This window comes from Diplotaxodon limnothrissa, linkage group LG23 (genome assembly GCF_057381915.1).
Source record: "Diplotaxodon limnothrissa isolate DT_005_m linkage group LG23, D_limnothrissa_male_GT1.1, whole genome shotgun sequence".
In the NCBI taxonomy this organism is placed as follows: domain Eukaryota; kingdom Metazoa; phylum Chordata; class Actinopteri; order Cichliformes; family Cichlidae; genus Diplotaxodon; species Diplotaxodon limnothrissa.
Genome location: NC_140617.1, coordinates 19365365 through 19648405, shown reverse-complemented (window position 1 = coordinate 19648405; position 283041 = coordinate 19365365). Strand labels below are relative to the sequence as shown.

General features: G+C 42.4%; 5 protein-coding genes and 78 non-coding genes across 84 annotated transcripts in view; 49 read left to right on the top strand and 34 right to left on the bottom strand.

Annotated features, from left to right (window-relative positions):
• The window catches only part of LOC146607910 (polyunsaturated fatty acid lipoxygenase ALOX15B-like), a 23002-nt gene extending 4453 nt beyond the window's left edge, over nt 1-18549 (bottom strand). The window contains exons 1-12 of the mRNA XM_085348569.1: nt 18353-18549; nt 17418-17622; nt 16643-16727; nt 16247-16360; nt 10423-10523; nt 10036-10202; nt 9725-9868; nt 5448-5651; nt 5168-5254; nt 4915-5084; nt 2546-2667; nt 2369-2469 (exon numbers count right to left, since the gene is read on the bottom strand). Of these exons, the coding sequence (XP_085204695.1) occupies nt 2369-2469; nt 2546-2667; nt 4915-5084; nt 5168-5254; nt 5448-5651; nt 9725-9868; nt 10036-10202; nt 10423-10523; nt 16247-16360; nt 16643-16727; nt 17418-17622; nt 18353-18499 (1647 nt within the window). The 5' untranslated portion in view covers nt 18500-18549. The remainder of the gene's footprint in view (nt 1-2368; nt 2470-2545; nt 2668-4914; nt 5085-5167; nt 5255-5447; nt 5652-9724; nt 9869-10035; nt 10203-10422; nt 10524-16246; nt 16361-16642; nt 16728-17417; nt 17623-18352) is intronic.
• Nucleotides 18550-27138: 8589 nt separating this feature from the next.
• Nucleotides 27139-32326, bottom strand: LOC146607909 (hydroperoxide isomerase ALOXE3-like). The gene is made up of 10 exons (XM_085348625.1): nt 32180-32326; nt 31757-31961; nt 31514-31598; nt 31255-31371; nt 31067-31170; nt 30327-30423; nt 28513-28631; nt 28326-28426; nt 27465-27635; nt 27139-27318 (listed from the first exon to the last, which is right to left on the bottom strand). Exons 1-10 carry the CDS (start codon nt 32324-32326, stop codon nt 27139-27141), a joined length of 1326 nt encoding a protein of 441 aa, XP_085204751.1.
• A 38064-nt stretch (nt 32327-70390) lies between these two features.
• Nucleotides 70391-70462, top strand: trnaw-cca (transfer RNA tryptophan (anticodon CCA)). The gene has a single exon. It is a non-coding gene; the product is annotated as a tRNA-Trp (tRNA).
• Nucleotides 70463-73477: 3015 nt separating this feature from the next.
• trnas-uga (transfer RNA serine (anticodon UGA)) lies at nt 73478-73560 on the bottom strand. Its single transcript has one exon. It is a non-coding gene; the product is annotated as a tRNA-Ser (tRNA).
• Nucleotides 73561-74319: 759 nt separating this feature from the next.
• On the top strand, nt 74320-74391 carry trnaw-cca (transfer RNA tryptophan (anticodon CCA)). The gene has a single exon. It is a non-coding gene; the product is annotated as a tRNA-Trp (tRNA).
• Nucleotides 74392-76686: 2295 nt separating this feature from the next.
• Nucleotides 76687-76769, bottom strand: trnas-uga (transfer RNA serine (anticodon UGA)). The gene has a single exon. It is a non-coding gene; the product is annotated as a tRNA-Ser (tRNA).
• A 759-nt stretch (nt 76770-77528) lies between these two features.
• Nucleotides 77529-77600, top strand: trnaw-cca (transfer RNA tryptophan (anticodon CCA)). Its single transcript has one exon. It is a non-coding gene; the product is annotated as a tRNA-Trp (tRNA).
• A 2295-nt stretch (nt 77601-79895) lies between these two features.
• On the bottom strand, nt 79896-79978 carry trnas-uga (transfer RNA serine (anticodon UGA)). Its single transcript has one exon. It is a non-coding gene; the product is annotated as a tRNA-Ser (tRNA).
• Nucleotides 79979-80737: 759 nt separating this feature from the next.
• Nucleotides 80738-80809, top strand: trnaw-cca (transfer RNA tryptophan (anticodon CCA)). The gene has a single exon. It is a non-coding gene; the product is annotated as a tRNA-Trp (tRNA).
• A 2296-nt stretch (nt 80810-83105) lies between these two features.
• trnas-uga (transfer RNA serine (anticodon UGA)) lies at nt 83106-83188 on the bottom strand. Its single transcript has one exon. It is a non-coding gene; the product is annotated as a tRNA-Ser (tRNA).
• A 759-nt stretch (nt 83189-83947) lies between these two features.
• On the top strand, nt 83948-84019 carry trnaw-cca (transfer RNA tryptophan (anticodon CCA)). Its single transcript has one exon. It is a non-coding gene; the product is annotated as a tRNA-Trp (tRNA).
• Nucleotides 84020-85324: 1305 nt separating this feature from the next.
• On the top strand, nt 85325-85396 carry trnam-cau (transfer RNA methionine (anticodon CAU)). The gene has a single exon. It is a non-coding gene; the product is annotated as a tRNA-Met (tRNA).
• A 919-nt stretch (nt 85397-86315) lies between these two features.
• On the bottom strand, nt 86316-86398 carry trnas-uga (transfer RNA serine (anticodon UGA)). The gene has a single exon. It is a non-coding gene; the product is annotated as a tRNA-Ser (tRNA).
• A 759-nt stretch (nt 86399-87157) lies between these two features.
• On the top strand, nt 87158-87229 carry trnaw-cca (transfer RNA tryptophan (anticodon CCA)). The gene has a single exon. It is a non-coding gene; the product is annotated as a tRNA-Trp (tRNA).
• Nucleotides 87230-88534: 1305 nt separating this feature from the next.
• On the top strand, nt 88535-88606 carry trnam-cau (transfer RNA methionine (anticodon CAU)). Its single transcript has one exon. It is a non-coding gene; the product is annotated as a tRNA-Met (tRNA).
• Nucleotides 88607-89524: 918 nt separating this feature from the next.
• On the bottom strand, nt 89525-89607 carry trnas-uga (transfer RNA serine (anticodon UGA)). Its single transcript has one exon. It is a non-coding gene; the product is annotated as a tRNA-Ser (tRNA).
• A 759-nt stretch (nt 89608-90366) lies between these two features.
• On the top strand, nt 90367-90438 carry trnaw-cca (transfer RNA tryptophan (anticodon CCA)). The gene has a single exon. It is a non-coding gene; the product is annotated as a tRNA-Trp (tRNA).
• Nucleotides 90439-91743: 1305 nt separating this feature from the next.
• On the top strand, nt 91744-91815 carry trnam-cau (transfer RNA methionine (anticodon CAU)). The gene has a single exon. It is a non-coding gene; the product is annotated as a tRNA-Met (tRNA).
• A 918-nt stretch (nt 91816-92733) lies between these two features.
• Nucleotides 92734-92816, bottom strand: trnas-uga (transfer RNA serine (anticodon UGA)). The gene has a single exon. It is a non-coding gene; the product is annotated as a tRNA-Ser (tRNA).
• Nucleotides 92817-93575: 759 nt separating this feature from the next.
• Nucleotides 93576-93647, top strand: trnaw-cca (transfer RNA tryptophan (anticodon CCA)). Its single transcript has one exon. It is a non-coding gene; the product is annotated as a tRNA-Trp (tRNA).
• A 1305-nt stretch (nt 93648-94952) lies between these two features.
• Nucleotides 94953-95024, top strand: trnam-cau (transfer RNA methionine (anticodon CAU)). Its single transcript has one exon. It is a non-coding gene; the product is annotated as a tRNA-Met (tRNA).
• Nucleotides 95025-95943: 919 nt separating this feature from the next.
• trnas-uga (transfer RNA serine (anticodon UGA)) lies at nt 95944-96026 on the bottom strand. The gene has a single exon. It is a non-coding gene; the product is annotated as a tRNA-Ser (tRNA).
• A 759-nt stretch (nt 96027-96785) lies between these two features.
• On the top strand, nt 96786-96857 carry trnaw-cca (transfer RNA tryptophan (anticodon CCA)). Its single transcript has one exon. It is a non-coding gene; the product is annotated as a tRNA-Trp (tRNA).
• Nucleotides 96858-98162: 1305 nt separating this feature from the next.
• On the top strand, nt 98163-98234 carry trnam-cau (transfer RNA methionine (anticodon CAU)). The gene has a single exon. It is a non-coding gene; the product is annotated as a tRNA-Met (tRNA).
• A 918-nt stretch (nt 98235-99152) lies between these two features.
• Nucleotides 99153-99235, bottom strand: trnas-uga (transfer RNA serine (anticodon UGA)). The gene has a single exon. It is a non-coding gene; the product is annotated as a tRNA-Ser (tRNA).
• A 759-nt stretch (nt 99236-99994) lies between these two features.
• Nucleotides 99995-100066, top strand: trnaw-cca (transfer RNA tryptophan (anticodon CCA)). Its single transcript has one exon. It is a non-coding gene; the product is annotated as a tRNA-Trp (tRNA).
• A 1305-nt stretch (nt 100067-101371) lies between these two features.
• Nucleotides 101372-101443, top strand: trnam-cau (transfer RNA methionine (anticodon CAU)). The gene has a single exon. It is a non-coding gene; the product is annotated as a tRNA-Met (tRNA).
• Nucleotides 101444-102361: 918 nt separating this feature from the next.
• On the bottom strand, nt 102362-102444 carry trnas-cga (transfer RNA serine (anticodon CGA)). Its single transcript has one exon. It is a non-coding gene; the product is annotated as a tRNA-Ser (tRNA).
• Nucleotides 102445-103203: 759 nt separating this feature from the next.
• Nucleotides 103204-103275, top strand: trnaw-cca (transfer RNA tryptophan (anticodon CCA)). The gene has a single exon. It is a non-coding gene; the product is annotated as a tRNA-Trp (tRNA).
• Nucleotides 103276-104580: 1305 nt separating this feature from the next.
• Nucleotides 104581-104652, top strand: trnam-cau (transfer RNA methionine (anticodon CAU)). The gene has a single exon. It is a non-coding gene; the product is annotated as a tRNA-Met (tRNA).
• Nucleotides 104653-105570: 918 nt separating this feature from the next.
• Nucleotides 105571-105653, bottom strand: trnas-uga (transfer RNA serine (anticodon UGA)). The gene has a single exon. It is a non-coding gene; the product is annotated as a tRNA-Ser (tRNA).
• A 759-nt stretch (nt 105654-106412) lies between these two features.
• trnaw-cca (transfer RNA tryptophan (anticodon CCA)) lies at nt 106413-106484 on the top strand. The gene has a single exon. It is a non-coding gene; the product is annotated as a tRNA-Trp (tRNA).
• A 1305-nt stretch (nt 106485-107789) lies between these two features.
• trnam-cau (transfer RNA methionine (anticodon CAU)) lies at nt 107790-107861 on the top strand. Its single transcript has one exon. It is a non-coding gene; the product is annotated as a tRNA-Met (tRNA).
• Nucleotides 107862-108779: 918 nt separating this feature from the next.
• trnas-uga (transfer RNA serine (anticodon UGA)) lies at nt 108780-108862 on the bottom strand. Its single transcript has one exon. It is a non-coding gene; the product is annotated as a tRNA-Ser (tRNA).
• Nucleotides 108863-109621: 759 nt separating this feature from the next.
• On the top strand, nt 109622-109693 carry trnaw-cca (transfer RNA tryptophan (anticodon CCA)). Its single transcript has one exon. It is a non-coding gene; the product is annotated as a tRNA-Trp (tRNA).
• A 1305-nt stretch (nt 109694-110998) lies between these two features.
• On the top strand, nt 110999-111070 carry trnam-cau (transfer RNA methionine (anticodon CAU)). The gene has a single exon. It is a non-coding gene; the product is annotated as a tRNA-Met (tRNA).
• A 918-nt stretch (nt 111071-111988) lies between these two features.
• On the bottom strand, nt 111989-112071 carry trnas-uga (transfer RNA serine (anticodon UGA)). The gene has a single exon. It is a non-coding gene; the product is annotated as a tRNA-Ser (tRNA).
• Nucleotides 112072-112830: 759 nt separating this feature from the next.
• trnaw-cca (transfer RNA tryptophan (anticodon CCA)) lies at nt 112831-112902 on the top strand. The gene has a single exon. It is a non-coding gene; the product is annotated as a tRNA-Trp (tRNA).
• Nucleotides 112903-114207: 1305 nt separating this feature from the next.
• trnam-cau (transfer RNA methionine (anticodon CAU)) lies at nt 114208-114279 on the top strand. The gene has a single exon. It is a non-coding gene; the product is annotated as a tRNA-Met (tRNA).
• A 918-nt stretch (nt 114280-115197) lies between these two features.
• On the bottom strand, nt 115198-115280 carry trnas-uga (transfer RNA serine (anticodon UGA)). The gene has a single exon. It is a non-coding gene; the product is annotated as a tRNA-Ser (tRNA).
• Nucleotides 115281-116039: 759 nt separating this feature from the next.
• Nucleotides 116040-116111, top strand: trnaw-cca (transfer RNA tryptophan (anticodon CCA)). The gene has a single exon. It is a non-coding gene; the product is annotated as a tRNA-Trp (tRNA).
• A 1305-nt stretch (nt 116112-117416) lies between these two features.
• Nucleotides 117417-117488, top strand: trnam-cau (transfer RNA methionine (anticodon CAU)). The gene has a single exon. It is a non-coding gene; the product is annotated as a tRNA-Met (tRNA).
• A 918-nt stretch (nt 117489-118406) lies between these two features.
• Nucleotides 118407-118489, bottom strand: trnas-uga (transfer RNA serine (anticodon UGA)). Its single transcript has one exon. It is a non-coding gene; the product is annotated as a tRNA-Ser (tRNA).
• Nucleotides 118490-119248: 759 nt separating this feature from the next.
• trnaw-cca (transfer RNA tryptophan (anticodon CCA)) lies at nt 119249-119320 on the top strand. Its single transcript has one exon. It is a non-coding gene; the product is annotated as a tRNA-Trp (tRNA).
• Nucleotides 119321-120625: 1305 nt separating this feature from the next.
• Nucleotides 120626-120697, top strand: trnam-cau (transfer RNA methionine (anticodon CAU)). The gene has a single exon. It is a non-coding gene; the product is annotated as a tRNA-Met (tRNA).
• A 918-nt stretch (nt 120698-121615) lies between these two features.
• Nucleotides 121616-121698, bottom strand: trnas-uga (transfer RNA serine (anticodon UGA)). The gene has a single exon. It is a non-coding gene; the product is annotated as a tRNA-Ser (tRNA).
• A 759-nt stretch (nt 121699-122457) lies between these two features.
• On the top strand, nt 122458-122529 carry trnaw-cca (transfer RNA tryptophan (anticodon CCA)). The gene has a single exon. It is a non-coding gene; the product is annotated as a tRNA-Trp (tRNA).
• Nucleotides 122530-123834: 1305 nt separating this feature from the next.
• Nucleotides 123835-123906, top strand: trnam-cau (transfer RNA methionine (anticodon CAU)). Its single transcript has one exon. It is a non-coding gene; the product is annotated as a tRNA-Met (tRNA).
• Nucleotides 123907-124824: 918 nt separating this feature from the next.
• Nucleotides 124825-124907, bottom strand: trnas-uga (transfer RNA serine (anticodon UGA)). Its single transcript has one exon. It is a non-coding gene; the product is annotated as a tRNA-Ser (tRNA).
• A 759-nt stretch (nt 124908-125666) lies between these two features.
• trnaw-cca (transfer RNA tryptophan (anticodon CCA)) lies at nt 125667-125738 on the top strand. The gene has a single exon. It is a non-coding gene; the product is annotated as a tRNA-Trp (tRNA).
• Nucleotides 125739-127043: 1305 nt separating this feature from the next.
• On the top strand, nt 127044-127115 carry trnam-cau (transfer RNA methionine (anticodon CAU)). The gene has a single exon. It is a non-coding gene; the product is annotated as a tRNA-Met (tRNA).
• Nucleotides 127116-128033: 918 nt separating this feature from the next.
• On the bottom strand, nt 128034-128116 carry trnas-uga (transfer RNA serine (anticodon UGA)). The gene has a single exon. It is a non-coding gene; the product is annotated as a tRNA-Ser (tRNA).
• A 759-nt stretch (nt 128117-128875) lies between these two features.
• trnaw-cca (transfer RNA tryptophan (anticodon CCA)) lies at nt 128876-128947 on the top strand. Its single transcript has one exon. It is a non-coding gene; the product is annotated as a tRNA-Trp (tRNA).
• Nucleotides 128948-130252: 1305 nt separating this feature from the next.
• Nucleotides 130253-130324, top strand: trnam-cau (transfer RNA methionine (anticodon CAU)). The gene has a single exon. It is a non-coding gene; the product is annotated as a tRNA-Met (tRNA).
• A 918-nt stretch (nt 130325-131242) lies between these two features.
• On the bottom strand, nt 131243-131325 carry trnas-uga (transfer RNA serine (anticodon UGA)). Its single transcript has one exon. It is a non-coding gene; the product is annotated as a tRNA-Ser (tRNA).
• Nucleotides 131326-132084: 759 nt separating this feature from the next.
• Nucleotides 132085-132156, top strand: trnaw-cca (transfer RNA tryptophan (anticodon CCA)). The gene has a single exon. It is a non-coding gene; the product is annotated as a tRNA-Trp (tRNA).
• A 2295-nt stretch (nt 132157-134451) lies between these two features.
• On the bottom strand, nt 134452-134534 carry trnas-uga (transfer RNA serine (anticodon UGA)). The gene has a single exon. It is a non-coding gene; the product is annotated as a tRNA-Ser (tRNA).
• A 759-nt stretch (nt 134535-135293) lies between these two features.
• Nucleotides 135294-135365, top strand: trnaw-cca (transfer RNA tryptophan (anticodon CCA)). Its single transcript has one exon. It is a non-coding gene; the product is annotated as a tRNA-Trp (tRNA).
• Nucleotides 135366-137638: 2273 nt separating this feature from the next.
• Nucleotides 137639-137721, bottom strand: trnas-uga (transfer RNA serine (anticodon UGA)). Its single transcript has one exon. It is a non-coding gene; the product is annotated as a tRNA-Ser (tRNA).
• Nucleotides 137722-138480: 759 nt separating this feature from the next.
• trnaw-cca (transfer RNA tryptophan (anticodon CCA)) lies at nt 138481-138552 on the top strand. The gene has a single exon. It is a non-coding gene; the product is annotated as a tRNA-Trp (tRNA).
• A 2289-nt stretch (nt 138553-140841) lies between these two features.
• trnas-uga (transfer RNA serine (anticodon UGA)) lies at nt 140842-140924 on the bottom strand. The gene has a single exon. It is a non-coding gene; the product is annotated as a tRNA-Ser (tRNA).
• A 759-nt stretch (nt 140925-141683) lies between these two features.
• On the top strand, nt 141684-141755 carry trnaw-cca (transfer RNA tryptophan (anticodon CCA)). The gene has a single exon. It is a non-coding gene; the product is annotated as a tRNA-Trp (tRNA).
• A 2295-nt stretch (nt 141756-144050) lies between these two features.
• On the bottom strand, nt 144051-144133 carry trnas-uga (transfer RNA serine (anticodon UGA)). Its single transcript has one exon. It is a non-coding gene; the product is annotated as a tRNA-Ser (tRNA).
• Nucleotides 144134-144892: 759 nt separating this feature from the next.
• On the top strand, nt 144893-144964 carry trnaw-cca (transfer RNA tryptophan (anticodon CCA)). Its single transcript has one exon. It is a non-coding gene; the product is annotated as a tRNA-Trp (tRNA).
• Nucleotides 144965-146269: 1305 nt separating this feature from the next.
• Nucleotides 146270-146341, top strand: trnam-cau (transfer RNA methionine (anticodon CAU)). Its single transcript has one exon. It is a non-coding gene; the product is annotated as a tRNA-Met (tRNA).
• Nucleotides 146342-147259: 918 nt separating this feature from the next.
• On the bottom strand, nt 147260-147342 carry trnas-uga (transfer RNA serine (anticodon UGA)). The gene has a single exon. It is a non-coding gene; the product is annotated as a tRNA-Ser (tRNA).
• Nucleotides 147343-148101: 759 nt separating this feature from the next.
• Nucleotides 148102-148173, top strand: trnaw-cca (transfer RNA tryptophan (anticodon CCA)). The gene has a single exon. It is a non-coding gene; the product is annotated as a tRNA-Trp (tRNA).
• Nucleotides 148174-149478: 1305 nt separating this feature from the next.
• Nucleotides 149479-149550, top strand: trnam-cau (transfer RNA methionine (anticodon CAU)). The gene has a single exon. It is a non-coding gene; the product is annotated as a tRNA-Met (tRNA).
• A 918-nt stretch (nt 149551-150468) lies between these two features.
• trnas-uga (transfer RNA serine (anticodon UGA)) lies at nt 150469-150551 on the bottom strand. The gene has a single exon. It is a non-coding gene; the product is annotated as a tRNA-Ser (tRNA).
• Nucleotides 150552-151310: 759 nt separating this feature from the next.
• On the top strand, nt 151311-151382 carry trnaw-cca (transfer RNA tryptophan (anticodon CCA)). Its single transcript has one exon. It is a non-coding gene; the product is annotated as a tRNA-Trp (tRNA).
• A 1305-nt stretch (nt 151383-152687) lies between these two features.
• trnam-cau (transfer RNA methionine (anticodon CAU)) lies at nt 152688-152759 on the top strand. The gene has a single exon. It is a non-coding gene; the product is annotated as a tRNA-Met (tRNA).
• Nucleotides 152760-153677: 918 nt separating this feature from the next.
• Nucleotides 153678-153760, bottom strand: trnas-uga (transfer RNA serine (anticodon UGA)). The gene has a single exon. It is a non-coding gene; the product is annotated as a tRNA-Ser (tRNA).
• Nucleotides 153761-154519: 759 nt separating this feature from the next.
• Nucleotides 154520-154591, top strand: trnaw-cca (transfer RNA tryptophan (anticodon CCA)). The gene has a single exon. It is a non-coding gene; the product is annotated as a tRNA-Trp (tRNA).
• Nucleotides 154592-155896: 1305 nt separating this feature from the next.
• Nucleotides 155897-155968, top strand: trnam-cau (transfer RNA methionine (anticodon CAU)). The gene has a single exon. It is a non-coding gene; the product is annotated as a tRNA-Met (tRNA).
• A 918-nt stretch (nt 155969-156886) lies between these two features.
• On the bottom strand, nt 156887-156969 carry trnas-uga (transfer RNA serine (anticodon UGA)). Its single transcript has one exon. It is a non-coding gene; the product is annotated as a tRNA-Ser (tRNA).
• A 759-nt stretch (nt 156970-157728) lies between these two features.
• trnaw-cca (transfer RNA tryptophan (anticodon CCA)) lies at nt 157729-157800 on the top strand. Its single transcript has one exon. It is a non-coding gene; the product is annotated as a tRNA-Trp (tRNA).
• Nucleotides 157801-160095: 2295 nt separating this feature from the next.
• Nucleotides 160096-160178, bottom strand: trnas-uga (transfer RNA serine (anticodon UGA)). The gene has a single exon. It is a non-coding gene; the product is annotated as a tRNA-Ser (tRNA).
• A 759-nt stretch (nt 160179-160937) lies between these two features.
• Nucleotides 160938-161009, top strand: trnaw-cca (transfer RNA tryptophan (anticodon CCA)). The gene has a single exon. It is a non-coding gene; the product is annotated as a tRNA-Trp (tRNA).
• A 2295-nt stretch (nt 161010-163304) lies between these two features.
• trnas-cga (transfer RNA serine (anticodon CGA)) lies at nt 163305-163387 on the bottom strand. The gene has a single exon. It is a non-coding gene; the product is annotated as a tRNA-Ser (tRNA).
• Nucleotides 163388-164146: 759 nt separating this feature from the next.
• Nucleotides 164147-164218, top strand: trnaw-cca (transfer RNA tryptophan (anticodon CCA)). Its single transcript has one exon. It is a non-coding gene; the product is annotated as a tRNA-Trp (tRNA).
• A 20558-nt stretch (nt 164219-184776) lies between these two features.
• Nucleotides 184777-207920, bottom strand: LOC146607830 (hydroperoxide isomerase ALOXE3-like). Its single transcript, XM_085347145.1, has 14 exons — nt 207774-207920; nt 207485-207683; nt 207241-207325; nt 206878-207000; nt 206680-206783; nt 200563-200729; nt 200289-200432; nt 198499-198702; nt 197518-197604; nt 196800-196969; nt 189066-189187; nt 187684-187784; nt 185072-185242; nt 184777-184956 (listed from the first exon to the last, which is right to left on the bottom strand). Exons 1-14 carry the CDS (start codon nt 207918-207920, stop codon nt 184777-184779), a joined length of 2004 nt encoding a protein of 667 aa, XP_085203271.1.
• Nucleotides 207921-227333: 19413 nt separating this feature from the next.
• Nucleotides 227334-228559, bottom strand: LOC146607829 (macrophage mannose receptor 1-like). Of its 2 annotated transcripts, none has more exons than XM_085348769.1 (3): nt 228286-228559; nt 227617-227903; nt 227334-227522 (listed from the first exon to the last, which is right to left on the bottom strand). In XM_085348769.1, the coding sequence occupies exons 1-3, from the start codon at nt 228557-228559 to the stop codon at nt 227334-227336; spliced, it is 750 nt and encodes a 249-aa protein (XP_085204895.1). The 2 variants fall into 2 exon arrangements, with proteins under 2 accessions (XP_085204895.1, XP_085204896.1); XM_085348770.1 differs by having other exon boundaries at nt 228289-228559.
• Nucleotides 228560-278511: 49952 nt separating this feature from the next.
• Nucleotides 278512-279724, bottom strand: LOC146607828 (secretory phospholipase A2 receptor-like). Its single transcript, XM_085348767.1, has 3 exons — nt 279454-279724; nt 278795-279081; nt 278512-278700 (listed from the first exon to the last, which is right to left on the bottom strand). Exons 1-3 carry the CDS (start codon nt 279722-279724, stop codon nt 278512-278514), a joined length of 747 nt encoding a protein of 248 aa, XP_085204893.1.
• Nucleotides 279725-283041: the final 3317 nt, after the last annotated feature.

Here is a 283041-nt window from a genome sequence, read left to right as displayed (position 1 = left end):
GCCTGGCTAATATTTTATTATGGTGATTAGAGCATGCTCTAGGTATTAAAAATACTGATTTGAATCATATTTACGTAACTCGAATTTGTTAATGATGGAGTTTCATAGCGTTTTATGTTAGGACTCTTTACATTATACATGCCTCTCTTAGGCAGTATCCTTAGAAGGTATAGCGTACCTTTTTTATTAAAAAAAAATTCTGTCCATTAGGCAGATGAAGTGTAAGTTTATCAGTACAGGCAGTCTTAAACACTGTACTTAGGACTGCTGGGTTAGGACTGGTACACCCAGTCTCAGTTGAGAAACTGTAATTAGATTACAGTTTCAATGTTATAGTTACTTGCATTACAAAAATGCAATGCTGCAGTGAGCAGCAACAAGTATTGTATAATATATTACTTCTTTTGAGTAAGGACCCCAACACTGGTCTTTAACATACAATATAAAGCACCTTGAAGTGAGAGTTATGATTCTGCCCTTTATAATTACCATTGAATTAAACTGAAAAACATTTAAAATCCTTCGCATGACTTTCTATCAACTTTTAGATTTCTTAATACATTGGAAGATAAATTATGAACTACTTGAATCACCTTATGACTAGGGATGGGTATCGAAAACCGGTTCTTGTTGAGAACCGGTTCCCACTGTTTCAATTCCTTGGAATCGTTTGCCATTTTTGCAAACGATTCCCTTATCGATTCCAGTCGCCCCGAATGACGTCACCACGTTGCGGAGCGTCATTTACCTGGCAGGAAACATGGCGCCTAAGCGGCTCAAACGCTCAAAAGTTTGATTATACTTTATGAGAACCGATGACAACAGGGCAACTTGCAAAGTAGATATTTCATTTAAGGGAGGAAACACTACGAATATGCAAAAGCATTTGCTCACAAAACACGCGATGACACGCGTTTTTAATTCCGCTCCGGACTCGTGACTCTCAACCCAGCAGCAGCGCTACCGTTTGCACGTCCTCTCCCGTTAATGCGGCAGGTAAATAATCAACTAACAGTGCATATTATGTTAGCGCAATCTGCCTTATTACAAGACCTGCCATTACTGTACATGTAGGTGACCATGATGAGAGAGACAGAGTCTGGCTGGCGCTCGCTGGCAGTTCTCGCTGCAGTCTACCGGTAGCGTCTCCTTTCAGGCCAGGATAGACTAATGTCACCGAGCAGTGTCTAAGTTTGTGGTCAAAGGCTTGCACCCATTTGCCACAGCAGATGCCCCCGATTTTTGGTAAGTGAATGTGTTTAATTGTAGGCAGGGACATTACTGGATATTCTTGTGTAATTGCCACAGAACAATTTATGTTATACTTTGTTATTGCTACAGAAGAATGTTGCAGCTTTAAGGCAGGGATGACTCCTGGAGTTGCTTTCTCACTGCATATGCTTTATTTCACAATCAGATCGATTCGATAACAAAAACATACAGCAGCTCCTCTCCTACTCCTAGCCCTTCGCTGCGGTGGAAAAAAGAACGACTTCAATCCCCTTCAAGGAACATACGTACAAAATAGTTTTCCTGATACACCAATGGGGCGTTCAATGCCATCTTGTAAATATGAGTACTCTGGCAGAGTAACAGTTCAAATGAAAAATACACCAGAACAAACAAGCAAACAAAAAAAGAAGTGTGGGGTACCTTTGAACCAATGAACAAAGTATAACAATTTATACTTTTTAACATAACCCGACCCCGTCAATATGTGATATGTCTCACAAGAATATTTATTTTATTATTTTACATTTACAATTTTTTTTTCCTGGGGACCCTGTGACACCCCATTGAAGAGCCGTAGGCTGGATCTCTCAAGATCTCACTGTTGGGTTTGTAAGGCCATGTTACTCCTAAATTTCTATCTTGTTCAAAGAGAAGATATAAAACAAAGCTCTGAGCTAATCGACCTTAGTGTTCTCCTTTTTTAAAAAAAAAAAAAGAATCGATAAGAGAATCGATAAAGAATCGAATCGTTAAACAGAATCGAAAATGGAATCGGAATCGTTAAAATCTTATCAATACCCATCCCTACTTATGACTTAAAAGGAGGGCTGTGGCCTACAACAATGGTCATCACTGTAGTACATGAATGAGTGCACAATAAATGGCATTCCGATTGGAAATAGTTGTACGTAATTTCTGCTTCCATGTTCACGAGGTAAAGTTCAATTATGATCATAGAATACAATAAGCATTAAGTAATGTATTGTATTCACTGCTGATGGAGTTGCATCAACTCCTTCATAAACCTCAAAATTTTAGTGGATTTATCTATGCAAAAGTGATCCATGCAGAGAGAACTGAGAAAATCTGATGTGAACATCATCACTGATAATCAGGATATATTAAAATGCTTCACCTGTCCAGAGTTGACAGCTGAGTGCTGGGCAGAGCAAGTGAAGATCACCATGGTGACAAACTTGACCATCTCATCCATAGTGCTAAATTCTTGAGGAATTCCTGACAGAATAGGCAGAATAAATTATGAATTATGTCAACACAGAAATTAAATATAATATAATAAACAATGAACCACCTGTGGTTTCCTGTGAAAGAAATCCATACTGAAAAATTTCTTTAATCCAGTTCTGCAGTTCTGTGTCTTCTTGGACCTCAGCATCAGTCTTGTAGTAGAAGGCAAGTGTTGACTTCACCAACCTTTGGCCAAATGGAGACACATTCAAACATGTACCTACTTCCATTGATGGTTTCTAAAACACATTTAAAAAGCTATAATGCATAACAGATAAAATAAATATAAAATATGTATGTTGGGTAATCAGGTTGTTAGTTTTTAACTGTTGCAAATCGGCAACGCCTGCCTCGAGAGGGTTAAAATCTAAAGAATTATGGATTTAATCAACTGCTCCCGTAACGGAACTGACATCCTCTTCTCGACAAAAAGCCTGGGCTCAGGAGAGCCCAATTGGCCTGCAGAGACGTTTGCTGTGTGATACTCTATGGCCGGTTGTGTTGTGTATTTAGCGACATTATCGATGGAGGACATTGAATGAGATCTACCAATTCGGAACCTCGATAACAGAGTTCTGGGTGATTGGATCTGGCTCGGACCTAGCTTATCGAAGAACAAGAAGCAGCCACAGCTGTTCAAAATCCCACCAGGCTGGCCGACAAGATAGACGATGAGTGGAGCTGTGAGTACTCAGACTGTGTTTATTGAACGCATATGGGCAAGATCTTGGAGAAGCTCACGGCTCTGCAATAGGAATTGAGAGATTTAGTCACCAGTGACAGACATTAGACCAGCTCTAAAAACTGGATGCAGTTGTTCGCACTAAACACAAACAACCACCATCTTCACTCATGCGGCTATCCCACTAGCAACAGATAGAGACCTGCCAAGGTTGAAGTTGACTGGAACAACAAAATTCTTCACTAATAACTAATGGTGCAATGGATAAAGGTTGATCCGTAATCCGAACTGATCCCAATCCACAGTTCTGTACGCAGGTGATCCGAAGATTCGAAAAAGAAGGAAAAAAAGTGTATGGTTCACGTCGTCAGTCTGTCAAGTGATAATTATGGCCAGTGTTAGTGGTCCAAGTGGAGGAGCAGAGGAGTTTGCGGCATTTAAGCAGCCCTTTGCTGCCCAATCCGACTGGGCTAAAGCTATTACAAAAGCTACTGGAGTGTTTAGCTGCAGACGGGAGGCCGTATTCCCTTGTGCTAAACAAGGGGTTTAAACTATGACGAATGTGCTTGAGCCACGCTATGATATCCCGTTGCGCGTCCACTTCAGTGACAAGATTGTACCCAGGCATTTACGAGCAGGAAAAGTTTAAAGTTATGGCTGAACTGTCACAGACATCTTCTGTTGCCCAACTACAAATGGGTGGACCTCCAGGTCAACGGAAAGCTACGTGACCGTGACCACTGATTATATCACAGCGGAGTGGTAGATACAAAGTCCTGTACTGCCTTGTATTGCACCTTAATTTGTTTTTATATAATTGCGTGGAATGAGTCTTGTGTTGAATGTTTTTAATAGGCAAAAAATATTTAACTAAGTTAATAAGAAATTTTTTTTTTTAAAATTCATTTTTTTCTTTTTTTTGCCGATCTGAAAATTGATCCGATCCGTGACTTGAAACCGTAATCCGATCCGAACCGTGAGATTTTTGATCTGTTGCACCACTACTAATAACAAGATTGTTGTCTGAACTTTCTGTCTGACCTTCAAGGCCACCTGGGTCCACTGGAGACTTGATCTTCTTTCTCCTTCTTTTTTTCTCTTTCTCTCACCCAAACCGATCGCAGCAGATGGCCGCCCCTCCCTGAGCCTGGTTCTGTGGGAGGTTTCTTCCTGTTAAAAGGGAGTTTTTCCTTCCCACTGTCGCCAAAGTGCTTGCTCATAGGGGGTCATATGATTGTTGGGTTTTTCTCTGTATCTATTATTGTAGGGTCTGCTGTACAATATAAAGCATGGGGTGAACACGGGATACACTCACACACATACTCATGTAACGGACACAGACACTGAGTTGTTTTTGTTTTGCTGTCCTTAAACTGCTCTCCTAGTGGAGGTGAGTCTGAGTAGAGTCCTTTTTTTCTCCTCCTGTCCCTGATGTTGTGAATTTTCACTGTTCTTTTTAAATGCTATCTATTCTGACCTGTCTCCGCAATGTGATGTTTGTGTAATATATGTATGGTCAGAAGGGTCAGTTTCACTGCAGGCAACTGCATGTCACAAATAAAGGCTTCATTCATTTATTCTTTCATTTAAAATAATAACTGGGAAGCCATCTGGAAGAATTTTGTTTTTGTTTCGGCAAGCATCTGAAAGTACATTACTAAATTTACCAGGGTGTGAAGAATGGCCTAGGTGAACTTCGAAATAAATTGAAGTTATTCTGTATGTTGTGTCAGACAAAGTGGTAATAGAACCTGTTGATGATTTCCCAAAGCTGGAGTCCATCATCCCTGTAGTAGAAGTTTGGCACATCTTTCAGTCCACGTTCCTCAATATCATCTGGGATACAGAGGGAGCTGTAGGTCAGTGAGGTCAGTGATCTTCTCAGGATTGTGAGGGCACCCTCTCCACCAGAAGATGTAAACTAGGAAACAGTCAAATCTTAGTGGCAAAAAAATACATGTTGGTCAAAAAGAACATTTGTTTGTCCTTTTTGTTTGTTTATACCTTAGCAAAAGTTCCTCCTTTAGATATCAGAAGCATCTGAGCTAAGAAGTTGATGTTCAAAGTGTAGCGAGTGTGAGGTATGAGAAGCTGAGGGAAGCAGAGAAGTTCATTTGTAAGAAGACTACTTTTTCCTTTCTTGTCTGATGTTTTATATTCAAATGTTTAATTCTGCTGTATAACATATATGTAAATGGCTAACATCAAAGTCACAAGTTTTGTTGCTTTCTGTACCATTTACCATTGTGTTACATCTTCGAAACAATTAATCAACTTTACATACCTTGTACAGTGGATGCACCATTGGAAGGTTGCGGAGCAGTGACACTGCAAAAACCTCAGCCAGCAGATGAGTGCGCAGCAGATGAGCATTTAGTTCATAAAGGTTGAAGTTTGCACTTCTCACAAACGTCTTGGCCAACAACCAGTCGTACTCAGAATCACTAGGATAAAAAATCGGGTTGTCCTTTGTTGGTTTCTGCTTCAGCTGCAGGAGAAGGAATAAATGTGTTTTCTTACTTATACTACCTTTTTTTTTTAATCATTACGAACTGCTAACCATCAAACACTTTTATAGATGTTGAGCAGACCAACTCAAACACAAACTGCAATGAAAAGCTTTATTTACTGTAAAAATAACGATTAAAGGCGCAGGAAAGAAACAGACCGAGGATCTTTGATAATCCAGGGAGACAGAGAAATGGCAGTTAGTGACTGGAAAGCACATGACTAGAAAAAGATTTGGATACTGAATGAAAGAATTTAAAGGTGAGTAGAGATTATTTGTCAAGTTAAAAAGGTCTTGTGTGAGGAGTTTGAGGAAAGGTGGCTGAGGCAGAGAGGAATAAAGGTAAGAGTAGTGGTGTGTGAGAGGCATAGAGGTGTTCAGGTAAGCAGCACACAGTGCAGGATTTACGGTGGCAGGACAGTCTGATGAAAGTGGAGAAGGGTCATGGCTGATATTCTTCTGAAAGATCCTGGGAAAACTGGCAAGCTGGAAGGAGGACTGCCGAAAAGCAAAAGTAGAAACTGCAGATTGACACTTTCCCAAAATTCAAGTCACAACAAAACCACCAGAGCAGAGACAACAGTCAGGCGTAGGATATCTGCCTCGTTGCTACTTAAATACACTAGGTTGACAGAACCAAATGGCCCTAGTTGTGCCAGAGAAACCATGTACACCACAGTCACACCCAGCTGCCCAACTGTTCCTGAAAAGCAAAACAGAAAGCGGTAGGTAAACCCCATCCACGCTGGATCGTACCAGTCCTCCTTTCCCCTGGTTGGCAAATCAATGATTCTACGTCACAGAAAAGTCTGCCTTCGTATCCTCTGGCTGTGATGTAGGTGTTAAGGCATGGAGGGAACTGTGATTTCAGTCTCTTCGCCCTTGTAATGTAATTTATAGATAATTGAAAGGGGAGAGACTAGTAGCCGAGAGTCTTAGGGGTCATGTGGAGGAAGGAGCCACTGCTGTTTGTGTCAAAATATTACTAGGGAACTAAAGATAAATCTGCAGTCTCTAAGTCAGGTTTAAGGACCCAATTTGGGGCTGAAGGGATGGTGAATTGTAAGAAGTGTGACAAACAGAACGTGCTGATCAAAAACCCTGTGATGATGATGGTGGGGAGTAACTGGCAGTTACTTCCACAGGAGCCTCAAGGGCCAAACCTCCGTACTGAGTTGTTTCATAAGCTAACCCATACGGAAAAGAAATAGTAAAAACTTATATGTGATTTACTCATGAAAGTGGCCACTTTCTCATTACTTTCATACATTGTTTTAGTAAGTATCCAAAACATACAAGTTTCATTATATAATTTTTCAAGGGATCTTATATCTGTTTTTACTCTTGTATGCTTTTCATACAAGTTTCACACAAGACAGATACAAACTTTATAAGATTTATATATATCTTTTCCATATGGGAACTGTCAATTAAATTCAGCACCAGAGTTTAAAATCACTTAAAAAGAAAGAGTGCCAGTGACAGGTTGTTGCATGTGGGGACCTTCGAGTCCAGAAGACACCGCTTACCAGTACCGCCACATTTGGAGGTTGGCACTTTCTTTAGGTTGAATGAGGCAGGTGGCCAAGAAAGGACAGACAGATCGCAATATGTGCAGAGTCACTCCACAAATCTCTGCCATCACCTTTGATGCCGGTCTTGTGTGACCCTGCTGCATTGGCTCCCATGCTACAAGCTAACAGATAAATCCCAATAGCTAAATTGACAAGATGAGAATTTTGAGAATCTTGTATGATCTTGTTGTGATTGTTTTAAGTTTCTGTCTGCTGTTTTTATCTTTGCTTTGTGTTGTTGGCGTTTTGTTCATATCTAAATATTAAGAGAAAGATCACATGTGACTCCTCATTAGGATAGGATTAGTGTAGGTGTATGAGATTTTAACTTCAGTTTGATATTGTTAGATGATATTCCTGAGTAGGGATGGGTATCGTTTAGGTTTTATCCGATATCGGTGCCAAACCGGTACTTTTGAAACGGTGCCGGTGCTTAAACGGTGCTCAAACCGGTGCTTAAAGAATGGAGAACACAAAATTGGTCCAAAAACCTCTCATGTTCAGCTGTTTTTTTTTGTAAAAAGATAACAATGTTAGCCTTTTCTGCAGCTATGGGGCATATATGGTATCACTCTTGGCTGGAAGCAGTGCTTAAACAATGGAAAAAACACAAACTTTGTCCAAAAACCTCTCATGTTTAACTGTTTTCCACTTTTTCTTTGGTCATTTTAGCCTTTTTGGCCAGGGTGAAGGGAGTATCTGCCATCAAACAAGAAGTCAGCTGCATGTAACTACGACTGTGTTTGCTAGTTCACCTTATATGCATTCATTTAATAATGTGGTTAGCCTACTCAGCATAAATTACACACGAACAACATTAAGCTACTCACGCAGAGAAGAACGGCTGCTGCTGCCATTATCATCCGTCATCATTTTTGCTACACTGGCAGGGCTAGGGGCCAGGACTCTCCTCTTCGGGTGCAGTAGATGCGCTCGGTGTGAGGTCTCGCAGCACGCTATCAAATACGGCGCATTTTTCGGCTTTAAAAAAAACGCTATGCGTCGCCAGGTGTTTCATCGGATTTGAGGTGTTACCTCCTTTGACAGTATCACAGTATCACCTTAAAGCACTTGTTGCAGGCTGCTGAGTTTGCATATTTTGCTGTGAAGTACAGCCAGACTTTTGACCGCTTGCCTTGGGCATTTTTAATCTGTAGCTCCGCTCTAAAATAACGTACGTACCTGGACCCGCCTACTATCCTCGGAAACGTAAAATGATTGGCTAGAATTCAAAGTGTATGACATCTCAGGAAAAAAAAGCACCGAAATAAAGCACCGAAATGTGCGCTGCTTTTCGGTCTGGTTACTACCATTTATGTCAGAACCGATACCGGTACCCATCCCTATTCCTGAGACATTCCTTGATATGCTGCTTAGAGATAGTGGTTATTCTCAAAGCTGAGCCAACCAGAATCTATCCAGCCTTTAAGCGATGATGTGCTGAATCCTGCTTCCGGTCCAAAAGTACTCTGCTTTAATAGGGCTATTGTGCTTTTAACATATTTTAATGCTTTGTATCTTGTTCTATTTCATCTCAACAAGCCCCTAAAAACAGTCAGTGATCACTGTCGGCCTCTCTCTATTTTTATTTCCGCTAATCATTTTAAAGCTCAGTTTTTTAAAACCTTACGATGTAACTACAGCACAGCCCATGCAGCAGTATATTAATGACTAACCTTGTTTTGTGGATGGATTATCTCACTTGTTCCCCTGACTGAAGTTTGGTCCGTTTACAGCATCCTGCCATGCTAATGTTATGCTAACATAGCTGTGTCGCTAGCGATCATGCAGCACATCATTATATACCTGCTAGTTTTCTGTCTTCATTTATGTTGGGAGTGATAGCAGAGCTGTAACGTTTTAATTTTTTCAGAAGTCTCTCATTCAGAACATGGTGTATTATATTTAAATGGAAGCTAGCGAGCTAACTCCCTGCTAACTTCGACTTCAGTTAAATTTCATAAATAATTCAGTTTTCATGGATGCCTGGATGTTAAACTTAATCATTGCACCTGGTAAAACAGCAACACTGATCATTTTATTAAAGATGAATGAATTTAGACAGTTTTTAAACTCTCAGTAATGCTGCAGAGATCTTTTGACTTAGGAACCTGCAGCGGAGTTTGGGCCCAGACGCGGCTAATGACGTCAGCCTTAAAGACCGGATAGACAATCAATAAGAGAATTGATAATGAATGGAATCCACGAGTGATATTGATATTGGAATTGGAATAAATTCTTATTAATTTCATTCCCTAGCTAAAGCTACTGAGAACTTTTTTCTGGCACAGACATTGGCAACAACAACAGGGATTGGTTTAGCAAGAGCTAATCTCTATGCAGAAGGAAAAAGATAAACAAAATCCATATACAATAGATGCACATTGTCTAAAGCAATTTGAGTGCTCAGGTAGGCTTGAAAAGTGCTATATAAGAACCAGTTAATTTACGTTATTAATGTCTGAGTTCTAAGCTCACCTGAATAGCAACTGGCATTAACTGATCAGCATTGTTTTTCCAAAGTAGGACAAGCGGGGCCATCAAGAACTGTTTGTTCCCATTGATGGTGTTTGACTCCACTTCATCCAAAATCTTGTAGTCACACAGGAAGATGTTACCCTTCTGTTTGAAATTTCAGAAGGAATGACAAATTATTTGACCCCATGCATTTAGTCTGGGTATTACAACTGCAAAGTAAAATTTGCCAATACAAATACCTCACCAACATACAAATAAGAGCAACCAGATATCAGTCAACTTTATTTAATAGAAATTTAAATTAAATAAACCTCCATTTCTTCTGCCAAATTATGCTGACCATCAGGGAAAACCGTTTCATCCGTGACAGATAAGTTATTGGGCAGTTGTGTACAGCGTTGGATCAAAATGGGATTGGTACCATTTAGAAACTGATAGCCAAAGAATGCATCTTCCTTCCAGTGTTTAGAGACGTATTCTAGAAATAAAACATAATTTTACTTCTCTGTGTTTAAAATGCTTTACAATCCTTCTCAACCACTGTTAATATCATAAAATTTGACCGCAGGCAAAAAACAGGAAAGTAAAATTCATCATGTCATGGACATAAATGCCAGAGTCCTAATAATATGACTTATTCTATGTTACTTTATGTGCTATTATACATTATATAATATGGTCTAATGATTGTTCATTACCTGAAACCTGAGTTTTGTGGACATTTAATAGTTGTTTAATATCCTCTATACAATTAAACTTGTTAGACTGAAGCATTCCCATCAGTCCCAGCCTTCCCAGTCTAGAAAAAAACACAGTAGCTTTTTCAGATGATTAGAATCATATATATATATATATATATATATATATATATATATATATATATATATATATATATATAACAGGGCATTGTTGGAATGCTACTACGCAAGTAACCCCGGCGGAAGGGGCTACATGAATAGGATGGATTCTTCGATACCCAACATCCACAATGACGGCGAAACAACTAGTAGCTCAGTGTTCCAACATTCGAAAGAAGGGACTGCTCTCACAGCTAGAGATTGACGAGGTACAACACAAATGCTATGGCAAGGAGGAGTCAGGACGCCAGGTCAGGGGGGCGATATCATCACCCCCACCCGAGATTGGGTACATAGCCCTAAGTGCAATAGGAGAAGGATTGCACGTTAAGTGCGAGAGGAACTGACCTGAAAGATAGGATCATGGCCAAGCTTGAAACCTGGATCCCCCGTAGCCGGTTACCAAGATTAAGTGAAGTACCCTCAGAAGGTCTGCTAGATGATGTTAATGCAGCACTACGGACAATACCTACAACCACAATTACCGACACTAACAAGCTGATCTACAATACGGCAGCAGTGATCAGTGAGATGCTTGGCTACAAGATGAACAGCCACAAGGGGCAGTACCCTCCATGGAGAAGGAGGCTAGAGGGCAAGATCAAAGTAGCACGGAGGGAGGTTTGCCAACTAACGGAGTTGCAGAAAGGTGCGACAAAGAAGGTGCATAAGAAATACAGCAAGCTGTCCATACCTGAGGCCTTGGAAACTGCCAAGCAAAGACTCACAGCCTTGGCCAGCCGCTTGAGGAGGTACACCAGAGAGATAGAAGGCAGGAGAATAAACCAGCTGTTCTCCACAGAACCAGCAAAGGTGTACTCTCAGTGGCAAGGGAACAATAATAATAAGAGAACAGCACCACCCAGGCTGGAGACCGAGCAATACTGGAAGAGCATATGGGAGAAGGACGCAACCCATAACGGCAATGCTCAGTGGCTAGTGGATCTGAGGGCAGACCACAGCGACCTCCCCGAACAGGGTCCAGTAACCATCACAGTGGCAGATATCCAAGAAAGGGTCTCCAGTATGAAGAGTTGGACAGCACCAAGGCCCGACATGGTTCACGCCTACTGGCTAAAGAAGCTGACTGCACTCCACGAGCGTCTGGCAGCACAAATGAACCAGCTGCTAGTTAACGAGAGACACCCGGAATGGCTAACCGAAGGTCGGACGGTCCTGATCCCCAAGGACCCCAAGAAGGGACCGGTCACCTCCAACTACCGACCAATAACCTGCCTCAGTACTACATGGAAGCTCCTGTCAGGCATCATATCAGCTAAGATGAACAGGCACATGGGTCAATACATGAGCGGGACACAGAAAGGAATTGGCAAGAATACCAGAGGCGCAAAACACCAGCTACTGGTAGACAGAACAGTCAGCCGAGACTGCAAGACCAGACTGACCAACCTGTGCACTGCCTGGATTGATTACAAGAAGGCCTATGACTCAATGCCCCACAGCTGGATACTGGAATGCCTAGAATTGTACAAGATCAATGAGCCTTCATCAGGAACTCAATGGGGATGTGGCGTACAACACTAGAGGCCAACTCCAAGCCCATAGCACAAGTCACCATCAAGTGCGGGATCTACCAAGGAGATGCTCTGTCCCCACTGCTGTTCTGCATAGGCCTGAACCCCCTCAGTGAGATCATTAACAAGACTGGCTACGGATACTGACTACAGAACGGAGCAGTTGTCAGCCACCTCCTGTACATGGATGACATCAAGCTGTATGCCAAGAGTGAACGAGACATCGATTCACTGATCCACACTACCAGGCTATACAGCAATGACATTGGAATGTCGTTCGGACTGGAGAAGTGTAGTCGGATGGTAACAAAGAGAGGGAAGGTAGTCAGAACTGAGGGGATTGAACTACCAGAAGGCAACATTGCAGACATAGAGGACAGTTACAAGTACTTGGGGATCCCGCAGGCGAATGGGAACCATGAAGAGGCCGCTAGAAAAGCTGCAACCACCAAGTACCTGCAGAGGGTCAGGCAAGTCCTGAGGAGTCAGCTGAATGGTAAGAACAAGATCCGGGCCATCAACACGTACGCCCTGCCCGTGATCAGGTACCCTGCTGGGGTAATAGGCTGGCCAAAGGAGGAGATAGAAGCCACTGACATAGGAAGGGGGCCGGGGACTGGTGAGTGTCAGCACCACAGTCCAGGATGAGACAACGAACATCCAAGAATACATTGGCAAGATGGCCCCAACTGACCGAGTGCTCAGTGAATACCTCAGGCAGCAGAAACCCAACAAAGAGGAGGGAGACGAGGAACCATCATGGAAGGACAGGCCCCTGCACGGTATGTACCACCGGCAGATAGAGGAGGTGGCTGATATCCAGAAATCCTACCAGTGGCTGGACAAAGCTGGACTGAAAGACAGCACAGAGGCACTAATCATGGCAGCACAAGAACAAGCTCTGAGTACAAGATCCATAGAGGCTGGGGTCTATCACACCAGGCAAGACCCCAGGTGCAGGCTGTGTAAAGATGCCCCAGAGACAATCCAGCACATAACAGCAGGGTGCAAGATGCTAGCAGGCAAGGCATACATGGAACGCCATAACCAAGTGGCCGGCATAGTGTACAGGAACATCTGTGCCGAGTATAACCTGGAAGCCCCGAGGTCAAAATGGGAGATGCCCCCAAGGGTGGTGAAGAATGACCGAGCTAAGATCCTGTGGGACTTCCAGATACAGACGGACAAAATGGTGGTGGCTAACCAACCGGACATAGTGGTGGTAGACAAACAGAAGAAGACGGCCGTAGTGATCGATGTAGCGGTTCCGAATGACAGCAATATCAGGAAGAAGGAACACGAGAAGCTGGAGAAATACCAAGGGCTCAGAGAAGAGCTCGAGAGGATGTGGAGGGTGAAGGTAATGGTGGTCCCCGTGGTAATCGGAGCACTAGGTGCGGTGACTCCCAAGCTAGGCGAGTGGCTCCAGCAGATCCCGGGAACAACATCGGAGATCTCTGTCCAGAAGAGCGCAGTCCTGGGAACAGCTAAGATACTGCGCAGGACCCTCAAGCTCCCAGGCCTCTGGTAGAGGACCCGAGCTTGAAGGATAAACCGCCCGCAGGGGCGTGCTGGGTGTTTTTTATATATATATATTTATAAAACACCCAGCATCGGTGAATACCGAGTGCTCAGTGGTATTCACTGAGCACTCGGTCAGTTGGGGCCATCTTGCCAATGTATTCTTGGATGTTCGTTGTCTCATCCTGGACTGTGGTGCTGACACTCACCAGTCCCCGGCCCCCTTCCTTCCGCTTAGCGTACAGCCTCAGGGTGCTGGACTTGGGGTGAAACCCTCCATGCATGGTAAGGAGCTTTCTTGTCTTTATGTCAGAGGCTTCTATCTCCTCCTTTGGCCAGCCTATTACCCCAGCAGGGTACCTGATCACGGGCAGGGCGTACGTGTTGATGGCCCGGATCTTGTTCTTACCATTCAGCTGACTCCTCAGGACTTGCCTGACCCTCTGCAGGTACTTGGTGGTTGCAGCCTTTCTAGCGGCCTCTTCATGGTTCCCATTTGCCTGCGGGATCCCCAGGTACTTGTAACTGTCCTCTATGTCTGCAATGTTGCCTTCTGGTAGTTCAATCCCCTCAGTTCTGACTACCTTCCCTCTCTTTGATACCATCCGACTACACTTCTCCAGTCCGAACGACATTCCAATGTCATTGCTGTATAGCCTGGTAGTGTGGATCAGTGAATCGATGTCTCGTTCACTCTTGGCATACAGCTTGATGTCATCCATGTACAGGAGGTGGCTGACAACTGCTCCGTTCCGTAGTCGCTATCCGTAGCCAGTCTTGTTAATGATCTCACTGAGGGGGTTCAGGCCTATGCAGAACAGCAGTGGGGACAGAGCATCTCCTTGGTAGATCCCGCACTTGATGGTGACTTGTGCTATGGGCTTGGAGTTGGCCTCTAGTGTTGTACGCCACATCCCCATTGAGTTCCTGATGAAGGCTCTTAGGGTCCCATTGATCTTGTACAATTCTAGGCATTCCAGTATCCAGCTGTGGGGCATTGAGTCATAGGCCTTCTTGTAATCAATCCAGGCAGTGCACAGGTTGGTCAGTCTGGTCTTGCAGTCTCGGCCGATTGTTCTGTCTACCAGTAGCTGGTGTTTTGCGCCTCTGGTATTCTTGCCAATTCCTTTCTGTGTCCCGCTCATGTATTGACCCATGTGCCTGTTCATCTTAGCCGATATGATGCCTGACAGGAGCTTCCATGTAGTACTGAGGCAGGTTATTGGTCGGTAGTTGGAGGGGACCGGTCCCTTCTTGGGGTCCTTGGGGATCAGGACCGTCCGGCCTTCAGTTAGCCATTCCGGGTGTCTCTCGTTAACTAGCAGCTGGTTCATTTGTGCTGCCAGACGCTCGTGGAGTGCAGTCAGCTTCTTCAGCCAGTAGGCATGAACCATGTCGGGCCCTGGTGCTGTCCAACTCTTCATACTGGAGACTCTTTCTTGGATATCTGCCACTGTGATGGTTACTGGACCCTGTTCGGGGAGGTCACTGTGGTCTGCCCTCAGATCCTCTAGCCACTGAGCATTGCCGTTATGGGTTGCATCCTTCTCCCATATGCTCTTCCAGTATTGCTCCGTCTCCAGCCTTGGTGGTGCTGTTCTCTTATTGTTCCCTTGCCACTGAGAGTACACCTTTGCTGGTTCTGTGGAGAACAGCTGGTTTATTCTCCTGCCTTCTATCTCTCTGGTGTACCTCCTCAAGCGGCTGGCCAAGGCTGTGAGTCTTTGCTTGGCAGTTTCCAAGGCCTCAGGTATGGACAGCTTGCTGTATTTCTTAGGCACCTTATTTGTCGCACCTTTCTGCAACTCCGTTAGTTGGCTAACCTCCCTCCGTGCTACTTTGATCTTGCCCTCTAGCCTCCTTCTCCATGGAGGGTACTGCCCCTTGTCGCTGTTCAACGTGTAGCCAAGCATCTCACTGATCACTGCTGCCGTATTGTAGATCAGCTTGTTAGTGTCGGTAATCGTGGTTGTAGGTATTGCCCGTAGTGCTGCATTAACATCATCTAGCAGACCTTCTGAGGGTACTTCACGTAATCTTGGTAACCGGCTACGGGGGATCGAGGTTTCAAGCTTGGCCATGATCCTATTTTTCAGGTCAGTTCCTCTCGCACTCAACGATCCTTCTCCTATCGCACTTGGGGCTATGTACCCAATCTCGGGTGGGGGTGATGATATCGCCCCCCTGACCTGGCGTCCTGACTCCTCCTTGCCGTAGCATTTGTGTTGTACCTCGTCAATCTCTAGCTGTGAGAGCAGTCCCTTCTTTCGAATGTTGGAACACTGAGCTACTAGTTGTTTCGCCGTCATTGTGGATGTTGGGTATCGAAGAATCCATAGGTCCCTCATCCTATTCATGTAGCCCCTTCCGCCGGGGTTACTTGCGTAGTAGCATTCCAACAACGCCCTGTTTTATTTATATATATATATATATATATATATATATATATATATATATATATATATATATATATATATGTATTGTATTGTATGTATATGTATATGTATGTATATATATATGTATATATGTATGTATATATATATATATATATATATATATATATATATATGTATATATATATGTATATATATATGACATGAGGGGTTCACCCTGTGGCCCCAATGTAGACCATCTCCACAGTCTTAGTCAAAGAGAAGCGGATGTCATAGGGGAGTGATAAAACACTGTCTGCCTTCAGGTGGGAGATGCCCTGCTTGTCCCAGCTGGAAAAGAAGATAAAGGCAAAACATATAAAATATACAAAAACAAAATAACTTAAGTGTAGTGGAAAGGGATTATAGTACAGAAAACAAATGGCATTACTGACTAATTGTTTGTATATGCACATCTATGCTTCGACCATGCACATCAAATTCTAGCAGATATTATGTAGTGTTTAAATTATCTTGGTATTTCACAAATTTACATCCAACTGATCGAGCCAGGGGTGGAGAAGGATTTCAGGCCTTCATTCTATTGGTTCTCATGATGCTCTCATCTCTTACCTGTAGATTTTGCGTCTTTCCAGAAGCTCCTGTTCCCGACTGTACGGGCTAAGAATTCTGTGCTTGTCTTCAATTGCTGTGAGAGCTAGAAAAAACACACACAAGGTAAAAATTCTTTTAAAAGACAGAACGGTTTGGATTTGATCTACCTGCTTGGTCTGTTTCATTAGTTCTGGTTACCAGTTGCAGATGTTCCTGCTGGTTTTCATGATATTGTTTGTTTTTGTTTCAATTAATTCCAGATGTTTGTGGTCAGAGTTGATGATAAATTATAATATAAGTTATATCCATTATTCCTAGAATTTTGCTGTGCTTGCAGCACTTTTACTCTTACTTTTACTTTGTCGTGTAGTGTACTTAGTGTGTACTCAGTTTGTGTGTGGGCGTGTCAAAATAATGAGGAATCTCCGGAATGTTACAGATACTGGCCAAAAAACTACCAAAGGTAGATTGCAATGTAAACGCTGTCTTCAGGTGGAAAACTGGAGGAGCAATACACTTGCTGCTGATTTGCTCCTCCGTCTTGTGGTGGACAGGAACTATTCTCTCAAACACTCACTGAGGAGATCCAATTAGCAAATTCTTTATTGTCTATAAAATTTCTCTTAAAGATTTTAAAAAAAGAAAAAGAAAAAAGAAGACAGGCAGAAAAAAAAGAAGACTTTCTTAATGTGTCATTTTTCAGTTAATTTTTATAATCTTTATGATCTCTTCTAAATGAATAGCTACATCATTTTTTGCTTTTAATTTATTCATTTCTAACATTGACACAAACCTGCTCCCTCTCTGAAGTAGTGCGGCTTGCTGTTAGTGATCCAGCGGTAGACAGGAAAGCTGTATTTGCCTCCCTCAGGGGACGTCACATCCACCTTAGCAGGATACCAAGCCATGTTTGGGACAAGCGTCTGATTCTCTTTTTCTAGCTCTATCAGTGCTAGATGTCCAAGGGATTTTCGGCAGGACACAATAAAATGTGACACCTGAAGTAAAAGTAGCATATACCTTTGAATACCTTTGAAAAATGTACAATAGGTCAGCATGTATTAAACTGACAATTGTATTTTATCATACGTCTTTACCTCCTAGTAATCACAGTGCAGTTACTATACAGGCAAAATTAAAATGTACATTTCAGTTTCAGAGTATTTAATGCTATAAATCACGATGTAATCTCATATAACCATGGCACAAATTTAAACATCCATTTTCCTGTGGAGAATATTTTATCTGATTAGGAAGGATACCACCCTTCCCACTGTGGAAAGTACAGCCTTGTTTCGAATAACATGGCCAAATTGATTAAAAACTCCAGAATGTGACTAACTGTAGTTGAGTTTATGTACGACAGACTTTTAAGGTGGCTGTAATCAAACCACTATTTATTAAGCTCTCTCAGGTTTTGTCTTGTCTCCCACAGTTTGTGTTCCATCCACTCTCCCTATGCTCTCTTTTCTTTGACCTTACTTCCAAGTAATAACTTACTTCCAGATGGCTGCCTCTCCCTGAACTTGCTTCTTCTGGAAGACTTTTAACTTCTATAAGGGAGTTGATTTCCTACTGCCTTTATATTGCTCATAGCAGATTATCTGTTTGTTGTGGCTTTCTCTAATGTCGTATGCTCTTTACCTTAAAATAGAGACTACCTGGAGGTGACTGTTATTGTGAATTGAGTTTATATATATAAAAAAAGTAACTGAGTATCATACTTACTGCTCCCCTGTAGAAAGATGGCACACAGCTCCACAGGTGTGTGCGTTCACTCTCTCCATCTGTGCCGACTAGCTTAATGTAGATCTTGTTAAAAGTGGAGGCATTGGAGACATTGCCAGTGAAAATGATCACCTCATAATCGCCCATTTTCACTCTTGAAAGAAGAAAAATCCTGATGGGAACAAAATTATATTAACCAAAAGATATTATGAGAAGTAATTTCAAATGTGTCCTCTATCTACGATCAGTTTCAGTGCAGAAACTGTCAGTGTTATCTATCTTACCTCTGCTAATGACGCCAAGATCTTACTCTGAAGATCTTCCCTGTTCATCTAACAACTCAAAACCGATTTCTGTTTTTATGCAGAACTTGTGGGAGTGTCCTCTAAGGTGCATCTGTCAACAATGTTCAACCTTTTCAATGTTTCATTTCATTCGTTCATTTTAAATCTCTGCCGTTCTGTGTCTCTGCACAGAATAAGTCCTAATCCATTGATGCTTTGTGGGTGACATTAATTAGCTACACCAAGAATATACACAAAATCAATCTGCACTGCATTTTGAAGTGTTTCATTGTGTTTGCTGGTAAAGATTTTGGTCAAGGTCATATTTCAATACAGGTGTGACTGAGCATCAGCTGCAGGTTACCAGAAACAAACTGAGCAGGATCTCATTGGAAATCAGAATCAGTGCAGTTGCATTTTAATGCTTTTATTGCAAATAGAAAAATAAATAAAAGTAAAAAATAATAAATAAAAGCAATGCTTTTCAGTAGGTATTAACACTGTATTGTTTTCGTTCAAAAGATGAGCAATGAAACATGAAATTGTTTTCCTGCTCAGCCAGTTGGATCAACAAAACACCTTTCAATCTATTGTCTGCCTCAGTGCTAGTAATCATACACTTCCTTAAACCTGTTGTGAAAGATCAGATTTTAATAAACAGATTAAGGCCTTGCACTTGAATTACAGGTCTAATTTCACTTTCAATTTTACTCATATCATTGATTTTTTTTTTCTAAGGGAATGAAGATTTTATTTTAATTAAAAAAATCTTATTCTAGAGATGAGTTTTTCAGAAAGTTCAAGTTTAAAAAAAAATCAATTTTCTCATCATGACTTCATGGTTTAGGCTTTACAGGACCAGGTTATGATGGCAACTACCTTTCAGAACACTAGACTATTACACGGGGCAGTATGAATAAGTTAAACTACAAAAACGATAAAGGAGGAACAAGGAAAAGATATGATAGAAGATAACAGGGAGAGATGTTATGAGGAAACTGTCATTCATTCAGTGTTCAAAAGTTTCTCAGTTCAACATTGAGGCCAAAATGTTTGTTCCTGGAGGTTTTAATCAATTGAGGAATGGATGAATGAATAAAAGGAATTTGGTAGGATAACCTATTAAAATTACAGTGTATATTTCATTTCTGTAGCAGATCTCCAGCCAAACAGATCATGTCTTCTGTCTGCCGAGAAGCAGCAACAATTACATTAATCCAAACTATGATCAGCCAGTGTATACCCCTGTATATGTTGGAGGAACTTCTTACACTCAACAAAAATATAAATGCAACACCTTTGTTACTGCTCCCATTCCCCATGGGATGGACGTAGAGACCTAAAATTCATTCCAGATACACAATATAACCATCCCTCCCAAACAGTGGTCACAAATCAGTCCAAATGTGTGGTAGTGGGCACATCTGCTATATTGAGATAATCCATCCCACCTCACAGGTGTGCCACATCAGGATGCTGATCTGACATCATGAGTAGTGCACAGGTGTACCTCAGACTGCCCACAACAAAAGGCCACCCTGGAATGTGCAGTTTTTTGTGCTATTGGGGGTCTGGGGACCCAGAACCGGTCAGTATCTGGTGTGACCACCATTTGCCTCATGCAGTGCAACACATCGTCGCATGGAGTCTATCAGATTGTCAATTGTAGCCTGTGGAATGTTGGTCCACTCCACTTCAATGGCTGTGCGAGGTTGTTGGATATTCGTGGGAACTGGTGCACGCTGTCGTATACGCCGGTCAAGCACATCCCGAACATGCTCAATGGGTGACATGTCCGGTGAGTATGCTGGCCATGCAAGAACTGGGACATTCTCAGCTGCCATCTGCCCTGAACAATGTGAACCATGATTCATCCGTGAAGCGCACACCTCTCCAACGTGCCAGACGCCATCGAATGTGAGCATTTGCCCACACAAGTCTGTTACGGTGACGAGCTGGAGTCAGGTCAAGACCCCGATGAGGACGACGGGCATGCAGTTGAGCGTCCCTGAGACGGTTTCTGACAGTTTATGCAGAAATTGTTTGGTTGTGCAAACCAATTGTTCCAGCAGCTGTCTGGGAGGCTGGTCTCAGACGATCTTGGAGGTGAACCTGCTGGATGTGGAGGTCCTGGGCTGGTGTGGTTACACGAGGTCTGCGGTTGTGAGGCCGGTTGGATTTGCTGCCATATTCTCTGAAACGCCTGTGGAGACGGCTTATGGTTGAGAAATGAACATTCAATGCACGGGCGACAGATCTGGTTGACATTCCTGCTGTCAGCATGCCAATTGCACGCTCCCTCATTGCTTGTGGCATCTGTGGCATTTTGCTGTGAGACAAAACTGCACATTCCAGGGTGGCCTTTTGTTGTGTGCAGTCTGAGGTACACCTGTGCACTACTCATGATGTCAGATCAGCATCCTGATGTGGCACACCTGTGAGGTGGGATGGATTATCTCAATATAGCAGATGTGCCCACTACCACACATTTGGACTGATTTGTGACCACTGTTTGGGAGGGATGGTTATATTGTGTATCTGGAATGAATTTTAGGTCTCTACGTCCATCCCATGGGGAATGGGAGCAGTAACAAAGGTGTTGCGTTTATATTTTTGTTGAGTGTACTTCAGCTGCTGCAAAATTCCACTGAAAGGTCGGGACTTTGACTTGGTGGTTTCTCAGCAGTATTCAGCTTCTTCATCAATCGTTCTTTAGCAAAAAAAAGACAAAGGGGGTTGTTTTTCTTCCCGTGATTCGGTTTATATACAGTACAGATAACATTTTGGTGATTTCACAAAGGGTCCCTGTCAGTGCTACAACCAGTTTTTGCTAGTATATAAATTAAATTGTGAACTAAATTGTCACAATATGGCTGTGTGCAGGCAAAAGTAGGACCCAAACGCAAACTCACAGAGACAAAAGGTAAACTCAAAAAACACAGCTTTATTGCTGGCGTGGAGTGGGACACGAAAAACAATACAAAATAAACTAAACTGGGAAAACTAAAGCACAAGGAGCCACAGGGAAAAATCACACAGCTATGATGGAGGACGCAACACTGACAAAGAGAAACATGGGGCTTAAATACACTGAGGGATAACGAAGGGGAATGAGCCACAGGAGGAGAGCACAGCTGAGAGTAATTAGGCAGGACGAGGCAAGGGAAGCAAAACTAGAAACATTAACATAGAACAGACTGTGAAAGTAAAACAGGGAACACACTGACGGAACTCAAGACATGTGGACTTAACAGACTGGGGGAGACAGAACATAGGGATCTGAAACATGGAACAGAAAGGCACAGTAGATCAACATGAACATAACAACGCCACAGGGGAAGAGTAAAACAAAATGCAGGAACACAGGACCTCTTTCAAAATAAAACAGGAAACATAATGAGACGTAGACATGACAACCCAAACTTCACAATGTAAGACACAGACATGAAACACATGAAGAGCAGGGGAGATTTACCATAGTTGGAAACACGAGGGGGAAATAATAAGAACTAGAAACACTTAAGCATGATAACAAATGAACTTAGGAACCTGAAGGGCTTACATAAACTAAAACATCAAAATGAACTAAAACTCAAAACACTGGGTCATAAGACCCAGGATCGTGACATAAATAATAATAAAAAAAAATGTCAGTTTGTCTTATTGTATGTCCTGTTTGATCTTTGGAGTCAGTAACTTTATTAATGAGAATTATTAATGAGAATTATTAATGCAGAATTACGAAAAAATGTTAATAGTTTAAGCTTTTTCTGATATGTTAGTTAATACAATTCATTACACTGGCAATACACTGCAATAACAACCGACATGTGAATGATTACACAAGGAACTAACAAGAAGCAGGTGAAACCCCATTAAACTATGAAGAGGAAAAGAGGAAACGATAAACAACAAAACAAAAAGAAACAAGGAAATTTAGCAAATGTACTGTACTCCAAACAAGCAACGAATAAGTTATTGTTTATTCCAACAGGAAGTTATCTTTAAACCAGAGAAGTTATGAGGAAATCGTCATTCATCCAGCGTTGTGGAAAGAACAAGATTTTGTTATAGACTGCTGTAGTTTCCTTAAGCTGGGCATATACAGTGGGATGCAAAAGTTTAAACAATTTTGTTTTTTGTTTAAACAATTATTGAACACTTTCTGTAAATCCAATAAACTTCATTCCACTTCTCAAATATCACTGTGTGTGTCTCCTATATGATATATTTAACTGACCTTTTTATATTGTAACAACCAACAATTTATACAGGAAAATAATGACTATTAACAAGGTTGCCCAAACTTTTGCATCCCACTGTACTGTGAGATTTTTTCAGTCGTGTTGTTTAAATCCTGCTCAAACTGTGTCACTGAATCACAGGGGCTAGAAGTTCATATGTTACGATGCAGGGTCTCACACTACACGGCCCGATGCTGTGATGCTACCTGAGTGCTCACGCTGTGCGTCCATAACATGAAACTTATAACACAAAATCTGTCTCTTACTCTAACGAAAAACATTGACCAGGCAACTGCAACCGAGCAGCAATTGTATTCTATTTTATTCAATTGTATATAGTATTTTATTTAATTTTATTCTATTCTATTGTGTACAGTTGTGTACAGTATCTATTGATATCTTATTCCAGTGTTTTTCTTTTTTTCTAATTTTCCATGTAACTTCATCCACTGCTGTAACAAAACAAATTTCCGACGTGTAGGACTAATACAGGTTATCTTATCTTATCTTATGTCCATCCAACTCTTTTCACAGTTGTTGTAGTCGTGATAATTTTGAGGCCACATTGAAAAGCCTGAGATGAGCTTGCCAAAGTTCTACAAGTTGGGCATCCATCACTTGTGTCCAGATCACACCCTGCACTGCCATGCTACTCCATCTTTTTCACATTCATTTCTGAGTTTGTGCGTGCGCAGTGTGAGAGGCCACGTTGACACCCTCACGAAGGACAACCACTTTGATTTTCTTGCGACTATACAATTGATGACCGGGAGCCGGTTGTGAGGTGTTTTGTTACCCCATGTTCTCTCTTCTCAAAATCCCACAAGGCTGCCCGACACGATAGACGATGGGCAGGGCTGTAAGTACTCGGACTGTGTTTATTAAACGCAATATCGACAAGATCTTGGAGAAGCTCATGGCTCTGCAATATGGATAAGATACTGAAGAAGAACAACAGGAATTGAGAGACCTGGTGACCAGTGACGGACATTAGACCAACTGTAAAATTGGAAGCACTTTGTTCGCACTAACCAAAACAACTACGATCTTCATCTCATGAGGCCCCTCTGGCGCCAGCTGGATGCTCAAGGCAAAAGCTGACGGGAATAACAAATTCTCCTTAGATAACAAGACTGCGTTGTGACTTTCTCCGTTCTCATTCAAGGCCCCCCTCGTCGGCTGAAGATTGACTTTTGCCTAATTGAGTGAAGGGACACTTTCTCCCAGCTGAACATTGAACACACACACACAGTCACACATACGCACGTACACTGACACAGACCTTCAAAGCTTATGTCTTCTTTGTTGTGAGATGTGCTGATTCATGTGCTGAGGTGTTTTTTGCTGTTCTTAAGCTGTTCTCCCTGTTGCAGCTCAGTCTGGGGGGAGCTCTTTTTTTCTCCTCGTCTTTCCTCATGTTGTGCATTTTCCATTGTTATACCTCTCTGACCTGTCTTCCCCATGTCATGTTTGTGTAATGTATGTATGGTTGGAAGGGTAAGATGGCGCTGGCAAACGGTCGGCAGCCTTAACCCAATTTCCTTTGGGGTCAAACTTCAGGATCAATAAAATTTTATTGAGTTGAATTTGAATTGAATGTATACTACACGATGCATGACACACGATTAAGGCCAAGACATGACTGAAAAATCTGGTCAAAATGGGCCAAAAATCGCACAGTGTATGCCCAGTTTTAGTGGGCACTTCGTTTCTCTGTTAGGAGAACTTCCTACTACCATTCATGCTGCTCATAAACCTTTCCTATTAGTATAAACTTAGCAGCTATGAATACATATTTTTTAAAGTTTCCAGTCAGATTGAATTTATACCTGACAGGACATGTCATGGTCTCCCAGTCCTCATGTTGTGTCTCGATTGCTCTGCCTCTCTTTGGTGTCAAATCTTTGCACTACATGTGTCATGAAAGCTCAGATGAAACTTAGACCTTCTGTTATTTAGCCTCTACATCAATGAGTGTGTCATGGCAAAAATGTGCAAATGTATGAATGATACTGTAATGTATACACTTAAAAAACACACAAAGTGAAGAACATAATAATGTTAGGAATGGGAAGATTCATGAGGTGGCTTGACCAGTCTTCTCTTACTCTTGATATAAGACTAAAGGTTTACTCTTCTGAATATAATTCAAAATAATCTGTTAGAACAGACATTTTCATTGAGATGACTTAAATTGTAAGGTGAGCTTTAAAAATGTATATTATTCTCTGTTCACATTTCAGTTTGAAGTATCATCATCAGAGGCTGCCTCCCCGTGGATACTGCTAAGATCTTTATACACGGTATAATTCAGTCCCATGTTGGTGACAAACTGGCCAAACAGTCTCTAAACCACTCAAGTCTTTTTATAAACAAACTTTACAAAAATCTGGACAAAAAGTAAAAGATATAAAGTAAAAAAAAAGGAACAAGAGAATATAAACATTAGCACTACTTACCAAAGGCCATGTTAAGGAAGGCGGGGAGAGTTTGTTCTCTTGGAATGGACAGATTTTCATGTTCTAGTTGTGTATTAGTTTTCTCTATTAGTTAGTCTTGAGTTCAGTTTCTTCTAGAGTCTCTTAGTTTTCATTATTTATATTTCGAGTTCTTGAGTGATTATGTTTTCGATTATGTTCTTATATTGTGTCCAGTCTGTCCTAGTCTTGTCTCTGTTCTGCCATCACTGTTCCCATGTTTGTTTACCTTTGTTCCTCCGGTCATGTCTCCATGTCCACCTGCTCTCTCTCTGTTCTGTCTTCAATACTATCTGTGTGGTTATAACGTATGTAGTCCTGTCCCTGCTTCCCCTCCTATACTCCTCCACAGGACTGTGTGTGTTATTGTGAGGTGCAGTGAGAGCTTTGCCTCTGTAGACCACATTCACCACCACATGTAAATCAAACAATTAAAATGTAATTGAAGTTCATATTTTCAGCTATAATTCAAGCAGTTTTGTGTTAATTCTTCATCAACTTTTAGGAATTACAGTCATTTTTATACACAGTCACTCAATTGCAGACACAATTCAAAAATAACTGGAGAAATTAACACAATAGTGAATGTGAGGACAGTTTTTCTGCAAGAACCTTTTTGGATCCCGTTTGAGTTGCTGTCTGTTTGTGGGTCTTTCTACTTTCAGGTTTGTATTTAATCATGGAAAAGCTGCTCTTTTGGGTTAAGATGAGTTGACTGATTTCACCATTGAAGAATATGCTTTTTCTTTATCTTAAAAAAAATTGGGTTACTTTTGCAGGATGTTTTGAGTCATTATCCATTTGCACTGCTAAGCAACATCTAATAACTTTCGCAGCCTTTGTCTGCGTTGTCCGATCAGACTCCGACATTGTTATTTATAATGTGCACATTATAAACTGCGCCCTAGTGGCCCAGTTTCAATGGCAGCCACATTTCCCCATTCCACCATGCTGCCACCATCATGTTAGACAGATCATGTGGTATGCTTTCTCTCATAAACAGTTTCTGTTCTTCTCTACTTTTCTCTTCTCTTAATTCTGGTACAACTTGTCCTTGGTTTCACCTCTCCAGAGATTGTTTTACAGAACAATGCCAGCTATATTAGATGTTTTCTTCCAAAGTCTAATCTAAATTTCCTGGTGTTAAATGTAACCAGTGGTTAAAACCTTGTTGGCTGTAGCAGTGATAGAGGGTCCAGTTGGGCCTCCTGCAGTCACTGGCAGGCTTACACAAACATGCACATACAGAGTTATGTAAAACACGCACGTTCACATACACACTTATTAAGGAAAGGGAGGTCGTCTCAGGACATGATCCCTGTTGGACATACACTCACAAAATACACACTCATGAACACACTATTGGTTAAGTTCCCAGAAAACCGGAGTGGAAACATCTGGAAGATGTTGTTGTTCTTAGCCATAGAAGGACATAGGAGTGAGAACTGACTGATACTTATCATGTGACTTGACGTCAACATTGCAATAAAAACCTTGTGAAGAGACTGTTCGGGGGAGATCAGCTCGTAAAGGCTTGTGATGCTCATCTTCCCCATATGTACATATGTATAATAAAAATCACTATTCTGACATCTACTGAGACCATGCAGTCGTTTGTCTCCTCCTCAAAAACTCGAATCTTGACATAGTTTTCCTGTTCATAAGCTTAAAAGCTGTTTTTAGATTATGATGTGAAACAAAAGCCAAACCAGAAGAATCACCGCTCTCCCTCTCCTCCTGTTTGTTGATATGAAAATGAAGGAGAACACACTTTCTAATATTCAAATGGACACACTGTTTTCAATCACTTTTGGATCCAGGTATGTGTATGGAAGGTCCAAATCCTTGTTTCTGGTTTTGATCTCTGCACTCAGCCTTTGGAGCTCTTCTTGAAATTCCATTATCTTTTTGCGAGGAAATTTATCAGTGAAATGCTCCTCAGGGAAGTGGCCAAGTAGGACCTGGTAAGATTGACATTAGATCAACTAACCAATTACTTTTTGTTCAACTATGGGCATTTTTTTTCTTTGCTCTTATTGTGCATTACATAAAATACACACATGCATGATGATCTTTGTCTTTTATAAAGCCTTTGCAGAGCACTTACACGGTCAGATGACTCCTTGCTGAGTAGCCATAAGGTGGCCATGGCATGCACTGTGGTGTTAACACTGGGAAATGTGTTCAACATTGTTTTCTCAGTTGCTGTCTCCTTTGTTGTTGGTGGGGGAAGCTGCAAGGAGGTAGGACTATTGGGCATCCAGCCACCAAAGTCATACTGCATTGAGAAAGTAATGGATAAATATATCTATTAATAGGCGTGAAGTATAGCTTTGAAACACCAGAATGTGACATTAAAAACCATCACATTAAAAAAACAATACAATAAAATGTGGCTGCTCTCCCATGTGTTAAGTTCTTTAAAATCCAGTATTTATAATTGATTTATGAGGTTTAAATAGGTAGCAGAAAATCAGCTGGCAAGTTCCTATCTTGAGAAAAAAAACCCTGCAAAAATGTGCAGCAGTGCTAGACTGTTAAATGAAGATGCAAAGCTGAATATCACCAATGCTTGAACAGTTAGTGAATTTGGGGTAGCTAACATTACATGATGTCAACTAGCCTGATGGCTGAACTATTATAGGCACCAGGACAAAGAAAATGAAGGTGTAAAATGTCGATTTAAATTTCAATCCCAGTCAGACAAATTTGTAGCAAAAACATTCACACGTCACTTTTGTCTTTGATGAATCACTGGCTGAGCTTTTGGCCAGACAGAGGGCAGACTGGGGACTGGGGAAAAGTCAAATACCATTCACTGCTTGATATATGCTCAATCATCCAGATAAGGAAATTCCAGAAAGCTGATTCTGCGCTGGATGTTGTGTTTTCACCGAAAAACAAGGTCAACCACACTCTCTGAACAATACACAATCACTTTTAACTGAGGTAAATTAAAAGGCTTCACCTGTCCAGAGTTGACAGCTGAGTGCTGGGCGGAGCAAGTGAAGATCACCATGGTGACAAACTTGACCATCTCATTCTTAGTGGTGAATTTCTGTGGAATTCCTATAAATACAAAAGAATAAACTGTCAACACATAAATTCAATTAAAACTATTTCATGATAATATTCAACATTCACATTATCATCACCTGAATTGTTATTTGAAAGGAATCCATGTTCAAAAATTTCTTTGATCCAGTTCTGCAGTTCATGGTCTTCCTGGACATCAGCATCAATCTCGTAGTGGGTGAGTACTGGCTCCACAAACCTTTGGACAAATGGGGACACATTCAAACATTGTTTTTGGTTTCCCTGTAGCTTTCTATGCACATTAATTAAAAAAAGAACTATAATAACAGATGATTATCAAGTATATAAAATGTGTGAAAATCATTTCCACTCTGTAATTAGAGTTTTTACTCCTCTTATCAAGTTTATTTCCCACCACTGACATTGAGAGAGAGATTGGTATGTAAAGGGAAACTATTTACTGGGAAGGCCTGAGGAACTATTTTGTTTTGGTAAGCCTTTGTGAATGGATGAATAGCAAACATGGTTGCATGAATAACTGCATATAATTACAAAGTACAAACCAAGCACAAAGTGCAAGGCCTTTCCTGTGTGTGGAGAACAAACTGGGAAGGAGTTATTTTCCTTTTTATACAGTATAAATCATCCGAAAAGAAAGGAACAAGATTTTTTCTTAATGAATTTTCCTCTTTCCGTCAGCTTCTCAGACCTTGCACTCGCTACACTCTTCAGATCAATTACTTAGCTCGGGACCTTCTGATCTCTGAGAATGGATCTTTTGCTAAGGTATAAATAGTCCAATATATCTTCTTTTTAAGTATCATGTAGTATCCTCTAATTGTGCCTTGACTATTCACTAGTTTACAGCTTCTGGTGGAAAGGGTGCCGCCGAAATCCTGAAGAAATCACTGGCCACCGTGACCTACACCTCCCTCTGTATCCCAGATGATATTGAAGAGTGTGGATTGAAAGATGTACCAAGCTTCTACTACAGAGATGATGGACTCAAGCTTTGGGACATCATCCACAGGTTATATCACAACTTTGTCCGACAACACATAAAATATACAGGGAGTGCAGAATTATTAGGCAAGTTGTATTTTTGAGGAATAATTTTATTATTGAACAACAACCATGTTCTCAATGAACCCAAAAAACTCATTAATATCAAAGCTGAATGTTTTTGGAAGTAGTTTTTAGTTTGTTTTTAGTTTTAGCTATTTTAGGGGGATATCTGTGTGTGCAGGTGACTATTACTGTGCATAATTATTAGGCAACTTAACAAAAAACAAATATATACCCATTTCAATTATTTATTTTTACCAGTGAAACCAATATAACATCTCCACATTCACAAATATACATTTCTGACATTCAAAAACAAAACAAAAACAAATCAGCGACCAATATAGCCACCTTTCTTTGCAAGGACACTCAAAAGCCTGCCATCCATGGATTCTGTCAGTGTTTTGATCTGTTCACCATCAACATTGCGTGCAGCAGCAACCACAGCCTCCCAGATACTGTTCAGAGAGGTGTACTGTTGTCCCTCCTTGTAAATCTCACATTTGATGATGGACCACAGGTTCTCAATGGGGTTCAGATCAGGTGAACAAGGAGGCCATGTCATTAGTTTTTCTTCTTTTATACCCTTTCTTGCCAGTGTTGAAATCTCCCAATTCTTTTAATCTTTGGGCTGAAGGAAGGACAATACTCAGTGTATAAATGCTCAATCAACAATCATTTATTTCCATACAATTCAACACTTAAGAGCATTAGAACGTCCGGACGGGAGAGATGCTTGCAGAGGGTTACCGCATGTCTCAAAATGGTGGAGGGTTACTCAAGCTCTTATAGCCTTTAGTGGCCCCCACCTAGTCGTAAAAACCTAAACATTCACATTCTTTCTCTGCTACGGCGCCTAAGTTATGACCTCGACTCCCTGTCTTTCTGCTCTCTGTAAAGGTGGGGGCATGGAATGTGGTCTGTCTCCCCTGTCCTAGACACAGAGTCTCCTGCATACAACCTTTCTTTTCATGATTCAGCAGTAAAACATGTCAAGAACAGTGTGAGACATTCACAGCAGATCAAGGATACAAAGTGATGCACACTTTATCTATTGAACTACAAAATGAATATGTTCTTTTAACCCAAAAGTATAATGAGAACTAAACTACATACACAGCACACCATCTAAACTAAAGGAAATTATATGACCTACAGCAGTTAACATAATTCAACTACTTTAACTACAGATATAAGATAACATATGATAACAGAATAATCTCACACCAGCCACGCTGTGGAGTACTTGGACGCGTGTGATGGAGCATTGTCCTGCATGAAAATCATGTTTTTCTTGAAGGATGCAGACTTCTTCCTGTACCACTGCTTGAAGAAGGGGTCTTCCAGAAACTGGCAGTAGGACTGGGAGTTGAGCTTGACTCCATCCTCAACCCGAAAAGGCCCCACAAGCTCATCTTTGATGATACCAGCCCAAACCAGTACTCCACCTCCACCTTGCTGGCGTCTGAGTCGGACTGGAGCTCTCTGCCCTTTACCAATCCAGCCACAATCCAGCCTGTCAAGTCCTTCTTTTGACCCATTTTGCCAAAGGAAAGGAAGTTGCCTAATAATTCTGCACTCCCTGTAGTTTAATGATCATTTCATTACCTGATGTTTTAGTCTGATGGATACGCAACAGGAGACTAATATCTTCCATACGAGTAAATTCCTTTTTCCACTCCAATATTTGCATTAGTCCCATTTGCCCCAGTCTATAAAGTAAAGATACAACAGTTTGTGTTAAGATGAATTTAATAATTACATTGTATCTATAGATAGATAGTTAAGGCATTCACCCTTTGGCTGAAATGTAGGTCATTTCTGCAGTCTTAGTTAAAGAGAAGCGGATATCATAGGGCAGTGACTGGGCATTGTCTGCCTTCATGCAGTGTGCAATTCCCTCTTTTTCCCAGCTGAAAAAAAAAGTTTTAAGACATAAAGGATGCGGGTGGTCCCCATTCACAAACAATGCCTGTGTCTGAGAATAAACACAGAGGTGGATAATGTTATTAGCTTTAGTTATTAGATGTTAAAATAACAGCTCAGCACTCTTACCAATAGACTTGCTGTTGCTTCTCCAGCTCTTCCTGCCGACTGTACTTGGCTAGAAGACTGTTTTTTTCTTGAGAGGCTCTGAGAGCTTAAACATAGAAATGTGTACTGTTTTACAGCAATTACCTTTAAATATAGTATGGTTTGAATTTTGTCATTATTCTTTATACTTTATCTTTCTGTTTTTATCTTTCATGTTATCAGTAAATTACATGCATGATGTCAGGCAAGCATGTTTCCACAAACCTTCTCCCTCTTTGAAGCGGTGAACATCGCTGTTGGTGATCCATTGGTAGATAGGAAAGTGGTAGGTGTCTCCTTCAGGGGAAGTCACTTCTACCTTGGCTGCATACCAAGACATGTCTGGGAGGAGTAACCGATGTTCTTTGTCTACCTCGATCAGCAAAAGCTCTCCAAGGGAGACTGGGCAGGTCACAGTAAAACGTGACACCTAGAGTAATGACACACCAGCTTTGGAACATTTACAAGTGATCAAGATTACATACATATTATAATCGGGAGCTAGGCTGTAACGTTATAAAACATTTACTTTAATGGTGGGAAAAAATTGGTGTATTTGATGTAATAAATCAGTATTTAATCTAATTTAGCCAAAGATCAGCAAGCATGACACACATTTAAACATGGAGATGGGTATTTCTGACTTACTGCACCACTGTAGAAAGATGGCATGGAGCTCCACAGGCATTTGCGTTTGCTCGATCCATTAAGGCCAACCAGCTTAATGTAGATATTGTCAAAAGTGGTGGCAAAGCCCAGACTGCCAGTGAGCACAATAACTTCATAATCAACCATTTTCACCCCTGAAAGTAAAACAAAAATCCTGATGGTTAAAGAATTCTAATAATATATTTTTTATGACTTTCTTCTTTTTTTTGACAATGAATTAATCCCAAACCTGACACTGACTGAAATCCTTTCAAAAGTTATCTGTCTTACCTCTTCTAATGTCACCAAGAAGTTCCTTTGATGAACTGCTCTGCTCATGTAGCAGTACTGATGTCTCTATTTATGCACAATTTTGTGGGAGTGTCCTTTGAAATGAAACTGTCATCTCTGGTGAGATCATGGTCAACCAGTGGGACCTGGAAAAAAAAAAAAACAGCACATGCAATACAATACATTTTACACCTCATTTTACAAGATTATGAATATTTCTTATGTCTAGAAACTAATTACACACTGAAAAAAAATTACTGACTTTCTGTTACAGATATCTGTTTGACTGCTTTTTAAGGTTTTTGTAATCGTTCTATCAACGGAAATACTGGTACAGACATACAGTAAGAGAGTGCAGGAGTATGCAACTACAAATTTCTTTTTTAGGTCAACAACTACAGATGGGGACAAAATTATTAGGCCCCCCCAATAAGCTTTTTATTTTTTTGTGGAAAAAAAAACCTGTCAAAACCTAGTGAATGACTTAGCCACGTGAGGTAGTTTCAAAAAAGACATTAGAATCCTAAACAAGCTGTAAGGTTCCAGACCAAGAGAAGCTCTTCTGCAGAGGAAACACCTTCAGGCCTTAATTTTTTAAAGAATGATACACATGATGATGCTCCTTTTTTATTTGTATTTATTTTATCTTTACAAGTACAGGTTTTATTGACATTTAAAGTTCTCTTCTCTATGAAAAATAAAAACTTTAGCTCAGGGCTGACAGCGGGTTATCTCTTATGAACTACTTGCTTCAGCTATCACAACATTTTCAGGCAAGGGCTTTGACTTGGTGGGTAGTGAAAAGTGACTCAGCACACGACTGGCTGAATACCTGGCATCTAAGAAATCTACCTAAAATTGCAAATCCAGAGTGGATTTTTAGTTGTTTTGTTTTGCAAAAACACAGATAGTACGAACACACTAACAAAGCAACTATTCCTGGAGTAGGCACTGCACTGTATTACACTGGTAATGATTCACCATGACAATTGAACAGTAGATGAACCTTAGATGAAGAAGAACTAACTAAGAAACAGCTGAAACCCTGGGGAACCACACACAAGTGAAACATAACAAAAAACAAGGAAACTTTACAAAACGCCTGCACAATGATACGTACTTAATCTCTTGAAGAGACGGCTCTCTTCAAACCCAAAAGGATACTGTCATTCAATGTTCAAGTGAAAGATTAAAATTAACTTGTTTCACTTTCCTTTCTTTATTTACTTTTTTTCAGTGAGCATATCATTTCTATCAATTTCCAATAACTGGCATTAACCCAGCTAGATTCATCTCAACTATCCATCCATCCATCCATTCGCGTCCGCTTATCCTTTTCAGGGTCGCGGGGGGCGCTGGAGCCTATCCCAGCTGTCATAGGGCGAGAGGCGGGGTACACCCTGGACAGGTCGCCAGTCTGTCGCAGGGCCAACACACAGGGACAAACAACCATTCGCACTCACATTCACTCGCACATTCACACCTATGGGCAATTTGGATTAACCAATTAACCTATCCCCACTAAGTGCATGTCTTTGGACAGTGGGAGGAAGCCGGAGTACCCGGAGGGAACCCACGCAAACACGGGGAGAACATGCAAACTCCACACAGAAAGACCCCAGCCTGATGGTGGAATTGAACTCAGGACCTTCTTGCTGTGCGGCAACAGTGCTAACCACTGTGCCACCGTGCTGCCCCATCTCAACTATTTTCAGCTATTATATGTTGTTAGCTTGATTTCGCCCACATTCTAGGGTTACTTAGTGACTTTATGGAAAATAAGCAGTTAAATGTACATTTCTAGTACATTTATAGGCTAGTTGTTCAGTGAGGTATGTGTAGAATAGAGGCGCTGTCCTTAGCCACTGGTACAGATACGTGAGTGACACCTAGGTCAAAATCAAAGCCCAAGAAGTAGAAACCTTCACTACTCACTACTATAGAAACATAAAGTTTACAACGGATGACACAGAAGATAATAGTTAGCCATTCATACGCATTGAGGCGAATGGAAACCTCAACATTGAAGTTTATCGGAAGCCCATACACATAGACTAGTACTTACTCTTGGACTATCACCGCCCTATAGAGAACAAAATTGAAGTATTCCGGACTGGGCAGAAAATGTTCCCGCTAAGCCAAAAGGGAAAAAGAGGGAACACACGCATGTAAACAAAGTTCTTAAAACATGTGGTTATCCCAAGTGGGATTTCATAAAATTGGCAAAGAGAGAACCAGAAGGACAAAATGAACAACATTGTCATCCCTTATGTAGCAGGTTGTTAGGGAAAATATTCTAAAACACTTCTTCAGTAAAGACTCAGAGAGGAGAAACACACAGAACTTCTTGCTAGCAAGGGCAGCCTCCAGACTGAGACTCGCACTAAGAAACTGCCCCGGTCTTTATTTATATTTCAGTGTGTGTGTGTGTGTGTGTGTGTGTGTGTGTGTGTGTGTGTGTGTGTGTGTGTGTCCTGCTGATCAAAGGGTCATGAAAGCACAAAAGGTACATCCTTGGTCAGGAAAGGGTAGTCTCCCCCTCACCCTAAATAACATGGTGAGGAAGTCCAGCAGTTCATCTATATGTAAAGAAGCACTTAAACTAAAACAGACATAGCTACGTTAATCCTACCGTAAAACAATAAAACAAGGTACGAACTCTCATGCTCCCAGGACGTGGGGGTGCATTCCTGGAGTGCACACCAAGCCTGCAGCCTGTTAGAGATCACACACAATTGATTATATGCCTCTAAGTATACATGGTTGAATATTTCCTAATACAAATAACTACATGCAGTATTCTACCATATGCAAACTTATATCACTAAAAGATTATACTGACTACTAAATACAATTTTCAATTGACACAGGTTTATCAGAGAAACTCAGTAGAGTCCTCTCCAAGTGTACTTCAGATCCAGCCACACATTTAGAGAAAAACTGGTTCATCCCAAAGACATAACTGTTAAAAACAAACTTAATAATGTGGTGTATGCTGTACATTGTAGTGAGAAATGCCCAGAACTCCATTTGGAGAGACCAGACAGCCACTTCATAAATGCATGGCACAACATAGAAGAGCCACCTGTTATGGAACGGCTGTGTGCGGACAGGAATAGGACCCAAGGTGCAGACTCCAGAGACAAACTTAAACCAAAACAGCTTTAATGCTGAACTCAAACATAACATAACTGGAAAAAATCAAAATAAACTAACACCGGTGGACTGACAAAACACACAGCAAAATAAACAATAGATCGCAACACGGACACAGAGAAACACAGGGCTTAAATACACAGCGGGAGCAATCAGGGAATGAGTAACAGGAGGAAAACACAGCTGGGGCAAATCAGGCCTAACGAGACAAAGGAAGCAAAACCAGACACATTAACATGAGACATGGACTTTCAAAGTAAAACAGGAAACATAACACAGACTGAACTTAGACACACAGACAGGCACTACAGAGGGAACAGAGACGTGGGACCAGGGCAGACACAGACACTGACAGGACACGGGGATATAGCCGACAGGGGAGACAGCAACTAAGGATAACACAGAGACATAAACCAAAAGACAGAACTCTAACAAAGAAACCAAAGACTAGAAATTATAAATAATATTATGAACTCAAAAACCCTGGGTCAACGACCCAGGCATCCTAACACCACCTCCACGGGACAACACTTGGCTGTCCATCTGCACTCTGTCCAAAATGTTAACATTTTGGATGCAGAGAAGAAAGATGGTTTGAAAGAGGAGTGAAAGAAGCCATTTATGTCCACCGTGATCGACCATCTTTGAACAGAGGCAGTGGCTTACAAAATCATTTGTCTGCCATGTATAAATCAGTTGAGACATCTTCCCACGTGTCTTAACACCCACTCACCTCTTTGGTCATTTGGTCTCAATAAGTCCAACACGTTCTCACTCCCAACTTGCAAACGTGTGACGCATGGTCAGGCTCCCTCTGATTCACTTATGGACGCGCAGGGTACCCCTCTCGCGTCGGGAATTGACATGAAGGGTCCTCCGATTGAAGAGATTGCCGCGGAAGTGCCTGTTGTCGGTATATTTAGACATTTTCCAAATCACATTGTAGTGACGTATACAGAACACAATAAATTATATAATGTAAACAACTACCTGAAAAACAGGTAGAACGATACTTTTGTATCGTTTATTGCATTTACGGAGGGAGTGGTGTATGCTGGGTAATGGCACAGCTAGCTACTGGGTGACTTTATTCATGTTATCAGTCCATACAATGGGCGTTATTAGCACAAATCAGTCCCATAGATATGGGCCATCTCCTGCTAGATTGTTCAGAAGGTTGTTCTCATCCATCCAGATGGAGGATCACTAACAGGAGCGTGGAAGACTCCAGAATCCACTCTGGCTGGAATCCGGTGGATATGCAGTGTGTACAGGTAAGACCATTTAAACGGACAGCATTTATAGAATGACTGTTAAAAGTCAGCGAGTGTCAGTAATGTTAATGTGGTTATGTTAGTAATACACAGAGTGCTAATATAACAGCTTTAAGATGCATTTGTAGATATTATTACGTGTTTTACCGTCTTTATGGTGCTAGCTTAAAGTTACGGTGTAAACGTTAGCTTATATTGGAGTAAAGCTGTTACTGTTTAAACGATGTTAGCACAGAAATATTAGCTTCTGTCATGACTGATGAAGTTACTAGTTAATAAAGTTTCCAGTAAAGTGTTTAATCGCAGCCACAGATTGACAGCAAATATCTCGATTAGCTTCAGTGCATCTATAATAAATATGTGCAAGTTTCAGTGCTTCATTTAAACTGTATGATACTTATACTGACCCAGGGTCAGTGTAAAATACAATCCTAGCTGTGTGAACAAAGCCACTGTAAATTTGATCCTGCATGACAAACCTCAGGATGCAGGTTATTATTACTCTTTCCTGCTGGCACACCTGTCACACCTGAGAGTCAGCTAGAAACTTACAGTGACGTGGACGTCATGCAAAGACTGCCAGACTCTGTAATACTGCAAATGATCAGTGACTCAGGTTAACACTAAACTTTAAACGGCACCTCTGTCTCTCTGTGTGCTGAACATCTAGGGTTGAGTCAGGCTGCATTGACTGTGGGACTTTAATGTGTTAAAAGCAGGTTGAAGACGGCTCAGAAACATTTGAAGATTACAATTTAGCATTATGGCTGCTGGTGGTTTGTAAAGCCTCTACTCAGCTGTATTTTTGTTACTAATTTATGTTTGTTGTTGTTTAACACAGATTTCAGAAGAGCAAATATGCTTAATAGTTTAACTAGATTTCATTTGTCAGTGTGGGACTGCAGAGTCACCTGAAGAACTCATTTCTCCCAAAGGTTGAACTAGTGTGTTTCCATAGATTACCTCTGTATGAATGTACTTCTTAAATGAAGGCAAGTGTTTGTCCTTTTTTGTTCCTCAGGTACAGTACGTGATATCAATGGCAGGCGGTCAACACTAGGGGTAGACAAGAAGCAGACGTACTTCCAAGAGGGCGCTGCAGTGAGGTCAGAGGTCAGAATCTGAAACAGCTCAGGTTTATATTTTAGAGGTTATAAAAAATCAAAATGTATTTATAAAGAAACCTTTAAATAATAGTCATAATTATGATTATTATAAGACATATCAAACATTTAAGTGGATTTTCTGTTTCACATATCGTGTTAGCCCTGTAATAAACTGGCAGCCTGTCTTTGTCCTGTATCAGCTGGGATAGGCTTCATCCTCCCGCAACCCTGAATTGGATACATTGTATTCCAGTTATGTAATCTGATCATTTACAAACTCAAGGTATCTTCACCCTCCTGCCCTCTGGGAGGCGCCACAGGAGCCTCCGGACTAAGACCACCAGGTACCGGAACAGCTTCTTCCCCACAGCTGTCAGACTCCTGAACTCTGCCTCCTGACATCTGACCCACGTTAACTCATGGACTGAACATACACACACCCACAATGGACAACTGTACCCTCAAACACAATAATAACATGGACTGAACCACCACTCACAACCACTAGCACTTTATATAGCCTCTGTAGAAACTATCTACACCCTCACTTATCTTAACTGCACTACTGTATAGCTCTGTGTAAATAATCATTCTGTACATTCGATAATCTTTAATCCTACAACTGTTTACAACTTGCATAGTTCCCATTTCTGTATAGCTGTATATCTCAGATTCTGTAAAGTTATTTATTTCATATTCTGTAGTTTTTCATATTTATATCCTGTTCATATCCTGTACATAGCTTGTACTCACTACAGCCTGTACATACTTATAGTTATAGAATATTCACAACATACTTCATACCGTGTACATTATAACATACCATAATAGACCCATTTCTGTAATATACTCACATATCTATATTATTGCTAATATATATTGTAATATATCTATATCACTAAAGCACTTCTGGATGGATGCAAACTGCATTTCGTTGCCCTGTACCTGTGCATGTGCAATGACAATAAAGTTGAATTCTATTCTATTCTATTCTATTCTATTCTATTCTAATCAAAATGTAAGTAATAATTATAAAATGGGAAAGCAGAAATAAGTGTGACATAAATGTAAATGTGTGAGCTGACATAGAGGACAGCTACATGTAGTCTGAAAAACCTTTGTTGTCAAGTTTGCAGGTATATCAGCACGAGACATTCTTACATAGAAGAGACATTAAAGTCTCTAACTCAGTGAAGCATTATTGGTCCCGTCTGTTTGGATAAATATAGTAAGTTGATGTATGTGCATTTATTGACACATTTTCTTAAGTGCTTATCCAGTTCAGGATCACAGTGGAGCTGCAGCTGGATATGTTCACTAAATAAACCTTACAAAAGTCAACAATAAACCTGCATCCCTGTATGTTGTTGTCCACAGGATGAGAAAATCAAACTGGAAGACTGTGGAACATGTTAATAAATGTTTGTGTTTATCCCTGTGTCTTTCACAGGAGGCGCTGGAAGGTTTCCCTAATAGTTCCTGGTGAATCAAAGCAGAACCATAAAGATTGCTGGACTGCATGATGACCTTACCCCTGAGCAGTCATCCTGTTAAAGGAGGAACCAGTTAGAAGCTGTTTTCAAAGTAGCTGAGCAGATTTCATCTCAAGTAAGCGATTAACTGTTTGTTCATCTGTTCTGCCACTTAAAGAGCATTTAAGGACGTCTTTTGAGTGTCCAGTTGAATTAATTCTACTGGCTCTCATGGTCATTTGTTATTATAGACATATTTTTCATGTTCATCCAGCTATTTAGTAAATTCTATCTATTTAGTAATATCCGTCAGCTATAAAATGTAATATAAATATAAAAATATCTAAATATCTCCTGTCCTTTATGTTTTAATGATGTAAGTCTGTTATCGTGTTACATTAGCATTCCTCACATATCAATGAGATGCTGTACAGTACAATCCTACTGACACAGCAGAGGGATAACGACGGCTATTCAACATCGTTACACGACACATTCGAGCTGCATGACGCAGACAAAGTGACTAAATCATCTTTTTTGTGGTTTATTGTCTTCAAACCAGCAGACAAAGCCGATTGCAGAAGATGTCAGAGAAGAACTTCAGGCCGTGGACTGAAAAGGTATTTTTTTCTTGTTATCAAAAGACATTTGGAGTGACGGCTTCTACAACTGGTTGTGCTAAAGTAAAGCTTACAGTCTAAGAAATCTCAGTGTTGATATTCAGCACAAAGAGAAAAGCTCACTTGTTTGAATTTATTTACAATCATAGTTTTATAAATTCTGACTGTAAACAGCTTTACAGCTTTGATATTGTTTGACACTCGATATCAGGTGATAGGGTTTAATTTAAAGGTTTCTGTGTCCCAATGAGCCATTTACACTGACCAGTGTCAGTTTAACTGTAACACAATCATTAATTAGTTCCAACAGAGAAATAACTGAATGTAAAAATGGCAGCCCTCAGGCCAGGTTTATAGAGATATATGCATGCATTATGAAATTTATGTATCCCAGATAATTGTTATTCATCTAGTCATGGCAGACCTACCTCTTCCTCCCAAGTTAACTGCAACCCAAAAGAACTAGTGGGGCTATTTACACACTCACAGCCAGTGTGGGGTAAAAAGAGCCACCAAAAAGCTGTCAGCCACAGATGTGCTATAAGAGTTAGAAACTCTACTTATGGAGAAACTTTCTAAGTCTAACAGAGGACAGGTACTCCTGCCCAAATAACATGATATAACCCCACATACAGCCCAGCCATAAAATGAACCAAGTCATTTAGTTAAAGACAGCATGGGACCAAATGCCTGCATCAACCTGACATTTCTTCCTCCTGAATTAAATGAATGAATGGATGAAAGTTAAATGACTACAAACCTAAAGCCACTAGTTCCCACACTGGAGCTCCCTGACACTGTGTGTTAACCGTATTTAGCTTGTGTCAACAGTTGTAACAGGCTAAGCCACCTGAGACACTGCATTGAATTTGTTCCTGTCTTAATGATTTCAGCTGACTGGTTTCAGCTCAGATGTTCTGCTTTTTCCTTTCAGTAGATCAAAGCAGCTCGTGCTCCTTCTGCTTCCAATTTAGAAGAAGAAGAAGAATGCTTCAGCGAAGTGGCGTTCATGGTCTCAGTGAACAGTCACGGTCACATACTGCATGTGGTTTTAAAAGCAACATGTCTGTTCACCACAACAATGGAGATGTGTAATATTAGTGCAGCTACGGTTTGTTCTTGAACATCAGTTCTGTTTTCTACTTTGATCACTTAGACCAAAAAAGTGTTGTTTTCAGATTCTTTCTTTTACATCTATAAACCACCTGTTCATTTTTTTATTACAATTAGTTTCACATAAATGTTAGTGTTTCCTTTATGATCTTTTAATGCTTACACTACACTGTACATGTCTACATTAGAGACATTTCTGTTACCTGTTTCTGTTGACTCAGAGTTGTGAAATGTTCTTTTATTTGATGCACAATATGAAGTTCATAATTTTCTTACAAATAAAACTCTAATGACAAACATGAACAGCTGTGCTTATTTCTGAGACATGAGTTTTTGAATGTGTTCATATTTAGACGGTGTGCATCTGTATGCTGAAACTGTAATGGTGAACCTGAGGTGATGGTCAACAGAAGGCAAATATATATCAATATAAAACAATATTGAAGTAATGTCTTTACCCTCTGCAGCGTGTGCATGCAATCACCTTATTCACTGTAGTAAACGTGCACCGCTAGCTCACGTGACTGACTGTCTCCATGGTTACATCGTATATTATTAGCTATGTAAACAGCTTCCATAGATACCGCCATAGCTCTCTGCAGCTGTAACACTTTCACACTTTGCAAATCATTTCACATTTTTGATAGTTATGAAGACAGAATATGTTTTTAAGGTCAAGCTAGGCGGTTGCTATGGTGGTTGCTGTGGACTTGGGTGGACCGCGTCCGATTCCTGTTGTTAGCTGTCCGCCGTAGGAAGGCTGCGTTCCATTTACAAGTAGTGACAGTCTGCCGCAACTCGAACTGAAACCCCGCTTTGTTCTTTAATTATAGGCCTTTTATGGCCGTTCATGACCAGTGTTGGGTAAGTTACTTTAAAATAGTAACTTAGTTACATTACTAGTTACTTCTCTCAAAAGTAACTCAGTTACTTCAAGTTACTCGTTACTTTCAAAGTAACTAGTTACTAGGGAAAGTAACTTTGGTTTTACTCAGAATTCTCTTGTTAATGTGTTTCTTCCATAACTTTGCCAGTCTTCTAGCTTGCTTACTTGCCACAAGTGCACTGTGCCACCTACCAATAGAAAGGAAAAGATAATGTGCATATTTCCACGAGAGAAATCCCACACCTGGACCGTCATTGACTGCTGCCATGATTCTAGCCTACGTCACAGCGTCATGTGAGCCTTTTACATCCAACACAAAAACTGCAGTCGTGGTGCTTTCGATTGTACTCACAACTCGGAAATTCTGCCTTCTGAATAGGAAGATGTAGGAAACACCAGACTGCAGATGAGCTGCTTACAGGGCTGGACTGGGACAGAAAATCAGCCCGGGCATTTTGACTAGAGACCGCCCACCATTATAGGAAAAATCATAAAGCCTTTGAATGAAAACAAACACTGTTGTGACAGTGATGTACACTGTTCTGATGGTATATATGCATCAATCTATCAATCGTTTGTTGTAAGATTCAGATAATTATTTTTTAAAAGCGAGACATTTTAAATGAGAATAAGAAAGAAAAGTATTTCTTTGTGCCCCCCTTTCCCTGTTAATGCCCTACATGCCCCCCTGGCAACACTTTGCTAGATCTGCACCTGCACAGTTACCAGCTGTCAGCTACTTAGAAAAGGATCCTGGTGTTATTTGTCTCTCAGAAACAGTTCATAACTTCCCTTCAACTCATTCATGTCACCTAAAAGGTAAACCTGTTTCTCCATCACCTGTTCAGCTCTGGTGATTCAGTAAGGACATCTCCTGGTTTCATCTTCATGTTTCCCTCTCACCAGATAACCAAACCATATCATGACCAGCAGCTTTACAGCTGTGGCTCCAGCAAACATCAGCTGATACTAGAAATTAATATTAAATAAATTCTAACAACAGCTAATCAAGCTTAAACGTGCTGCTGTTGTTTAGCGCGACTGATCAGAAACATGCTTGTCAGACTCTCACAGCAAAGGATCAGACTCACTGTGCATGACAGCTCGGGCCAATGATGTCTGTTAGATTGTCAGTTGTTTAGTGCTTCTGTACAGTGAGGGTCACCATCTCTATTTCAGAATAATTAATATGCAGAAAACACTAAAAGTTGATTGTCTTCCGATATTCTAGCATAATTAAAAAACTTTGACTTTATAAGTACATATTATTAGTCCTAATGCCAGTATGATTCTTCATAACTCCTGCTTTGAAATACTGAACTTTAAAATTTACCTGATGAAAGATCATTTACAGTGGCACTCTGTCAGGATCATTCTGACTGTAAGATCACTGAATTAATCTGAATCCTTCTGAAATGTGCTGTGAATGAATGCTGATGCAACTCACTGTGGGAAAGCTGTTAATAAAATGAATCTGTGACACATGCAACACATTCACAGAGGAAGAGGACACAAAGAGAGGACACGCAGAGGCTGTGTTGAAGTCAGAAATCCAAATCTTTAGTCAAAAACAGGCAGCAGTAACAAATAGGAAGACAAGCAATCCATCAAACAGTCTACAGGGTCAAACATACAGAGAATTCAAACGGCAGTAAAAAATAACTGGACACTAAAAAACTTAAAGCAATAAAAGGAAGCAGCGCAGTATATTCACTGAATTATCATCAATTACAAAAGAGAAAAACGACAATTTCTAAGGATTATTTTCTTAAATGCAGTTGGAGTGTGGCTGGTAAAGATGGAAACATACAGAATGTAAACTGTGTGAGTTTGCTGAACTTTGTTAGTAACAAATGAGGTAAAAAAAACAACCCCAAAACAGACAAAACACAGAAAGAGGCTCTCAGTATTCATTAATAATTAGAAAGAAAAATTCTGGTCGTGGATTTTTACAGTCTTAGTTCCGCTCGCTGTCATCATTATAATCATCATGATCAATGGCGAGGTCCTGAGGTGGGCGGGGCTGTCTCTGGTGATGTCACCATGAAGGAACAGCATCTGGCACGTGTTGGTGAAACATCTCAGTACACTGGTGTAGTTTCCCCTCCAGCTGTTTGACATTTGACACTTCAACATTAAGGGGAAGAAGAAGAAACAGTGTTAGGTCAGGTGACCACATGGTTTCTAAAGTAACTGACAGGAAGTAACCAGGCCGTTAGAAATGGATGGCATGTGTTTAGAGTTACTGGAGTTGGGTAACTCTACTTACCAAAAGCAGCAGCACACAGATGAAGGATCAGATGCTGAATGTTGCAGGAACATGCTCATGTGCGGTGGTCATTCAATGCTGCTCCGGCAGGTTAGACAGTCCAAGACTGATATCCTGCCCATCTGAGAGTTTGAAAACACACATGCAAAGATTTATTTTGTATTACAGTCAAAGTTGGATGTTCATTTTTGTCCTTTAAAAATGTTTGTGTATTTGAAAGCGCTAACATTTAAGAATGACTTGGATTGTCTCCTTTAAAGGGGAGACAAGTGTATCCACTGATCTACGTCACTTAAACAGGATGATGACTCCTCTCCCCCTCACTCAGAAACACTCCTAATATAACCAAGCAAATAAATAATATTGAAGATTTACTTACATCATTACAAAAACGTCAAAAACATCTCCCTTTGATTCTATTTCTCCATTCCTGCTGAACATCAGGCAACAAATATCTCAATAAATCACAGTAAAATGTAAAGCACATGTTTTCTCTGCTTTGTCTAACCTCTGCAGAGCCTCTGTCAAGAAAAACATAACTGTAAGCATAAAACAAATATACATTTCATAACACGTCACTGGACAAACCTCGGTCAGTTGATTTCCTCTGTGCAGTGCAGACGAGCATCAGTCAGCAAGTCAAGGTGGTGAGATGGACTGGTGTCCTTTGTGACTCTGCTGGTTCTTCTGAGGAAACACCACCGTCTCTCCACACCGTCACCATCTGTGAGCACAAACTGCTGCTCTGCCAGCATGTAGGAAATCACATATCACACACACAGGGGTGAAGAAACATCAGAGCTCAACTTTGGATACTTTAGATCCAAACAGATCAAAGCAGCTCTTAGCTTCAGCAATCAGTGAGCAGACAAACAATGATACCAAACTGGCGTGCTGATCCAAGATGGCGCCGAGTATGGCAGCCTCGTCGCGAGCTCCCCCAAGCAACAGCTTTTTTCTGTGCTTAATTTTACTTTTCCTTCATTTTTTCTCGAGTAGCACATGTCTCCTTGTGTACGACCGACAAACCTTACTGGACATAAAAGACGGTCTTTCTTATAACTTTCCGGAGTTAACGTTTTGCAACACGGACGCTCCGTTTGCAGACCCCCCATTCATCTCACCGAGACGCCTTTGTTCTCTGGCCCTGGAGGCCGCAAACGCCGACGCAGAGGGAGAAGATCTGGCGTTCTGGTTCGACTGAGACGGCGCACTAACAGACCACCGTTACCCAGTTTATTACTGGCTAATGTGCAGTCTCTGGAGAACAAGCTGTGCGAGCTTCGGGCACGGATCTCATTCCAGCGAGAGATGCAGGACTGCTGCGTGATCTGCCTCACAGAAACCTGGCTATTGGACAAGGTACCGGACTCCGCAATACAACTACCGGGGTTCTCCGTGCATCGCGTGGACAGGTCACAGGATCTTACTGGGAAAAGCAGAGGCGGTGGTGTATGTTTCATGATCAACAACAGCTGGTGTGATTATGCGAACGTGCACCCGGTCAAATCCTTCTGCTCACCGGACCTGGAGTACCTGATGATTAAGTGCCGGCCATTATTACGGCTGTTTACATTCCCCCACAAGCCGACACTGACCGAGCACTCAGGGAACTGTACAGCGCGATCAGCAGCGAGGAAACCGCACACTCAGAGGCAGCGTTTATCACAGCCGGAGACTTTAATAAGGGAAACCTGAAGAAAGTCTCACCCAAACTCCACCAACACATCCATTTTAACACTCGTGGAGACCGGCTACTCGACCACTGCTACACCTCTTTCCGGGATGTGTACAAAGCCCTCCCCCGCGCCCCATTCGGCCAATCAGATCACTGCTCCATCCTGCTCCTGCCCGCCTACAGGCAGAAGCTGAAACAGGAAGCTCCAACCCAGAGGGCGGTGCACTGTTGGACGGACCAATCGGAGTCTGCGCTGCGGGACTGTTTTGATCACGCGGACTGGGAAATGTTTCACGTGGCTGCTAGGGACATTGATGAGTACACAGACTCAGTCTGCGGATTTATCAGAAAATGCGTGGAAGATGTCGTCCCATCCAGAACAGTTAAATCCTTCCCAAATCAAAAACCCTGGATTAACGGAGATGTTCGCGCGGCACGGAGCACCGCCTTTGCCTCCGCGAACACATCGGACTACAAACACGCACATTACCAACTCCGGAAGACGATCAAAGCAGCCAAACGTGAGTACAGGGACAGGGTGGAGCAACAGTTTGACAACCCTCGGAGTATGGGGCAGGGACTAAACACGATCACAGACTTTAGAGGGAAAACCAGCACACCGCAGACCACGGCCTCTCTGTGTGAGGATCTAAACGTATTCTACGGTAGATTCGACACAGCGAACACCATGAGACCGGACAGTGTGCGCACCGCGGATGACGTCAGTGCGCACACTGTGTCTGAGGAGGATGTGCGGAAGTGCTTCAGGAAGGTGAACGCACGCAAAGCTACAGGTCCGGACGGGATACCCGGCCGCGTCCTCAAGTCATGCGCGGCTCAGCTGGCTGGAGTGTTCACGCACATCTTCAACCTTTCCCTCTCTCTGTCTGTAGTCCCAGCCTGCTTCAAAATGGCCACCGTCGTCCCTGTACCCAAATCCTCCACCATCTCCTCATTGAACGACTGGCGACCTGTAGCCCTGACCCCCATCGTAAGCAAATGCTTCGAGAAGCTGGTCAGGGACTTCATCTGCTCTGCACTACCCGACTCACTGGACCCTCTACAGTTTGCATACCGCCACAACAGGTCCACTGATGATGCCATAGCCCTGACACTACACACTGCCCTGTCACACCTGGAGAAGAGAGACACGTATGTGAGAATGCTGTTTGTAGATTACAGCTCAGCATTCAATACCATCGTTCCCTCGAAGCTGGACAGGAAACTGCAGGATCTAGGACTGAGTAGCTCCCTCTGCAGCTGGATCCTTAGCTTCCTGTCTGACAGACGCCAAGTGGTCAGACTGGGCAGCATCACCTCATCCCCCATCACACTGAACACTGGTGCTCCACAGGGGTGTGTACTGAGCCCTCTCCTGTACTCACTCTACACCTACGACTGCACAGCCACTAACAACTCCAACATCATTGTGAAGTTTGCGGACGACACTACAGTGGTGGGTCTTATCACCAACGGTGATGAGACGGCTTACAGGGAGGAGGTCAGCGCCCTGACCCACTGGTGTCAAGACAACCATCTCACCCTCAACGTCGCAAAGACAAAGGAGTTGATAGTGGACTTCCGGAGGTGCAGAGAAGTACACACCCCCATCACCATCAACGGCGCTGCTGTGGAGAGAGTGAGCAGCTTCCGGTTCCTTGGTGTACATCTGGCTGAGGATCTTACGTGGTCAGTACACACAAACAAAACAGTGAAGAAGGCGCAGCAGCACCTCTTCTTTCTCAGGAGACTGAAAAGATTTGGCATGAGCCCCCGCATCCTCAGGACCTTCTATCACTGTGCCATTGAGAGCATCCTCACTGGATGCATCACCACCTGGTATTGTCATGATTCGGCTGTGTGGCAGGCAGGAGAAGGACCCAAACGCAAACTCACGGAGACGAAACGTAAACTCAAAAACACAGCTTTAATGCTGGCAAAGGGTGAAACACAAAAACAGTACTACACTAAACTGGGAAAGCTAAACATAAAGTAAACCAGGAACCACGGGGAGAATCACACACAGCATGAGGGAGACTACGACACTGACAAAGAGAAACACAGGGCTTAAATACACAGAGGGATAACGAGGGAATGAGACACAGAAGGAGGGCACAGCTGGGAGAAATCAGGACTGACGAGACAAGCAAAGCAGGACACATTCACATAAGACACGGAACTTCAAAGTAAAACAGGAAGGATCACATAGAGACGCGAACTTGACACAGTGGAGACAGCAACTAAGAAACACAGAGACATAAACCATAAGGCAGAGGACTCTAAGAACCGAAAGACACAGAGGGGAAATCAAACATGCAGACACAGACTTACACAGAACAGAGGGGACACAGAGAAACATGAAGGGCAAGGGATCGAAACTAGAAACCATAAAATAACTCACACAAGTACAATATTACAAACATCACAAGGAACTAAAAACGCTGGGTCAGGGGACCCAGGACCATGACAGGTATGGCAACAGCACCGCCTACAACTGCAAAGCTCTCCAGCGAGTAGTGTGGTGCTCTGAACGGATAATTGGAGGTGAGCTTCCCTCCCTACAAGACATCTACAGGAAGCGCTGCCTGAGGAAAGCGGGGAGGATCATCAAGGACTCCAGTCACCCCAGCCATAAACTGTTCAGACTACTTCCCCCAGGAAGGAGGTTCTGCAGCATCCGGTCCCGTACCAGCAGACTGAGAGACAGCTTTTTCCATCAGGCCATCAGACTGCTGAACACGTCATAGACACCTCAGCTTCACTACTGGAACTTTAACATTATGCACTCCATACTGTACAGTAATGCCACTGTTTTGCACATGTCTCAACTCTGTATATTTTTATATATTTTATTTATTGTTTACTCTATTTAATTTGTAAAATATGTGTACACACACACACACACACACACGTAGAAAAATGTTAGGTATTTTAGTACCATGGTAGCATTTACTGGATATTGTTTTATAGTGACATTATGCAGGAAAACTCTGTCATTCAATAAGGCCCCCTTGTTTTAGTTATTTTTCTCTTTGACCCAAGAATTGATGTGTGAGAATCACAGGCTGGTACAAGGTTGAAATACCACAGAGATCACTCCCTCAGCTACATTAGTTTCTTAATCTTTTAGACGCCTGTTGAAGGCCAAATGGTTTGTTTCAGATTTCACTAATGAAAGAACTCTTCGTTTTGTGCCTTGAAAATATGTCGCTGAGATAATCACAATTGTAGCTGAACTGATACACTACACAAAGGATGCTTCTTCACCCAAGGGCAGGAAGACGCTGCCTTATCTTGGTCTGTACTGGTTTAAACTGATAATCTGCTGTCTCATGAATTTTACCCTCTATATAAACTGTTGTACTTGTGAATAAAGTTGAGTCACTTTGGGAAGACAATCTAAAGCAGTCTCTGTTTTCTTGTTCTCCCAAGCTGCTCCCGAGCTCGTACTAACACGCTGAATGGCATGCTTGAATATTACTTGAGAATATATTTGACTGTGTTACAGACTAAGGGACATTCTCTGCTGATAGGTGAAGGTACATTCTCTGCTGATAGACGTCCACGCCTTGAAGGAAGTCGATCCACGGATTAGGCCTTGGAAACCGTTTCCTTCAATTTTGGTGTCAGAAGTGGGATCCTGACGAAGGTAGGCACTCGTCTTTTATTTTATAAGACTGTGTTATGCCTTTCTCAGTGATCCACATAGAAACGGGATACGCTGACGAGGCCTTCTTCAGTGGCCCACATAGTAACAAGTGGGATACGCTGGGGAGCCTTCGTTAGTGGCCCACATAGAAACACAGGAAGTTGCCTGTTGTTTTGTAAATAAAAGCAGAAAGGACACAGGAAGTTGCCTGCTGTCATAAACTAAGAAGTTGCTCACCAGCAGAAAGGACACAGGAAGTTGCCTGGGGTCATAAAACGAGAAGTTGCTCGTTAAAAAGTGAGAAGTTGCTCACTAAAAAAATAAAATTGCTAGCAAAAAATCAAGTAACCTCAGGTGTGCCACAGCAAAAATAAAAACTAACTTAAATCCTTCAAGCGTCTAAACCCCTCTGGAAATCACTGACCATGGGTCAGAATAATTCAAAGACCTTAGACGGGTCCGATAAAAAAATCAAAATTAACTGTAAAACCGAAAAAAATTAAATATAAAATCACAAATAGCGGCTCCGTACGACTCCCACTTCCGGTTACGTTTAACCCACGCTCGCGAATCAATGAAGACTTCCATGATTACGTATCCAGAACATGCGGAAGTGCTTACGTGACTGATTTCGTCTCGAACTTAAGAACTATAAGTTTAATGCATCCTAATGTATTTCCGGAGCCCTATCCCGAACGATTATCGCCAGAAAACAGGTCAGTAGAAATGTTAAATACTATTTGTGATAAGGAAAGTAGGCTGATTAAAAAGTCCTGTAAAAAATATATGGTAGAATGTCGTGATGTGACCAATCGCATGCTACCACTATGGAAAAAAGGACCCGAGCCAGACGTAAATGCTTTAAATCAAGCCAGTGTAGGCTCTAGTAAATCCACTGCAGAAAAAACTAGCCTTATATGCCCATCCGTTCAACCTACGGCTCCGCCGCCTTATGATGAAAAGACAGAATTAATAGCTGCTGCGGCGGCTGCACGTCATCAGCGCGTATATCCTGATATAACAGCAGAATCCCAAAAGAGTGAGGAAGGCACTGAAATGACACCTAAATCAGAAGAAGATGACTGGTTTAACCTAGATCAAAGACAGGAACGAGAATACACTGAACGAGAAAGAGAGTTACAGGAACATAAAAAGCAAACAAAACAGTTAATGGCAGAGTGTGAGGAAATCATGAAAGATCCTTTAACTGAACGTACGGAAGCTGAACTGCAGGAAGCCGTTTCCGTCATAGATAATCATGTTCAGCGCCACACTAGAGTAGCGAATGGTTTAACTGTGCCAAAAGCAATAACTAACACCAGAAATTTAATAAGGAACTACTTAAAGCAGAAAAAAGAGGAAAAAACTCAAGAGGGCCCCCACAAAAACACCCGTTATAAAGAAAAGCAGGGATCACAATTTAATGACGTCAGCACCTCCCTTCCGTTCATGATAATAGGGGACATGTGTTGCATTCAACCCCCTAAAATTTCAGAGTTAGCAGCAACCATTAAAGAACTTCCCGATCCTCTACAAAATCCTACAGCCTTTGTTTCTGCATTACAGAGAAGTACCAGATACCACCACTTGGGTGGGCCTGACTATAGATATATATTATGTCAACGAATTCCAGGTGTGACTGAATCTCAGCTTATTGAAGAAGTAGAGGAACTAGACCCTAAAAATGACCAAGCAGCCAACACCACCTCGTTTTTGTGGATAAACGATGACAAAATCACAGCCTTTTTTCAAAATCTAAAGAAATTTCTGCTCACAATGTCTAGAGATAAAATTGATTTAAATGCAGTAACCATGTGTAAGCAAAAGCCAGATGAATCCATTCTAGTTTTTATGAAACGTTTCACACACTGCTGGACTAATGAGGCATGCATGCCTGAAGGAGGAAATGATCAGATTTTCATAACAACATTCTTAAACAATATTCATCCAGAATGTTCACAACTATTGAAGCTGACTGCCACTGATAATCTCTATGACATGAAAATAAAGAACTTTATCACACTTGTCAAAACAAAAGCTGGTGCAGATCTTTTCCCCAACAGCACGAAGGCTAAAAGTGTTAAGATGATGTTGAATTTTGATGTTGAAGGCTCAGAGGAAAGTGAAAAAATGATGTATGCAGGGGCCCCGCCCCCTCAACAAGCGCAGCAGGGAGATTTCAGAAGGAGAGATAGGAGTGGAGACGTATGTTTTTACTGTGGAAAAATAGGACACTGGAGGAGGGAATGCAAATCAGCAGCACATAGGTCTCAACCACAAAACACAGGACCAGCTCCTGCCACTAGGCGTCAGCAGAGCTCTTACAGACAAGGTAACTGGCAACGCAGACAGGAATCACATCAAAATAATGGCCCCTTTGCACTTAGGCAGCAACCTTATAATCCACATTTTAATCCCCACCCATATGATAACGAAAGACTGGACCGACAATAGGGAGGCCCAGGTGAAGATGAGGGACAGTGTGAAGCACTACACACGATGCTGCATTTGCAATTGTCCCGTAACACAGAAAGCTTGCCCATGTTAGATATAGAGATAGGTGAAAAGACTTATTCCTTTTTAGTTGACAGTGGAGCCACTAAAAGTTCACTGTCTGGAAAATTCTATAGTGGGCCTGTTTCCTCTGTGTGCATCAACACCATGGGAATAAACGGAACTCTAGTGCAATGCCCCAAAACTCATTCTCTAAAAACACGCTGGGGCCCAAAACCAGACGAAATTACATATCATCCATTCATAATTATTCCAAACTCGCCTGTGAATCTATTAGGCAGAGATTTAATGGCAAAAATGAACTTGTGTATTTCATTTAACACAAAGGGTGAAATGTTTGCAGATACTGATAACAGCTATGTTTTCTCTGCCCTATGCACCGACACCATGGAGAAGGAACAGCCTCTGTGTCAGCTGGACGCCTCAGCGGAGAATGAACTCAATATCCATCTGACTGGTATCCCACGTCACACTCTGTGTCAAAAACATGTGCAAACACCGTTACCAGGTAGCCCCATGCCTGGAAGCCACATATTTGTTTCTCTCACACTGTTCAACAACATGATAACTGCACACACCAGTGAAGGCCGAACAGTGGTTTTGTCACATAACTCAGACATAGGCTATGACATTACTGCACCATGTCGACACACAGATCTAACCTACCCCATACACTGTACTATCTCTGCTGTCACATTGCCAGCTGAATATCAAAACATGACATTATGGTCAAGAGGTGAGAATGATATAGGATTTATTGACTGTACACCTTATCATGCTCAGCTGAAAAACAACAAGCCGGTATATGTCAAGCAATATCCCATTTCCGCTGAAAAAGCCGCAGCCTTAGACATCATCATAGGAGATTTATTGACAGCTGGAGTAATAAAGCCCACAGTATCTCTATATAACACTCCTGTCAATCCTGTGCCAAAGCCTAACAAACCTGGCGTATGGCGTTTCACACAAGACTTAAGGCAAATTAATGCAGTCATTATGCCTCTACCTCCTCTTGTCCCAGATGTTCCCAGCATACTGACAGGTATTCCAGCAACAGCTACACATTTTACTGTGGTGGATTTGTGCTCCGCCTTTTTCTCAGTACCTGTGCATGAGGACACACAGCCGATATTTGCTTTTACACATAGAGATAAGCAGTACACATGGACTCGCTTACCCCAAGGCATGGTAGACAGCCCTGCGGCTTTCTCAATGGTGGTACGTGCTACCCTGGACGGCTTCATTCCTCCAGAGGGCTGTACCCTGATACAGTACGTGGATGATCTCCTCCTCTGTGCTCCGAGTGAGGAACTATGTCAAACTGCCACACACATGCTACTCCAGCACCTCCAACAGACTGGCCACAAAGCATCAGCAAAGAAAATGCAGTACTGTCAGACTTCTGTTCAATATTTGGGATTTACACTGTCTCACGGACAACGTTCCATGACTACAGACAGGGTCAAAGCTGTGACCTCTGTCCCTAAGCCCACTACACAGAAGGAAATGCTGTCTTTCCTAGGCATGGTGAACTATTGCAGACAGTGGATACCAGACTGTTCTTTTCATGACCACATTCTGTGTGACTGTTGTAAAAAAGACAAGCCTCCTCGAATACTGTGGTCCACAGAAATGACTGCCTCTTTCAATGCATTACAGGGAGCGCTGACCTCCGCCCCTTGTTTGGGTCTGCCTGACTACCACTTACCGTTCCACCTGTACGTCACAGAGAACGGCACAACCTGTGCAGGTGTATTGGCCCAAGAGCATGGCTGTGGCTACTGTCCAGTAGCCTTCTACTCAAAGGTGCTGCCAGCAGTAGTTCAGGGGATGCCGGCCTGCCTGAGAGCAGTAGCAGCTTGCTCTATCATGATAAGGGACTGCGAGAAGCTCACACTCTCACATGACACTATTCTACACACCAATCACCAGGTCACAACCATTCTAGCAAACATAACTACACAACATATGACCGCACAACGTCGCTCAGGTTATGAAGCTACACTGACTTCAACAGCAAATCTCACTATAAAAGCAAGCAGCACACCCAATTCGCCAGCACACTTACTCATTCGTATGCTGTGTTCCTCTGACCGACAGGATGGTTCAGACGACCCTGACGATCATGATTGTATGACACGTATACAGGAATCCACAGCACCACGCCCAGACTTAGAGCAGACACCAATCCCAGACTCAGTCATTGTTTATGTGGACGGGTCCTGTTCAAAACCAAATGACAACTTATTTCTTTGTGGCTATTCGGTGGTGACATTGCCTGACATCATACTAGAGGCTCACTCATTACCATTTCACTCAGCACAAAAAGCAGAGCTCATGGCTTTAATACACGCCTGTGAGTTACATGTGGATAAGCGGGTAACAATTTACACTGATAGCCGTTATGCATTCGGTGTGGTGCATGACTTTGGCACATTGTGGAGACAAAGAGGATTTAGATCTGCTGATGGAAAATCGATCGCTAATTCTGACCTTGTTCAAAGACTTTTGCAGGCTATACAGCTGCCATCGGCAATTGCAGTTGTTAAAACGAAGGGGCACAGCACGGCTGACACAGACGAAGCAGTGGGAAATGCTCTTGCAGACGTAACCGCGAAAGCAGCTGCTGCCTCACAGCAACCACCCAGAAAGGAAGTATTATCTTTGCCTTTACAGCTGCCACTTGTCACACTCCCAGACTATTTAGAAACAAATGTTGACCTAAAATTCATACAAGAGCAGGCCTCTGCCTTAGATTACACTTACTGGGAAAGTAATGATTGTACCTTAGATAACAGAGACGGCTTATACAAAAACCTTGAGGGTTTGATTGCCCTCCCATCTTCACTACTGCCAATCCTTGTCCGCCATTTTCACGGTGTGAGTCATGTCGGACAAAGAGGGGTAATAGGAGCAATAAAATCAAGATTTGTAATCGAGAAAACATCACACGCAGTAAAACGCATATTAGCAACCTGTCTAACATGTGCACGAACTAATGTAGGTAGCTCAAAAGCAAAACATCAGCATTTACCACAACCAGATTTCCCATTTCATACATTACAAATTGATTTTACACACATGCCAGCACAAGGAAGCATCAAGTACTTACTGGTAATAGTGGACCAATTTAGTAAATGGGTAGAAGCTTACCCAACATCAAAAGAAACTGCAGAAGTAGTCTGTCAAAAGTTGTGCAATGAAATAATACCCAGATTTGGAATACCTCACCAAATTAACAGTGATAGAGGACCTTCATTCACATCAGAAGTAATTCAAAAGTGTGCTAAAACTCTAGCAATAGACTGGAAATATCATGTGCCATACCACCCTCAGAGTTCAGGAGTTGTAGAAAGAATGAATAGGACCATAAAAAATCGCCTGACTAAAGCAATGATAGAAACAGGAATGACCTGGATCAAACTACTTCCTCAAATCCTCTGCGAGATTAGAATGACTCCATCCGCAGCAACCAAATTATCTCCATTTGAAATAATCATGGGAAGACCGTTTCCAACACCATGGTCAGCCTCCAGAGGGGCACCGCTATTGGAAGGGGACATAGACACTGCATTGTCTGACTATGTTCATAACCTGGTAGAAACACTGAATAATAACTATCAGAAAGTTTGTCTCTCTCAGCCTCTCCCTTCCATAGATCCAACCCATCCGTGGAAACCAGGAGATGCGGTGTTGGTAAAGTCGCTAAAACCAAGGGCACTCGGGGAGGCCGCGTGTTCCAGCCCCCAGACTGTACTTGCAGTGACGAGAACCAGCATCCTAACAGATGGACAACCTCAGTGGATTCATGCCAGCAGGGTTAAGACCAGCCCCACCAAACCACCTAAGGCGTCGGATCAAGTAGATGACGACTCAGGCGAGCCAACGCCCGGATCCAATCCACCTACACACACACAATCACTGATTAACACACAACGCCTGAAAGAACAACAACAAGGTACTCGAACATCCAGCAGGAACAGAAAGCCTAGAGTACCACACAATGTCTAACCTGATAAAGATAGACTCGTTTCATCCTGATAATGGAGAAAATGAAATGCCCATTGTCATCACACGACGCTTATACTGGGTCTCTCGAACCTGGGACCAGGCCAGGAGACGACTAAAGAACTGTCTTTTTTATATATTTAGGTTATTAATCATATCTACTGCATTAACCTTAGGATTTTTATTTACTATTTCGTATTGTAAACTGCAACCCTGTTCACATTTCTGCAAGCCACATTTTCAATGATAACCCATATAGCTACTAGTACAGCTACTTCAATGTATTTGCAATTAGCACAAATTGATCCTGAGGATGTGCCAGATGTTACCAATGATGTTCCTGATGTGTATATTGAACATTAGGTTGTGAACTATTACATTTTATGATTTGCTTTTTATATTATGTTATTACATTTGTGATTTTTCCTTTCTATTTGAGTTATTATTTTTAAAAATAATAAAAGAGGGGAACTGTTAGGTATTTTAGTACCATGGTAGCATTTACTGGATATTGTTTTATAGTGGCATTATGCAGGAAAACTCTGTCATTCAATAAGGCCCCCTTGTTTTAGTTATTTTTCTCTTTGACCCAAGAATTGATGTGTGAGAATCACAGGCTGGTACAAGGTTGAAATACCACAGAGATCACTCCCTCAGCTACATTAGTTTCTTAATCTTTTAGACGCCTGTTGAAGGCCAAATGGTTTGTTTCAGATTTCACTAATGAAAGAACTCTTCGTTTTGTGCCTTGAAAATATGTCGCTGAGATAATCACAATTGTAGCTGAACTGATACACTACACAAAGGATGCTTCTTCACCCAAGGGCAGGAAGACGCTGCCTTATCTTGGTCTGTACTGGTTTAAACTGATAATCTGCTGTCTCATGAATTTTACCCTCTATATAAACTGTTGTACTTGTGAATAAAGTTGAGTCACTTTGGGAAGACAATCTAAAGCAGTCTCTGTTTTCTTGTTCTCCCAAGCTGCTCCCGAGCTCGTACTAACACGCTGAATGGCATGCTTGAATATTACTTGAGAATATATTTGACTGTGTTACAGACTAAGGGACATTCTCTGCTGATAGGTGAAGGTACATTCTCTGCTGATAGACGTCCACGCCTCGAAGGAAATCGATCCACGGATTAGGCCTTGGAAACCGTTTCCTTCAAAAAATATTTAGTATACACATCCAGCAATGCATATACTATTATATATTGTACATATATTTATTAGTTTCAGATGTAGCCATTCTTGTATTTTGCTTGTTTACATTATTGTATTTTGCACAACTCTGTTGCTTGTGAAGCTCGCACATAAGAATTTCACTCACATGTGCTGTACCAATGTACCTGCACATGTGATGTGACAATAAAAGTGATTTGATTTGATTTTTGATTTGATTTTGATTCTGTATGAATACAATATGGTATTTTCAATACAGGTGTCAAATTAATTTATTAAAACTAATACAGATATATGTATATTTTTTGATAATTTAATTTGCTAAATTATAAGAATATATATATATATATATATATATATATATATATATATATATATATATATATATATATATATATATATATATATATTCATTTAACAATTGCAACTGAAAGAAATTAAATATTGAACAAAAATATATTGTCACATTCTGAGCATGCTCAGCACGCTGACAGACTTGAAGTTGCTACAGATTTTAAGAAGTGATAATTATAGGGAAGAAACTTCACCAGGTTGGTTCAGTTATAGTAGATATAAGCATACTTCACATTACTGGGTATGAATAATAATGAGGAGGCAAACTTTGAAGATGCAGAGCATGATGTCCCATCATCAGACTGTAAACAAACATCCACCAGGCTTCTTTGTTGCCAAAATTGATGATTCTCCTATCAGGGATCAGTAGCGTGTATTAACCTGTGGTATAAGCAGCAGTCACTGAAATATTACTCTTTCAGATAAGAAATCTAGCACATAAAAGCCAGGGTGGGAGGGATCTCTGCAAACTGACTTACCTCTGCAAGTGTGAAGCTCAACAAAAATCTGACTCTCCAGTCACAGACAAACAAAAACCTCCAGCTGGGAGATAGAAAACGCTGTCTGGGTCTTGCTGGATGTTGCTGGTCAGAGTCCACACATTAGCAGAGTGCTTCTTGGTCCCACTGACCCATGTGGACAGTGACTGTGGAGAACTGTTCTGGAAAACAGAGAAGAGAATTAAAATAACAAAAAGCCAAACAGGATTTCCACAAAGACTCTCTTGGAATCAGCAATCAAAAAATCACTGGTTCATATTTCAATTAAATATGAACAGGTTCCTTAAATGTGCGCAGTTCAGATCTGATTTAATTTAATTTCCTTCACACAGCACATTCGTCCAGGCTGACAGGTAAACATAGAATTAATCTCAGGTAACATGACTCATAGTAGAGATTCAGTAAGAAAGATTGCAGGCTCTAATATTATTACCACACAATCCAAGGACACACCAACAGCTCAGATTTGTAGAACTATTTAAACAAATGTCTTCTGAATATTAAATTCAGGTTCACAGTGGGGGGGTGTCGTGGAATTTTTTAAATAAAGTCTGCAACACAGAAAGAGCTGTGATCAAGCTATTTATTACTGCGCCAACACACATCAAACATCACAGTTCAGTCATGTCAGCGCTGCCACAGAAGTGGTGCTCCTCCTCCTTTATGCATTCCAAGGAAGAGGGAGGAAGTTACAAACTGATCCTACCACACTTCAACGGATCAATGGTTATGCTGTTTTGTGCCCTTGGCCTTATCAGCACCTGTAAAGGGAGTTGTTTTCTCAAACTGCTGACGCTGAAGTAAGTTCATCTAGTTTTAGAAACTTTCACTGAACAGTCTATAACAGTGTCACAACTAAGCATATGCATAAGCACTTAAATACTTTAAATGAGAATAACAGAAAATTTCTATTACAGAGGCTAGAGCCTGTCCCAGTAGTCATAGGTAGAACACACCTGGACAGGTCACCAGTCTGTCAGAGGACTAACACAGAGACAGACATCAGAGTAACAAATCTATTTAAAATTAATGTAAGTTTGCTGCAGCTGTATGTATGAACATGTGTTTCTGTGCTCACAGTCCACCTCTCAGGAACACAGCTGGGATTGTATTTTACACTGACCCTGGGTCAGTATAAGTATCATACAGTTTAAATGAAGCACTGAAACTTGCACATATTTATTATAGATGCAGTGAAGCTAATCGAGATATTTGCTGTCAATCTGTGGCTGCGATTAAACACTTTACTGGAAACTTTATTAACTAGTAACTTCATCAGTCATGACAGAAGCTAATATTTCTGTGCTAACATCATTTAAACAGTAACAGCTTTACTCCAATATAAGCTAACGTTTACACCGTAACTTTAAGCTAGCACCATAAAGACGGTAAAACACGTAATAATATCTACAAATGCATCTTAAAGCTGTTATATTAGCACTCTGTGTATTACTAACATAACCACATTAACATTACTGACACTCGCTGACTTTTAATAGTCATTCTATAAATGCTGTCCGTTTAAATGGTCTTACCTGTACACACCGCATATCCACCGGATTCCAGCCAGAGTGGATTCTGGAGTCTCCCACTCTCCTGTTAGTGATCCTCCATCTGGATGGATGGTATGCACACATGGGTATTCACAGACGCGGACTAAAGCTTTCTTGGCTGCTGCCTCAAAGCACACTGTGCGCTGTCTATCTTGCGTGCTGCACAATATCGTTTATTACTTAGTAAATACTGATATCTATGACTAGCTAGTTTATTGTGATGGTGCTTTGTTTTCTCTATTATTATGTTGCTCTTTGTTGTTTGCTGTCTCCTCTGTTTGTTTGTTTGTTTGTTTTTTTTTTCTCCATACAGGTGACCCAGGAGTTTTTTTTTTTTTTTTTTTGTTTTTTTTTGTCTCTCTTCCCCCCCCTTCTCACCGTCTCTTCTCCCCTTTGGTTTTCTTTCTTTCTCTCCCCCTCTCTCTCTCATTCATTCCCCCTGTCCTATTTATTAAAAAAAAAAAAAAAAAAAAATGACAAAGGATGAACTGAAGCTCTGCCATCACGTAATGTCGCATACTGCTGTTTCTGATGTCATTTAGAAAAAAAAAAAAAAAAAAAAAAAAAAAAAAAAAAGGATGGATGAGAACAACCTTCTGAACAATCTAGCAGGAGATGGTCCATATCTATGGGACTGATTTGTGCTAATAACGCCCATTGTATGGACTGATAACAGCCGAAGCGGGTGAATAAAGTCACCCAGTAGCTAGCTGTGCCATTACCCAGCATACATCACTCACTCCGTAAATGCAATAAACGATACAAAAGTATCGTTCTACCTGTTTTTCAGGTACCGGTAGTTGTTTACATTATATAATTTATTGTGTTCTGTATACGTCACTACAATGTGATTTGGAAAATGTTTAAATATACCGACAACAGGCACTTCCGCGGCAATCTCTTCAATCGGAGGACCCTTCACGTCAATTCCCGATGCGAGAGGGGTACCCTGCGCGTCCATAAGTGAAGCAGAGGGAGCCTGACCATGCGTCACACGTTTGACGAGTTGGGAGTGAGAATGTGTTGATAAGTCACATAAAGGGTGGGGCACGTTTGGGTTCACCTGAAACCTTGGCTGACCCACACCCGTTTTTACACCTTGGCTTGTGTGATTAGGCAAAACGATCAATCTCAAGGGACACTCCCAATGGGGCTTACATATCTGGGACTCTCCACCATTTGCTCTTAGAAATGAAGAAGCTTCTGAGATAAGAGGTGAAATGTCTTCAAGAAACTTAAACAAAGCTCGTAGATTATCGTGACCTGGATGAGGAGATGCCGGACTAGAGCAGCGCAGATACTGAAGGACCCGTCCCATCCTGGCAACAAACTGTTCCAACTTCTGCAATCTGGTAGAAGGTTCCGCATCTTCTGGGCAAGGACAGAGAGACTCAAGAGGAGCTTCTATCCCCAAGCCATCCGTGCCCTAAACACACACACCCGCCCTCTCACATCATCTATAATTGACTGAGACAGGACTCTTCCAGACACTAAACCAAGGCACAATGTACATTTCAATTCCTTTAATTTTAAATATGTTTATATTGTCTATCCTGTAAAATAGTCAGATGTCTATTCATATTAATGTACAGAATTCACCTGCTTGCTGCTACTACTTCACATTCAGCCAATGTATATATATATATATATATATATATATATATATATATATATATATATATATATATATATATATATATATATATATATATATAGTGCTTTCAACCTGAAAGCACTAGTGGGAACACAACGAATATGACTGCACATTTATACCGACATCATCCTAGTGCAAAGACAAAAACAACAAGCATGCATGCTACAAACTTTAGCCGAGTCATTTAGACAGCTGTTAGCACAGGATTCTCCTTATGGAGACCTGATATGTTTAATATGCTGCTGAGAATATAGCCCAGAAGAAGCGGATAGTATAGCTTTTATTTTGGAAAGAGACATTTCTCTGTAATAAACTCTCTTTTCCAAAGATGAGTGATTCCTCAATCAGATACAGGGCTCGCAATATCGCTAGCCCGACGTCCCGGGGCTATCTCTGCCCTGCCTGTCGGGCTGTTGTAGGAAGGAAAAATATATGTCATTGCTTTTGCATTCTTTCAGAAATGTAGCTGGGTAATTATGTCATTGGGTGAGCCACTGTCAATATGTGACATATTGAAATCGTGTTTGAATTTGCGCTTGTTTTTTTGCTTTCACTTTGCAATCGCGCGAACTGTGTATAGAGAGCGACAGCACTGATCTGTGAGTGATGATAATTTGTGCACCAATTCCTCTGACATCGTCTTATTAATTGTTAGCTTACTATGCAAACATGACAAGTGAAATCTCCCGCAGCTTAAACATGTGAGAGGTTGATCGCGCAGAGAATCGCTGAGCTTATGTGAGTGCGGCAGGATATATATTTCACTACGATGACCTGGATGACTGAGAACCTTCACAGACAGATATATATTTTAGTTCTGCTGAGCCAAATAAGACAGGTCAGGGTGAAGAAGTGACAGCCAAAGAAAAGCTTACCACAAAACGGAGAAGTTATGACAAATCAGACTATAAGGCAAAAAGAAAGTGCAGCTTTATGGTTTCATGGACAAAAGAATTTCTGTGGCTGCAATATGACGAGCTAAAAAACAACACGCACAAGGGTTAGGGTTAAATTTAAAAACTGTACTTTTGTGTTAAAATATATATTTATAATTTTAATAAATGACAAATTAAAAAGGCATGAACATTTTTTTTTGTATTGAAGAAATATCGAACCGTGACACCAAAGTATTGAACCGAACCGAACCGTGAATTTTGTGTATCGTTGCACCCCTAATATATATATATATATATATATATATATATATATATATATATATATATATATATATATATATATAAACACCCAGCACGCCCCTGCGGGCGGTTTATCCTTCAAGCTCGGGTCCTCTACCAGAGGCCTGGGAGCTTGAGGGTCCTGCGCAGTATCTTAGCTGTTCCCAGGACTGCGCTCTTCTGGACAGAGATCTCCGATGTTATTCCCGGGATCTGCTGGAGCCACTCGCCTAGCTTGGGAGTCACCGCACCTAGTGCTCCGATTACCACGGGGACCACCGTTACCTTCACCCTCCACATCCTCTCGAGCTCTTCTCTGAGCCCTTGGTATTTCTCCAGCTTCTCGTGTTCCTTCTTCCTGATATTGCTGTCATTCGGAACCGCTACATCGATCACTACGGCCGTCTTCTTCTGTTTGTCTACCACCACTATGTCCGGTTGGTTAGCCACCACCATTTTGTCCGTCTGTATCTGGAAGTCCCACAGGATCTTAGCTCGGTCATTCTCCACCACCCTTGGGGGCATCTCCCATTTTGACCTCGGGACTTCTAGGTTATACTCGGCACAGATGTTCCTGTACACTATGCCGGCCACTTGGTTATGGCGTTCCATGTATGCCTTGCCTGCTAGCATCTTGCACCCTGCTGTTATGTGCTGGATTGTCTCTGGGGCATCTTTACACAGCCTGCACCTGGGGTCTTGCCTGGTGTGATAGACCCCAGCCTCTATGGATCTTGTACTCAGAGCTATATGTATATATATATACATATATATATGTATATATATATATATATATATATATATATATATATATACATATATATATATAACAACTAGTAGCTCAGTGTTCCAACATTCGAAAGAATGTCACCCCCACCCGAGATTGGGTACATAGCCCCAAGTGCGATAGGAGAAGGATCGTTGAGTGCGAGAGGAACTGACCTGAAAAATAGGATCATGGCCAAGCTTGAAACCTGGATCCCCCGTAGCCGGTTACCAAGATTACGTGAAGTACCCTCAGAAGGTCTGCTAGATGATGTTAATGCAGCACTACGGGCAATACCTACAACCACGATTACCGACACTAACAAGCTGATCTACAATACGGCAGCAGTGATCAGTGAGATGCTTGGCTACAAGTTGAACAGCCACAAGGGGCAGTACCCTCCATGGAGAAGGAGGCTAGAGGGCAAGATCAAAGTAGCACGGAGGGAGGTTAGCCAACTAACGGAGTTGCAGAAAGGTGCGACAAATAAGGTGCCTAAGAAATACAGCAAGCTGTCCATACCTGAGGCCTTGGAAACTGCCAAGCAAAGACTCACAGCCTTGGCCAGCCACTTGAGGAGGTACACCAGAGAGATAGAAGGCAGGAGAATAAACCAGCTGTTCTCCACAGAACCAGCAAAGGTGTACTCTCAGTGGCAAGGGAACAATAAGAGAACAGCACCACCAAGGCTGGAGACGGAGCAATACTGGAAGAGCACATGGGAGAAGGATGCAACCCATAACGGCAATGCTCAGTGGCTAGAGGATCTGAGGGCTGACCACAGCGACCTCCCTGAACAGGGTCCAGTAACCATCACAGTGGCAGATATCCAAGAAAGTGTCTCCAGTATGAAGAGTTGGACAGCACCAGGGCCCGACATGGTTCACGCCTACTGACTGAAGAAGCTGACTGCACTCCACGAGCGTCTGGCAGCACAAATGAACCAGCTGCTAGTTAACGAGAGACACCCGGAATGGCTAACCCCAAGGACCCCAAGAAGGGACCGGTCCCCTCCAACTACCGACCAATAACCTGCCTCAGTACTACATGGAAGCTCCTGTCAGGCATCATATCGGCTAAGATGAACAGGCACATGGGTCAATACATGAGCGAGACACAGAAAGGAATTGGCAAGGATACCAGAGGCGCAAAACACCAGCTACTGGTAGACAGAACAATCAGCCGAGACTGCAAGACCAGACTGACCAACCTGTGCACTGCCTGGATTGATTACAAGAAGGCCTATGACTCAATGCCCCACAGCTGGATACTGGAATGCCTAGAATTGTACAAGATCAATGGGACCCTAAGAGCCTTCATCAGGAACTCAATGGGGATGTGGCGTACAACACTAGAGGCCAACTCCAAGCCCATAGCACAAGTCACCATCAAGTGCGGGATCTACCAAGGAGATGCTCTGTCCCCACTGCTGTTCTGCATAGGCCTGAACCCCCTCAGTGAGATCATTAACAAGACTGGCTACGGATACCGACTACGGAACGGAGCAGTTGTCAGCCACCTCCTGTACATGGATGACATCAAGCTGTATGCCAAGAGTGAACGAGACATCGATTCACTGATCCACACTACCAGGCTATACAGCAATGACATTGGAATGACGTTCGGACTGGAGAAGTGTAGTCGGATGGTAACAAAGAGAGGGAAGGTAGTCAGAACTGAGGGGATTGAACTACCAGAAGGCAACATTGCAGACATAGAGGACAGTTACAAGTACTTGGGGATCCCGCAGGCGAATGGGAACCATGAAGAGGCCGCTAGAAAAGCTGCAACCACCAAGTACCTGCAGAGGGTCAGGCAAGTCCTGAGGAGTCAGCTGAATGGTAAGAACAAGATCCGGGCCATCAACACGTACGCCCTGCCCGTGATCAGGTACCCTGCTGGGGTAATAGGCTGGCCAAAGGAGGAGATAGAAGCCACTGACATAAAGACAAGAAAGCTCCTTACCATGCATGGAGGGTTTCACCCCAAGTCCAGCACCCTGAGGCTGTACGCTAAGCGGAAGGAAGGGGGCCGGGGACTGGTGAGTGTCAGCACCACAGTCCAGGATGAGACAAGGAACATCCAAGAATACATTGGGAAGATGGCCCCAACTGACCGAGTGCTCAGTGAATACCTCAGGCAGCAGAAACCCAACAAAGAGGAGGGAGACGAGGAACCATCATGGAAGGACAGGCCCCTGCACGGTATGTACCACCGGCAGATAGAGGAGGTGGCTGATATCCAGAAATCCTACCAGTGGCTGGACAAAGCTGGACTGAAAGACAGCACAGAGGCACTAATCATGGCAGCACAAGAACAAGCTCTGAGCACAAGATCCATAGAGGCTGGGGTCTATCACACCAGGCAAGACCCCAGGTGCAGGCTGTGTAAAGATGCCCCAGAGACAATCCAGCACATAACAGCAGGGTGCAAGATGCTAGCAGGCAAGGCATACATGGAACGCCATAACCAAGTGGCCGGCATAGTGTACAGGAACATCTGTGCCGAGTATAACCTGGAAGTCCCGAGGTCAAAATGGGAGATGCCCCCAAGGGTGGTGGAGAATGACCGAGCTAAGATCCTGTGGGACTTCCAGATACAGACAGACAAAATGGTGGTGGCTAACCAACCGGACATAGTGGTGGTAGACAAACAGAAGAAGACGGCCGTAGTGATCGATGTAGCGGTTCCGAATGACAGCAATATCAGGAAGAAGGAACACGAGAAGCTGGAGAAATACCAAGGGCTCAGAGAAGAGCTCGAGAGGATGTGGAGGGTGAAGGTAACGGTGGTCCCCGTGGTAATCGGAGCACTAGGTGCGGTGACTCCCAAGCTAGGCGAGTGGCTCCAGCAGATCCCGGTAACAACATCGGAGATCTCTGTCCAGAAGAGCGCAGTCCTGGGAACAGCTAAGATACTGCGCAGGATATATGTGTGTATATATATATATATATATATATATATATATATATATATATATATATATATATATATATATATATATATATATATATATATATATATAATGTTCTTCCTCTACACCCCCCCCATTTTTTGCACAAGTCAAGGAGCGTGTCAGGCTACATTTCACTGTGTGTTATACTTGTATAACTATGCATGTGACAAATAAAGAACCTTGAACTTGAACTTGAACTTGATTGAGAACCTACACAGACATATCTTTCCCATAGATCCCAAACCAGATGTGGAAGTTATTTTGGAGTCTGGTAGAGCTTCATTTTTCATTTAGCCTATTGTTTGCTGGGTTGTTACTTCTTCAAACCTCTGTTTGAATTTAGAGCATGTCCTTTATTTGTTCTGTTGGGTTGCAGCTTAATATTTTGCTGTACTCTTAGCAATGCTAATTGTCTATGTAATCTTATTCATAAATGATGTATAAGGAAGCTCACAGATCATAGAAGAAGTGTAAAATAAACAAATTCAGAGCAATAAATTCCACAGAAATGTAGCAAAACAAGTCATATATGCAAACTGATATTTCATTTTTTTGAATTTTTTGAAGGTTCAATACACACTTGCAAAATATTTTAGTTTTTTGGCAATTATCTCATGGTTTAGGCTTTAAAGGGTTAAACTATGATAAGAACTAACATTCAGAACACTACAAGGAACAAGGAAAAGATACACAAGTAACAAGTAAAGATGTCAAATGAAGTAATGAGGAAACTGTCCAGTGTTCACAAGGTTCTCACTTAAAAAGCTTAGTGTTCAAGCCACAGTTATTAGAATGAGCTGGTTCACATTCATTTCATAGTTAGTTTGTTGTTTCTGTTTGCAGAAACTACTGATTCATACCACCAGGCAGCCTCCCACTCACTACTTAAGCCCTCTTAATTTACTGGTAGAATACACAGATACACATATACAGTGTATTTAAATACTTGAGACACTGTGTCATACAGCAGTTAAATAAAATCACCTCTAAATTAACTTTGCAGTTGCTGGTTTGTGAAGTGTGTGTAGACTGTCTTCTTGTCACCTTCTTTGGGGTGCTGTTGGAAATTCAGGAGAAAACAAAATTAGCTCAGAAACTTCTGAACTGAACTTCTTACTTGAATGAACCAAGTAAAAAGACTATGGCTAACACTTTCTCTTCAGGTTCAGTGAGATTCCGGTCTGAAAAGTACTTCACCCATTTTTCCTGACTGACCTCAGGTGTGTGTTCTTCTCTGAGTTGTGTAGGTTCAGACTGAGGAGTGAATGTTCTTGAAAGCAAGGTGTAGAATTTCCTGCGTTGTCTTTCTTTTCCTTTAGAGTGTTCGGCCCGTTGAGCCTTGTCCACAAACGTATATTATATTATATTATATTATATTATATTATATTATATTATATTATATTATATTATATTATATTATACGTCCCATTTTATATTCCACTATAGAGATGGTGTGGTCCTTTGGGTCGTATGTTTGAAGAAATGCAGATAACAAACAAACTCTTCCTGTAATGATGGGAAGTTCACCTCTTCACACTGGCAATAAGTCATGACACTTGGAATATAATTACACAAGGAACTAAGTAGAAGCAGGTGAAACCACTCTAAAGAGGAGAAATGAGGAAACGATAAATGATAAAAACAAAAAGAAACAAGGAAACTTTGCAAAAGCACTCTACCCCAAACTAGTAACTGAGTTACATTCAAACAGGAAGGTCTCTTAAAAACAGAGAAGATATGAGGAAACTGTCATTCATCCGGTGTTAGACCAGGGGTCTAGGCAACCCTAAATGCGGTTCCGGAGCCGCCTGCAGCTCTTTAGTCCTTATACTGCGGCTCCACGTGGTTTGGAAAATAATTATAAGTATTTAACTGAAGTGTATTTTATTTGTGTTATTTTTTTTTAACTTGTGGTCAAATTGGAAGTTCATTGTGATCTTGAAACATAAAAGTAAAATTATGTTATTATTTTTCATCGCTCAAAATAAGTGTCACACTTGCATAAACCATACCCGCCGAAATGCCATGCATTTATCGAGACTTTCAACCCCAGGTAGGCCAAGGATGGATCTTCGGAGCCACATACATATGTGAGCAGCTATTCTCCTCCATGAACTATGGTAACAACAAACACAGCTCACGCCTCACAGATGACAGCTTACTAGAGACTTCGTACAGCCCCGGTCTGCAGGCGCCCTGCGCAGAGGTTCAGGAACAGGTGTCCCATTGTAAATATACCACGGCAGACCCGACAATGTTTGCATGAACATGCTTTTTTCTTTATTGACCACTTTTCACACATGGTTGGTGTACCCACACAGCCAGCTGTGGTTTTGCAGCTCACAGCCCGGTACACACCAACATGACAGCAGAGAAAGCACAAACTTTAAGCCGGCGAGGCTTGATTGCGGGTGCCGCTTAGGTGCGTCCGCCTCCCCTGCAGCAGCACTGCAGACCACGCTCTGCCGCACACATTAACCACGTAAAATAAATATTTATGCAGATATTTTGCAAATAATTATTTTCCAATTATTAGTAGTATAGTGCTGTTTTCCAATTATTTTTTAAATTCAGGTCAAGGCTCCGCTACAGGCTGCGAAATCCCAAAGGTGATATAAGGGTGACGGCTCACTACAGTTTTTGTTTGCTATATGAATGATATAACTTCAGCTTCAGCTTTCATTTAAAAGAGACCTTCACCTGGGTGTCTTTCCTTTTTGTTATATTTTTTAAGAGTTCAAAATTTGTTCATTACATAAATAAAATAAAATTTTCTCTGTAGCACTTCTTGTATTTCATAAGCAACAAACTTTAGTTGTTTATAAAGCATAAAGATAAAAAAAACAATAACAGTGTTATCTTCATTTTAGATGTCAAAAAGTATTTGCGGCTCCCAGTGTTTTCTTTTCTATGAAAACTGGGTCCAAACAGCTCTTTCGGTGTTAAGGGTTGCTAACCCTTGGTCTAGACCAGAATACTAAATTTTGCTAGACAAGGGGATGATATCCACTTACGAGGGCATTATAATGCCACTGTTCTATTGAAATTTTGAATGAATATTCTCATTTGTGGCTCTCATTTTTCTTAGAAAAAAAAATCTGTCAAAAAAACCCCAATCAAATCTGGTAATTCTTTGTTTTTACATTCATCGGGTCCCAATATCCTCAAACATCAAAGAGAAATTAAAAATGCATGCCATGGAAGAGCTCGGGTCTTAGGAGGTTAAAGAAAGAAAGAAACTTAACTCAAAGCGATAAATATTAAAGCAAAACTAAAGGAAAAAGCTCGGAAAACTCGAGAACTCACTTGACAAAAAAACTTCATGAAGAGATTGTATATGGATGCAGCTGTTCTTATCATAAGTTGTGACTCTGGGCTCTAGCTGTAGTATTGTATTTGGGTGTTACTTAACAGTCGTTGAAGAGACCATTGTGTGTGAACTGTAAGGTCGTTTAGTCAGGTAAGATTTCATTCAAGGCTGACAGCACTGGTCTCCTACCCCATGGATAGCATTTTGGTGCAGACAATACAAGGAGCCTCTCCAGAGCAGGTTGTGTTTGAGACAGGAGATCATCACGTACAAAAGCACTCCCTTCTGAGCAATCACTTTTTAGGTGTGTGTGAGAGGAAGGTCTTTTATTTTTAGACACTGTCCAAGGACTTTGTCTTTCTCTGACAAGCATCAGTAACAAATATGCATTGTTAAGAATTTGTCTAGCTGGCTTGCAAAGCTCATCAGAGCGTGAGCACTGAATGACAGACACTATATTAGGCCTTTGATTGACTACTGCAAGCGCACGTCAAACCTCGATTTGTATTCTTTTCTCAAAGAGGAGAACCTTTCAAGTATAAAGAGAGATTCTACGTGTGCATGTTGACATGCATGGTCTGAAATGACATGCGTCTTTGGCACAACCTCTTTGCATTCACAAGTTGAACAACCTCCAGTTGCAGAAAAATTGCTTGTGTGGAAAGAAGATGGACTGGCTTCTCAGAGATTTTCAGAAGTTTTGAGCAGAGGGGCACCTTTGTGGGACCTTGTGGCGCAATGGTAGCGCATCTGACTCCAGATCAGAAGGTTGTGTGTTCAAATCAGGTCAAGGTCAGCCGAGAGCGAGAGGACTGCAGCCTGTGATTCCCTTCGAATAGGAGGTTTTTAGTTGCTTGTGGCATACTCGTCCAGAAATTCAGGTCCATGACTCATGACGTATCTCCAGTGAGTTGTTGATGGTGTCAGTGAACACTGTAGACAACTGATCAGCACAGTGCTTCAGGGTGGATGGAGGCACCGAATTTGGCCCAGCTGCTTTGCGTGGGTCCTGTGTCTTAGAGAGTCTGTTTACATCCCTTTCAAGTATGGAAAGAGGTGTGAAGGCACATGGAGAAATTTGTGAGCTTTACTGAGTGGTAGAGGTGATGGGGGAGCCGCAAGTGTTGACCGTCTGGGGAGGGGGCCCGGGTAGCCGGACGTTCCATTGTTTTCTGAAAGCACCAGGTGTGAATACATTGGATAGGTGTGAATAGTAGCTGAATTAGAGGGCTTCTGTTACAAAAAAGGGACAGAGAATGTACTGGCAGATGCGCTGTCACGTGGTTTTCGGGACCCCTAAGCGCCAAACATCTTTAGGGGAGATGATTGGTCTTGGGAAGGGGGGTGTTATGGCCCTGTCCATAATCTGTTTTGGTGGCTGTTGTTGTCTGTGCCTTTAAGTCTTTGCAGGTCCCGGAGTGGATGAGCTGACGGCTGCTGATTGGTCCCCTGGCCATGTGATCTTCTTCAAATCCCTCACCAGCAGTGTCCCGGGGCAGCCACTGACAGCAGCAGCAGACCTGACCCTGGCCTCCAAAACCTGAGACTTTTGTGCCTGTGATTTTTGCGGCCTTTCTGAGTTTTGTATATAGTGTGTATATTAGCTTTCATTGTAAATAGCACATTGTACATAGCACTGCAACAGAAGGGGTGAGCTGCCGTATTGTTTTTCCTTGCACTGTTTTCTCCTGTTTATTTCAGTTAGGGAGTTAGGTGTAGCGCTTGTCTTTTGTTTCATGTTTGATTTCACATAGGGTTTTAGATAGCACCTCCTCCTGACTTAGCTTGTTTTGTTTGTTATTTTGGCCTTTGTTCACCCTGGAGCTTCATTTTTGCAGTGTAGATAATAAAACACGATTCACTAAGGAATTGGTTTCCCTCTGTGTATGGTTTTGGGGACCAGGGCGGGCAGTCTTTTCAAACTTATGTTCCTGTACCCCTAGACTGGGGCGAAACAGCTTCTGTAAATGGAACTGAATAAAAATGGCAAACAAAACACCCGCATGCTGCAGGTATACAGAGAGCAATGCCATGTGATACATGTAAACACATAGTTGAAAGAAGTAAAGACTGCACCAAAGAGAAACTCACAAAATTATTGTAAAGAAAAAAACATTCAAATATCAAGTATAAGTTTTTCATTCCGAGCAAACAAACAGTTTTGAATGATAATGAAATCTAAAAGCAGCTTCAGAGCTGGGCTTGGCATTCTGAAGCAAGCTCATCATATCCAGGATAGTTTTTCACTGTGGACAATGTCACTGTGTCCGCTGTGTTGGATACATTCAGATTTCATGTCTAATGTCGGTGCTTGTGATTACAGACGGTATTACATCTCTACCGATGAGAACTACCATTGACAATCAGCGGGAAGTATTAAGAGCATCGAAGTGCATCAGCAGAGTGTGTTCGTGTAACAGAATGACGATTTTAGTTAACTAAAGGTAAAATAAGGTTCATTGAAGAGAGTTCATGGGTTTATTTAGGAAGTAAACATATGCAACACCAAGTGTCAGTGTTTTCACGTCTAAGCGTTTACGTGACTATGCGACTCAGTGGCTCACACAATAAGCTCAGTGATTCGAGTTAGCAGCTAACGAGGAAATGGTTGGCTGACCCTAGCTTAAAATCTGTTGGGCCGCACACGAGACCTGACAAGCAGTCCAAGAAGCTTTGAAGCATTGAACGCTGAGGTGACAAAGATTTATAAAAGTCAGTGTTCAAACGGGTACCGTCCACCTTCAGAATTCCCACAGTTTGTTCATGCAAGATGTTATTGAAGGCCCACTTTTAAGCAGCGCTAGTCTTGTGGTACGTGTGGAGCAGAGTGGCGCAGCGGAAGCGTGCTGGGCCCATAACCCAGAGGTCGATGGATCGAAACCATCCTCTGCTAGGCTCGTCTGTTTTCAGGACGTACTAAACAACTGTGCTCCGAAAGGCTTGCTTACAAGTCTGGGATAGGTTTCCAGGAAGAAGCCATTCACCTTCCAAAAATTGGACAAAACAGACTAAACCCAGAAGTTGCCTAACTAAGAAGCAAATCCTAGTGAATATAACCTGTTCGCCACATCTTCTTCAAAGCCCATTCACTTTGTTACCTCAACAGCGTGACATCACCTGTTTGCAACACAAGAACAACAATGGAGGCAACGGTGTACCTGCTGCTAAAGTGACGGTAAACGGTTGGACCACTGTGTTGCTTTGGGTGTACCCAAATGGCTGGCTCTGTTTGCCGGGAGACCAGTGACCAGGTACTGCCGCCTAACTGAAAACCAAACGTAGCCAGAAAGGATTAAGATTTGTCATTCTAGCCTTTCTATAGCAGTGATAACAAGTAGCCCCCTGCAACAATTTTGATGTCTTGTGTGGAAAGAAGATGGATTGGCTTTGCAGAGATTTTCAGAAGTTTTGGGCAGAGGGGCAGGTTTGTGGGACCTTGTGGGGCAATGGTAGCGCATCTGACTCCAGATCAGAAGCTTGCGTGTTCAAATCACATCAAGGTCAACCAAGAGTGACAGGACTGCAGCCTGTTTGAATTAATATGTGACTCAAAGTCTGTGCACATGCCACTGATCGACATCTCCCACCGTTTTTGTTTATAAAGCCTGGAGAGAAGAAGAGGGACTCTCCTTGGAGACAAGCACATTTTGTACATGAATGATTAGTATGTAAGTACAGTGGTGTGAACCGGTGATTGGAGAACTGTCAATCACTCAATGCTCCTGGGCACCGTTGCAACTTTTGTATATGAGCCCCTCCGACTAATTGCAACCTTATCTTAGCAGAAAAAGAAGCACCCGTAACGCATTTTCGCTGTGAGCAGGGTTTGAACCTGCGCGGGGAACCCCCCATTGGATTTCAAATCCAACGCCTTAACCTCTCGGCCATCACAGCTCCTCCACTTCACCTGCACCTTTTGGCCTGTGGTGAGAGATGCCTGCTCCCTGCTCCAACAGCGCTGGTTCTTTTGGAGATCATCACATGCCAGAACACTCCCTAGTCAGAAGTCACTTCTCTGGTAAATACCATTAACAGTCGTTGAAGAGACCATTGTGTGTGAAGTGTAAGGTCGTTTAGTCAGGTAAGATTTCATTCAAGGCTGACAGCACTGGTCTCCTACCCCCATGAATAGCATTTTGGTGCAGACGGCACAAGGAGCCTCTCCAGAGCAGCTTGTGTTTGAGACAGGAGATCATCACGTACAAAAGCACTCCCTTCTGAGCAATCACTTTTTAGGTGTGTGTGAGAGGAAGGTCTTTTATTTTTAGACACTGTCCAAGGACTTTGTCTTTCTCTGACAAGCATCAGTAACAAATATGCGTTGTTAAGAATTTGTCTAGCTGGCTTGCAAAGCTCATCAGAGCGTGAGCACTGAATGACAGACACTATATTAGGCCTTTGATTGACTACTGCAAGCGCACTTCAAACCTCGATTTGTATTCTTTTCTCAAAGAGGAGAACCTTTCAAGTATAAAGAGAGATTCTACGTGTGCATGTTGACATGCATGGTCTGAAATGACATGCGTCTTTGGCACAACCTCTTTGCATTCACAAGTTGAACAACCTCCAGTTGCAGAAAAATTGCTTGTGTGGAAAGATGGTCTGGCTTCTCAGAGATTTTCAGAAGTTTTGAGCAGAGGGGCAGGTTTGTGGGACCTTGTGGCGCAATGGTAGCGCATCTGACTCCAGATCAGAAGGTTGCGTGTTCAAATCACGTCAAGGTCAGCCGAGAGTGAGGGGACTGCAGCCTGTGATTCCCTTCCAATAGGAGGTTTTTAGTTGCTTGTGGCATACTCGTCCGTCTGTCCAGAAATTCAGGTCCATGACTCATGACGTGTCTCCAGTGAGTTGTTGATGGTGTCAGTGAACACTGTAGACAACTGATCAGCACAGTGCCTCAGGGTGGATGGAGGCACCGAATTTGGCCCAGCTGCTTTGCATGGGTCCTGTGTCTTAGAGAGTCTGTTTACATCCCTTTCAAGTATGGAAAGAGGTGTGAAGGCACATGGAGAAATTTGTGAGCTTTACTGAGTGGTAGAGGTGATGGGGGAGCCGCAAGTGTTGACCGTCTGGGGAGGGGGCCCGGGTAGCCGGACGTTCCATTGTTTTCTGAAAGCACCAGGTGTGAATACATTGGATAGGTGTGAATAGTAGCTGAATTAGAGGGCTTCTGTAAATGGAACTGAATAAAAATGGCAAACAAAACACTCGCATGCTGCAGGTATACAGAGAACCATGCCATGAGATACATGTAAACACATAGTTGAAAGAAGTAAAGACTGCACCAAAGAGAAACTCACAAAATTATTGTAAAGAAAAAAACATTCAAATATCAAGTATAAGTTTTTCATTCCGAGCAAACAAACAGTTTTGAATGATAATGAAATCTAAAAGCAGCTTCAGAGCTGGGCTTGGCATTCTGAAGCAAGCTCATCATATCCAGGATAGTTTTTCACTGTGGACAATGTCACTGTGTCCGCTGTGTTGGATACATTCAGATTTCGTGTCTAATGTCGGTGCTTGTGATTACAGACGGTATTACATCTCTACCGATAAGAACTACCATTGACAATCAGCGGGAAGTATTAAGAGCATCGAAGTGCATCAGCAGAGTGTGTTCGTGTAACAGAATGTCGATTTTAGTTAACTAAAGGTAAAATAAGGTTCATTGAAGAGAGTTCATGGGTTTATTTAGGAAGTAAACATACGCAACACCAAGTGTCAGTGTTTTCACGTCTAAGCGTTTACGTGACTATGCGACTCAGTGGCTCACACAATAAGCTCAGTGATTCGAGTTAGCAGCTAACGAGGAAATGGTTGGCTGACCCTAGCTTAAAATCTGTTGGGCCGCACACGAGACCTGACAAGCAGTCCAAGAAGCTTTGAAGCATTGAACGCTGAGGTGACAAAGATTTATAAAAGTCAGTGTTCAAACGGGTACCGTCCACCTTCAGAATTCCCACAGTTTGTTCATGCAAGATGTTATTGAAGGCCCACTTTTAAGCAGCGCTAGTCTTGTGGTACGTGTGGAGCAGAGTGGCGCAGCGGAAGCGTGCTGGGCCCATAACCCAGAGGTCGATGGATCGAAACCATCCTCTGCTAGGCTCGTCTGTTTTCAGGACGTACTAAACAACTGTGCTCCGAAAGGCTTGCTTACAAGTCTGGGATAGGTTTCCAGGAAGAAGCCATTCACCTTCCAAAAATTGGACAAAACAGACTAAACCCAGAAGTTGCCTAACTAAGAAGCAAATCCTAGTGAATATAACCTGTTCGCCACATCTTCTTCAAAGCCCATTCACTTTGTTACCTCAACAGCGTGACATCACCTGTTTGCAACACAAGAACAACAATGGAGGCAACGGTGTACCTGCTGCTAAAGTGACGGTAAACGGTTGGACCACTGTGTTGCTTTGGGTGTACCCAAATGGCTGGCTGTGTTTGCCGGGAGACCAGTGACCAGGTACTGCCGCCTAACTGAAAACCAAACGTAGCCAGAAAGGATTAAGATTTGTCATTCTAGCCTTTCTATAGCAGTGATAACAAGTAGCCCCCTGCAACAATTTTGATGTCTTGTGTGGAAAGAAGATGGATTGGCTTTGCAGAGATTTTCAGAAGTTTTGGGCAGAGGGGCAGGTTTGTGGGACCTTGTGGGGCAATGGTAGCGCATCTGACTCCAGATCAGAAGCTTGCGTGTTCAAATCACATCAAGGTCAACCAAGAGTGACAGGACTGCAGCCTGTTTGAATTAATATGTGACTCAAAGTCTGTGCACATGCCACTGATCGACATCTCCCACCGTTTTTGTTTATAAAGCCTGGAGAGAAGAAGAGGGACTCTCCTTGGAGACAAGCACATTTTGTACATGAATGATTAGTATGTAAGTACAGTGGTGTGAACCGGTGATTGGAGAACTGTCAATCACTCAATGCTCCTGGGCACCGTTGCAACTTTTGTATATGAGCCCCTCCGACTAATTGCAACCTTATCTTAGCAGAAAAAGAAGCACCCGTAACGCATTTTCGCTGTGAGCAGGGTTTGAACCTGCGCGGGGAACCCCCCATTGGATTTCAAATCCAACGCCTTAACCTCTCGGCCATCACAGCTCCTCCACTTCACCTGCACCTTTTGGCCTGTGGTGAGAGATGCCTGCTCCCTGCTCCAACAGCGCTGGTTCTTTTGGAGATCATCACATGCCAGAACACTCCCTAGTCAGAAGTCACTTCTCTGGTAAATACCATTAACAGTCGTTGAAGAGACCATTGTGTGTGAAGTGTAAGGTCGTTTAGTCAGGTAAGATTTCATTCAAGGCTGACAGCACTGGTCTCCTACCCCCATGAATAGCATTTTGGTGCAGACGGCACAAGGAGCCTCTCCAGAGCAGCTTGTGTTTGAGACAGGAGATCATCACGTACAAAAGCACTCCCTTCTGAGCAATCACTTTTTAGGTGTGTGTGAGAGGAAGGTCTTTTATTTTTAGACACTGTCCAAGGACTTTGTCTTTCTCTGACAAGCATCAGTAACAAATATGCATTGTTAAGAATTTGTCTAGCTGGCTTGCAAAGCTCATCAGAGCGTGAGCACTGAATGACAGACACTATATTAGGCCTTTGATTGACTACTGCAAGCGCACTTCAAACCTCGATTTGTATTCTTTTCTCAAAGAGGAGAACCTTTCAAGTATAAAGAGAGATTCTACGTGTGCATGTTGACATGCATGGTCTGAAATGACATGCGTCTTTGGCACAACCTCTTTGCATTCACAAGTTGAACAACCTCCAGTTGCAGAAAAATTGCTTGTGTGGAAAGATGGTCTGGCTTCTCAGAGATTTTCAGAAGTTTTGAGCAGAGGGGCAGGTTTGTGGGACCTTGTGGCGCAATGGTAGCGCATCTGACTCCAGATCAGAAGGTTGCGTGTTCAAATCACGTCAAGGTCAGCCGAGAGTGAGGGGACTGCAGCCTGTGATTCCCTTCCAATAGGAGGTTTTTAGTTGCTTGTGGCATACTCGTCCGTCTGTCCAGAAATTCAGGTCCATGACTCATGACGTGTCTCCAGTGAGTTGTTGATGGTGTCAGTGAACACTGTAGACAACTGATCAGCACAGTACCTCAGGGTGGATGGAGGCACCGAATTTGGCCCAGCTGCTTTGCATGGGTCCTGTGTCTTAGAGAGTCTGTTTACATCCCTTTCAAGTATGGAAAGAGGTGTGAAGGCACATGGAGAAATTTGTGAGCTTTACTGAGTGGTAGAGGTGATGGGGGAGCCGCAAGTGTTGACCGTCTGGGGAGGGGGCCCGGGTAGCTGGACGTTCCATTGTTTTCTGAAAGCACCAGGTGTGAATACATTGGATAGGTGTGAATAGTAGCTGAATTAGAGGGCTTCTGTAAATGGAACTGAATAAAAATGGCAAACAAAACACTCGCATGCTGCAGGTATACAGAGAACCATGCCATGAGATACATGTAAACACATAGTTGAAAGAAGTAAAGACTGCACCAAAGAGAAACTCACAAAATTATTGTAAAGAAAAAAACATTCAAATATCAAGTATAAGTTTTTCATTCCGAGCAAACAAACAGTTTTGAATGATAATGAAATCTAAAAGCAGCTTCAGAGCTGGGCTTGGCATTCTGAAGCAAGCTCATCATATCCAGGATAGTTTTTCACTGTGGACAATGTCACTGTGTCCGCTGTGTTGGATACATTCAGATTTCGTGTCTAATGTCGGTGCTTGTGATTACAGACGGTATTACATCTCTACCGATAAGAACTACCATTGACAATCAGCGGGAAGTATTAAGAGCATCGAAGTGCATCAGCAGAGTGTGTTCGTGTAACAGAATGACGATTTTAGTTAACTAAAGGTAAAATAAGGTTCATTGAAGAGAGTTCATGGGTTTATTTAGGAAGTAAACATACGCAACACCAAGTGTCAGTGTTTTCACGTCTAAGCGTTTACGTGACTATGCGACTCAGTGGCTCACACAATAAGCTCAGTGATTCGAGTTAGCAGCTAACGAGGAAATGGTTGGCTGACCCTAGCTTAAAATCTGTTGGGCCGCACACGAGACCTGACAAGCAGTCCAAGAAGCTTTGAAGCATTGAACGCTGAGGTGACAAAGATTTATAAAAGTCAGTGTTCAAACGGGTACCGTCCACCTTCAGAATTCCCACAGTTTGTTCATGCAAGATGTTATTGAAGGCCCACTTTTAAGCAGCGCTAGTCTTGTGGTACGTGTGGAGCAGAGTGGCGCAGCGGAAGCGTGCTGGGCCCATAACCCAGAGGTCGATGGATCGAAACCATCCTCTGCTAGGCTCGTCTGTTTTCAGGACGTACTAAACAACTGTGCTCCGAAAGGCTTGCTTACAAGTCTGGGATAGGTTTCCAGGAAGAAGCCATTCACCTTCCAAAAATTGGACAAAACAGACTAAACCCAGAAGTTGCCTAACTAAGAAGCAAATCCTAGTGAATATAACCTGTTCGCCACATCTTCTTCAAAGCCCATTCACTTTGTTACCTCAACAGCGTGACATCACCTGTTTGCAACACAAGAACAACAATGGAGGCAACGGTGTACCTGCTGCTAAAGTGACGGTAAACGGTTGGACCACTGTGTTGCTTTGGGTGTACCCAAATGGCTGGCTGTGTTTGCCGGGAGACCAGTGACCAGGTACTGCCGCCTAACTGAAAACCAAACGTAGCCAGAAAGGATTAAGATTTGTCATTCTAGCCTTTCTATAGCAGTGATAACAAGTAGCCCCCTGCAACAATTTTGATGTCTTGTGTGGAAAGAAGATGGATTGGCTTTGCAGAGATTTTCAGAAGTTTTGGGCAGAGGGGCAGGTTTGTGGGACCTTGTGGGGCAATGGTAGCGCATCTGACTCCAGATCAGAAGCTTGCGTGTTCAAATCACATCAAGGTCAACCAAGAGTGACAGGACTGCAGCCTGTTTGAATTAATATGTGACTCAAAGTCTGTGCACATGCCACTGATCGACATCTCCCACCGTTTTTGTTTATAAAGCCTGGAGAGAAGAAGAGGGACTCTACTTGGAGACAAGCACATTTTGTACATGAATGATTAGTATGTAAGTACAGTGGTGTGAACCGGTGATTGGAGAACTGTCAATCACTCAATGCTCCTGGGCACCGTTGCAACTTTTGTATATGAGCCCCTCCGACTAATTGCAACCTTATCTTAGCAGAAAAAGAAGCACCCGTAACGCATTTTCGCTGTGAGCAGGGTTTGAACCTGCGCGGGGAACCCCCCATTGGATTTCAAATCCAACGCCTTAACCTCTCGGCCATCACAGCTCCTCCACTTCACCTGCACCTTTTGGCCTGTGGTGAGAGATGCCTGCTCCCTGCTCCAACAGCGCTGGTTCTTTTGGAGATCATCACATGCCAGAACACTCCCTAGTCAGAAGTCACTTCTCTGGTAAATACCATTAACAGTCGTTGAAGAGACCATTGTGTGTGAAGTGTAAGGTCGTTTAGTCAGGTAAGATTTCATTCAAGGCTGACAGCACTGGTCTCCTACCCCCATGAATAGCATTTTGGTGCAGACGGCACAAGGAGCCTCTCCAGAGCAGCTTGTGTTTGAGACAGGAGATCATCACGTACAAAAGCACTCCCTTCTGAGCAATCACTTTTTAGGTGTGTGTGAGAGGAAGGTCTTTTATTTTTAGACACTGTCCAAGGACTTTGTCTTTCTCTGACAAGCATCAGTAACAAATATGCATTGTTAAGAATTTGTCTAGCTGGCTTGCAAAGCTCATCAGAGCGTGAGCACTGAATGACAGACACTATATTAGGCCTTTGATTGACTACTGCAAGCGCACTTCAAACCTCGATTTGTATTCTTTTCTCAAAGAGGAGAACCTTTCAAGTATAAAGAGAGATTCTACGTGTGCATGTTGACATGCATGGTCTGAAATGACATGCGTCTTTGGCACAACCTCTTTGCATTCACAAGTTGAACAACCTCCAGTTGCAGAAAAATTGCTTGTGTGGAAAGATGGTCTGGCTTCTCAGAGATTTTCAGAAGTTTTGAGCAGAGGGGCAGGTTTGTGGGACCTTGTGGCGCAATGGTAGCGCATCTGACTCCAGATCAGAAGGTTGCGTGTTCAAATCACGTCAAGGTCAGCCGAGAGTGAGGGGACTGCAGCCTGTGATTCCCTTCCAATAGGAGGTTTTTAGTTGCTTGTGGCATACTCGTCCGTCTGTCCAGAAATTCAGGTCCATGACTCATGACGTGTCTCCAGTGAGTTGTTGATGGTGTCAGTGAACACTGTAGACAACTGATCAGCACAGTGCCTCAGGGTGGATGGAGGCACCGAATTTGGCCCAGCTGCTTTGCATGGGTCCTGTGTCTTAGAGAGTCTGTTTACATCCCTTTCAAGTATGGAAAGAGGTGTGAAGGCACATGGAGAAATTTGTGAGCTTTACTGAGTGGTAGAGGTGATGGGGGAGCCGCAAGTGTTGACCGTCTGGGGAGGGGGCCCGGGTAGCTGGACGTTCCATTGTTTTCTGAAAGCACCAGGTGTGAATACATTGGATAGGTGTGAATAGTAGCTGAATTAGAGGGCTTCTGTAAATGGAACTGAATAAAAATGGCAAACAAAACACTCGCATGCTGCAGGTATACAGAGAACCATGCCATGAGATACATGTAAACACATAGTTGAAAGAAGTAAAGACTGCACCAAAGAGAAACTCACAAAATTATTGTAAAGAAAAAAACATTCAAATATCAAGTATAAGTTTTTCATTCCGAGCAAACAAACAGTTTTGAATGATAATGAAATCTAAAAGCAGCTTCAGAGCTGGGCTTGGCATTCTGAAGCAAGCTCATCATATCCAGGATAGTTTTTCACTGTGGACAATGTCACTGTGTCCGCTGTGTTGGATACATTCAGATTTCGTGTCTAATGTCGGTGCTTGTGATTACAGACGGTATTACATCTCTACCGATAAGAACTACCATTGACAATCAGCGGGAAGTATTAAGAGCATCGAAGTGCATCAGCAGAGTGTGTTCGTGTAACAGAATGACGATTTTAGTTAACTAAAGGTAAAATAAGGTTCATTGAAGAGAGTTCATGGGTTTATTTAGGAAGTAAACATACGCAACACCAAGTGTCAGTGTTTTCACGTCTAAGCGTTTACGTGACTATGCGACTCAGTGGCTCACACAATAAGCTCAGTGATTCGAGTTAGCAGCTAACGAGGAAATGGTTGGCTGACCCTAGCTTAAAATCTGTTGGGCCGCACACGAGACCTGACAAGCAGTCCAAGAAGCTTTGAAGCATTGAACGCTGAGGTGACAAAGATTTATAAAAGTCAGTGTTCAAACGGGTACCGTCCACCTTCAGAATTCCCACAGTTTGTTCATGCAAGATGTTATTGAAGGCCCACTTTTAAGCAGCGCTAGTCTTGTGGTACGTGTGGAGCAGAGTGGCGCAGCGGAAGCGTGCTGGGCCCATAACCCAGAGGTCGATGGATCGAAACCATCCTCTGCTAGGCTCGTCTGTTTTCAGGACGTACTAAACAACTGTGCTCCGAAAGGCTTGCTTACAAGTCTGGGATAGGTTTCCAGGAAGAAGCCATTCACCTTCCAAAAATTGGACAAAACAGACTAAACCCAGAAGTTGCCTAACTAAGAAGCAAATCCTAGTGAATATAACCTGTTCGCCACATCTTCTTCAAAGCCCATTCACTTTGTTACCTCAACAGCGTGACATCACCTGTTTGCAACACAAGAACAACAATGGAGGCAACGGTGTACCTGCTGCTAAAGTGACGGTAAACGGTTGGACCACTGTGTTGCTTTGGGTGTACCCAAATGGCTGGCTCTGTTTGCCGGGAGACCAGTGACCAGGTACTGCCGCCTAACTGAAAACCAAACGTAGCCAGAAAGGATTAAGATTTGTCATTCTAGCCTTTCTATAGCAGTGATAACAAGTAGCCCCCTGCAACAATTTTGATGTCTTGTGTGGAAAGAAGATGGATTGGCTTTGCAGAGATTTTCAGAAGTTTTGGGCAGAGGGGCAGGTTTGTGGGACCTTGTGGGGCAATGGTAGCGCATCTGACTCCAGATCAGAAGCTTGCGTGTTCAAATCACATCAAGGTCAACCAAGAGTGACAGGACTGCAGCCTGTTTGAATTAATATGTGACTCAAAGTCTGTGCACATGCCACTGATCGACATCTCCCACCGTTTTTGTTTATAAAGCCTGGAGAGAAGAAGAGGGACTCTCCTTGGAGACAAGCACATTTTGTACATGAATGATTAGTATGTAAGTACAGTGGTGTGAACCGGTGATTGGAGAACTGTCAATCACTCAATGCTCCTGGGCACCGTTGCAACTTTTGTATATGAGCCCCTCCGACTAATTGCAACCTTATCTTAGCAGAAAAAAGAAGCACCCGTAACGCATTTTAGCTGTGAGCAGGGTTTGAACCTGCGCGGGGAACCCCCCATTGGATTTCAAATCCAACGCCTTAACCTCTCGGCCATCACAGCTCCTCCACTTCACCTGCACCTTTTGGCCTGTGGTGAGAGATGCCTGCTCCCTGCTCCAACAGCGCTGGTTCTTTTGGAGATCATCACATGCCAGAACACTCCCTAGTCAGAAGTCACTTCTCTGGTAAATACCATTAACAGTCGTTGAAGAGACCATTGTGTGTGAAGTGTAAGGTCGTTTAGTCAGGTAAGATTTCATTCAAGGCTGACAGCACTGGTCTCCTACCCCCATGAATAGCATTTTGGTGCAGACGGCACAAGGAGCCTCTCCAGAGCAGCTTGTGTTTGAGACAGGAGATCATCACGTACAAAAGCACTCCCTTCTGAGCAATCACTTTTTAGGTGTGTGTGAGAGGAAGGTCTTTTATTTTTAGACACTGTCCAAGGACTTTGTCTTTCTCTGACAAGCATCAGTAACAAATATGCGTTGTTAAGAATTTGTCTAGCTGGCTTGCAAAGCTCATCAGAGCGTGAGCACTGAATGACAGACACTATATTAGGCCTTTGATTGACTACTGCAAGCGCACTTCAAACCTCGATTTGTATTCTTTTCTCAAAGAGGAGAACCTTTCAAGTATAAAGAGAGATTCTACGTGTGCATGTTGACATGCATGGTCTGAAATGACATGCGTCTTTGGCACAACCTCTTTGCATTCACAAGTTGAACAACCTCCAGTTGCAGAAAAATTGCTTGTGTGGAAAGATGGTCTGGCTTCTCAGAGATTTTCAGAAGTTTTGAGCAGAGGGGCAGGTTTGTGGGACCTTGTGGCGCAATGGTAGCGCATCTGACTCCAGATCAGAAGGTTGCGTGTTCAAATCACGTCAAGGTCAGCCGAGAGTGAGGGGACTGCAGCCTGTGATTCCCTTCCAATAGGAGGTTTTTAGTTGCTTGTGGCATACTCGTCCGTCTGTCCAGAAATTCAGGTCCATGACTCATGACGTGTCTCCAGTGAGTTGTTGATGGTGTCAGTGAACACTGTAGACAACTGATCAGCACAGTGCCTCAGGGTGGATGGAGGCACCGAATTTGGCCCAGCTGCTTTGCATGGGTCCTGTGTCTTAGAGAGTCTGTTTACATCCCTTTCAAGTATGGAAAGAGGTGTGAAGGCACATGGAGAAATTTGTGAGCTTTACTGAGTGGTAGAGGTGATGGGGGAGCCGCAAGTGTTGACCGTCTGGGGAGGGGGCCCGGGTAGCCGGACGTTCCATTGTTTTCTGAAAGCACCAGGTGTGAATACATTGGATAGGTGTGAATAGTAGCTGAATTAGAGGGCTTCTGTAAATGGAACTGAATAAAAATGGCAAACAAAACACTCGCATGCTGCAGGTATACAGAGAACCATGCCATGAGATACATGTAAACACATAGTTGAAAGAAGTAAAGACTGCACCAAAGAGAAACTCACAAAATTATTGTAAAGAAAAAAACATTCAAATATCAAGTATAAGTTTTTCATTCCGAGCAAACAAACAGTTTTGAATGATAATGAAATCTAAAAGCAGCTTCAGAGCTGGGCTTGGCATTCTGAAGCAAGCTCATCATATCCAGGATAGTTTTTCACTGTGGACAATGTCACTGTGTCCGCTGTGTTGGATACATTCAGATTTCGTGTCTAATGTCGGTGCTTGTGATTACAGACGGTATTACATCTCTACCGATAAGAACTACCATTGACAATCAGCGGGAAGTATTAAGAGCATCGAAGTGCATCAGCAGAGTGTGTTCGTGTAACAGAATGACGATTTTAGTTAACTAAAGGTAAAATAAGGTTCATTGAAGAGAGTTCATGGGTTTATTTAGGAAGTAAACATACGCAACACCAAGTGTCAGTGTTTTCACGTCTAAGCGTTTACGTGACTATGCGACTCAGTGGCTCACACAATAAGCTCAGTGATTCGAGTTAGCAGCTAACGAGGAAATGGTTGGCTGACCCTAGCTTAAAATCTGTTGGGCCGCACACGAGACCTGACAAGCAGTCCAAGAAGCTTTGAAGCATTGAACGCTGAGGTGACAAAGATTTATAAAAGTCAGTGTTCAAACGGGTACCGTCCACCTTCAGAATTCCCACAGTTTGTTCATGCAAGATGTTATTGAAGGCCCACTTTTAAGCAGCGCTAGTCTTGTGGTACGTGTGGAGCAGAGTGGCGCAGCGGAAGCGTGCTGGGCCCATAACCCAGAGGTCGATGGATCGAAACCATCCTCTGCTAGGCTCGTCTGTTTTCAGGACGTACTAAACAACTGTGCTCCGAAAGGCTTGCTTACAAGTCTGGGATAGGTTTCCAGGAAGAAGCCATTCACCTTCCAAAAATTGGACAAAACAGACTAAACCCAGAAGTTGCCTAACTAAGAAGCAAATCCTAGTGAATATAACCTGTTTGCCACATCTTCTTCAAAGCCCATTCACTTTGTTACCTCAACAGCGTGACATCACCTGTTTGCAACACAAGAACAACAATGGAGGCAACGGTGTACCTGCTGCTAAAGTGACGGTAAACGGTTGGACCACTGTGTTGCTTTGGGTGTACCCAAATGGCTGGCTGTGTTTGCCGGGAGACCAGTGACCAGGTACTGCCGCCTAACTGAAAACCAAACGTAGCCAGAAAGGATTAAGATTTGTCATTCTAGCCTTTCTATAGCAGTGATAACAAGTAGCCCCCTGCAACAATTTTGATGTCTTGTGTGGAAAGAAGATGGATTGGCTTTGCAGAGATTTTCAGAAGTTTTGGGCAGAGGGGCAGGTTTGTGGGACCTTGTGGGGCAATGGTAGCGCATCTGACTCCAGATCAGAAGCTTGCGTGTTCAAATCACATCAAGGTCAACCAAGAGTGACAGGACTGCAGCCTGTTTGAATTAATATGTGACTCAAAGTCTGTGCACATGCCACTGATCGACATCTCCCACCGTTTTTGTTTATAAAGCCTGGAGAGAAGAAGAGGGACTCTCCTTGGAGACAAGCACATTTTGTACATGAATGATTAGTATGTAAGTACAGTGGTGTGAACCGGTGATTGGAGAACTGTCAATCACTCAATGCTCCTGGGCACCGTTGCAACTTTTGTATATGAGCCCCTCCGACTAATTGCAACCTTATCTTAGCAGAAAAAAGAAGCACCCGTAACGCATTTTCGCTGTGAGCAGGGTTTGAACCTGCGCGGGGAACCCCCCATTGGATTTCAAATCCAACGCCTTAACCTCTCGGCCATCACAGCTCCTCCACTTCACCTGCACCTTTTGGCCTGTGGTGAGAGATGCCTGCTCCCTGCTCCAACAGCGCTGGTTCTTTTGGAGATCATCACATGCCAGAACACTCCCTAGTCAGAAGTCACTTCTCTGGTAAATACCATTAACAGTCGTTGAAGAGACCATTGTGTGTGAAGTGTAAGGTCGTTTAGTCAGGTAAGATTTCATTCAAGGCTGACAGCACTGGTCTCCTACCCCCATGAATAGCATTTTGGTGCAGACGGCACAAGGAGCCTCTCCAGAGCAGCTTGTGTTTGAGACAGGAGATCATCACGTACAAAAGCACTCCCTTCTGAGCAATCACTTTTTAGGTGTGTGTGAGAGGAAGGTCTTTTATTTTTAGACACTGTCCAAGGACTTTGTCTTTCTCTGACAAGCATCAGTAACAAATATGCATTGTTAAGAATTTGTCTAGCTGGCTTGCAAAGCTCATCAGAGCGTGAGCACTGAATGACAGACACTATATTAGGCCTTTGATTGACTACTGCAAGCGCACTTCAAACCTCGATTTGTATTCTTTTCTCAAAGAGGAGAACCTTTCAAGTATAAAGAGAGATTCTACGTGTGCATGTTGACATGCATGGTCTGAAATGACATGCGTCTTTGGCACAACCTCTTTGCATTCACAAGTTGAACAACCTCCAGTTGCAGAAAAATTGCTTGTGTGGAAAGATGGTCTGGCTTCTCAGAGATTTTCAGAAGTTTTGAGCAGAGGGGCAGGTTTGTGGGACCTTGTGGCGCAATGGTAGCGCATCTGACTCCAGATCAGAAGGTTGCGTGTTCAAATCACGTCAAGGTCAGCCGAGAGTGAGGGGACTGCAGCCTGTGATTCCCTTCCAATAGGAGGTTTTTAGTTGCTTGTGGCATACTCGTCCGTCTGTCCAGAAATTCAGGTCCATGACTCATGACGTGTCTCCAGTGAGTTGTTGATGGTGTCAGTGAACACTGTAGACAACTGATCAGCACAGTGCCTCAGGGTGGATGGAGGCACCGAATTTGGCCCAGCTGCTTTGCATGGGTCCTGTGTCTTAGAGAGTCTGTTTACATCCCTTTCAAGTATGGAAAGAGGTGTGAAGGCACATGGAGAAATTTGTGAGCTTTACTGAGTGGTAGAGGTGATGGGGGAGCCGCAAGTGTTGACCGTCTGGGGAGGGGGCCCGGGTAGCTGGACGTTCCATTGTTTTCTGAAAGCACCAGGTGTGAATACATTGGATAGGTGTGAATAGTAGCTGAATTAGAGGGCTTCTGTAAATGGAACTGAATAAAAATGGCAAACAAAACACTCGCATGCTGCAGGTATACAGAGAACCATGCCATGAGATACATGTAAACACATAGTTGAAAGAAGTAAAGACTGCACCAAAGAGAAACTCACAAAATTATTGTAAAGAAAAAAACATTCAAATATCAAGTATAAGTTTTTCATTCCGAGCAAACAAACAGTTTTGAATGATAATGAAATCTAAAAGCAGCTTCAGAGCTGGGCTTGGCATTCTGAAGCAAGCTCATCATATCCAGGATAGTTTTTCACTGTGGACAATGTCACTGTGTCCGCTGTGTTGGATACATTCAGATTTCGTGTCTAATGTCGGTGCTTGTGATTACAGACGGTATTACATCTCTACCGATAAGAACTACCATTGACAATCAGCGGGAAGTATTAAGAGCATCGAAGTGCATCAGCAGAGTGTGTTCGTGTAACAGAATGACGATTTTAGTTAACTAAAGGTAAAATAAGGTTCATTGAAGAGAGTTCATGGGTTTATTTAGGAAGTAAACATACGCAACACCAAGTGTCAGTGTTTTCACGTCTAAGCGTTTACGTGACTATGCGACTCAGTGGCTCACACAATAAGCTCAGTGATTCGAGTTAGCAGCTAACGAGGAAATGGTTGGCTGACCCTAGCTTAAAATCTGTTGGGCCGCACACGAGACCTGACAAGCAGTCCAAGAAGCTTTGAAGCATTGAACGCTGAGGTGACAAAGATTTATAAAAGTCAGTGTTCAAACGGGTACCGTCCACCTTCAGAATTCCCACAGTTTGTTCATGCAAGATGTTATTGAAGGCCCACTTTTAAGCAGCGCTAGTCTTGTGGTACGTGTGGAGCAGAGTGGCGCAGCGGAAGCGTGCTGGGCCCATAACCCAGAGGTCGATGGATCGAAACCATCCTCTGCTAGGCTCGTCTGTTTTCAGGACGTACTAAACAACTGTGCTCCGAAAGGCTTGCTTACAAGTCTGGGATAGGTTTCCAGGAAGAAGCCATTCACCTTCCAAAAATTGGACAAAACAGACTAAACCCAGAAGTTGCCTAACTAAGAAGCAAATCCTAGTGAATATAACCTGTTCGCCACATCTTCTTCAAAGCCCATTCACTTTGTTACCTCAACAGCGTGACATCACCTGTTTGCAACACAAGAACAACAATGGAGGCAACGGTGTACCTGCTGCTAAAGTGACGGTAAACGGTTGGACCACTGTGTTGCTTTGGGTGTACCCAAATGGCTGGCTGTGTTTGCCGGGAGACCAGTGACCAGGTACTGCCGCCTAACTGAAAACCAAACGTAGCCAGAAAGGATTAAGATTTGTCATTCTAGCCTTTCTATAGCAGTGATAACAAGTAGCCCCCTGCAACAATTTTGATGTCTTGTGTGGAAAGAAGATGGATTGGCTTTGCAGAGATTTTCAGAAGTTTTGGGCAGAGGGGCAGGTTTGTGGGACCTTGTGGGGCAATGGTAGCGCATCTGACTCCAGATCAGAAGCTTGCGTGTTCAAATCACATCAAGGTCAACCAAGAGTGACAGGACTGCAGCCTGTTTGAATTAATATGTGACTCAAAGTCTGTGCACATGCCACTGATCGACATCTCCCACCGTTTTTGTTTATAAAGCCTGGAGAGAAGAAGAGGGACTCTCCTTGGAGACAAGCACATTTTGTACATGAATGATTAGTATGTAAGTACAGTGGTGTGAACCGGTGATTGGAGAACTGTCAATCACTCAATGCTCCTGGGCACCGTTGCAACTTTTGTATATGAGCCCCTCCGACTAATTGCAACCTTATCTTAGCAGAAAAAGAAGCACCCGTAACGCATTTTCGCTGTGAGCAGGGTTTGAACCTGCGCGGGGAACCCCCCATTGGATTTCAAATCCAACGCCTTAACCTCTCGGCCATCACAGCTCCTCCACTTCACCTGCACCTTTTGGCCTGTGGTGAGAGATGCCTGCTCCCTGCTCCAACAGCGCTGGTTCTTTTGGAGATCATCACATGCCAGAACACTCCCTAGTCAGAAGTCACTTCTCTGGTAAATACCATTAACAGTCGTTGAAGAGACCATTGTGTGTGAAGTGTAAGGTCGTTTAGTCAGGTAAGATTTCATTCAAGGCTGACAGCACTGGTCTCCTACCCCCATGAATAGCATTTTGGTGCAGACGGCACAAGGAGCCTCTCCAGAGCAGCTTGTGTTTGAGACAGGAGATCATCACGTACAAAAGCACTCCCTTCTGAGCAATCACTTTTTAGGTGTGTGTGAGAGGAAGGTCTTTTATTTTTAGACACTGTCCAAGGACTTTGTCTTTCTCTGACAAGCATCAGTAACAAATATGCATTGTTAAGAATTTGTCTAGCTGGCTTGCAAAGCTCATCAGAGCGTGAGCACTGAATGACAGACACTATATTAGGCCTTTGATTGACTACTGCAAGCGCACTTCAAACCTCGATTTGTATTCTTTTCTCAAAGAGGAGAACCTTTCAAGTATAAAGAGAGATTCTACGTGTGCATGTTGACATGCATGGTCTGAAATGACATGCGTCTTTGGCACAACCTCTTTGCATTCACAAGTTGAACAACCTCCAGTTGCAGAAAAATTGCTTGTGTGGAAAGATGGTCTGGCTTCTCAGAGATTTTCAGAAGTTTTGAGCAGAGGGGCAGGTTTGTGGGACCTTGTGGCGCAATGGTAGCGCATCTGACTCCAGATCAGAAGGTTGCGTGTTCAAATCACGTCAAGGTCAGCCGAGAGTGAGGGGACTGCAGCCTGTGATTCCCTTCCAATAGGAGGTTTTTAGTTGCTTGTGGCATACTCGTCCGTCTGTCCAGAAATTCAGGTCCATGACTCATGACGTGTCTCCAGTGAGTTGTTGATGGTGTCAGTGAACACTGTAGACAACTGATCAGCACAGTGCCTCAGGGTGGATGGAGGCACCGAATTTGGCCCAGCTGCTTTGCATGGGTCCTGTGTCTTAGAGAGTCTGTTTACATCCCTTTCAAGTATGGAAAGAGGTGTGAAGGCACATGGAGAAATTTGTGAGCTTTACTGAGTGGTAGAGGTGATGGGGGAGCCGCAAGTGTTGACCGTCTGGGGAGGGGGCCCGGGTAGCTGGACGTTCCATTGTTTTCTGAAAGCACCAGGTGTGAATACATTGGATAGGTGTGAATAGTAGCTGAATTAGAGGGCTTCTGTAAATGGAACTGAATAAAAATGGCAAACAAAACACTCGCATGCTGCAGGTATACAGAGAACCATGCCATGAGATACATGTAAACACATAGTTGAAAGAAGTAAAGACTGCACCAAAGAGAAACTCACAAAATTATTGTAAAGAAAAAAACATTCAAATATCAAGTATAAGTTTTTCATTCCGAGCAAACAAACAGTTTTGAATGATAATGAAATCTAAAAGCAGCTTCAGAGCTGGGCTTGGCATTCTGAAGCAAGCTCATCATATCCAGGATAGTTTTTCACTGTGGACAATGTCACTGTGTCCGCTGTGTTGGATACATTCAGATTTCGTGTCTAATGTCGGTGCTTGTGATTACAGACGGTATTACATCTCTACCGATAAGAACTACCATTGACAATCAGCGGGAAGTATTAAGAGCATCGAAGTGCATCAGCAGAGTGTGTTCGTGTAACAGAATGACGATTTTAGTTAACTAAAGGTAAAATAAGGTTCATTGAAGAGAGTTCATGGGTTTATTTAGGAAGTAAACATACGCAACACCAAGTGTCAGTGTTTTCACGTCTAAGCGTTTACGTGACTATGCGACTCAGTGGCTCACACAATAAGCTCAGTGATTCGAGTTAGCAGCTAACGAGGAAATGGTTGGCTGACCCTAGCTTAAAATCTGTTGGGCCGCACACGAGACCTGACAAGCAGTCCAAGAAGCTTTGAAGCATTGAACGCTGAGGTGACAAAGATTTATAAAAGTCAGTGTTCAAACGGGTACCGTCCACCTTCAGAATTCCCACAGTTTGTTCATGCAAGATGTTATTGAAGGCCCACTTTTAAGCAGCGCTAGTCTTGTGGTACGTGTGGAGCAGAGTGGCGCAGCGGAAGCGTGCTGGGCCCATAACCCAGAGGTCGATGGATCGAAACCATCCTCTGCTAGGCTCGTCTGTTTTCAGGACGTACTAAACAACTGTGCTCCGAAAGGCTTGCTTACAAGTCTGGGATAGGTTTCCAGGAAGAAGCCATTCACCTTCCAAAAATTGGACAAAACAGACTAAACCCAGAAGTTGCCTAACTAAGAAGCAAATCCTAGTGAATATAACCTGTTCGCCACATCTTCTTCAAAGCCCATTCACTTTGTTACCTCAACAGCGTGACATCACCTGTTTGCAACACAAGAACAACAATGGAGGCAACGGTGTACCTGCTGCTAAAGTGACGGTAAACGGTTGGACCACTGTGTTGCTTTGGGTGTACCCAAATGGCTGGCTGTGTTTGCCGGGAGACCAGTGACCAGGTACTGCCGCCTAACTGAAAACCAAACGTAGCCAGAAAGGATTAAGATTTGTCATTCTAGCCTTTCTATAGCAGTGATAACAAGTAGCCCCCTGCAACAATTTTGATGTCTTGTGTGGAAAGAAGATGGATTGGCTTTGCAGAGATTTTCAGAAGTTTTGGGCAGAGGGGCAGGTTTGTGGGACCTTGTGGGGCAATGGTAGCGCATCTGACTCCAGATCAGAAGCTTGCGTGTTCAAATCACATCAAGGTCAACCAAGAGTGACAGGACTGCAGCCTGTTTGAATTAATATGTGACTCAAAGTCTGTGCACATGCCACTGATCGACATCTCCCACCGTTTTTGTTTATAAAGCCTGGAGAGAAGAAGAGGGACTCTCCTTGGAGACAAGCACATTTTGTACATGAATGATTAGTATGTAAGTACAGTGGTGTGAACCGGTGATTGGAGAACTGTCAATCACTCAATGCTCCTGGGCACCGTTGCAACTTTTGTATATGAGCCCCTCCGACTAATTGCAACCTTATCTTAGCAGAAAAAGAAGCACCCGTAACGCATTTTCGCTGTGAGCAGGGTTTGAACCTGCGCGGGGAACCCCCCATTGGATTTCAAATCCAACGCCTTAACCTCTCGGCCATCACAGCTCCTCCACTTCACCTGCACCTTTTGGCCTGTGGTGAGAGATGCCTGCTCCCTGCTCCAACAGCGCTGGTTCTTTTGGAGATCATCACATGCCAGAACACTCCCTAGTCAGAAGTCACTTCTCTGGTAAATACCATTAACAGTCGTTGAAGAGACCATTGTGTGTGAAGTGTAAGGTCGTTTAGTCAGGTAAGATTTCATTCAAGGCTGACAGCACTGGTCTCCTACCCCCATGAATAGCATTTTGGTGCAGACGGCACAAGGAGCCTCTCCAGAGCAGCTTGTGTTTGAGACAGGAGATCATCACGTACAAAAGCACTCCCTTCTGAGCAATCACTTTTTAGGTGTGTGTGAGAGGAAGGTCTTTTATTTTTAGACACTGTCCAAGGACTTTGTCTTTCTCTGACAAGCATCAGTAACAAATATGCATTGTTAAGAATTTGTCTAGCTGGCTTGCAAAGCTCATCAGAGCGTGAGCACTGAATGACAGACACTATATTAGGCCTTTGATTGACTACTGCAAGCGCACTTCAAACCTCGATTTGTATTCTTTTCTCAAAGAGGAGAACCTTTCAAGTATAAAGAGAGATTCTACGTGTGCATGTTGACATGCATGGTCTGAAATGACATGCGTCTTTGGCACAACCTCTTTGCATTCACAAGTTGAACAACCTCCAGTTGCAGAAAAATTGCTTGTGTGGAAAGATGGTCTGGCTTCTCAGAGATTTTCAGAAGTTTTGAGCAGAGGGGCAGGTTTGTGGGACCTTGTGGCGCAATGGTAGCGCATCTGACTCCAGATCAGAAGGTTGCGTGTTCAAATCACGTCAAGGTCAGCCGAGAGTGAGGGGACTGCAGCCTGTGATTCCCTTCCAATAGGAGGTTTTTAGTTGCTTGTGGCATACTCGTCCGTCTGTCCAGAAATTCAGGTCCATGACTCATGACGTGTCTCCAGTGAGTTGTTGATGGTGTCAGTGAACACTGTAGACAACTGATCAGCACAGTGCCTCAGGGTGGATGGAGGCACCGAATTTGGCCCAGCTGCTTTGCATGGGTCCTGTGTCTTAGAGAGTCTGTTTACATCCCTTTCAAGTATGGAAAGAGGTGTGAAGGCACATGGAGAAATTTGTGAGCTTTACTGAGTGGTAGAGGTGATGGGGGAGCCGCAAGTGTTGACCGTCTGGGGAGGGGGCCCGGGTAGCTGGACGTTCCATTGTTTTCTGAAAGCACCAGGTGTGAATACATTGGATAGGTGTGAATAGTAGCTGAATTAGAGGGCTTCTGTAAATGGAACTGAATAAAAATGGCAAACAAAACACTCGCATGCTGCAGGTATACAGAGAACCATGCCATGAGATACATGTAAACACATAGTTGAAAGAAGTAAAGACTGCACCAAAGAGAAACTCACAAAATTATTGTAAAGAAAAAAACATTCAAATATCAAGTATAAGTTTTTCATTCCGAGCAAACAAACAGTTTTGAATGATAATGAAATCTAAAAGCAGCTTCAGAGCTGGGCTTGGCATTCTGAAGCAAGCTCATCATATCCAGGATAGTTTTTCACTGTGGACAATGTCACTGTGTCCGCTGTGTTGGATACATTCAGATTTCGTGTCTAATGTCGGTGCTTGTGATTACAGACGGTATTACATCTCTACCGATAAGAACTACCATTGACAATCAGCGGGAAGTATTAAGAGCATCGAAGTGCATCAGCAGAGTGTGTTCGTGTAACAGAATGACGATTTTAGTTAACTAAAGGTAAAATAAGGTTCATTGAAGAGAGTTCATGGGTTTATTTAGGAAGTAAACATACGCAACACCAAGTGTCAGTGTTTTCACGTCTAAGCGTTTACGTGACTATGCGACTCAGTGGCTCACACAATAAGCTCAGTGATTCGAGTTAGCAGCTAACGAGGAAATGGTTGGCTGACCCTAGCTTAAAATCTGTTGGGCCGCACACGAGACCTGACAAGCAGTCCAAGAAGCTTTGAAGCATTGAACGCTGAGGTGACAAAGATTTATAAAAGTCAGTGTTCAAACGGGTACCGTCCACCTTCAGAATTCCCACAGTTTGTTCATGCAAGATGTTATTGAAGGCCCACTTTTAAGCAGCGCTAGTCTTGTGGTACGTGTGGAGCAGAGTGGCGCAGCGGAAGCGTGCTGGGCCCATAACCCAGAGGTCGATGGATCGAAACCATCCTCTGCTAGGCTCGTCTGTTTTCAGGACGTACTAAACAACTGTGCTCCGAAAGGCTTGCTTACAAGTCTGGGATAGGTTTCCAGGAAGAAGCCATTCACCTTCCAAAAATTGGACAAAACAGACTAAACCCAGAAGTTGCCTAACTAAGAAGCAAATCCTAGTGAATATAACCTGTTCGCCACATCTTCTTCAAAGCCCATTCACTTTGTTACCTCAACAGCGTGACATCACCTGTTTGCAACACAAGAACAACAATGGAGGCAACGGTGTACCTGCTGCTAAAGTGACGGTAAACGGTTGGACCACTGTGTTGCTTTGGGTGTACCCAAATGGCTGGCTGTGTTTGCCGGGAGACCAGTGACCAGGTACTGCCGCCTAACTGAAAACCAAACGTAGCCAGAAAGGATTAAGATTTGTCATTCTAGCCTTTCTATAGCAGTGATAACAAGTAGCCCCCTGCAACAATTTTGATGTCTTGTGTGGAAAGAAGATGGATTGGCTTTGCAGAGATTTTCAGAAGTTTTGGGCAGAGGGGCAGGTTTGTGGGACCTTGTGGGGCAATGGTAGCGCATCTGACTCCAGATCAGAAGCTTGCGTGTTCAAATCACATCAAGGTCAACCAAGAGTGACAGGACTGCAGCCTGTTTGAATTAATATGTGACTCAAAGTCTGTGCACATGCCACTGATCGACATCTCCCACCGTTTTTGTTTATAAAGCCTGGAGAGAAGAAGAGGGACTCTCCTTGGAGACAAGCACATTTTGTACATGAATGATTAGTATGTAAGTACAGTGGTGTGAACCGGTGATTGGAGAACTGTCAATCACTCAATGCTCCTGGGCACCGTTGCAACTTTTGTATATGAGCCCCTCCGACTAATTGCAACCTTATCTTAGCAGGAAAAAGAAGCACCCGTAACGCATTTTAGCTGTGAGCAGGGTTTGAACCTGCGCGGGGAACCCCCCATTGGATTTCAAATCCAACGCCTTAACCTCTCGGCCATCACAGCTCCTCCACTTCACCTGCACCTTTTGGCCTGTGGTGAGAGATGCCTGCTCCCTGCTCCAACAGCGCTGGTTCTTTTGGAGATCATCACATGCCAGAACACTCCCTAGTCAGAAGTCACTTCTCTGGTAAATACCATTAACAGTCGTTGAAGAGACCATTGTGTGTGAAGTGTAAGGTCGTTTAGTCAGGTAAGATTTCATTCAAGGCTGACAGCACTGGTCTCCTACCCCCATGAATAGCATTTTGGTGCAGACGGCACAAGGAGCCTCTCCAGAGCAGCTTGTGTTTGAGACAGGAGATCATCACGTACAAAAGCACTCCCTTCTGAGCAATCACTTTTTAGGTGTGTGTGAGAGGAAGGTCTTTTATTTTTAGACACTGTCCAAGGACTTTGTCTTTCTCTGACAAGCATCAGTAACAAATATGCATTGTTAAGAATTTGTCTAGCTGGCTTGCAAAGCTCATCAGAGCGTGAGCACTGAATGACAGACACTATATTAGGCCTTTGATTGACTACTGCAAGCGCACTTCAAACCTCGATTTGTATTCTTTTCTCAAAGAGGAGAACCTTTCAAGTATAAAGAGAGATTCTACGTGTGCATGTTGACATGCATGGTCTGAAATGACATGCGTCTTTGGCACAACCTCTTTGCATTCACAAGTTGAACAACCTCCAGTTGCAGAAAAATTGCTTGTGTGGAAAGATGGTCTGGCTTCTCAGAGATTTTCAGAAGTTTTGAGCAGAGGGGCAGGTTTGTGGGACCTTGTGGCGCAATGGTAGCGCATCTGACTCCAGATCAGAAGGTTGCGTGTTCAAATCACGTCAAGGTCAGCCGAGAGTGAGGGGACTGCAGCCTGTGATTCCCTTCCAATAGGAGGTTTTTAGTTGCTTGTGGCATACTCGTCCGTCTGTCCAGAAATTCAGGTCCATGACTCATGACGTGTCTCCAGTGAGTTGTTGATGGTGTCAGTGAACACTGTAGACAACTGATCAGCACAGTGCCTCAGGGTGGATGGAGGCACCGAATTTGGCCCAGCTGCTTTGCATGGGTCCTGTGTCTTAGAGAGTCTGTTTACATCCCTTTCAAGTATGGAAAGAGGTGTGAAGGCACATGGAGAAATTTGTGAGCTTTACTGAGTGGTAGAGGTGATGGGGGAGCCGCAAGTGTTGACCGTCTGGGGAGGGGGCCCGGGTAGCCGGACGTTCCATTGTTTTCTGAAAGCACCAGGTGTGAATACATTGGATAGGTGTGAATAGTAGCTGAATTAGAGGGCTTCTGTAAATGGAACTGAATAAAAATGGCAAACAAAACACTCGCATGCTGCAGGTATACAGAGAACCATGCCATGAGATACATGTAAACACATAGTTGAAAGAAGTAAAGACTGCACCAAAGAGAAACTCACAAAATTATTGTAAAGAAAAAAACATTCAAATATCAAGTATAAGTTTTTCATTCCGAGCAAACAAACAGTTTTGAATGATAATGAAATCTAAAAGCAGCTTCAGAGCTGGGCTTGGCATTCTGAAGCAAGCTCATCATATCCAGGATAGTTTTTCACTGTGGACAATGTCACTGTGTCCGCTGTGTTGGATACATTCAGATTTCGTGTCTAATGTCGGTGCTTGTGATTACAGACGGTATTACATCTCTACCGATAAGAACTACCATTGACAATCAGCGGGAAGTATTAAGAGCATCGAAGTGCATCAGCAGAGTGTGTTCGTGTAACAGAATGACGATTTTAGTTAACTAAAGGTAAAATAAGGTTCATTGAAGAGAGTTCATGGGTTTATTTAGGAAGTAAACATACGCAACACCAAGTGTCAGTGTTTTCACGTCTAAGCGTTTACGTGACTATGCGACTCAGTGGCTCACACAATAAGCTCAGTGATTCGAGTTAGCAGCTAACGAGGAAATGGTTGGCTGACCCTAGCTTAAAATCTGTTGGGCCGCACACGAGACCTGACAAGCAGTCCAAGAAGCTTTGAAGCATTGAACGCTGAGGTGACAAAGATTTATAAAAGTCAGTGTTCAAACGGGTACCGTCCACCTTCAGAATTCCCACAGTTTGTTCATGCAAGATGTTATTGAAGGCCCACTTTTAAGCAGCGCTAGTCTTGTGGTACGTGTGGAGCAGAGTGGCGCAGCGGAAGCGTGCTGGGCCCATAACCCAGAGGTCGATGGATCGAAACCATCCTCTGCTAGGCTCGTCTGTTTTCAGGACGTACTAAACAACTGTGCTCCGAAAGGCTTGCTTACAAGTCTGGGATAGGTTTCCAGGAAGAAGCCATTCACCTTCCAAAAATTGGACAAAACAGACTAAACCCAGAAGTTGCCTAACTAAGAAGCAAATCCTAGTGAATATAACCTGTTCGCCACATCTTCTTCAAAGCCCATTCACTTTGTTACCTCAACAGCGTGACATCACCTGTTTGCAACACAAGAACAACAATGGAGGCAACGGTGTACCTGCTGCTAAAGTGACGGTAAACGGTTGGACCACTGTGTTGCTTTGGGTGTACCCAAATGGCTGGCTGTGTTTGCCGGGAGACCAGTGACCAGGTACTGCCGCCTAACTGAAAACCAAACGTAGCCAGAAAGGATTAAGATTTGTCATTCTAGCCTTTCTATAGCAGTGATAACAAGTAGCCCCCTGCAACAATTTTGATGTCTTGTGTGGAAAGAAGATGGATTGGCTTTGCAGAGATTTTCAGAAGTTTTGGGCAGAGGGGCAGGTTTGTGGGACCTTGTGGGGCAATGGTAGCGCATCTGACTCCAGATCAGAAGCTTGCGTGTTCAAATCACATCAAGGTCAACCAAGAGTGACAGGACTGCAGCCTGTTTGAATTAATATGTGACTCAAAGTCTGTGCACATGCCACTGATCGACATCTCCCACCGTTTTTGTTTATAAAGCCTGGAGAGAAGAAGAGGGACTCTCCTTGGAGACAAGCACATTTTGTACATGAATGATTAGTATGTAAGTACAGTGGTGTGAACCGGTGATTGGAGAACTGTCAATCACTCAATGCTCCTGGGCACCGTTGCAACTTTTGTATATGAGCCCCTCCGACTAATTGCAACCTTATCTTAGCAGAAAAAGAAGCACCCGTAACGCATTTTCGCTGTGAGCAGGGTTTGAACCTGCGCGGGGAACCCCCCATTGGATTTCAAATCCAACGCCTTAACCTCTCGGCCATCACAGCTCCTCCACTTCACCTGCACCTTTTGGCCTGTGGTGAGAGATGCCTGCTCCCTGCTCCAACAGCGCTGGTTCTTTTGGAGATCATCACATGCCAGAACACTCCCTAGTCAGAAGTCACTTCTCTGGTAAATACCATTAACAGTCGTTGAAGAGACCATTGTGTGTGAAGTGTAAGGTCGTTTAGTCAGGTAAGATTTCATTCAAGGCTGACAGCACTGGTCTCCTACCCCCATGAATAGCATTTTGGTGCAGACGGCACAAGGAGCCTCTCCAGAGCAGCTTGTGTTTGAGACAGGAGATCATCACGTACAAAAGCACTCCCTTCTGAGCAATCACTTTTTAGGTGTGTGTGAGAGGAAGGTCTTTTATTTTTAGACACTGTCCAAGGACTTTGTCTTTCTCTGACAAGCATCAGTAACAAATATGCATTGTTAAGAATTTGTCTAGCTGGCTTGCAAAGCTCATCAGAGCGTGAGCACTGAATGACAGACACTATATTAGGCCTTTGATTGACTACTGCAAGCGCACTTCAAACCTCGATTTGTATTCTTTTCTCAAAGAGGAGAACCTTTCAAGTATAAAGAGAGATTCTACGTGTGCATGTTGACATGCATGGTCTGAAATGACATGCGTCTTTGGCACAACCTCTTTGCATTCACAAGTTGAACAACCTCCAGTTGCAGAAAAATTGCTTGTGTGGAAAGATGGTCTGGCTTCTCAGAGATTTTCAGAAGTTTTGAGCAGAGGGGCAGGTTTGTGGGACCTTGTGGCGCAATGGTAGCGCATCTGACTCCAGATCAGAAGGTTGCGTGTTCAAATCACGTCAAGGTCAGCCGAGAGTGAGGGGACTGCAGCCTGTGATTCCCTTCCAATAGGAGGTTTTTAGTTGCTTGTGGCATACTCGTCCGTCTGTCCAGAAATTCAGGTCCATGACTCATGACGTGTCTCCAGTGAGTTGTTGATGGTGTCAGTGAACACTGTAGACAACTGATCAGCACAGTGCCTCAGGGTGGATGGAGGCACCGAATTTGGCCCAGCTGCTTTGCATGGGTCCTGTGTCTTAGAGAGTCTGTTTACATCCCTTTCAAGTATGGAAAGAGGTGTGAAGGCACATGGAGAAATTTGTGAGCTTTACTGAGTGGTAGAGGTGATGGGGGAGCCGCAAGTGTTGACCGTCTGGGGAGGGGGCCCGGGTAGCTGGACGTTCCATTGTTTTCTGAAAGCACCAGGTGTGAATACATTGGATAGGTGTGAATAGTAGCTGAATTAGAGGGCTTCTGTAAATGGAACTGAATAAAAATGGCAAACAAAACACTCGCATGCTGCAGGTATACAGAGAACCATGCCATGAGATACATGTAAACACATAGTTGAAAGAAGTAAAGACTGCACCAAAGAGAAACTCACAAAATTATTGTAAAGAAAAAAACATTCAAATATCAAGTATAAGTTTTTCATTCCGAGCAAACAAACAGTTTTGAATGATAATGAAATCTAAAAGCAGCTTCAGAGCTGGGCTTGGCATTCTGAAGCAAGCTCATCATATCCAGGATAGTTTTTCACTGTGGACAATGTCACTGTGTCCGCTGTGTTGGATACATTCAGATTTCGTGTCTAATGTCGGTGCTTGTGATTACAGACGGTATTACATCTCTACCGATAAGAACTACCATTGACAATCAGCGGGAAGTATTAAGAGCATCGAAGTGCATCAGCAGAGTGTGTTCGTGTAACAGAACGACGATTTTAGTTAACTAAAGGTAAAATAAGGTTCATTGAAGAGAGTTCATGGGTTTATTTAGGAAGTAAACATACGCAACACCAAGTGTCAGTGTTTTCACGTCTAAGCGTTTACGTGACTATGCGACTCAGTGGCTCACACAATAAGCTCAGTGATTCGAGTTAGCAGCTAACGAGGAAATGGTTGGCTGACCCTAGCTTAAAATCTGTTGGGCCGCACACGAGACCTGACAAGCAGTCCAAGAAGCTTTGAAGCATTGAACGCTGAGGTGACAAAGATTTATAAAAGTCAGTGTTCAAACGGGTACCGTCCACCTTCAGAATTCCCACAGTTTGTTCATGCAAGATGTTATTGAAGGCCCACTTTTAAGCAGCGCTAGTCTTGTGGTACGTGTGGAGCAGAGTGGCGCAGCGGAAGCGTGCTGGGCCCATAACCCAGAGGTCGATGGATCGAAACCATCCTCTGCTAGGCTCGTCTGTTTTCAGGACGTACTAAACAACTGTGCTCCGAAAGGCTTGCTTACAAGTCTGGGATAGGTTTCCAGGAAGAAGCCATTCACCTTCCAAAAATTGGACAAAACAGACTAAACCCAGAAGTTGCCTAACTAAGAAGCAAATCCTAGTGAATATAACCTGTTCGCCACATCTTCTTCAAAGCCCATTCACTTTGTTACCTCAACAGCGTGACATCACCTGTTTGCAACACAAGAACAACAATGGAGGCAACGGTGTACCTGCTGCTAAAGTGACGGTAAACGGTTGGACCACTGTGTTGCTTTGGGTGTACCCAAATGGCTGGCTGTGTTTGCCGGGAGACCAGTGACCAGGTACTGCCGCCTAACTGAAAACCAAACGTAGCCAGAAAGGATTAAGATTTGTCATTCTAGCCTTTCTATAGCAGTGATAACAAGTAGCCCCCTGCAACAATTTTGATGTCTTGTGTGGAAAGAAGATGGATTGGCTTTGCAGAGATTTTCAGAAGTTTTGGGCAGAGGGGCAGGTTTGTGGGACCTTGTGGGGCAATGGTAGCGCATCTGACTCCAGATCAGAAGCTTGCGTGTTCAAATCACATCAAGGTCAACCAAGAGTGACAGGACTGCAGCCTGTTTGAATTAATATGTGACTCAAAGTCTGTGCACATGCCACTGATCGACATCTCCCACCGTTTTTGTTTATAAAGCCTGGAGAGAAGAAGAGGGACTCTCCTTGGAGACAAGCACATTTTGTACATGAATGATTAGTATGTAAGTACAGTGGTGTGAACCGGTGATTGGAGAACTGTCAATCACTCAATGCTCCTGGGCACCGTTGCAACTTTTGTATATGAGCCCCTCCGACTAATTGCAACCTTATCTTAGCAGAAAAAGAAGCACCCGTAACGCATTTTCGCTGTGAGCAGGGTTTGAACCTGCGCGGGGAACCCCCCATTGGATTTCGAATCCAACGCCTTAACCTCTCGGCCATCACAGCTCCTCCACTTCACCTGCACCTTTTGGCCTGTGGTGAGAGATGCCTGCTCCCTGCTCCAACAGCGCTGGTTCTTTTGGAGATCATCACATGCCAGAACACTCCCTAGTCAGAAGTCACTTCTCTGGTAAATACCATTAACAGTCGTTGAAGAGACCATTGTGTGTGAAGTGTAAGGTCGTTTAGTCAGGTAAGATTTCATTCAAGGCTGACAGCACTGGTCTCCTACCCCCATGAATAGCATTTTGGTGCAGACGGCACAAGGAGCCTCTCCAGAGCAGCTTGTGTTTGAGACAGGAGATCATCACGTACAAAAGCACTCCCTTCTGAGCAATCACTTTTTAGGTGTGTGTGAGAGGAAGGTCTTTTATTTTTAGACACTGTCCAAGGACTTTGTCTTTCTCTGACAAGCATCAGAAACAAATATGCGTTGTTAAGAATTTGTCTAGCTGGCTTGCAAAGCTCATCAGAGCGTGAGCACTGAATGACAGACACTATATTAGGCCTTTGATTGACTACTGCAAGCGCACTTCAAACCTCGATTTGTATTCTTTTCTCAAAGAGGAGAACCTTTCAAGTATAAAGAGAGATTCTACGTGTGCATGTTGACATGCATGGTCTGAAATGACATGCGTCTTTGGCACAACCTCTTTGCATTCACAAGTTGAACAACCTCCAGTTGCAGAAAAATTGCTTGTGTGGAAAGATGGTCTGGCTTCTCAGAGATTTTCAGAAGTTTTGAGCAGAGGGGCAGGTTTGTGGGACCTTGTGGCGCAATGGTAGCGCATCTGACTCCAGATCAGAAGGTTGCGTGTTCAAATCACGTCAAGGTCAGCCGAGAGTGAGGGGACTGCAGCCTGTGATTCCCTTCCAATAGGAGGTTTTTAGTTGCTTGTGGCATACTCGTCCGTCTGTCCAGAAATTCAGGTCCATGACTCATGACGTGTCTCCAGTGAGTTGTTGATGGTGTCAGTGAACACTGTAGACAACTGATCAGCACAGTGCCTCAGGGTGGATGGAGGCACCGAATTTGGCCCAGCTGCTTTGCATGGGTCCTGTGTCTTAGAGAGTCTGTTTACATCCCTTTCAAGTATGGAAAGAGGTGTGAAGGCACATGGAGAAATTTGTGAGCTTTACTGAGTGGTAGAGGTGATGGGGGAGCCGCAAGTGTTGACCGTCTGGGGAGGGGGCCCGGGTAGCTGGACGTTCCATTGTTTTCTGAAAGCACCAGGTGTGAATACATTGGATAGGTGTGAATAGCAGCTGAATTAGAGGGCTTCTGTAAATGGAACTGAATAAAAATGGCAAACAAAACACTCGCATGCTGCAGGTATACAGAGAACCATGCCATGAGATACATGTAAACACATAGTTGAAAGAAGTAAAGACTGCACCAAAGAGAAACTCACAAAATTATTGTAAAGAAAAAAACATTCAAATATCAAGTATAAGTTTTTCATTCCGAGCAAACAAACAGTTTTGAATGATAATGAAATCTAAAAGCAGCTTCAGAGCTGGGCTTGGCATTCTGAAGCAAGCTCATCATATCCAGGATAGTTTTTCACTGTGGACAATGTCACTGTGTCCGCTGTGTTGGATACATTCAGATTTCGTGTCTAATGTCGGTGCTTGTGATTACAGACGGTATTACATCTCTACCGATAAGAACTACCATTGACAATCAGCGGGAAGTATTAAGAGCATCGAAGTGCATCAGCAGAGTGTGTTCGTGTAACAGAATGTCGATTTTAGTTAACTAAAGGTAAAATAAGGTTCATTGAAGAGAGTTCATGGGTTTATTTAGGAAGTAAACATACGCAACACCAAGTGTCAGTGTTTTCACGTCTAAGCGTTTACGTGACTATGCGACTCAGTGGCTCACACAATAAGCTCAGTGATTCGAGTTAGCAGCTAACGAGGAAATGGTTGGCTGACCCTAGCTTAAAATCTGTTGGGCCGCACACGAGACCTGACAAGCAGTCCAAGAAGCTTTGAAGCATTGAACGCTGAGGTGACAAAGATTTATAAAAGTCAGTGTTCAAACGGGTACCGTCCACCTTCAGAATTCCCACAGTTTGTTCATGCAAGATGTTATTGAAGGCCCACTTTTAAGCAGCGCTAGTCTTGTGGTACGTGTGGAGCAGAGTGGCGCAGCGGAAGCGTGCTGGGCCCATAACCCAGAGGTCGATGGATCGAAACCATCCTCTGCTAGGCTCGTCTGTTTTCAGGACGTACTAAACAACTGTGCTCCGAAAGGCTTGCTTACAAGTCTGGGATAGGTTTCCAGGAAGAAGCCATTCACCTTCCAAAAATTGGACAAAACAGACTAAACCCAGAAGTTGCCTAACTAAGAAGCAAATCCTAGTGAATATAACCTGTTCGCCACATCTTCTTCAAAGCCCATTCACTTTGTTACCTCAACAGCGTGACATCACCTGTTTGCAACACAAGAACAACAATGGAGGCAACGGTGTACCTGCTGCTAAAGTGACGGTAAACGGTTGGACCACTGTGTTGCTTTGGGTGTACCCAAATGGCTGGCTGTGTTTGCCGGGAGACCAGTGACCAGGTACTGCCGCCTAACTGAAAACCAAACGTAGCCAGAAAGGATTAAGATTTGTCATTCTAGCCTTTCTATAGCAGTGATAACAAGTAGCCCCCTGCAACAATTTTGATGTCTTGTGTGGAAAGAAGATGGATTGGCTTTGCAGAGATTTTCAGAAGTTTTGGGCAGAGGGGCAGGTTTGTGGGACCTTGTGGGGCAATGGTAGCGCATCTGACTCCAGATCAGAAGCTTGCGTGTTCAAATCACATCAAGGTCAACCAAGAGTGACAGGACTGCAGCCTGTTTGAATTAATATGTGACTCAAAGTCTGTGCACATGCCACTGATCGACATCTCCCACCGTTTTTGTTTATAAAGCCTGGAGAGAAGAAGAGGGACTCTCCTTGGAGACAAGCACATTTTGTACATGAATGATTAGTATGTAAGTACAGTGGTGTGAACCGGTGATTGGAGAACTGTCAATCACTCAATGCTCCTGGGCACCGTTGCAACTTTTGTATATGAGCCCCTCCGACTAATTGCAACCTTATCTTAGCAGAAAAAGAAGCACCCGTAACGCATTTTCGCTGTGAGCAGGGTTTGAACCTGCGCGGGGAACCCCCCATTGGATTTCAAATCCAACGCCTTAACCTCTCGGCCATCACAGCTCCTCCACTTCACCTGCACCTTTTGGCCTGTGGTGAGAGATGCCTGCTCCCTGCTCCAACAGCGCTGGTTCTTTTGGAGATCATCACATGCCAGAACACTCCCTAGTCAGAAGTCACTTCTCTGGTAAATACCATTAACAGTCGTTGAAGAGACCATTGTGTGTGAAGTGTAAGGTCGTTTAGTCAGGTAAGATTTCATTCAAGGCTGACAGCACTGGTCTCCTACCCCCATGAATAGCATTTTGGTGCAGACGGCACAAGGAGCCTCTCCAGAGCAGCTTGTGTTTGAGACAGGAGATCATCACGTACAAAAGCACTCCCTTCTGAGCAATCACTTTTTAGGTGTGTGTGAGAGGAAGGTCTTTTATTTTTAGACACTGTCCAAGGACTTTGTCTTTCTCTGACAAGCATCAGTAACAAATATGCATTGTTAAGAATTTGTCTAGCTGGCTTGCAAAGCTCATCAGAGCGTGAGCACTGAATGACAGACACTATATTAGGCCTTTGATTGACTACTGCAAGCGCACTTCAAACCTCGATTTGTATTCTTTTCTCAAAGAGGAGAACCTTTCAAGTATAAAGAGAGATTCTACGTGTGCATGTTGACATGCATGGTCTGAAATGACATGCGTCTTTGGCACAACCTCTTTGCATTCACAAGTTGAACAACCTCCAGTTGCAGAAAAATTGCTTGTGTGGAAAGATGGTCTGGCTTCTCAGAGATTTTCAGAAGTTTTGAGCAGAGGGGCAGGTTTGTGGGACCTTGTGGCGCAATGGTAGCGCATCTGACTCCAGATCAGAAGGTTGCGTGTTCAAATCACGTCAAGGTCAGCCGAGAGTGAGGGGACTGCAGCCTGTGATTCCCTTCCAATAGGAGGTTTTTAGTTGCTTGTGGCATACTCGTCCGTCTGTCCAGAAATTCAGGTCCATGACTCATGACGTGTCTCCAGTGAGTTGTTGATGGTGTCAGTGAACACTGTAGACAACTGATCAGCACAGTGCCTCAGGGTGGATGGAGGCACCGAATTTGGCCCAGCTGCTTTGCATGGGTCCTGTGTCTTAGAGAGTCTGTTTACATCCCTTTCAAGTATGGAAAGAGGTGTGAAGGCACATGGAGAAATTTGTGAGCTTTACTGAGTGGTAGAGGTGATGGGGGAGCCGCAAGTGTTGACCGTCTGGGGAGGGGGCCCGGGTAGCTGGACGTTCCATTGTTTTCTGAAAGCACCAGGTGTGAATACATTGGATAGGTGTGAATAGTAGCTGAATTAGAGGGCTTCTGTAAATGGAACTGAATAAAAATGGCAAACAAAACACTCGCATGCTGCAGGTATACAGAGAACCATGCCATGAGATACATGTAAACACATAGTTGAAAGAAGTAAAGACTGCACCAAAGAGAAACTCACAAAATTATTGTAAAGAAAAAAACATTCAAATATCAAGTATAAGTTTTTCATTCCGAGCAAACAAACAGTTTTGAATGATAATGAAATCTAAAAGCAGCTTCAGAGCTGGGCTTGGCATTCTGAAGCAAGCTCATCATATCCAGGATAGTTTTTCACTGTGGACAATGTCACTGTGTCCGCTGTGTTGGATACATTCAGATTTCGTGTCTAATGTCGGTGCTTGTGATTACAGACGGTATTACATCTCTACCGATAAGAACTACCATTGACAATCAGCGGGAAGTATTAAGAGCATCGAAGTGCATCAGCAGAGTGTGTTCGTGTAACAGAATGACGATTTTAGTTAACTAAAGGTAAAATAAGGTTCATTGAAGAGAGTTCATGGGTTTATTTAGGAAGTAAACATACGCAACACCAAGTGTCAGTGTTTTCACGTCTAAGCGTTTACGTGACTATGCGACTCAGTGGCTCACACAATAAGCTCAGTGATTCGAGTTAGCAGCTAACGAGGAAATGGTTGGCTGACCCTAGCTTAAAATCTGTTGGGCCGCACACGAGACCTGACAAGCAGTCCAAGAAGCTTTGAAGCATTGAACGCTGAGGTGACAAAGATTTATAAAAGTCAGTGTTCAAACGGGTACCGTCCACCTTCAGAATTCCCACAGTTTGTTCATGCAAGATGTTATTGAAGGCCCACTTTTAAGCAGCGCTAGTCTTGTGGTACGTGTGGAGCAGAGTGGCGCAGCGGAAGCGTGCTGGGCCCATAACCCAGAGGTCGATGGATCGAAACCATCCTCTGCTAGGCTCGTCTGTTTTCAGGACGTACTAAACAACTGTGCTCCGAAAGGCTTGCTTACAAGTCTGGGATAGGTTTCCAGGAAGAAGCCATTCACCTTCCAAAAATTGGACAAAACAGACTAAACCCAGAAGTTGCCTAACTAAGAAGCAAATCCTAGTGAATATAACCTGTTCGCCACATCTTCTTCAAAGCCCATTCACTTTGTTACCTCAACAGCGTGACATCACCTGTTTGCAACACAAGAACAACAATGGAGGCAACGGTGTACCTGCTGCTAAAGTGACGGTAAACGGTTGGACCACTGTGTTGCTTTGGGTGTACCCAAATGGCTGGCTGTGTTTGCCGGGAGACCAGTGACCAGGTACTGCCGCCTAACTGAAAACCAAACGTAGCCAGAAAGGATTAAGATTTGTCATTCTAGCCTTTCTATAGCAGTGATAACAAGTAGCCCCCTGCAACAATTTTGATGTCTTGTGTGGAAAGAAGATGGATTGGCTTTGCAGAGATTTTCAGAAGTTTTGGGCAGAGGGGCAGGTTTGTGGGACCTTGTGGGGCAATGGTAGCGCATCTGACTCCAGATCAGAAGCTTGCGTGTTCAAATCACATCAAGGTCAACCAAGAGTGACAGGACTGCAGCCTGTTTGAATTAATATGTGACTCAAAGTCTGTGCACATGCCACTGATCGACATCTCCCACCGTTTTTGTTTATAAAGCCTGGAGAGAAGAAGAGGGACTCTCCTTGGAGACAAGCACATTTTGTACATGAATGATTAGTATGTAAGTACAGTGGTGTGAACCGGTGATTGGAGAACTGTCAATCACTCAATGCTCCTGGGCACCGTTGCAACTTTTGTATATGAGCCCCTCCGACTAATTGCAACCTTATCTTAGCAGAAAAAGAAGCACCCGTAACGCATTTTCGCTGTGAGCAGGGTTTGAACCTGCGCGGGGAACCCCCCATTGGATTTCAAATCCAACGCCTTAACCTCTCGGCCATCACAGCTCCTCCACTTCACCTGCACCTTTTGGCCTGTGGTGAGAGATGCCTGCTCCCTGCTCCAACAGCGCTGGTTCTTTTGGAGATCATCACATGCCAGAACACTCCCTAGTCAGAAGTCACTTCTCTGGTAAATACCATTAACAGTCGTTGAAGAGACCATTGTGTGTGAAGTGTAAGGTCGTTTAGTCAGGTAAGATTTCATTCAAGGCTGACAGCACTGGTCTCCTACCCCCATGAATAGCATTTTGGTGCAGACGGCACAAGGAGCCTCTCCAGAGCAGCTTGTGTTTGAGACAGGAGATCATCACGTACAAAAGCACTCCCTTCTGAGCAATCACTTTTTAGGTGTGTGTGAGAGGAAGGTCTTTTATTTTTAGACACTGTCCAAGGACTTTGTCTTTCTCTGACAAGCATCAGTAACAAATATGCATTGTTAAGAATTTGTCTAGCTGGCTTGCAAAGCTCATCAGAGCGTGAGCACTGAATGACAGACACTATATTAGGCCTTTGATTGACTACTGCAAGCGCACTTCAAACCTCGATTTGTATTCTTTTCTCAAAGAGGAGAACCTTTCAAGTATAAAGAGAGATTCTACGTGTGCATGTTGACATGCATGGTCTGAAATGACATGCGTCTTTGGCACAACCTCTTTGCATTCACAAGTTGAACAACCTCCAGTTGCAGAAAAATTGCTTGTGTGGAAAGATGGTCTGGCTTCTCAGAGATTTTCAGAAGTTTTGAGCAGAGGGGCAGGTTTGTGGGACCTTGTGGCGCAATGGTAGCGCATCTGACTCCAGATCAGAAGGTTGCGTGTTCAAATCACGTCAAGGTCAGCCGAGAGTGAGGGGACTGCAGCCTGTGATTCCCTTCCAATAGGAGGTTTTTAGTTGCTTGTGGCATACTCGTCCGTCTGTCCAGAAATTCAGGTCCATGACTCATGACGTGTCTCCAGTGAGTTGTTGATGGTGTCAGTGAACACTGTAGACAACTGATCAGCACAGTGCCTCAGGGTGGATGGAGGCACCGAATTTGGCCCAGCTGCTTTGCATGGGTCCTGTGTCTTAGAGAGTCTGTTTACATCCCTTTCAAGTATGGAAAGAGGTGTGAAGGCACATGGAGAAATTTGTGAGCTTTACTGAGTGGTAGAGGTGATGGGGGAGCCGCAAGTGTTGACCGTCTGGGGAGGGGGCCCGGGTAGCTGGACGTTCCATTGTTTTCTGAAAGCACCAGGTGTGAATACATTGGATAGGTGTGAATAGTAGCTGAATTAGAGGGCTTCTGTAAATGGAACTGAATAAAAATGGCAAACAAAACACTCGCATGCTGCAGGTATACAGAGAACCATGCCATGAGATACATGTAAACACATAGTTGAAAGAAGTAAAGACTGCACCAAAGAGAAACTCACAAAATTATTGTAAAGAAAAAAACATTCAAATATCAAGTATAAGTTTTTCATTCCGAGCAAACAAACAGTTTTGAATGATAATGAAATCTAAAAGCAGCTTCAGAGCTGGGCTTGGCATTCTGAAGCAAGCTCATCATATCCAGGATAGTTTTTCACTGTGGACAATGTCACTGTGTCCGCTGTGTTGGATACATTCAGATTTCGTGTCTAATGTCGGTGCTTGTGATTACAGACGGTATTACATCTCTACCGATAAGAACTACCATTGACAATCAGCGGGAAGTATTAAGAGCATCGAAGTGCATCAGCAGAGTGTGTTCGTGTAACAGAATGACGATTTTAGTTAACTAAAGGTAAAATAAGGTTCATTGAAGAGAGTTCATGGGTTTATTTAGGAAGTAAACATACGCAACACCAAGTGTCAGTGTTTTCACGTCTAAGCGTTTACGTGACTATGCGACTCAGTGGCTCACACAATAAGCTCAGTGATTCGAGTTAGCAGCTAACGAGGAAATGGTTGGCTGACCCTAGCTTAAAATCTGTTGGGCCGCACACGAGACCTGACAAGCAGTCCAAGAAGCTTTGAAGCATTGAACGCTGAGGTGACAAAGATTTATAAAAGTCAGTGTTCAAACGGGTACCGTCCACCTTCAGAATTCCCACAGTTTGTTCATGCAAGATGTTATTGAAGGCCCACTTTTAAGCAGCGCTAGTCTTGTGGTACGTGTGGAGCAGAGTGGCGCAGCGGAAGCGTGCTGGGCCCATAACCCAGAGGTCGATGGATCGAAACCATCCTCTGCTAGGCTCGTCTGTTTTCAGGACGTACTAAACAACTGTGCTCCGAAAGGCTTGCTTACAAGTCTGGGATAGGTTTCCAGGAAGAAGCCATTCACCTTCCAAAAATTGGACAAAACAGACTAAACCCAGAAGTTGCCTAACTAAGAAGCAAATCCTAGTGAATATAACCTGTTCGCCACATCTTCTTCAAAGCCCATTCACTTTGTTACCTCAACAGCGTGACATCACCTGTTTGCAACACAAGAACAACAATGGAGGCAACGGTGTACCTGCTGCTAAAGTGACGGTAAACGGTTGGACCACTGTGTTGCTTTGGGTGTACCCAAATGGCTGGCTGTGTTTGCCGGGAGACCAGTGACCAGGTACTGCCGCCTAACTGAAAACCAAACGTAGCCAGAAAGGATTAAGATTTGTCATTCTAGCCTTTCTATAGCAGTGATAACAAGTAGCCCCCTGCAACAATTTTGATGTCTTGTGTGGAAAGAAGATGGATTGGCTTTGCAGAGATTTTCAGAAGTTTTGGGCAGAGGGGCAGGTTTGTGGGACCTTGTGGGGCAATGGTAGCGCATCTGACTCCAGATCAGAAGCTTGCGTGTTCAAATCACATCAAGGTCAACCAAGAGTGACAGGACTGCAGCCTGTTTGAATTAATATGTGACTCAAAGTCTGTGCACATGCCACTGATCGACATCTCCCACCGTTTTTGTTTATAAAGCCTGGAGAGAAGAAGAGGGACTCTCCTTGGAGACAAGCACATTTTGTACATGAATGATTAGTATGTAAGTACAGTGGTGTGAACCGGTGATTGGAGAACTGTCAATCACTCAATGCTCCTGGGCACCGTTGCAACTTTTGTATATGAGCCCCTCCGACTAATTGCAACCTTATCTTAGCAGAAAAAGAAGCACCCGTAACGCATTTTCGCTGTGAGCAGGGTTTGAACCTGCGCGGGGAACCCCCCATTGGATTTCAAATCCAACGCCTTAACCTCTCGGCCATCACAGCTCCTCCACTTCACCTGCACCTTTTGGCCTGTGGTGAGAGATGCCTGCTCCCTGCTCCAACAGCGCTGGTTCTTTTGGAGATCATCACATGCCAGAACACTCCCTAGTCAGAAGTCACTTCTCTGGTAAATACCATTAACAGTCGTTGAAGAGACCATTGTGTGTGAAGTGTAAGGTCGTTTAGTCAGGTAAGATTTCATTCAAGGCTGACAGCACTGGTCTCCTACCCCCATGAATAGCATTTTGGTGCAGACGGCACAAGGAGCCTCTCCAGAGCAGCTTGTGTTTGAGACAGGAGATCATCACGTACAAAAGCACTCCCTTCTGAGCAATCACTTTTTAGGTGTGTGTGAGAGGAAGGTCTTTTATTTTTAGACACTGTCCAAGGACTTTGTCTTTCTCTGACAAGCATCAGTAACAAATATGCATTGTTAAGAATTTGTCTAGCTGGCTTGCAAAGCTCATCAGAGCGTGAGCACTGAATGACAGACACTATATTAGGCCTTTGATTGACTACTGCAAGCGCACTTCAAACCTCGATTTGTATTCTTTTCTCAAAGAGGAGAACCTTTCAAGTATAAAGAGAGATTCTACGTGTGCATGTTGACATGCATGGTCTGAAATGACATGCGTCTTTGGCACAACCTCTTTGCATTCACAAGTTGAACAACCTCCAGTTGCAGAAAAATTGCTTGTGTGGAAAGATGGTCTGGCTTCTCAGAGATTTTCAGAAGTTTTGAGCAGAGGGGCAGGTTTGTGGGACCTTGTGGCGCAATGGTAGCGCATCTGACTCCAGATCAGAAGGTTGCGTGTTCAAATCACGTCAAGGTCAGCCGAGAGTGAGGGGACTGCAGCCTGTGATTCCCTTCCAATAGGAGGTTTTTAGTTGCTTGTGGCATACTCGTCCGTCTGTCCAGAAATTCAGGTCCATGACTCATGACGTGTCTCCAGTGAGTTGTTGATGGTGTCAGTGAACACTGTAGACAACTGATCAGCACAGTGCCTCAGGGTGGATGGAGGCACCGAATTTGGCCCAGCTGCTTTGCATGGGTCCTGTGTCTTAGAGAGTCTGTTTACATCCCTTTCAAGTATGGAAAGAGGTGTGAAGGCACATGGAGAAATTTGTGAGCTTTACTGAGTGGTAGAGGTGATGGGGGAGCCGCAAGTGTTGACCGTCTGGGGAGGGGGCCCGGGTAGCTGGACGTTCCATTGTTTTCTGAAAGCACCAGGTGTGAATACATTGGATAGGTGTGAATAGTAGCTGAATTAGAGGGCTTCTGTAAATGGAACTGAATAAAAATGGCAAACAAAACACTCGCATGCTGCAGGTATACAGAGAACCATGCCATGAGATACATGTAAACACATAGTTGAAAGAAGTAAAGACTGCACCAAAGAGAAACTCACAAAATTATTGTAAAGAAAAAAACATTCAAATATCAAGTATAAGTTTTTCATTCCGAGCAAACAAACAGTTTTGAATGATAATGAAATCTAAAAGCAGCTTCAGAGCTGGGCTTGGCATTCTGAAGCAAGCTCATCATATCCAGGATAGTTTTTCACTGTGGACAATGTCACTGTGTCCGCTGTGTTGGATACATTCAGATTTCGTGTCTAATGTCGGTGCTTGTGATTACAGACGGTATTACATCTCTACCGATAAGAACTACCATTGACAATCAGCGGGAAGTATTAAGAGCATCGAAGTGCATCAGCAGAGTGTGTTCGTGTAACAGAATGACGATTTTAGTTAACTAAAGGTAAAATAAGGTTCATTGAAGAGAGTTCATGGGTTTATTTAGGAAGTAAACATACGCAACACCAAGTGTCAGTGTTTTCACGTCTAAGCGTTTACGTGACTATGCGACTCAGTGGCTCACACAATAAGCTCAGTGATTCGAGTTAGCAGCTAACGAGGAAATGGTTGGCTGACCCTAGCTTAAAATCTGTTGGGCCGCACACGAGACCTGACAAGCAGTCCAAGAAGCTTTGAAGCATTGAACGCTGAGGTGACAAAGATTTATAAAAGTCAGTGTTCAAACGGGTACCGTCCACCTTCAGAATTCCCACAGTTTGTTCATGCAAGATGTTATTGAAGGCCCACTTTTAAGCAGCGCTAGTCTTGTGGTACGTGTGGAGCAGAGTGGCGCAGCGGAAGCGTGCTGGGCCCATAACCCAGAGGTCGATGGATCGAAACCATCCTCTGCTAGGCTCGTCTGTTTTCAGGACGTACTAAACAACTGTGCTCCGAAAGGCTTGCTTACAAGTCTGGGATAGGTTTCCAGGAAGAAGCCATTCACCTTCCAAAAATTGGACAAAACAGACTAAACCCAGAAGTTGCCTAACTAAGAAGCAAATCCTAGTGAATATAACCTGTTCGCCACATCTTCTTCAAAGCCCATTCACTTTGTTACCTCAACAGCGTGACATCACCTGTTTGCAACACAAGAACAACAATGGAGGCAACGGTGTACCTGCTGCTAAAGTGACGGTAAACGGTTGGACCACTGTGTTGCTTTGGGTGTACCCAAATGGCTGGCTGTGTTTGCCGGGAGACCAGTGACCAGGTACTGCCGCCTAACTGAAAACCAAACGTAGCCAGAAAGGATTAAGATTTGTCATTCTAGCCTTTCTATAGCAGTGATAACAAGTAGCCCCCTGCAACAATTTTGATGTCTTGTGTGGAAAGAAGATGGATTGGCTTTGCAGAGATTTTCAGAAGTTTTGGGCAGAGGGGCAGGTTTGTGGGACCTTGTGGGGCAATGGTAGCGCATCTGACTCCAGATCAGAAGCTTGCGTGTTCAAATCACATCAAGGTCAACCAAGAGTGACAGGACTGCAGCCTGTTTGAATTAATATGTGACTCAAAGTCTGTGCACATGCCACTGATCGACATCTCCCACCGTTTTTGTTTATAAAGCCTGGAGAGAAGAAGAGGGACTCTCCTTGGAGACAAGCACATTTTGTACATGAATGATTAGTATGTAAGTACAGTGGTGTGAACCGGTGATTGGAGAACTGTCAATCACTCAATGCTCCTGGGCACCGTTGCAACTTTTGTATATGAGCCCCTCCGACTAATTGCAACCTTATCTTAGCAGAAAAAGAAGCACCCGTAACGCATTTTCGCTGTGAGCAGGGTTTGAACCTGCGCGGGGAACCCCCCATTGGATTTCAAATCCAACGCCTTAACCTCTCGGCCATCACAGCTCCTCCACTTCACCTGCACCTTTTGGCCTGTGGTGAGAGATGCCTGCTCCCTGCTCCAACAGCGCTGGTTCTTTTGGAGATCATCACATGCCAGAACACTCCCTAGTCAGAAGTCACTTCTCTGGTAAATACCATTAACAGTCGTTGAAGAGACCATTGTGTGTGAAGTGTAAGGTCGTTTAGTCAGGTAAGATTTCATTCAAGGCTGACAGCACTGGTCTCCTACCCCCATGAATAGCATTTTGGTGCAGACGGCACAAGGAGCCTCTCCAGAGCAGCTTGTGTTTGAGACAGGAGATCATCACGTACAAAAGCACTCCCTTCTGAGCAATCACTTTTTAGGTGTGTGTGAGAGGAAGGTCTTTTATTTTTAGACACTGTCCAAGGACTTTGTCTTTCTCTGACAAGCATCAGTAACAAATATGCATTGTTAAGAATTTGTCTAGCTGGCTTGCAAAGCTCATCAGAGCGTGAGCACTGAATGACAGACACTATATTAGGCCTTTGATTGACTACTGCAAGCGCACTTCAAACCTCGATTTGTATTCTTTTCTCAAAGAGGAGAACCTTTCAAGTATAAAGAGAGATTCTACGTGTGCATGTTGACATGCATGGTCTGAAATGACATGCGTCTTTGGCACAACCTCTTTGCATTCACAAGTTGAACAACCTCCAGTTGCAGAAAAATTGCTTGTGTGGAAAGATGGTCTGGCTTCTCAGAGATTTTCAGAAGTTTTGAGCAGAGGGGCAGGTTTGTGGGACCTTGTGGCGCAATGGTAGCGCATCTGACTCCAGATCAGAAGGTTGCGTGTTCAAATCACGTCAAGGTCAGCCGAGAGTGAGGGGACTGCAGCCTGTGATTCCCTTCCAATAGGAGGTTTTTAGTTGCTTGTGGCATACTCGTCCGTCTGTCCAGAAATTCAGGTCCATGACTCATGACGTGTCTCCAGTGAGTTGTTGATGGTGTCAGTGAACACTGTAGACAACTGATCAGCACAGTGCCTCAGGGTGGATGGAGGCACCGAATTTGGCCCAGCTGCTTTGCATGGGTCCTGTGTCTTAGAGAGTCTGTTTACATCCCTTTCAAGTATGGAAAGAGGTGTGAAGGCACATGGAGAAATTTGTGAGCTTTACTGAGTGGTAGAGGTGATGGGGGAGCCGCAAGTGTTGACCGTCTGGGGAGGGGGCCCGGGTAGCTGGACGTTCCATTGTTTTCTGAAAGCACCAGGTGTGAATACATTGGATAGGTGTGAATAGTAGCTGAATTAGAGGGCTTCTGTAAATGGAACTGAATAAAAATGGCAAACAAAACACTCGCATGCTGCAGGTATACAGAGAACCATGCCATGAGATACATGTAAACACATAGTTGAAAGAAGTAAAGACTGCACCAAAGAGAAACTCACAAAATTATTGTAAAGAAAAAAACATTCAAATATCAAGTATAAGTTTTTCATTCCGAGCAAACAAACAGTTTTGAATGATAATGAAATCTAAAAGCAGCTTCAGAGCTGGGCTTGGCATTCTGAAGCAAGCTCATCATATCCAGGATAGTTTTTCACTGTGGACAATGTCACTGTGTCCGCTGTGTTGGATACATTCAGATTTCGTGTCTAATGTCGGTGCTTGTGATTACAGACGGTATTACATCTCTACCGATAAGAACTACCATTGACAATCAGCGGGAAGTATTAAGAGCATCGAAGTGCATCAGCAGAGTGTGTTCGTGTAACAGAACGACGATTTTAGTTAACTAAAGGTAAAATAAGGTTCATTGAAGAGAGTTCATGGGTTTATTTAGGAAGTAAACATACGCAACACCAAGTGTCAGTGTTTTCACGTCTAAGCGTTTACGTGACTATGCGACTCAGTGGCTCACACAATAAGCTCAGTGATTCGAGTTAGCAGCTAACGAGGAAATGGTTGGCTGACCCTAGCTTAAAATCTGTTGGGCCGCACACGAGACCTGACAAGCAGTCCAAGAAGCTTTGAAGCATTGAACGCTGAGGTGACAAAGATTTATAAAAGTCAGTGTTCAAACGGGTACCGTCCACCTTCAGAATTCCCACAGTTTGTTCATGCAAGATGTTATTGAAGGCCCACTTTTAAGCAGCGCTAGTCTTGTGGTACGTGTGGAGCAGAGTGGCGCAGCGGAAGCGTGCTGGGCCCATAACCCAGAGGTCGATGGATCGAAACCATCCTCTGCTAGGCTCGTCTGTTTTCAGGACGTACTAAACAACTGTGCTCCGAAAGGCTTGCTTACAAGTCTGGGATAGGTTTCCAGGAAGAAGCCATTCACCTTCCAAAAATTGGACAAAACAGACTAAACCCAGAAGTTGCCTAACTAAGAAGCAAATCCTAGTGAATATAACCTGTTCGCCACATCTTCTTCAAAGCCCATTCACTTTGTTACCTCAACAGCGTGACATCACCTGTTTGCAACACAAGAACAACAATGGAGGCAACGGTGTACCTGCTGCTAAAGTGACGGTAAACGGTTGGACCACTGTGTTGCTTTGGGTGTACCCAAATGGCTGGCTCTGTTTGCCGGGAGACCAGTGACCAGGTACTGCCGCCTAACTGAAAACCAAACGTAGCCAGAAAGGATTAAGATTTGTCATTCTAGCCTTTCTATAGCAGTGATAACAAGTAGCCCCCTGCAACAATTTTGATGTCTTGTGTGGAAAGAAGATGGATTGGCTTTGCAGAGATTTTCAGAAGTTTTGGGCAGAGGGGCAGGTTTGTGGGACCTTGTGGGGCAATGGTAGCGCATCTGACTCCAGATCAGAAGCTTGCGTGTTCAAATCACATCAAGGTCAACCAAGAGTGACAGGACTGCAGCCTGTTTGAATTAATATGTGACTCAAAGTCTGTGCACATGCCACTGATCGACATCTCCCACCGTTTTTGTTTATAAAGCCTGGAGAGAAGAAGAGGGACTCTCCTTGGAGACAAGCACATTTTGTACATGAATGATTAGTATGTAAGTACAGTGGTGTGAACCGGTGATTGGAGAACTGTCAATCACTCAATGCTCCTGGGCACCGTTGCAACTTTTGTATATGAGCCCCTCCGACTAATTGCAACCTTATCTTAGCAGAAAAAGAAGCACCCGTAACGCATTTTCGCTGTGAGCAGGGTTTGAACCTGCGCGGGGAACCCCCCATTGGATTTCAAATCCAACGCCTTAACCTCTCGGCCATCACAGCTCCTCCACTTCACCTGCACCTTTTGGCCTGTGGTGAGAGATGCCTGCTCCCTGCTCCAACAGCGCTGGTTCTTTTGGAGATCATCACATGCCAGAACACTCCCTAGTCAGAAGTCACTTCTCTGGTAAATACCATTAACAGTCGTTGAAGAGACCATTGTGTGTGAAGTGTAAGGTCGTTTAGTCAGGTAAGATTTCATTCAAGGCTGACAGCACTGGTCTCCTACCCCCATGAATAGCATTTTGGTGCAGACGGCACAAGGAGCCTCTCCAGAGCAGCTTGTGTTTGAGACAGGAGATCATCACGTACAAAAGCACTCCCTTCTGAGCAATCACTTTTTAGGTGTGTGTGAGAGGAAGGTCTTTTATTTTTAGACACTGTCCAAGGACTTTGTCTTTCTCTGACAAGCATCAGTAACAAATATGCATTGTTAAGAATTTGTCTAGCTGGCTTGCAAAGCTCATCAGAGCGTGAGCACTGAATGACAGACACTATATTAGGCCTTTGATTGACTACTGCAAGCGCACTTCAAACCTCGATTTGTATTCTTTTCTCAAAGAGGAGAACCTTTCAAGTATAAAGAGAGATTCTACGTGTGCATGTTGACATGCATGGTCTGAAATGACATGCGTCTTTGGCACAACCTCTTTGCATTCACAAGTTGAACAACCTCCAGTTGCAGAAAAATTGCTTGTGTGGAAAGATGGTCTGGCTTCTCAGAGATTTTCAGAAGTTTTGAGCAGAGGGGCAGGTTTGTGGGACCTTGTGGCGCAATGGTAGCGCATCTGACTCCAGATCAGAAGGTTGCGTGTTCAAATCACGTCAAGGTCAGCCGAGAGTGAGGGGACTGCAGCCTGTGATTCCCTTCCAATAGGAGGTTTTTAGTTGCTTGTGGCATACTCGTCCGTCTGTCCAGAAATTCAGGTCCATGACTCATGACGTGTCTCCAGTGAGTTGTTGATGGTGTCAGTGAACACTGTAGACAACTGATCAGCACAGTGCCTCAGGGTGGATGGAGGCACCGAATTTGGCCCAGCTGCTTTGCATGGGTCCTGTGTCTTAGAGAGTCTGTTTACATCCCTTTCAAGTATGGAAAGAGGTGTGAAGGCACATGGAGAAATTTGTGAGCTTTACTGAGTGGTAGAGGTGATGGGGGAGCCGCAAGTGTTGACCGTCTGGGGAGGGGGCCCGGGTAGCTGGACGTTCCATTGTTTTCTGAAAGCACCAGGTGTGAATACATTGGATAGGTGTGAATAGCAGCTGAATTAGAGGGCTTCTGTAAATGGAACTGAATAAAAATGGCAAACAAAACACTCGCATGCTGCAGGTATACAGAGAACCATGCCATGAGATACATGTAAACACATAGTTGAAAGAAGTAAAGACTGCACCAAAGAGAAACTCACAAAATTATTGTAAAGAAAAAAACATTCAAATATCAAGTATAAGTTTTTCATTCCGAGCAAACAAACAGTTTTGAATGATAATGAAATCTAAAAGCAGCTTCAGAGCTGGGCTTGGCATTCTGAAGCAAGCTCATCATATCCAGGATAGTTTTTCACTGTGGACAATGTCACTGTGTCCGCTGTGTTGGATACATTCAGATTTCGTGTCTAATGTCGGTGCTTGTGATTACAGACGGTATTACATCTCTACCGATAAGAACTACCATTGACAATCAGCGGGAAGTATTAAGAGCATCGAAGTGCATCAGCAGAGTGTGTTCGTGTAACAGAATGTCGATTTTAGTTAACTAAAGGTAAAATAAGGTTCATTGAAGAGAGTTCATGGGTTTATTTAGGAAGTAAACATACGCAACACCAAGTGTCAGTGTTTTCACGTCTAAGCGTTTACGTGACTATGCGACTCAGTGGCTCACACAATAAGCTCAGTGATTCGAGTTAGCAGCTAACGAGGAAATGGTTGGCTGACCCTAGCTTAAAATCTGTTGGGCCGCACACGAGACCTGACAAGCAGTCCAAGAAGCTTTGAAGCATTGAACGCTGAGGTGACAAAGATTTATAAAAGTCAGTGTTCAAACGGGTACCGTCCACCTTCAGAATTCCCACAGTTTGTTCATGCAAGATGTTATTGAAGGCCCACTTTTAAGCAGCGCTAGTCTTGTGGTACGTGTGGAGCAGAGTGGCGCAGCGGAAGCGTGCTGGGCCCATAACCCAGAGGTCGATGGATCGAAACCATCCTCTGCTAGGCTCGTCTGTTTTCAGGACGTACTAAACAACTGTGCTCCGAAAGGCTTGCTTACAAGTCTGGGATAGGTTTCCAGGAAGAAGCCATTCACCTTCCAAAAATTGGACAAAACAGACTAAACCCAGAAGTTGCCTAACTAAGAAGCAAATCCTAGTGAATATAACCTGTTCGCCACATCTTCTTCAAAGCCCATTCACTTTGTTACCTCAACAGCGTGACATCACCTGTTTGCAACACAAGAACAACAATGGAGGCAACGGTGTACCTGCTGCTAAAGTGACGGTAAACGGTTGGACCACTGTGTTGCTTTGGGTGTACCCAAATGGCTGGCTGTGTTTGCCGGGAGACCAGTGACCAGGTACTGCCGCCTAACTGAAAACCAAACGTAGCCAGAAAGGATTAAGATTTGTCATTCTAGCCTTTCTATAGCAGTGATAACAAGTAGCCCCCTGCAACAATTTTGATGTCTTGTGTGGAAAGAAGATGGATTGGCTTTGCAGAGATTTTCAGAAGTTTTGGGCAGAGGGGCAGGTTTGTGGGACCTTGTGGGGCAATGGTAGCGCATCTGACTCCAGATCAGAAGCTTGCGTGTTCAAATCACATCAAGGTCAACCAAGAGTGACAGGACTGCAGCCTGTTTGAATTAATATGTGACTCAAAGTCTGTGCACATGCCACTGATCGACATCTCCCACCGTTTTTGTTTATAAAGCCTGGAGAGAAGAAGAGGGACTCTCCTTGGAGACAAGCACATTTTGTACATGAATGATTAGTATGTAAGTACAGTGGTGTGAACCGGTGATTGGAGAACTGTCAATCACTCAATGCTCCTGGGCACCGTTGCAACTTTTGTATATGAGCCCCTCCGACTAATTGCAACCTTATCTTAGCAGAAAAAGAAGCACCCGTAACGCATTTTCGCTGTGAGCAGGGTTTGAACCTGCGCGGGGAACCCCCCATTGGATTTCAAATCCAACGCCTTAACCTCTCGGCCATCACAGCTCCTCCACTTCACCTGCACCTTTTGGCCTGTGGTGAGAGATGCCTGCTCCCTGCTCCAACAGCGCTGGTTCTTTTGGAGATCATCACATGCCAGAACACTCCCTAGTCAGAAGTCACTTCTCTGGTAAATACCATTAACAGTCGTTGAAGAGACCATTGTGTGTGAAGTGTAAGGTCGTTTAGTCAGGTAAGATTTCATTCAAGGCTGACAGCACTGGTCTCCTACCCCCATGAATAGCATTTTGGTGCAGACGGCACAAGGAGCCTCTCCAGAGCAGCTTGTGTTTGAGACAGGAGATCATCACGTACAAAAGCACTCCCTTCTGAGCAATCACTTTTTAGGTGTGTGTGAGAGGAAGGTCTTTTATTTTTAGACACTGTCCAAGGACTTTGTCTTTCTCTGACAAGCATCAGTAACAAATATGCATTGTTAAGAATTTGTCTAGCTGGCTTGCAAAGCTCATCAGAGCGTGAGCACTGAATGACAGACACTATATTAGGCCTTTGATTGACTACTGCAAGCGCACTTCAAACCTCGATTTGTATTCTTTTCTCAAAGAGGAGAACCTTTCAAGTATAAAGAGAGATTCTACGTGTGCATGTTGACATGCATGGTCTGAAATGACATGCGTCTTTGGCACAACCTCTTTGCATTCACAAGTTGAACAACCTCCAGTTGCAGAAAAATTGCTTGTGTGGAAAGATGGTCTGGCTTCTCAGAGATTTTCAGAAGTTTTGAGCAGAGGGGCAGGTTTGTGGGACCTTGTGGCGCAATGGTAGCGCATCTGACTCCAGATCAGAAGGTTGCGTGTTCAAATCACGTCAAGGTCAGCCGAGAGTGAGGGGACTGCAGCCTGTGATTCCCTTCCAATAGGAGGTTTTTAGTTGCTTGTGGCATACTCGTCCGTCTGTCCAGAAATTCAGGTCCATGACTCATGACGTGTCTCCAGTGAGTTGTTGATGGTGTCAGTGAACACTGTAGACAACTGATCAGCACAGTGCCTCAGGGTGGATGGAGGCACCGAATTTGGCCCAGCTGCTTTGCATGGGTCCTGTGTCTTAGAGAGTCTGTTTACATCCCTTTCAAGTATGGAAAGAGGTGTGAAGGCACATGGAGAAATTTGTGAGCTTTACTGAGTGGTAGAGGTGATGGGGGAGCCGCAAGTGTTGACCGTCTGGGGAGGGGGCCCGGGTAGCTGGACGTTCCATTGTTTTCTGAAAGCACCAGGTGTGAATACATTGGATAGGTGTGAATAGCAGCTGAATTAGAGGGCTTCTGTAAATGGAACTGAATAAAAATGGCAAACAAAACACTCGCATGCTGCAGGTATACAGAGAACCATGCCATGAGATACATGTAAACACATAGTTGAAAGAAGTAAAGACTGCACCAAAGAGAAACTCACAAAATTATTGTAAAGAAAAAAACATTCAAATATCAAGTATAAGTTTTTCATTCCGAGCAAACAAACAGTTTTGAATGATAATGAAATCTAAAAGCAGCTTCAGAGCTGGGCTTGGCATTCTGAAGCAAGCTCATCATATCCAGGATAGTTTTTCACTGTGGACAATGTCACTGTGTCCGCTGTGTTGGATACATTCAGATTTCGTGTCTAATGTCGGTGCTTGTGATTACAGACGGTATTACATCTCTACCGATAAGAACTACCATTGACAATCAGCGGGAAGTATTAAGAGCATCGAAGTGCATCAGCAGAGTGTGTTCGTGTAACAGAATGTCGATTTTAGTTAACTAAAGGTAAAATAAGGTTCATTGAAGAGAGTTCATGGGTTTATTTAGGAAGTAAACATACGCAACACCAAGTGTCAGTGTTTTCACGTCTAAGCGTTTACGTGACTATGCGACTCAGTGGCTCACACAATAAGCTCAGTGATTCGAGTTAGCAGCTAACGAGGAAATGGTTGGCTGACCCTAGCTTAAAATCTGTTGGGCCGCACACGAGACCTGACAAGCAGTCCAAGAAGCTTTGAAGCATTGAACGCTGAGGTGACAAAGATTTATAAAAGTCAGTGTTCAAACGGGTACCGTCCACCTTCAGAATTCCCACAGTTTGTTCATGCAAGATGTTATTGAAGGCCCACTTTTAAGCAGCGCTAGTCTTGTGGTACGTGTGGAGCAGAGTGGCGCAGCGGAAGCGTGCTGGGCCCATAACCCAGAGGTCGATGGATCGAAACCATCCTCTGCTAGGCTCGTCTGTTTTCAGGACGTACTAAACAACTGTGCTCCGAAAGGCTTGCTTACAAGTCTGGGATAGGTTTCCAGGAAGAAGCCATTCACCTTCCAAAAATTGGACAAAACAGACTAAACCCAGAAGTTGCCTAACTAAGAAGCAAATCCTAGTGAATATAACCTGTTCGCCACATCTTCTTCAAAGCCCATTCACTTTGTTACCTCAACAGCGTGACATCACCTGTTTGCAACACAAGAACAACAATGGAGGCAACGGTGTACCTGCTGCTAAAGTGACGGTAAACGGTTGGACCACTGTGTTGCTTTGGGTGTACCCAAATGGCTGGCTGTGTTTGCCGGGAGACCAGTGACCAGGTACTGCCGCCTAACTGAAAACCAAACGTAGCCAGAAAGGATTAAGATTTGTCATTCTAGCCTTTCTATAGCAGTGATAACAAGTAGCCCCCTGCAACAATTTTGATGTCTTGTGTGGAAAGAAGATGGATTGGCTTTGCAGAGATTTTCAGAAGTTTTGGGCAGAGGGGCAGGTTTGTGGGACCTTGTGGGGCAATGGTAGCGCATCTGACTCCAGATCAGAAGCTTGCGTGTTCAAATCACATCAAGGTCAACCAAGAGTGACAGGACTGCAGCCTGTTTGAATTAATATGTGACTCAAAGTCTGTGCACATGCCACTGATCGACATCTCCCACCGTTTTTGTTTATAAAGCCTGGAGAGAAGAAGAGGGACTCTCCTTGGAGACAAGCACATTTTGTACATGAATGATTAGTATGTAAGTACAGTGGTGTGAACCGGTGATTGGAGAACTGTCAATCACTCAATGCTCCTGGGCACCGTTGCAACTTTTGTATATGAGCCCCTCCGACTAATTGCAACCTTATCTTAGCAGAAAAAGAAGCACCCGTAACGCATTTTCGCTGTGAGCAGGGTTTGAACCTGCGCGGGGAACCCCCCATTGGATTTCAAATCCAACGCCTTAACCTCTCGGCCATCACAGCTCCTCCACTTCACCTGCACCTTTTGGCCTGTGGTGAGAGATGCCTGCTCCCTGCTCCAACAGCGCTGGTTCTTTTGGAGATCATCACATGCCAGAACACTCCCTAGTCAGAAGTCACTTCTCTGGTAAATACCATTAACAGTCGTTGAAGAGACCATTGTGTGTGAAGTGTAAGGTCGTTTAGTCAGGTAAGATTTCATTCAAGGCTGACAGCACTGGTCTCCTACCCCCATGAATAGCATTTTGGTGCAGACGGCACAAGGAGCCTCTCCAGAGCAGCTTGTGTTTGAGACAGGAGATCATCACGTACAAAAGCACTCCCTTCTGAGCAATCACTTTTTAGGTGTGTGTGAGAGGAAGGTCTTTTATTTTTAGACACTGTCCAAGGACTTTGTCTTTCTCTGACAAGCATCAGTAACAAATATGCATTGTTAAGAATTTGTCTAGCTGGCTTGCAAAGCTCATCAGAGCGTGAGCACTGAATGACAGACACTATATTAGGCCTTTGATTGACTACTGCAAGCGCACTTCAAACCTCGATTTGTATTCTTTTCTCAAAGAGGAGAACCTTTCAAGTATAAAGAGAGATTCTACGTGTGCATGTTGACATGCATGGTCTGAAATGACATGCGTCTTTGGCACAACCTCTTTGCATTCACAAGTTGAACAACCTCCAGTTGCAGAAAAATTGCTTGTGTGGAAAGATGGTCTGGCTTCTCAGAGATTTTCAGAAGTTTTGAGCAGAGGGGCAGGTTTGTGGGACCTTGTGGCGCAATGGTAGCGCATCTGACTCCAGATCAGAAGGTTGCGTGTTCAAATCACGTCAAGGTCAGCCGAGAGTGAGGGGACTGCAGCCTGTGATTCCCTTCCAATAGGAGGTTTTTAGTTGCTTGTGGCATACTCGTCCGTCTGTCCAGAAATTCAGGTCCATGACTCATGACGTGTCTCCAGTGAGTTGTTGATGGTGTCAGTGAACACTGTAGACAACTGATCAGCACAGTGCCTCAGGGTGGATGGAGGCACCGAATTTGGCCCAGCTGCTTTGCATGGGTCCTGTGTCTTAGAGAGTCTGTTTACATCCCTTTCAAGTATGGAAAGAGGTGTGAAGGCACATGGAGAAATTTGTGAGCTTTACTGAGTGGTAGAGGTGATGGGGGAGCCGCAAGTGTTGACCGTCTGGGGAGGGGGCCCGGGTAGCTGGACGTTCCATTGTTTTCTGAAAGCACCAGGTGTGAATACATTGGATAGGTGTGAATAGCAGCTGAATTAGAGGGCTTCTGTAAATGGAACTGAATAAAAATGGCAAACAAAACACTCGCATGCTGCAGGTATACAGAGAACCATGCCATGAGATACATGTAAACACATAGTTGAAAGAAGTAAAGACTGCACCAAAGAGAAACTCACAAAATTATTGTAAAGAAAAAAACATTCAAATATCAAGTATAAGTTTTTCATTCCGAGCAAACAAACAGTTTTGAATGATAATGAAATCTAAAAGCAGCTTCAGAGCTGGGCTTGGCATTCTGAAGCAAGCTCATCATATCCAGGATAGTTTTTCACTGTGGACAATGTCACTGTGTCCGCTGTGTTGGATACATTCAGATTTCGTGTCTAATGTCGGTGCTTGTGATTACAGACGGTATTACATCTCTACCGATAAGAACTACCATTGACAATCAGCGGGAAGTATTAAGAGCATCGAAGTGCATCAGCAGAGTGTGTTCGTGTAACAGAATGTCGATTTTAGTTAACTAAAGGTAAAATAAGGTTCATTGAAGAGAGTTCATGGGTTTATTTAGGAAGTAAACATACGCAACACCAAGTGTCAGTGTTTTCACGTCTAAGCGTTTACGTGACTATGCGACTCAGTGGCTCACACAATAAGCTCAGTGATTCGAGTTAGCAGCTAACGAGGAAATGGTTGGCTGACCCTAGCTTAAAATCTGTTGGGCCGCACACGAGACCTGACAAGCAGTCCAAGAAGCTTTGAAGCATTGAACGCTGAGGTGACAAAGATTTATAAAAGTCAGTGTTCAAACGGGTACCGTCCACCTTCAGAATTCCCACAGTTTGTTCATGCAAGATGTTATTGAAGGCCCACTTTTAAGCAGCGCTAGTCTTGTGGTACGTGTGGAGCAGAGTGGCGCAGCGGAAGCGTGCTGGGCCCATAACCCAGAGGTCGATGGATCGAAACCATCCTCTGCTAGGCTCGTCTGTTTTCAGGACGTACTAAACAACTGTGCTCCGAAAGGCTTGCTTACAAGTCTGGGATAGGTTTCCAGGAAGAAGCCATTCACCTTCCAAAAATTGGACAAAACAGACTAAACCCAGAAGTTGCCTAACTAAGAAGCAAATCCTAGTGAATATAACCTGTTCGCCACATCTTCTTCAAAGCCCATTCACTTTGTTACCTCAACAGCGTGACATCACCTGTTTGCAACACAAGAACAACAATGGAGGCAACGGTGTACCTGCTGCTAAAGTGACGGTAAACGGTTGGACCACTGTGTTGCTTTGGGTGTACCCAAATGGCTGGCTGTGTTTGCCGGGAGACCAGTGACCAGGTACTGCCGCCTAACTGAAAACCAAACGTAGCCAGAAAGGATTAAGATTTGTCATTCTAGCCTTTCTATAGCAGTGATAACAAGTAGCCCCCTGCAACAATTTTGATGTCTTGTGTGGAAAGAAGATGGATTGGCTTTGCAGAGATTTTCAGAAGTTTTGGGCAGAGGGGCAGGTTTGTGGGACCTTGTGGGGCAATGGTAGCGCATCTGACTCCAGATCAGAAGCTTGCGTGTTCAAATCACATCAAGGTCAACCAAGAGTGACAGGACTGCAGCCTGTTTGAATTAATATGTGACTCAAAGTCTGTGCACATGCCACTGATCGACATCTCCCACCGTTTTTGTTTATAAAGCCTGGAGAGAAGAAGAGGGACTCTCCTTGGAGACAAGCACATTTTGTACATGAATGATTAGTATGTAAGTACAGTGGTGTGAACCGGTGATTGGAGAACTGTCAATCACTCAATGCTCCTGGGCACCGTTGCAACTTTTGTATATGAGCCCCTCCGACTAATTGCAACCTTATCTTAGCAGAAAAAGAAGCACCCGTAACGCATTTTCGCTGTGAGCAGGGTTTGAACCTGCGCGGGGAACCCCCCATTGGATTTCAAATCCAACGCCTTAACCTCTCGGCCATCACAGCTCCTCCACTTCACCTGCACCTTTTGGCCTGTGGTGAGAGATGCCTGCTCCCTGCTCCAACAGCGCTGGTTCTTTTGGAGATCATCACATGCCAGAACACTCCCTAGTCAGAAGTCACTTCTCTGGTAAATACCATTAACAGTCGTTGAAGAGACCATTGTGTGTGAAGTGTAAGGTCGTTTAGTCAGGTAAGATTTCATTCAAGGCTGACAGCACTGGTCTCCTACCCCCATGAATAGCATTTTGGTGCAGACGGCACAAGGAGCCTCTCCAGAGCAGCTTGTGTTTGAGACAGGAGATCATCACGTACAAAAGCACTCCCTTCTGAGCAATCACTTTTTAGGTGTGTGTGAGAGGAAGGTCTTTTATTTTTAGACACTGTCCAAGGACTTTGTCTTTCTCTGACAAGCATCAGTAACAAATATGCATTGTTAAGAATTTGTCTAGCTGGCTTGCAAAGCTCATCAGAGCGTGAGCACTGAATGACAGACACTATATTAGGCCTTTGATTGACTACTGCAAGCGCACTTCAAACCTCGATTTGTATTCTTTTCTCAAAGAGGAGAACCTTTCAAGTATAAAGAGAGATTCTACGTGTGCATGTTGACATGCATGGTCTGAAATGACATGCGTCTTTGGCACAACCTCTTTGCATTCACAAGTTGAACAACCTCCAGTTGCAGAAAAATTGCTTGTGTGGAAAGATGGTCTGGCTTCTCAGAGATTTTCAGAAGTTTTGAGCAGAGGGGCAGGTTTGTGGGACCTTGTGGCGCAATGGTAGCGCATCTGACTCCAGATCAGAAGGTTGCGTGTTCAAATCACGTCAAGGTCAGCCGAGAGTGAGGGGACTGCAGCCTGTGATTCCCTTCCAATAGGAGGTTTTTAGTTGCTTGTGGCATACTCGTCCGTCTGTCCAGAAATTCAGGTCCATGACTCATGACGTGTCTCCAGTGAGTTGTTGATGGTGTCAGTGAACACTGTAGACAACTGATCAGCACAGTGCCTCAGGGTGGATGGAGGCACCGAATTTGGCCCAGCTGCTTTGCATGGGTCCTGTGTCTTAGAGAGTCTGTTTACATCCCTTTCAAGTATGGAAAGAGGTGTGAAGGCACATGGAGAAATTTGTGAGCTTTACTGAGTGGTAGAGGTGATGGGGGAGCCGCAAGTGTTGACCGTCTGGGGAGGGGGCCCGGGTAGCTGGACGTTCCATTGTTTTCTGAAAGCACCAGGTGTGAATACATTGGATAGGTGTGAATAGTAGCTGAATTAGAGGGCTTCTGTAAATGGAACTGAATAAAAATGGCAAACAAAACACTCGCATGCTGCAGGTATACAGAGAACCATGCCATGAGATACATGTAAACACATAGTTGAAAGAAGTAAAGACTGCACCAAAGAGAAACTCACAAAATTATTGTAAAGAAAAAAACATTCAAATATCAAGTATAAGTTTTTCATTCCGAGCAAACAAACAGTTTTGAATGATAATGAAATCTAAAAGCAGCTTCAGAGCTGGGCTTGGCATTCTGAAGCAAGCTCATCATATCCAGGATAGTTTTTCACTGTGGACAATGTCACTGTGTCCGCTGTGTTGGATACATTCAGATTTCGTGTCTAATGTCGGTGCTTGTGATTACAGACGGTATTACATCTCTACCGATAAGAACTACCATTGACAATCAGCGGGAAGTATTAAGAGCATCGAAGTGCATCAGCAGAGTGTGTTCGTGTAACAGAATGACGATTTTAGTTAACTAAAGGTAAAATAAGGTTCATTGAAGAGAGTTCATGGGTTTATTTAGGAAGTAAACATACGCAACACCAAGTGTCAGTGTTTTCACGTCTAAGCGTTTACGTGACTATGTGACTCAGTGGCTCACACAATAAGCTCAGTGATTCGAGTTAGCAGCTAACGAGGAAATGGTTGGCTGACCCTAGCTTAAAATCTGTTGGGCCGCACACGAGACCTGACAAGCAGTCCAAGAAGCTTTGAAGCATTGAACGCTGAGGTGACAAAGATTTATAAAAGTCAGTGTTCAAACGGGTACCGTCCACCTTCAGAATTCCCACAGTTTGTTCATGCAAGATGTTATTGAAGGCCCACTTTTAAGCAGCGCTAGTCTTGTGGTACGTGTGGAGCAGAGTGGCGCAGCGGAAGCGTGCTGGGCCCATAACCCAGAGGTCGATGGATCGAAACCATCCTCTGCTAGGCTCGTCTGTTTTCAGGACGTACTAAACAACTGTGCTCCGAAAGGCTTGCTTACAAGTCTGGGATAGGTTTCCAGGAAGAAGCCATTCACCTTCCAAAAATTGGACAAAACAGACTAAACCCAGAAGTTGCCTAACTAAGAAGCAAATCCTAGTGAATATAACCTGTTCGCCACATCTTCTTCAAAGCCCATTCACTTTGTTACCTCAACAGCGTGACATCACCTGTTTGCAACACAAGAACAACAATGGAGGCAACGGTGTACCTGCTGCTAAAGTGACGGTAAACGGTTGGACCACTGTGTTGCTTTGGGTGTACCCAAATGGCTGGCTGTGTTTGCCGGGAGACCAGTGACCAGGTACTGCCGCCTAACTGAAAACCAAACGTAGCCAGAAAGGATTAAGATTTGTCATTCTAGCCTTTCTATAGCAGTGATAACAAGTAGCCCCCTGCAACAATTTTGATGTCTTGTGTGGAAAGAAGATGGATTGGCTTTGCAGAGATTTTCAGAAGTTTTGGGCAGAGGGGCAGGTTTGTGGGACCTTGTGGGGCAATGGTAGCGCATCTGACTCCAGATCAGAAGCTTGCGTGTTCAAATCACATCAAGGTCAACCAAGAGTGACAGGACTGCAGCCTGTTTGAATTAATATGTGACTCAAAGTCTGTGCACATGCCACTGATCGACATCTCCCACCGTTTTTGTTTATAAAGCCTGGAGAGAAGAAGAGGGACTCTCCTTGGAGACAAGCACATTTTGTACATGAATGATTAGTATGTAAGTACAGTGGTGTGAACCGGTGATTGGAGAACTGTCAATCACTCAATGCTCCTGGGCACCGTTGCAACTTTTGTATATGAGCCCCTCCGACTAATTGCAACCTTATCTTAGCAGAAAAAGAAGCACCCGTAACGCATTTTTGCTGTGAGCAGGGTTTGAACCTGCGCGGGGAACCCCCCATTGGATTTCAAATCCAACGCCTTAACCTCTCGGCCATCACAGCTCCTCCACTTCACCTGCACCTTTTGGCCTGTGGTGAGAGATGCCTGCTCCCTGCTCCAACAGCGCTGGTTCTTTTGGAGATCATCACATGCCAGAACACTCCCTAGTCAGAAGTCACTTCTCTGGTAAATACCATTAACAGTCGTTGAAGAGACCATTGTGTGTGAAGTGTAAGGTCGTTTAGTCAGGTAAGATTTCATTCAAGGCTGACAGCACTGGTCTCCTACCCCCATGAATAGCATTTTGGTGCAGACGGCACAAGGAGCCTCTCCAGAGCAGCTTGTGTTTGAGACAGGAGATCATCACGTACAAAAGCACTCCCTTCTGAGCAATCACTTTTTAGGTGTGTGTGAGAGGAAGGTCTTTTATTTTTAGACACTGTCCAAGGACTTTGTCTTTCTCTGACAAGCATCAGTAACAAATATGCATTGTTAAGAATTTGTCTAGCTGGCTTGCAAAGCTCATCAGAGCGTGAGCACTGAATGACAGACACTATATTAGGCCTTTGATTGACTACTGCAAGCGCACTTCAAACCTCGATTTGTATTCTTTTCTCAAAGAGGAGAACCTTTCAAGTATAAAGAGAGATTCTACGTGTGCATGTTGACATGCATGGTCTGAAATGACATGCGTCTTTGGCACAACCTCTTTGCATTCACAAGTTGAACAACCTCCAGTTGCAGAAAAATTGCTTGTGTGGAAAGATGGTCTGGCTTCTCAGAGATTTTCAGAAGTTTTGAGCAGAGGGGCAGGTTTGTGGGACCTTGTGGCGCAATGGTAGCGCATCTGACTCCAGATCAGAAGGTTGCGTGTTCAAATCACGTCAAGGTCAGCCGAGAGTGAGGGGACTGCAGCCTGTGATTCCCTTCCAATAGGAGGTTTTTAGTTGCTTGTGGCATACTCGTCCGTCTGTCCAGAAATTCAGGTCCATGACTCATGACGTGTCTCCAGTGAGTTGTTGATGGTGTCAGTGAACACTGTAGACAACTGATCAGCACAGTGCCTCAGGGTGGATGGAGGCACCGAATTTGGCCCAGCTGCTTTGCATGGGTCCTGTGTCTTAGAGAGTCTGTTTACATCCCTTTCAAGTATGGAAAGAGGTGTGAAGGCACATGGAGAAATTTGTGAGCTTTACTGAGTGGTAGAGGTGATGGGGGAGCCGCAAGTGTTGACCGTCTGGGGAGGGGGCCCGGGTAGCTGGACGTTCCATTGTTTTCTGAAAGCACCAGGTGTGAATACATTGGATAGGTGTGAATAGCAGCTGAATTAGAGGGCTTCTGTAAATGGAACTGAATAAAAATGGCAAACAAAACACTCGCATGCTGCAGGTATACAGAGAACCATGCCATGAGATACATGTAAACACATAGTTGAAAGAAGTAAAGACTGCACCAAAGAGAAACTCACAAAATTATTGTAAAGAAAAAAACATTCAAATATCAAGTATAAGTTTTTCATTCCGAGCAAACAAACAGTTTTGAATGATAATGAAATCTAAAAGCAGCTTCAGAGCTGGGCTTGGCATTCTGAAGCAAGCTCATCATATCCAGGATAGTTTTTCACTGTGGACAATGTCACTGTGTCCGCTGTGTTGGATACATTCAGATTTCATGTCTAATGTCGGTGCTTGTGATTACAGACGGTATTACATCTCTACCGATAAGAACTACCATTGACAATCAGCGGGAAGTATTAAGAGCATCGAAGTGCATCAGCAGAGTGTGTTCGTGTAACAGAACGTCGATTTTAGTTAACTAAAGGTAAAATAAGGTTCATTGAAGAGAGTTCATGGGTTTATTTAGGAAGTAAACATACGCAACACCAAGTGTCAGTGTTTTCACGTCTAAGCGTTTACGTGACTATGCGACTCAGTGGCTCACACAATAAGCTCAGTGATTCGAGTTAGCAGCTAACGAGGAAATGGTTGGCTGACCCTAGCTTAAAATCTGTTGGGCCGCACACGAGACCTGACAAGCAGTCCAAGAAGCTTTGAAGCATTGAACGCTGAGGTGACAAAGATTTATAAAAGTCAGTGTTCAAACGGGTACCGTCCACCTTCAGAATTCCCACAGTTTGTTCATGCAAGATGTTATTGAAGGCCCACTTTTAAGCAGCGCTAGTCTTGTGGTACGTGTGGAGCAGAGTGGCGCAGCGGAAGCGTGCTGGGCCCATAACCCAGGGGTCGATGGATCGAAACCATCCTCTGCTAGGCTCGTCTGTTTTCAGGACGTACTAAACAACTGTGCTCCGAAAGGCTTGCTTACAAGTCTGGGATAGGTTTCCAGGAAGAAGCCATTCACCTTCCAAAAATTGGACAAAACAGACTAAACCCAGAAGTTGCCTAACTAAGAAGCAAATCCTAGTGAATATAACCTGTTCGCCACATCTTCTTCAAAGCCCATTCACTTTGTTACCTCAACAGCGTGACATCACCTGTTTGCAACACAAGAACAACAATGGAGGCAACGGTGTACCTGCTGCTAAAGTGACGGTAAACGGTTGGACCACTGTGTTGCTTTGGGTGTACCCAAATGGCTGGCTGTGTTTGCCGGGAGACCAGTGACCAGGTACTGCCGCCTAACTGAAAACCAAACGTAGCCAGAAAGGATTAAGATTTGTCATTCTAGCCTTTCTATAGCAGTGATAACAAGTAGCCCCCTGCAACAATTTTGATGTCTTGTGTGGAAAGAAGATGGATTGGCTTTGCAGAGATTTTCAGAAGTTTTGGGCAGAGGGGCAGGTTTGTGGGACCTTGTGGGGCAATGGTAGCGCATCTGACTCCAGATCAGAAGCTTGCGTGTTCAAATCACATCAAGGTCAACCAAGAGTGACAGGACTGCAGCCTGTTTGAATTAATATGTGACTCAAAGTCTGTGCACATGCCACTGATCGACATCTCCCACCGTTTTTGTTTATAAAGCCTGGAGAGAAGAAGAGGGACTCTCCTTGGAGACAAGCACATTTTGTACATGAATGATTAGTATGTAAGTACAGTGGTGTGAACCGGTGATTGGAGAACTGTCAATCACTCAATGCTCCTGGGTACCGTTGCAACTTTTGTATATGAGCCCCTCCGACTAATTGCAACCTTATCTTAGCAGAAAAAGAAGCACCCGTAACGCATTTTCGCTGTGAGCAGGGTTTGAACCTGCGCGGGGAACCCCCCATTGGATTTCAAATCCAACGCCTTAACCTCTCGGCCATCACAGCTCCTCCACTTCACCTGCACCTTTTGGCCTGTGGTGAGAGATGCCTGCTCCCTGCTCCAACAGCGCTGGTTCTTTTGGAGATCATCACATGCCAGAACACTCCCTAGTCAGAAGTCACTTCTCTGGTAAATACCATTAACAGTCGTTGAAGAGACCATTGTGTGTGAAGTGTAAGGTCGTTTAGTCAGGTAAGATTTCATTCAAGGCTGACAGCACTGGTCTCCTACCCCCATGAATAGCATTTTGGTGCAGACGGCACAAGGAGCCTCTCCAGAGCAGCTTGTGTTTGAGACAGGAGATCATCACGTACAAAAGCACTCCCTTCTGAGCAATCACTTTTTAGGTGTGTGTGAGAGGAAGGTCTTTTATTTTTAGACACTGTCCAAGGACTTTGTCTTTCTCTGACAAGCATCAGTAACAAATATGCATTGTTAAGAATTTGTCTAGCTGGCTTGCAAAGCTCATCAGAGCGTGAGCACTGAATGACAGACACTATATTAGGCCTTTGATTGACTACTGCAAGCGCACTTCAAACCTCGATTTGTATTCTTTTCTCAAAGAGGAGAACCTTTCAAGTATAAAGAGAGATTCTACGTGTGCATGTTGACATGCATGGTCTGAAATGACATGCGTCTTTGGCACAACCTCTTTGCATTCACAAGTTGAACAACCTCCAGTTGCAGAAAAATTGCTTGTGTGGAAAGATGGTCTGGCTTCTCAGAGATTTTCAGAAGTTTTGAGCAGAGGGGCAGGTTTGTGGGACCTTGTGGCGCAATGGTAGCGCATCTGACTCCAGATCAGAAGGTTGCGTGTTCAAATCACGTCAAGGTCAGCCGAGAGTGAGGGGACTGCAGCCTGTGATTCCCTTCCAATAGGAGGTTTTTAGTTGCTTGTGGCATACTCGTCCGTCTGTCCAGAAATTCAGGTCCATGACTCATGACGTGTCTCCAGTGAGTTGTTGATGGTGTCAGTGAACACTGTAGACAACTGATCAGCACAGTGCCTCAGGGTGGATGGAGGCACCGAATTTGGCCCAGCTGCTTTGCATGGGTCCTGTGTCTTAGAGAGTCTGTTTACATCCCTTTCAAGTATGGAAAGAGGTGTGAAGGCACATGGAGAAATTTGTGAGCTTTACTGAGTGGTAGAGGTGATGGGGGAGCCGCAAGTGTTGACCGTCTGGGGAGGGGGCCCGGGTAGCTGGACGTTCCATTGTTTTCTGAAAGCACCAGGTGTGAATACATTGGATAGGTGTGAATAGCAGCTGAATTAGAGGGCTTCTGTAAATGGAACTGAATAAAAATGGCAAACAAAACACTCGCATGCTGCAGGTATACAGAGAACCATGCCATGAGATACATGTAAACACATAGTTGAAAGAAGTAAAGACTGCACCAAAGAGAAACTCACAAAATTATTGTAAAGAAAAAAACATTCAAATATCAAGTATAAGTTTTTCATTCCGAGCAAACAAACAGTTTTGAATGATAATGAAATCTAAAAGCAGCTTCAGAGCTGGGCTTGGCATTCTGAAGCAAGCTCATCATATCCAGGATAGTTTTTCACTGTGGACAATGTCACTGTGTCCGCTGTGTTGGATACATTCAGATTTCATGTCTAATGTCGGTGCTTGTGATTACAGACGGTATTACATCTCTACCGATAAGAACTACCATTGACAATCAGCGGGAAGTATTAAGAGCATCGAAGTGCATCAGCAGAGTGTGTTCGTGTAACAGAACGTCGATTTTAGTTAACTAAAGGTAAAATAAGGTTCATTGAAGAGAGTTCATGGGTTTATTTAGGAAGTAAACATACGCAACACCAAGTGTCAGTGTTTTCACGTCTAAGCGTTTACGTGACTATGCGACTCAGTGGCTCACACAATAAGCTCAGTGATTCGAGTTAGCAGCTAACGAGGAAATGGTTGGCTGACCCTAGCTTAAAATCTGTTGGGCCGCACACGAGACCTGACAAGCAGTCCAAGAAGCTTTGAAGCATTGAACGCTGAGGTGACAAAGATTTATAAAAGTCAGTGTTCAAACGGGTACCGTCCACCTTCAGAATTCCCACAGTTTGTTCATGCAAGATGTTATTGAAGGCCCACTTTTAAGCAGCGCTAGTCTTGTGGTACGTGTGGAGCAGAGTGGCGCAGCGGAAGCGTGCTGGGCCCATAACCCAGGGGTCGATGGATCGAAACCATCCTCTGCTAGGCTCGTCTGTTTTCAGGACGTACTAAACAACTGTGCTCCGAAAGGCTTGCTTACAAGTCTGGGATAGGTTTCCAGGAAGAAGCCATTCACCTTCCAAAAATTGGACAAAACAGACTAAACCCAGAAGTTGCCTAACTAAGAAGCAAATCCTAGTGAATATAACCTGTTCGCCACATCTTCTTCAAAGCCCATTCACTTTGTTACCTCAACAGCGTGACATCACCTGTTTGCAACACAAGAACAACAATGGAGGCAACGGTGTACCTGCTGCTAAAGTGACGGTAAACGGTTGGACCCAAATGGCTGGCTGTGTTTGCCGGGAGACCAGTGACCAGGTACTGCCGCCTAACTGAAAACCAAACGTAGCCAGAAAGGATTAAGATTTGTCATTCTAGCCTTTCTATAGCAGTGATAACAAGTAGCCCCCTGCAACAATTTTGATGTCTTGTGTGGAAAGAAGATGGATTGGCTTTGCAGAGATTTTCAGAAGTTTTGGGCAGAGGGGCAGGTTTGTGGGACCTTGTGGGGCAATGGTAGCGCATCTGACTCCAGATCAGAAGCTTGCGTGTTCAAATCACATCAAGGTCAACCAAGAGTGACAGGACTGCAGCCTGTTTGAATTAATATGTGACTCAAAGTCTGTGCACATGCCACTGATCGACATCTCCCACCGTTTTTGTTTATAAAGCCTGGAGAGAAGAAGAGGGACTCTCCTTGGAGACAAGCACATTTTGTACATGAATGATTAGTATGTAAGTACAGTGGTGTGAACCGGTGATTGGAGAACTGTCAATCACTCAATGCTCCTGGGCACCGTTGCAACTTTTGTATATGAGCCCCTCCGACTAATTGCAACCTTATCTTAGCAGAAAAAGAAGCACCCGTAACGCATTTTCGCTGTGAGCAGGGTTTGAACCTGCGCGGGGAACCCCCCATTGGATTTCAAATCCAACGCCTTAACCTCTCGGCCATCACAGCTCCTCCACTTCACCTGCACCTTTTGGCCTGTGGTGAGAGATGCCTGCTCCCTGCTCCAACAGCGCTGGTTCTTTTGGAGATCATCACATGCCAGAACACTCCCTAGTCAGAAGTCACTTCTCTGGTAAATACCATTAACAGTCGTTGAAGAGACCATTGTGTGTGAAGTGTAAGGTCGTTTAGTCAGGTAAGATTTCATTCAAGGCTGACAGCACTGGTCTCCTACCCCCATGAATAGCATTTTGGTGCAGACGGCACAAGGAGCCTCTCCAGAGCAGCTTGTGTTTGAGACAGGAGATCATCACGTACAAAAGCACTCCCTTCTGAGCAATCACTTTTTAGGTGTGTGTGAGAGGAAGGTCTTTTATTTTTAGACACTGTCCAAGGACTTTGTCTTTCTCTGACAAGCATCAGTAACAAATATGCGTTGTTAAGAATTTGTCTAGCTGGCTTGCAAAGCTCATCAGAGCGTGAGCACTGAATGACAGACACTATATTAGGCCTTTGATTGACTACTGCAAGCGCACTTCAAACCTCGATTTGTATTCTTTTCTCAAAGAGGAGAACCTTTCAAGTATAAAGAGAGATTCTACGTGTGCATGTTGACATGCATGGTCTGAAATGACATGCGTCTTTGGCACAACCTCTTTGCATTCACAAGTTGAACAACCTCCAGTTGCAGAAAAATTGCTTGTGTGGAAAGATGGTCTGGCTTCTCAGAGATTTTCAGAAGTTTTGAGCAGAGGGGCAGGTTTGTGGGACCTTGTGGCGCAATGGTAGCGCATCTGACTCCAGATCAGAAGGTTGCGTGTTCAAATCACGTCAAGGTCAGCCGAGAGTGAGGGGACTGCAGCCTGTGATTCCCTTCCAATAGGAGGTTTTTAGTTGCTTGTGGCATACTCGTCCGTCTGTCCAGAAATTCATGACTCATGACGTGTCTCCAGTGAGTTGTTGATGGTGTCAGTGAACACTGTAGACAACTGATCAGCACAGTGCCTCAGGGTGGATGGAGGCACCGAATTTGGCCCAGCTGCTTTGCATGGGTCCTGTGTCTTAGAGAGTCTGTTTACATCCCTTTCAAGTATGGAAAGAGGTGTGAAGGCACATGGAGAAATTTGTGAGCTTTACTGAGTGGTAGAGGTGATGGGGGAGCCGCAAGTGTTGACCGTCTGGGGAGGGGGCCCGGGTAGCTGGACGTTCCATTGTTTTCTGAAAGCACCAGGTGTGAATACATTGGATAGGTGTGAATAGCAGCTGAATTAGAGGGCTTCTGTAAATGGAACTGAATAAAAATGGCAAACAAAACACTCGCATGCTGCAGGTATACAGAGAACCATGCCATGAGATACATGTAAACACATAGTTGAAAGAAGTAAAGACTGCACCAAAGAGAAACTCACAAAATTATTGTAAAGAAAAAAACATTCAAATATCAAGTATAAGTTTTTCATTCCGAGCAAACAAACAGTTTTGAATGATAATGAAATCTAAAAGCAGCTTCAGAGCTGGGCTTGGCATTCTGAAGCAAGCTCATCATATCCAGGATAGTTTTTCACTGTGGACAATGTCACTGTGTCCGCTGTGTTGGATACATTCAGATTTCATGTCTAATGTCGGTGCTTGTGATTACAGACGGTATTACATCTCTACCGATAAGAACTACCATTGACAATCAGCGGGAAGTATTAAGAGCATCGAAGTGCATCAGCAGAGTGTGTTCGTGTAACAGAACGTCGATTTTAGTTAACTAAAGGTAAAATAAGGTTCATTGAAGAGAGTTCATGGGTTTATTTAGGAAGTAAACATACGCAACACCAAGTGTCAGTGTTTTCACGTCTAAGCGTTTACGTGACTATGCGACTCAGTGGCTCACACAATAAGCTCAGTGATTCGAGTTAGCAGCTAACGAGGAAATGGTTGGCTGACCCTAGCTTAAAATCTGTTGGGCCGCACACGAGACCTGACAAGCAGTCCAAGAAGCTTTGAAGCATTGAACGCTGAGGTGACAAAGATTTATAAAAGTCAGTGTTCAAACGGGTACCGTCCACCTTCAGAATTCCCACAGTTTGTTCATGCAAGATGTTATTGAAGGCCCACTTTTAAGCAGCGCTAGTCTTGTGGTACGTGTGGAGCAGAGTGGCGCAGCGGAAGCGTGCTGGGCCCATAACCCAGAGGTCGATGGCTCGAAACCATCCTCTGCTAGGCTCGTCTGTTTTCAGGACGTACTAAACAACTGTGCTCCGAAAGGCTTGCTTACAAGTCTGGGATAGGTTTCCAGGAAGAAGCCATTCACCTTCCAAAAATTGGACAAAACAGACTAAACCCAGAAGTTGCCTAACTAAGAAGCAAATCCTAGTGAATATAACCTGTTCGCCACATCTTCTTCAAAGCCCATTCACTTTGTTACCTCAACAGCGTGACATCACCTGTTTGCAACACAAGAACAACAATGGAGGCAACGGTGTACCTGCTGCTAAAGTGACGGTAAACGGTTGGACCACTGTGTTGCTTTGGGTGTACCCAAATGGCTGGCTGTGTTTGCCGGGAGACCAGTGACCAGGTACTGCCGCCTAACTGAAAACCAAACGTAGCCAGAAAGGATTAAGATTTGTCATTCTAGCCTTTCTATAGCAGTGATAACAAGTAGCCCCCTGCAACAATTTTGATGTCTTGTGTGGAAAGAAGATGGATTGGCTTTGCAGAGATTTTCAGAAGTTTTGGGCAGAGGGGCAGGTTTGTGGGACCTTGTGGGGCAATGGTAGCGCATCTGACTCCAGATCAGAAGCTTGCGTGTTCAAATCACATCAAGGTCAACCAAGAGTGACAGGACTGCAGCCTGTTTGAATTAATATGTGACTCAAAGTCTGTGCACATGCCACTGATCGACATCTCCCACCGTTTTTGTTTATAAAGCCTGGAGAGAAGAAGAGGGACTCTCCTTGGAGACAAGCACATTTTGTACATGAATGATTAGTATGTAAGTACAGTGGTGTGAACCGGTGATTGGAGAACTGTCAATCACTCAATGCTCCTGGGCACCGTTGCAACTTTTGTATATGAGCCCCTCCGACTAATTGCAACCTTATCTTAGCAGAAAAAGAAGCACCCGTAACGCATTTTCGCTGTGAGCAGGGTTTGAACCTGCGCGGGGAACCCCCCATTGGATTTCAAATCCAACGCCTTAACCTCTCGGCCATCACAGCTCCTCCACTTCACCTGCACCTTTTGGCCTGTGGTGAGAGATGCCTGCTCCCTGCTCCAACAGCGCTGGTTCTTTTGGAGATCATCACATGCCAGAACACTCCCTAGTCAGAAGTCACTTCTCTGGTAAATACCATTAACAGTCGTTGAAGAGACCATTGTGTGTGAAGTGTAAGGTCGTTTAGTCAGGTAAGATTTCATTCAAGGCTGACAGCACTGGTCTCCTACCCCCATGAATAGCATTTTGGTGCAGACGGCACAAGGAGCCTCTCCAGAGCAGCTTGTGTTTGAGACAGGAGATCATCACGTACAAAAGCACTCCCTTCTGAGCAATCACTTTTTAGGTGTGTGTGAGAGGAAGGTCTTTTATTTTTAGACACTGTCCAAGGACTTTGTCTTTCTCTGACAAGCATCAGTAACAAATATGCATTGTTAAGAATTTGTCTAGCTGGCTTGCAAAGCTCATCAGAGCGTGAGCACTGAATGACAGACACTATATTAGGCCTTTGATTGACTACTGCAAGCGCACTTCAAACCTCGATTTGTATTCTTTTCTCAAAGAGGAGAACCTTTCAAGTATAAAGAGAGATTCTACGTGTGCATGTTGACATGCATGGTCTGAAATGACATGCGTCTTTGGCACAACCTCTTTGCATTCACAAGTTGAACAACCTCCAGTTGCAGAAAAATTGCTTGTGTGGAAAGATGGTCTGGCTTCTCAGAGATTTTCAGAAGTTTTGAGCAGAGGGGCAGGTTTGTGGGACCTTGTGGCGCAATGGTAGCGCATCTGACTCCAGATCAGAAGGTTGCGTGTTCAAATCACGTCAAGGTCAGCCGAGAGTGAGGGGACTGCAGCCTGTGATTCCCTTCCAATAGGAGGTTTTTAGTTGCTTGTGGCATACTCGTCCGTCTGTCCAGAAATTCAGGTCCATGACTCATGACGTGTCTCCAGTGAGTTGTTGATGGTGTCAGTGAACACTGTAGACAACTGATCAGCACAGTGCCTCAGGGTGGATGGAGGCACCGAATTTGGCCCAGCTGCTTTGCATGGGTCCTGTGTCTTAGAGAGTCTGTTTACATCCCTTTCAAGTATGGAAAGAGGTGTGAAGGCACATGGAGAAATTTGTGAGCTTTACTGAGTGGTAGAGGTGATGGGGGAGCCGCAAGTGTTGACCGTCTGGGGAGGGGGCCCGGGTAGCTGGACGTTCCATTGTTTTCTGAAAGCACCAGGTGTGAATACATTGGATAGGTGTGAATAGCAGCTGAATTAGAGGGCTTCTGTAAATGGAACTGAATAAAAATGGCAAACAAAACACTCGCATGCTGCAGGTATACAGAGAACCATGCCATGAGATACATGTAAACACATAGTTGAAAGAAGTAAAGACTGCACCAAAGAGAAACTCACAAAATTATTGTAAAGAAAAAAACATTCAAATATCAAGTATAAGTTTTTCATTCCGAGCAAACAAACAGTTTTGAATGATAATGAAATCTAAAAGCAGCTTCAGAGCTGGGCTTGGCATTCTGAAGCAAGCTCATCATATCCAGGATAGTTTTTCACTGTGGACAATGTCACTGTGTCCGCTGTGTTGGATACATTCAGATTTCATGTCTAATGTCGGTGCTTGTGATTACAGACGGTATTACATCTCTACCGATAAGAACTACCATTGACAATCAGCGGGAAGTATTAAGAGCATCGAAGTGCATCAGCAGAGTGTGTTCGTGTAACAGAACGTCGATTTTAGTTAACTAAAGGTAAAATAAGGTTCATTGAAGAGAGTTCATGGGTTTATTTAGGAAGTAAACATACGCAACACCAAGTGTCAGTGTTTTCACGTCTAAGCGTTTACGTGACTATGCGACTCAGTGGCTCACACAATAAGCTCAGTGATTCGAGTTAGCAGCTAACGAGGAAATGGTTGGCTGACCCTAGCTTAAAATCTGTTGGGCCGCACACGAGACCTGACAAGCAGTCCAAGAAGCTTTGAAGCATTGAACGCTGAGGTGACAAAGATTTATAAAAGTCAGTGTTCAAACGGGTACCGTCCACCTTCAGAATTCCCACAGTTTGTTCATGCAAGATGTTATTGAAGGCCCACTTTTAAGCAGCGCTAGTCTTGTGGTACGTGTGGAGCAGAGTGGCGCAGCGGAAGCGTGCTGGGCCCATAACCCAGGGGTCGATGGATCGAAACCATCCTCTGCTAGGCTCGTCTGTTTTCAGGACGTACTAAACAACTGTGCTCCGAAAGGCTTGCTTACAAGTCTGGGATAGGTTTCCAGGAAGAAGCCATTCACCTTCCAAAAATTGGACAAAACAGACTAAACCCAGAAGTTGCCTAACTAAGAAGCAAATCCTAGTGAATATAACCTGTTCGCCACATCTTCTTCAAAGCCCATTCACTTTGTTACCTCAACAGCGTGACATCACCTGTTTGCAACACAAGAACAACAATGGAGGCAACGGTGTACCTGCTGCTAAAGTGACGGTAAACGGTTGGACCACTGTGTTGCTTTGGGTGTACCCAAATGGCTGGCTGTGTTTGCCGGGAGACCAGTGACCAGGTACTGCCGCCTAACTGAAAACCAAACGTAGCCAGAAAGGATTAAGATTTGTCATTCTAGCCTTTCTATAGCAGTGATAACAAGTAGCCCCCTGCAACAATTTTGATGTCTTGTGTGGAAAGAAGATGGATTGGCTTTGCAGAGATTTTCAGAAGTTTTGGGCAGAGGGGCAGGTTTGTGGGACCTTGTGGGGCAATGGTAGCGCATCTGACTCCAGATCAGAAGCTTGCGTGTTCAAATCACATCAAGGTCAACCAAGAGTGACAGGACTGCAGCCTGTTTGAATTAATATGTGACTCAAAGTCTGTGCACATGCCACTGATCGACATCTCCCACCGTTTTTGTTTATAAAGCCTGGAGAGAAGAAGAGGGACTCTCCTTGGAGACAAGCACATTTTGTACATGAATGATTAGTATGTAAGTACAGTGGTGTGAACCGGTGATTGGAGAACTGTCAATCACTCAATGCTCCTGGGCACCGTTGCAACTTTTGTATATGAGCCCCTCCGACTAATTGCAACCTTATCTTAGCAGAAAAAGAAGCACCCGTAACGCATTTTCGCTGTGAGCAGGGTTTGAACCTGCGCGGGGAACCCCCCATTGGATTTCAAATCCAACGCCTTAACCTCTCGGCCATCACAGCTCCTCCACTTCACCTGCACCTTTTGGCCTGTGGTGAGAGATGCCTGCTCCCTGCTCCAACAGCGCTGGTTCTTTTGGAGATCATCACATGCCAGAACACTCCCTAGTCAGAAGTCACTTCTCTGGTAAATACCATTAACAGTCGTTGAAGAGACCATTGTGTGTGAAGTGTAAGGTCGTTTAGTCAGGTAAGATTTCATTCAAGGCTGACAGCACTGGTCTCCTACCCCCATGAATAGCATTTTGGTGCAGACGGCACAAGGAGCCTCTCCAGAGCAGCTTGTGTTTGAGACAGGAGATCATCACGTACAAAAGCACTCCCTTCTGAGCAATCACTTTTTAGGTGTGTGTGAGAGGAAGGTCTTTTATTTTTAGACACTGTCCAAGGACTTTGTCTTTCTCTGACAAGCATCAGTAACAAATATGCGTTGTTAAGAATTTGTCTAGCTGGCTTGCAAAGCTCATCAGAGCGTGAGCACTGAATGACAGACACTATATTAGGCCTTTGATTGACTACTGCAAGCGCACTTCAAACCTCGATTTGTATTCTTTTCTCAAAGAGGAGAACCTTTCAAGTATAAAGAGAGATTCTACGTGTGCATGTTGACATGCATGGTCTGAAATGACATGCGTCTTTGGCACAACCTCTTTGCATTCACAAGTTGAACAACCTCCAGTTGCAGAAAAATTGCTTGTGTGGAAAGATGGTCTGGCTTCTCAGAGATTTTCAGAAGTTTTGAGCAGAGGGGCAGGTTTGTGGGACCTTGTGGCGCAATGGTAGCGCATCTGACTCCAGATCAGAAGGTTGCGTGTTCAAATCACGTCAAGGTCAGCCGAGAGTGAGGGGACTGCAGCCTGTGATTCCCTTCCAATAGGAGGTTTTTAGTTGCTTGTGGCATACTCGTCCGTCTGTCCAGAAATTCAGGTCCATGACTCATGACGTGTCTCCAGTGAGTTGTTGATGGTGTCAGTGAACACTGTAGACAACTGATCAGCACAGTGCCTCAGGGTGGATGGAGGCACCGAATTTGGCCCAGCTGCTTTGCATGGGTCCTGTGTCTTAGAGAGTCTGTTTACATCCCTTTCAAGTATGGAAAGAGGTGTGAAGGCACATGGAGAAATTTGTGAGCTTTACTGAGTGGTAGAGGTGATGGGGGAGCCGCAAGTGTTGACCGTCTGGGGAGGGGGCCCGGGTAGCTGGACGTTCCATTGTTTTCTGAAAGCACCAGGTGTGAATACATTGGATAGGTGTGAATAGCAGCTGAATTAGAGGGCTTCTGTAAATGGAACTGAATAAAAATGGCAAACAAAACACTCGCATGCTGCAGGTATACAGAGAACCATGCCATGAGATACATGTAAACACATAGTTGAAAGAAGTAAAGACTGCACCAAAGAGAAACTCACAAAATTATTGTAAAGAAAAAAACATTCAAATATCAAGTATAAGTTTTTCATTCCGAGCAAACAAACAGTTTTGAATGATAATGAAATCTAAAAGCAGCTTCAGAGCTGGGCTTGGCATTCTGAAGCAAGCTCATCATATCCAGGATAGTTTTTCACTGTGGACAATGTCACTGTGTCCGCTGTGTTGGATACATTCAGATTTCATGTCTAATGTCGGTGCTTGTGATTACAGACGGTATTACATCTCTACCGATAAGAACTACCATTGACAATCAGCGGGAAGTATTAAGAGCATCGAAGTGCATCAGCAGAGTGTGTTCGTGTAACAGAACGTCGATTTTAGTTAACTAAAGGTAAAATAAGGTTCATTGAAGAGAGTTCATGGGTTTATTTAGGAAGTAAACATACGCAACACCAAGTGTCAGTGTTTTCACGTCTAAGCGTTTACGTGACTATGCGACTCAGTGGCTCACACAATAAGCTCAGTGATTCGAGTTAGCAGCTAACGAGGAAATGGTTGGCTGACCCTAGCTTAAAATCTGTTGGGCCGCACACGAGACCTGACAAGCAGTCCAAGAAGCTTTGAAGCATTGAACGCTGAGGTGACAAAGATTTATAAAAGTCAGTGTTCAAACGGGTACCGTCCACCTTCAGAATTCCCACAGTTTGTTCATGCAAGATGTTATTGAAGGCCCACTTTTAAGCAGCGCTAGTCTTGTGGTACGTGTGGAGCAGAGTGGCGCAGCGGAAGCGTGCTGGGCCCATAACCCAGAGGTCGATGGATCGAAACCATCCTCTGCTAGGCTCGTCTGTTTTCAGGACGTACTAAACAACTGTGCTCCGAAAGGCTTGCTTACAAGTCTGGGATAGGTTTCCAGGAAGAAGCCATTCACCTTCCAAAAATTGGACAAAACAGACTAAACCCAGAAGTTGCCTAACTAAGAAGCAAATCCTAGTGAATATAACCTGTTCGCCACATCTTCTTCAAAGCCCATTCACTTTGTTACCTCAACAGCGTGACATCACCTGTTTGCAACACAAGAACAACAATGGAGGCAACGGTGTACCTGCTGCTAAAGTGACGGTAAACGGTTGGACCACTGTGTTGCTTTGGGTGTACCCAAATGGCTGGCTCTGTTTGCCGGGAGACCAGTGACCAGGTACTGCCGCCTAACTGAAAACCAAACGTAGCCAGAAAGGATTAAGATTTGTCATTCTAGCCTTTCTATAGCAGTGATAACAAGTAGCCCCCTGCAACAATTTTGATGTCTTGTGTGGAAAGAAGATGGATTGGCTTTGCAGAGATTTTCAGAAGTTTTGGGCAGAGGGGCAGGTTTGTGGGACCTTGTGGGGCAATGGTAGCGCATCTGACTCCAGATCAGAAGCTTGCGTGTTCAAATCACATCAAGGTCAACCAAGAGTGACAGGACTGCAGCCTGTTTGAATTAATATGTGACTCAAAGTCTGTGCACATGCCACTGATCGACATCTCCCACCGTTTTTGTTTATAAAGCCTGGAGAGAAGAAGAGGGACTCTCCTTGGAGACAAGCACATTTTGTACATGAATGATTAGTATGTAAGTACAGTGGTGTGAACCGGTGATTGGAGAACTGTCAATCACTCAATGCTCCTGGGTACCGTTGCAACTTTTGTATATGAGCCCCTCCGACTAATTGCAACCTTATCTTAGCAGAAAAAGAAGCACCCGTAACGCATTTTCGCTGTGAGCAGGGTTTGAACCTGCGCGGGGAACCCCCCATTGGATTTCAAATCCAACGCCTTAACCTCTCGGCCATCACAGCTCCTCCACTTCACCTGCACCTTTTGGCCTGTGGTGAGAGATGCCTGCTCCCTGCTCCAACAGCGCTGGTTCTTTTGGAGATCATCACATGCCAGAACACTCCCTAGTCAGAAGTCACTTCTCTGGTAAATACCATTAACAGTCGTTGAAGAGACCATTGTGTGTGAAGTGTAAGGTCGTTTAGTCAGGTAAGATTTCATTCAAGGCTGACAGCACTGGTCTCCTACCCCCATGAATAGCATTTTGGTGCAGACGGCACAAGGAGCCTCTCCAGAGCAGCTTGTGTTTGAGACAGGAGATCATCACGTACAAAAGCACTCCCTTCTGAGCAATCACTTTTTAGGTGTGTGTGAGAGGAAGGTCTTTTATTTTTAGACACTGTCCAAGGACTTTGTCTTTCTCTGACAAGCATCAGTAACAAATATGCGTTGTTAAGAATTTGTCTAGCTGGCTTGCAAAGCTCATCAGAGCGTGAGCACTGAATGACAGACACTATATTAGGCCTTTGATTGACTACTGCAAGCGCACTTCAAACCTCGATTTGTATTCTTTTCTCAAAGAGGAGAACCTTTCAAGTATAAAGAGAGATTCTACGTGTGCATGTTGACATGCATGGTCTGAAATGACATGCGTCTTTGGCACAACCTCTTTGCATTCACAAGTTGAACAACCTCCAGTTGCAGAAAAATTGCTTGTGTGGAAAGATGGTCTGGCTTCTCAGAGATTTTCAGAAGTTTTGAGCAGAGGGGCAGGTTTGTGGGACCTTGTGGCGCAATGGTAGCGCATCTGACTCCAGATCAGAAGGTTGCGTGTTCAAATCACGTCAAGGTCAGCCGAGAGTGAGGGGACTGCAGCCTGTGATTCCCTTCCAATAGGAGGTTTTTAGTTGCTTGTGGCATACTCGTCCGTCTGTCCAGAAATTCAGGTCCATGACTCATGACGTGTCTCCAGTGAGTTGTTGATGGTGTCAGTGAACACTGTAGACAACTGATCAGCACAGTGCCTCAGGGTGGATGGAGGCACCGAATTTGGCCCAGCTGCTTTGCATGGGTCCTGTGTCTTAGAGAGTCTGTTTACATCCCTTTCAAGTATGGAAAGAGGTGTGAAGGCACATGGAGAAATTTGTGAGCTTTACTGAGTGGTAGAGGTGATGGGGGAGCCGCAAGTGTTGACCGTCTGGGGAGGGGGCCCGGGTAGCTGGACGTTCCATTGTTTTCTGAAAGCACCAGGTGTGAATACATTGGATAGGTGTGAATAGCAGCTGAATTAGAGGGCTTCTGTAAATGGAACTGAATAAAAATGGCAAACAAAACACTCGCATGCTGCAGGTATACAGAGAACCATGCCATGAGATACATGTAAACACATAGTTGAAAGAAGTAAAGACTGCACCAAAGAGAAACTCACAAAATTATTGTAAAGAAAAAAACATTCAAATATCAAGTATAAGTTTTTCATTCCGAGCAAACAAACAGTTTTGAATGATAATGAAATCTAAAAGCAGCTTCAGAGCTGGGCTTGGCATTCTGAAGCAAGCTCATCATATCCAGGATAGTTTTTCACTGTGGACAATGTCACTGTGTCCGCTGTGTTGGATACATTCAGATTTCGTGTCTAATGTCGGTGCTTGTGATTACAGACGGTATTACATCTCTACCGATAAGAACTACCATTGACAATCAGCGGGAAGTATTAAGAGCATCGAAGTGCATCAGCAGAGTGTGTTCGTGTAACAGAACGTCGATTTTAGTTAACTAAAGGTAAAATAAGGTTCATTGAAGAGAGTTCATGGGTTTATTTAGGAAGTAAACATACGCAACACCAAGTGTCAGTGTTTTCACGTCTAAGCGTTTACGTGACTATGCGACTCAGTGGCTCACACAATAAGCTCAGTGATTCGAGTTAGCAGCTAACGAGGAAATGGTTGGCTGACCCTAGCTTAAAATCTGTTGGGCCGCACACGAGACCTGACAAGCAGTCCAAGAAGCTTTGAAGCATTGAACGCTGAGGTGACAAAGATTTATAAAAGTCAGTGTTCAAACGGGTACCGTCCACCTTCAGAATTCCCACAGTTTGTTCATGCAAGATGTTATTGAAGGCCCACTTTTAAGCAGCGCTAGTCTTGTGGTACGTGTGGAGCAGAGTGGCGCAGCGGAAGCGTGCTGGGCCCATAACCCAGAGGTCGATGGATCGAAACCATCCTCTGCTAGGCTCGTCTGTTTTCAGGACGTACTAAACAACTGTGCTCCGAAAGGCTTGCTTACAAGTCTGGGATAGGTTTCCAGGAAGAAGCCATTCACCTTCCAAAAATTGGACAAAACAGACTAAACCCAGAAGTTGCCTAACTAAGAAGCAAATCCTAGTGAATATAACCTGTTCGCCACATCTTCTTCAAAGCCCATTCACTTTGTTACCTCAACAGCGTGACATCACCTGTTTGCAACACAAGAACAACAATGGAGGCAACGGTGTACCTGCTGCTAAAGTGACGGTAAACGGTTGGACCACTGTGTTGCTTTGGGTGTACCCAAATGGCTGGCTCTGTTTGCCGGGAGACCAGTGACCAGGTACTGCCGCCTAACTGAAAACCAAACGTAGCCAGAAAGGATTAAGATTTGTCATTCTAGCCTTTCTATAGCAGTGATAACAAGTAGCCCCCTGCAACAATTTTGATGTCTTGTGTGGAAAGAAGATGGATTGGCTTTGCAGAGATTTTCAGAAGTTTTGGGCAGAGGGGCAGGTTTGTGGGACCTTGTGGGGCAATGGTAGCGCATCTGACTCCAGATCAGAAGCTTGCGTGTTCAAATCACATCAAGGTCAACCAAGAGTGACAGGACTGCAGCCTGTTTGAATTAATATGTGACTCAAAGTCTGTGCACATGCCACTGATCGACATCTCCCACCGTTTTTGTTTATAAAGCCTGGAGAGAAGAAGAGGGACTCTCCTTGGAGACAAGCACATTTTGTACATGAATGATTAGTATGTAAGTACAGTGGTGTGAACCGGTGATTGGAGAACTGTCAATCACTCAATGCTCCTGGGTACCGTTGCAACTTTTGTATATGAGCCCCTCCGACTAATTGCAACCTTATCTTAGCAGAAAAAGAAGCACCCGTAACGCATTTTCGCTGTGAGCAGGGTTTGAACCTGCGCGGGGAACCCCCCATTGGATTTCAAATCCAACGCCTTAACCTCTCGGCCATCACAGCTCCTCCACTTCACCTGCACCTTTTGGCCTGTGGTGAGAGATGCCTGCTCCCTGCTCCAACAGCGCTGGTTCTTTTGGAGATCATCACATGCCAGAACACTCCCTAGTCAGAAGTCACTTCTCTGGTAAATACCATTAACAGTCGTTGAAGAGACCATTGTGTGTGAAGTGTAAGGTCGTTTAGTCAGGTAAGATTTCATTCAAGGCTGACAGCACTGGTCTCCTACCCCCATGAATAGCATTTTGGTGCAGACGGCACAAGGAGCCTCTCCAGAGCAGCTTGTGTTTGAGACAGGAGATCATCACGTACAAAAGCACTCCCTTCTGAGCAATCACTTTTTAGGTGTGTGTGAGAGGAAGGTCTTTTATTTTTAGACACTGTCCAAGGACTTTGTCTTTCTCTGACAAGCATCAGTAACAAATATGCGTTGTTAAGAATTTGTCTAGCTGGCTTGCAAAGCTCATCAGAGCGTGAGCACTGAATGACAGACACTATATTAGGCCTTTGATTGACTACTGCAAGCGCACTTCAAACCTCGATTTGTATTCTTTTCTCAAAGAGGAGAACCTTTCAAGTATAAAGAGAGATTCTACGTGTGCATGTTGACATGCATGGTCTGAAATGACATGCGTCTTTGGCACAACCTCTTTGCATTCACAAGTTGAACAACCTCCAGTTGCAGAAAAATTGCTTGTGTGGAAAGATGGTCTGGCTTCTCAGAGATTTTCAGAAGTTTTGAGCAGAGGGGCAGGTTTGTGGGACCTTGTGGCGCAATGGTAGCGCATCTGACTCCAGATCAGAAGGTTGCGTGTTCAAATCACGTCAAGGTCAGCCGAGAGTGAGGGGACTGCAGCCTGTGATTCCCTTCCAATAGGAGGTTTTTAGTTGCTTGTGGCATACTCGTCCGTCTGTCCAGAAATTCAGGTCCATGACTCATGACGTGTCTCCAGTGAGTTGTTGATGGTGTCAGTGAACACTGTAGACAACTGATCAGCACAGTGCCTCAGGGTGGATGGAGGCACCGAATTTGGCCCAGCTGCTTTGCATGGGTCCTGTGTCTTAGAGAGTCTGTTTACATCCCTTTCAAGTATGGAAAGAGGTGTGAAGGCACATGGAGAAATTTGTGAGCTTTACTGAGTGGTAGAGGTGATGGGGGAGCCGCAAGTGTTGACCGTCTGGGGAGGGGGCCCGGGTAGCTGGACGTTCCATTGTTTTCTGAAAGCACCAGGTGTGAATACATTGGATAGGTGTGAATAGCAGCTGAATTAGAGGGCTTCTGTAAATGGAACTGAATAAAAATGGCAAACAAAACACTCGCATGCTGCAGGTATACAGAGAACCATGCCATGAGATACATGTAAACACATAGTTGAAAGAAGTAAAGACTGCACCAAAGAGAAACTCACAAAATTATTGTAAAGAAAAAAACATTCAAATATCAAGTATAAGTTTTTCATTCCGAGCAAACAAACAGTTTTGAATGATAATGAAATCTAAAAGCAGCTTCAGAGCTGGGCTTGGCATTCTGAAGCAAGCTCATCATATCCAGGATAGTTTTTCACTGTGGACAATGTCACTGTGTCCGCTGTGTTGGATACATTCAGATTTCGTGTCTAATGTCGGTGCTTGTGATTACAGACGGTATTACATCTCTACCGATAAGAACTACCATTGACAATCAGCGGGAAGTATTAAGAGCATCGAAGTGCATCAGCAGAGTGTGTTCGTGTAACAGAACGACGATTTTAGTTAACTAAAGGTAAAATAAGGTTCATTGAAGAGAGTTCATGGGTTTATTTAGGAAGTAAACATACGCAACACCAAGTGTCAGTGTTTTCACGTCTAAGCGTTTACGTGACTATGCGACTCAGTGGCTCACACAATAAGCTCAGTGATTCGAGTTAGCAGCTAACGAGGAAATGGTTGGCTGACCCTAGCTTAAAATCTGTTGGGCCGCACACGAGACCTGACAAGCAGTCCAAGAAGCTTTGAAGCATTGAACGCTGAGGTGACAAAGATTTATAAAAGTCAGTGTTCAAACGGGTACCGTCCACCTTCAGAATTCCCACAGTTTGTTCATGCAAGATGTTATTGAAGGCCCACTTTTAAGCAGCGCTAGTCTTGTGGTACGTGTGGAGCAGAGTGGCGCAGCGGAAGCGTGCTGGGCCCATAACCCAGAGGTCGATGGATCGAAACCATCCTCTGCTAGGCTCGTCTGTTTTCAGGACGTACTAAACAACTGTGCTCCGAAAGGCTTGCTTACAAGTCTGGGATAGGTTTCCAGGAAGAAGCCATTCACCTTCCAAAAATTGGACAAAACAGACTAAACCCAGAAGTTGCCTAACTAAGAAGCAAATCCTAGTGAATATAACCTGTTCGCCACATCTTCTTCAAAGCCCATTCACTTTGTTACCTCAACAGCGTGACATCACCTGTTTGCAACACAAGAACAACAATGGAGGCAACGGTGTACCTGCTGCTAAAGTGACGGTAAACGGTTGGACCACTGTGTTGCTTTGGGTGTACCCAAATGGCTGGCTGTGTTTGCCGGGAGACCAGTGACCAGGTACTGCCGCCTAACTGAAAACCAAACGTAGCCAGAAAGGATTAAGATTTGTCATTCTAGCCTTTCTATAGCAGTGATAACAAGTAGCCCCCTGCAACAATTTTGATGTCTTGTGTGGAAAGAAGATGGATTGGCTTTGCAGAGATTTTCAGAAGTTTTGGGCAGAGGGGCAGGTTTGTGGGACCTTGTGGGGCAATGGTAGCGCATCTGACTCCAGATCAGAAGCTTGCGTGTTCAAATCACATCAAGGTCAACCAAGAGTGACAGGACTGCAGCCTGTTTGAATTAATATGTGACTCAAAGTCTGTGCACATGCCACTGATCGACATCTCCCACCGTTTTTGTTTATAAAGCCTGGAGAGAAGAAGAGGGACTCTCCTTGGAGACAAGCACATTTTGTACATGAATGATTAGTATGTAAGTACAGTGGTGTGAACCGGTGATTGGAGAACTGTCAATCACTCAATGCTCCTGGGTACCGTTGCAACTTTTGTATATGAGCCCCTCCGACTAATTGCAACCTTATCTTAGCAGAAAAAGAAGCACCCGTAACGCATTTTCGCTGTGAGCAGGGTTTGAACCTGCGCGGGGAACCCCCCATTGGATTTCAAATCCAACGCCTTAACCTCTCGGCCATCACAGCTCCTCCACTTCACCTGCACCTTTTGGCCTGTGGTGAGAGATGCCTGCTCCCTGCTCCAACAGCGCTGGTTCTTTTGGAGATCATCACATGCCAGAACACTCCCTAGTCAGAAGTCACTTCTCTGGTAAATACCATTAACAGTCGTTGAAGAGACCATTGTGTGTGAAGTGTAAGGTCGTTTAGTCAGGTAAGATTTCATTCAAGGCTGACAGCACTGGTCTCCTACCCCCATGAATAGCATTTTGGTGCAGACGGCACAAGGAGCCTCTCCAGAGCAGCTTGTGTTTGAGACAGGAGATCATCACGTACAAAAGCACTCCCTTCTGAGCAATCACTTTTTAGGTGTGTGTGAGAGGAAGGTCTTTTATTTTTAGACACTGTCCAAGGACTTTGTCTTTCTCTGACAAGCATCAGTAACAAATATGCATTGTTAAGAATTTGTCTAGCTGGCTTGCAAAGCTCATCAGAGCGTGAGCACTGAATGACAGACACTATATTAGGCCTTTGATTGACTACTGCAAGCGCACTTCAAACCTCGATTTGTATTCTTTTCTCAAAGAGGAGAACCTTTCAAGTATAAAGAGAGATTCTACGTGTGCATGTTGACATGCATGGTCTGAAATGACATGCGTCTTTGGCACAACCTCTTTGCATTCACAAGTTGAACAACCTCCAGTTGCAGAAAAATTGCTTGTGTGGAAAGATGGTCTGGCTTCTCAGAGATTTTCAGAAGTTTTGAGCAGAGGGGCAGGTTTGTGGGACCTTGTGGCGCAATGGTAGCGCATCTGACTCCAGATCAGAAGGTTGCGTGTTCAAATCACGTCAAGGTCAGCCGAGAGTGAGGGGACTGCAGCCTGTGATTCCCTTCCAATAGGAGGTTTTTAGTTGCTTGTGGCATACTCGTCCGTCTGTCCAGAAATTCAGGTCCATGACTCATGACGTGTCTCCAGTGAGTTGTTGATGGTGTCAGTGAACACTGTAGACAACTGATCAGCACAGTGCCTCAGGGTGGATGGAGGCACCGAATTTGGCCCAGCTGCTTTGCATGGGTCCTGTGTCTTAGAGAGTCTGTTTACATCCCTTTCAAGTATGGAAAGAGGTGTGAAGGCACATGGAGAAATTTGTGAGCTTTACTGAGTGGTAGAGGTGATGGGGGAGCCGCAAGTGTTGACCGTCTGGGGAGGGGGCCCGGGTAGCTGGACGTTCCATTGTTTTCTGAAAGCACCAGGTGTGAATACATTGGATAGGTGTGAATAGCAGCTGAATTAGAGGGCTTCTGTAAATGGAACTGAATAAAAATGGCAAACAAAACACTCGCATGCTGCAGGTATACAGAGAACCATGCCATGAGATACATGTAAACACATAGTTGAAAGAAGTAAAGACTGCACCAAAGAGAAACTCACAAAATTATTGTAAAGAAAAAAACATTCAAATATCAAGTATAAGTTTTTCATTCCGAGCAAACAAACAGTTTTGAATGATAATGAAATCTAAAAGCAGCTTCAGAGCTGGGCTTGGCATTCTGAAGCAAGCTCATCATATCCAGGATAGTTTTTCACTGTGGACAATGTCACTGTGTCCGCTGTGTTGGATACATTCAGATTTCGTGTCTAATGTCGGTGCTTGTGATTACAGACGGTATTACATCTCTACCGATAAGAACTACCATTGACAATCAGCGGGAAGTATTAAGAGCATCGAAGTGCATCAGCAGAGTGTGTTCGTGTAACAGAACGTCGATTTTAGTTAACTAAAGGTAAAATAAGGTTCATTGAAGAGAGTTCATGGGTTTATTTAGGAAGTAAACATACGCAACACCAAGTGTCAGTGTTTTCACGTCTAAGCGTTTACGTGACTATGCGACTCAGTGGCTCACACAATAAGCTCAGTGATTCGAGTTAGCAGCTAACGAGGAAATGGTTGGCTGACCCTAGCTTAAAATCTGTTGGGCCGCACACGAGACCTGACAAGCAGTCCAAGAAGCTTTGAAGCATTGAACGCTGAGGTGACAAAGATTTATAAAAGTCAGTGTTCAAACGGGTACCGTCCACCTTCAGAATTCCCACAGTTTGTTCATGCAAGATGTTATTGAAGGCCCACTTTTAAGCAGCGCTAGTCTTGTGGTACGTGTGGAGCAGAGTGGCGCAGCGGAAGCGTGCTGGGCCCATAACCCAGAGGTCGATGGATCGAAACCATCCTCTGCTAGGCTCGTCTGTTTTCAGGACGTACTAAACAACTGTGCTCCGAAAGGCTTGCTTACAAGTCTGGGATAGGTTTCCAGGAAGAAGCCATTCACCTTCCAAAAATTGGACAAAACAGACTAAACCCAGAAGTTGCCTAACTAAGAAGCAAATCCTAGTGAATATAACCTGTTCGCCACATCTTCTTCAAAGCCCATTCACTTTGTTACCTCAACAGCGTGACATCACCTGTTTGCAACACAAGAACAACAATGGAGGCAACGGTGTACCTGCTGCTAAAGTGACGGTAAACGGTTGGACCACCGTGTTGCTTTGGGTGTACCCAAATGGCTGGCTGTGTTTGCCGGGAGACCAGTGACCAGGTACTGCCGCCTAACTGAAAACCAAACGTAGCCAGAAAGGATTAAGATTTGTCATTCTAGCCTTTCTATAGCAGTGATAACAAGTAGCCCCCTGCAACAATTTTGATGTCTTGTGTGGAAAGAAGATGGATTGGCTTTGCAGAGATTTTCAGAAGTTTTGGGCAGAGGGGCAGGTTTGTGGGACCTTGTGGGGCAATGGTAGCGCATCTGACTCCAGATCAGAAGCTTGCGTGTTCAAATCACATCAAGGTCAACCAAGAGTGACAGGACTGCAGCCTGTTTGAATTAATATGTGACTCAAAGTCTGTGCACATGCCACTGATCGACATCTCCCACCGTTTTTGTTTATAAAGCCTGGAGAGAAGAAGAGGGACTCTCCTTGGAGACAAGCACATTTTGTACATGAATGATTAGTATGTAAGTACAGTGGTGTGAACCGGTGATTGGAGAACTGTCAATCACTCAATGCTCCTGGGCACCGTTGCAACTTTTGTATATGAGCCCCTCCGACTAATTGCAACCTTATCTTAGCAGAAAAAGAAGCACCCGTAACGCATTTTCGCTGTGAGCAGGGTTTGAACCTGCGCGGGGAACCCCCCATTGGATTTCAAATCCAACGCCTTAACCTCTCGGCCATCACAGCTCCTCCACTTCACCTGCACCTTTTGGCCTGTGGTGAGAGATGCCTGCTCCCTGCTCCAACAGCGCTGGTTCTTTTGGAGATCATCACATGCCAGAACACTCCCTAGTCAGAAGTCACTTCTCTGGTAAATACCATTAACAGTCGTTGAAGAGACCATTGTGTGTGAAGTGTAAGGTCGTTTAGTCAGGTAAGATTTCATTCAAGGCTGACAGCACTGGTCTCCTACCCCCATGAATAGCATTTTGGTGCAGCTGGCACAAGGAGCCTCTCCAGAGCAGCTTGTGTTTGAGACAGGAGATCATCACGTACAAAAGCACTCCCTTCTGAGCAATCACTTTTTAGGTGTGTGTGAGAGGAAGGTCTTTTATTTTTAGACACTGTCCAAGGACTTTGTCTTTCTCTGACAAGCATCAGTAACAAATATGCATTGTTAAGAATTTGTCTAGCTGGCTTGCAAAGCTCATCAGAGCGTGAGCACTGAATGACAGACACTATATTAGGCCTTTGATTGACTACTGCAAGCGCACTTCAAACCTCGATTTGTATTCTTTTCTCAAAGAGGAGAACCTTTCAAGTATAAAGAGAGATTCTACGTGTGCATGTTGACATGCATGGTCTGAAATGACATGCGTCTTTGGCACAACCTCTTTGCATTCACAAGTTGAACAACCTCCAGTTGCAGAAAAATTGCTTGTGTGGAAAGATGGTCTGGCTTCTCAGAGATTTTCAGAAGTTTTGAGCAGAGGGGCAGGTTTGTGGGACCTTGTGGCGCAATGGTAGCGCATCTGACTCCAGATCAGAAGGTTGCGTGTTCAAATCACGTCAAGGTCAGCCGAGAGTGAGGGGACTGCAGCCTGTGATTCCCTTCCAATAGGAGGTTTTTAGTTGCTTGTGGCATACTCGTCCGTCTGTCCAGAAATTCAGGTCCATGACTCATGACGTGTCTCCAGTGAGTTGTTGATGGTGTCAGTGAACACTGTAGACAACTGATCAGCACAGTGCCTCAGGGTGGATGGAGGCACCGAATTTGGCCCAGCTGCTTTGCATGGGTCCTGTGTCTTAGAGAGTCTGTTTACATCCCTTTCAAGTATGGAAAGAGGTGTGAAGGCACATGGAGAAATTTGTGAGCTTTACTGAGTGGTAGAGGTGATGGGGGAGCCGCAAGTGTTGACCGTCTGGGGAGGGGGCCCGGGTAGCTGGACGTTCCATTGTTTTCTGAAAGCACCAGGTGTGAATACATTGGATAGGTGTGAATAGCAGCTGAATTAGAGGGCTTCTGTAAATGGAACTGAATAAAAATGGCAAACAAAACACTCGCATGCTGCAGGTATACAGAGAACCATGCCATGAGATACATGTAAACACATAGTTGAAAGAAGTAAAGACTGCACCAAAGAGAAACTCACAAAATTATTGTAAAGAAAAAAACATTCAAATATCAAGTATAAGTTTTTCATTCCGAGCAAACAAACAGTTTTGAATGATAATGAAATCTAAAAGCAGCTTCAGAGCTGGGCTTGGCATTCTGAAGCAAGCTCATCATATCCAGGATAGTTTTTCACTGTGGACAATGTCACTGTGTCCGCTGTGTTGGATACATTCAGATTTCGTGTCTAATGTCGGTGCTTGTGATTACAGACGGTATTACATCTCTACCGATAAGAACTACCATTGACAATCAGCGGGAAGTATTAAGAGCATCGAAGTGCATCAGCAGAGTGTGTTCGTGTAACAGAACGTCGATTTTAGTTAACTAAAGGTAAAATAAGGTTCATTGAAGAGAGTTCATGGGTTTATTTAGGAAGTAAACATACGCAACACCAAGTGTCAGTGTTTTCACGTCTAAGCGTTTACGTGACTATGCGACTCAGTGGCTCACACAATAAGCTCAGTGATTCGAGTTAGCAGCTAACGAGGAAATGGTTGGCTGACCCTAGCTTAAAATCTGTTGGGCCGCACACGAGACCTGACAAGCAGTCCAAGAAGCTTTGAAGCATTGAACGCTGAGGTGACAAAGATTTATAAAAGTCAGTGTTCAAACGGGTACCGTCCACCTTCAGAATTCCCACAGTTTGTTCATGCAAGATGTTATTGAAGGCCCACTTTTAAGCAGCGCTAGTCTTGTGGTATGTGTGGAGCAGAGTGGCGCAGCGGAAGCGTGCTGGGCCCATAACCCAGGGGTCGATGGATCGAAACCATCCTCTGCTAGGCTCGTCTGTTTTCAGGACGTACTAAACAACTGTCCTCCGAAAGGCTTGCTTACAAGTCTGGGATAGGTTTCCAGGAAGAAGCCATTCACCTTCCAAAAATTGGACAAAACAGACTAAACCCAGAAGTTGCCTAACTAAGAAGCAAATCCTAGTGAATATAACCTGTTCGCCACATCTTCTTCAAAGCCCATTCACTTTGTTACCTCAACAGCGTGACATCACCTGTTTGCAACACAAGAACAACAATGGAGGCAACGGTGTACCTGCTGCTAAAGTGACGGTAAACGGTTGGACCACTGTGTTGCTTTGGGTGTACCCAAATGGCTGGCTCTGTTTGCCGGGAGACCAGTGACCAGGTACTGCCGCCTAACTGAAAACCAAACGTAGCCAGAAAGGATTAAGATTTGTCATTCTAGCCTTTCTATAGCAGTGATAACAAGTAGCCCCCTGCAACAATTTTGATGTCTTGTGTGGAAAGAAGATGGATTGGCTTTGCAGAGATTTTCAGAAGTTTTGGGCAGAGGGGCAGGTTTGTGGGACCTTGTGGGGCAATGGTAGCGCATCTGACTCCAGATCAGAAGCTTGCGTGTTCAAATCACATCAAGGTCAACCAAGAGTGACAGGACTGCAGCCTGTTTGAATTAATATGTGACTCAAAGTCTGTGCACATGCCACTGATCGACATCTCCCACCGTTTTTGTTTATAAAGCCTGGAGAGAAGAAGAGGGACTCTCCTTGGAGACAAGCACATTTTGTACATGAATGATTAGTATGTAAGTACAGTGGTGTGAACCGGTGATTGGAGAACTGTCAATCACTCAATGCTCCTGGGCACCGTTGCAACTTTTGTATATGAGCCCCTCCGACTAATTGCAACCTTATCTTAGCAGAAAAAGAAGCACCCGTAACGCATTTTCGCTGTGAGCAGGGTTTGAACCTGCGCGGGGAACCCCCCATTGGATTTCAAATCCAACGCCTTAACCTCTCGGCCATCACAGCTCCTCCACTTCACCTGCACCTTTTGGCCTGTGGTGAGAGATGCCTGCTCCCTGCTCCAACAGCGCTGGTTCTTTTGGAGATCATCACATGCCAGAACACTCCCTAGTCAGAAGTCACTTCTCTGGTAAATACCATTAACAGTCGTTGAAGAGACCATTGTGTGTGAAGTGTAAGGTCGTTTAGTCAGGTAAGATTTCATTCAAGGCTGACAGCACTGGTCTCCTACCCCCATGAATAGCATTTTGGTGCAGCTGGCACAAGGAGCCTCTCCAGAGCAGCTTGTGTTTGAGACAGGAGATCATCACGTACAAAAGCACTCCCTTCTGAGCAATCACTTTTTAGGTGTGTGTGAGAGGAAGGTCTTTTATTTTTAGACACTGTCCAAGGACTTTGTCTTTCTCTGACAAGCATCAGTAACAAATATGCATTGTTAAGAATTTGTCTAGCTGGCTTGCAAAGCTCATCAGAGCGTGAGCACTGAATGACAGACACTATATTAGGCCTTTGATTGACTACTGCAAGCGCACTTCAAACCTCGATTTGTATTCTTTTCTCAAAGAGGAGAACCTTTCAAGTATAAAGAGAGATTCTACGTGTGCATGTTGACATGCATGGTCTGAAATGACATGCGTCTTTGGCACAACCTCTTTGCATTCACAAGTTGAACAACCTCCAGTTGCAGAAAAATTGCTTGTGTGGAAAGATGGTCTGGCTTCTCAGAGATTTTCAGAAGTTTTAAGCAGAGGGGCAGGTTTGTGGGACCTTGTGGCGCAATGGTAGCGCATCTGACTCCAGATCAGAAGGTTGCGTGTTCAAATCACGTCAAGGTCAGCCGAGAGTGAGGGGACTGCAGCCTGTGATTCCCTTCCAATAGGAGGTTTTTAGTTGCTTGTGGCATACTCGTCCGTCTGTCCAGAAATTCAGGTCCATGACTCATGACGTGTCTCCAGTGAGTTGTTGATGGTGTCAGTGAACACTGTAGACAACTGATCAGCACAGTGCCTCAGGGTGGATGGAGGCACCGAATTTGGCCCAGCTGCTTTGCATGGGTCCTGTGTCTTAGAGAGTCTGTTTACATCCCTTTCAAGTATGGAAAGAGGTGTGAAGGCACATGGAGAAATTTGTGAGCTTTACTGAGTGGTAGAGGTGATGGGGGAGCCGCAAGTGTTGACCGTCTGGGGAGGGGGCCCGGGTAGCTGGACGTTCCATTGTTTTCTGAAAGCACCAGGTGTGAATACATTGGATAGGTGTGAATAGCAGCTGAATTAGAGGGCTTCTGTAAATGGAACTGAATAAAAATGGCAAACAAAACACTCGCATGCTGCAGGTATACAGAGAACCATGCCATGAGATACATGTAAACACATAGTTGAAAGAAGTAAAGACTGCACCAAAGAGAAACTCACAAAATTATTGTAAAGAAAAAAACATTCAAATATCAAGTATAAGTTTTTCATTCCGAGCAAACAAACAGTTTTGAATGATAATGAAATCTAAAAGCAGCTTCAGAGCTGGGCTTGGCATTCTGAAGCAAGCTCATCATATCCAGGATAGTTTTTCACTGTGGACAATGTCACTGTGTCCGCTGTGTTGGATACATTCAGATTTCGTGTCTAATGTCGGTGCTTGTGATTACAGACGGTATTACATCTCTACCGATAAGAACTACCATTGACAATCAGCGGGAAGTATTAAGAGCATCGAAGTGCATCAGCAGAGTGTGTTCGTGTAACAGAACGTCGATTTTAGTTAACTAAAGGTAAAATAAGGTTCATTGAAGAGAGTTCATGGGTTTATTTAGGAAGTAAACATACGCAACACCAAGTGTCAGTGTTTTCACGTCTAAGCGTTTACGTGACTATGCGACTCAGTGGCTCACACAATAAGCTCAGTGATTCGAGTTAGCAGCTAACGAGGAAATGGTTGGCTGACCCTAGCTTAAAATCTGTTGGGCCGCACACGAGACCTGACAAGCAGTCCAAGAAGCTTTGAAGCATTGAACGCTGAGGTGACAAAGATTTATAAAAGTCAGTGTTCAAACGGGTACCGTCCACCTTCAGAATTCCCACAGTTTGTTCATGCAAGATGTTATTGAAGGCCCACTTTTAAGCAGCGCTAGTCTTGTGGTACGTGTGGAGCAGAGTGGCGCAGCGGAAGCGTGCTGGGCCCATAACCCAGGGGTCGATGGATCGAAACCATCCTCTGCTAGGCTCGTCTGTTTTCAGGACGTACTAAACAACTGTCCTCCGAAAGGCTTGCTTACAAGTCTGGGATAGGTTTCCAGGAAGAAGCCATTCACCTTCCAAAAATTGGACAAAACAGACTAAACCCAGAAGTTGCCTAACTAAGAAGCAAATCCTAGTGAATATAACCTGTTCGCCACATCTTCTTCAAAGCCCATTCACTTTGTTACCTCAACAGCGTGACATCACCTGTTTGCAACACAAGAACAACAATGGAGGCAACGGTGTACCTGCTGCTAAAGTGACGGTAAACGGTTGGACCACTGTGTTGCTTTGGGTGTACCCAAATGGCTGGCTCTGTTTGCCGGGAGACCAGTGACCAGGTACTGCCGCCTAACTGAAAACCAAACGTAGCCAGAAAGGATTAAGATTTGTCATTCTAGCCTTTCTATAGCAGTGATAACAAGTAGCCCCCTGCAACAATTTTGATGTCTTGTGTGGAAAGAAGATGGATTGGCTTTGCAGAGATTTTCAGAAGTTTTGGGCAGAGGGGCAGGTTTGTGGGACCTTGTGGGGCAATGGTAGCGCATCTGACTCCAGATCAGAAGCTTGCGTGTTCAAATCACATCAAGGTCAACCAAGAGTGACAGGACTGCAGCCTGTTTGAATTAATATGTGACTCAAAGTCTGTGCACATGCCACTGATCGACATCTCCCACCGTTTTTGTTTATAAAGCCTGGAGAGAAGAAGAGGGACTCTCCTTGGAGACAAGCACATTTTGTACATGAATGATTAGTATGTAAGTACAGTGGTGTGAACCGGTGATTGGAGAACTGTCAATCACTCAATGCTCCTGGGCACCGTTGCAACTTTTGTATATGAGCCCCTCCGACTAATTGCAACCTTATCTTAGCAGAAAAAGAAGCACCCGTAACGCATTTTCGCTGTGAGCAGGGTTTGAACCTGCGCGGGGAACCCCCCATTGGATTTCGAATCCAACGCCTTAACCTCTCGGCCATCACAGCTCCTCCACTTCACCTGCACCTTTTGGCCTGTGGTGAGAGATGCCTGCTCCCTGCTCCAACAGCGCTGGTTCTTTTGGAGATCATCACATGCCAGAACACTCCCTAGTCAGAAGTCACTTCTCTGGTAAATACCATTAACAGTCGTTGAAGAGACCATTGTGTGTGAAGTGTAAGGTCGTTTAGTCAGGTAAGATTTCATTCAAGGCTGACAGCACTGGTCTCCTACCCCCATGAATAGCATTTTGGTGCAGACGGCACAAGGAGCCTCTCCAGAGCAGCTTGTGTTTGAGACAGGAGATCATCACGTACAAAAGCACTCCCTTCTGAGCAATCACTTTTTAGGTGTGTGTGAGAGGAAGGTCTTTTATTTTTAGACACTGTCCAAGGACTTTGTCTTTCTCTGACAAGCATCAGTAACAAATATGCATTGTTAAGAATTTGTCTAGCTGGCTTGCAAAGCTCATCAGAGCGTGAGCACTGAATGACAGACACTATATTAGGCCTTTGATTGACTACTGCAAGCGCACTTCAAACCTCGATTTGTATTCTTTTCTCAAAGAGGAGAACCTTTCAAGTATAAAGAGAGATTCTACGTGTGCATGTTGACATGCATGGTCTGAAATGACATGCGTCTTTGGCACAACCTCTTTGCATTCACAAGTTGAACAACCTCCAGTTGCAGAAAAATTGCTTGTGTGGAAAGATGGTCTGGCTTCTCAGAGATTTTCAGAAGTTTTGAGCAGAGGGGCAGGTTTGTGGGACCTTGTGGCGCAATGGTAGCGCATCTGACTCCAGATCAGAAGGTTGCGTGTTCAAATCACGTCAAGGTCAGCCGAGAGTGAGGGGACTGCAGCCTGTGATTCCCTTCCAATAGGAGGTTTTTAGTTGCTTGTGGCATACTCGTCCGTCTGTCCAGAAATTCAGGTCCATGACTCATGACGTGTCTCCAGTGAGTTGTTGATGGTGTCAGTGAACACTGTAGACAACTGATCAGCACAGTGCCTCAGGGTGGATGGAGGCACCGAATTTGGCCCAGCTGCTTTGCATGGGTCCTGTGTCTTAGAGAGTCTGTTTACATCCCTTTCAAGTATGGAAAGAGGTGTGAAAGCACATGGAGAAATTTGTGAGCTTTACTGAGTGGTAGAGGTGATGGGGGAGCCGCAAGTGTTGACCGTCTGGGGAGGGGGCCCGGGTAGCTGGACGTTCCATTGTTTTCTGAAAGCACCAGGTGTGAATACATTGGATAGGTGTGAATAGTAGCTGAATTAGAGGGCTTCTGTAAATGGAACTGAATAAAAATGGCAAACAAAACACTCGCATGCTGCAGGTATACAGAGAACCATGCCATGAGATACATGTAAACACATAGTTGAAAGAAGTAAAGACTGCACCAAAGAGAAACTCACAAAATTATTGTAAAGAAAAAAACATTCAAATATCAAGTATAAGTTTTTCATTCCGAGCAAACAAACAGTTTTGAATGATAATGAAATCTAAAAGCAGCTTCAGAGCTGGGCTTGGCATTCTGAAGCAAGCTCATCATATCCAGGATAGTTTTTCACTGTGGACAATGTCACTGTGTCCGCTGTGTTGGATACATTCAGATTTCGTGTCTAATGTCGGTGCTTGTGATTACAGACGGTATTACATCTCTACCGATAAGAACTACCATTGACAATCAGCGGGAAGTATTAAGAGCATCGAAGTGCATCAGCAGAGTGTGTTCGTGTAACAGAATGACGATTTTAGTTAACTAAAGGTAAAATAAGGTTCATTGAAGAGAGTTCATGGGTTTATTTAGGAAGTAAACATACGCAACACCAAGTGTCAGTGTTTTCACGTCTAAGCGTTTACGTGACTATGCGACTCAGTGGCTCACACAATAAGCTCAGTGATTCGAGTTAGCAGCTAACGAGGAAATGGTTGGCTGACCCTAGCTTAAAATCTGTTGGGCCGCACACGAGACCTGACAAGCAGTCCAAGAAGCTTTGAAGCATTGAACGCTGAGGTGACAAAGATTTATAAAAGTCAGTGTTCAAACGGGTACCGTCCACCTTCAGAATTCCCACAGTTTGTTCATGCAAGATGTTATTGAAGGCCCACTTTTAAGCAGCGCTAGTCTTGTGGTACGTGTGGAGCAGAGTGGCGCAGCGGGAGCGTGCTGGGCCCATAACCCAGGGGCGATGGATCGAAACCATCCTCTGCTAGGCTCGTCTGTTTTCAGGACGTACTAAACAACTGTGCTCCGAAAGGCTTGCTTACAAGTCTGGGATAGGTTTCCAGGAAGAAGCCATTCACCTTCCAAAAATTGGACAAAACAGACTAAACCCAGAAGTTGCCTCACTAAGAAGCAAATCCTAGTTAATATAACCTGTTCGCCACATCTTCTTCAATGCCCATTCACTTTGTTACCTCAACAGCGTGACATCACCTGTTTGCAACACAAGATCAACAATGGAGGTGACGGTAAACGGTTGGACCACTGTGTTGCTTTGGGTGTACCCAAATGGCTGGCTCTGTTTGCCGGGAGACCAGTGACCAGGGCCCTATTTCAGGAAGCCAGTTTAGTGGAAAAACTGAGTAAGTATACCCTGAGTTAACGAAAACTCTGGGTTTTCGGTTTCACAAAGCGAGTTCAGATGAAGCCTCAGTGAGTCACTATGACGACACACTCCGTGAAGCTAACCTGCCCCCTAGCAGGTTTACTACAACTAACCCTGACTGTCCCCGCCTCTTTGTCGGAAACCTGACAGTAGGAAGTGTCGGACATGGCGTGCCACTTCCTTGAAGAGCCAGTAGATCGTGAAGCCCAAATTCTCCGCAGAGCTCACCGCCGGGAGAGAGTGATCAGAGCGCGTTTGGACATCTTATCATTTCCTGATGATTTTCTGTGCGAACGTTACCGTTTCTCAGCACAATCTCTAAGTTATTTGGATAACATCCTCAGGCCATATATTACGCATGTGACACATCGCGGACATCCTCTCAGTTCTGTACATATTCTTGGTACCGCACTCCGTTTCTTTGCAAACGCGAGCTTTCTGTACAATATTGGTGACGCTGAGCACGTTTCCAAGGCTACCATCTGTCGGGCAGTCAGGAATGTTACAGTTGCACTGAAACGTCTCCTGCACTCGTTTGTGGTGTTCCCCGGTCATAGACCCACAAGATTCATCAAAGAGGGATGCCACAAAATTGCAGGTATCAGGATGAACAAAACTTAATTCATGATGTGGTGATATTTGAACTACTACTTAAATTTTACATTTATTTTCACTGTTCCCAGGCGTGATTGGCTGTACAGATGGCACTCACATTCCAATCATTGCTCCTTCAGTAAATGAAGGAGACTATGTGAACAGGAAGTCTTTCCACAGCATTAATGTACAGGTACATAGTTCCCTGTAGCATGTCAAACTAACAAATTATTTCATTATTAGTAATGGATGCTAATTTGTGTTCTCTGCACTGTGAAGATCATATATGATGCTGCCAACATTATCACAAATGTGGAAGCCAAGTGGCCAGGCTCTGTCCATGACTCACAAATATTCCGTGAATGTACACTGAGCACAAAATTTGGACATGGTGAGTTGAGAATACTTTAAAATATATAAATACCAATTGCTACAGGGACATTTGAACTGAAGTGTATCCTTCTGTCTTAGGAGAGTTCACTGGCTACTTGCTTGGTGATAGGGGGTATCCATGTTTACCCTATTTGCTTACCCCTTACCCTGACCCTGAACCGGGCCCACAGCAGCGATATAATCTGGCTAATTGCAGGACAAGAGCCAGAATTGAAATGACTATCGGAATGCTTAAGGCCCGGTTCCAGTGCCTGCAAAGACTCAGGGTCACCCCAGAAAGGGCATGTGACATTATTGTGGCATGTGTGATTCTTCATAACATTGCCACAATTAGAGGAGAACACTGTCCTTCTGAACCAAACATCAGCAGTGATCCAAACCATGAACATCCTGACCCTCGCACGGACATACAAGATGGAAGCGCAGTCAGAGACACCATATGTCACAATCATTTCTTTTGACCCATCACCTCAACATGTTGAAAGAAGAATAAACAGATTTTTTGTTCAACTGGCTTTATTGGTCGCCTGTATTTCCTGTACACAAAGTATTACAAGATGTAAACCTCATAAAGTGTCTCTGTTTATCTCAGTCGGTGATCCCCACATGCTTCAAAGAGTCCATCATTGTTCCTGTCCCGAAGAAACCCCACCCTGCTTCTCTCAATGACTATCGCCCTGTAGCCCTCACCTCAGTAGTGATGAAGTGCTTTGAACGCCTGGTCAGAGACTTCATCATTTCTTCACTACCAGACACACTGGACCCACTACAGTTCGCTTACCGTCCAAATCGTTCCACAGACGATGCCATCTCTCATCTCCTCCACACATCACTCACTCACTTGGACACTAGAAGGGGGAATTATGTTAAAATGCTCTTCATAGACTACAGCTCTGCATTTAACACCATAATTCCCTCCACACTCACCACCAAGCTGGAGCATCTGGGACTCAGCTCATCTATGTGTCAGTGGATCTCCAACTTCCTAACTGGCAGACCACAGGCAGTAAGGATGGGCGGACATGTCTCAGCCTCCACCACTCTCAGCACTGGAGCCCCCCAGGGGTGTGTTCTGAGCCCCCTGCTGTACTCTTTGTACACATATGACTGTGTGGCCACTACCAGCTCCACCACCATCATCAAGTTTGCTGACGACACCGTCGTGGTGGGCCTGATCTCTGATAACAACGAGACGGCCTACCTGAAGGAGATTAGGAATCTGGAGAACTGGTGCCAGAGGAACAACCTCCTTCTAAACGTCAGTAAGACAAAGGAGCTGATAGTGGACTTCAGCACTAAGCAGGAGAGGAACTACCAGACCCCCGTCATCAACGAGTGCCCAGTGGAGAGAGTGGACAGCTTCAAATACCTCGGAGTTCACATCACGCAGGACCTGTCATGGTCCTGTCACATCAACACCGTGGTGAAAAAGGCCCGACAGCGTCTCTACCACCTCAGACGCTTGAGAGACTTCCAACTGCCCTCCAAGGTGCTCAGGAACTTTTACTCGTGCACCATAGAGAGCATCCTGGCGGGAAACATCTTAACCTGGTTCGGGAACAGCACCATGCAGGACAGACGAGCTCTACAGAGGGTTGTGCGGTCAGCTGAGCGCACCATCCGCTCCGAGCTCCCTGACCTGCACTCAATCTACAGCAGGCGGTGCTGGACCAAGGCCAGGAAGATCGTGAAGGACCTCAGCCATCCCAACAACAGACTGTTCTCTCTGTTGAGGTCAGGAAAGCGATTCCGCTCCCTGAAGACCAACACAGAGAGACTGAGGAGGAGCTTCTTCCCGCAGGCGATACGGTCTCTCAATCACACCACCACACAGTACTGACCCACACATATGGTTCTTACACACACACTGGACTTTCTGGACTTTGGTTTTGCACAACACTGGTCACTATATTCTTCATTTCCGGTTAATACTTGTACAGCTGCTGTTATTGTGTATATATTTATTTAGATTTAGATTTCTTCATACATTCTTATATAGTTCTATATTGTGTATTGTGTATTTTGTTGTACAGTTATTTTATTTTCAACTTTAATTTATATATTTATCTTTATCTTATTCTTCCCAGTTAAATTTACCCTTCATTCTAATTTGTGTTGTACAGTTATTTCATTTTTAACCTTAATTTATATTTTATTCCTTCCTAGTTAAATTTACCCTTTTTAATTTTTCATATTTATTTCCTATCTTATTCATAGCCTTTTCCTTTTTTGTTCTCTTTAGGTCACGAGCAGTTGTCCAAGCATTTCACTACATATCGTACTGTGTATGACTGTGTACGTGACAAATAAAATTTGAATTTGAATTTGAATTTGATTTGTTGCTTCCTCCTCTGTAACAGCTGTCAATGTTTCTTCATTATTTTCCTGTACTAAAGAAATTAACAACATTGCTGTTCTACTGTAAACTCATATAATCTGTGGAGTATTACTCACAACTGCATGTTGGTCTGGCTCAACAGGAGGCTGCACAGCTCATGGGCGCGTCACTGCAACTCCCCCTGGCTTCTGCTCCGCGGCTGCTGAGTGAACCCTCATCTGGGACTCTCCTCAGCTCTTACTGGGACAGTGGCGCGGCTGCCCCTCTGTTGGTCTTCCTTGGTCTCTTGTGTTCTGGGGGCCTCTGGATGTCTGGAGTTTTGATCTCCTCCATACCTGCTTCATACCCTGGAGGACGGGGCTTTGGCTCCCCACACTCCCTAGCAGATCGTTACATGGAGAAACCTTTGGAATGCAAGCATGCTGATCCATACAGGTATGCACACAGGTGTACACACGGGTATTCACAGACGCGGACTACAGCTTTCTTGGCTGCTGCCTCAAAGCACATTGTGCGCTGTCTATCTTGCGTGCTGCACAATATCGTTTATTATTTAGTATCTACTGATATCTACTGCTAGCTAGTTTATTGTGATGGTGCCGTTTTTTTTTATTATGTTGCTCCTTGTTGTTTGCTTTCTCTTCTGTTTTTTTTTCTCCATACAGGTGACCCAGGTGTTTTGTTTTTTTTGTTTGTTTGTTTTTTTCTTTCTTCCCCCCCTTCTCACCGTCTCTTCTCCCCTTTGTTTTTCTCTCTCTCCCTCTCTTTCTTTCATTCTCTCTCCCTGTCCTATCCCCCAGTTATGTCTGTCCCGTTTGTAGCAACTGAAAATAAAATAAATTCATAATTAGAATAAAGGTCAATCAAATGGACCAATATGGCAAGGCCATGATGATCCACTTGGTAAAATAAATCCGCTTGGCATCTTTCTTCGCCTTAAGACAACAATTCTGATGGCCAAAGATCCAAACGGGACACAAAAAAAAAAAAAAAAAAAAAAAAAACAGGAGGCTGCACCAGATGCAGTACACCACCACCATCAACTGATAGAATATGAGGTTCATACAGGTCACTTATAACTTACAAGGGACCAAATGGCAATTAACAAACATACCTATCACCTTACACTTCATTGTCATTATGCTCTCAAAGACAACCAAGACTGAGGGAAGGCAAAATCAGTAGGAAAATAACTTCACTACAAAATAATTCATTATGGTAAAGAGTTTATCAAATGAATGAGTAGCACTGCAAAGGTGACTGTGAAGAAAGGATGTATGCACATCATGTATTATTTTGAATTTACCCCCTATGTAGGCACTTGTGTCTTGCGGGGTTATTGACTCAGAGGATGTCCCCGCAGAGATGCCTTCAGCCACAGGGCGCCCACTGTTTTGGCTGAGGGCCAACTGCTCAGCCTCTGTGAGTGGTGGTGGTGGAGGACCCCCACCTGTTTTTCGGGCCTCCGCTTTTTTTCTGTTGGCTATAACGGGCCACATTTGAGCATACAGAGTAAGCAAATATGTACTTGTAATGTGCTCAGATAATTTCAATAAGTGCTTACAGAGGGGAAATTAATGTAGCCTCTAACTGCAATTGATTTACATCGGACAAACAGACCAAGCACTATGGCTCATAATACAATTACACCTTACCTGTTTGGACTATATTTTTATATTTCATTTTTACTTGCTGCCAGGCACGTTTGGGGCCTGTTGGGTTGCACCTGCGCTCACATCACGTCACAAAATAAAATGTATAACATAACAAATAAAATAACATATGATAAAATAACGTGTTAAATGGGTGGAAATCCCTAGATCAATGTTTAAATTAACACTCACGCATTGACTCTGTCGGCTATGTTTTGCCATGCATGCTCCCTTTCTTTTGCAGCTGTGGCTGTGTTACTTTTTTCCGCGGAATTTGCATGTTATCGGCATATGCTGCCATCAGAATTTCGGCCTCAAGCGCTGTAAAATACATTGACCGCGCCTTCTTTCCCTCCGTCTCCATGGTGACTCGCTTAATCTGTGCTCCGCTTATCAGGGCTTTATGTATCCTCGTCCGCGCGCTTCACTTGGGGTTAAAGCAACTCCGCGTTGATTGAACTAATTGTTATCAGCCTTTCTGAAACCGAATATTCCGAGTTGGACAGTTCGGGGTTACTCAACCCTGAGTATCGTTTTTCACTCTGAGTTTTCTAAACCGGCTTCCTGAAATAGGGCCCTGGCCCTGTTTAGTGCAAACTCTGAGTAAGTATACCCTGAGTTAACGAAAACTCTTGGTTTTCGGTTTCACAAAGCGAGTTTAGATTAATTCTGAGTGAGTTACTATGACGACACACTCCGTGAAGCTAACCTGCCCCCTAGCAGGTTTACTTCAACTAACCCTGACTGTCTCCGCCTCTTTGTCGGAAACCTGACTTTAGGAAGTGTCAGACATGGCGTGTCCCTTCCTTGAAGAGCCAGTAGATGTTGAAGCCCAAATTCTCCGTAGAGCTCTCCGCCGGGAGAGAGTGATTAGAGCGCGTTTGGACATTTTATCATTTCCTGATGATTTTCTGTGTGTTTATCATTTCCTGATGATTTCCTGTGTGAACGTTACCGTTTTTCAGCACAATCTACACTTTATTTGAATAACATCCTCAGGCCTAATATTGCTCATGTGACACATCGTGGACATCCTCTCAGTTCTGTACATATTATTTGTATTGCACTTCGCTTTTTTGCAAACGGGAGCTTTCTGTATAATATTGGTGACGCTGAGCACATTTCCAAGTCTACCGTCTGTCGGGCAGTCAGGAATGCTACAGTTGCACTGAAACGTCTCCTGTACTCGTTTGTGGTGTTCCCCGGTCATAGACCCACAAGATTTATCAAAGAGGGATTCCACAAAATTGCAGGTAGCAGGATGCACTTGAAAGTCCTGCCGGTTAATGCTGATACCTTTAGTTCTCTAGAGGTCCTTGCATGTGAGCTGACTGGACCCATTCCCACTATCATATCTACTGTATACCGCCCCCCCAAACCTAACCCTGTCTTCCTCAGTGACTTTGCTAATCTACTAACCCATCTTTCATCTCTCTCCCCAAATGTGATCTTGGTGGGAGATTTCAACATTCACATGGACAATAATGACCTTCTGCTCACCAGAGACTTTTCCTCCTCTCTCGAAGGCTCTGAATTTAAACAATTTATTGACTTCCCCACTCACTCTAAAGGACACACCCTGGACTTGGTCTGCTGTTCTGGTCTTACTCCCTTGAATCTTTCTGCTACTGAAATCCCCATAACTGACCACTTCCTCCTTTCATTTAACCTCACTCTCTGCTGCTCTTCTACCAAGCCAACCCGTCTCATCTCGTTCCGCAACATCAAGAACATTGATATGGACATTCTCACTACCAGTTGGGACAATGTTCAGATTCCGGACTTCTATTCTACTCCTGATGATTTGTTGTTATATTATAATAATTGTCTACGCACTGTCCTTGATTCTCTGGCTCCTGTAAAAACCCACTCTGTTTCCTTCACTCGCTCTGCTCCCTGGTTTACCTCTGACCTCCGAGCTCTGAAGGCCAAAGCTCGGCAGCTAGAGCGTAAATATAAGAAATCTGGTTTAACTGTTGATTCAGAAATCTATAAATACCATGTACTTCAGTATAAAGACTCCATTAACAAGGCCAAACAAAGCTTCTACTCTGGTATTATCAGTTCTTATGAGGGTAATGCTAGGACTCTGTTTTCAGTTTTCAACAAACTAATTCAACCCCCCAACGCTTTACCACCACACTTCTATTCCTCTGAAACATGCAACACCTTGATGCTGTTCTGGACTACGAAAATCGATAACATCCACCAGCAACTCAGATCAAATGTTGTGTCTACGCCCTCTCCAGAACCTTTTCTCCTTTTTGAGCCGTTTTCCACTTTTCATCTTCCTGATTTATCTGATATTTCCGAGTTAATATGTAAATCAAAGCCTGCCACATGTCATCTTGACCCCATGCCCACAGGGCTTGTGAAATCCTGCCTCTCTTCTTTACTCCCACTCATCTGTGCTATCATTCACTCTTCTCTCACCACCGGTATCGTTCCCTCCTTATTGAAGACTGCTCTAGTCACTCCTATACTGAAAAAACCTTCTTTAGATCCTAACAACTTTAACAACCTCCGTCCGATTTCCAATCTACCCTTCATTTCTAAGATAGTCGAAAAAGTGGTTGCAGCTCAACTTCATTTACACCTGGTTAATAATAACATCTATGAGAGATTTCAATCTGGTTTTCGCTCATGTCACAGTACCGAAACTGCTCTACTTAAAGTCACTAACGATCTCTTAATCGGAGCTGACTCTGGTCTTCTCACCATTCTCGTCCTTTTAGATCTGAGCTCAGCCTTTGACACCATTTCTCACTCTGTCCTTCTAAGCAGACTTTCCTCTCTCGGCATCTCTGACACACCCCTCGCCTAGTTTCAATCATATCTCCTCGACCGTTCCCAGTTTATTCAACTAAGATCATTCCGCTCTCGCCTATTCCCCGTCACCTCTGGTGTACCCCAAGGCTCAGTTTTAGGCCCTCTTCTCTTTATAATATACATCCTCCCTCTAGGTACCATCTTCCGCAAATTTGATCTTCAGTTTCACTGTTTTGCTGATGACACCCAGTTATATCTCTCTTGCAAACCTGATTCCTCCCTCCCACCTTGTTCCCTTACAGAATGTCTATCCGAGTTAAAATCCTGGTTTACCTCTAATTTTCTAAAGCTCAATGAGGATAAAACTGAGATCCTCCTTATTGGCACCAAATCCAACCTTTTGAAGGCAAACCATTTCTCACTTACCATCGATAACTCCACAGTTTTCCCTTCTCCTCAGGTTAAGAGCCTTGGTGTCATCCTAGACAGTACACTTTCTTATAAATCACACATCAATAACCTCACCCGTTCTGCCTACTTCCATCTACATAACATTAACAGATTGCTTCCTTCTCTTTCCACCCAGTCTACGTCCATTCTTGTACATAGTCTTGTTACCTCCCGTATTGACTACTGCAATTCTCTTCTGCATGGTCTCCCCCAAAAATCCCTCCATAAGCTTCAACTGGTTCAGAACTCTGCTGCTCGCATTATCACCAGAACCCCCTCTTACCAGCACATCACCCCTGTTCTTCAGGAACTTCACTGGCTCCCTGTGAAATTCCGGATAATTTTCAAACTTTTTCTGCTCACCTTCAAGGCCATTCATAACCTCGCTCCTTCTTACCTTTCTGACCTGTTAACCACCACTTGTTCTGCCCGTTCACTTCGTTCTTCTTCTTCTGTCCAGCTTACTGTACCTTCCTTCCGCCTCACCACCATGGGAAGCAGAGCTTTCAGCTGCTCTGCTCCCAGGCTGTGGAATTCTCTGCCCCCTGAAATAAGAAATATTGGTTCTCTCCCCCAGTTTAAATCCCAACTCAAAACTCATCTGTTCAAATCTGCATATTCACTGTGAATCCACTGTTTGTTAATTTCATCTTGTGCTTTTATTTTATTGTTCTTATTCTGCCATTGTTTTACTAAGTGTTTTATCCTATTGTAAAGTGTCCTTGGGTGACTTGAAAGGCGCTCATAAATAAAATTTATTATTATTATTATTATTATGAACAAAACTTAATTCATGATGTGGTGATACTTGAACTACTACTTAAATTTTACATTTATTTTCACGGTTCCCAGGCGTGATTGGCTGTATAGATGGCACTCACATTCCAATCATTGCTCCTTCAGTAAATGAAGGAGACTATGTGAACAGGAAGTCTTTCCACAGCATTAATGTGCAGGTACATAGTTCCCTGTAGCATTTCAAACTAACAAATTATTTCATTATTAGTAATGGATGCTAATTTGCGTTCTCTGCACTGTGAAGATCATATGTGATGCTGCCAACATTATCACAAATGTGGAAGCCAAGTGGCCAGGCTCTGTGAGTGGTGGTGGTGGTGGAGGACCCCCACCTGTTTTTCGGGCCTCCGCTTTTTTTCTAGTGGCCATAACGGGTCACATTTGAGCATACAGAGTAAGCAAATATGTACTTGTAATGTGCTCAGATAATTTCAATAAGTGCTTACAGAGGGGAAATTAATGTAGCCTCTAACTGCAATTGATTTACATAGGACAAACAGATCAAGCACTATGGCTCATAATACAATTACACCTTACCTGTTTGGACTATATTTTTATATTTCATTTTTACTTGCTGCCAGGAACGTTTGGGGCCTGTTGGGTTGCACCTGCGCTGACATCACAAAATAAAATGTATGAAATAAAAAATAAAATAAAATATAATAAAATAACGTGTTAAATGGGTGGAAATCCCTCGATCAATGTTTAAATTAACACTCACGCATTGACTCTGTCGGCTATGTTTTGCCATGCATGCTCCCTTTCTTTTGCAGCTGAGGCTGTGTTACTTTTTTTCTGCAAAATTTGCATGTTATCGGCATATGCTGCCATCAGAATTTCGGCCTCAAGCGCTGTAAAATACATTGACCGCGCCTTCTTTCCCTCCGTCTCCATGGTGACTCGCTTAATCTGTGCTCCACTAATCAGGGCTTTATGTATCCTCGTGCGTGCGCTTAACTTGGGGTTTAAGCAACTCCACGTTGACTGAACTAATTGTTATCAGCCTTTCTGAAACCGAATATTCCGAGTTGGACAGTTCGGGGTTACTCAAACCTGAGTATCGTTTTTCACTCTGAGTTTTCTAAACCGGCTTCCTGAAATAGGGCCCAGGTACTGCCGCCTAACTGAAAACCAAACGTAGCCAGAAAGGATTAAGATTTGTCATTCTAGCCTTTCTATAGCAGTGATAACAAGTAGCCCCCTGCAACAATTTTGATGTCTTGTGTGGAAAGAAGATGGATTGGCTTTGCAGAGATTTTCAGAAGTTTTGGGCAGAGGGGCAGGTTTGTGGGACCTTGTGGGGTAGCGCATCTGACTCCAGATCAGAAGGTTGCGTATTCAAATCACATCAAGGTCAACCAAGAGTGACAGGACTGCAGCCTGTTTGAATTAATATGTGACTCAAAGTCTGTGCACATGCCACTGATCGACATCTCCCACCGTTTTTGTTTATAAAGCCTGGAGAGAAGAAGAGGGACTCTCCTTGGAGACAAGCACATTTTGTACATGAATGATTAGTATGTAAGTACAGTGGTGTGAACCGGTGATTGGAGAACTGTCAGTCACTCAATGCTCCAGGGCACCGTTGCAACTTTTGTATATGAGCTCCTCCGACTAATTGCAACCTTATCTTAGCAGAAAAAGAAGCTCCCGTAACGCATTTGTGAAGAGGTGTGAAGGCACATGGAGAAATTTGTGAGCTTTACTGAGTGGTAGAGGTGACGGGGGAGCCGCAAGTGTTGACCGTCTGGGGAGGGGGCCCGGGTAGCTGGACGTTCCATTGTTTTCTGAAAGCACCAGGTGTGAATACATTGGATAGGTGTGAATAGTAGCTGAATAAGAGGGCTTCTGTAAATGGAACTGAATAAAAATGGCAAACAAAACACACAGACCATCAGGGTGTACACTTCACCCCTGGCGTCGTTTCCCACCTCTAAATTTTAAATACACGTAGACACTGATGGCTATCAGGAGGGGCTATGCGCTTATCTCCTGGGTTTTAAATGCACCTTAAAACACACATGCATTAACACTACATATGAGCGGGCGGAGGGAGGTTTGGAGTCTTCTCACACCCCCGCTCTCTGCGACCTGCTGGAGCAGGGGGCCAGGAGGAGGAGTTGGCCGTCCGACTGGGGTCTGGAGTGTGGGGCATCTCTGCTGCTGCGGAGTCGGGGTGGTCTGCTTCTCCCCACCACAGGGAAAAGGGTAACACCACCTGGGTCTGTGTGCAGTTTCCCCCTCCAGGGGCCTAGACCCGGGGCTTAGAGTATGCTTGGGGAGTGTAACTGTGTGTACAGTGTCTCTATGTCTGTCTCCACGTTGGTTGAGTGTTGAGTAATTGCATATGAGAGCATGAGGGTGGGAATGGATGTTTGTATCTGTGTGTGCCTGTATGTCTGTGTCTATATGTCAGGTTGGGTATCAGATGCCACATCTCTGGGGACATCTCAGGCCCTCAAAGGTATGGAGGCCTATCTCCCCCTACCACTTCCCCTGCCAGTGGCAGACGCCCTCAGACATTATTGCGTTGGTGGTTCTTTGTGGCTCACCCCTTGTTGGCTGCTTATTGGGGCCTGGAGCCTGGGGCTCGCTCGGGCCACTTCGGGGGTGGGGTGCCCTCAGCCTCTCGGCCTGGGGCTCGTTCACTCAGGCACAGCTGGCTGCCGGCGGAGCTCACGGGCACGTCACTGCCACCCCCCCTGGCTAATGCTCCACGGCTGCTGAGTGACCACGCATCTGGGACTCTCCTCAGCTCTTTCTGGGATAGTGGCGCGTTTGCCCCTCTGTTGGTTTTCCTTGGTCTCTTGTGTTCTGAGGGCCTCTGGATGTCTGGAGTCTTGATCTCCTCCATACCTGCTTCATGCCCTGGAGGACGGGGCTGTGGCCCCCCCACACCCTCTAGCAGATCATTACATGAAGGAACCTTTTAAAAACAAGCGCGTCCATGCTCACAGGTGTACACACGGGTGATCACACCCACAAACTACACCCTTTTTGGCTCCTACCTCAAAGCACACTGTGTGCTGTCGATATTACGTGCTGCACAATAATGTTTAATATTTAGTATTTACTGTTATATTCCCATATATCATTGTGATGTTGTTTATTGTATTGCTCTCATTTTCTTCTGCTTGTTTTCTTTTTTCTTTCTCAACAGGTGATCCAGGTGATTGATATATGTATTTTTTGTCTGCTTATTTAGTTGGTTTTTGTTTTCTTGCCCTTTATCCCCGTCCCTCTTCTCCGCAGTTTTTTCCCCCCTTCCTTTCTCCCTTTTCTTTTCCTCATTCACGTCTGTCCCGTATCTAGCAAGCAAAAATAAAAAATAAATAAAAGAAACATGAAAAGGTGAATCAAATAGACCATCACGGCAAGACTGGGATGGTCAATTTGGTAAAGTAAATCGGTTGAGCATCTTTCTTCGCCTTTAGACAATAATTCTGATGGCAAAAGAACCAAACGGGACAGGCAAAAAAAAAAAAAAAAAAAAAAAAAAAAAGAATAAAAAAGAATAAAAAACATGCAAATTAAGAAAATATCTTTAAAACTTTGGTAAATAATAAATGCTATTCTATATAAAAAAAAATAGAGGTTCCTGACAAAGTCAAAAAGCCTTGATACAATAAACACATTTATGTGATTCTTTTATGCATTTAAAATTTAAAACGGGTCAGTGCCGACCCTAACACAAGAGGAAGGGTAAATGTAGTACAATGTAAAACTGTAGCTCTTTCTCTGTCCACTAGGTGGAGATGTGGGCTCAATTTCATCACCCACTATGTTAAAAACAGGTGGTAATCAGCCACCTGTTTTTCTCTGCGAAAAAATGCGGCTGAGTGAAAGAGCAACTAGACACTTCAAAATAGTGTACGTGAGTGCTGATGAGAAGAAAGCATTGATACCTCAAACCAAAGTTCTTTTTCGGCTGATTATGTGTTTGTTTATTAAATATTTTTTGTGTTATCCTGATATATCATATCACGTTGTTTAAGCATTACACATGCTGTATGCTTTATAGTTTTGTTGATCTTTTTTGATTAACCTCAGATGTGAGGTTTTTATACTTTTTTAAACACCTGGATCACCTGTTGAGAAAAAAAAAAAGAAAACAAGCAGAAGAAAACGAGAGTAATAGAATAAACAACATCACAATGATATATGAGAATATGACAGTAAATACTAAGTCTTAAACATTATTGTGCAGCACGTAATATCGACAGCACACAGTGTGCTTTAAGGTAGGAGCCAAAAAGGGTGTAGTTTGTGTGTGTGATCACCCGTGTGTACACCTGTGAGCATGGACGCGCTTGTTTTTTTCAAAAGGTTCCTTCATGTAATTTGGTAAAGTAGCCGCGCCACTGTCCTAGAAAGAGCTGAGGAGAGTCCCAGATGAGGGGTCACTCAGCAGCCGCAGAGCAGAAGCCAGGGGGGGGGCATTTAAAACCCAGGAGGGCATGGAGCTACCTGCCAGATAGCAGCAGATAAGCGCATGGTCCCTCCTGCTAGCCCTCAATGTCTACGTGTATTTAAAATTGAGAGGTGGGCAACGACGCCAGGGGTGAGGTGTACACCCTGATGGTAATTTGGATTCCGTGTTTTGTGCCCACCCCCAAGATCCTATATGTATGTGTAATGAGAGTGTGAGTAATGTGGATGTCTAAGTTGTGGGATAAAATTGAGGCAGAGGCAGCCTGAAGGGGACAGAGGGGGGGATGCCTCCTCTGCACCCTGGTGACACACCTTTACTCCAAGGCCCTGCATGTGTGGGTGGTTGTGGTGGAGCGGGAAGAGGGAGGCAGCTGGAGATGGGGAGGGAAGGAAGGGAGGGGCAAGTGACCCCTCCCTGGGGCCATCTCCCCCGCTGACCCCAGTAGGCACCCCCATACTCCGCGACCCGCCAGATGGGCCTGGGCCCAGTGCAGCAGCGCCTCCCGGCCCCACAGAGCCCGGGACAGTCCACCCAACCCCACCACAGAGAAAACTGCACCCACCCCATCATCCACTCATCTTCCAGACTACATAAGACAATAGACGCCCAGGCTGAGATCTTCCTCCACCTCTCCTGTATCTCCCCCTCCTGCAGAGAGAGTTCCTGAAGAGAGGAAAGCTCCTGCAAGATGTGACAACCTCCCTCACCAGTTGAAGAGCCCCCCAGGTGGCTCGACGCACCGGCGGCACCCTGCGCCAGGGCTGGGCCCCCATACACCCACCCGCCTACAACCCCGGCAACACACCAACCAAGACCAAAGCCCCCAAGGCCCAGCCAGGGGCTTTTTTAAACTCTGAATTCACAAAGAGATTCAGTCCAGCACATTTTTTCCCCTCAGAGTGATGTTTACAATAAATAAAGTCCCAGACTGAGAATCAGTTTTAAGCATAGTAAGCAAGCAAGATCAAAAGATTTGTTGTCATTGTAATGATGCATGAACACATGTTATGTATGCCACAAAATGGCCTCTGTGAGATGCACTTCACCCACGTACACACACACACACACACACACACACACACAAACACAGTTTGTTACTGCCAGATGCAACGTTTATTCTGAGTTTTTATTCGTTTTGACAGTCCACCGTCTGGACAGCTCCCGTCTCAGCTGATCCCCACTTCCCCTCCGCTCCTCTCCCGTCTCACAAAAAAGGAGAAGGAAACCGTCATCAGCCCAAACTCCATCAACTGTGTTCTCACCTGCCTCTCCAGCACCACCCTGTTGAGCTCACTGCACCACTCCTTCCCTGCAGCCGCGCCCAGGGCCACACCTCCGCCACAGCCTCCTTACAAGAATGTGTTAAGTTCTAATAGTGACCAGTAGGAAACCACCACACACACTGAAAATGGAGTAACGCAAGATTTATTTTTCCTCTAAAGCAGACTAGTGGCTGAAGACAAAGTTCTGGACTGCAATCAAAGGCCCAAAGCTGCCATGGTTAGAAATGTTAGACTGGCTACACACAGGAAAAAGTGGTACGTCAAGGGAAAGAGCAGCCAAACACATATCAATCTTGCATTTTTCTGAGAAAGGCTTTCCATCCACCTTATCAGGGCTTCTGTTATTAAGGAGTAGGTTTCCACACCAGATCCTGGGACTTCAGCTCTCAAACTTCAGAAGTTTGAGAGCTGAAGTCTTTACCAACTTCCTCTCATTGGTTACTTTTTAATTCCAGAGTAGGCTATTCCTCCATGAACTCAGCACACCGAGCATCTCCACTCCAGTAATTTTATCACAGCAAATCCACAGGAATCCTGATTAAAACGAGTCCTCCCTCCAGTGTCATTTGATTATTTTAAAAGCAAAAACTTCCAGGTTAGGTTAAAAATAATTTCCTTTGAAATGTGCACTTTTCTCATGTCTCATGTCAACTGGCTTCCATGCTGTAACAGTGCACTCCAAAGAGCTGGCAGCTGGACTAGAGTAGAATCTCCACTCCACATGGTTGTGGCCCACACCTCACAGCTCACACAAAAACACAGCATGCGATTATTAAAATGAAAAATAATACCAACCCAATGCTTAGTGGGGGATTTTCTCAATTTTCCACCATGCCACATTCTGCAACACACACAAATCAAGTGAATCCACCCTAAAGATTGTTCATTAGCTCAGCAACCCTCTGCTGAGGTTTCATTGAAATGAATTACACTGAATTATAAGTGTGGTTGGGTGGGTTGTGCTCTCTGCTTTGATTCTTCTCTCTCCTTCTCTGGAGGATGATGTTAGCTGTCAGTAGTTTGTGGTGGTAAACTCAGGTGGTTTGATTGTGTTTCACAACAGCTACAGGTAAGCTGCATGTCTGCACCTTATTGTAGGTTACCCACACTTTGGTTTATAGTGTAACCGCCTCTTAATTCCAGCTGCTGTGTAGGAAACATCATTCCTACAGTTGCAATCATTAAATGCAGAATAATAGGACTATTTTATTTTTAGCACTCTGTCTCCAGTGGCAGCTGGTGTTGATGCCTTTTGGCATTCTGGCCACACTTAAAATTAAGAGTTTACAACCTGCAGCGGTCTGTTCTCAGATCTGCTGTCTTGCCTGCATTGTCCTCTCTGGAAAAGAGCAGCTAGGGGTGGGACTTTTCTCCCAGAGATTTCCTGGGGCCTGGGTTCTGGTTGCCATTTTCTATTATAGAGTGATTGTTTTGCCAGAGCTATCGCGGGTGAAACTGATGCTACACAGTTCAGGTGGCAGCCTTGTAGGGTTTTATTTCTCACCTCTGAGCCCCTGTTGGACAGCACAGCATGGCGAAGATGATGTCACATCCTATGGTGTGATCATGTCAGTTTTTATAGCCATTTTAATGACATTCCAGAAGCTGAGAAATATTAAAATATACAAAGGGAGATGGAAAGAGGAAAAAAAGATTCTTCTCCTGCTATATCAGCGCTTATGTGGTGGTACTCTCTGAGTGGCAACACCTATCGTTCAGGAGAATATTGTAGTGGCTATTCAGCTCTCTTGGTTGCTGTGGGCGGCCGGCGTCTCCTTTAGTACATTCTGCTACTAACACTCACAAACATCCTCTCTCTCTCTCTGTCTGTAACTCTCTCTCTCTCTCTCTCTCTCTCTCTCTCTCTCTCTCTCTCTCTCACACACACACACACACACACACACACACAGCAAAATTGTATATTTGTCTACAGAAAGTATACGGTGCTCCTCTAGGGAAACCAAATATGTCTGGCACAACAAAACATTCAGACCATAATTTTGCCTGTTACAACTGGCAGGACATGTTTAAACAAACAAACAAACAAACAAACAAACAAACAAACAAACAAACAAACAAACAAGCAAGCAAGCAAGCAAACAAACAAACAAACAAACAAACAAACAAACAAACAAACAAACAAACCTGTGTGGCCTTTGGATATTTTAGCTTGTGGATATGGACAATACTTTTATTTTTATTGCACAAAAGGATGAGAGTATGAAGTGGAGACTGCTCCAGGACAGAAACAACTGCAGTATACTGTTAACACAACTTTGGCTTCTCGCCTCCACTTGCTAATGCTAAGTTAGCCAAGAACCCAGAATTATTTTGTTTTGTAAAAGTTGTAAAGGTGAAATATTCTTTTTGGGAAGACCAGAGAGCAGGGCATTACAGTAATCAATGCGACTGGTAATAAAAGCATGCATCAGCATCTCCGTGTTGGCCCGAGAGAGAATAGGGTGGACTCTGGCTATATTTTTTAGATGATAAAATCCAAATTTGGTTACATGTTTAATATGTGGGATAAAACCAAGCTCAGAGTCGAAAATAACACCCAGGCATTTTCACTTGTAGTGAAGGACATAGTGAAAATGCCTGTAATTTAGACAAGAGTTTCTCTTTCTGAGCCTCAGGACCGATGATTAAAATTTCAGTTTTTGCCCTGGTTAAGCTGCAAAAAGTTTTCTGCCATTTTATATCTAGAATACAGTTAATACAGTGTTGAATACAGTGTTGTCGGCTTTGTTTTCATACCTAAGTACTAAGAGAAAAATCATGTGTGTCCTCATTATTATAGGGATTTGTGTTGTTGTGTGGGGCTGGAGCCTCAGGTATATACTGTCAAATAGTAATTATGAGTGTGGTTCAGGTTTTTTGTTTTTTTTAAGCAATATGAAAGTAATGTAACAGGTAGTATAATGAATGTCTTTCTCCTGGGTGTAATTAAGTGCATTACTTTTAAGAAAAATGTTTTGTGTAGGAACCTTTTTACTTTACTTTACTGAGTAATGTCCCAACACTGATCGCAACAAAGAGGGACATACCTCCAACATGCACAAATATTTGACCACACAGAATTAATTTACATGAATGTAAGTAATGTCTTTGATATTCTGCTTAGTGGTGGTGGTGACTCTCAAAGTGGAGTCAGTGAGAATCAATAAGGAATCCAGTCGATAAATGATATCAATAATGGAATCAGAATCGCTAAATTCTTATTAATTTCGTCCTTACTGCTAGTATTTACTAATATCTTAGGACTCCACGCCTTCATCTAAATATGACAAAAGCAATCTGCAATAAAACGAGGATTTTGACTGGGTCAGTGTTTATATTCCATCTTTTACATACAGAAAACAGTTCAGAAAGAGATCAAACTATCATCATTTATGTCAGGCAAGCTTAAAAATCAGTTGATATAAACAGGGCCTAAGTATAGTTCACACAGAAAAATAACATAGTAAGCTCCTTCTTCACCCTTTAAATCATGTATTCACAGGCAGAAATTTCTAAGAATTTTAAATGAAACATCATAAAGTTATGCATTCATGTCTGTCTATATCTGTGTTAAATCTCTATGATCTCTAAAAATGATATAGATAGCTATTAATTTTCCTATTTCAAAGTAGGTACACTTTTTATGGATTCATGCAATACACTGCAATAAGACAAAAATATTGATTATATAAAGCTTGTATTGAAACAAAATTGAGAATTAAAAACCAGAGAAGTGCAAAGGAGACCTTATTTCTTAAAGCCCTTCTCACCCTAGCAGCTTTCTATCTACGTATTTACCTTTTCATTATCAAAGAGAGAAACAGCTTTAAAATTATGATTAAAAAAGTAGAAATCATTATAAATCAGAAACACTCTTTCCACTGATATATTTTCTAATTATGAAACATAAAACCTGAAACATAAAACCTGGTCATTGTATTAACTCAGAAGAATATTTTAGAAATTGCTGGTAAACTAAAGTTAAATCAATAGAATGAGTTTCAGGCAGAGCTCAAACTTCACTTTCTTTTCTGTTTTTGTTACTGAACTAAAGGAAGAGAAGCTGCCTTCTAATATTCAAATGGACACACTGTTTTCAGTCACGTCAGGATCCAAGTATGTGTATGGCAGGTCCAACACTGAGTTTCTGGCTTTGATCTCTGCACTCAGCCTTTTGAGCTCTACTTGGAAATCCTTTATTTTTTGGCAGGGAACCTCCTCAGTGAAATGCTCCTCTGGGTACTGGCCAAGAAAGATCTGATGAGATAGATATGAGATCACTGGCATGTTTTGCTTCTTCCACTCAAAATGCATAGTTGTATGACTTTTGAATTTGACATTTTGATGTACATTACATAACTTGAACACTTACAGAGTCAGAGGACTGCTTGCTGAGTAGCCACATGACGGCCATGCCATGAACTGTTGTTTGAATATTGGGGAATGTATCTATCATGCTTTTTTCACTTGCTTTCCCCTTTTTAGTTGGTGGGGGAAGCTGCAAGGTGACAGGACTATTGGGCATCCAGGCCCCAAAGTCGTACTGCATTGAAGGAGTAAAGGAAAGGTCATTAATAGGCTCTGAAGCACATAGCAGTGTGATATTGGTGTTTGGTCAAGCCTGGAGAGTCAAGGGGTGTAATACACATTAGGCTCTAACTTGATTAAGGACAAACATGAAGGAAAAGAGTGCATCCTTAAATTGCTGACCCAAAAACTAGAAATATTTGATGAAGAGATCTTTAAGAGCTTGAATGAAGGTGACTGGACTAGAAAGGGATCTCAAGATTGCATTGTAGGTAGCCAACACCACCCCTGTTTATTGGTCATTCAGTGGACATTGATGGCTTCTTTCACTCCTCTTTCAAACCATCTCTGTCTTCTCTGTCCAAAATGTGAATACCATCAACCCTAACTCTTTTGATCTCTACAGCCACTTCATAAACACATGGGACAACATAGAAGAGTCACGTCGACAGGCAAGACGTTCAAGATGTTCCTCTGCATCTGAACAACAAAGGTCACTCTTTTGAGGATGCCAATGTTCGCATTTTGGACAGAGAAGACAGATGAGTAATGAAAGAATTCATCTTTGTCCACTGTGGATGATCATCCTTGAACAGAGGTGGTGGTTTATGACACCAACTGTCTGCCATCTATAATCCAATTTTGAGATTCCTTCCCAGACACTTTAACCATCTTAAATTGGTCAGAGTGGGCACGCTCCATTTTGCTTAACTATTTTTAAATCCCTGTAGAACTGGAAACACGTAAGCTACCGCAAATTTTTTTTTTTGCATATGAAACCGGAGGAGTTGTGCTTACATTTTATGCCATCAGCTTGTCCTAGGTTACGATTTCCTTCCACATATAGCAAACGCTCTGTGTCCACACTACCGTTTTCAGTAGTTTTCAAAGAGTTGTGCATCCACATTGAAATGGCCAAAAACGCCTATATTCAAGCACAAAAGCGAGTGAGAATTAAACAATTTGAAGAAAAGCTATCTGGAGCATGTAAATACTGATATTAATCTTTAATAGGGCTGTTAAAATTGAGAGCAATCAAAACAACTGCTGTATAATGCCCTTTGTTCAATTGGTCACATGACTGCATCACATGACTAAAATGCGTCATCGTTTTAGAAAGTCTGCGTTTTCCAGCGCCCACACTGCGACAGGACACCTCCAGTTTGAAATGTATCCATTTTCGAGAGCGTTTCCAAAACACTGTGTTTTTCCTTGAGGAAAATGCCGGCTCAGTCTGGAAAACGATGCATTTTCGTTTGAAAACGCATTCGTGTGGACATAGCCTTAGGTCAAATGGCCCAGGATGTGAGTGGGCACTGGTTCTTATGTAGCACTTGCTACTCTCCTGGAGACTCAAAGCACATTTTCCTATGTCTCCATAAGTGCTTTCTAACATTCACACTCCACTGGATGCATCATAGAGTTACTTAGGGTTAGCATCTTGCCCAAGGATATTTGGCATACAAACTCGAACTCGACAGGGTTTGAACCACCAAAATTCCAACTAGTACGGAGCCTGCTCTACCACCTGAGCTTCAGCCATCACTAAAAATTTAATGTGAAAAGCAAGATGGACCTGAGATCATCAGTCAAGCCAGACTCTAAAATTAATATTCTCTTAGGACTTAAGTATACTTACCTTTTATAAATTATCCTGCCACTAACAAAGGAACACTTGTTAACTGAAGTGTTTTCCCAAATTGAGAGAAAAGTATTCATGGAGTTGGCAATAATTTATTTTGCTAACTAAACAATGCTCCTTTGCCTTTAATGTCTTGAATAATGCTATATCATCCAGGTAAGTAAATTGAGGTTGATTCTGTTCATCTAGATGTAGCATTTTCAGTGGAAGAAACATTTCGTCACTCATCCAAGTGACTTCTTCAGTCTCAGCTGACTGCAGGTTTCCCCAACCTTTACGCAATTACTGACACTAGTGCAACTGAAAGGGATGTGAGGTCAGTTCGTTTATCATGAATATGCAAACTGTCATGACCTTTGATCAAAGGCAACTTTTCAAAGCCCACTGATCTAAGACCATTGATCAATGGCCATGAGCACTATTTAATGAGAGTTGGGGAATGGCTTCAATCACAGCATTGTAAGGCGGTGAAAGATGTACCCTTAGGCCTCCTTCTCGATTCAGAGATGTTTTTTCCCTTCTTGTGTAAATGGCCTCCTTGACTCCCTGTGTTCCTCCCTGTCCAGGATGTGTTCAGGTAGCTGAGACTGAAGTCACTTGGAGTAGTGACGTTTCTCCACTGAAAACTTTACGTCCAGATGAACAGAATCAACCTTTTGGGGCTTAGCAATTGAAATTTGTAAAGTGATTGTAGTTTATTTCTGATATATTGTAAGGTGGTTAATCTTACCACTTTAAGGTCTTGAAGGTTCTTGCATGGCCTTAAACTATTACAACCTAAATAAATGAAATTAAATGATGTTAGAAGGTTTCACCTGCCCAGAGTTGACAGCTGAGTGCTGGGCAGAGCAAGTGAAGATCACCATGGTGACGAACTTGACCATCTCATCCACAGTGCTGAATTTCTGTGGAATTCCTGATGATCAGAACAAAAAGAAATGGCATTACTTCAATACACTGGGGAAACCAAAGTAAAGTTGTATCAAAATTACAATATTGTAGGTGCACATAAAGTTCTATTATCATAATAAAGTCTCACATCATGCTTTGGTCAGCGTATATAATATATAGGTAGTCCAAATATGCCAAAAACTTTAAACTGCTCTAAATGCTCAGATTCACACATTTTTTAGGATGGGGTAAAGTGTCCAATAGTAGGGATCACTACTAAACTAAACACTACTTACACTTTTTTTAATGCTAAAGTGGGAGTAGCACAAAGGTAATCCACAGGCAGTAACAGACTGCCCATCTACCTGCATCTACCTGTTGTTTTCAAGGAAGTAGGGTACTCCTGATTTTGCTGTTGTTGATCTTTTAGCCAGTGGAAGAGACAAGTGAAGTTATGACATACAAAATGCTGAAGTGGATCAAAATGTTAAAAAAAATGTTTCCACCACAGCCAGTGTCTGTATTGTTCATTCTATATTTTTAGTCTTTGATTTTTCTTCTACATTTCTGCTGTCTCCCCCTTCTGTTTCCCAGCCCCTTGTGAACCAATCAGAATTTGACCATGGCCATTCATGCTCAGCAAACTGCTTATGGGATTTTGGTTGACTGCATGGGAGCTTATTTGCAGTGGTTTCTAAACTGAAACATGTACGCAGACGGACACATTTGTGGGACCGTAAATCACGTTGGGTTTTCACCCAAATTCTGCTCAATGTCAAGGTCATCTTCTTGTCATTTTTACAGGCAGTTTTTCACATTCACTAAAATCTGTACTGATAAAAGTTCTAGTTTGGACTGTGATGTTCAGAAAATGAATGCATTCTTGCACCCCTTTACCACTAAAACATAAATGCCATCATTAAGTTTAGTTATGGTATAAAAATGTAAGATAGTTTAGAGCTGGTCAAAAACTTGGGCCACACCATTGACAAAGTATATCTTAGTGGTCAATAATAGTTGGTGAATGAGAACCAGTTGTCCTAAATTGATTTACAGGATTTTATTTCTCATTAGTTTGTGCATTATAGCCAGTGAATGACAGAAAAAAAGCTATAACTTTGCTTCTGTACTTTGATGTTATTTTTTTGGTAGGTATTACAATAACCTGTGAACTCGAATAGATCATGGACCAAACGACTTGGATCTATATATTTGAACTGCAAATCAGGCATTTAAATTCTAGTAGAGTTAAAATCTAAAATCACAGAGCTTTAAATGAGCAGAGTAAGTCCAAAATAAAGCTCACCTGTGCTTGCTTGTGAAAGGAATCCATGTTCATAAATGTCCTGAATCCACTTCTGCAGTTCAGAGTCTTTCTGGACTTCAGCATCAGTCTTGTAGTAGGAGGTGAGAATTTCTTTCACAAACCTTTGAAATATAGAGCCATAAGCAATGAAGCACAATCCCAATTTAAATACAGATTTCTTAAACACACTAGACCATAAAATTTGTTAATGTGTATAAAATGTGCTATTTTTTCCCCAACCTTTGGATCTTTTTTATATGAAAACTTTTATTTTCTACATAGTAATGGATGACAGTAAAGGAGGCAGGGTATGAATTTTTTAAGGTTGTTTTCAAGAAAACCAAGCCATGGGAGTACCTCAAGTCTACTAGACCCTAACCTTAACCTAAAAACAAAAGTCTTATAAGAACCCTCGTGAAGCTGATTCTGATCATCTTCTTGTGACGTTTTTAGTGGGAGAATCGCTCTGTCACTCATCCAAACAATAATTGTGCATAGTGACCGAAACTTGTACCACTGACTATCACATGTGTTGGGGGCTGTCAGGTCACTTTCATGATCATTAAGAAGTAAAGTGACATTGCCATTGATCAATGGTAGTGTGAAAGGACTCTAACTATTTTTTGGAGGTCTGAAAAGGTTACTCAGGGCGTTTTAGACTCCAATGATTTAATTGTCATCTATTTTGGAGCAGTTGTTTTGGTGCTGCCACAGGCCTGAAAAACAGCCTGGCTATTCCTGTTTATCAAACTCCCTTAACTCTAGAACAGTGGTTCTTAACCTGGGTTCGATCGAACCATAGGGGTTCGGTGAGTCGGTCTCAGGGCTTCGGCAGAGCCTCCACCGCGGGGTCCGGACACACCCGAATTATCGTGTAAATTTGTGATGACACGGCCCCTTTTGGCCATCACTGGCTGCAGATGATCATGCTACACTGCTTGGCGGAATTTAGCGCGCAGTAGTCAACGTGTGACTGTCGTGGTAGTAGTTCGTGTGATTTTTTTGTTAATATTTTAATCCATACTAACTATGTCGGGAAAAAGAAGAAAGTGGTTGGACGAATATGTACAATATGGATTCACATGTATCACGGAACGTGATGGGAGTGAGCGTCCTCTCTGCATGATTTGCAACGCCAAGTTGAACAACTCTAGTCTCGCACCAGCAAAACTAAAGGAACACTTCTTGAAGCTGCAAGGAGACATTGAATACAAGAACACAACACTTGCTGAATTCAAGGATGAAGAGAGACAGATTCGATGAAAGGCCCACTCTGCCTGCTCTTGAATTTTGTATCTGTTAACAAACCGATCCTCACAGCATCGTACGAAGTTGCTTACCTGATCGCAAAGCAGGGCAAGCCACACACCATTGGTGAAACACTCGTGAAACCAGCTGCATTAAAGATGTCGAATCTGATACTCTGAACAGCGGCCGAAGGTAAATGATTCCAAATTCCTCTTTCAAATGACACCATCAGCAACAGAATAGAAGACATGAGTAAAGACATCTTGGCTCAAGTATTCGCAGATCTGATTTCAAGCCCAGCAAAATTCAGCCATCAACTCGATGAGAGCACAGACGTTGCTAATCTAAGCCGGATTAGCTTTTCAAAAAAAGCTACCGTTATGGAAACGACGAACAGAGAACAACAACTTCGCAAACTTCCCCCTTCTGGACAACTGTGTAAGTAAGATCGAAGATGTGTCTGGAATCGGAGATATTTCTGTATTCACGGAACTGAAGCAAACTATTGCAACGCACTTAGATGAGCTTGCAATGTCTCTCGACAGATATTTTCCTACGAGAGAGTCATATCCAGCATGGGTGAGACAGCCATTCACTTTTGCTGATTAGACAGCAGATGTCAATGATAAATACCTTGACGAAATCATTAAATTTCAGCAGAGCCAGGTTCAACAGCAACTCTTCAGAACAACAACGCTCTCAAAGTTTTGGTGTCGACAAATGGACAAGTATCCAGTTATTGCTAAGTAAGCCCTGGATTTTTTTATGCCATTTGTTACAACATATCTTTGCGAGCAATCCTTTTCGAGGATGCTGGACATAAAAACAAAGAAAAGGAACAGACTTTGCCGTGAAAATGACATGAGACTGGCACTTGCCAAGGTAAAGCCACGCATATCTGAACTGGTCTCTCAAAGGCAACAGCAGAAGTCACACTGATTTGCAGGTATGTAATTTGTTGTAAGTTTGTTCATTGTGTTGGTATTGTTCTTTGAACAAGGTGATGTTCATGCACGGATCATTGTGTGCACCAGTAAAAAAACACATCTATGTCTTGAATTTGAAAAAAAAAATCAGATTTTATTTTTCACTAAAGAGGGGTTCGGTGAATGCACATACAAAACTGGTGGGGTTTGATACCTCCAACAAGGTTAAGAACCACTTCTCTAGAAGGATAGAAAGAAATTAGTTTTCTAATTATAACTTCAATAACCATACTTGCTCATCTATCTTCTTCTTGATTTAAAAAATGTAATAAAAAGTGTATCAGAATCTCCTGAGGGATTTTTTAATGCATGCCAGTGAACCCATTCTCAACCACAACAAATAGATTTGAGTTCTATTTTTTCTTTTTTTTCCAAAATGTTGCTCTACATCCAGTTACACAGCCACAAATAAAAAACACAAAGGGAGATTGAGTCTGAATGCAGTCCCAAATGGACGGTCTGGAGGAGGAATAATGTGAGAGACAGTTCTGGGGACTGGCCTTAAGGAGGAGTAGCAAAGGAGAACCTCTCTGGAGGTTGAGAAGGAGACCAGCTAAGGTGGGGAAGCCACACTAGAGGCTTGCAATAATAGACACAGTCCTTGTGGATGGCCTCGAGACAAGAGACCAGAAGAGAAGATGGAACCCCTCCTGTGGCTTGATAGGGGGCTAGTGACGGTCAAGGAGACTGGACCCCTCCAGAGGTTTGGCAATGGCTAGTTGCAGAGGCTTCACAGGTGGTCTAAAAGCCAGTGGGTGGAGTGGGGCAGTTTATCATGGTGGCCAGCAACAACAAGGCAGGAAAAACCAGGAACCAGCTGTTGAGGCATACTCCATGCAGTGGCCAAGGAAGAGGCTGGTGATCAGAAAGCAGGGCATTAGACTACAAGATGGCCTTCAGAGAAGGAATGGAACGGTTCTTGATCCAAAGCATCTGCCAAACATTTTCTGCTCTTGCTCTTGACGAAGGCGGTCGCACTTTTCTCCTCTCCTCCTCTCCCTTAGCTTCCCTGCTTAGCCTCTTATGTCCTTGTCTAGTCTCGTGTTTTTTGTATTACTTTTCCCTGGAACACTCTCTCACAGTCTGTTCTCTAAAACCTAAAAGTGGAATCATGGATTTGATCAACTGGTCCCTAAATGCAATTGACACCCCTTTCTCAATGAGAAGTTTGGGCTTGGGTGCGCCTGAGTGCTGAAGATATCTACCTATTCGGAACCATGATAACAGGGTTCTTGCTGATTGGAGCTGGTTTGGCCCTGACTTATCGAAGAATTAAGAAAGCGGAACCGGTTGTTCAAACCCCCACAAGGCTGTCCGCTGGGATTGAAACGATGGGAAGAGGTGTGAGTTTCTCAAAATGGGCTCATTGAGTGCAGCATGGATAAGATCTTGGAGAAGCTTACGGCTGCCGTGAATACTCACAATAAGATCTCTGAGTGCAAACTGGATTACATCTTGAAGAAGCTCACTGTGGTCGTGAGTTCTCAGAATTGGCTCTTTGAGCACAAGAATGACAACATCAAGGAGAGCAAGTTTGATAACATCATAGAGAAGCTCATGGCTCTCCAACGGGAGATTGAGAGACCAGTGTTGGACTGTTAGAACAGCTTTGAAATTCATATGAGTTGTTCGCACTAAAGTAAAAAACACCATCACTTCATGCGGATACCCTTTCGGCGCCAGCTGCAGTCTCAAGGCTGGAGCCAAACAAAAACACCCTGATAATGACTGTGTTTAGACTGTTCCTTCCCAGTCCACGCAAGGCCACCTGGGCTGGCTGGAAGACTGTTTACTTAGCCTAACAGGGCGAAGGACACTGTCTCAGCTGAACTCTGCACGTGGCGAATAAAGCCTTGATTGATTGATTGATTGATTGATTGATTGATTGATTGATTGATTGACAGCGTTGTAGCATGGGCATTTATGGGTGCCAACCAGGGTTTTAATAGTTTTGCAATTTTCATTAGTTTTTAATTTTATTTAGTTTTGACTTCAGATTTTCAATTTTATATCAGTTTTAATTAGTTTTTACCAATTGTTTGCTAGATTCGTTTTTTTTTTAATCCTTAGTTTCAGTTTAGTTTTGATTAGTTTCAGTTATAGTTTTAGCTGTGTTTGCAATAATTAAGTGAAACAAAATCCCAGTTTCATCATATCAGTCATGCTCTTCTGCTTATCCTTGGGTATGTTGCTATTCCAGCTACCATACCCTGCACCCTGGACAGGTCGCCTGTCTGTCGCAGGGCTAACACGCAGAGACAGACAACTCACATTCCCACCTATGGGTTCTTTAAATAAATAAATAAATAAATTAGGGCAGATGAACAACCATTGATACCAGGCAACTTGTTTATATTATTGTATTTTGCACAACTCTGTTGCTTGTGAAGCTCGCACACAAGAATTTCACTCACATGTGCTGTACCAATGTACCTGCACATGTGATGTGACAATAAAAGTGATTTGATTTGATTTGATTTGAACTATAAAAGGTATATCTTAGCCCGAATGAGACTATTAACTCTTGCAGCACCGGGTGTTCATATTTTGGTTCAAGTGAATTGATAAACTTCTTGAAGGCTCACACAGTTGTGTAGATATCCCCGTCCTGTTGTCTCGGGATGCATCACACTGCCTGGCCTGGGGTTAGATTCTGTTTCTGGGGATTAGGGTTGAGTGTGCTCCCTTACCTTCTCAAGGTAAGCTAGGTTAGCCTTCTTGTGCGAGCTTTTCAAGTGCAGTTTAAGGATTGTGGGATTTTTTTTCCTTATAGAAATGTCCCTCATAATTAGGGATGGGTATCGTTTAGGTTTTATCCGATACCGGTGCCAAATCGGTACTTTTTAAACGGTGCCGGTGCTCAAACCGGTGCTCAAACCGGTGCTTAAAGAATGGAGAACACAAAATTGGTCCAAAAACCTCTCATGTTCAGCTGTTTTTTGTAAAAAGATAACAATGTTAGCCTTTTCTGCAGCTATGGGGCATATATGGCATCACTCTTGGCTGGAAGCAGTGCTTAAACAATGGAAAAAACACAAACTTTGTCCAAAAACCTCTCATGTTTAACTGTTTTCCACTTTTTCTTTGGTCATTTTAGCCTTTTTGGCCAGGGTGAAGGGAGTATCTGCCATCAAACAAGAGGACAGCCGCATGTAGCTATGATGATGTTTGCTAGTTCACCTTACATGCATTAATGTAATAACGTGGTTAGCCTACTCAACGTAAATTACACACGAACAACATTAAGCTACTCACGCAGAGAAGAACGGCTGCTGCTGCCATCATCATCATCATCCTCATCATTTCTGCTACACTGGCAGGACTAGGGGCCAGGACTCTCCTCTTCGTGTTTTTGGGGGATGTTGCATAACAGGCAACCCACCCGCAGTAGATGTGCTCGGTGTGAGGTCTCGTAGCAAGCTATCAAATACGGCACATTTCTGGGCTTTTAAAAAAAATGCTATGCGTCGCCAGGTGTTTCATCAGATTTGAGGTGTTACCTCCTTTGACAGTATCACAGTATCACCTTAAAGCACTTGTTGCAGGCTGCTGAGTTTGCATATTTTGCTGTGAAGTACAGCCAGACTTTTGACCGCTTCGCCTTGGGCATTTTTAATCTGTAGCTCTGCTCTAAAGGAACGTACGTAACTGGCCCACCTACTATCCTCGGAAACGTAAAATGATTGGCTAGAAGTGTATCACAGCTCAGGAAAAAAAAGCACCGAAATGTGCGCTGCTTTTCGGTCTGGTTACTACCGTTTATGTCAGAACCGACACCGGTACCCATCCCTACTCATAATTTGTCGCTTTCCACTACAAGACACTTGCTTTATCCAAAACACAGTCATATTCAAAGTAATCCCAAATTGGACCTCTGCGCTTTCTCCTGACTTTTCCTGACATGATTCTGCGCGTGGACGGAGCAGCAACACAGACGATTTGACTAACGTACTTGCCACCTGCTGGCATAATGAGACACAGCAAGAGAAAAACCTAGAAACTAAACTTCATTTTCACCCTTGACTATTGTATGACACACACACATCAATGAAAACTAAACACATTTTTGCTATAAATTCAATTAATTTTAGTTCGTTTTGTGAACACTCATTACAGTTTTAGTTAGTTTTCCTTTTTTTCGCAAAGTCTCGTTTTTAGTTTTATTTCCATTAACGAAAATGTTTTTTCACTTCTAGTTTTTGTTATTTCGTTAGTATTCGTTAACAATAATAACCTTGGTGCCAACCGAACCAGAGCACTAGTATTTATGATAAGACTGCTGATAGAAGTACCAGAATGAGTTGGGAAATGTATAAAGCTGTGCTTGCTGCTCAGATTTAGCTAAATGCTGCAAAACTGATCAGACAGTTTCACAGTGTAAATAGATAATCACAAAAGAAACCCAGAACTATTTTAAGCTAAAGAAATTAGATTTTCTTCCTTAACCACAGCCTTCACCTGATCCTAAGCCAACAGCGCATGCTTTTTTAGTTACTGAAGACAAAAGTGAATGTAGACAGACCTACAAACAAGAAGCAACTAAAGATGACTGTGGTAAAGGCCTGAGCATCTCAAGGAGAAAGCGTAGCATTTGGTGATCTCCATGGCTTTTCATCTTCAGGCAGTCATTGGCAGCAATGGACCCAAGCATTAAAATCTGCACCTGTGTTTAAAATTAAGTTATTCAAATTAATTTTAAGCCCCTGACAACAAGTTACTATGTTTAAACATGTATAAAATATGTATAAACAGCTAGTTCAATACTTTGTGCTTAACCCCTAGAGTTAAAGCTGAAAGTCTGCACATCTTGATGGACTGATTTAAAATCCATTGCTGTGGTGTAGTAAGACAATATTATAAAAATGTTGTTACACTCCATATATTTCTAGACATAGCTCTATATTTACCACCATACTGTAATAAACTGTTTGACCCAAATTTAACACATGAGCATCCTGATAAGGCTTTTTATTTGAAAAAAAAGTGAGTTTTTCCCCACTGCTCCACAAACTGACCAATTAGGCCTAACCTGATAGTTAGACTAATACCTCTTTTCCCCTTTTACCGACTTGATTCTACTCTGTCTTGGTCATTTTCCTTCGCAAATGAGTACAGTGTGTGGGTGGATGGGTGGGGGGGGGGGGGGGGGGGGGGGGGGTTTAGCAATGTGGCAGAAGCTCCCATTATGTAATATGTATTCAACACAAACAAAGCAATGGAGGATGTCAAGGTGATGGTATACTGCCCCTCTGACTTTTCTTTTTGTCAGACTGAGGAAACCACGGTGTTGGGTTTTGTGTTGCCCTTTCCCTCATTTCCAGGTTTCAAATATGGAAGTTTTGATTTTTGCAGTCTACTGATGTCACATTTTTAGATCAACTCAGGTTGCTTGGAACGCCAGCCGAGTAGGTACTAAACAAAGTATCTGGTATACCACCTAATGGAAAACGCTAAAAATAAAGTTGACCCGAGTAAGCACTCAGAGGGAGAATTAGAGAACCTGAAGATGATTTCCCAAAGCTTCAATCCATCATCCCTGTAGTAGAAATTTGGTACATCTTTCAGCCCACGTTCTGCAATATCATCTGGGATACAGAGGGAGCTGTAGGTCAGGGAGGATAACGATTTCTGCAGGATTGTGATTACACCCTTTCCACCAGAAGCTGCATACTAGAGAACAGATACAACAAATACAAGTGAGAAGCAAATACTGTACACATGTCAGGGTTTCTGGGTCTTTGACCCAGTATTCTTAGTTCATGTTCACTGTTTATATTCTGTCTGCTTCACCTCCTGTTTTATTGTGTTAGCCTTGGTCCATGTGCATTATGTTCCGTCCTCTTCCCATTATCATTAGTTCATTATGTTCAGCTGTGTACTCACCGGTCTCTCATTATCATCATTATCACCAGTCTGTGTATTTAAGCCCTCTGTTCTACCCATTCAATGTCGGGTCATTAATGATGTATGTCTGATGTCAATGTCGTCTGTATGTCCAGTCAGTCAGTCCTTTGTTCATTCAGTCAGCCAGCCATTTCCTCCCTCTGTACTGTTTGCTCACTCCTTCGGCAATAAACATCCACCTTCACCTACCTGCCTGTGAGTCCAGCGTTTGGGTCCTCCTTCTCTCATCCACGACACTACCCTTGACAACACAATAGTAAAAAAGAAAATGTTGTTTAGGTTTTGGTCTGTTCAGTGTGTTGGTCTTTTCGTACCCGAGTCAAAACTCCCGTCTTAGATATTAGAAGTTGCCGAGCTAAGACGTTAATCTGAAGTGTGTAGCGAGTGTGAGGCATCAGAAGCTGGCAGAAAGGGAGAAATTTATTAGTAAGAAAATTACTTTTTCCTTGCTTATTTGATGATTTCAACGCAGTCATGTGAAAAAGAATTTTTAAACAGGTTTCTATGCAGTCTTGTGAAATTCTTACTACACTGTTACCTCTTAATAAGAGGGCCAGTGGCACCCAGTTGCTGCTGATGAAATACTCAAAGCCAAGAGGTTTTGAGAGATGTTTTTGAATTTTGTTTAAGCATTGTATTTTGGATTATCTTTGTTTTAGGATTCTGGTCTCAGTATAGTCGCAATTCTTTTTAGTTCAGTCCTTTATTACAGCTCTGTGTTTCCTGTTTGTTTTCTCTGGACTTCTCAGTTTTGTTATCCAGGTCTTAGTTTTGTTTATATTCGATCTCATATTTCTGTTATAATGCCTCCCGTGTTCCTTGTGCATTCTTGTGAAGTCACTCTCGTCTCAGTGTTTGTTTACCTTTCTGTTTTTGTTTCAAGTCTATGTTTCTGTTCATGCATTCGGTTTTTTCCCATTTTATTTTGGTGGTCTTTTGTCTCTGGTGCCTTGTGTTCTCCCTCTGGCTGTTTGAGAGTTCCTGATTTTTTTTTCTCAACTTGAGTTATTTTTATAATGTTCTTTGGACAAATGAGACTAAAGTAAAGATGTTTGATGACAATGCACAGCACCACATTTGACAAAATGTGGTGCTGTGCATTGTCAGCACAAAGACCTTGTACTAACTGTTAAGCAGAGTGATGGAGAAGTGATGAGCCAGAGGAACTGGACACTACATTAGTGCTGCTGCATTGACTTTCCACATCTTTTCCTTTTTGAGAAATTGACTGGCACTAGTTAGTGCTATATTCAACTCCAAGGCACAAAAGACTTGGACTGTTTAGCCTCAGTTACCTTGTACAGTGGATGCACCATGGGCAGGTTACGCAGCAGTGAGACTGTAAAAACCTCAGCCAGCAGGTGTGTGCGTAGCAGGTGAACACTGACTTCATAGAAGTTGAAATCTGCACTTCTCACAAAGATTTTGGCCATCAACCAGTCATACTCAGAATCAGTAGGAAGGAAGATTGGGTTGTCCTTTGCTGGTTTCTGCTTTAGCTGAAGAAGAAGGAAGAGATATGCTTTTAATTCATTGCATTTGATCTATTATCCTCATTATTTGATGAATAACCATATTTTGGTTACTTATTTAGGTGAGTTTTGTCATGTTCCTGGGTCTTGACTCAGAGGGTTAAGTGTTTTTGTCTGTGTCCCGCTCCGGACGCTTGGCATATAGTTAAACTCATCCCATACTGTTTGAGTTTAGCAGAATTAATTTTTCGTTTAATAATGTATTGCTGATTGCTTTTTTGATGGCCAATTAAATTATGCAGTCACATTATAAATAGCTGCTATCTGAGCATCCCTCTCTTACTTACCTGTTGCCCTATACATCCAGGTCTCTGCTCATGTGGCTTCCGTAGCTGTCACAGGTAGGAGTCATGTTTACGCCGCTGCTTCCTCAGTCTGTATTGGTTACACTGTAGCTGATTGATTCTGCTCATGCTTTTGTAGAAACTTCCTGCGGATGCTTATATTCTCAGAAATATGTGTCTCAGTAAGATGTGGTGTTTATCCCCTTGATTCTGTAAGTTTCCCTACTTCTGGGCCCAAGGTCTTAATGCATTCATTCAGGCTGCTCTTTTTAATGTGCTGTAACACTTTGTATCTTGTTTTATTTAATATAATGAAGCCTCATCATTGGGGTAATTGGCAACCTCTCTGGTTTTTTATTAGCATCATTTATATGCAGCACATGTTCAAGCTCAGTTTTTAAAACCTTATGATGTAACTACAGTCAATGGGCTAACAGTTTACCAATACACCAAATATCTGAATGCTTCAGAGAAGAGTCAGAGCTCAGGATCAGCAATTTTTCAATTTCTCATAGTGAGTCATCCAAAATATGTAGTAGTTAGATATTACTGGCTAACCTTGGATTGGGCATGGATAATCTCAGATGTTCTCTTGACTCAAATTTAGGCAATGTTCAGTATCTTCTCCCAGCAGGGAAATCGGGGACCCTCACATTGTCTTTTTTTGTTTTGTTTTTTTGTTTTTTTGGGGTTTTTTTGGGGGGGGGGCTGATGCTCATCCTCCATCCTCAATGTGCTATTGTTTATATTTTTCTAACCATAGGTCTATAGGTAGCCACCACGTAGCAAACCATTATATGCCAGCTAGCCCAATTTCAATAATGCTACAAACATTGCTGCTGTTTAGTTTTCTGCCGTGTGTTCTGTTTCTTTTTAGAAATCCATTTGTGTTCTTTTTTGCTTTGCCTTTTATGGGTTTTTTTGCATCTTAAGAAGAAAGTGTGCCCTCTTGATGCATGCTAAATCATTCAGGTCTGAAAAAACATTTCATCACTCATCCAAGTGACTTCTTCAGTCACTGCAGGTTTCCCCAACTTTATAAACAGTACATTTGCACAATGACTGAAACTAGCACCACTGACTAACGATGGGCTGCGAGGTCAGTTTCTTGATCATTAATATGCAAAGTGTCGTGACCACTGAATTACAGCCATGATTGCTGTTCAGGGAGTTGGGGAATGGAATCACAGCACTGTAAGATGATGAAAGATGCACCCTTTGACTTTGTCAACTTTGTCAAGCATTAGTATTATTGAGTGTTGAACTCACCTGAATAGCAATTGGCATCAGCTTATTATCAGGGGTTTTCTGAAGCAGAATAAGAGGAGCCATCAGATACTGCTTCTTTTTGTTGATGGTGTTTGGTTGCACTCCATCCAGAAGCTTGTAGTCACACAGGAAGATGTTGCCCTTCTGTTTGGAATTCCAGAAAGCATTACTGATGATTTTATGTCATGCATGCAGTTTGAATATTACAATTATGAAGTGAATGTACCAGTAAGATCAGCCAGTCATCATTAGTTCAAGAGAATTAAACACTTACCATCATTTCGTCTGCCAGACTTCCCCGACCATGGAGAGAGACCATGTCACCAGTGACAGGAAAGTTCTTTGGGAGTGCTTTACAGCATCGGATCAACATGGGGTTGACACCATTGAGAAACTGATAGCCAAATAAAGAGTCTTCCTTCCAATGTTTATGAACAAAGTCTGGAAAAATAATATTTTTTACTTGATTTTGGAATACAGGAATCACCACCTAAAGAGTCTTGATGCATGCTATATCATCCCCAAAAGGTTGATTCTGTTCATCTGTTCATAGCGTTTTCAGTGGGAGAAACGTTTAACCACTCATCAAAATAACTTCTTCAGTCTCAGCCAGAGATGGGCAGTAACGCGTTACTTGTAACGCGTTACTGTAATCTGATTACTTTTTTCAAGTAACGAGTAAAGTAAGGGATTACTATTGCAAAATCGGTAATTAGATTACCGTTACTTTCCCGTAGGAACGCTGCGTTACTGCGTTACTAAAACCGTGATTTTTTTGCGAGAATGTCTCATGACAGTGACGTAAGCAAGTGCGACGTTGGTGACAGCAGCTGTGTGCAGATCAACAATGGATAATATATCGAGTGCGGGAGAGAGTATGAGCGTGCAGCGTTTAAAGTGTGGAAGTACTGACCTTACTTTGAGTTTGATTCCATAAAAAGTGACAAAAACATTAGCGTCCATCGTGCGTGGGAAGAAAACTTCTTTTTACAGCGAAAAAAACCCCTAAACTTCCGAGCAAGCACCGAGTAGCTACGACGTGATGGGAAACTCATAGAGACACTCGCGCGGATTCTTCAACTGACCGCAGCACACCTACACCAGGGTAACCCTCCGCCTACCCTGCTCCTGCTTTACAGGTGAAAATAGAGCAAAAGGACCGCTGAGTCTTTGACTTTATTTATTTTCTGCTGTGTTTTACTTGCATCTGTTTGAAAGAGTGAGTGAAAACACAAAAAATATTTTATTTTATGTGCTGGAATGTGTAGAAAATAGGTTTAAATGTTAAACTAATTTATTCAAGTCAGAGAATGTTGCATATAATTAAATGTTTTGCTTGATGCATAAAGTTAAAAGATTAAAACTGATAAAACAAGTTAAAAAAAGAGACTTTTCCATTTGATTACATTTTGTATGATGGATTATGTAGAAAAAGTAGAATTGGGCTGAAAGATCTATCACTTTATCACCTCTTCAGGTTGTAAATCGTGTTTTTAAAAAGTAACTAAGTAACTAAGTAACTAAGTAATTAATTACTTTTGAAAATAAGTAATCAGTAAAGTAACGGGATTACTTTTTGGGGGGAGTAATCAGTAATTAGTTACTGATTACTTTTTTCAAGTAACTTGACCAACACTGGTCTCAGCTGACTGCAGGTTTCCCCAACTAAACAGTACATTTGCACAATAACTGAAACTAGCACCACTGAATGAACAATTGGCTGACTCAGTTCCTTGATCATGATCATTACTATGCAAATTGTCATGACCACTTAATGAACAGTCGCGGTGCAAAAGTACTGTTTATAAGTTTGTGGAAATCTGCAGTCAGCTGAGCCTGAAGAAGTCACTTGGATGGGTGATGAAACATTTCTCCCACTGAAAACGCTACGTCCAGATGAACAGAATCAACTTTTTGATCCTACCTAAAGACAACATAGTGCCCAGAAATCTCCGATGACACAGGGACAATTGGGGATTTCCCTGAAGGAAGTTTTTTGATCTCCAAAAACCTTTGTCTGTTGTTAAAAAACTTCTAGCTGCAACAAACACTAAGTTGCACTGGGGTGGTCTACAGCTTAGTACAAAGGGGTTGGGCTCAGAATTGGAACTTCCAACTCTGAAACCATAGTTCACAGTCAGAAAAGGATGGATTGCACAGATCACTGCATTAAGATGAAGATAGAGGTAACTTCAAAATCACATGCAAAGAAACGCACAGAGGATTAACAGCAGATGATCCAGCAAAGTCTACAGGGAGGTCAGGCCTATTTATGCACAAGCACACACATAAACACACATAACAAGTGAAAACTAACACAAAGCATATGCAGGAAGTCAAACTGATGTTGGACACAAATGAAAACAAAATAAAAAAAAGGAACAACCCAAACCTGAATTCAGATGGCCAAACATCAAGTACAGAATAAAATAAACATGAAGAGTCTGAGGATGAACAGAAGGCAGAGGAGGGGCGGATAATAACACACTGAGGGAGCTGAACACTCAAAAGATTACAAACTCAAACAATAAACTGTGGTTTAATACAAATGTAGCCAAGTGTACAAGTATACAGATAATAATATTTTCTACTTTAGTTTAAAAAAATATCAGTTTAAGGTGAAAAAAGAGCTCTAAAAATTTCTTTGAATGCATGTTCTTTGTTTATATTTATGTTAAAACAAAAATGTTATTGAGTAGTTTAATTTCATTGTTTACACAGTTTCCTGTTTTCTGCATGTAGTGTGCACTTTAATTTGTTCATTTTGGTGATTTGTGTCATTGCATATTTTGGTCACCAGGGGGCAGTGCTTAAGAGTTTACTGCAGTTTTACCAAAACTTAGAAAAAATGCATCTTGGGAATTACTGTTTTTTACAAAAAGGTGATATCATTGGCAAGAAATCAATGATGCAAAGGACCTGCACGTGCACCTTAGGGCAGCTATTTTCTGTGTGTAGGGGATAAGTTGTGATATCATATGTGTTCTCCAGTATCCAGGTGAGCTGAAATATTGCTGTGGAATCCAGAGGCCACTGCCATATTTCTTCTTTGTATATATTTCATTTATTTTACCTCTTTTATTTCTCTGGTCCATTTTTGATTATTCTGTCTTCACCGAAAACAAAAGACTGCACATTAAGAACCCCAGTAATTGTGTCCTGTGAGGTTATTCATTTCTCAGGCTATACAAATAAGGAATTCAAAACTAATATTTTAACAGTAGAGCAATCTAGGTTTGTACTCAAAGCTCATTTTAAACTGAACTGTGAACAGGAAGTCAAAAAATACAACAAGAACTAATGCTCAGATTTACTTGTATGATAAAAGCACAACTGAAAAAGACTAAAAATGATCAAAACGTTCAAACACTAGAATAATAAACAGGAAACTGACATACATTGACTAAGAGTCCAAAAATCAACACAAGAAACAGACTAGAAACCATTCTTGTTTTTAAGTGTAGTTGAATATATTTGATTTCCGGTGTACTCACCGGTACATTTTTCGATTATTTGGATTTATTTGGATTAATTGGATTATTTGGATTCAGATTTGAATGAACAGGAACATTCACACTCAGGACCAGATCGATCTCTGCCAGAGATTGACTTGCAACGCTTGTCCTCAACTTCTGTTATTTCAGCTGAATGTGTTCTCACGTCTTCTTCTCAGTGAGCTGCACTAGCGTAACTGTTTGAGCTATTTTAGCCTACCTGTTCGTTGCTCCGGCCGGCTTGGCTCCTTTTCCTCCACATAATCGAAGATGTGGACCAAGATGTTCCTGAGCTGGTCGGCACTATTTTGGATTCTCCTGATGCTCGTCTACCATCCTACGGCTGGACTGCTCCGCTATACAGCCGCTGAGCTCCTGCGCCTTCGCGGGCAGCTATCGCTCCCGTCGCCGGCGGAGCTCCACTACCACCCGGCATCACTTTCCAGCCTCCCCATAACTGACCACTTCCTCCTTTCATTTAACCTCACTCTCTGCTGCTCTTCTACCAAGCCAACCCGTCTCATCTTGTTCCGCAACATCAAGAACATTGATATGGACATTCTCACTACCAGTTTGGACAATGTTCAGATTCCGGACTTCTATTCTACTCCTTATGATTTGTTGTTATATTATAATAATTGTCTATGCACTGTCCTTGATTCTCTGGCTCCTGTAAAAACCCACTCTGTTTCCTTCGCTCGCTCTGCTCCCTGGTTTACCTCTGACCTCCGAGCTCTGAAGGCCAAAGCTCGGCAGATAGAGCGTAAATATAAGAAATCTGGTTTAACTGTTGATTCAGAAATCTATAAATACCACGTACTTCAGTATAAAGACTCCATCAACAAGGCCAAACAAAGCTTCTACTCTGGTATTATCAGTTCTTATGAGGGTAATACAAGGACTCTGTTTTCAGTTCTCAACAAACTAATTCAACCCCCCAACGCTTTACCACCACACTTCTATTCCTCTGAAACCTGCAACTCCTTGATGCTGTTCAGGACTACGAAAATCAATAACATCCACCAGCAACTCAGATCAAATGTTGTGTCTACGCCCTCTCCAGAACCTTTTCTCCTTTTTGAGCCGTTTTCCACTTTTCATCTTCCTGATTTATCTGATATTTCCGAGTTCATATGTAAATCAAAGCCTGCCACATGTCATGTTGACCCCATGCCCACAGGGCTTGTGAAATCCTGCCTCTCTTCTTTACTCCCACTCATTTCTGCTATCATTCACTCTTCTCACACCACCGGTATCGTTCCCTCCTTATTGAAGACTGCTCTAGTCACTCCTATACTGAAAAAACCTTCTTTAGATCCTAACAACTTTAGCAACCTCCGTCCGATTTCCAATCTACCCTTCATTTCTAAGATACTCGAAAAAGTGGTTGCAGCTCAACTTCATTTACACCTGGTTAATAATAACATCTACGAGAGATTTCAATCTGGTTTTCGCTCATGTCACAGTACCGAAACTGCTCTACTTAAAGTCACTAACGATCTTCTAATCGGAGCTGACTCTGGTCTTCTCACCATTCTCGTCCTTTTAGATCTGAGCTCAGCCTTTGACACCATTTCTCACTCTGTCCTTCTAAGCAGACTTTCCTCTCTCGGCATCTCTGACACACCCCTCGCCTAGTTTCAATCATATCTCCTCGACCGTTCCCAGTTTATTCAACTAAGATCATTCCGCTCTCGTCTATTCCCCGTCACCTCTGGTGTACCCCAAGGCTCAGTTTTAGGCCCTCTTCTCTTTATAATATACATCCTCCCTCTAGGTACCATCTTCCGCAAATTTGATCTTCAGTTTCACTGTTTTGCTGATGACACCCAGTTATATCTCTCTTGCAAACCTGATTCCTCCCTCCCACCTTCTTCCCTTACAGAGTGTCTATCCGAGTTAAAATCCTGGTGTACCTCTAATTTTCTAAAGCTCAATGAGGATAAAACTGATATCCTCCTTATTGGCACCAAATCCAACCTTTTGAAGGCAAACCATTTCTCACTTACCATCGATAACTCCACAGTTTTCCATTCTACTCAGGTTAAGAGCCTTGGTGTCATCCTAGACAGTTCACTTTCCTATAAATCTCACATCAATAATCTCACCCGTTCTGCCTACTTCCATCTACGTAACATTAACAGATTGCTTCCTTCTCTTTCCACCTAGTCTACGTCCATTCTTGTCCACAGTCTTGTTACCTCCCGTATTGACTACTGCAATTCTCTTTTGCATGGTCTCCTCCAAAAATCCCTCCATAAGCTTCAACTGGTTCAGAACTCTGCTGCTCGCATTATCACCAGAACCCCCTCTTACCAGCACATCACCCCTGTTCTTCAGGAACTTCACTGGCTCCCTGTGAAATTCCGGATAATTTTCAAACTTCTTCTGCTCACCTTCAAGGTCATTCATAACCTCGCTCATCCTTACCTTTCTGACCTGTTAACCACCACCTGTTCTGCCCGTTCACTTCGTTCTTCTTCTTCTATCCAGCTTACTGTATCTTCCTTCCGCCTCACCACCATGGGAAGCAGAGCTTTCAGCTGCTCTGCTCCCAGGCTGTGGAACTCTCTGCCCCCAGAAATAAGAAACATTGGTTCTCTCCCCCAGTTTAAATCCCAACTCAAAACTCATCTGTCCAAATCTGAATATTCACTGTGAATCCACTGTTTGTTAATTTCATCTTGTGCTTTTATTTTATTGTTCTTATTCTGCCATTGTTTTACTAAGTGTTTTATCCTATTGTAAAGTGTCCTTGGGTGACTTGAAAGGCGCTCATAAATAAAATTTATTATTATTATTATTATTATTATTATTATTATTATTATTATTATTATTATATAACATCGTGAAGTATGAGCAATGTTTGAGTGAATGAACTTCTGATGATTTGTTACCTGTTACTTGAGTTCGATGAGCGCATAAAAGATGACTAATATCATCTATGTGAGTCCAGTTTTTCTTTAACTCAGCCATTTCAATCAGTTCCAACTCTACCAGTCTAGAAAAGAAAAACATTACTTATTATGATGCTTATAATTTCATTAGATGTGTAGAGATAAAAAGAGATGTGTAACAGGACATGAATACTTCACCCTGTGACTGCAGTGTATTTCATCTCTGCTGTCTTGGTCAAGGAAAAATGGACATCATAGGGCAGAGACTGAATGCTGTTTCCCTTAATGCAGTGCGGTATCCCCTGTGCATATACATCCCAGCTGGGCACGATAGCGATAACAGAGTGGTGAGTGGAGAGCCTAATTACCAATGTATCTGCAGTCTCAATGAAGATTATATATAAACCTAACACACTTAAATTTTACATGATATTTTTTATAAATCCTGGTGGATTTTATGTGATATTTATTTGTTTCCATATTTCATTAATATACACCAAATTTTGATTTCAGGCAACTTAATGTTAAGATGCAAAATGTAAAAATACTCTAATTTCTTACCAAAAGACTTTCTGTCGCTGCTTAAGTTCCTGCTGCCGACTGCACCCACCAAGATGACTGTTGCTGTCATCAAAGATTCTGAGAGCTTCATAAAAGATTTGAAAAAGATAAAAAATAGTATATTATCATCTTTTAAAATACAGTATCATTGCAGTTTTGCTTGATCACCTTTATTGCCTCTTTATTGGTTATCTTTTTGGGTGTCATCGAAACGTATAAATAAGACAAGCACATTTCCACAAACCTGTCCCCTCTCTGAAGCAATAGACCTCACTGTCAGTAATCCAGTGGTAGATGGGGAAGTGGTAGGTTTTGTTTTTAGGGGATTTCACTTCCACCTTGGCAGGATACCAAGAGTCTTGGAGAAACCTTTTCTGTTTGTCTAACTTTATCATCACCAGCTTTCCAAGGGATTTGGGGCAGGACACAATAAAATGAGATACCTGGAAAAAACAAAACAAAAATAAAAACAAAAGATCCACATCACATGTAGTTTTAAATAGTTTTAATATGCAGAGGGGTTTCAGACTCACTTGCCCTCTGAAGAAAGATGGTTTCCAGCTTGTGAGATCAATGCGTTTGCTCTCTCCATCTGTCCCGACCAGTGTAATGTAGACGTTATTGAAAGTGGAGGCCAAGGCCAGATTGCCAGTGAACACGGTCACTTCATAGTTAATCATTGTCACCCTTAAAGTAGAAAAACCCAGATGAAGAGAGAATTTTAATAACCATTCTCAGCATCATTTGACCGAACATTTAATTCAAATTAGTACTTTATTCCATCATAAGTTGCAGTCCAATTATTGCAGATTGAAATAGTTTCATAAATAATCTGCCTTATCTCAGCAAATGAGACCAAGAACATCCTCTGAAGAAATGTTGATATGAAAAAAGTCACCGCTAATATCTTTATGTTTTATAGGACTGCTCAGTAAGCTGCATCAGTCATTGCTGATCACAAAAGTATGAACCGGCAGAACCTGCAAAAACTATGCATACTACAGAGTTAGAAGGGAATTATCGTCAAGGACTGTTTTATTAAATTAGAATGAATTATGCATTTTATCCTTGTCTCTTTTCTCTCCTTCTTCCCCTCTCATCTCTCCACTGGTTGCTGCAGATGGCTGCTCCTTCCTGAGTCCTGTTAGAGGTCCCTTTCATTTAAGTTAGTTTTTATTCCCTTCATCTTTACGTTGATCTGTATTTTGAAATATTGATGTTCCAGAAGGAGTTTGATAAGTAAAAATCCTGAAAAATTATTAAATCGTATTAATTTTATTCTGTAAAATCCAAATGCCTGACTTCCTCTTCTTATTGAGTTCATTATGGCTCCAAGAGACATTTCTGAACAACTTGGGATGTTCAATATGGTAACTGCACTTGTGAATGTAGCTGAACAACAGTGAAAGTCTTAATTTATTGAGCCATTTTATCTCATTCAAACCTGAGACAGATTTCAAGTTGAACAGCTTCTTTAATGATGGGATAAGGCTATGGTGGCAAGGTCAGGTTCATAGACGTATTCTTAATAGGTGAAGTCAGTGCAGTTAGATAAGTGGTGGGTGCAGGAGTCCAAGCAACCACTGAGGTGTTTCTTTTTATTTTTTAAGGAATATTTTTGTTTATTGCATTTTATCATAATTATCTTATCTCACTATCTTACTTGGCTTCTTAGACTAACATTAAGTGCAGATAAGATGTCTGCTTTAGTTGTGGGGCTGACACTCTTTATATCAGTAACAGTATGCGAGCAGGATAACAATGACAAACAAAAACATCAGCTGCATAGTTCAAGTGTGGTGCTGATATGATCAGTTCTGTCACTTATACTATTGTCGTTTAGCGATAGACAACACGTTCTCACTCTCAAAGCGTCACATTTTACGCTAGGTGACAAATCGTCAACATATCACCAGTTTAAAAAGGTTGTGTGTGTGTGTATGTATATATATATATATATGTGTGTGTGTGTGTGTGTGTGTGTGTGTGTGTGTGTGTGTGTGTGTATATATATATATATATACATACACACACACACACACACACACATATATATATGTATATATATATACATACATACATACATATATACATATATATATATATACATATATATATATATATATACATATATATATATATATATATATATATATATATATATATATATATATATATATATATATGTATGTATATATATATATATATATATATATATATATATATATATATGTGTGTGTGTGTGTGTGTGTGTGTGTGTGTGTGTGTGTGTATATATATATATATATGTATATCTCTAAATATACGAAAAGTAAGTTTTTGTTCCATATGATCGGGTTAAACAGTCTGACTCACAGAAATAACATATTGAGACATTTATATTTGACCAGGTGCACAGAAAACATCCCTGAATCGACAAAACTCGGTCATCTTATCGTTAGACACCGTCAAAGTTAGTTCACAAACGCATACATTTTTTGATGACAAAATAATTAGGAAACATTGAAGCATACAACCAGTTGAGGGGAGAGATAGGGTTCGGCAATTGAAAGGTATTGTTTTGTTGAGTAAAATCTCTTTTGTTATATTTTAACTTTTAACATGAAACACGCCTCTCTGGAGCTTTTCTCCAGGAGCTAGTAGCAGTGACAGTAGCATATTTTTAAAGCACCGTGTGTGACGAACAACCTGTTTGAAAAAACTGTGCTTTGCCTCGAACCTCATGGTCCACATGGCAACAAGTGGCCCAAAGAATTTAATCATCTGTGGATAATGCTCCACAAAATGATGTTTTTGTAACAGCTTCAGTCCTGGAAACAGCTTTTTCAACCTACATCTGTGGTCAGAGACTCTAGACTCAAGGAAAGCAATTGATTGTTCTGTGTGTACTGGTGCAACAACTAGTTCAACAATGTCCTTTAGGTCCAAAATTACCTGCCAAGCTGTTTCATCTGGAGGTACCAAGTGTCCTACCAACAATGGAAGGAATCGTAAGAGACTCCAATTTTCATGAGCATTTCCTCCAATGCTTTTGTTCTGCATGAAAGTCCTGGGAATAGCATGAGGGCGATTACTCTTGTCTGCCCATTTGTAGGGAAATGTCCGAATGGACTCATTGAGGCTGTCAAAGAAGTTTTGCTTCATTTTGTGTGAGTATTTCCACAAACTTTGAAGTTTAGGGTCCCTTTTTTTCCATCACATGTGCTCTACAAGTAACACCTGGCTCATTGGATTACCTGGAGCCTGGAATTAATTTTGTCTTCTAAGAATTTAAATTGGTGATCAAGAAACATGACAACTAAGAGGCTAACAGAAGATACTGTATTGAAGAAGTTAAGAAGTCTCTTAACTTCATGTCAGAGGAATTGAGTAAGGTGGTGAAACAGCAAGCAGGACTACTGGACTTAATTGAAGAAGTAAGACAACTGAAGATTGTGATTAAGGAAAAAGACAAGAAGATTGAAGAGCTGGAAAAAAGAGTTGAAGATTTGGAGCAGTATACAAGAATGGAAGATGTGATTATTTCTGGACTGAAGACAAATCACTACACCTATGCACGGAGTACAGCAGGTGACAAGGAGGGGGAAGATGCACCAAGAGCTGAAAAGGATTTGCTTGAGCAGCAAGTTATTCAGTTTTTCAAAGACAAAGACATTCTTTTGGATAGCAAAAACATAGCTGCATGTCATACTGTTCCACAAAAACATACCAAGATGCCAACTATCATACTACGATTTGTGAACAGGAAATATTAAGTTGAACTGTTAAAGATGGGAAAGAAGTTAAAGGGAACCGGCGTATATGTGAATGAGCATCTCACCAAGAGAAATGCTGAAATTGCACGACAGGCAAGACTATTGAAGAAGGAAAGGCACATCCAAGATACCTGGACCAGGAACTGTAAGGTATTCATAAGACTTAATGGGACACCAGAACAAGCTAAAGTAATTGTTGTCAGAGACATTGCAGATCTTGAGAGATTTAAACAAAAGAAATAGAGTTCAATGTAGAAAAGAATTGTGTTGCTGACTGTGATATGAACAATATCTGATAAGTGTGAGAAAAATAACTATGCATGTGAATGTGTGAACAAAAAAAGGCAAAAAATGGAATAGTTTGGATCTCATGATTATAAATTTTATGAGTTGGACAACAGTATTGATCCAGATATCCACCTCTATCAGAATGTTGATATGACATGTGAATATTATAATGGGGAAGAGTTGGATCCCAAGATAAAAGGTTTTTCATTAATCCACTTTAACAGTCGGAGTCTTTACAGTAATTTTTCTAAAATCAAAGCGTATCTTGATCAATTTCAAAATAAGTTTGCAGTGGTAGCAATTTCAGAAACATGGTTGAATGACGACAAAGAATTGCAAGATGGACTAGAGGGCTATGAAATGTTTTGGCAAAATAGGAAGAATAGAAGAGGAGGAGGTGTTGCTATGTTTGTTTTTTCACATCTTAAATGTAAAGTTGTTAACAATATGACTGCTGTGATTGATGGAATGTTTAACCATTGAAATTCAGGTTGAAAGCTCAAAAAACATATTAGTTAGCTGCATTTATCGTACACCTGCATCCTGTATAGATCAGTTTACTAAAGAAATTTCTGTAATATTGGAAAAACACAAGGAGAAGGTGACTTTTTTTTTGTGGTGATTTTAACATCGATCTATTGAAGGCAAACGACCATAATAAGACTTCAGAATTTATTGTGGGATTCCATCCGTTGATTCTAAAGCCGAGCAGAATAATGATGGATAGTGCCACTTTGATCGACAATATTTTTGTCAATAAGATAAACAGCAAGATACATAGTGGACTGTTAGTCACAGATGTAAGTGATCACTTGCCTGTCTTTTCAGTGATTGAAATGAACAATCAACTTCATTTTCAAGAGGAAAAGCAAATGGATTACAGTGGTAGAATAAAAACACCAGAACAAATTGCGGCTTTTAAAACAGACTTAGAAAATTATGACTGGCAAAAAGTTTATGTGGAAGACACTAATGATGCATACAATGCGTTTTTGGATATATTTTTGTCAATCTATGACAGCCATTGTCCAATTAAAAAGTTTTCTAAAAATTATAAAAAGAAAAAACCATGGTTTACACAAGGTCTGGAAAGAGCCTGTAAAAAAAAAAAAAGGTTATACAGGATTTTTTTGGCACATAGAACAAAGGAAAATGAAGACAAATATAAAAAATATCGAAATAAATTAACATCTATTATGCGATATGAAAAGAAAAGATATTATGAACAGCTGCTTCAAAAACATAAAAGTAATATTAAGGCTACCTGGAGTGTATTAAATGGGATAATAAAAAATCAACATAATACATGTTCTCCAACACGTATTGTAACAAGAGGTAATGTAGTGATTGAGAATACTGAGAGCAAAGATAATGAATTTAATGATTACTTTGTTAATGTAGGTCCCAACTTGGCAAAAGAAATTTCTGTACCAGGAGGAAATTATGATAAAGTAGATTCTACTTCTTGTAAATGTAACTCAATGTTTCTTGGTGGAGTCTGTGAGACTGACATTGTAGAAGTGGTGAGTAAATTCAAGAGTAAAAAATCCATGGATTGTGACGACCTTGACATGTCACTAATTAAAGAAGTTCTTCATAGTGTCCTTCAGCCGTTAACATATATTTGTAACAAATCATTTCAAACTGGAATTTTTCCAGATAAAATGAAAATTGCCAAAGTGATCCCACTATATAAAACTGGTGATAAACAGATTGTGTCAAACTATAGACCAGTATCTTTACTGCCTCAGTTTTCAAAGATTCTTGAAAAACTATTTGCAAACAAACTAGATTCTTTTATTGATAAATATGATTTATTGAATGATCATCAGTATGGGTTCAGAAGAAATCGCTCAACATCTCTAGCTGTGATGGAATTTATTGAAAATATTGCAACGGCTGTGGATGAAAAACAGTTTCGAATAGGTGTGTTCATTGATTTACGTAAAGCCTTTGATACAATAGATCATTCTTTACTTTTACGGAAGTGTGAAAGGTATGGTTTAAGAGGTGTTGTACAATTTTGGTTAAATAGTTACTTGAATAATAGGTTCCAATATATGAGTATTAATAACATGAAATCTAAACTTAGAAAAGTAACTTGTGGAGTTCCACAAGGATCTGTTTTGGGACCTAAGTTATTTTTACTTTATATAAATGATATTTGTACAGCCAGTGATACTTTAAAATTTGTGATGTTTGCTGATGATACAAACTTATTTTGCTCTGGAAAAGACATAAAGTGTCACAACAGGACTGAACGGACTCACGCGCAGGCTCTAGGTCTTGAAAGCACAAGAGTCTTTATTATGATACACCAGGTGATTATTTACAAAAGTGAGGGGAAAGCCGGGCTCCGGGGGTCCACACACGAATGGGAAAGACGCCGATAGTCACACACACACACACTCCGTCCACTCCTCTTCACACTCCACTCACTCGGGTAACACAGGGGTAGGTAGGTCCAGGGAATCTGTACACAGAGACACGAAGGGATAGTAAGGTAAATCGCTGTGAAAACACTTCAGAAGTAATTGAGCTGGGGTTACACTGACGAGGGTTGGCAACGGTCCAGCGACGAGAAACACGGGGCTGTCATCTTATAAAGGAGCTGGATCACTCGTGATGAGCCACAGGTGCGTGGGCCAAGGGCAGGAGCCCACAGGTGAGCTCCGCCCAGGCAGAGGGAGGAGGGAAAGAGGGGAAGGGAGAGAGCAGGGAAAAAATAAAAAAAGAATACAAAACATATGTAGCCATACTGAGCCGACCGGGTAGGCAGAGGAACCCTGACATAAAGAAATTACTGAAAACAGTGGAAACAGAACTCATGAAGTTAAATAGATGGTTTGTATTTAATAAACTATCATTGAATGAAAGTAAAACAAAATTTATGTTATTTGGAGGTAGTAAAAGTAATATTAAAGTAAAATTGAGACAAAATTTTTAGGAGTAATTATTGATGATAAACTTTGTTGGAAGCCCCACATAGAACATGTGAAACGAAAATTATCCAAGTCTATTTCTATTCTTTATAAAACAAGAGATTTTTTGAATAAGAACTGCCTTTATTTATTGTATACTTCCCTTTGTTTGCCTTATATGACCTACTGTGCAGAAATTTGGGGGAACACATACAAAACATATTTGGATTCAATACTTAAATTGCAAAAAAGAGCTATTAGAATAATAAATAAAGTTGGATATAGGGAGTCCACCAACCAGTTTTTTGTAGGATCATCTATGTTAAAATTCATGGACATTATATATTCTAAAACTTTAGAAATTATATATCGTGTGATGAAAAAGAATGTTCCAATTTGTATTTTAAGTATATTTCAACTAAGAGATGGAACATATGATTTAAGGGGGTCTTATAAGCAGTGTTGGGACTAACGCGTTATTAAGTAACGCGTTACAGTAACTACGTTATTATTGTGGTAACGAGCACGGTAACTAGTTATTATGCCAAAATCAGGAACGCGTTAGTCGTTACTGGGATTTAGATAGGCTCGTTACTCGTTACTTCGTGTGGTGGCTATCGCGGAGCTTCCACAGATTCAGTAACATTAGCAAGTGGTGGAAGCCAGCAGGTGGATGAAGGAAAAGGGACGCAGAAGGAAAAGAGACCCGAGGCGGCCTCCGGTCCAAGTGTGAACTGAACTTCAGGTAAGAAGTTATGACCTGCAGTCTCTCTGGGTCAGATATGAACCAAGTTTAGGTGGAGTTTATTTTCGTTATTATGACTTTTTCCGTACTGCGTGCTAGCTAGCATGACGGAGTTTCTATACAGCTGGGTGGGTGCTATGAAGTTAATGATGTTTTAACTTTATTTTGTTCATAAGTTATTAGAGTTGCCAACCGTCCCGTCTGGTATTCAGAGAAAATATTACGCGTTTCTTATTGAGGTAAAAAGGAACAGTTTGTCCCGTAATTCAGCTACAATGAAAAAGACACAAAGCTGGAGTTATTCTGTGTCTTTACGCTGCACAGCTGCCTCTTCTTCTCTCATTCTCCCCCCTCCCTCTCCCGTTTCTACTTTAATCATGAAAACTGATCAGTGATCAGCTGATCGGCTCTCTTGTTTGTTTATCGCTCACTTTGCGCCGAAAGAGGAAACCAGCGGATGTCGCGCTAAACAACAGCAGCACGTTTAAGCTTGATCAGCTGTTGTTAGAATTTATTTAATATTAATTTCTACTATCAGCTGATGTTTGCTGGAGCCACAGCTGCAAAAAAACTGCTGGTCATGATATGGTTTGGTTATCTGGTGAGAGGGAAACATGAAGATGAAACCAGGAGATGTCCTTACTGAATCATCAGAGCTGAACAGGTGATGGAGAAACAGGTTTACCTTTTAGGTGACATGAATGAGTTGAAGGGAAGTTATGAACTGTTTCTGAGAGACAAATAACACCAGGATCCTTTTCTAAGTAGCTGACAGCTGGTAACTGTGCAGGGGCGGATCTAGCAAAGTGTTGCCAGGGGGCCAGGTAGGGCATTAACAGGGAAAGGGGGGCACAAAGAAATACTTTTCTTTCTTATTCTCATTTAAAATGTCTAGCTTTTAAAAAATAATTATCTGAATCTTACAACAAAAGATTGATAGATTGATGCATATATACCATCAAAACAGTGTACATCACTGTCACAACAGCGTTTGTTTTCATTCAAAGGCTTTATGATTTTTCCTATAATGGTGCCCCTCTAGTCAAAATGCCCAGGACGATTTTTTTGTCCCAGTCCAGCCCTGTATGCAGCTCATCTGCAGTCTGGTGTTACCTACATCTTCCTATTCAGAAGGCAGAATTTCCATGTTCTGAGTACAATCGAAAGCACCACGACTGCAGTTTTTGTGTTGGATGTAAAAGACGCACATGACGCTGTGACTTAGGCTAGAATCATGGCAGCAGTCAATGACGGTCCAGGCGTGGGATTTCTCTCGTGGAAATATGCACATTATCTTTTCCTTTCTATTGGTAGGTGGCACAGTGCACTTGTGGCAAGTAAGCAAGCTAGAAGACTGGCAAAGTTATGGAAGAAACACATTAACAAGAGAATTCTGAGTAAAACCAAAGTTACTTTCCCTAGTAACTAGTTACTTTGAAAGTAACGAGTAACTTGAAGTAACTGAGTTACTTTTGAGAGAAGTAACTAAGTTACTATTTTAAAGTAACTTACCCAACACTGCTTATAAGTTTGAAAGGCCTAAAGTGAGAACCAATGTTAAGTATAGATGTGTGTCAGTTTTGGGAGTGAAATTATGGAATGGACTTAATGATGAACTGAAGATGTGTTTTTCTTTGTCATTCTTCAGGAAGATTTTAAAAATTAGTATTATACAAGGTTATAGAAATTTGGTTTGTTAAAATTTTTTTGTGTTGATTTAATTTCTTGATTTATCATTGATTTCTTTTCAAACTGTTATACAACTTATTTATCAATGCTATTTATTTTCTTGGTTAAGGATTTGATTATTTCTATGGGGGTAAGGGATAGGATAAGTATAAGCCATAAGGCTTCAGCCTATTCCTTTTTCGGTTTCTGTTTGAGTACTTTTATGTAAAATTATAATCTGTTGTTGTTGTTGTTGACTGAAATAAATTTCAATTCCTTCATTCATTCATTCATTCATTCATTCATTCATTCATTCAAGTGTAAAATATTTTTTCAAAATTAAGATATTCAGGCAGTATGCCAACTCAACTGGTAATATGCCCTCAAATATGTCATGTGCAATATCTGGAGGATATCCACTGCAAACACTGAAATGGGAGAGATGTGCAGAGAAAACACACCGTCTTTTAACACCGTGACATGGTTTTGCATTACTCTGTGCAGAACTTACATGCATTTCATGTGTCTCTTTGCTTCTCAGAGTAAACGCACCTGAACTAACCTCTGTTTCTTGAATATCAGATCTTTTGGCCTCACAAAATTTGCAAAAGTATTCACCTGAAAAACTCTCAATAAATCCAGAAATACTGTGTGCTCCCAAATTATCTGCTATGACACACTGTATTGTGCCCCTGAGAAATTCTCCAAGATGTGCAATAAAAATCCCTTGACTTTCCAAAGTAACAAGATCACTCAACAACGGCTCTAGAATCTTTTCATATCCATATGTCTTTACATCTTCAGACTTGCAGAGTAAAGCCAGATAAATGGAAGTCAGTGATGAATGGCAAGCAGGTGGTAAATTGCTAAGAGTCCAATATATGGCACAAATTTTGTGCTTTTTACGTGAAGTTCCAAGTGGATTGCAAATCTCAAAATCGTCAATATACAAATTCAGTAAAACTCGCAATTCACCTGCTGATAAAAAACTGTTTTCTTTGAAAAACAACCCCTCCCTAAAAGACCTGTAAATCACTTCTGCCCCACTTTGTTCTGTTATGCGACTACCATCCAAAACCTTAGCAAGAAGGTGGCAATCACTGAAAAGCTGCCATAAAACCTTTAAAACTGGAACATACTGAAATGTTCTTTTATTTTTTTCATCCAACACATACTCTACAGGCTCTACAACTTTAAAATTTTCCTTGCCCCCGCCCAACTATTCCTTAATGCCAATGTTGTGGCGGGAGGGACGATTTCACAATTTAAAACTGCAGGCTGTCTGTACAGTGAACTTTACAGCTAACTACAACAGAGAAATTGCCTCGTTTCATAATTTGTTAGTACAAAGTGTGCCACCAGAACTAAGCTAAAAATATATGACAATTTAACATAGCAGTTTTCATCAATACAATTACTCTTTTAATAGAGCAGTAGCTAATAGAGCACATAGCTAGCTTAAGTCAAATCACGACAAAGTTCAGAGGTGTACAACTGCTTAGACTTCTTTCTCCATGTGCACACGTCTTAAAGAGTCAACATGCTTTGACTGAGGTAAAAAAAAATAAAACAAAAACGACCGTAAAAGCTTTACTTACCGAAGCTAGACCACCTTTACACAAAGTTGTGTGATTAACTTGAACCTGCTTGCAGCACACAAAGCGTCGGCTTTTTCAGTCCGCGCGCAAAATGGTGGCCTGTCCTAACGCATGCGCAAAATGGCCCAGCAGGATGCTATGAAAAACATACTTAAGCATTTTGAGCTACATTTAATTAACTAAAATTAATTGGATTAAAACGCAGGGAATGTATTCTGGAGTTACTCGAATTATATAGACAGGAATTACTCATTTGAATTAAAAAGATATACCAAAATAAAATATGCTATATCTAAAAGGAGCCAATATCACTTTTTTCAGTGTTGGTGGACTAACTTTTGCTGCTACTCATACATTTCTTTAAGTCAGTCCAGAGGCGATTTTAGCCCATTTTTGGGGGTGCTTCAGCACCCCCCCCCCCCAAGGTGTCTCAATTTTTCAAAATTTTTAATAATATTTTGTACATTTCAAGGTCTTTTGTATTTTTGGAGTGTATTTTTTATGTATCTGTATTATAATATACATACACATTAAAAGTGAATCTCTGTCCAAAAAATGCACTCAGTTTACTTTTTACTCACTATGAGCATCATTCATTATTCTCCCGCAGTAATTAAGGTTAGTATATGTTTTTTTTTTTTTTTTAATTTTTAAATTAATTTTTTTTTTAATTTAAAAAAATATATATTTTTAAATTTAATTTTTTAAAAAAAAATTTTAAATTCCAATCCATTCTTCTTTGGCAGCATTTAAATAACCTTTATCGGATTTGATGGTTTTGACTCACTCACTGGCCTGCACCAGTTACCAGTCACTTTGTGGAGCATTGGACTGCCATTACCTCATAAGACTTTGTTGTTATACTATCTCTTACCGTATATTACTAAATCTCCATTTGCACTATTTGCCTATTTGCACTACTCTGCCTGGTTTACACTCAATGTCATTTACCCTTACCTGAATATTGTATATTGTATATTGTATAGCTTTCTTGTTAAATTGTATTGTATTTATTTAAATTTTTACTTTTTAATTATTTTATTTGCATTTTTTAATCACTCTCTTATATTTAAATGTTCATTTGCTATTTCATCTAGGGTTTGAGAGTAACGAAATTTCTATTCTCTGTATGTCCTGTACATGTGGCAGAATTGACAAATAAAGTTGACTTTGACTTTTGACTTTGACTTTGTTACAGACTTTTCAAAAAAAGTGTTTTGCTTTTCTTTCACAAATGTGGGGATTCAATTGTGTTGAAATGTACAAAACAGTGATGTCATGTTTTGAGACGAGGACCCAGGCACAGAGAGACTTGATGAATTTAAGAATCTTATGATTTAATAAAAAAATTTGCAGACTTGCACAGAGAGGGTAAAATTATGATGACTGATAATGGAGATGAAGACAACAGACGATGAGGACAGGGAGGATGCAGGGGTTTAAATGCACCAAGGAGACAGTCAGAGGGAACTCGGGACAACTGGAGACATTTAAGGATGCAGGGACTGACAGAGACAGGGAAGACGTCTCATCGTGACGAGTAAAGTTTACCTTGCCTGGATGGGCAGCTCTCTGGGTGCACAGCACCCCCAAAGCTCTGATCCTAGAATTGCCCCTGAGTCAGTCACCAGGTTTGTGCACAACTCAGCAGGTATTTTTAACCACTAATCTTTGAAGATGTTCTTGATCTAATGAACATCTTCCTGTGCTGCTCCTACTGTGCTGTGCCTAGTTAGTTTTTCAGTCAACAGTCCATTTCTTACATCAATATTTGATATGTCTGTGAAGGTTCTCAGTCATCCAGGTCATCGTAGTCTAAGGAGCTTGGAAAGAAAAGTGTCTGGACTTCTTTAAGTTGCTTGAAAACTTAAGTTTGGAAACCATGTGAACCAGTTCACTCCTCCAGGAAAAAAAAAGCACACAAAAAACAAAATGAAAACACTCCCTTCAAGTAATACATCAATATTACAAGTTCTTCTTATATGAACAGATTAAATATTTAATTATAGAAAGCTAATGATGAATAATATGTCCTTCCTTCCATTGCAGAAAAAAAATACTCCATTATGATCACATGTTACAGGTTGAACAGCTCTGTGAGTGTCTCTGTTTTTACATTTGGCAGTTTGTGGCAGTGTCAGTTAGAGCGAGCCAGTGTACCCATAGTGCTGATCTGAAGCTCAGATAAATGAATAGGATTGTGTTAGGAATTAAACATGTAGATCACCCAAGAAGGAGGCAGAAGTGTGGAGGTAAGAGTATAGACTTTAATATGGAGAGAAATTTACCTTAAAAGTGTTAGAAATGCGTACGATGTGATCTACAAGCGTTTGTAACTTTTGAGGACTCACAAACATGTGCTCCAATCCACACACAAATACAACACAACCTGACCACACGTAAAACAATTTCACAAATGCGTACATCCAAGCCTGAATAAATACTCATCATTTACTCAAAACCTTTTAAGTTTAGTCTCACAAATCTGAACATTTTTCTCTTTAAAAGGATTTCCTTGCAGAAAATACTGTCAAGTTTTTTCTTTTTCTCTAATTAATACAGTAATCATTAATTAGCTGATTACTTTCCTTTAAAAGTAATGTGAAGAAAGAAACATCCAGCAAGTACCTACATTGCTAACAAAATGCTTCATATTAATAATATTGTCATTCTCTTATACACATTACTTGATGGATAACAAGAATGGCCACTGGAGGGCGATGTGCTATCATGATGGAGCATTTAAAATTGTGTTCTGACTTAGAGTCCATTCACATGTAGGATTTCAGTAGTGATAGCAATAGTCTCTCAGAGCAAAACATATTCAGGATATCTGAGCCTGATTTTTTGAACTTCCTCATTTCACTTTCTACAATGAGCCTTAGTAGGATAGTTAGTGTTCGCTAATATTAACCAAAAGAAAGACAGCCGAGGTTCAGATTTGATCCATAAACCAAAATGATCCCTCCATGATTCAAATGTCTTTGAGTCCAATTGCTCAGTCTTCTGTCTTAGTTCTATATAATCAGTCTTCAGCAAATTTGCACAAACCTGTCCCCTCTCTGAAGAGGTCCACGTCATTGTCAATGATGCAGTGGTACACAGGGAGGTGTCTCCTTCGGGAGAGGTCGCTTCCACTTTGGCAGGATACTAAGAATCTTTATGAAACTTTTTCTGTTTGTCTAACTCTATGAGCACCAGCTTTCCAAGGGAGGTTGGACATGATATGCTAAAGTGTGACACCTGAAATAATGACAAAAGCTCTGAAAATACAGAGAGGAGCTTCAAATGTGTATGATAATCACAACACAGTTACTGCAGAGGTGAGCACAGTTTAGAAATGGAGTTGGGTTTCACACTCACTGCGCCTCTGTAAAAAGATGGTGCAGCTTTTTGAGATGTGTACGTTTGCTTTCTCGAGCTGTACCAAACAGCTTCATGTAGATCAGGGGTGGGCAATTCCAGGCCCCGAGGGCCGGTGTCCCTGCAGGTTTTAGATGTGTCCTTGAACAAACACAGCTGATTTAAATGGCTAAATTAGCTCCTCAACATTTCCCGATGTTCTCCAGAGGCCTGGTAACAAACTAATCATGTGATTCAGGTGTGTTGACCCAAGGTGAGATCTAAAACCTGCAGGGACACTGGCCCTCGGGGCCTGGAATTGCCCACCTCTGATGTAGATGTTGTTAAAAGTGGTGGCAAAGGCTAGTTTGCCAGTGAAAATCAAAAACTTCCTGATGAATAGAGAATGATATTAACCCAAAGATATCATGAGAAATCATTTCAAATTTCAGTAGCATTTGTACTACAGTAATAATGTGGTAATGCTGGAATAATAAGGTGGAAAAAAGATGCTAATGGTATTGACCATAAACCAATAACCTTAAAAATGTTTCTCAGTATTGTTTACCAGATAAAACAAAATGGATATTCAACCTTGTGCTACATGAACCAGCAATGATAATAAGCCCAAAACCATGTAAAGTTCCTGACACAGGGGCACAGGTTGGCTTAGTTTGTCTGGTACAGATTGTTGTTCTTACAGGCTCTCTCCTCCCATGTGGGCGGATCCTGGGGTTTCCTGCTCTTCAGCTGGACATGCCTGATTGTTATCTCATTCATCAGAGCCAGTATGAAAGAACCAGCCAAACCATCCAGTTTGTGCCAGCTAGTCTGCCTCTCATAGGTGATGACAGGGAACTTATGTGTTTTTTTATTTGTTTCCTGTATTCCTCCTGCTGAATAAAAAAATGAAGGAACACTAAAAACTGCACATGAACAATATTTGTTATTCAATGAAGTTCAGCTCACAAAAGAGGAGTCTCAGCAAAAGAATGACATCCGTGTATGATTTTAGTTTTAAACTTCAAAATGTTAATCTAGGGACCTTTGCAATCATCCAACCATGATCCACGTTCCCTGGTATTCCTTTAGGTTTTGCTTTGTTTCTGAAAAATACTCCTTCCTGTCACATTTACAGTTTGAAATAAGCATTTCAAATCATTGAACTGTTATTTGACCTCTGTATATTGTGTTCACATTGATATGAGTAGTGCAAATACAGTGGGGCAAAAAAGTATTTAGTCAGCCACCGATTGTGCAAGTTCCCCCACCTAAAATGATGACAGAGGTCAGTAATTTGCACCAGAGGTACACTTCAACTGTGAGAGACAGAATGTGAAAAAAAAAAATCCATGAATTCACATGGTAGGATTTGTAAAGAATTTATTCGTAAATTAGGGTGGAAAATAAGTATTTGGTCACCTCAAACAAGGGAAATCTCTGGCTCTCACAGACCTGTAACGTCTTCTGTAAGAAGCTTTTCTGTCCCCCACTCGTTACCTGTATGAATGGCACCTGTTTGAATTCATCATCTGTATAAAAGACACCTGTTCACAGCCTCAAACAGTCAGACTCCAAACTCCGCCATGGCCAAGACCAAAGAGCTTTCGAAGGACACCAGGAAAAGTATTGTAGACCTGCACCAGACTGGGAAGAGTGAATCTACAATAGGCAAGCAGCTTGGTGTGAAAAAATCAACTGTGGGAGCAATCATCAGAAAATGGAAGACATACAAGCCCACTGATAATCTCCCTCGATCTGGGGCTCCACGCAAGATCTCATCCCGTGGGGTCAAAATGATCATGAGAATGGTGAGCAAAGATCCCAGAACCACACGGGGGGACCTGGTGAATGACCTGCAGAGAGCTGGGACCAAAGTAACAAAGGTCACCATCAGTAACACACTACAACGGCAGGGAATCAAATCCCGCAGTGCCAGACGTGTTCCGCTGCTGAAGCCAGTGCATGTCCAGGCCCATCTGAAGTTTGCCAGAGAGCACATGGATGATACAGCAGAGGATTGGGAGAATGTCATGTGGTCAGATGAAACCAAAGTAGAACTTTTTGGTATAAACTCAACTCGTCGTGTTTGGAGGAAGAAGAATACTGAGTTGCATCCCAAGAACACCATACCTACTGTGAAGCATGGGGGTGGAAACATCATGCTATGGGGCTGTTTTTCTGCCAAGGGGACAGGACGACTGATCCGTGTTAAGGACAGAATGAATGGGGCCATGTATCGTGAGATTTTGAGCCAAAACCTCCTTCCATCAGTGAGAACTTTGAAGATGAAACGAGGCTGGGTCTTCCAACATGACAATGATCCAAAACACACCGCCCGGGCAACAAAGGAGTGGCTCCGTAAGAAGCATTTGAAAGTCCTGGAGTGGCCTAGCCAGTCTCCAGACCTCAACCCCATAGAAAATCTGTGGCAGGAGTTGAAAGTCCGTGTTGCTCGGCGACAGCCCCAAAACATCACTGCTCTCGAGAAGATCTGCATGGAGGAATGGGCCAAAATACCAGCTACTGTGTGTGCAAACCTGGTAAAGACCTATAGTAAACGTTTGACCTCTGTTATTGCCAACAAAGGTTATGTTACAAAGTATTGAGTTGTATTTTTGTTATTGACCAAATACTTATTTTCCACCCTGATTTACGAATAAATTCTTTACAAATCCTACCATGTGGATTCATGGATTTTTTTTTCACATTCTGTCTCTCACAGTTGAAGTGTACCTCTGGTGCAAATTACTGACCTCTGTCATCATTTTAGGTGGGGGAACTTGCACAATCGGTGGCTGACTAAATACTTTTTTGCCCCACTGTATACTTTTTTCATATCACTGTTACTAAAGGCCACCAGATTGTGATGTTTGTGATTTCACAAAGACCTACAGTCCTTCAGAAGTTTCTGCTGGAAAAGGTTTCCTTTCTTTTTATCTTCAAAACTTTTCCTGCTGAGTTTATGGTCTTAGACACCCATAGACTTGCAAACCCTTATTACACCTTTTTTTTTTTTTTATTACTTTTTCTTAGAGGGAAACTATCCAGGATAGAAATGTAATTTACAGAATAAGTAGGTGTAAATTCTGGGTTTCAAAGTCTGTTCAGGCTGTAGATCAGAGAAAACAGAATAACTAATTGTTACATCCCCACATGAAAGCTAGGCAAAGAGGGTGGGGGACAGTAACAATTGGATCCGGATTGGAATGAATAGGACGCCAGGCGGAGGTGTTTAACACAAAATGAATCTTTATTATAATCAATTAACCCATATAAACAGTAACAAAAGAAAGAGGCAGAAACACTGCTTTAATGATAAATCAGACAGGCCAGCCGAAGGAACGGTGGCCGCTTCAACTAGGAAGCTGCTATGCTGTTCTTAGCAATAAAACCAGGTAGGCCAAACCAAGAAATGGAGGTCGCGTCACTTAAGAAAAACTGCTGCTCAGTTGAGAGTTACTCACAAAGAGCCACGACCGACCGAATCCACCAGAAGCCTCTCCCACACCGGCACAGCTCTCCTCCAGCTTATATCACCTCTGGAGGGTAATTGGTGGTAAACAAGGGCAGATGAGCAGCAGGTGTGTCCTAAAGGAGAAGGCAGGGGCAGAGAGAGGGGGAGGACAACACCACGCCCACACGCTCCCACAGCCTCACAGGATGTAACACTAACGCACAGGATCAAGCACACAAAACAAACAGTCTTCACTTTTTAAACAGAATATGACAGAATGAGAACACAGTTTGAAATGAACATCTATATATATTTAAACATTAACGCATCAAAACATACATAAACATGAAACAATGTTAATTAGATTATAAGAGTTTTAGACTGACCTGTTTCTTACTTTCACCTATTTTTTTTAGCATTTGGTTGCAGTTAAATGTTGACCTTTCTCCCTCCGTCTTTTTTCTCAGCCACCTCACCAAGCAAGATGTTCAGCATTAACTCTAAAGACTCACTTACACTTTGCCTGCATGTACATGAGAAATACAGCATGATATAGGCACAGAGACGAGGAGAGAGAGAGAGACGGAGCATAGACTAACAGCCAAAAGTTTGGACACACCTTCTCATTTAATGTTTTTCTTACTTTTCATGACTACTTATATTGTAGATTCTCACTGAACGCATCAAAACTTTGAGTGAACACACGGAATCATGTAGTAAACAAAAATGTGTGAAATACCTCAAAACATGTTTTATGTTTTCTTATCCTTTGATTTAATTACTGCTCAATGACGTTCATGAGGTCGTCACCTGAAATGGTTTTCCAACAATCTCATTAGGAACCAAAGATCTGGACTCATCAAACCATGCACAGATTTCCACAGGTCTAATGTCCATTACTTGTGTTTCTTGGCCCAAACAAATGCTTTTTGGGGACACATTCAAAGTTGACTGACCTAGACCTTCTGTAATGTAATGATGGACTGTTGTTTGTCTTTACTTAGCTGATTGGTTCTTGCATATTACAGTATAAATTCTAACCATTCTCAAATAGGGCTGTAAGCTGTGTACCAACCCAACTTCTGCATAACACAACTGATGGTCCCAACACCATTAAGGAAATTCCACAAATGACCCCTGACAGGGTACACCTGTGATATGAAAACCATTTCAGGTGACTACATCATGGAGCTCACTGAGAGAAGGCCAAGGGTTTGCAGCTCTGTCAACAAAGAAAAGGGTGGCTACTTTTAGGAATCTAAAATATAAAACGTATTTTAAATTTTTTCTTTGCTACATTATTCCATATATATTGCTTGATATATTTGATGTCTTCAGTTTGTATCTACAATGAAGAAAGTAGTAAAAATAAAGAAATAAGAAGGTAGAAGAATATTAGTGCTGGCTTTGCACGTGCCTGAGCATGAATGTGCACGTGTACTACCCATCATTGGAATCATTCTCCTATTGCCTGACCCAGTTCCAGCCAAGCTTTATAATTACCTCAAGATACTTTGGTATGCAGAGAAATTTATAGTCAACTTAATGACTGCAAGATGCAGCAAATTGCGAAAATGTCTTCTTTTAGCGGTGATTACCTCCAGATAATCAGTTAGTCAAAATGATTTGATTACCTGACTTTCCCTCTTAATTCCTATGTACGTAGTTAGAGTGTACTTCTCGAATTCTGTAAAACATTTTTTTCAAAAGGAATACAAGACGGCCTGTTTTAGATGTAAAAAAAGCCTCATAGCAGTGAAAGTAACCATATGGTTCCCTCACCACTGCTTATAAAGACAAATAATTGCTTAACTGCACATTAATCTTTATTTAATATCTTTATTGACTTGAGACAACTTTTAAATTATGTATAGTCCAGTATTTACTTGACATGTCACACAACTACATTAGGAAAATAACACATATAACAAGACGTTATGATTTTTCTGGTTTGCATTAATTTATCATCATTGTATAATCTAACAGTATGAAAACATCTCATCACTATTTCTCACCTTTTCAATGTACTGACTATATTAACTGATATATTTGTAACATGCATCATGAATGAAGGTACAATTATTCTAACTCAAAAACTTTTAACTGGTAGTGTAAAGTGTTGGTCAGGTTCCCATTGTTCTTGGAATTTCTAATTTTGGACTCACTCATATACCTGAATAACGGTTCATTTTTGTTTAACCCTGTCTGTGGAGTCTGCTTTGGATTATTTCTCCTGTTTACTTTGACACACATGTATCTAAGTGTCATAAGATGGAAAGGTAAGTACAGATATATCAAATTTTTACTTAAGTACAGTACTTAATTCATTTTGGAACAGAGAAAGTTCCTTTTCTGCTGGCAGTTTCTTATGCCGTAGGGTGAACTACCATTCTTCTCGAGGACGCCACAGAGGCCCTCGGTTGGGCATTTTGGGATATCCTCATATTGCATTTCTTCTCCACCCACCCACAGCCACTCACCAGCCAGGTTACACAGGCCTGTCCACACCTGCCAACAGTAAACAAAGAGAAACAAACAAAGTTACAGTAAGTATAGTTATGAGTCTCTCACCAACACAAACGCATGCAGAAAACTGCCCAACCTCATCAGTGGTAGCCTCTTTTGCGGTCTCTCGTGCAGTGGTGTAGTCATCTGGAGTGATCAGGGAGGCCAGGTCATAGCCGTGGTTCCTGTATGAAGAGGCTGGATCTTCTGTGACCACTCCATCCAGAGACCTGCAGTGTTCTAATGCCTCCTCCCATGTTTTATTCTCCTTCACCAGAATCAGCTTTTCCTCATAACATAGGAAATCACGTTTTTCATCACACTTCTTGCTTTCCCATTTTCCGTCGCTTCTTCTGTTCACACAGTTTTCATCCTCTTTTGGTGCTGCAAGAAGTCGAAGTACAATAGAGAAAAAAAAACTGGGATAGATTCCAGAGATGTTTTAAAGGTCTATTCAACTAGATTCAGTATCAAATCATTTTACCAGTACAGTGTTTATGTGTGTAACAAACCCTCCTTGCTGAAGTTCCAGCTGAAACAGTTGGTTTGGGACTTCGTGAAACTCACTACAGTCAACACTGTGATAGACAACACTGCTCCACACTGTAAATCTGATCCTTTCTCACCACTTAAATTGTTGAATGCTCAAAATTTCTCAAACTGATTTCAGGTCTCAATGCAAATAAGTATGGAATAATTACCAGTAAGTTTGGTCTTGTAAGCCAGGTAACATCTAAGGAGTAAAAAACATAGTATGAGAATTTACCGCCATCCCATGGTGTGAAGATGGCTATTTCGCCTCCTCTGGACCATTTCCATGGACTTGTTGCATCCTTCCGGGACAAACCAATCCATCCAGAGTACTGTAAAGCTTTATTCTCTTCTGCAGTTCTCACTCGGACCAAGTCAGTGTGGTGCTCCCTGCAGTATGCCAGTGCATCTGCCCAGGTATACTCGTAAGGGTTATTATAGAACTTGATGTCCAGCAGATGTCCACACACGGGGAAAAGAATGAGCAAGAAGCCAACGTGCTTCGTCATTGTGTTTTTCACAGGAGAAAAGTGGACAAAAAGCCTGCACAGACAGGACACAGAACAGAAATTTTATAGTGAGGAAGAGCAGCGTCTGCTGTGTCCACATAACGCTCTACTGATAAATGCTGGGAACAATAAACTCTTCATTAAACACAACTAGAGTAAATTGCACAGATATAGGTGCTTGTGTGTTTAAAGAAATCAATAAAACATTTCAAATTTCAAGTGAAATGTCCTATTATTTAAAAAGAAAAGAACACAAAACAATAGAAATACTAATTTAAATAAATTGTTGTAATGACATTTACAAAATAAGAGTGCGAGTGAGATCAAACTGAATAGTGAGATAGCTTTGGTTTTTTGTTCTTCTTTGGCGGATCATACACTGTGTTCAGTGTCTGATCCCTTTGTCACGATCCTGGGTCATCTGACCCAGCATATTGAGTTTTAGTTTATTTTGATGTTTAAAGAGCACTAACAGTGTAGACCAGTCTAAATGGATCTTTGATGACATAAATAGCATTTTGGTTATTTCAGGTTAATTCCTCTATAAACGGCTGTTTCAAAAATGTAGATGTAATAACTCTTTAGCAATTAAGTGTCATGATCTGTCTTGGTTCCCCGTCTCGTTAGTTAGACTATGTTCAGCTGTGTTCCCACCTGTGGTCTATTCCTTCGTTTGCCTTGTGCTTTTAATGTCTGCCTCTTCCTCCGCTGGTTGTTGTGATCACCCTGAATGCTGGGTTTTCTGCTAGTCTGTCTGTTTAGTTTAAAGTGTTTTCCCAGTTTTAGTTTATAATTAATAATTCCAGCAATAAAGCTGTGTTTTGAGTTTAGTTTGGATTTTGGGTCCATTCCTGGCTGCCTAACACAGCTGTTATGACACCAAGTACTTTCAGACACTACAGTGACTGTGGTCCAGTTTATACAGGAATACTTCTTTAATGAGCTGCCTTTTTTAATTATTATTTTTTTTATCTATACTTGTTCCTATATCTATGTGACAGTTTAATTAATCATGGTTTTCAATCACTGACATGAAAACAGGAGTTAAACCAATTCAGTTCTCTTTCAGTTGAGCTGTGTTTATTGTCACTTTGCTCACTACATATTTTGTCAGCTATAAATTTTACTACTATTTGCTGTCAGTCAGTGTAAAACATTACAACAAAATCAAAATCAGACAAAGACGTAATGTGTTAACCTAAGTCTCAGATGGTTGTTTTAGTGAAATTGCTCTAAAATGACAAAAGAAAAATTAGAGAATGAGTTGTACATGCATACATGCTAGTCTCAGGAAGTTAAACTGCTTTTAATATACAGTTTCAGCAGATTAAAACTGAAATCAGCCCAACTGATAAAGTCCACAACTTACGTGGCTATCACACTGTTTTCTCTTTATTTCTTTATAAATATAAGTCTCTGTCATTCATTCATCGGACCTGTTTGTACAGCAGCACTTACCTTGGTAGACGTTAGGGAGGCTTTGAAATTCACTCCGGTTATGATCCCTCTATATCAAGTCTGAAAAGATACCAGTGGTGATTCAGAGCTTCATGCAAAACCTCCCACCTATTTCCATCTAAATTGATTGATAGCTCTGGCGTGGCATCCCACAAGCCATTTAAATCAAAAGCAAAGCAGCATCATTCAAATTCACTGTTTCTGGATATTTACTTTACTTTGTCCCTTCATAGAATGTTCAGGGATCATGTAGTGTAAACCACCACACCCTACTAACAGAAAGCTGTCAAAGGTGGGGATTTTGTGTTTGAGTGATGTTGAAATCGCTAGAAAGATGACAGAAATTACTTAGAGAGACTTAGAGACTTAGACAGTTTTACTGTGCAGTTTCTTGCACAAAGAAATTGGGTGGCTGGACCACAAGGTGCAAAAGTAAAGAAGGGAAAACAATATACAATGAGGGAAAAAAATAAATAAAAAGCAATATATATGTATACATATATGTGTGAGGGGAATTTTATACATGGTGTATGCGTAGGAAACATTGAAACAGAAACATTGTGGGGCTGTATACAGTTACATAATATAGTTATATAATATAATAAATAAAATAAAATAAGGGTGGAGTGGCGATGGTCATTTAGGGTGGGGATGGTGATTCCAATGAGAAAAAAATATTGCACAACATATGCCTTAAAACATTTTTTTTTAAACGTTTGTTTTTTGTGTTTTAATATTTCTGTTTACATAATAATAGTGATAATATATGCACAACAATTGCTTATTCTTATATATATATATATATATATATATATATATATATATATATATATATATATAAGGTTAAAGGTTGTAATCCTGGAAAAAGTGCGGGACGCCCTGCTAATTGTGGTTTGCTAACTTTGCCTTTATTTGAAGCTATTTCATGGAAATACCAGTGATTACAGCAGCTTCAAGTAAAGGTAAAGTTAGTAAACCACAATTAGCAGGATGTCCCGCACTTTCTCCATTCAAGGTTCACAACCTTTAACTGCCTCATTAATGTAATAGGTTTACCTTAGCTTATATACTGCTCAAAAGAAAGTATAGGACCAAGTCATTTAAACTTAGGTGATACTGATCTGGTCAGTTAAGTAGCAGAGGAGGTTATTAATCAGTTTCAGCTGCTTTGGTGTTAATGAATTTAACAACAAGTGCAATAGAGGGGCAACAATGAGACAACCCCAAAAACCAGGAAAGGTTTTACAGGTGGAGGCCACATTTTTAACTCCTCATCTTTTCTTTCTTACTTTTCTTATTCGGTGGTGAAACCTGACTTGCTACGTGGTGTAGCTAGCCACCACGTAGCACATCATTATATACCAGCTATCCCAACTTCATTAACCCTACAGACATCACTACTGTTCTGTCTTCATTTATGCTGGAAGTGATAGCAGAGAGGTATTTTTGAATTTTTTCAGAAATCCCTCAGTCAGAACATGGTATATTATGTTTAGGTGGAAACTAGTGAGCTAACTTCCTGCTAACTTCTAATTCTAAAACTTCTAACTTTTAGAAATGTTCATTTGACTTTGGGACATGAAGTGGAGTTTGGACAAATGACAGCTAATGATGTCAGACTTAAAGACCGGATAAGCCAGTTTGAATATTAAGCTCACATTATTCAAATCCGTCCATGCCTCAGTGTTACTGTATACGGTAGACATGTTTTTTTCTCCATTAACCTTGGTTTATTATTCAACCAAATTAGTTTATTTACCTTTGTGTGTTTGTATGTGACGAAAGAAAGCTTCATCTCAACATTAACAATGATTATTCACTAGTCTGTGAGTTTTAGTATAACAGCATGTTAGAGTACTCATCATTCTTTACTAACTTAATTTTCACTCCTACTGCAGTAAATATGTTATGTAATTTTGCCTAAAATGACTTGACAAAAACATGATATGTTAAGTATGTTCAAAGATGGATTCCACTTTTGCTGTGATTTCCTAAATGCAAATGTAGAAGGATGAATATTACAGGGAGTGCAGAATTATTAGGCAAATGAGTATTTTGTCCACATCATCCTCTTCATACATGTTGTCTTACTCCAAGCTGTATAGGCTCGAAAGCCTACTACCAATTAAGCATATTAGGTGATGTGCAACTCTGTAATGAGAAGGGGTGTGGTCTAATGACATCAACACCCTATATCAGATGTGCATAATTATTAGGCAACTTCCTTTCCTTTGGCAAAATGGGTCAAAAGAAGGACTTGACAGGCTCAGAAAAGTCAAAAATAGTGAGATATCTTGCAGAGGGATGCAGCAGTCTCAAAATTGCAAAGCTTCTGAAGCGTGATCATCGAACAATCAAGCGTTTCATTCAAAATAGTCAACAGGGTCGCAAGAAGCGTGTGGAAAAACCAAGGCGCAAAATAACTGCCCATGAACTGAGAAAAGTCAAGCGTGCAGCTGCCAAGATGCCACTTGCCACCAGTTTGGCCATATTTCAGAGCTGCAACATCACTGGAGTGCCCAAAAGCACAAGGTGTGCAATACTCAGAGACATGGCCAAGGTAAGAAAGGCTGAAAGACGACCACCACTGAACAAGACACACAAGCTGAAATGTCAAGACTGGGCCAAGAAATATCTCAAGACTGGTTTTTCTAAGGTTTTATGGACTGATGAAATGAGAGTGAGTCTTGATGGGCCAGATGGATGGGCCCGTGGCTGGATTGGTAAAGGGCAGAGAGCTCTAGTCCGACTCAGACGCCAGCAAGGTGGAGGTGGAGTACTGGTTTGGGCTGGTATCATCAATGATGAGCTTGTGGGGCCTTTTCGGGTTGAGGATGGAGTCAAGCTCAACTCCCAGTCCTACTGCCAGTTTCTGGAAGACACCTTCTTCAAGCAGTGGTACAGGAAGAAGTCTGCATCCTTCAAGAAAAACATGATTTTCATGCAGGACAATCCTCCATCACACGCGTCCAAGTACTCCACAGCGTGGCTGGCAAGAAAGGGTATAAAAGAAGAAAATCTAATGACATGGCCTCCTTGTTCACCTGATCTGAACCCCATTGAGAACCTGTGGTCCATCATCAAATGTGAGATTTACAGGGAGGGAAAACAGTACACCTCTCTGAACAGTGTCTGGGAGGCTGTGGTTGCTGCTGCACGCAATGTTGATGGAACAGATCAAAACACTGACAGAATCCATGGATGGCAGGCTTTTGAGTGTCCTTGCAAAGAAAGGTGGCTATATTGGTCGCTGATTTGTTTTTGTTTTGTTTTTGAATGTCAGAAATGTATATTTGTGAATGTGGAGATGTTATATTGGTTTCACTGGTAAAAATAAATAATTGAAATGGGTATATATTTGTTTTTTGTTAAGTTGCCTAATAATTATGCACAGTAATAGTCACCTGCACACACAGATATCCCCCTAAAATAGCTAAAACTAAAAACAAACTAAAAACTACTTCCAAAAACATTCAGCTTTGATATTAATGAGTTTTTTGGATTCATTGAGAACATGGTTGTTGTTCAATAATAAAATTATTCCTCAAAAATACAACTTGCCTAATAATTCTGCACTCCCTGTATGTGTTCTGGTTGATCCCACTTTTAGTCAGGTGCATTAGGGGGCGCCAGCTGAGCATCACGTACCTGTTGTTATCTCCTTTCGGTCACCTGACTTCCAGTGCTGCCTCAGCCTGAATTGGCAGTACTCGTGTTGATTGTTGTTCATGTTACAGAGATCACCCGTGGATTCCCTTCCTGAAGCCCCCATCGTGGCTGGTATGTGTTGATTTGGCGCATGTGTACCAGAGTGGCCTCCTATGAGCCACTCTGTTAATATATCGAGTGACACCGTTTAACTGGAGGTGTGGGCCTTAGTGGGCGTCCAGTAGCTTTACACCAGGGTCGCTACGGCTTTTCTACGCTGAGCTAACAGACGTACTGCTGCTTTGCCTTTCCCCGTCTGTTTCCATTTGCAAGGGTTCTTTTTCCCTGCTGCTGCCAGCCTCTTAAGAATGGACATCAGCGTGGACAGCGGCTACATACATGCCGGCTACGGGAGTCCACTGGCGTGCATGTTGATGTCGTTTAATGATTAAATTAGAATAGTCGGGCAGATGGCAATTTGGAATAATACGGTGAGTACATCCGCTCCAGATTTAAGGTTTTGTTTAGTTTGTATGTCTGGATCTCTTTTTTTGGAATATATTATAATTTTCTTTGTTTCTTTTATTCAGATGCGGAGGGCCAGACGTGGAGGAGACTGGGGTGCCTTGGTGGTGGGATCCTTTGAGTATTACACACCTGTGTTTTTAGTTCATTAGTGTGAGCCTGTGACAGTGCGCTGCACTTGTGTATCGGTGAGTTTTCCATTTTTTTGAATTGTTTTTGTGTGTGGCATTCCTGTCCCTCCACTGGTAACCCCCGGCTCTGAATACTTTTTAGAATATTTGTATATTGATATGTGTGCTTGTGCTTTTATATGCTGTTTTAAATAATTATTAATAAATTGTCAACCTGTTTTATCATTGAACCACGTCTCTGTATTGAGTATAACGAACCTAAGTACCTTCTTGGTGATTAGTATCATCTTGATCCAGTACTCTCTGGGTGAAATTCCCAGGGTGGCGTTGGCTGTTAAATTGTGAAGAGTATTTATTCCGTCCCCACCTCCTGCTGCCACACAAATGTATGAGTGCAGCATCATTACTTCTTGGAGGTGTTATAAGAGAATAAGTTATAGAAAACACAGACGTTAAATCACAGACAGAGAATGAAGCACAAAGCTCAATCATGCGCATACCCTTCTGAGACAGTATTCTGGAAAAGGCATAAAATGTCACTGTGTGTGTGTGTGTGTGTGTGTGTGTGTGTGTGTGTGTGTGTGTGTGTGTGTGTTTGTGTTTTATGTGTACAGATTTTACTTAATTATTACTCATGATATAACATTGTCCAGACATGCCCTGTAAGGACATGAGGAGGAAACGGTGACAAAAGGAGCTGTGTGAGGCTGCTAAAGGCAGTGGATCCCTCCCCACCTGGATTAAAAAGAGCACAGGCAACAATAACACACATACCAGTTGTTGCATTGCAGACTTATTCAAGTATAAAAACAATAATAAACACAATTGCAGTGTTATAGTTCTATAACATGTTTCCATCATTGCTTTATTATGGATTAGTTGCAAGAGCTGTTAAGTGTGGATAATTAAATAATAGATTGATGCAATAGCAAATTGGGCGTTTTTCTGAGATGGACAGCAAGTGGAGAATGATGGGGGGGCAACCAGGTGAGAAGTACAAAGATAGTCAAACATGGTGGTCGAATGGCGTTGTTTGCATGACTGCTGCTCATACTAGGGAGCTACAGTTACTTGAGGTAATCATGAATGCCAACTTGTACTGTGACATACTCAGGCAGAGCATGATCACCTCCCTTCGGAAACTGGGCCACAGGACAGTATTCCAACATGATAACAATCCCAAACACACCTCCAAAAGGACTGTTACTTGCTAAACAAACTGAGGGTAAAGGGACTTGACTGCCCAATCATGTCTCCAGACTTAAACCCAATTGAGCATCTGTGGGGCATCCTCAAATTGAAGGTGGAAGAGCAAAAAGTCTCTAACATCCACCAGCTGTATGATGTCATCATGAAGGAATGGAAGAGGATTCCAGTGGCACCCTCTGAAGCTCTAGTGAAGTCCATGCCCAAGAGAATTAAGGCAGTGTTGGAAAATAATGGACATTGACACTTTGGGCACTGTTTGGACATTTTCACCTAGGGGTGTACTCACTTTTGTTGCCAGTGGTTTAGACTTTAACGGCTGTATGTTAAGTTATTCTGAGGTGACAGCAAATTTATACTGTTATACAAGCTGTAAACTGACTACTTTATATTTTATCTAAAGTGTCATATCTTCAATGTTGTCCCATGAAAAGATATAATAAAATATTAACAAAACAGCCCTTATTACAATTTTAGACAAAAAAATACAGGAAAAATATACAATAACTTCAGTCTTTATCTTTAACTTTGTGTTAAACACATGGTGTTCCACCCACAACAGAGAAAATGTCGGATCCAAAGCAGCTGCTTTGAGGTACACTGGATCTGAAAAGGGAGCAGTGATCCCATCTTCAAATCAAATCAAATCAAATCACTTTTATTGTCACATCACATGTGCAGGCACACTGGCACAGCACATGCGAGTGAAATTCTTGTGTGCGAGCCCCACAAGCAACAGAGATGTGCAAACACAACAACACAAACGAGCAAAATACAAGAATGGCCAACCTGAAACTAATAAATATATGTACAATATATAATAGTGTATGCATTTCTGGATGTGTATACTAAATATTTTCCTACGTGTGTGTGTGTGTGTGTGTGTGTGTGTGTGTGTGTGTGTGTGTATACACATTTTTACAAATTAAATAGTAAAAAATAATAATAATAAATAAAAATAAATAAATAATAATAATAATAATAATAATAATAATAATAATAAAATATACAGAGTTGAATATGTGCAAAACAAGTGGCATTTATATACAGTGTGGAGTGCATAATGTTAAAGTTCCAGTAGTGAAGCTGAGGTGTCTATGACGTGTTCAGCAGTCTGATGGCCTGATGGAAAAAGCTGTCTCTCAGTCTGCTGGTACGGGACCGGATGCTGCAGAACCTCCTTCCTGATGGAAGCAGTCTGAACAGTTTATGGCTGGGGTGACTGGAGTCCTTGATGATCCTCCCCACTTTCCTCAGGCAGCGCTTCCTGTAGATGTCTTGGAGGGAGGGAAGCTCACCTCCAATTATCCGTTCAGAGCACCGCACTACTCGCTGGAGAGCTTTGCAGTTGTAGGCGGTGCTGTTGCCATACCAGGTGGTGATGCATCCAGTGAGGATGCTCTCAATGGCACAGTGATAGAAGGTCCTGAGGATGCGGGGGCTCATGCCGAATCTTTTCAGTCTCCTGAGAAAGAAGAGGCGCTGCTGCGCCTTCTTCACTGTTTTGTTTGTGTGTACTGACCACGTAAGATCCTCAGCCAGATGTACTCCAAGGAACCGGAAGCTGCTCACTCCCTCCACAGCAGCGCCGTTGATGGTGATGGGGGTGTGTACTTCTCTGCACCTCCGGAAGTCCACTATCAACTCCTTTGTCTTTGCGACGTTGAGGGTGAGATGGTTGTCTTGACACCAGTGGGTCAGGGCGCTGACCTCCTCCCTGTAAGCCGTCTCATCACCGTTGGTGATAAGACCCACCACTGTAGTGTCGTCCGCAAACTTCACAATGATGTTGGAGTTGTTAGTGGCTGTGCAGTCGTAGGTGTAGAGTGAGTACAGGAGAGGGCTCAGTACACACCCCTGTGGAGCATCAGTGTTCAGTGTGATGGGGGATGAGGTGATGCTGCCCAGTCTGACCACCTGGCGTCTGTCAGACAGGAAGCTAAGGATCCAGCTGCAGAGGGAGCTGCTCAGTCCTAGATCCTGCAGTTTCCTGTCCAGCTTCGAGGGAACGATGGTATTGAATGCTGAGCTGTAATCTACAAACAGCATTCTCACATACGTGTCTCTCTTCTCCAGGTGTGACAGGGCAGTGTGTAGTGTCAGGGCTATGGCATCATCAGTGGACCTGTTGTGGCGGTATGCAAACTGTAGAGGGTCCAGTGAGTCGGGTAGTGCAGAGCAGATGAAGTCCCTGACCAGCTTCTCGAAGCATTTGCTTACGATGGGGGTCAGGGCTACAGGTCGCCAGTCGTTCAATGAGGAGATGGTGGAGGATTTGGGTACAGGGACGATGGTGGCCATTTTGAAGCAGGCTGGGACTACAGACAGAGAGAGGGAAAGGTTGAAGATGTGCGTGAACACTCCAGCCAGCTGGGCCGCGCATGACCTGAGGACGCGGCCGGGAATCCCGTCCGGACCAGTAGCTTTGCGTGCGTTCACCTTCCTGAAGCACTTCCGCACATCCTCCTCAGACACAGTGTGCGCACTGACGTCATCCGCGGTGCGCACACTGTCCGGTCTCATGGTGTTTGCTGCGTCGAATCTAGCGTAGAATACATTTAGATCCTCACACAGAGAGGCCGTGGTCTGCGGTGTGCTGGTTTTCCCTCTAAAGTCTGTGATCGTGTTTAGTCCCTGCCACATACTCCGAGGGTTGTCAAACTGTTGCTCCACCCTGTCCCTGTACTCACGTTTGGCTGCTTTGATCGTCTTCCGGAGTTGGTAATGTGCGTGTTTGTGGTCCGATGTGTTCGCGGAGGCAAAGGCGGTGTTCCGTGCCGCGCGAACATCTCCGTTAATCCAGGGTTTTTGATTTGGGAAGGATTTGACTGTTCTGGATGGGACGACATCTTCCACGCATTTCCTGATAAATCCACAGACTGAGTCTGTGTATTCATCAATGTCTCTGGCGGCCACGTGAAACATTTCCCAGTCTTCTGCTCTAGCCATTCGCACACTGATAAAGATTCCAAGAAATCTTTTGTTCAAAGCTTGGAGACTCCTGAACAGACCATTCAGAAAATGTACGTGAGGTTTCCGTTTCTCAAGGTGGTGATTGAGGGACAGCACGGATGGAACAACAGCACTGATCGTGATGGTTTTCTTACCTTGTGCCAAATCTGTTGCTTCTCCAAAAGGCTTCAAGATATCCACCATCTCCTTCAACAGATTCCACTGTTGTGCTATGAATAATAACTCCCTGTGCCCAGCCATTTCAAGAACAGCAAAGAGTTTTAAGTTGGACAACTGCCTTTACTTGTCTGAGTGTTGAATTCCATCTTGTGATTACAGCAGCAGGGATCGCTTTCTGTTCACCAAATTCAGCTTCAAACACATCTTTGAATCTTGTGCTTGTGTGCAGTAGAGAGCTGAGTTTAGATAACTTTGAAAGAGAAGGAGATGCCACTTTGGTCTCTGACAACCCATCTCTCACAACCAGCTGGAGTGTGTTTGCAAAACACTGCAGGTGCTGGTTCTTTGCCATAGCAGTACCTACTGTTTCCTGATCTTCCAAGGTTAAGTTGTGCCAGAGTTCTGGGTCTCAAGGTGATCTCCATCATTATCATGTTCCTCACCTTGCTCAGTGGGGAAGCGCACAGTGAATGCTTTTCGCATATTGGCAGTATTGTGAGTAATTATATAGTCGAGTTCAGTGTTTCCCAACCGCTGTGCTGCGGCACATAGGTGTGCCGTGAGAAATGATCAGGTGTGCCATGGAAGATTATCTGGTTCCACCTGATTAGTACTCGAAGTGACCGGCGTGATTAACAGGCAGAATAATTACATTCTCTTTCACTACAGGGCAGTACAACCTGCTCTAATTAAATGGGCTGCCAACTGCCAGTAAAACAGAAGAAGATAAAGAAGAAATTATGTAATAGTCATGCTGTGAGTGAGACAACGCAGCGCAATATATAAATATAAAAAATTAATATTTGAAAAGAAAAAGTAGTCAATCTGACCTCGGTCCTGGAAAAAATTCCGACCCTGGTTAAGGCCCTAGCATGAGTAGTGTCAGAAGAAAGCAAAAGTGGTATACTGGGGACAAACTGAACCAATTCCGCTATGCCTGGTCCACAGGAAAAATGATCAATATGCTTTTTGTGACATTTGTGTTTGATAGTGTTCCTTGTGATTATTTTATTTATTTATTTATTTATTTTCCAATGTGAAATATGTGCCGTGGCTCCAAAAAGTTGGGAAACACTGGTCTAGTTTATCTTTGATGTTGCATTTGTCACATATAGCTTCAAATTTCTCACAGACTCTGTCACCAGTGTGTAACCCACTGAAATGGTCAAAGGCCAGCAGTTTGGGTTTCAGCTGTATCCTCTCTGTCTCTTTCTGTATCCAGTACACAGTGATACCAAGGAAACTCCTCATCTTTTCGGTCAAATGTCCACAGTAACTGAAACATGATCAGTCTCGCTCAACTGAGTTTTTACCATTGAAGGTTTCTCAGCAGCAAGGTTCTCTGTTTTTGATGTAATTGTTCTGTGACTGTATTTGCCGTCAACTACTGTCAGAAAGTGCCAATTGTTTTCCACAATAGACAGGGGCAGGTTGCAACCAATAATCTAGTCACTTAATAATGCATTTGTGATGACTTTCTGCTGTGGATGACTCACGCTGGCACAAGTGTCCAGAAATTGTGATATGGAAGGTTGAGGTTCATTTGTGATCCTCTTTTTCATCTGGTGTTCTTCAAATCTGGTAGAGGTAAGCATATTAAACTGATGTCAGAAATTCCATTACAGCCATTCATGAATTGCATTTGACTTTAAGTTGTTCCTACTAATCCTAAATAAATATCAACACTTAAATCCTCGTAGTTTTCAGACAATCAAAAAAATTATAAAAATGATTTCAAATCAAAACACTTTTCTCAAAACTCATACTGCATATAGTTCTAATAAGCAATGTTTAGCATCCCTGTTTAGAATAACTAACGTTTGTAAATAAACAACAGCTAATACGATATGAGCACTCAAAATATTTTATGTGATATATTGACATAAATGACAGAAGAAAAGGCCATGTATAGCAAGGCTACTCAATTACACACTAAGATGGGCCAGACTTTTTTAACCAAGAAATTTCACTGGGCCAGACATTGCATTTGGCCTGTCCGTAACAGATAAAAGCCATGCAAAAGTTAAACACCGCAATGCACTAATTGCAAATTAAGTTGTTTGGAATTTTGATTTGATGGTAAAATAAATATTTGTCAGTCTAAGCGGGGTTAGATCTACAGGGTTAATGATGGGGAGGAGATGGTAAGAAAATGTCTTCCCTGAGTTCGGCTACAGAACCCACTTTCTGAAACGGACCTTCGCTCACCATTCACTGACAATTCTGAGCTAACAAGCTGCATGTTATTCTTGGATGCACTTGTAGGACCTGATTTAAAATAGCATGACAAAAATATCATACATGTTAAAACCAAACAGTATCATCAATGTAGCCTGGAGAACATTTGCTAATAAGATGAAGTTAGCTACCACCTACCACTCTTTATGCAACTTCAAATGTCGGACAAAGTTGGAAGTTGTTCCGTCTCCGTCTGTGATTCTGTTCTTGCATGTTCTGCATATAACATTACGTTTTTTTTATTGACTACTTTGTAGTTTATTTACTGAAAGAAATTACTCTTGGGAGCATTTTTGGCTTGAGCATTTTGTTTTTGTTTTTTAAAATCTGGTTAATTTGATTGGCTATGCTACAGCTCACGCACACATACATACGGAGTGTGGTAAGAATTAATGAACTGAATTAATGATACACATTTTTTATATAATATGTGTGTAAAATTTTAGATTTGGGGTAAAATATCAAGTCTTTTCAAGTAAACAGGTTCAAGTCCAAAGTCATTGGTGTAAAAGTCCAAGTCAAGTCACAAGTCTTAGAACATTTTTTTCAAGTCAAGTCTAAAGTCATAAAATTAATGACTCGAATCCAAGTCATGTGACTCGAGTCCACACCTCTGTTTATATGTGATCCCTCCGAGTGGGTAGAGCCTCTCAGGCTCTGTATTTTATTGTTCCGTTTAAAGAAATTAATAAAGTGGTTTGAAATTTCAAACTCGAACCCTGTGTGCTCTTTAAAAGCTGGTAGTACAAAACACAGCCATATTTTCATCCAGAAAGGTTGAATTTTAGTAAAAAAAAACAAACAAAAAAACAACGCTCTCTAGTTTGATACTGTCATTACAGACACAGTGGATGTTTAAAGCCTTTGGGCATGCATTTAAAAGGCAGTAGGTCTCATTATCAGCTGGAAATATTAAAGCCATAAAACAACTTTTGAGAGAAGCTAAAAACCATTAAACAATGACAGTGTTGGGCCTGTTCTGTCATGAGCAGCTGTGTGCAGGCAGGAGACGAGGGCCCAAACACACACTTCACAGAGGCGAAAATGTGAACTCAAAAGCAGCTTTATTGGTGACACAAGAGAAAAGGTACAAAACTAAACTAAACTGGGAAACTCTAGGAACTAAGCACATGGGGAAGAGCACGTGGAAACACGCACAACTATGAGGGAGACGCTTGCTGTGTCCAAATTCAGGGGTAGCATGCTTTGAAGGCTGCATCTGTAGGCAATGATGTCACAGCGATGCAATAAAGGCTGTCCAAATTCAAAGAGTCCTCCAAATGTGGCGACAAATGCGTCCTGCTTTTCCCCAGATTTGAAGGATGGGTCAGGTGTTACTACTGTGTGCTACTACTGCACATTCACCCAATGTATATACTACATATATATATATATATATATATATATAATATAATTTTTTTGCACATGTCGAGGAGCGTGTCAGGCTACATTTCACTGTGTGTTATACTTGTATAACTATGCATGTGACAAATAAAGAACCTTGAACCTTGAACCCTTGTATCCTTCATGGCCCACCATATCCCAGGATTCATTGCGGGTCATACAGGAGATTTTTTCTCACAACAATCGTGGACAAAGTGGGAGTTAATGCGGGAGAGGGATACACCTTTAAATGTAAGTATATGAAAATCTGATGGTACAAAAGTTACATTTTTATAGCGGCTGTGTTGTTAGGCTTTGGGCATTTGCTTAAAAATTGCCCGTAAACTAGCTTGTATGGTGGGTCCCGCAGTTTTTCACGTATTGCTGCTCACACACACCTAATTTAGATTTTTTCAAATGAACCTTTTTGTGATATGTTTTAGGGAACAAAGACCAAACGGCTCAATTTATTAAAATGAGAGGAGAAAATGATCACCGGTCCACTGGGGTGAAGAATTTTGCCACTGTGGCATGGAGGTACAAGAATAAATCAATTTACACATCATATTCATATGAGTATGGTTTTAATAACCATCATGCTATACAGAACCTGTGATGTCCAGACGGTATTCCTCTTGTTTTCTGCTGTGAACACTTTTGGGTTTAGGGATTAACATAGTTGCCATGGTTTCCTTTCTTCTCTTATTTTTGTGTGTGATCAGGACAATTCTGGAGAAGATGATCCTGCAGGGGAAAGTCAGCCCCTTGCACGCCAGAAGACATGGGTAAATTTAAAAAGAATACAATGTATGTGTGTTATCAAGAAGATAATTCTTAAGAACACAAGTTAATAAACGTACAATTACTGTCCTAATTTCGTCTATCCCTGAGGACAATCGAGAGCCAAGCACAGCAGTGGGTGACCAAAACGACAGCGATGAGGAATGTGTAATCCACGTTAATCTCGTTAAAATGACGTTAAGCCATAACTGCATTAACGCGGCAAATCTCCATTAGCGAGTTAACGCGGATCGCCCTGTGCGTTCATCTCGTCATTTTAACGAGATTAACACTGACAGCACTAGTAATAAACCAACTGTTGGGGTCATGGAATTTACACTTTAGGGTAACACAAGACCCAGTGCAGACTCTTTATACACTCCAACGACTCATCTCTCCGTAGTATGAACACAAACTCTTCTGGTCTGCTCATGTGAGGTACAGTAGTTGTTCCATCATATCTCACTCCTTAGATAATCATTACTGATTAACAGTAACAGTGTGTCTGTAGGGACTGTACAGATTAAGTCTGAAAAATTCTACGGTAGATTTGTTGTCTAGAAATTGATATAAAGACATCAAAAATTATGATTTCACAATTTTACAAGTTTAATGTCGTGTTCGAAGTAGTATGGGCCGTATCCTAAAGGAGATGTGAGGTGGTGCAAGCTCTGAAATAATTTTGCCCCCAGTCGCAATGCTGATTGACAACATCAAGAACCAGACTCTGAGATAAGTGAACTGAAACTCCATTCATTTGGTAAGCATGGCAGAAAATCTTGCAGTAGAATTGGGTCTTTGTCTCAAAAATCAAGAACTGGCTGTGAGAAAACACTGAAGTTCAGGTCAATTTTCTCTTCTTTGACACAAAACAATCCACATAAATGTTGTATCAGTGTTACATTTGTTTAAATATTGTTCCATCTGAAAACGTATGCATTTGAGAACAAAGATGTAATTAGCTGTGAATGTTGTACAAACTATTGCAGTACAGACCTGCATGCATTTTTATACATTATACATGTTATTGCAATAAAGAAAGTTAATGCATACGTTTAACTTGTTGGTTTTCTTTAATGCCATTAATATGCATACTAAGGAGCTTGGAAAGGATGTGACTAGAGTTCTTTAAGTTCCTTGAAGACATTTCACCTCTCGTCCTCAGTTCTAAAACCAAATGGTGGAGAATCCCAGGTATTTAAGCCTGAGTTGGAGTTGGCTCTTAAGCGGATGACTGACATACTATCAATCACTTGACTCATCACATGAGCCAAGGTTTGAAAAAGGTGTGTGTCATTACCACCAGAGGTTTCAGGTGAAACCACTGTATGACCTGGCCACACCTTAACATGTGAACTATTAAGGCCACCAAATGCAACATGTGAGTAAGGGTTGACGCACCTGGGAAGGGATCTCAACACTGGATTATAGATGGCAGTTAGCTGTTGTCGTAAGCCACCCACTGTTTTCACAGATGGTCGTTCACAGTGGACATAGATGGCCTCTTTCACTCCTCTTTCAAACCGTCTGCCTTCTCGGCCCAAAACATGAAAATTGACATCTTCGAAGAGTGACCTTTATGCTTCCTAAAGAATGGCTTCTTGTTGCACTGAAACTACTATTAGCAAACCCAACAAGCAAGTTAAGGACGCTCAACATACAGGGAGTGCAGAATTATTAGGCAAGTTGTATTTTTGAGGAATAATTTTATTATTGAACAACAACCATGTTCTCAATGAACCCAAAAAACTCATTAATATCAAAGCTGAATGTTTTTGGAAGTAGTTTTTAGTTTGTTTTTAGTTTTAGCTATTTTAGGGGGATATCTGTGTGTGCAGGTGACTATTACTGTGCATAATTATTAGGCAACTTAACAAAAAACAAATATATACCCATTTCAATTATTTATTTTTACCAGTGAAACCAATATAACATCTCCACATTCACAAATATACATTTCTGACATTCAAAAACAAAACAAAAACAAATCAGCGACCAATATAGCCACCTTTCTTTGCAAGGACACTCAAAAGCCTGCCATCCATGGATTCTGTCAGTGTTTTGATCTGTTCCATCAACATTGCGTGCAGCAGCAACCACAGCCTCCCAGACACTGTTCAGAGAGGTGTACTGTTTTCCCTCCTTGTAAATCTCGCATTTGATGATGGACCACAGGTTCTCAATGGGGTCCAGATCAGGTGAACAAGGAGGCCATGTCATTAGATTTTCTTCTTTTATACCCTTTCTTGCCAGCCACGCTGTGGAGTACTTGGACGCGTGTGATGGAGCATTGTCCTGCATGAAAATCATGTTTTTCTTGAAGGATGCAGACTTCTTCCTGTACCACTGCTTGAAGAAGGTGTCTTCCAGAAACTGGCAGTAGGACTGGGAGTTGAGCTTGACTCCATCCTCAACCCGAAAAGGCCCCACAAGCTCATCATTGATGATACCAGCCCAAACCAGTACTCCACCTCCACCTTGCTGGCGTCTGAGTCGGACTGGAGCTCTCTGCCCTTTACCAATCCAGCCACGGGCCCATCCATCTGGCCCATCAAGACTCACTCTCATTTCATCAGTCCATAAAACCTTAGAAAAACCAGTCTTGAGATATTTCTTGGCCCAGTCTTGACATTTCAGCTTGTGTGTCTTGTTCAGTGGTGGTCGTCTTTCAGCCTTTCTTACCTTGGCCATGTCTCTGAGTATTGCACACCTTGTGCTTTTGGGCACTCCAGTGATGTTGCAGCTCTGAAATATGGCCAAACTGGTGGCAAGTGGCATCTTGGCAGCTGCACGCTTGACTTTTCTCAGTTCATGGGCAGTTATTTTGCGCCTTGGTTTTTCCACACGCTTCTTGCGACCCTGTTGACTATTTTGAATGAAACGCTTGATTGTTCGATGATCACGCTTCAGAAGCTTTGCAATTTTGAGACTGCTGCATCCCTCTGCAAGATATCTCACTATTTTTGACTTTTCTGAGCCTGTCAAGTCCTTCTTTTGACCCATTTTGCCAAAGGAAAGGAAGTTGCCTAATAATTATGCACATCTGATATAGGGTGTTGATGTCATTAGACCACACCCCTTCTCATTACAGAGTTGCACATCACCTAATATGCTTAATTGGTAGTAGGCTTTCGAGCCTATACAGCTTGGAGTAAGACAACATGCACTCCCTGTAATATTCATCCTTCTACATTTGCATTTAGGAAATCACAGCAAAAGTGGAATCCATCTTTGAACATACTTAACATATCATGTTTTTGTCAAGTCATTTTAGGCAAAATTACATAACATATTTACTGCAGTAGGAGTGAAAATTAAGTTAGTAAAGAATGATGAGTACTCTAACATGCTGTTATACTAAAACTCACAGACTAGTGAATAATCATTGTTAATGTTGAGATGACGCTTTCTTTCGTCACATACAAACACACAAAGGTAAATAAACTAATTTGGTTGAATAATAAACCAAGGTTAATGGAGAAAAAAACATGTCTACCGTATACAGTAACACTGAGGCATGGACGGATTTGAATAATGTGAGCTTAATATTCAAACTGGCTTATCCGGTCTTTAAGTCTGACATCATTAGCTGTCATTTGTCCAAACTCCACTTCATGTCCCAAAGTCAAATGAACATTTCTAAAAGTTAGAAGTTTTAGAATTAGAAGTTAGCAGGAAGTTATGCTTAATTGGTAGTAGGCTTTCGAGCCTATACAGCTTGGAGTAAGACAACATGCATGCAGAGGATGATGTGGACAAAATACTCATTTGCCTAATAATTCTGCACTCCCTGTACACCGGATGCAGTCTTCTGTGAGTGGTAATCAGTTTATTTTCTCATTAGGCCCTTTTATGTTTATCACTTTATCTAGAGAATCTGTACACTTGTGTTTGTTGGCGCAACCAACTATGTTGTTGCATTAAATGTTCTGGGCAACATCCACATGCTAGTAGAAACGGTCTTGTAAAGGTCCTTGTGCTATACTGGTATCAGTCTGTTTGAATGTGTTCTTATTTAGTTTTTACATTCAGCATTTAGAAATGCTGTTTGCATTCTGCATTATGTAATTCACACATTTTTATTGAACTGTAAGAAACTATATACAATTTTCACAGTTTAACATCAGACAAAGATCTGTTGTTTAAAGAGAAAGCATCAAATCATGTCTGCTTTTAGAGACAGGATTTGATAGACCAGAATTCATGTCAGCAGTTTGATCCGCATTTTGTCATGTCCTAAAAATGAACTTAATATAAGGTTAGTTTTAGATTTTTAGATTTTAATCAGGTTAAGTTACCATATTTTTACCTACTAGTGTGAACTCACAGAGCCCAAGACTCAATTCAAATGTCTCCAAGTTTCAAAGGTTGTCAGTTTTGTGCACCGCATTAAAATTTGAAAAATAATTTTCTGTCTTGTGCGCATGAATATGTGCATCTGTGTTGCAATGCTGCCACCTGCTGGACCGAGCTAAATTATCTAAGGCAAAACAGTCTCACCTTGAACTTGAATCCAGCTCTGCTCTTTATTTTCATTAATAATCAAATAAAAACAAACTATCACACAGAGGTTGCTCTTGCTCTGTTTACACTGTGATAGGCTTTGCAGCAACGCTCACAGTTAAAGATGGGATATCTGAACACAAACACAATTAGCTTTTTTTAAAATCACTGATTGAACATAAGTTAACACATAAACAGAATAAATGTCCATCAGTAGGAAATGTGCCTGCACCAGTGGCTTATATTACCCATAGAAACAATTTCTTGTGTTTGTTTTGTGCTCTTCTCTTTCATTCTTTTGAAACTTTTTTTTTTTGACTTTTTATCTACTTTTTCCTGTTTTGTCCAAAATATAACAGTTGATAGGGGTCAGCATGGGCACCCTGACTGGTCTGCTGCCATGCAGCTCCACTCACAACAAACTGCAATGTACTGTGTATTCTGAGATGTTTCTGTCACACTCAGTATGATGTTATTTTTGTGCCTCTATTCTGAGCGCATATAAAAAACAATTTGCAAGCACAAATATTGCATTTTGAGGAGAAAATGATTTTGAGCGAAGCAAAGTTTAATTTGAGCAAACAAAACTCATTGTTGTGTGCAAGAAATGTATTTCAGTGTTTGCTATTAACCATAAGCACACACAGTAACAGCCCCTCTCGCTCAGTTGTTGGCATTTGCTCTTGATCAGATCTCTGCTCTGTGTGCTCACAGACATCTGCGGACCTGCTCTCAGTGTGTTGTTCGCACTCACAATATCTCTGCTTCATGCACTCTCAACTCTCTGTACACCATTATAAGTGTGCCACAAAACCAACCAATCACAGACTTGGATACAAATATTCTGCTTGGCTGTTACTGTCTCTAATCAGCTTGCTAGCTACTGCATTCCGGAAACACAATCCAGAATGTATGTAAATGCATTTTTGCTTAGTATGTTTAATTATTTTATTTTAAAATATATCATTTTTAAGGCCATTGTTGTTTTAATCTAGTTTAAACCAAACCACTCCACTAGGCACACTAGAAGCTTTTTCTTTGCTTGACTTAGTGATATGAAAATAATCTCAATACTTCAGATGCTTTCACGGCTCAGTGCTGTATTTGAATTTTGTCAGTGTTTCATTTTTATCAGGTTATGGTATAAGTTTGAAAAGACTTTATGCTTTTTTTCTTTTTATAACTCTGTGTAACTTCTGCAGCCGTTATAGAGATGGCAGCCTGCAGGCTATTTCAGATGGCACAATGACAATGCAGCATGTTTTCAGTCAGAACGAATCCACTTTTAAAACACTTTAACAGCTGCCTGGTTCCTCTGGGACTCTCAGGACTTGGCTGTGGGCACCCCACCTGGGGCCTCCCTCCCAGCCTCACACACTGTCATACTGTTTACCACATGTAAAATAAGAACTTAAGTAACATGAATAGAAATCAATAAAAAGATGAAAGAAACACCTGAACAAGAGGATCGTATAAAGAATTTATAGGAAAAGCTAAATGTGTTATACACCACTGTGTATTCAGATGATAATTCTGATTGCAAACCTGCCAGACAGGACAGGAAAACATTAAAAAACTGTTTAAAAAGAAACGTGTGAGATTATTTTTAGTCAGTGAATAAAATACAGACTTTAAGAATTTATCCAAAGAGAAATTTCATGTTGATCCAGTTTAGCTGCAGCACCACCAGTCAGAAAACAACATAAACTTGAACTTGAATAAGATCGGTCATTTAAGATGAAATTTGAACAATATCCATTTAAATAAACTGACCAAAAAAGTCATATGTTGCATGAAGATACTTAACCTTTGGCAGTTGGCACCGGCTCATTTTAAATTTCAAATACATAAAAAAAATCACATAAATTTATTTATTGCATCAAGGCTTTTTGACTTTGTCAGGAATCTCTATTTCTACAAAATAAAACAAAAAAATCGTTTCACTAAATTATAAAATGCCCTAGTTGAAATTATGACCTTTGTTTTGTTAGGGTTGGTTTCGACCCAGTTATAATATTATGAGTATAAAGCAATAATTAGAGCCAAAACTGAAATCATAAGTGCACTGTCAGCTGACACACTGACAGTCAGCTCCTCTCCTAATCATATGACCTTCATGGGAGTCTTATTTTGCGTGTTTTTCCAGTATACCTGCGCAAAAACAACAAAAACAAAGACGGGCATGTCAAGACATGTGAGGTAAATTCACGCATTTGAGTGGCCATTTGACTTCCAGAGTGCACATTTACAATTTGCAGCATACAAAAATGAGAAGAAGATTTACAGTGAGCCAAGTTCTGGATCATATTTTTGGTGAAAATGAAGGAGAGGACACAGATCAGCATAGCGATTCAGATGGGCAGGTTTCTAAGGAGGAAGACAACGTGGACTATCATCCAGAAGACACAGACACATCTGATCAGAGGAGGAGGTCGCTGGTGCTGAAGCTGCTCCTGGTGAAAGATTCAAGTCCAAAAACAGTATGATCTTTTGGAGCTAAGTACCTCATAATGTACATGGCAGAGCAGCTGCTGCAAATGTCATCAAAACGAGCCCTGGAATCACAAGATTTGCTCTGACCAGAGTCAGTGACATCAAGAGATGTTTTGAGTTATTTATGCCGTTGTCACTAAAAAGGATCATCATTACTATGATTAGCATTTAATTAGCATATCCCCTTTCCACACACATCCTGAGGACTGACTGTTACTGGGATTACTGTGTTCTTTACTATGGACACAGCAAGCTAAACCTCAAACCTTTCCTGTCATCCTGCAGGCAGCAGCCAGTCTGTGAGGACCAGCTTCATCAGGTGTGAGGTCGTGCTGCCCTGCATCTACTCTGAACGGCTGTCTGAGTCAGTTAACACCTTCTGGAGGGACAAGGATGACAAAGTTGTTTTGGACATCAACAGCAGAGAGGATAAAATGGATCCAAAGCTTACAGGTCACGTGTTCAGCTTCCCAGACCAATACAAGACTGGAAACCTCTCCATCATCATAAAGGACCTCAGGGCGGACGCCGCCGGCCAGTACGAGTGTGACATTCCCAAAGTGAGCTGTCAGACCAAGATGACTCTGAAAGTCACAGGTCAGTTCAGCAGCACGAGCACTTTATTAGGAACACCTCAGTGTTTGTGCAGCAGCAGCTCAGGGGTCTTTGAAAAGTGCAGAAAAGGATCGCATTGCAGTGATTAGTGAGTAGAAGAGGATGGATGAAGGTCAAACAGTCAGGACAGATTTCCACTTTATGTCTGATTCAGTGAGCATCAGCAGTGTTACCATACATCCATGTGACTCTACATATAAATAGCATGAACCCTCATCATGACTGAATGTGAGATCAGTTATGGCAATAATTTTTTTTGGCTGCTTCTGGTTCCTTTAGCAGGTTAAAAACAGTATGCTAAAATCCCACATTATAGTAACTGTAGTGGGTTACATCACAGGTTCAATTAGGTGATGCCATTTGTAAGGCAAGAAATATCCTCTGAAACAGTTTGATTCAGTTCAGCTCATGCCCGCCTTAAAATAATAGATCAACTTTTTCAACGTTGTCCTGACTTTCTGGAAGCTTTCGACACTGAAATCATTCCAAATGTTGTTTGGTAACAGATCATCAAAGCTTTGTATTCTACACACTTTTAGTCCAATAAAAACAGGAATGCAAAGGTATATTTTATATATGTATTTAAAGGAAGGAAAAAAAAGAAAAAGGTAGACAGAGTGGAACTTTGACTTGTGCTGAGTCAGATTGTGACTATTTTGTCTCTTTGTAGACACAAGTATATGCATATGCATGTCAATATGTGTCACGGTCCGTGGAGATAGACCGTGTGGGAATGTGTGTGTTGGACCCAGACGCGAACACAAGCGAAGATGCAGGAGTGGATTAAACAAAAGCGAGCCTTTTATTATGGCTGATAACAGAACAAACCAGAGCGAGGGCAGTATAAGGGTAATAGTTCAAACAGAAAACCTAAACTGGACATAAACTAAGAAAAAGCTATGGCTGGAGATACGGAACACAGGGGGTGGTAACACAGACGACGCGACACAGACTACATGAAACACAGAGACTAAATACACAAGAGGGATGATCAGGGGAAGTGGCCACACATGGGAACACAGCTGACACAGATAAACATAACAAGACATGGCAGGAGTAAACAACACTGACGGGAGACTGTCAAAGTAAAACAGGAAGTACACAGGTGCAAACAGGAGGAGAGAGAGAGCACGGGCATAGTGGGCTGGGGAAACATGGAATGAAACAAGGAGGGGAGATGAGGGCTCACAGATACATAGAGGGGCACACAGGGGATAAAAGTCACAAGGGGAAGTCAAATAAGGAACACCACAACAGGACAACTTAGGAAACATGGCCTAAATAAGGAACGAAATACAAAAATACAAGAAACTAAGAATACTGGGCCCACATGGCCCAGGACCATGACAATATGTAAGTGTAGTTTTTTTCCCCTTTTTTTCTATACTAGAAGTGTCTGTTAAGCTGATTCTGTTCTCAGTGCTGTTTCATTTAGCCCTCGGTGACCAGTCTGAAAAGAAAAATCGAAGTCAGAATTCGGTTTTATTTTCATATAGATATTTGATTATTTCCAGCGTGGGTTTGCTTCCTACAGTTTAGTCTTTATTAGTCCCAAAGCAGAGTTTTATCTGACCTGACTCAGTTTCAGTTCACTGTTCTGACCTTCACACTCATGATGATGATAATCTGTGTTATGTTCATTAACTGAAGACTTTTCATTTGTTGCCTCTCTCCAGAACTCTGTAACCAACATAAAGATGTGTGGAAATGTTCCTGCTCCCAACAGCACCAAAATTTCAGACTGTTGTTTAGGTTCGGGAGATGTGATCACCCCTGAATTACATAAAGCAGCCAAAACTTTGACTTCATGAAATCATTAATATAACTGGTAACTTAGCTCGTTTCAGTCCAAATGAGCATCAGGCTTCTGTCTAGGGCAGGGCAATATGGCCAAAAATATTTATCACGATATATATTTGAAAATTTGCAATAACGATATAACTGACAATATAATTGACGCAAGACAAAATACTTTACAACTCCACAATTTTATTAGTGCAAAAAACCCCATCAATGTATTTTCACTTAAACAAGCAGCTGTTTTTTTATGTGCATTAAAGCTACATAAAAATTTAACAGTGCAAATGCAAATTCCTTGCTGACAGTTTAACCAAAAGGCATTTTCAGTGGAAATTGGCCGACATATCCTGAGCATAACCGTGTAGAATATCCACAAAACTTAAAAAGAGGTTATACACAAACAATGCAGCACAGTATGTCTTACCCTTCGAGGCTCCTGACTACGGTAGTCGTAATGCTCCGACAATCCATTAAGTGGTGCGGCTTCGTAGCTTAGCAAAGTCGTACTAAAACATTTTTTGACAGATTTTTGAGCGCCGTGTACCACATGAAATCAGTTCGGTAATATCGGTAATAACGACGGTCCTCTTGCATGCTCTACCACAAATTGTGCTTTGGTGTGTATCTGACGGACAAAAGCTAAACCAGTTCCACACCACTGAAGTTGCAGCATTTTTACAAACCAATTCTGATTCATCTGTTTTATTCAACGATCCGCTTTCGTCCTTCTCATTCTCCGTCGCCGCCATGCTTTTTCCACCATGTGTGTATGAATGTATATGTATATATATATATATAATGTTCTTCCTCTACACCCCCCCCCCAATTTTTGCACATGTCGAGGAGCGTGTCAGGCTACATTTCACTGTGTGTTATACTTGTATAACTATGCATGTGACAAATAAAGAACCTTGAACCTTGAACCATTTATCATGGTGTTAAGCACAGTCTGAGAAAAAACTTTAAAAACTGCTGAAAATAATTTTCTAAATGTTACATGTGTTTTCAAACAAAGTGACAAAGTAGCAATAGAACCTGTGGATGATGTCCCAAAGCCTGAACCCATCAACCCTGTAGTACATCATTCAGCCCCCGCTCTGTGATGTCATCAGGGATACAGAGGGAGGGATGGCACCCTTTCTACTTGAAGCTGTAAACTAGAGAGCAGTCAAATCCCAGTAAGAGGGTTGTTAGGTTTAGGTTTATTAGTCTTTTTATACCGAAGTACAAGATCCAGTCTCAGATAATAGAAGGTCCCGAGCTAAGTAATTAATCTGTAGAGTGTAGCGAGTGTGAGGTATGAGAAGCTGATGAAAAGAGAGAAGTATGTTGAAAAAGAATGTATGAAAAAAAAAAGTACTTTCTTGTCTGTGGTTGTTTCATTGTTACGTGTGTTTTGTTTAATTCCGTGTTTCACTGCTGTGCAGCCAACAAGAAACTAAACTACCAAAGTCAAAGTCACAAGTCTTGATGCTTTTAGAACTACAACACTTCCTCAGCCTCAGTTACTTTGTACAGAGGATGCACCATGGGCAGGTTGCGCTCCAGAGACACTGTAAAATCCTCAGCCAGCAGGTGAGAACTGAGTTCAAACAGATTAAATTCTGCACTTCTCACGAAGATCTTGGCCATCAACCAGTCGTACTCAGAATCAGTAGGAGGAAAGATTGGGTTGTCCTCTGCTGGTTTCTGCTTCAGTTGCATGAGGAGGAAAAAACTTAAGTAAGTTATAGCACTGTTATTGTAATTAATTATTTAATAACAGGTAGAAATACCCAGATAATTCAATGGAATGATCATTATTTCCCAATGTATATAGTACAATAATGAATTAGGAGTGCATAATTGAAGGAGACTGCCACCTCTTATCTGTAAGGCTGAATTCAGACACACATCAGAGGAAAGTCATTTCTACAACTTGTATCCACAGTTTTATTCTTTCAATCTCTATCCACAGATTCTGGTACCACCACGATAAGCAGAACAGGTCATGAACTAATAGGAAGGTTGGTGGTCCGATCTCTGGTTGCTCCAGTTTGCATGCCAAAACCCAGTGTCCCTGGGTTGAAAATCCTGAACCCTGAGTTGCTACGTTCATTGGAGTGTGTGAATGTGTATTGATGTTATCTAGAAAGTGTTTAGATGTAGGAAGCTGCTGACTTGAATATGGCTTTGGGAAGAACTTTGCTTTACGCTTGGGGACAGGAGATCAAACTTATCTTCGTTTCCTGTCAGAGAAAATCCATAACCACTTTCTAGATACTACAGCGTAGGATGCTGATACCAGTAACCGGCTTAAAGATGTTTTCAAAAAAAGTGTGAATGAAAGAGTAAATCAATGTAACCTTAACCAACGTTCAAACTTAGATGCTAAGTTTAATAGCTTTTAAGTTTAAAGCTTACCTGAATAGTCCGGCCTGCACGTCCACGTCCTGTCCGGTCACCTTTCAGGCTGTTGGCTGGACATCGTTATTGTCTCGGCTGGCCTCCGGCCCTGCTCAGTCGCCGCCGCCATTGCCTTCCACGCGGTCGGCCTCCAGGACTGTTTTTTGGACTTTTGTGCTGTCGCCCTCCGGGCCGGCCCCCTGCACCACCCGGTCCTGGACTCTTGGACCGTCGTTCTCCGGGCCAGCCCCCTGAACCGCTCTGATTTGGACTGTGAGGCTGAACTTTTTCAGAACTGTTTTCCTGGCCGGCCTCCGGATCCCCGTCGCCTGGGTCGCCGCCATTGCTGTGCGCACGGTCGGCCCCCTGAACAGATTGTGACTGTTCATGAGACTAAAATCATCTCACTGTGGTAATGTAAATATAATATGGCCAATATTATATGTATTGTCAGATTATTATGATATATATATATAAATAATACAGGATATATTACAGCAGTGAGTTTGAACTCTGGGTCAAATATTCAAGTTGCAGTTATTTATATTTCCTATCACCTTAAAACTTCACTCAAAGACAAGTATCTTTGACAGTGTGTATAGAGATGTATTATACATAAGAGACAAATATTGTTCTTTTAATATGTTGGCATTATTACATTTGGCCCAATGCTTACATACCGTATTTTCGCAACTATAAGGCGCACATAAAAGCCTTAGATTTTCTTTAAAAAGTGCGGCGCGCCCTATAGTGCAGTGCGCCCTGTGTGTTGTAAGGAGGACGTAGTAGACAACACCATGAGAACGCTAAAGGGTGAAGTGTGGGCGTTGATCGTATATACCGGACAATCGCACATACCTGTATAAAAGGACAGGTATGTGCATTATGTGGAACATCGTTGTTTTAACAACCCTGAAAATGGCAAAGAGACACGCTTATGAAGCACAGTTTAAATTGAAGGCCATCAGCTACGCGGAGGAACATGGAAATCGAGCAGCCGCGAGAGAATTTAAGATTAATGAATCGATGGTTCGCAAGTGGAGGAAGCTGGAAAACAAGCTCCGACAGGTCAAGAAGACGCAGCTGAGTTTCCGCGGACATAAGGCGAGGTGGCCCGAGTTGGAGGAAAGACTTGAGCGGTGGATCATCGAGCAAAGAACGAGTGGGAGAAGCGTTTCGACGGTCACCATTCGACTAAAAGCGGTTTCGCTAGCAGAAGAAATGAAAATTGAACATTTCCGAGGAGGTCCGTCTTGGTGCTTTCGTTTCATGAAATGGTGCCATTTTTCCATCCGGACCAGGACTACGGTAGCGCAGCAACTTCCAGCGGATTATACCGGTAATGAAAAGCTGGCCATCTTCCGCTCCTACTGCAGCAAACACATCGACGACAAAAACATCCAGCCCAGCCACATCACTAACATGGACGAGGTGCCGCTCACTTTCGACATCCCGGTGAGTCACACTGTGGAGAAGAAGGGGACCAGCACGGTAGCGATACGCACAACGGGGCACGAAAAGTCTTCTTTCACTGTTGTGCTTGGCTGCCATGCTAATGGACAGAAACTGCCGCCTATGGTGATTTTTAAGAGAAAGACTTTGCCTAAAGAGAAGTTTCCAGCAGGAATCATCATTAAGGCAAATGAAAAAGGCTGGATGGATGAGGAAATGATGAAAGAGTGGCTGAGGGAGGTGTATGTAAGGAGACCAGGTGGTTTTTTCCACGCATCACCATCGTGTCTGAGGGTGGCAGGAGACACACCGTCTGGGCCAGGAGCTTTTCGAGCATTCAGACTCTTAAACTGCTTCCTCACACCTGCTTCATGAATATGAAGAGTTGTGGTGGGAGAAGGTGGTGTGAAATCCTCTTTTGTGTGGGGTGAGGAGGGGGGTGTTGTAGGTGAAGTGTTTGAAGGTGGTGATGGCTCTATGGAGGGGGGAGAGGTGGGGGAATGAGTGTCCAAAGTGTCTCTATTGTTGGGGCCGTTGGAGGTGTGAAGGCTGCCTGATGGCTCGTCAAAACGGCAGTAAAAGTCGTTGAGGGTGTTGGCCAAGAGCAAGTCATCAGTGGAGTGGGGGGTTTTAGGCTTGTAGTTGGTGATATTCCTAAAACCTTTCCACACAGAGGCAGAGTCATTCTCTGAGATCTACTGCTGCATCTTCTCAGAGTGCTGATGTTTAGCAATGTCCACTTCTTTAGTGAACCTGTACTTGGCCTCTCTGTAGCAGTCCCTGTCTCCGCTTCTGAACCAGGGGCGGAGCGTGGGGGTGGCTTACGGGGCTTAAGCCCGGGTTGTTTTGTCAGAAGCCCGGGGTATTTTGGAGTGTAATTTTTTCATAGTTAGATGCCTGGCTGACAACTGTATAAAACAAAAAGTACACACAATATTCGAAGCACATAGTGCACACTGTGGGAATTTACGACTGTGCGTGAATCCCCCCCTGATATTGGTATGATCCAAGCTCAGGCACTAAGCGACTGAGCGAGGGGGCGGGGGGAGCTGCTGCCCGTGAGTGCGCTGTTGGAGAGACGGAGCCAGCCATACTAAGGAGAGCTTAAGTTTGAGCAGGTACCAAAGCAAATCATTCGTACCGTACAAATAATGTAAATATGACGGTGCATCACGAAAGATTGATATGAAACTGATCACTTGACCAATATTATTTTACTTGCTCTTCAAGTGAATCAACAAATGGCGAAATGAAAAGCCGAACAAATGCTATTTTTTAGAGAGTCTTAGCTTACGTGTGTTTATTTCATATTTTCAGTTCTTACCCTCCCCGACTAATTCGGTTTCAGTTATGTACTGAAATATAAGAATGGACATTAGAGGGTTCTTTCAAAGAAAAAACTCAGGTAAATGTTATTTTATATATTATGCTTACTATGTTGTTCAGTATATTTCTATGCAAAACAAGAGGGATTTCAGTACACAGCAGGATATTCACATTTGTAACCAGATATTTACATACACTTTAGGGAGAAAACATAAAACATTTTTACTGTACAACATCAATTTAGAGTAAACTTTTGTTTTAGATAAATATTGAAATATATTTTGAATTAGTTAAATGTCAGAATAAAGAGAGACAGAGCTGTCTATTTTTTATCACTTTCATTAAATTTAGGAGTACATGTACACTAAGTTTGTTAATTAATAAGAAAACTCCAGACGATTCCATTCTGAGCTGAAGAAGCTTCTGATAGGTTAGTAGAGTCCATGTGAGTAAATTGGTGGCACAGCTGTGGATGCATATAAGGCAAAACACAGAGCCTGTTTCTTTGACATGGGAAAATCCAGAGATGTCAACCAAAACACCAGGAAAAGAATCGTGGAGCTCCATAAGTGTGGCTCAATTTGAATACAATTTGGTGCCATTTGCAATTAAAAAACACAGACAGTTTCTCTCTTTACTCTTAAAGTTAACAAATGTGTTTTTATATTTATCAATCTAAAAAAATAAACATTTAGTCTGATTTTATTTTATTCCTTCCTAGTTAAATTTACCCTTTTTAATTTTTCATATTTATTTCCTATCTTATTCATAGCCTTTCCTTTTTTGTTTTCTTTAGGTCACGAGCAGTTGTCCAAGCATTTCACTACATATCGTACTGTGTATGACTGTGTACGTGACAAATAAAATTTGAATTTGAATTTGAATTTGAATTTTGAAATTTGATTTGATGTTACAATTAAAAAAGTGTTTGTGTTTTGATCTGAAGAGTTTGTAAATATCTGGTTTCAACTGTATATTTGATGATTGTCAGCACAAAGAGGGAGAGAGAGGAGCAGAGATTGAGATGGAGAATGAGGACAGAACAGAGATGAACAAGAGCAGGTGAGACACACATGTTAGTCAAATGGTTGCTTACTAAAAGTATCACTGTATCATAGGTACTCATGTATCTCGTACCTAGTGTTTCTTTTTAGGTTTGCTATTTTTCAAATTCTATATTTATTAAGTTCTGCAGGCTTGTTTGCACAACAAGGCTAAATAATTATATAAACTTTTCTCAATCTAAATATTGTACTTTGGTAGAATTAAATAAATAAGTGTAGTGCAGGTCTATGATGATTTTTAGTGCTACTATCATCTAGTTCTGATTGTGGTTATGTCTTGGTTAAGTCCTCAGTAATCCTGCTTTTGAACTGTTGTAGTCCTGTTTTAATTCTGGATCAGTTCTGGGTCTGGTTGAATTGGGGTTTAGTCCCTGTGTCTTGATACAGCCCCGACTTCGTTCTGTCTTGCTGCTCAATTAAAAAACTAGTTTAAGGTGTCCTGCATGTGTGATATATATATTTCCCTATATGAAGTCATTCTTTTTTGAACAAAACTCAAAACAGAGCCTATTAATCTTTCAGTCATTTCTACACCCCCCCCCCCCCCCCCCCCCCTCAAAAAAAAAAAATCCCACATGCATACTACCCTTTAGGGCTAAGCCCCGGGTGTTTCAAATGTCTGGCTCCTCCTCTGTTCTGAACGCCTTTCTCTTTTCCAGCCACAGCTTTTTGAGTTTAGGAGTAAACCAGGGTTTGTCGTTGTATAACTCACCCTGGTGCGTGATGCCACAATGCTGTCCTCACAGAAGTGGATATAGGAGGTGACAGTGTCCGTAAACTCGTCCAAGCTGTTAGAAGCAGCCTTCATTGTGTCCCAGTCTGTAGACTCCAAACACGTGCGAAGCTCCTCCACAGCCTCGTTGCTCCACAGTTTTTTGGTCCTCACGACAGGTTTGGAGAGCTTCAGCCTCTGTCTGTACGCGGGGATTAGGTGGATCATGACGTGGTCAGAAAGTCCGAGTGAAGCGCGGGGCACCGCACGATAGGCCCCGCTGATTGTGCTGTAACAGTGGTCTAATGTCCTCTCCTCTCTGGTCGGGCATTTAATATACTGCTTGTATTTGGGAAGCTCATGGCTCAGATTGGCTTTGTTAAAGTCCCCAAGAGCAATAATGAGAGAGTCCGGGAATGTCCACTCCATGTGCAGTATCTGCTCCGCGAGTGCGCACTGAGCTGCCTGCGCATCCGCATCTGGCGGGATGTAAACAGCGGCCAGGATGAATGAAGCAAACTCCCGCGGAGAATAAAACGGTTTGCAGTGAATAAAAAGGTATTCCAGAGAGGAAGAGCAGTGCTGAGCAATCACTGTTACATCTGTGCACCAGCCACTATTGATGTAGAAGCAGACACCTCCACCTTTGGTCTTACCAGAGAGAGAGGCCTGCCGGTCCGCGCGCAGCCGATGAAAGCCCTCCAGCTTGAGCGCGCTGTCCGGGATGTCCTCACAGAGCCACGACTCCGTAAAACATAAGACACAGGAGGAGGCAAAGTCTCTGTTCATGCTTCTCATCAGGGCCAGCTCGTCTATTTTATTCCTGAGTGAGCGTACATTGGAAAGGAAGATCCCAGGAAGAGCAGTTCGCAGTCCACGTCTCCTCAGACGCACGAGTGCGCCGGCTCGCTTACCTCTCTTTCGGCGTCTCACTTTCCTGATCAGAGTCTGCAGTAAATCTGCCGCAGATGCGACAAATATTGGAAGTAAATCCACAGGTGTTGTAGTCCTGTAGTTAAGAAGCTCTTGTCTGGTGTAAGAATATCCAGAGGAGTGCCCAGACACAGAAGTTATGCACAAAAACAAAACAGAAGTAACGCACTGAAGCACCAGTGCGTTACTTCTGGTAACGCACTGGTTACCAGAAGTAACACCATCTCGCACACCATCTTGGATCCTTCATGAATATGATGTAACACTATAGATCAACTTACCTCAGAATATATGAAGCATATAAACAATTACAGCAATATGATGCAACAAACACAGCAGTGCTACTAATCCAAAATACTCAAAGCTTCATAGAACTGAAACAAACATTTATTTTTAGGTCCATTCTGCTGCTGATACATACTTTATGTTTCTGAATATTAAACTTGTTGCTGCCTTTCATAGTGTGTAACCTGAAGGCCCTGAGTACTCTGAGTACTTTCTCCCACACTGAAAACACTGGAATGATAAAATTATTTGAACATTACCTAATAAGACTGATTCAGGACAGACAATTTGTTATGTTAAACTTTCCTAGGAGTCCTTCACAAACAGGGAACAGTCTGTCTATTCTCTCCATCTGTCAGCTGCTGCTGGCTCTTCCTCCTCCTCTTCCTCACACACTGCTGAGTTTGTCCTGGTGGATCATCAGGGGTGCAAAGCCTCACAGATGATGTGCAGCAGTGGGTCCCTCAGTCTGTCCTCACTCTGGACACTTGCAGTTGTCACACATGGAAATCAAATGTGTGATAAGCTGCAGGATTCAAACACAAGTGTGACTGTTAGGGAAAATATTCTAAAACACTTCTTCAGTAAAGACTCAGAGAAGAGAAACACACAGAGTTCTTGCTAGCAAGGGCAGCTCCCTACTGAGAGACTCGCACTAAGAAACTGCCCCGGTCTTTATTTATACTTCAGTGTGTGTGTGTGTGTGTGTGTCCTGCTGATCAAAGGGTCATAAAAGGCACATCCTTGGTCAGGAAGAGGGTAGACCTCCCCCACCCTAGATGGTTCACCCTAGATAACCCAGTGAAGAAGTCCAGCGGTTCATCTAGGCAAAAAGGCACTTAGACTAAAACAGACATAGCTATGTTAAAACAATAAAACAAGGTGCAACCTCTCATGCTCCCAGGACGTGGGGGTGCATTCCTGGAGTGCACACCAAGCCTGCAGCCTGTTAGAGATCACACATCCTGTCACTACACAATTAATTATATGCCTCTAAGCATACATGGTTAAATATTTCCTAATACAAATAACTACATGCAGTATTTTATCATATGCAAACTTATATCACTAAAAGATTATACTGACTACTAAATACAATTTTCCATTGACATTCCCTCCTGTTGTCAGTAAAACTTTAAGTGAGATACCAGTTTGTAACATCTTGTTGTACATTTTCTATCACATCGTCATTAATCACACAAAGTCTTCATGTTCCAACAGGCCAAAGTTATCATCATCATTTGTCACAGCTGCATATGCAGCAACAGTAGAAAATATTATGCAGTTAATCATAAGTTTTAGGCATGGCAATATACACGTTACAAAGACACAAAATAAAAGTAAAAATATCCCAACTCCGATGAGTAGTCTTTTTAGCACCTGTAACCAGGAGCCAGTGTATAGCCAAGAAAACCAGTCACTTGTATCACTTACATAGTCCTGATTTTGAGCCTGCTAGATCTGTCTCAAAACATTCAGGGCGTCAGTCATATTTGATGAATGTGCGTCTTCTTTATGTAAATGCAGAATGTGTTGTTGAAGAGGACACAAAGTCCCCTTTCTCTGCCAGTATCATAGAGTAGTTCTTCCCTGAGAGTTAGTCCAGGAACATATATAGTGTGGGGTATGTTGCCGTGCTAGGTAGATGGGAACAGACATAATAGTCTGTATTTGCCGATTCTGCTTTTGTTCTGTCGTGGATATAACGGTACCAGGCATTATTCATCCACGGATGAATGTGGTCTTGCGTCATATCTCTTAGGTGAGAGTTGTCGTGTGTCCATCTTTTCTGCCTTCCTCCTGGTTCAGCTGTTTCCGGCACCAGCTGGGGTCCTGTAAAAGTGAGCGTCGTAGTCAAGGTAACCGAGAGGGTCCACCTTCCCATGGTTGCACACAGGTCCGTCACGCCTCGCACTTGGTTGCCCTAGAGTTGATCAGAGGCTGGAGGTTGAAGTGCGAGCTTACCCTACGGGGGCTCAATCAGCACTCCCCCCTCACCACTGAAACAACCAAGTGTGAGATTTCTCTATTGTGCTGTCTTGAGGGTGCCGGGGTTTCCTCGGACCTCGACCTCTTTGCAGTGGCTCTGATAAATCCAGGAGGATCTCTCCGCTATTTTGCAGGCAGTCGGAGTGGTCAGAAGCACTTGAAATAGCCTCTATCAACCCCCATCACCTCACTTCAGGCCTTTATCCTGCGGTAGGAATACTTATGACTCTTCTACTGTCCGTCCTCTGCAGAAAAACCTCTGTGGAAAGGGTGCTGGGTTCAGTTATCTTACTGCTGTTGTGATCCCAGCAGCCTTCAGAGTGTCATCGTATGCACAGTATAGTGGCACAGCATTAGGTGTTGTTCACAGGAAACTGCTGTCATCACCACCATGGCTTCTGGTTCCTGTGCTTTCACAGAATCATGATGCCATCCTTAGATTCCCTCTGCGCTGTCGATGGAGCTTGGCACGCTCTCTCCATCCCTCAAGTTTTCATATTCCAACGCTGTGTGGGAAGTCTCCTCTTGATCTCCTGGAAGCTCAGTAGCACAGCTCTCTGTGTGATGTCTGCTGTGCTGAAGATGATCTCTGATCCTCCTGAAGCCTCTCTCCTGGCCTCAGCTCCCATCTTGTGGACGATCCTCTCAGCCACTCCTTCTCGTCATGGCACCTCACGACATCTACAAATTGAAAAAAAAACAAAAAAACAAAACACTCCTCTCGCCACACGGCTTTTGCCATGTGTTAACTCCCCAATGAGACACGCACAAGAATGTTGCACAGTCTCAAAACATTAATCAGCAGTCACATGTTAAGCTTGTTTAACTCCCAGCTCCACCTGGAGCCTGTAAACAAATCTGTTAAATCAAACTTCACATTTGCAACGAACTATAGATCATGAGAGTGATAAAGTATTCAACATCACAGAGACAAGTATCATTGCAGTTTTATTCTAAACTCATTAAACTCCTATTTTTCCCCATAATTTATTCTAAATTATTTAACATCTCAACATCATTCCACATTGTAATCCGTGAACTTCACTTATAGGCCATCAAAGCCTCATCTGAACATGGATGCACCACTTGCATAGGTTTAATACCTGTAAATAAATAGTTAATCACACAAATCGCTGCAAAAATTATATAAAACAAAATTTAATGTTAATTCCAAAATTTAATGTTAATTCATTGTTTCATATTAATCCTGGATCCCTTCTCTTGACACATGGACACTCCCATGAGTCAACTCATCAAAATCAGATTCCTGTCTTAAAGAAAAAGGTTAGCTAAATCATATCCCAGGCAACATCAGGGCATCTCCTCCCCTGGAGCAGCACCACCCTGGACCTATAATCCTGCAATAAAAATGTTAGTGTGTTTTGCATAACACCTGGCTCTGCCAGGAGCCTGCATACACACCATCATGGCCTGGAAAGCAAAATCTGGAAGTGAAAACAAACAAACTTCACACCTATAAACAATTATATCATAAAAGTAATAAGCATTCAGCACTAGCAAGACAAGTGTCATGTGCAGGTTTTCTCAAATCAGTAAACTACAATTATTACCATAATTTGCCTCAGACATGGATCATCCCATGTACTCAATTAACATTAATGTAATCAGTGACTCCTCTTAAGCAAAGTCACTCCACTCATATATTATTTATGGGCTCAAGAGTGGCCAGCAAATGAGCCCATATTAACTATTCCATAACACCGCATCTCTTATTTGTTTGTCTCATGTCACTTGTCCGCTTCTGCTGAATCTTGTACATGCAGTCTCAAAAAACAAACATTAGCAACACACATTGATTATCCTGGTGGGCAGGCGTCGGCCATCCACATTCCAGAGGTGCCATAAAAACACCATAAAGTTAGCCAACCCTAGCTGTAGAAAGAATGTCATTCACATATAAACCCAGAAATCCTATAGTAAAAAAAACATTAACTAATCCTCTTATAAATCACATGATCAAACACATGAAAAACTGCAATGCTGTAGAAGAGAAAATGCAAATGTTAGCGCTTGCGCAGGCGTATTGCATACTTTGTCACCGTTACCTCTGTAAGCAACACAAGGTAGTGAATAACACCCCTGGTAGATGCACAGACACAGAAAATGGCATTTCAAAGGTTAAACCATTATGCAACCTCGAATGTTGCTATCATCTTTCTGCTCCTGTAACAAAAAACACATAAATTCATCCACCCTTTTGTCCTGTCTAGGTGGGGGTTAACCTTGAGTCGTGGTCATGTCCTGTCAGCTTTTACCAGTCAGTCAGTTTGTTTTTTATTTCCATTCATTCATTCATTCATTCATTCATTCTTTGCTGATAGTGGAACCCATCGTCGCATTTAGTTTCCCCTCTCAGCAAAATGACGTCATTTAAAAAGAAAAAGAACTTTAGTTTGGATTACATTGCTGAATTCTTTTTAGGCCGGGACTTTCATTTAATATTGTCCCAAATAAGTGGCTTTCTCCTGAGCCCATTTCAATGTGGAGAAAACTCACTTGTAACAGCTTTCTCGACCGGTCGTATAGCACATTTAATTTCTGACGTGCAGATCTGCTTAAAGAAAAGAAATAGACAAACAAAATCAGTGCTTGTTCAAAAATGAAAAATAAAAAATAACAGAGATTATCAAACCAAACTTTCAGTGCACTGTGAAAGTATCAAAATAAAAAGGCCTTGTTAAGTCATGACACAAACTCCTCATCAACTTCACAACAGGAGAAGAATCATCAGCTAGATTCACTCCAAACCAACCATCAGCTGCACAACACACAACATAAGCCTAATGTCTTCTTTAACTTATGAGTTTAATCACCAGGTCTGTGCTCTTCACTCATTTAGGCCACAGATCTATTTTATTCAATTTTTCCTTTTTCCCTTCATCATAAAACATGTGACATGCTGTCATGCACTTCACAAAAGACGTTCGTTCTGACGTATTCAGAGTTGTGTATCTAAATACAGGATTCACTCGCACATCAAAGCAGGAAACTCAGTGTTTTAGAGTCTCCACTCAACACACAACAACTCCAACACATCCCATTCACTCGTGCTAGAATTCAGTCACCTTTCATTAATCTAAGAACGATCAACTAATTTGCATATCAGCTATTAACCCACTAAGTTGACAGGACGACAGAAAAGCATGTTCAAAATAGTATCACAAAAAACAATTTCCCTCATACAGTAAATTTAGTAGTAAACTTGTGCTGCATCAATCAAGCAGGAAGCTTCTCCCAATTTACTATATTAACAACTAAATTTATTGTCTGATCACTGGTTGGTCAAACCAGGATCTTTTTTCCCACAAAAGTTTAAACTGCTGTCCTGCAACCTAGAGAGTCAATTTTTTGCATTGGATAAATTCAGTATTTGAGAACAAGTGTCTGCTAAATTGACACTATTTTAACACTGATGAAAGATAACAAGCTGATTTTCATTACATGTGTTTGTGTTATTAGGCAGGTTTAATGCATGTCTGTGGAGCTGCATATCCAGCAGAGCATGTTCTCTGCCTTTCCTACACATTTCTCTGCTATTATTTGATCATTTCTTAACTAATGTGCTGTGAGTCCACTGGTCTTTGCATCACACTAAGTGACTTGGACAAGATGATAAACAGACTGACATGCTTAAGATGTTGTCTAATCTTCATGAGCTCTCTTGTGTTTGGAAGTGTTAGTAGGGTTAATGCATGTTCTTCTTGTGTGTGTGATTTTGTATATGATGTATATGTTTTTTATATTTGCATATATCCAGACTCCTTCTCAATTTTCCAACTTAAGCAGTCAGTTTTCTTTTCCCCAGGTTTGCTAACCCAAATTTTGATTTCCCACATTAAATAATTCCTATGTGTTCTCACCTAGTCTTCTCACTCTGTTGTCCTCTCACTCTTTTGTCCTCTCCCACTTCAACAGTCCCGGCAGTTCTCCTTCAGCTTTGTCCTGTGTTCCACTGTCTCTTCTTGCCATTTTACTCCACAGGTGGCAAATGTCAAACTCCAACTGTTCAGTTCTCCTCAAACGTTTTCTTCACATGCACAGTGACGTTTCAGCTTGTTGTAGACACAGTGCCATTCATCCGATCAGTCAGGATGATGGGTTTGCTCTTCTTCTCTGATGTTGTTTGTCCACACTGCTGCTGCTTGTTGGGACTCTTTGCTCAGGACTTGCTGCTGTCTTTATCTGCCATGTTATTGCTCTTTGGAGCTGCATTCTTCAGGGAGGAGTGAGCACTTGCTTGTGAGGTTGAGAGACACATACACATTGCGCCGTAAATAAGTCAGCCAGAAACTTGGCCTGCATGTTTCCAATGATGTTAAACTATAACTTTCTTTCGACCGCTGCATGTGGAAAATTGATTCAGGTCTGCTTTTCACCTGAAAGTGACAAACTAAGACATTTTCATTATTATCATCGCTGCTTAATCAACACACATCTCTCTCTCTCTCTCTCTCTGTTTTTGTGAACAGTCCTTTCTTAAAAGCAGAAAATAAGATTGTAGTTGTTCTTGGCTGATCAACACAAAACCTTTTTCCTATGATTTTTTCATCTACAAAGTAAATTCTCTCTTTTTCACTCCTTTTTTTTTTTTTTTTTTTTTTTTTAAATAGCTGGTGACCTGCAGAATCACCGCTCTCACAATCAGAGGCAATCACTTTTACACAGCGCACAAAAACACTGTGACGTCAGACACATTCACACTCACTTTTTCATCTGCGTAAATAAATCACATGGCTGATGATATGTACCATGGTGATCCGTAAATATGATCACCAGTTTATTTAACTATTTTTCAACCCAACAAAACAAATAAACAAAAACATAATGCTGATGCTATGAACACTCTACACACAAGTCAAGATGCAGGAAAACTGCTCACGGAAACGCTGCACACTCCAGTTATCACAGTTATAGTTCTGTTTGTGTGAATTATCTGCTTTCATTATTAATACCAGTTTATAGGTTGTTATCCTTTTTATTATTAGTTTGAATGCGTTAAAATTAAGTTGTAATTTAGCCTTTTGTTTATTTTACTTTATTCCTCTTGCATTTATATCTATTCAGTCGGGTCTGTTTCCAACCCTTTTTTAAACTACTTCAAACTACTGTGATCTCTAATTTTCACTGGGTGAGGGATTATTACGTTCTTCCTAGTCTGAACTGCTCTCTTCACCTGAGCTGCTATCCTATTCTGAGTTACTGTCTTCTTTGTTTCTTACAGTCACGTACAAAATGTCCCTCTTCTCCACACCTCCAGCATGTAGTGTTAAAGCCACTGTTTGGTATGTGTGTAGCTCTGACTCTACCTCTTGCTCTTCCACTATGCATTCCTCTCTCTTTCTTTTGGATTAGTCCTGCTCCGGCTTGCTGTTTTTCTAAACATTTCTCATCAGGTGTTAATTTTACTTGTTTATCCCCCATTTTCAAAGATTTTGCTGGGCCGTTGCTGGCACGCTTGACTTCAGAGTGGTTTACTGATACGGCCTTCGACTTCACCCTAACGGTGAAGCGGTATCAGTTTTATGAGATGAAACTCAACCGTTCTCCTTTGTCACCAGCACGTGAGCCTCAGCAAAGAAAACAAAAATGGAAGTAGTTCAGCAGCGTATTGTGCTGTAAAATCAACTTACTTCCAGACACATACACACACATAGACATTTGCGCGCTAATTTGTCACGAGATAATTTCAGCTACCTCTAAAACTCAAGTCTAATTCAGCTCTTTTTGGCGAACCCAACCTTTTTTAATTTGTCACGAGATAATTTCAGCTACCTCTAAAACCTAAGTCTAATTCAGCTCCTTTCGGCGAACCCAACCTAATTTATCACATTTCTTTAAACCTTTGCGGCCGTCTTATATACCAAAATAGTGTTTCTCACCCCTGACGTCCCACTGGTGGTTCAGATCATTGGACTGAATCCCACCGCCGTGGACCAGATTATAACACCGGCCCAGACCCGAATTTAACGTCCTGGGGCTCTCTCCTCATCCAAGAGGGCTGTGCACAGGCTTCAGTGCTGGCTCCCCACGGCGTCAGGAATCAGTGCTGGATCTTGGAACAGAGTCACAGATAACAGTTCTGATATTTTCTGCTCCGGCTACGAAGGACCAAATCAATGTTAGGGAAAATATTCTAAAACACTTCTTCAGTAAAGACTCAGAGAAGAGAAACACACAGAGTAAACAGCGGCCAGGATGAATGAAGCAAACTCCCGCGGAGAATAAAACGGTTTGCAGTGAATAAAAAGGTATTCCAGAGAGGAAGAGCAGTGCTGAGCAATCACTGTTACATCTGTGCACCAGCCACTATTGATGTAGAAGCAGACACCTCCACCTTTGGTCTTACCAGAGAGAGAGGCCTGCCGGTCCGCGCGCAGCCGATGAAAGCCCTCCAGCTTGAGCGCGCTGTCCGGGATGTCCTCACAGAGCCACGACTCCGTAAAACATAAGACACAGGAGGAGGCAAAGTCTCTGTTCATGCTTCTCATCAGGGCCAGCTCGTCTATTTTATTCCTGAGTGAGCGTACATTGGAAAGGAAGATCCCAGGAAGAGCAGTTCGCAGTCCACGTCTCCTCAGACGCACGAGTGCGCCGGCTCGCTTACCTCTCTTTCGGCGTCTCACTTTCCCGATCAGAGTCTGCAGTAAATCTGCCGCAGATGCGACAAATATTGGAAGTAAATCCACAGGTGTTGTAGTCCTGTAGTTAAGAAGCTCTTGTCTGGTGTAAGAATATCCAGAGGAGTGCCCAGACACAGAAGTTATGCACAAAAACAAAACAGAAGTAACGCACTGAAGCACCAGTGCGTTACTTCTGGTAACGCACTGGTTACCAGAAGTAACACCATCTCGCACACCATCTTGGATCCTTCATGAATATGATGTAACACTATAGATCAACTTACCTCAGAATATATAAAGCATATAAATAATTACAGCAATTTGATGCAACAAATACAGCAGTAATACTAATCCAAAATACTCAAAGCTTCATAGAACTGAAACAAACATTTATTTTTAGGTCCATTCTGCTGCTGATACATACTTTATGTTTCTGAATATTAAACTTGTTGCTGCCTTTCATAGTGTGTAACCTGAAGGCCCTGAGTACTTTCTCCCACACTGAAAACACTGGAATGATAAAATTATTTGAACATTACCTAATAAGACTGATTCAGGACAGACAATTAATTATGTTAAACTTTCCTAGCAGTCCTTCACAAACAGGGAACAGTCTGTCTATTCTCTCCATCTGTCAGCTGCTGCTGGCTCTTCCTCCTCCTCTTCCTCACACACTGCTGAGTTTGTCCTGGTGGATCATCAGGGGTGCAAAGCCTCACAGATGATGTGCAGCAGTGGGTCCCTCAGTCTGTCCTCACTCTGGACACTTGCAGTTGTCACACATGGAAATCAAATGTGTGATAAGCTGCAGGATTCAAACACAAGTGTGACTGTTAGGGAAAATATTCTAAAACACTTCTTCAGTAAAGACTCAGAGAAGAGAAACACACAGAGTTCTTGCTAGCAAGGGCAGCTCCCTACTGAGAGACTCGCACTAAGAAACTGCCCCGGTCTTTATTTATACTTCAGTGTGTGTGTGTGTGTGTGTGTGTGTGTGTGTGTGTGTGTGTGTGTGTGTGTGTGTGTGTCCTGCTGATCAAAGGGTCATAAAAGGCACATCCTTGGTCAGGAAGAGGGTAGACCTCCCCCACCCTAGATGGTTCACCCTAGATAACCCAGTGAAGAAGTCCAGCGGTTCATCTAGGCAAAAAGGCACTTAGACTAAAACAGACATAGCTATGTTAAAACAATAAAACAAGGTGCAACCTCTCATGCTCCCAGGACGTGGGGGTGCATTCCTGGAGTGCACACCAAGCCTGCAGCCTGTTAGAGATCACACATCCTGTCACTACACAATTAATTATATGCCTCTAAGCATACATGGTTAAATATTTCCTAATACAAATAACTACATGCAGTATTTTATCATATGCAAACTTATATCACTAAAAGATTATACTGACTACTAAATACAATTTTCCATTGACAGTGACTTATAAATACATGTTCATACTTTTATTACACAATCAGAGAAAGAAACAGAGAGAGTGTGCAGGACAGACAGACAGGTGACAGTCTCAGGTGTATACACTGCTACAAAACAGCACAAGAGAAGGAGGATTTAGGGTTTGTGTTATTACGAGTGCTAAACAAGAAGAGTTCCCAGGTGGTACAGTGGACACATGTGTGACTCCTGTGATTAAAGCATCTTTCTTTCAGCTTAACGAGTGAACCGTCAGCTCGTTCAAACACACGTTAAAGTTCGTTTGGCTCGACACCACCGGACAGAGGCAGCAACATAACATAGCTAACATTAACAGTGCCGTGAATCCTGCTTGTGCCGTGATATTCAGGACTGCAAACCGAGCAGCATTCACTGACTTTCAGCTTGTTGTGTTTGTGGATATATGACTATATATAAAATCATCACATTATCTGTAAGATAAGATTGACAATATATATATTTAGAAGTAGAGGCTTTAAAACAAAGTTAACGCTGAAAGTACAAACATCACTAATGTCACATAATTTTGCCGACATGTGACCAACAGTAATGTTTTAATGTTCTTCGTTATTAAACATTCGCACGTAAATAAGTGACATAATATTCAGTACTTACTTTTGACAGTTCACTCTTCGGCCGCTCCCTTCTGCCGTATTTTGCAGCAAAATTATCCAGCCGCGCTATGAATTGTGGGATATATGGGACCACGAAGCGTGCACCGGACTGTCACTACCCGATCCGTGAGGGGTGGCGCAAGATGGCGTGTTGAGCAGTCGCACGAATTAGGAGCTCGTTGAACTTGTCCCAGAATTTACTTTGTGTTCGTTATTGTTTCCACTCGAAAGTAGTAAAATGACTGCCCCAAGTATAGTTAAACCTGCTAAATTCAAACTCGACCTCAAAAAACAAGAAACAACATCGCCATGTGATGGAAAGGAAGACCGCAGAGAAGGAACGGATCATGACTACGTAGCAATGGACGTAGCAGTGATGAGCAAAAGGGAACGGGGCAACGATTCGGTTCCATCTACACCTTGTAAGAAGCCTGCAGAAAAGAAAGCTAAGTCAGCAGAGATAAGTGAAAGTGACGAAGTCTCCAATGCTACTATATTGAAAGCGATTCTAAACCTTGAAAAAAGAGTGGACGAGCAGCTAGCTGACCTGAGTGTGCAATGCAAGCAAGCTAGTACGATGCTAGCCAGCCTAGCCAAAGCGGTTCAGTTCAACTCGGAGGAGGTGAAAGAATGTAAACAAAAGGTTAGAGAGTTGGAGAGACGAAACGAGCAGTTGACCAAAGATAACTACGATCTCAAGGAGAGAGTGAGAGAGCAAGAAAGGTACAAAATGAGGTGGTGCCTCCGGATTAAAGGATTAGAAGAGAAAAGAGATGAAGATGTCAGATCGCTGGTTATTGGAATTCTTGGCAAGATCGCACCTGATATGATATCAAAGCTTGAAGAATTTGTGGATGTGGTGCATAGAGTTGGGAAGAAGATTGAGAACAAGGTCCGACATATCATCATTCTGTTTGCTCTAAGACACGTGAAAGAGGAGATTTGGCGTCGCACCAAAGATTCGGCTGTCTGTAAGAACGGGGGTTTCCACTTCGCTGAGGTACTGCCGCGGGAGGACTGGGAAGAGAGGAGGCGGCTGTGGCCGCAAATTGAACAAGCCAGACGGGCTGGGAAACGGGCCTTTTTCCGGGGTCCTCATGGATACATCGAAGGACGGAGGATCGTTGACGTTGAATGAAAGACTTGATGTAAGACTGTATACAGTGGAATATTATTAATGGGACAAAAGAGTTCTACTTAAAGTTAAAGGTTATTAGTCACTGAGTTGGTGACAAGTGTTACAATTTAAACTCATATTTATATATTTTTCTTTTCTTTTTAAAAAAAAAGAAGTTATTTTCTTAGCATATTCTTATTATGGTTCACTCAAAAATTTCTTTTGGTTCATTAAACGTTCGGGGTTTGAAGGAAATTGTTAAGAGAAAGGCACTTTTTTTATTTTGCAAGGGGCAAAAATGTCATTGTCTGTTTTTACAAGAAACTCACTCTGTGAATGCCGATGCTACCTTTTGGGCTAATCAGTGGGGAGACAAGATTTTTTTCAGTCATGGATCTAACAGATCTGGAGGTGTGGCGATTTGTTTTAATAAGTTCCCAGGGGAGATTATAACATATAAAGCTGATAGTGAGGGTCATTGGTTAACTGCAGTGTTGAAGAGCGAAGGTATATTTCTAATTGTTACAAATCTTTATGGACATAATAATGAGGGTCAAAATAAAAGTCTATTGGAAAATCTAACAAATGTTATTTCAGAGTTTAAAGTTATGTACCCCACAGATTACATCCTAGTAGGAGGAGACTGGAACATGACACCAGATGAATGGATGGACAGATGGCCTCCTCGCTTAGGAAGGAGGCAACAGAATAACATTATTGAGAACTTTTCTAGTGATAATAATTTTACAGACATTTGGAGAAGTTTGAATCCTGGAGTTAAGAATTATTCTTGGTTTAAACCTAATGGAGAAAGCAGGTCAAGACTTGATTATTGGTTAGTGAGCGATGACATTTTGAGGTGTACTTCACAATCTAAAATCTCCAAAGCACCCCTTTCTGATCACTGTTTCATTGATCTTGTCTTAGAACCAACAAGAACGAAACGTAGTAGCAGAGGATATTGGAAATTTAATGCCAGCCTTTTAAATAAGGACAAGTTTTGTGATAAAATTAGACATATAATTATAGATATAAAAAATGATGACCCATAGTGGGTAATATACAGAAATGGGAATTTGTTAAATTCAAAATCAGAGAATTCACTATAAAATTCTGCAAAGAACTGAACAGGGAAAAACGGGAATATGAAAGTAATTTACTTCGTGAAATAACTCAGTGCTGTAGTAAAGAAAAACTAAACGTGCAAGAGAAGAATAAATTGATGGAGTTACAATCTAAATTGGACGATCTTTACCTAGAGAAAGCCCATGGTGCCTTTATAAGATCGAGAGCCAAGTGGATTGAGGCAGGTGAAAAGAACTCTTCATATTTTAGTAAGCTGGAAAAGTGTAGACAGCAGAGAAATCTAATCTCAAGCTTGTTGATAAATGGGACTGAATGTAAAGATTTCAGAAAGATTGAAAAGGAAGTCTTCACTTTTTATTCCAAATTGTACTCCTCAGAATATTCAGCAGCTGATTCTGATAGTTTCTTTGATAAGATTCATAATCTCATCCCATGTATTGACAAGCCTTTCAAAGATCTGTGTGATTCAGAGTTTAAAATTGAGGAACTGGATTTGGTGGTCATGAAAATGGCATTAAACAAGTCCCCAGGGACAGATGGACTCACTACTAATTTTTATCAATTCTTCTGGAAGGACCTAAGAACTTTATTGTTTGATGCATTAAAGGAATCGATAGAGAAAAGAGAACTGATGCCGAGCACGAAACAAGGGTTGATAACCCTGATTCCTAAATCGGGCAAGGATAAAAGAATTTTAGACAATTTAAGACCCATCACCTTACTAAACACTGACTATAAGATCCTGTCTGGAGCTGTAGCTGAGAGGCTAAAGAAAGGCATCTCAAACATCATCAGTGAAACACAATCAGGTTTTTTGAAAGGAAGACTAATTCATAACAATATTAGGCTGGTCTTGGATCTCCTTGAATACAGTGAATTAATCCAAGAGAGAGGATACATCCTGTTCTTGGATTTTTACAAAGCTTTTGACTCAGTTGAACATACGTTCATATTAAAAACTCTGCAGTCTTTTGGTTTTGGAGAGGAATTTGTCAATGTTATAGAGATGCTATATAATGACATTAACAGCTCTGTTTTGCTAGAACATGGTACATGTTCAAGGTTTGAGGTTAATAGAGGGATAAGGCAGGGATGTAGCAGCTCACCACTTCTGTTCATCATGGTTGCTGAGCTGTTGTCTATTTTGATTAAAAACAGTCACATTGAGGGGTTAACTGTGATGGGTGAACAGATAATAATCAGTCAGCTCGCAGATGATACCACCCTGTTTCTAAAAAATGAAGACCAGATTCCTTTAGCCTTACAGGCGATCAACCATTTCTCCAAAGCTTCTGGCCTACAGCTGAATATTAATAAATGCGAAATTCTAGCTCTGCATGAGTGTACCCTGCAAGCAATAGATAATATACAGATTAAAAAAGAGGTTAAGTATCTGGGCATTGTAATTTGCAAGGATAAGACATCAACTGAAAATAAGAATATCTGTACCAATATAGAAAAGTGTAAGTCTATTTTAAACAGGTGGCTGCAAAGGGACATAACTCTGTTTGGGAGAATTTTGCTAACCAAAATGGACAGTCTATCCAGACTAATCTATCCAGCCTTTTCTCTGCCCATATCTCCAAAACTAATTAAATCTATAAATAATCTTAATTTTAGGTTCATATGGAGGAACAAATGTCATTATATAAAGAAAAATGATATGATTAAGAATTATGAAGAGGGTGGGGCTAATGCCATTGACTTTGATGTTATGAATGGTGTACTAAAATTGAAATGGTTAAGATCTTTCATTAGGAACAAAAATTCCTTTTGGAACATTATTCCCAGTGTGATTTTTGGCAAAATGGGTGGAATAGACTTTTTGTTACGTTGTGACTTTGATTGCAGTTCGTTACCTGTTAAACTCTCAGCTTTCCATCAGCAGGTCCTTCTCTACTGGAAATTAATCTACAAACATAACTTTACTCCTCACAATACCCCTATATGGAACAACAGGTATATTCGTTTGTGTAGGAAATCTGTGTACGTGGATGAATGGAGATCTAAAGGGATTTGGGCTGTAGCTCATTTTATGGATGATAATGGGGTCTTATTAAAGCATGAGACGTTTTGTGAGAAATTTGATGTAAGATGTACTGTTAAGAGATATAAATCCCTAGTGAAAGCCATTCCAGTCCCTTTGAGATCAATGATAAAAGAAGATATTGTGCACTCTAAAATTTCTCCTGGACTGAGGCAGCTCTGCATAGCTGGAGTTGAATTTGGTGACAGCAGGTTTACAAACAAAGTGATCAGGAATATTTTGATAAACGAAATTTTTCCTAATCCGGTTAAAAGAAATTATATCCTTAAAGAATTTGAGACCATGGAGGTTAAGGCGATAAGAAAAAAGTATATTTCACTTCCTCTTTCCCCTAAAGCAAAAGAGGTTCACTTTAAAATCATTAATGAGGTTTATCCAACCAATGAATTCTTAAGACGGAAATTTAATTTAGATGTGAACGCCTGCACATTTTGTGAAAATGATATTGAAAGTCTGGATCACTTGTTTTTCAACTGTGAATCAGTGCACTCCTTCTGGACTGACATGTGGAGCTGGCTACAGTCCAGGAGAATTCAGTTACCACATTTGACGGTGACAGTAATAAAATTTGGAATACTTGCTGAGAATGCAGATTTTGACCTGTTGATTAGGACGATTTTGTTAATGGGAAAATTTTTTATTCACAAATGCAGATACTTTAAAGCTAAACCATGTATAAACAGATGGCTGAATGACTTTAGACTCTGGGCTAAATCGCTGAAACTTGTGAATAACAAGAAAGCCCATAAACTTGTTGTTTTATTTAAAGAGTTTAACCTATGTTAAAAAAAACAAAAAACTCCCTATTTTATAATCACGACTGCCCTTTTTTTGCACGTTAGTTTTTGCCTTTGGTTCGAATCCTTCAATGACTGTTCTTTATTTTTGTGCTAACTCTTTTAACTTTGTGCTTATTGTTGTTGTTTTTGGGGTTTTTTTTGTTCGTTTTGTTTGTTTGTTTGTTTTGCTATAATGCTCAACCGAGGATGTAACATAATCGGATTAATGATGGTGCCTTGTATGTTAAACTGTTGTTTGTAAATAAAGTTTAATTTAAAAAAAAACAAAACTACCCGATCCGTACCGGAAACCCGATCGGTACCCCGCATGCGCAAATCTTATGTCACTTCCTCTCTTTGCCAACATTGCGACATTCAATATATTTGAATGATACGGTTAGCGCCCAGTTAGCTCCTAGCATTTCTCAACAGCTCTGCTTCCTTTTCGACTGCCCGGGACATTTAAACAATGGATAATCCGTATACAAACAAATTCATGCTTTTCTCCTCAACAGAGAGCGTCCCCCGATTGAACAACAGCGCCGTAAAATAAGAAGAATGGCGCCTAATTACAGACTTAATAATATTGACTTAGCAATGTGTCACATGAAGATTCATCAGCCAGATTAAGTGTTTACTGACAATTGACAGTGATAGAGGACATCATCATCACTATTCCAACAATCCTCTCCTCACAGACAAGCATAAACACACTCGACTATCGCTAAATCAAATTTAACACGCATTTGAAATCACGTTAATTCAGTTTATAATAGGGTTCATTCGCTCGGTCAGCAGGTGGCGGTATCCTCGTATACTGGAGAGTAAACTGCCATTAAACGAACAGAAGAAGAAGAAAACATCTGCACATGCGCGGTACGGATCGGGTAGACCCGATTTGTACGGTCAGACTTTACACATGCGCAGTAAGGATCGGAGAGTCCTGATCCGTAACTTTCTTTTTATTTTTCGTTTTTGTCTACATTGTACTGAAATGCTTCATTATTGCAAACATTTTAAGATATAATTATTATTCTTAACATCTTAACAGACCCATAACTATCGTAAAACGCTACGACCGGAAGTAGACACCTTTCGCGCATGCGGGGTACCGATCGGGTTTCCGGTACGGATCGGGTAGCGACACGGACCACGCTTGATATTTGGGGAAATCGGCACATTTGGAGTACACTTCGAATTGGGACATGTAAATGCATCGATGTGGCCTGATTTGCCCCAGCTGTGTTTCCTTCCTGTTGCCCATTCCCTGATTGCTCCCTCTGTGTATTTAAGCCCTGTGTTTCAGTTTGTCGCTGTCGTGATCTACCCTTATCTAGCTGTGTTTCTGTCTATGTAAGTGTATTTTGTATTCCTAGTTTTGGTACCCTTTTGAGTTCAGTATTAAAGCTGTTTTGAGTTCAAGTTCCACCTCCGAGTGTCTGCACACTGGGTCCTCCTACTACCACTCCTGCCTGCACACAGCTGTTCCATAACAAATTCCTATGTACGTAGTTAGAGTGTACTTCTCGAATTCTGTAAAACATTCTTTTCAAAAGGAATACAAGACGGCCTGTTTTAGGATGTAAAAAAAGCCTCATAGCAGTGAAAGTAACCATATGGTTCCCTCACCACTGCTTATAAAGACAAATAATTGCTTAACTGCACATTAATCTTTATTTAATATCTTTATTGACTTGAGACAACTTTTAAATTATGTATAGTCCAGTATTTACTTGACATGTCACACAACTACATTAGGAAAATAACACATATAACAAGACGTTATGATTTTTCTGGTTTGCATTAATCTGTCGTCATTGTATAATCTAACAGTATGAAAACATCTCATCACTATTTCTCACCTTTTCAATGTACTGACTATATGAATTGATATCTTGGTAACATACATCATGAATGAAGGTACAATTATTCTAACTCAAAAACTTTTAACTGGTAGTGTAAAGTGTTGGTCAGGTTCCCATTGTTCTTGGAATTTCTAATTTTGGACTCACTCATATACCTGAATAACGGTTCATTTTTGTTTAACCCTGTCTGTGGAGTCTGCTTTGGATTATTTCTCCTGTTTACTTTGACACACATGTATCTAAGTGTCATAAGATGGAAAGGTAAGTACAGATATATCAAATTTTTACTTAAGTACAGTACTTAATTCATTTTGGAACAGAGAAAGTTCCTTTTCTGCTGGCAGTTTCTTATGCCGTAGGGTGAACTACCATTCTTCTCGAGGACGCCACAGAGGCCCTCGGTTGGGCATTTTGGGATATCCTCATATTGCATTTCTTCTCCACCCACCCACAGCCACTCACCAGCCAGGTTACACAGGCCTGTCCACACCTGCCAACAGTAAACAAAGAGAAACAAACAAAGTTACAGTAAGTATAGTTATGAGTCTCTAACCAACAGAAGCGCATGCAGAAAACTGCCCAACCTCATCAGTGGTAGCCTCTTTTGCGGTCTCTCGTGCAGTGGTGTAGTCATCTGGAGTGATCAGGGAGGCCAGGTCATAGCTGTGGTTCCTGTATGAAGAGGCTGGATCTTCTGTGACCACTCCATCCAGAGACCTGCAGTGTTCTAATGCCTCCTCCCATGTTTTATTCTCCTTCACCAGAATCAGCTTTTCCTCATAACATAGGAAAGTTTTTTTTTCATCACACTTCTTGCTTTCCCATTTTCCGTCGCGTTTTCTGTTCACACAGTTTTCATCCTTTTTTGGTGCTGCAAGAAGTCGAAGTACAATAGACAAAAAAGACGGCTGGATTTCAGAGATGTTTTAAAGGTCTATTTTTATCTAGATTCAGTATCAAATCATTTTACCAGTACAGTGTTTATGTGTCTAACAAACCCTCCTTGCTGAAGTTCCAGCTGAAACAGTTGGTTTGGGACTTCATGAAACTCATTACAGTCAACACTGTGGTAGACAACACTGCTCCACACTGTAAATCTGATCCTTTCTCACCACTCAAATTGTTGAATGCTCAAAATGTCTCAAATTGATTTCAGGTCACAATGCAAATAAGTTTGGTATAATTACCAGTAAGTTTGATCTTGTAACATCTAAGGAGTAAGAAACATAGTATGAAAATGTACCATCCCATGGTGTGAAGATGGCTATTTCGCCTCCTCTGGACCATTTCCATGGACTTGTTGCATCCTTCCGGGACAAACCAATCCATCCAGAGTGCTGTAGAGCTTCATTCTCTTCTGCAGTTCTCACTCGGACCAAGTCAGTGTGGTTCTTCCTGCAGAATGTTACTGCCTCTTCCCAGGTATACTCGTAAGGTTTATTATAAAACTTGATGTCCAGCAGATGTCCACACACGGGGAAAAGAATGAGCAAGAGGGCAACGTGCTTCGTCATTGTGTTTTTCACAGGAGAAAAGTGGACAAAAAGCCTGCACAGACAGGACACAGAACAGAAATTTTATAGTGAGGAAGAGCAGCGTCTACTGTGTCCACATAACGCTCTACTGATAAATGCTGGGAACAATAAACTCTTCATTAAACACAACTAGAATAAATTGCACAGATATAGGTGCTTGTGTGTTTAAAGAAATCAATAAAACATTTCAAATTTCAAGTGAAATGTCCTATTATTTAAAAAGAAAAGAACACAAAACAATAGAAATACTAATTTAAATAAATTGTTGTAATGACATTTACAAAATAAGAGTGCGAGTGAGATCAAACTGAATAGTGAGATAGCTTTTGTTTTTTGTTCTTCTTTGGCAGATCATACACTGTGTTCAGTGTCCAGTGTTGGGGAGTAACGGAATACATGTACCGCCGTTACGTATTTAAAATACAAAATATGAGTAACTGTATTCCGTTACAGTTACCGTTTAAAAAGGTGGTATTCAGAATACAGTTACTTTGTTGAAATAAATGGATTACACTGCGGTACTTTCCTGCTTCATTTTGTCGCGGGTCAGGACTGTTTGGGTTTTGTTTGACAGCTACGTTCTGTTGTCCCAGGCGGCAGTGTTACAGTTGCCATGGTTACAGGGCGACGCTCTCTCTCTCTCTGCGACTGTGTGTTTCCTGGGTGAGAGAGCGCCTTTTCGTTGTTGTTGTTGTTGTGCTAAGCTAACAGGCAGAATGCTACAAGCATAGCTCTAAAGAATGTAGCCTCATGGGCAGTGTAGTCCGTGCTGCAGGGAGAATGGACTGCCATACACGTTATGGGTCTGTGAGCGCGAGGAGGGAGAAAAAGGGGAGTGGAAAGGTACGAGTTGTCATCGAGGAAAAACGGGAGCTGGAAGCATGTAAATATAATAATAACCACTGCAGTCAAGAAGAGTGCCTGACGAGCCCAGTTGTAAGTAAGCTATTAAGACTCGACTGTGTTCGTGTTTTCCTCCGAAAACAACAAGTTCCGTTGGAGCAGCCTTTCAACGCCTGTCTCTGTCTCTCGCAAGAAAAGTTGACCCACACAACAAAGTAAAGCTATTTTTCGGCTACGAGCCGACAGGGACCCCGCCGTATTAGTCAGAGGTCCCTTTACTACAGTTCGGAGTCGCGGACCTTCAGTAATAGTAATAAATCACACAGCAATAGTACATTCACGTTGTTGTAAAAAGCATGATAATATATTAAGTAATCCAAAGTATTCAGAATACGTTACTGTCATTGAGTAACGTAACGGAATACGTTACAGAATACATTTTGGGGCATGTATTCTGTATTCTGTAATGGAATACATTTTAAAAGTAACCTTCCCAACACTGTCAGTGTCTGATCCCTTTGTCACGATCCTGGGTCATCTGACCCAGCGTATTGAGTTTTAGTTTATTTTGATGTTTAAAGAGCACTAACAGTGTAGACCAGTCTAAATGGATCTTTGATGACATAAATAGCATTTTGGTTATTTCAGGTTAATTCCTCTATAAACGGCTGTTTCAAAAATGTAGATGTAATAACTCTTTAGCAATTAAGTGTCATGATCTGTCTTGGTTCCCCGTCTCGTTAGTTAGACTATGTTCAGCTGTGTTCCCACCTGTGGTCTATTCCTTCGTTTGCCTTGTGCTTTTAATGTCTGCCTCTTCCTCCGCTGGTTGTTGTGATCACCCTGAATGCTGGGTTTTCTGCTAGTCTGTCTGTTTAGTTTAAAGTGTTTTCCCAGTTTTAGTTTATAATGAATAATTCCAGCAATAAAGCTGTGTTTTGAGTTTAGTTTGGATTTTGGGTCCATTCCTGGCTGCCTAACACAGCTGTTATGACACCAAGTACTTTCAGACACTACAGTGACTGTGGTCCAGTTTATACAGGAATACTTCTTTAATGAGCTGCCTTTTTTAATTATTATTATTTTTTTATCTATACTTGTTCCTATATCTATGTGACAGTTTAATTAATCATGGTTTTCAATCACTGACATGAAAACAGGAGTTAAACCAATTCAGTTCTCTTTCAGTTGAGCTTTGTTTATTGTCACTTTGCTCACTACATATTTTGTCAGCTATAAATTTTACTACTATTTGCTGTCAGTCAGTGTAAAACATTACAACAAAATCAAAATCAGACAAAGACGTAATGTGTTAACCTAAGTCTCAGATGGTTGTTTTAGTGAAATTGCTCTAAAATGACGAAAGAAAAATTAGAGAATGAGTTGTACATGCATACATGCTAGTCTCAGGAAGTTAAACTGCTTTTAATATACAGTTTCAGCAGATTAAAACTGAAATCAGCCCAACTGATAAAGTCCACAACTTACGTGGCTATCACACTGTTTTCTCTTCATCTCTTTATAAATATAAGTCTCTGTCATTCATTCATCGGACCTGTTTGTACAGCAGCACTTACCTTGGTAGATGTTAGCAGGGAATCTTTGAAATTCACTCTGGTTATGATCCCTCTATAAGACACCAGTGGTGATTCAGAGGTCTGTTCAAAACCTGCCATCCAGGTCCCAACTAATTTGATGGATAGCTCTGGCCTGGCATCCCCCAAGTCATTTAAATCAGAAGCAAAGCAGCAGCAGCATTTAAATACACTCTATTCTGGATATTTACTTAGTCCCTTCCAAAGAACCTTCAGGGATCATGTAATGTAAACCACCACACCCTACTGACAGAAAGCTGTCTAAAGGTGGGGATTTTTGTGTTTGAGTGATGTGCCTTAAAACGTTTTTTTAACTGTAGTGTAAGAACATTGTTTTAATATTTTTGTTTCTGCAATATATGCACACCATATATATATATGAGAGTGAATACAGCAGCTTCAGAGAATGAAAAAGTTGGTAAACCACAATTAGCAGGACATCCCGCACTTTCTCCATTACAGGTTTACAACCTTTAACTGCCTCATTAACCTCCTAGGACCTGGCGTCCACATATGTGGACATCACATTTTGGACGCAATCGGTCTCTATACTGTCCGTTTTCTTTTCAGCTGCTTTTAAGCATGTTTCTTGTCGTCGTTGTTCCAACACAGTGCGTTTGTTTTGATTTGTGGACCCGGAAATGGTGCCGCGCTCCCACAATACATTGCGGCGTGACGTCAACTCCAAAGCCCTGTTAAGAAACGGGGGGAAGCTTTAGGATTGACGCCGGTGTTTTGAGATGTGAGAGATTTGGGACGTTTAGCGCAAATCTTGTGTAGTTAGTGTGTAGTGTATTCAGTAGTTTTGTTGTGTGTGTCAGAACAATGAAGCGACTGCTGTGGCGACTGAGTGATACA

Coding starts and splice junctions, on each gene's coding strand:
- LOC146607909 (XM_085348625.1), bottom strand. CDS start 32,326: ATGGTTGATTATGAAGTTATTGTGCTCACTGGCAGTCTGGGCTTTGCC. Junction 30,424..31,066: donor CCATCAGACTAAAACATCAG/GTAATGAAATGA, acceptor AATCATGAAAAG/AAAGGTTGTATGCAGGAGAC. Junction 27,319..27,464: donor GCAAGGAGTCATCTGACCGT/GTAAGTGCTCTG, acceptor CAATCTTACCAG/GTCCTACTTGGCCACTTCCC.
- LOC146607830 (XM_085347145.1), bottom strand. CDS start 207,920: ATGATTAACTATGAAGTGACCGTGTTCACTGGCAATCTGGCCTTGGCC. Junction 198,703..200,288: donor TGATGCCAATTGCTATTCAG/GTGAGTTCAACA, acceptor CTTCTTCTTCAG/CTAAAGCAGAAACCAGCAAA. Junction 189,188..196,799: donor CTTTGGGAAATCATCTTCAG/GTTCTCTAATTC, acceptor TATATTTCAAAG/GTTTGTGAAAGAAATTCTCA.
- LOC146607829 (XM_085348769.1), bottom strand. CDS start 228,559: ATGACGAAGCACGTTGGCTTCTTGCTCATTCTTTTCCCCGTGTGTGGA. Junction 227,904..228,285: donor CTTCACACCATGGGATGGCG/GTAAATTCTCAT, acceptor GACTTCTTGCAG/CACCAAAAGAGGATGAAAAC. Junction 227,523..227,616: donor AAGAGGCTACCACTGATGAG/GTTGGGCAGTTT, acceptor TACTGTTGGCAG/GTGTGGACAGGCCTGTGTAA.
- LOC146607828 (XM_085348767.1), bottom strand. CDS start 279,724: ATGACGAAGCACGTTGCCCTCTTGCTCATTCTTTTCCCCGTGTGTGGA. Junction 279,082..279,453: donor CATCTTCACACCATGGGATG/GTACATTTTCAT, acceptor GACTTCTTGCAG/CACCAAAAAAGGATGAAAAC. Junction 278,701..278,794: donor AAGAGGCTACCACTGATGAG/GTTGGGCAGTTT, acceptor TACTGTTGGCAG/GTGTGGACAGGCCTGTGTAA.